This window comes from Watersipora subatra, chromosome 8, assembly GCF_963576615.1.
Source record: "Watersipora subatra chromosome 8, tzWatSuba1.1, whole genome shotgun sequence".
In the NCBI taxonomy this organism is placed as follows: Eukaryota; Metazoa; Bryozoa; class Gymnolaemata; order Cheilostomatida; family Watersiporidae; genus Watersipora; species Watersipora subatra.
The window spans coordinates 36,526,643-36,770,435 of record NC_088715.1 but is presented as its reverse complement, the minus strand read 5'-3'; the positions used below and the strand labels follow the sequence as shown (position 1 = coordinate 36,770,435).

General features: G+C 36.5%; 3 protein-coding genes across 8 annotated transcripts; 1 reads left to right on the top strand and 2 right to left on the bottom strand.

Moving 5' to 3' along the window:
- Window positions 1-10,612: 10,612 nt before the first annotated feature.
- LOC137401562 (uncharacterized) lies at window positions 10,613-78,748 on the top strand. 3 transcript variants are annotated; one of them, XR_010979353.1, is made up of 9 exons: window positions 10,613-10,644; window positions 29,407-29,482; window positions 31,079-31,217; window positions 31,368-31,541; window positions 37,958-39,044; window positions 44,752-44,843; window positions 49,714-50,654; window positions 52,583-52,697; window positions 78,611-78,654. XR_010979353.1 is itself a non-coding variant. In XM_068087984.1 (9 exons), the coding sequence occupies exons 2-8, from the start codon at window positions 29,450-29,452 to the stop codon at window positions 52,691-52,693; spliced, it is 2,553 nt and encodes an 850-aa protein (XP_067944085.1). In that variant the 5' UTR covers window positions 10,613-10,644; window positions 29,407-29,449; the 3' UTR covers window positions 52,694-52,697; window positions 78,611-78,748. The 3 variants fall into 3 exon arrangements, 1 of the variants encoding a protein (XP_067944085.1); XM_068087984.1 differs by having other exon boundaries at window positions 52,607-52,697; window positions 78,611-78,748; XR_010979352.1 differs by having other exon boundaries at window positions 49,714-52,697.
- Window positions 77,782-142,452, bottom strand: LOC137401563 (neutrophil cytosol factor 2-like). Of its 3 annotated transcripts, none has more exons than XM_068087987.1 (10): window positions 142,025-142,452; window positions 141,810-141,892; window positions 129,280-129,388; window positions 126,109-126,258; window positions 125,667-125,777; window positions 118,615-118,671; window positions 104,703-104,729; window positions 100,652-100,790; window positions 97,614-97,875; window positions 77,782-79,601 (listed from the first exon to the last, which is right to left on the bottom strand). In XM_068087987.1, exons 1-10 carry the CDS (start codon window positions 142,232-142,234, stop codon window positions 79,514-79,516), a joined length of 1,236 nt encoding a protein of 411 aa, XP_067944088.1. In that variant the 5' UTR covers window positions 142,235-142,452; the 3' UTR covers window positions 77,782-79,513. The 3 variants fall into 3 exon arrangements, with proteins under 3 accessions (XP_067944088.1, XP_067944086.1, XP_067944087.1); XM_068087985.1 differs by having other exon boundaries at window positions 77,786-79,784; XM_068087986.1 differs by lacking the exon at window positions 104,703-104,729 and having other exon boundaries at window positions 77,789-79,784.
- A 6,152-nt stretch (window positions 142,453-148,604) lies between these two features.
- LOC137401824 (uncharacterized) lies at window positions 148,605-154,307 on the bottom strand. 2 transcript variants are annotated; one of them, XM_068088296.1, is made up of 12 exons: window positions 154,139-154,307; window positions 153,730-153,836; window positions 153,392-153,487; window positions 152,983-153,214; window positions 152,567-152,685; window positions 151,750-151,967; window positions 150,906-151,113; window positions 150,621-150,741; window positions 150,400-150,465; window positions 149,660-149,848; window positions 148,990-149,202; window positions 148,605-148,744 (listed from the first exon to the last, which is right to left on the bottom strand). In XM_068088296.1, exons 1-11 carry the CDS (start codon window positions 154,204-154,206, stop codon window positions 148,995-148,997), a joined length of 1,632 nt encoding a protein of 543 aa, XP_067944397.1. In that variant the 5' UTR covers window positions 154,207-154,307; the 3' UTR covers window positions 148,605-148,744; window positions 148,990-148,994. The 2 variants fall into 2 exon arrangements, with proteins under 2 accessions (XP_067944397.1, XP_067944398.1); XM_068088297.1 differs by having other exon boundaries at window positions 150,400-150,462.
- Between the last annotated feature and the right edge of the window lie 89,486 nt (window positions 154,308-243,793).

The window sequence follows — 243,793 nt, the reverse complement described above, 5'->3', positions numbered from 1 at the left end:
TCAGCACTGCTGAAGCCAGTGTCAGCACTGCTGAAGCCAGTGTCAGCATTCAAAATTTGAGGGTGATGATGAATGTATGATATTCAGCACTCAAGGTAAAAGCTATACCCAAACCCTGACTAAATTCGAAAACAGTGAATTAATTGTCCAATGATTGTTGAGATGTTGTTGTGTACGCTTGAAAGCCAAAACATTTTCATTTGCTAGATTAGTATAGATGTTATCAATATCAAGGCAGGTTACTAAAAAAGTGTTTGAAAGTCACATGACATGCGATGACACATATGATGGTAACTAGGATTCCCTAACAAAAAAGAGGCAAAACTTGAGGCTTGACCAAATAAATCCACTTACATTTTCCTCATTTGAGATTTGAATGCCGAATACTTTGGGTATTCAGTTTGATTTGGGACAAAGTGGGCAGTGCTGTGCTTAATCAGTTTAACTAAGATGTCAAGCTTATTAAACAAAGTACGAGGTATTCAATACTCAGGTCATATAGCTGAATTAATACATGAGAAACAAAGTGCTGGAAATCTCGCTTTCATCCAAGATGACACAGAGAGTCTTTGTGTCAATTACTGTCAGCCAAATGATGTGACTATCCGTTTAAAACTCTGCCACGAATCAATAACAGTTTGTTAAAAGAAGAAAACCAAGTATTGAGAGTTCAACGACGCCGCATCCATCTATTAATCTCTTTTTCAAGAGCCTCAGAATCTCCCTCTGCCTGCCAAAGCGTGTTCCTCCGAATCTAGAGCTTCCCTCTTTCTTCCTTCAGCCGGTGAAATCTCTATCCTTTCCCTACCTGTGAAGCCTCCTCCATCGTCAGATGATCCTCTTCTACTCTACTATCTCAACTGCCGAGCATCTATATATCTAAGAACTGCCATGACTATTGCTTGACTGTCGAAACTCGAAGCCATACAGACCAAACAAGCAAACATGGACGATTGTTCAAGTACTGGTATAGCTTTAATTGGATGCTTTAACGTTTTTGTCATATTATTGTTATATTGTTATAATATTGTTTAGAATTATGTTAGTTATGTATTTTAATTGTTTCACTTGTAGAATAAAGAAGCAACTTTTGCTGATTAATATCAGCATTGCTTACAATAGCCTAACGCCTCCACTAATATCTGAACGAGTAATTATAATTATTAATTCATAATAATCAAATTAATTGAAACAATTATAATCATTCCCACAAACTAGGCAAACCTGAACAAACTGAACATAGTCAAAATAGAATGAGATAACAAACTAAATTCAACACTGATGTTGTGTGTAAATTCGAATTAGTTATGCATAACCTAATGTCTCTATATCCAACCTATGTAAAGTTTCCTGTTTATCTGGTATGTAGTCAGTGTAGAAAAGCTAGAATTGATAAGACAAATATTTAAAGATGATTGTATATCGATAAAACTAATTTTCAAATGCGCTTCTAATAATTGTGATTGATTCGCCAGAACCAGCTTTTTTGTGATTATCCAAGCAATACGAAAGCCAGCTTGCATGGAAAGCCAATGGACTAGCACGCAAAACTCTCCATGAGCAACAGTGATCCAGTGTTGTGGGAGTGAAAAAAGAATATTGAAGTCAATTTGCGTAAAATTTACGAAAAAGACCTTCCACCACTTAAGTGAAAGGGCAACTCCTCGTTAAATGTCGGTGAGACTGAAAAAGGCCGAAGAAAGGACGCGAGCAAAGGCTAAAACTACACTAGCGAGCAAATCAGGGCTTATTTATATAACTATACCATTTAAATTCCAATGGCTAACGAAGAACGGAATAAATGCAAGCTAAAATCCGCCCGCTTTAGGAATTATGAGACACCCGCTATCTTGGACTTACAAGCAGAAAATCCTCTGATATTCAAGAAAGAATACTCATTGGTTCTTTGTTTTATTATTAGCTCTTTTCCCATATTAATTAATGTATTACAAAAATGTAGCAAAATTTTTATATTATGTATTTACTTGTAAATAGCGTGTTTTTTTGAAAAGTAACTGCCATTTTGACCTTCAAATTTCAACTACTTGTAACATCTAATCATATGTTGTGTTTGCTTCTGTTCGCTTATATAAACAGTTGTTTTTGCATTTGAGGAGCAGTTGAGACTTGGCTAGTATGATGAGACATACTATGATGTCACATGTAACTTAGACAGCTTGGCTTGCTAGTCTATACACAGTCTGCTATCGGCTGTTATAGAGTCTGATTTATCGGCTCTTGATAGAGTTGCGCTGGTACATATATATAGTCTGCTATCGGCTGTAACATATAGAGTCAGTATAATCAGCTCTTATGTTGGGATTGCACTAGAATTTATACAGTCTGCTATCAGATGTATATAGAGTCTGCCTTTATCGGCTCTTATTAGAGTTGCGCTGATATATATATATAATCTGCTTTCGGCTGTAATATATAGAGTCTGTATATTCGGATCTTGTTGAAGTTGCGCTGATATATACACAATCTGCTATCGGCTGTTATATAAAGTCTGATTTATCGGCTCTTGTCGGGGTTGCGTTGGTATATCCACAGTCTGCTATCGGCTGTGTGATAGGGCGTCAGTATTAATGGCTTTTACGCCGGCAGTGATGAAAGTATAGTTAAATTGGAGGTGCCTAAGCTTCTATAACCAAGTATCAGTTCTTGCTTGGCCTGGTTCGGGGGTTGCCCTGATTTTACTTAGGGTAGCAGCAGTGGGATATTTCATAGAGCAATCTTGACAAACCGTTATGGGCAAACCTAACATTAGGCGCCAAAAAGCCCTCCTGACACAGTAAATCGTAACGTCGTTCAGTACAAATATGACTAAGCGACAGAAAATATTGACGAAAGCACAGCTGCGTGTCAATTCTGACTCAGATGACAGTGGCACTGACCCGAAAGGAGTAGTGCAAGTAGTGGAGGTTAACAAGACGGTAACTCACCAACCCAATCCTGCACCAGTGTTTGATGGTACGGGAAATGTGGATCAGTGTATAGAAAATTATGAAGCAGTAGCCAAACACAACGGCTGGCCAGAGAAGGAAAAAATACTTCGCCTACAAATTTCTTTCCCGGAAGCCGCCAGTTGTGGGGTTCAAGGAGATTTCTGCACTGATGTCTATAGAAAACTTCGCTCTCAATATGACATAACAACTGAAACAGCGAGTACATTATTAAAAACTCTTAAACTGCGAACTAGATGTAAAATTCACCCATTTGCAAAAAAAAGTATTAAAACTAGTACAGAAGGCTTAGCCAGATCTGACCCCAGGTCAGCAAGATCAACAAGCTAGACAAGAAGTAGTGTGCGCAGTTACTTCCTTGCCCTAGTTAACTTGGATGCTGCGGTTGAACCCAACCAGCACCTTGGTTGAGGCAGTGGATATTATACACAAATATTATACCTTGACAGATGAGATGTGGGTATACGCCGTTTAGAGCTTGATGAAACTAGTGAATTGCGACAACAACTAAATAAACAGAAGGAAATATTTCAGGCTAGACAAAATGAAATGATGCAGCAGTTTAGTGCTCTCAAAACCAGCCTTAGTAAACAGCTGGCTGCAAAACAAGAGACGCTTGCTGCATCGCAGAATAAATAACTGGCTGGTTTGCTAGATGCTCGCAGAAATGTCCGATCGTCCCAAAGCAATATGTGTTGCTACAACTGCATTGGGATCAAAAATATCTCTCGATTTTGTAAAAAACCCAAAAATGTCGGGAAACGAGACTGACCAGGAGAGTTAATGCCTGACCCTTCTGGATCAACTGACAAATTGGGCCAGCGAGATGTCAACATATGTCGATTGACAACATTGGCCTATTATGTTTCTAGCCACATCGGGGGGAGAAGACATGTGATGCTGTTGGACAGTGAATGTACCCAATCAGTCCTTTCCAAAGCAAATTATGATAGACTTCCAAGTACTAGCTACAGCCTGTCAAGACCAGTAGCTGGTATGGGTATTCTGCCAGATGGAAATAAAATTGAGTTGCATGGTTCGGTAGTGTTGAATTTCAAACTCGGGGAGAGTCAACACAAACATAGATTTTTGACTGCTGATCTTGACAACCATGTATTGCTCGGACTGAATTTATTGGAAGATAATCAGTGTCACAGACTTTTATAATGCAGGATTACAGTGCGGAAATGAAGTTATATTGCGTTGCACCACCGATGGACGTCCACTTTTTACCAAGGTACAGGCTAAATGAGAAAGCATTATACAGCCAAAGTCGGAACAAATTATTACGGCACGATTGAATCAGCTTTGGACACAAGGACCCACCTGTGTGAAAAGTGTAAGTCAAAGACCAGGACTAATGGTAGCAACATCACTGCACACACCCCAAAGCCAAAACATTCGGCTCTGTTTAATGAATGCAGCCGATGAACCCATCGTCGTCCAATCGGGTGAGATATTAGGAAAACGCTCAGCAGTGTAACTCATGCCTACCAGCCCTAACTCCAGAATACAAGAAAATTTGCCAGCGCACTTAGATGAGAATATGGGAAAATAGGAACAGCATCTGAGCACTCCTGAAAAAGCACAACTACAAGCTCTGTTGATCAAGCATCAAAGTGTATTCAGTAATGGAAAGTTTGATGTAGGCCAAACCAGTATTACCAGACAAGAAATTTCCACAATCAAAAATGCACGCTCGATCAAGCAACAACCTTATCGGCAGGGTCCAGCGCGAGAGGATGACATTGAACAAGTTCAGGAGCTAAAGGAGCATGGGCCGATTAGAGAAGGACATGGTGTCTGGAGTAGCCCTGTAGTCCTGGTTAAAAAGAAAGATGACACCTGGCAATTTTGTATAGATTACCAACGACTAAACGACATAACTATAAAGGATGCTTACCCTCTAGCCCGCATTAATGACAGCCTAGATGCACTAGGCGGAAGCTAACTGTTTAGCATGTTAGACCTAACTAGTGGCTACTGGCAAGTCGAATCAGATGAAAAAGCCAAAGAAAAAGCAACTTTTGTGACTCGAACGGGCGTATGGGAGACGAATGAGTTTGCATGAAAGTGTAAACAGAATCCATATTGTACAACTACGTCCCATTTGAGCCGTTTTGGAAAGGGATTCTAATCTGCGGCGGTTTTGTGATGGCTGTGATTAATTGTTCATTCTTGAGCTTTTAAGAACTTGTAAATACATTTTCACATATTTTGCACCTACAACACAGCAGAGTAACACATGGTGAATCTTTTGATACCAAATAACTGCAATGTGAATTTTGTTGCAAGTCAACTTCTAAGCCTAGCAAGTGCACCCTCATCACGCAGAGGGTAAAGTATCTAGGACATATAGTGAGTAATCAAGGTGTGGAACCAGACGATGACAAAGTTCAATGCGTAAAGGATTGGCCTCTCCCCCGACACAAAAGAGATGTGCGAGCTTTTCTAGGAGCCTGCAGGTATTACCGAAAGTTCATCGCTAACTATTCAGAGGTATCCAGGCGGCTCAATCAATTAAGCTCAAAGCACACATCCTGTGTTTGGACAAAAGCCTGTCAAACTCCTTTTGACACACCAAAAGAACGCTTGATACAGTCACCAATACTGGCATATCTTGACGATTCTAAGACCTTCATCTTGGATACTGATGCCAGTCAAGTGGGTACTGGTGTGGTTTGGTCGCAAACAGAAGATGGTAAGGAACAAGAAATCGTTTACTATTCAAAGATGTTCTAGCCTGAAGAAGCAAACTACTGTGTGACGCAAAAGGAATTGCTAGCCGTTCAGTAGGTTGAAGGCTGCCCAAACGTTTCCGTCCCCAGTTGTATAGACGAAAGTTTTTAATACGCACCAATCACGCCTCTTTGACCTGGCTGCTGCGCAATCTCACACCAGTCGGACAGCTCACATGTTGGATTGAGACATTATCAGAATGCGATTTTGAGTTGAGTCACTGAAAAGGTTTGAAACACAATAATGCAAATGGGCTTGAACGACAAATTCGCACAGAATGTCAGCAGTGCAGTCGCATAATTTATCACGGGGTCGAGCAGCGCATCCACTTGCTCCAACTAGCTGATTTAGCTAGCCAGCAACAAACAGATGCAGAAATTGGTCCTGTTTACCATGCAGTTGTCAAAGGATCCGAACTGGAAATTCAACAGGCCAGATGGGTCACCAAGTGTCTAGCTGATATACAAAACCTATTGCAGTTGAACTCTGATGGGGTACTGTGTTACATGCTCCTAGTAAAAGGACAACGCAGATGGCTAGCTGTTTGTCCTTCGGCGCAACGCAAAGGTGCCATTCAAACTGTCCCCCGGCAGGTTCACTTACGTTTTAATAAGACTCTGGAACAGTTACAACTACTTTGGTACTGGCCAGGAATGACAGGTGATGTGAGACAATCTGTTGCCTGTTGCTAAGAATGTCCACATGCAAAACGAGTTACACATAAAATAGCTCAAAGAGAAACCATATTTACGCGGGAAGACGTTAGCAGGTGGTACCTGTTGACCTGTGCGGACCATTCCCTGAAACGAACTGAGGAAACACACAAATATTGGGTGTTAGCAGATCATTTTACAAGGTGGTGTGATGCCATTTCCATTCCAGATGGCAAGGCAGAAACTTGCCAAAACGTTAAATGAGAGAGTTTCTTACTTTGGCATACCTGAAGTCATACATGGCAATCGGGGAAGCGAATTCGAGTCACATTTGTTCTCCGAATGGTGCAAGTTGTGGGGAAATGAGAAAAGCAAAACCACCCCATATCATCCGCAAGAAAATTCAGTGATCGAAATGTTGAATCGCACATTGGGAAATTCATTACGAGCGCCCCTTAGTGGTACCGAGCACAAAGAATGGGACGAGTTACTGCCACAAATCATGAGGGCAGTCAGGGCATTTCCACATCGCATCACTAAAGAAACGACAAATTACATGATGTGCGGAAGGGAAACCACATAGCCCGACACACTGTGTACAAGAATGCATAACTTCAGGAATGCTTACCAAAGCGGAATATACCATGCATATGCAAACTAATCTACAAGAAGCAGGCCAGCGACGGCGGCAACAACAGTGAACAGTGCGCACCACCACCAGCGATGAACCTTCAACCTTAAGAAGGGGGATCGAGTTTGGCTCCAATCATTTTACTCAGGAGACAAAAAGAATAAAGATCTAGCTGAAATATGTCAGTCCTTACCGTATCGCAAAGTCTCTCCCTTATCAAACTTATAAAATGCTGCGAAATGGGAAGTTGGCAGTACAACATGAAGGGTGGATCAAACTGTATTTGGAAGAATCTGAAGAGTTAGGTTTAGATGTTAATCCAATGGAAAAGGACCACTCTAGCCGCATTCCTCCAATGGGACAAGTGGGAAACCCAGATCCAACACCAACATCGATTGACAGAGCGAGCTCTCAGGATCCTACCAGACAACCTACGAGACGAAAGCAGATAGTGTCGCACATAGACAAATATTGGCTCAACCGATGGCGAGTGAATACACCTAACTAGTCCATTCTAGGACAGAATGCAAAAATGGAATGCAGTAAATTTGCGTAAAATTTACGAAAAAAACCTACCACTTAGGCGAAAGGGCAAACCCTCGTTAAATATCGGTGACACCGAAAAGGGCCAAAAAAGGATGGGAGCAAAGGCTAAAACTACACTAGTGAGTCAATTGGGGCTTATTTATCTAACTAAAGAATTCAAATTCCAACGGCTAACGAAGAACGGAATAAATGCAAGCTAAAATCCGCCCGCTTTAGGAATTATAAGACACCCGCCATATTGGACTTACAAGCAGAAAATCCTCTGAACTTCAAGAAAGAATATTTGTTGGTTCTTTGTTTTATGATTAACTCTTTTCCTATATTAATTAATGTATTACAAAAATGTAGCAAAATTTTTATATTATGTATTTACTTGTAAATAGCGTGTTTTTAAAAAAAAAAAAATGCCATTTTGACCTGCAAATTTCAACTACTTGTAACCACCAATCATATGTTGTGTTTGCTTCTGCTCGCTTGAATAAACAGTTGTTTTTGCATTTGAGGAGCAGTTGAGACTTGGCTAGTATGATGAGACACACTATGATATCACAATAAACTAATTCATGTAAAACACATCTTTTTTGTAACTTAGATAGCTTGGCTTGCTAGTCTATACACAGTCTGCTATCGGCTGTTATACAGAGTCTGATTTATCAGCCCTTGTCGGGGTTGCGTTGGTATATCCACAGTCTGCTAGCGGCTGTGTGATAGTGAGTCAGTATTAATGGCTTTTACGCCAGCAGTGACGAAAGTATAGTTAAATTGGAGGTGCCTAAGCGTTTATAACCAAGCATCAGTTCCTGCTTGGCCGGGTTCGCGGGTTGCCCTGATTTTACTTCAATATAGAGGGAGATGCCTATTGAAAAATAGCAAAGAACCTGTGAACAACAAAGCAAAGAACTACCTTTTACATCACTGTAAAGAACAGCCCGGTAAAAATGACTAAACTCTGCACGCTGGTTGCTTACATAATTAACATTCTTGCATTTACAAGTGCAACTGTTTAGGTACTTAAAATTGTAAATTAATTTTAGCATTATGCTTGATTGCATGGATCTGTACTTCGTTGTTTTCCGCTTTTTCATGCTTACAGAGCTTGAATAATGAAAGCCACACTGAGCAACCAGTGACATTGCTTATCACGCCTGCCAACTCTCACGGATTATAGTCTGAACCTTGACGGGTTGAAGCTCGACGAGTTTGTATATCGACAACGGTTGGTCCCAATCTCGAAACGAGTTGGTCACAATCTCGAAACGAGTTGGTCACAAACACCGTACAATATTAACCATACTGATTAATATAATAGGTTCAATAATAAAATAAGTTCAATTATTTTGAAGTCATGCATTCTTTCTTTAATACCACAAAATGGTTTTTCAAGTTTTTCACAATTTCTGCGTCCAATTGTGAGCTTTATATTTATGCTTGCCTTCTTTCTTCCTGACATCAAAACGAAGTATGTTGGTATTTGCGTTGTTGCAGCTCCCTGTGAGACATATACACGTACATGCATCGAAAACAATTGTAAAAAGGGTTTCCTGGCCAATTTTTCCTAACCTGCCTTTGTCGATATTCAGACCAGCCTTTGTCTAGATTCGGACCAACCTTTGTCGAGATTGGGACTTGTCTAGGTTCGGACTTGTCGATGTTGGGACTGTATCTCCAACTCTCACTCATTGGGCGTGAGAAACACGCAATTGCCCGATGCCCAGGCCTGCCAACCTAAGAGTGGGGCAATGCGTGAGATTTGGTTATGGGGCAATTGATGTATCAATGATAGTACTGAATATATAAAATTGTGGAAATTGGGGCAAAAATCTCACGCATTTTCATTTTTTCTTTGGGGTGATGGCGTGAGTCTCACGCTCAATGCGTGAGAGTTGGCAGGTATGCCGATGCCTCACGCATCTCACACCCGTGTCACGCAATTGCCTCTTTTACCAAAGCAAACTTGTTTTTTTGGGTCTCAATCTTCAAGTAGCCATATGGAATTATATTATCTTTCGCTGTGGTGTTTTATACGTTACGAAAATTTACCACACTAATCAAATCCTCGCGTTTGCATTGCCCCCAAAATGGACTCTCACTCCTTTTCCCACTCCAGGTTTGGCAGGCCTGTTGCTTACGTCATTTACAGTCGTGCAAGAGAGCTATTACTTTTTCAGTGCAACAAAACCTTTATGCAGAACCTACTTACAAGTGCCTACTCAACGCTAACTTCCACAACAAACAGCTACCTATATTACAATGAAGTTTTTGAGAATAAAGTTAGCCTTCCTAATATGCGGTATGTGCGGATCAGGCTTTTGGCAGTAACGCCCACGCGCTTTACTGCGGTAGGTAAGCGCTCTATGGTAGGTTAGCTATACGCAGGTAAGCGGACTGCAGATGTAGCTACGAAAGTAATAAATGCAATAGCTAAAATGTATTTTCTGGTTCAACTGGCTATAACCTCAATTTTACGATCTTAAAATCTGGGAACAGCCCTATATTCCGCAAGGCCCATGTTCCGCAAATCGCTACGACTCAATCGTAGCGATTTGAAATCAGTATATTTATTGCTGTCTAGACGTTGCGGACGTAAAAATAAATGATGATTCGCCATAGCACATCAATACTGCTGATGTTTCTCACCAATGATATACAGCCCCGCAAGGATATAATAAACAAGTTTATGTAAGAATGGATGTAAGCTACTGTAAGGCACCATAGTATGACAGTAGAATTTGTAGTTTAATAATTTGTGTACTATTGCTACTAATTTTTAGTGAACGTTCATTTGTCAGATCTTTTTATTTTCAAGATCTTTCAAGTTCAGCAGAGCGGTTTGTATGTTCCCAACGGTGTGATTTCGCAACGACGGTTTAATTTAAACAGCAATAATTGCATTCGAAGTTGTCTGTCCTTTTTAGAAATTTCAGCCAATTTTGCGGAAAAGTGCTGAACATTGTGCCTTGCGGAACATAGGGCGTGCGGAACATAGACCTGTCACCTATAATCTTTCCGTGCAGACGGTGACAAAAACGCAGCGAGTCAACCTTCGACTCGGTTTCGTTTTCAGTCGCTTCAACGGCGTTAGCGAGTGCAAGGTTGAGCGGGTATGCGAGTAAGTGCCTTAACTTAGTTTCACTCACTTGAATTCCATTTTTTGAATTAAAATTAGTCATTTGTTTTAAAACCTCCGCTTTTAAGGTGACCAATAGTTGCAAGACTGATTCCTAGTTTCACAGTTTATCTACCAAAATGTTCTATTATTCTTATCATTTAGTATGTTGATCAGACGTGCATGACTTTGAGAAAGTAATTTCGGCCTACCTTTGCAACAAATAATTTTGTTGTTATGAGCACTTATATTTTTTATTAATTAAATGCTATCTACTTTGAATCGTTACCGAAAGCATCGGGGACTTCCGATATATAGCTTGAGAAGATCAGAAATGTTTTCAAAACTAAGATGCAATAATAAAATATCGCCGAGTATATTCTTGAGTTTCAATGACAATTTTTTAATGATGACGCAAAGTAAACCAAGGCAAAAAATGTTGTTTGCTTATGATAGTTCATTGTGAGTTGTGATTGAAGAATTGGGATTGTTCTGCTTAGAATGGTTTTTCCTAGGTCGAACAACTTGAACAGATTCATCTGACTATGTCTGCCATAACGTTCTTTGAATTCTCTGCTACTCTGATTTTTTTGATTGTTTGTTTTAGCTTTTTATAATTTAAGATCCATTCAACATACAGGAGTACAGTACTGTAAACAGAACATAAACAATATTACAAGCACTGCTAGTGATTGCACATAACCCAAGTAGGCTAATAAACAGGTTGTCAACATCCCTTTTACTTAACTTGAAAATGAGTGTCCTTCGGCAAAAAGACAAGAAAGAATATTGAGTCTAAGATTGTACAAATGGTATACATGTTCCAACAAGCTCAACCAAAGTCAAAGTGCGCATAGGCATAGTTATCTACTTGTACAACACAACGTCTTTAAACTTGGTCGGAGTTTTCGGCTGTCTGCATCGTCTCCCTTTAGGTCTGGGAGAACTCTCGTTTGCAGCACCCTTTGTATTGTCACTGGTAACTGGTACGTTGGCCATATTATGATCAGAAAGAACATTTTCAGTTCTGAAATCGGCGGCATTGATGGCTGGGTTGAGATCCGAGATAGTACGGTTCAAAGCAGCTGCATTGTACTGATTGATGGTTGCAAAACTTACATCAGCTTCTTCATTGGGTTGGAGATCTACACGATTACACCTCACTGCTTGGTCTGTTTGCTTATTGGCAACCATGTATGAGCAATCAGATATTTCATGTTCATGTTAAAGTAGAGCATCTAGATGCCCCCGGGCAGAAGGAGAGACCATCAGAATCAATTGGTAAAAAATGGTTAAATTCTAAAGTCGCGAGTGGTTCTCGGTATAAAACTATAAAAAAATTTATCACGGTTACTAGAAATAGCCAAAGCTTGTCTCTTGGATTTGGCCCGTGTTTGTGGACGATCATCCTTAAAACAAGTGTCAATAAAATCGTTTAATTCCTTCAACAAAGATGAGTCAGTTGATTTTATAATAGTATGTAAAGTTTTAACCCTTTGGACCTGTCTATATTCTTCCAAAGTCACAAGGCCCAACTGTCCTTTTTCTTGTGTGACTCCCTTCCTTCCCCTCAAATTACTTATAAAATGCGTTGCCTTGTTCTGGACCATGTCAAGTAATTGTACATATTTCTTTTTGCTCGGGTCCCATACCTCAAAAGCAAACACCGTTTTTGGTCGCCATAAAGTCTTATATGCAATTAATTTGATTTTACGTAGGTGGTGCCATAGAGTTATCTCCCCCTAGAGTGATAACTGTGCCTTCAACAACACGAGCGTTTCCGGTGCCAACAAGGAGCGTTTAGGCCACGCCCCTTTTTTGTGCTAGTCAATCGTAGTGATTGACAGAACAATAACATCAGCCAAGAAAATGATCATGAATTTCCACAGTTAAGATAGTAATTATTGCTCATATTAAAGAAATGATGACTATAGTTTATTACTCTAATATATGCTTATTATTTAAAGCAATTCAATACCTACATGCCTTGCAAAGGCACTGAATAGATAGTGTAAGTACAGTGAGTTAGTGAGTTACTCATAGATAAGATAGATAGTCATACTGGGGTTGTATTACATTGGTGTGATGGGAAGCTAATCGACTGCCATCCACTGAAAGTATTGACATTGTATGGTGATAGAGTGATTCATTGACACCACAGTCCACAAACAGCCCTTGCATGTAATATTAGATTTCAATACATATCAATCAAATGCATAGACTAGCTTGAAAAGATGTCCACTAGTTAGTGGTCATCCTTGCTTGATGTAAGCAAGCAAAAAGTTTGAAAGTTAGAGTGGCAAATGTTGTTATATGTGAAATAAAAGTAAATTATACTTAAATATACTAAATTATAATTATTTAAAAATAAAATAGACTTTTTATTACTTTATTTATTAAATCATTTTTTTATTGTAATCATAGCTAAACAGATTATATTTAGCCATTACTTACTAATTATTTCACATTTAAACACATTTGCAGTTTCATTTTTTTCCTAATTCATTTCAACGAAAAACTTCTTTCATGATATGAAATTTTAAAGTTGTAGTTGTTTGAAAAAGCTTGAAAACATTTACAGTTGTTTCTGTTTTCTCTCTTCTCTCCATTTATTTCAATTACACAAAACACTTCTCATAATATGTAGTTTGAAAGTTAAAGTGGCAAATGTTAAATATGTTAAATAAAAATAAATTATACTTAATTATACCAAATTATAATTATATGAAAATAAAATAGACTTTTTTATTACCTTATTTATTAAATAATTTTTCATTGTAATCACAGCTAAACAGATTATATTTAGCCATTACTTGCTAATTATTTTACATTTAAACACATTTACAGTTTTATTTTTCTTCCTAATTTACATGTATTTCAACAAAACACTTCTTTCATGATACGAAATTTAAAAGTTGTAGTTGTTTGAAAAAGCTTGAAAACCTTTACAGTTGTTTTCTTTTTCCTCTTAATTCTTTTAAACTGCTTAAAAATATTTTCTCATGTTATGAAGTTTAAAAGTTAGAATGGTAAATAAATGTTATATAAAAATAAATTTTCTGTCCAAAGACTTTTTTATAACTCGGGTAGTACAGCTCACAGTTGATGGCAGTCAATTAGCTTCCCATCACACTAATGTAATACAACCCCAGTATGACTATCTATCTTATCTATGAGTAACTGATTGCATTAACTCACTTACTTAACACTATCTATTCAGTGCCTTCGCAAGTCATGTAGGAATCAGGGATTGCATGTATGTCACAATTTCCATTTCCATAATTCATTTTCATATTATTTCTATTTCCATAAAATTTCAATAATTTATTTCCATATTAATTCAATTTCCATAACATTTCCATAATTCATTTCCATATTATTTCCATTTCTATAACATTTCCATAATTCATTTCCATATTATTTCCATTTCCATAGCATTTGCATAATTCATTTCCATATTAATTCCATTTCCATAATTCATTTCCATAACATTTCCCTACTTCATCTCCATAGTATTTCCATAATTTGTTTCCATATTATTTCCATTACATTTCCCTACTTCATTTCCATATTATTTCCATTTCCATAGCATTTCCATAATTTATTTTCATATTATTTCCATACCATTTCCATATTTCTAAAATAAAATTTCCATACCCCTTTCCCTAAAATTATGGAAATATGTTTATGGAAATGGATATGGAAAAGTAAACATTTCCATAATATGTTTAGCGATCCCTGGTAGGTATTGAATTGCTTTAAATAATAAGCATATATTAGAGTAATAAACTATAATCATCATTTCTTTAATATGAACATTAATTACTATCTTAACTGGAAATGCATGATCCTTGTTTAACCCTTTTCATGGCTGATGTTATTGATCTAGTCAATCACTACGACTGACTAGCACAAAAAAGGGGCGTGGCCTAAACGCTCCTTGTTGGCACCGGAAACCCTCGTGTAGTTATCACTCTAGGGGGAGATAACTCTGTGGGTGGTGCTGATGAGATATTTCGTCTGAGCATGCCGAGAGTCTGAACAGTCTCGGAATGTTTTTTAACTATATGCTCAAATCAATTAAAATAATTTGTTATTGTAATTCCTAAATATTTGATACTGTTTACAGTGTTTAAAACTGCATTGTTTAATCTATATTTTAAATCTTGGATATTAACAGCTTTGGTATTTCCAAAAATAATTATTGAACACTTAGAAGTATTAAAACACATTTGCCATTCACTTGTCCATCTATCCAGACTATATAAGTTCTTCTGAAAATGTTCCACAGAAAATGAACTAGTAATCGGGCAGTGTAGTAATGCGTCATCCGCATACAATCGTAATGTCGATGTCAAAGTAAGTTATATGTCATTAATATACAATAAACACCAACCGAAATCAAAATTGATGATCAGAATGCAAAATATTAACAAATATCAAACACCAAATACTAGAAAATATTCATACCAAATAATTAACCAAAATACCAAAAAAAATAATGGCCAATTATAAACCAAATTATGATACCAAAGCAAATTCCAGATACTGGACAATCTCAATTATACCGAACATTACCAAATAAATTAGCAAGTATTTATAACTTCAGAACCAAATACCAAATGAAATTCTAAATACTGGGCTATCTCAGAACAAAAATATCAAATAAAACACCAATTACTAAAAATTCTCCAAACCAAATCAAATAGTAAATACTAGGAAGTCACAGAACCAATATCAAAGAAAATACCAATTTATACTAAAAATTCTCCAAACCAAATACCAAATCAAATAGTAAATACTAGGAAGTCACAGAACCAAATATCAAAAAAAATAGTAATACTGGGAAATCTCAGGATCAAATATCAAATAAAATACCAATTACTAAAAATTCTCGAAACTAGATACCAAATCAAATAGTAATACTGGGAAATTTCAAAATCAAATACAAAATCAAATACCAAATACTGAGAAATCTAAAAACCAAATACCAAACAAAATACCAAATACTGGAAATTCTCAATACCAAATCAAATAAATATAGTAATTGGTATTTGAATTTGCAAATAGATCTATTTGAACTAAAATCAATTACCCAACCCTGTGATTCACAGGTGACCAACAGGCTTGTCATGGTTATCAGACAATGATATGTACTCCTTCAACGTAAGGCTGAAAAATTAAACAAATTTTTACAGTAATTTATAAGATATCACTGCTAAAAGTGACAGCATTACATAGACGATAAAACAGACGCGTAAAAACAATAGACATGGTTTTATTGAATGCGTGAAATATATTTGCGAACGTATTTCGACGAATAAGGTTGCATGAAAGTGTAAACAGAAACCATCTACCACAGCTACGTCACATTTGAGCCGTTTTGGAAAGAGAATCCAAACTACGGCGGTCTCGTGTGGCTGCGATTAACAGTTCGTTTTTGAGCTTTTAAGAGCTTGTAATCACATATCCACATATTTTGCATCTACAGCACAACATAGTAAGACGTGGTGATCTTTTAATACCAGATAACTGTAATGTGAATTTTGTTGCAAGTCAACCTTTAAGAATTTAATATTGTTAGATTTACCCAACTTGGCTTTTAAAAAAACGATAAAAACACTTGCTGTCTCCTTTGGCCATAGGACCAAAAAGACGATTGTTGAGATAGTCATTGTGTAATTTCCGACATGCCTTCTTGGAATTTCTCCTAAACAGTTTATATTGCTGGAAATGGAGTTCTTTCCATGATTTCTTGTATTTGTTGTACATTTGCCTTTGTTTAATGACTAGCTTTCTGGCATTGTTATTGAACCAGTAAGGTTCCCCATCTTTTCTAGGTCTGATTGTGATTGTCGGGACATGCCTTTCTATGATTGTGTGCATACTATGTGTGAATGTATCTCACACTTTGTCAATACCTTCTTCCTTATCAAATAAGTCTCTGATTTGTTTCTCCGTGTGTTCTAAAGCCACTGCGATCTTACCTGTATCCGCATTTTTATACAACTTGACGGTCTGTGGCGCTCTTTTTGTATCTACTGGTTTAGAGCGAGAGCTAAGATCTATCTCAATCATATACTGGTCACTCAACCCTGGATTTATTACAGAAGGGAAAATTTCGCCTTGATCAGAATTCACAAATATCAAATCAAGTGTGTTACTTCCAATGTGAGTTGAATTGGAAATTAGTTGATGGAAACCAAATTCTTTGAAACAATTGATAAAATTTTATGTAGGTTCTTTCTATTGCTGCTTCTTTTAACAGTTCCTTTCGCCCAGTCAATGTCGGGCATGTTAAAATCTCCTGTGATATATATCTTGGCATCCCGATACTTTTGCGTAAGCATTGACAACATGTTGAACAATGGATTCATAGCAAAGTGTGAATTAATAGGTGGGATATATACGCAAACTAGTACCATGTCAGTATTTACTGATTTCTGTTTAGGAATGAAAACAACCACAATCTCTAGCGGAAAGATCGAGAAGTCCTCTAAGTCAAGATTCAATGCCGAATGAAAAAAACTTATTTGAAACTGCAACCAAAACACCTCCAACACACAAGTTCTGATCATTTCTGTAAATATAAAAAATCTAGAGTCAAACACCTCTCCTTTGTTGACTGAAGCATCCGAATGGGTCTCAGTAAGACAAAAAAAATTAGCTGCTAGAGCATTTAATTCCAAAATCTTCCCTTTCACTGAATGAACATTTGCTATCGATAATTTGTGGGCTATGGGTCCATTTTCTTTATTTTGTTTCTGATAATTTTGTGCACTTCTCCTGGGTTCTCCTCTCTCAATTTCTTTACCTCTGTTCGTAACTGAAAGTCCGCCCCCCTCTCCTCTTTGTTGAGGTTCGGCTTAGCGAAGACACCTTGGAGTTTTAACCCATTTATTCATTTGAGAGTATTCCATTTTTGTTCTCTTGATTCTGTGCACTGTTTCAGAGGTTGAGGAACTTTGGCACCCTAGTCATTGGTCTTGATATTTTCTAATTTTCTGAGTCTGAAGAGATTTTGTTTTTTGACTCTAGTTGTAAGATGGCAATCTTGCATGATCTTTTTAACTTTATCAACAGTCTCTTGTTTTGTGCTACCCTCTTCCACTCCAAAAATTATCATGTTCCTATCTCTAATTTCATTTTGGTCTTGTTCTGTCTGTTTTATAGACTTAGGCAGCACCAAAAAAGATGCTGTAGAGTTTCTCTACAGAACCTTCTTCGGTGCTGTAGAGAAACTTGTAAAGTTGTAGTCTAGAGGACTGTAAAGTTTCTCTCTAGGTTCTTGACTGCCATTGCATAGGTTTTTTGCATGGCTTCAAATTTAGGTTCTAAGTCTTTTGAGACCATAGATTTTATCTGGTCCACACTTTTTTCAATCCTATCTAGTTGAGCAGATTGTTGAACAGGCCTAAAAGAAATCAATCCATTAATGTCCTTACAATTCTATCTGACACCCTTGGCCTCAAGGTGCGATATAAAAGCTGCCTCCCTAATTAAATCAACACATTTCAAATGATACCACTTCTCACAAGTGTCACAGAGAATCGAACTATCAACTTGATTTTTGAGTTGAATATTGCACTGTCCACAATTAACAGCACTACCCTTTCTGTTACCAGCATTACCAGTTGCACTGGACTGTGAACTAGATCTAGTGTTTTGTCTAAAAGTCATGATTATAACTTATGATTTTTTAAAAATGTTCAAGTTTTCAAAGATCAAACAATTTGCAGGATCAAAAGTGGGGCCTGAAGCGGCCGAGCCACAATCTGAACCTGTAATTTGTGTTAATGTTTGTTAGTGTTAAAAATGTAAAATAATATTTAAATGGGGTAAAAGATAACATCTACATGTAGATAAAGAGAAAAGATTAAATCTTTTCAAGAATCTGAAGAGTCGTTTAACTCATTCGCACCCAGGCGTGAGTTAACTCGCATATTTATAACGTTGCTATGCACCCAACGCGAGTTAACGCGCGTTTGAAATTTGCCAACTCCTTGCATCGTTATTTTTCAATTATAAAAGAATAATTTTGATTAGTTATAAAGAAAAATTTCTGGTCAATCAGACAAACTTTAAAATATGCCTCTATGACGTCTCTGACAAAAGTTATAACCAAATTAGTACACCAATCTCAGTTTCTACCAAAACCGGAAATCATCATGCCAACTTGAAATTTTATCGTTCATGATAATTTTTGTTCAACTCCAGAAGTAAATATGCAGATTCAAAAGTGGTAAAACAAGAAAATATTGCATAGAGCAAACATTATCTTTTATTGTTTCACGTTTTTATCAATTTTTAATTTTCACAATTTGAATCGTTATACTCGAATAAAAATGCACTCTTCACGCTGCCAGCCGTAGTCGGACTAACGTTATCTTTCAGTTTCGATAGGATCATATTGATTCTTAAAGCTGTCTATGAAGTCTGAAAAGTCAAGAACAGAGTTATTGAACATATTTTTATTATTTGAAGCATTTTCATGTTTTGAGTTATATTGGCATATAGATTTGCGATGATTTTTATTTTGAAGGATGATGCTCGTGAGGAAACGTTCGAAGTTAGAGTTTCATGATTTTCATGTTCATGACTAACTGCATATGTATAAATAATAATCATAAATATGTATTGTCTGTAATAAATGAGTAATTTCAGTCAATCTAACTTTGTTTCAGCAAATGACAATTTTTTCAAAATTGGAAATTTCCTGAAACTACTTTCTTTGAGGCACGAATCTACATAAAAGGGATAAAAGGTGTCTATATTTATGTAATATATTTTGAAAGAAGAGACTTGGTTGGTTCTTTTGAAATTTGATTGAATAAATTATCTCAAGTCTGTCTCCTGTAGTAGTAATTTGAATTACGACAATTATCTGAAAAATTGGCGGTTTCTGGGGCTAATTGCCTAGAAATTCGTCGGGTGCGAATTAGTTAAAAACACATCTGTCTCGCATAATCTTGCGCACATGAAGTTGTTCAATGATCTTTCCTTGCTGCGATTTTGTCTTCTTTAATTGCACATCTCTAAGGAGAATTGGACATTCAATGCTCAGAGGTGGTAAATCTATTGCGGTTTTGTTGTAAGAGTGTTGGGTAGCCTCTTTTCGCTTGAGTTTTTGATGTAGCACATCAACCTTCCGATAGCAGTTTCCTGTCGGCAATATTGATCGCGTAGCATCTCCAAGCATTCTCTGAGCGGGGGATGTGGTCATACCCACTCTGGGAGTGTTTCAGTACTCCAGGAGTGCTAAGTATGGGTCTTCAGCTCATTGCACTATTCGTTTCATAATCTTCACTGCTACTTCAGCTTTGCTGTTACACTGCTGGTGTCCTGGCGAAGAGGTTGTGTGTGTGAATCCCCATTCCTGGCTGAGTTTAGAAAACTCTGATGATGTGAATTTTGAACCATTGTCCAAGTGTATCTGATTTGGTATGTCAAAACGAGCGGAAGTCTTTTTGCACAGCTTGACTGTGGCAGACTGTTGGTTGATCAGTGGCTCACATTCAAAAAAGTCCGAAAAGTAGTCAACTAATATCAGGTATTCTTTGCCTTTGCGACTTGCCCTTTGCCCTAGTCTGGGATATCGTGACTATGAATAGTCTCAGTAGGCTGGCTGGGAGCGTCAAGAGCACATGTGTCACATTGCTCTGTTCTTCTACGGATGTCTTCAGGCATCTTGGGTCAGAATACTGCAGCTCTGGCTCTCCGCACTGTGGCAGCCGTTCCTTGATCGCCGGTATGCAGTTTTTCCAAGATAATTGATCTAGAATGAGCTGGAATAACCAACCTTGACCTTTGTAAATGACCCCATCAAGCATGGCCGGTTCATCTCTGAATGCATAGTATTCTTTCGGTGGTTCCGGAACATCTGTTGGCCTGGCTGGCCATCCTGACGTGATCATTGATTGTAGCATGCTTAGTGTTAGATCATCCATGGTGTTCTGTTTAATATGTTGATATGTAGTTTCACACACAGGGAGATCTCTTTTGAGGTTTTGTACTGTCAGATCTAACATGAAGGTCCTCAGTTGGTTAACTGTGAAGATCTGTTCATCTGGTACCCCTGTTGTGTCTGCCTCGTCAACAGGAGCTCTTGATAGCATATCTGCAGTGACTTGCTCCACACCTGGTTTGTAAAGTACTTTCATGGGATATCTCTGAAGAGCCAGTAGCATAGACTGAAGCCTCTTTGGTGCCCTTTTTAGGGGTTTCGTGAAGATCTGTTCCAACCGACTGTGGTCGGTATGCACTGTCACATCTGGATTACCGAACACAGTGGTCGAACCTTTGCATTCCATACACGATGGCCAGTAACTCGCTCAATAGACGCGTAATTTTTCTCACTTGCCGATAAACTTCTCGAGCCGTAACATGCAGGTTGACCGTCTTGCAGGAGAACAGCTCCTAGCACATCAGTACTTGCATCTGTCTGAACGACCAACGGTTCATTGACTCGAAAGTACTTCAGTCGGGAGGATTTATGATAAGACGCCTTATTCGATCGAAAGCTCTGGTTTGATCTACTCCCCACCCGAATTCAGTGTTTTTCACTCCAACCATCCGTCTCAGAGGCTCACATTCCACTGAGCAGTTGGGAATGAACTTGGCTAAATAGATTACATGGCCCAGAAATCGACGTACTCCTTTGCTGTTGCTAAAGGCCTCAATGTCTTTGATCGCTCTGATTTTCATCTGATCAGGTTTTACACCGTCAGCTGTAATAATGTGGTCAATATATGGTAACTCATCTAGGTGGAATCTACTTTTTTTTTGTTAAGCTTCAGATTCACTCTCCTTGCTCTTGTCAGCAGTTTATCGAGGTTGGCGTTGTGGTCCTGCATTGCTTCATCATGAGTGAATCCTTTCCCAATTCCGAGTATATCATCTGCAACCACAGTGACTCCCTTGAGACCACCAAGTGCATCTGAGAGCCTTCTTTGCAATTCATCGGGGCTCGAAGAAAAACCAAATGGCTTTCTCATCCACTTGTATTTTCCGAAGCGTGTCCAGAATGTGGTAAGGTCCCTCGAAAGATCACTCAGTTTGATCTGAAGGAAGCCATCTTTAGCGTCACAAAGTGAGAAAACTTTAGCCCCGTCACGCTCACTGAGCACATCCTCCAGGGTCGGCCTAGGAGATTAATTGCGCTGTATGGCCTTATTGAGATTAGAAGGGTCCATGCAGACTCTCAGGGTCCAAGTACCTCTGGGTTTGCGGACAGAGACATTGCTACTTATCCAGGCAGTTGGATAATCAACAGGGGCAAAAATTCCTTTCTAGGTGTATTAGTTTAATTATTCCTTCAAGTCATGGACCATTGACAGCGGAGTTTTTCGATTGTGGCACTGGCGCGGTACAACAGATTCATCCAGTTCAATCTTTTACTCGCCTAGCAGGCATCCAATACCAGTGAATACGTTTTCGTAACTGCCCAGAATATCTTGCAGATTGCTACTACTCACTAAAATTAACCCATTCCTCTTTGACTGAGATCAGACCAAATTTCAAAGATGCATCTAGAGACAGAAGACTGTGATTTGGTTTTTTATAAACTAGAAAGTAGAGATCTGTTCCTTCTACCTGTATCTTGCAGCCACCTAGTGCTGTTGTCATGGAACCATCAAACTGATGAAGCTTAGAGCGATTGTTGTCGAGCCTGGGTTTACCAAGATCAGAGTAATCTGAGAACTTGAGAATATTGCAGGATGCTCCTGTATCTAGCTGAAAATTGACTTGTTTGCGACTCTCACCAAAAAGTGACCTCATGCTTGACATAAGCTTTCTGTTTTTATGAACTATTTAGACACATAAAAGAAAATCATCTGAATCGGCATTCTCTTCTTCGACTATCTCCACACTCTTCTTAGATATGCATTGAGATTTATAGTGATTATACCTGTGGCAGTTGTGACATTGTTCTTCAAAAGCCGGACATTTTTTTTGGAGGGGGAGATGTGATAAACCACATTTGCCACAAAGACTTTTGTTCACTTTCTTGCGCGCAAACCTTAAAGCGGATTCTCCATCAACTTGGGTAAAAGTTGCCTGGTTCTGCTCAGAATTTTTACTCTTAGGTCGAACAACTTGAACAGATTCATCTGATTTTATGACTGCCATATCGTTTTTCGAATTCTCTGCTACTCTGAATTTCTTGATGGCTTGTTCCAAGCTCAATCCTGGCTCACCACCAGCGTCATCAAACAATTTTCCTCTGAGTTGATCATCACTTATGTCCAGCAACAGTGCTTGGAGCATAAAATCATCATACATTGCTTCAAGCTTGCATTCTCTTGCCACTTTGTGTAATGCTGTGACATATTCATCAATGCTCAGGACACCCTGTTTGGTAGAAGTTGATGCCGCACGACCAATTAGTTCGATCCACGGTTGCCGAAGGCATCAAACTTGGCGACTACATCAGCATAGACTTCTTTGGATTGCTCACCTTTGAAAGTGAAAGATTTAAAGATGTCTACACCACAATGTCCTATGCATCTGAGCATGATTGCTACTTTAATTTTGTTTTCAGAATTTGATTTCTCAGCAGCAGTGAGGAAAAAATCAAATTCTTCTTTAAAACTGCTCCATTGGTCGGAGAGATCAGAGCCATCTTGTGTGGGTTTTGGAACCAGAAAGTCAACACTTTTTTTTGCTGACTGGTTAGGCTTTGTGGGTACAGCTTCAACTTCAGAATCAGTGGTATCAGTGCCACTTAGTAGGGGAGGGGGGAGGGTAAGCTGGCGAAATTAGATCGTATTAGTTTGATAATTCTTCATTGGTGTTTCTCCATCTTGTTCATCCATGTTATGTTTCGTTGCGAGTTGTTGATTGAAGAATTTAGATTGTTTGTTTTAGCTCTTTATAATGTAAGGTCCACTCAACATACAGGAGTACAGTACTGTAAACAGAAAGTAAGCAATATTACAAGCACTGCTAGTGATTGCACATAACCCAAGTAAGCTAACAGACAGGTTACCAACAAAGGTTGAGGCAACACTATTGCCATCACCATTTATCACAATTTTTTCCACAATCTATGTTAAGACTAAATTAGGCCAACTTTATGTTATGCAAATAACCATTAGGCAACTATTATGTAATATCCATTGTTAGTACAACCAATAGAAATCTTCTGCAAGTAGTAGAGATATACCCCAACAAATGAGGTTTAACAGATACCAAATTTGATTCACTTTTTTCAAGAGTGATAACAACTATGCCTGAAAATTGCACTTTAATTCATGGCGGAAACTGTATATATGTGATATGTGTATATCGAGGGCTGAGCGCAAAATTGTTCTAACTCCTTTCTATATGCTGTATTAAGTTACAACAATCTTGTTCAGTCCACCATATGATATTGTATATCTCGCCATACGATATCGGCAATATATTAGACAATTGGATTACCACCCTTCGATTGCGTTGGTAGTGGGTGTGAACCCAACAAAAAGCGGGCTTTTAATTCCAAGATTCTAATAGCCATAGCTGGACAAACCGAACTACAGACAGACCATCTTTGAGATTCATATACACAAATACGTATACCCATATATCTACACACCCATATTTAATGGCAGAGCGTAGAGACCATGGTTGTAATAATAATAAGCTTCTTAGCCACCATGGTTGCAGAACCGAGCCTAAGAGGGACCGAGACCTGCTCGGCTACCGGGAGAGATTCGGGCTACCTAGGGACTGATAAAAGAAACTGGGAGGACACCCGTTTAAGAAAACAATTCGAGGAAATGGAGAAATCGTTTGAAAATCTGAGTCGTAGTGCACACGCTCTTTGCTTGTATGGTCCTTGCTTATCATGCATGCATATGTACATATTTATTTATTAAGTCTATATCTCATTGCCACCTAATACGCAGTGTTGTTCTTTGACAGTCTTGTGAAAGGTAACAAGAACCAGCAGTTTCATAAATGCTGGTGGCAGCAGTGGGATTGAGAATCCTGGTTCCACAAGAATCATTTAAAGATTATCGGTTTAAAAAGCATGAGCATTCCTGATTCTCGGCGGGCTATATGCTGGAGACAGCAATATTTCTTTCCCCTCCTCGGTGGTTGGCAGGCACTTTTTAGTAGTGGAAAAAGATTTCCCTGAGTTCGATAGGCCATGTTGTGTGAGCAACCGCCACCCTGCTGTTTGAACTTTTCTAGTTGGTAGCGGAAAAAGATTTCCCTGAACTCGGTAGGCTGTTTTGCAGGAGCATCGCTCCATAGTTTGAGCTTTTTACAGTGGAAAAGATTTTCTCTCAATCCTGTAAGCCGTGTTGCGTGAGCAATGTCGCCCCGGTGTTTGGTGAGCTTTTCTAGTAGGGGAAAAATGTTTCTTTGAACTTGGCAAGCCGTGATGCATGAGCAGCGCCTCCTGGAGCTCGGCAAGTTTTTCTGTTTAAATAATGAATGGCCGACGCTGCAGGGGTGTGGACCGAAGAAATAACCGGTTTGGAAGAGGTCCTGGAATGACTGGCGATGGCACCCCGGGCACAGGCCCCAGTCCATCAGGTGAAGGCCTCTTGGTACTCAAAAACTTGAGACGTAAACTACTTTATCAGCCGGTTTCAGAAGGTAGCTGTAGCTAATGCTTAAACAAAAGAGGCCTGTTTCTTACACGTCTGGGAGGACTTAAATGAAAAGGCCTAAAGACTGCGGACAAGCTGGCCTCGTGGAAGCTGTCTATGATGTGCTTCGAGCCCAGTTCGGTCTCTCCCCTAGTCAAGCTAGGTGTAAGCTAAACACACTGAAGCGAGCCACAGCCACTACTCTCTAGGAGCACACCTGCCAACTGGAATGGTTAGTTTGGGTGTCCGACAGTGAACTGCGGGCTCCATACAGAGCCAACATGTCTCCGGAGCTGTTTTGCAGCTGGCCATGCCGGCTTACAGCTGGAAACCATGCCGGCTTCTCGCGACATCTACTGGTGATGATAACGCTGTTTGGGCAGGAACAGAGTTACTCCAGGTCAGGCCAGAGGGCAGTCTTTCAGCAGATGTCATGACCGTGGAGGAAGCAGCTAAGAAATGGACTGCAGTGGCCCAGGATCAAACTGTCCCAAAAGCTGTCCCGAATACCAAAGCTTGCCTCGCTAGTGTGGCAGTTGACAAAACCGGTTCAGCTACTGCAGGATGAGAAAGGTCGGCCGAAAGGAAGCAACTCCAACGCTGGAAATGTAGAGACCAGGGCCTCATTCGCCGGGATTGCTTCAGTGAAATGCTACATACATAATCAGGGAAGCGGCTGTGGACTGCAGCAGTAGGGTCAACTATTGCTTGCATTAAGGCCACGATCCGTTTTATCGGCAAAAGAAATTACTGCAGTGTCTAGTCAGAAGCCCGTCGTATTGGCCAGCCCAAAAGGACGTCGGTTGAGAATGTCCTGTCAGGGGGTTGTCACAGTTACTGAGTGATATTCATCTAGTAACTTGGCTATGGATGCTGCATAGGCTTTCATGTTCTGTTTTTTTCACTGTCGGCTGTATATTTTTGAGGCCCTTGCCCAGATCTTTTCTGCTAAGATAACATCTTAGCAGAGGTCCAGACTCTGATGCTGCGAAGTTATATTATAACCTCGCAGCATCGGATTCATCAGGCTCGCAGCAACAAAGTCTCCAACATTTGGAAAAACCCACTTAAAACCGTTGCTACGCTAAACAGGAATTACTGAATAATCGCGTCCGACAAATGTAATCAATTCTTTTTTGCCGTGGTTAATGATAACTTTGACATTTTAGACACTTTTGATGAGTACTTGGGTATTGCAACTGATGTCGAAAGCAGTAAAAGTAAAAGAATGACGATGATATTTTCTTAAAGATTTATAAAATTGTTTCAAGATTTAATTATAAGAATAATTATTCGGTTGTATAAATTTACTATATGATTTAAATATAAGCATTATTATTCGATTTTACAAGATCGGATTATATAGTGTCCGATGGTGTGCAATACGTTACTGTTATTATTTTTCTAAAGATTTTGTTGGTGATACTACAGCTGTGCCCAAAATCGCGATACTGCCAAGCCGTTTTTAATATCTGCAAAATTAAGAATAAGTAACATATGTTCTGATAGATATAAAGCTATTTTTATGACAGTCAGCTAAAATCTGTTTAGATTTTTAAATTCACCATAGGTTTTTGTATAAAAGTACAGAAATCTAGATATATATCGCAACTTTGTGATATTGGTTGCTATGAGGTTTTGAAATGTAAACAGAATTGCGCATGGGTTTTCGTTTCTCAAACTTTAATACCATTTTTCTCAGATCCATATTTTCGCACTAATGATGAACGTGCATTCAGTTTATTGACCATAAAACCTGTTGTAATAAAGTTAGAATTGAAATTTTTTTTCAAAATTTTCAAGTGTTCTCCTTCTGCTAGTGTAGATAACTCAAAATCTCACATACCTGACTTAAAGATGTGGTTGCATCAAATTTGAGTTGATTTTAAAACAAAGGATTTTTTTTCTCTATCAGTTGATATGTTGTTTGTTGTGTTAGGCGATCTCATTGCCAAGATATTTGCAGATTAAAATCGAAAAAATCTGATCGCGGTAAAAAGGCTCAGGTCAAAAAACATGCCTAGACTTGCCCAAAATGATGTCACATGCGATTTATCTGTCAATATATCTCGTATTCACATCGGCTATTTGCGATAAGAGTCTAGTCCTATGCGGCTCTATTAGCATATATTTTATTTTGTATTTGCTCATGTTGGCTAGAATAAAATTTTAAACCTTGCTACAGATACATTATTATGAATGTTTCAACGGCCTCAAATAACGAAAATTGAAAATTTGTTTTACTCACTTTCTCCAAATGCTGTGTAAACATTCGAGTACCCACTACCAATTCTAACAGTCTACGGTAATTCTGTCAAGCAAACTATGTAGAATAAGGTCTTTGTATCAGCACAGTTCCGCTGCTACCCACACTAACGATATACAGCCACCCAAAAGCCCTGCCCACATTATGTCTGTCGCATACCCTTGCGGCGGGCTGTATATCATTGCCCACACCGAAAACTAGTTTCTTACCACCGTAAGTAAAATAAGCAAGCTGCGTCTTTGAAAAGAATATACATAGGGATAGAGTTTTAAGGATGAGAAGTCTGCTGCAAACTGGATTTGAACTCACATTCTCCAGTTCTGCTGACATCCATATACCGTATCCAATTCACTACAATATTCTGCGAATCATGTTTTGCATTATCTTCAACAATATAATTTTATTACATCATTTTTACAAGCAAAAAGATTTTCATCTCGGCATAAAGCTTTTATGAAAAATATTCATCAAGTCGTGGCCACTCACATCGTTTTAGCTGATACAATAAGGCAAATTTATCTATTCCAACAAACTCAAACAAAACATCATGGTCTATGCAGCACACATTCAAGTCTCTTTTTCCCCTTTATGGCAGTTTCCACACTGACAAAGCTTCTTCGGCTGGTGGGGCGACAGAAACATCCTGTAATCAGTAAAACAAATGCAATAAATATATTTCATTCATAGATATGTCATTCTAAAGCGTATCTACTGAAAGCTTTCAAATTGGGTGTTTGATAGATTGCAAGTGTAATTTTAAAAACGAATAAATGTTTAACAAAGGCACAAGTACGCCAAGCCAACGATTCGAAGCTTTGGTTCTGGAAGTTAATGATTTGCATTGATCATTCGATTTTTTTAACTTTCTACAAGTGACAAGTGAACATATAGTCAAATCATAAATCTAATTTACTAGATAATACTGCCACAGAAAATTTGAACCAAGTGTAGCTAGGTGAACTGATAAAAAAATATAAAACGATGATTAGTGATAGCAAAAGGTTATAATTTTATTGATTAGTACATGTATTAATGAGTACTAAAATATTACCTTTAGTATATTCATCAATCTAAGCCATTGTATTGCTAGATGCTAAAGATTAAAAAGACGCCGTCAAGAACTCACTGTACATACGTATCTCGCATGCGCAGGAAATTGCATTTTAGCCTCATGCAGGGAAATATAATCTGAATGTAAACTCAACAGGAAACTCTATAGGAGAGCCAAAGTAAAAGATAAATTTACCTCCATTTTCCAATTTTCCTCCGTAGAACTTTAACTACCTGATGCCAAAAAAACTCGGAGTCACCTTCGCAGTAATTTTTACAATTATGCTGTTCGCCAATAAAACGTGTCGATTGAGTAATCCATTAAAGTAATGATGTTAATTAATAGTAAATATTGATGTCCATACGATTCAATAATAGAGTAAAATCCCTAAAATTGAGATCACAGACAACACGTTTTACGAGTGATAACATTTATTACGGCCTATATAAAGATTTCGCGCTGATGATTGGCTAAGGAAGCAACCTCATATTTATCGCTCGTGGTTTCTTTTCAGATATATTGCTTGTGACGTCACGAAAGAAGCACCAGCTGGAATGTGAGCTTTTTAAAAGAGCGCCTTATTCAAACGCATATATCTCTGGACAGGGTTGGTCTACAAAGACAAAAATGGCATCAAGTTGTAGCTGAAGTTTCAGCCTTTTATGGGTCTTAATTTCATTAAATCGAGTTTTTCGACGCAACTACATCTTTAACCATGGTTTTTAAGATCATGACCCAAATAGCTCTCAATTACCCATTGCTAGATGAAAGTGTGTGTACCCAAGAGCTACAATATTCCTAATTGTGAGAAATGCTATAGGTTTATATAATATATATAATATATGATTTATATAATATAACTATAGGTTTCATGAACACCAACTTACGAATTGACTCAACTTACGAAAGATGGTGAGAGTCATAAAGAAATCCTCTTTAAAGGTAGGCTGTCCTTGCTAATTTGTTTAGCTTTTCGCATACCAAGCGCTACATACTGCGGCTTTAGTAGACTCTGTACAAACTATGATTCTGATCTGTTAGTAGTTAATTAATGAGCCTATTGTATCTGGACTTAAATAAAAGGGAACATTTATCTGCATATGTGGAGCCAATATAAAATATGTTTACAGCCCATTGAGCTTAGTTTTGCTTTGCAAAAACTAATTTTTTGTTTCTTCTTTGCAATGGTCATGCCAGATGCATTGCAGCTACAATGTAACAGTACGTACGGTACATAACTTTCACTAATTGTAAATTATTAGATGATCAGATCTTAGGTGATAGTTTTTTGAAAAATAATAAGAATGATTATTTATTTTTAACACTAATAATAATAATAATAGCATAAACTATAATAATATTGATAGCTCGTCTGACTTGAAAAAAGTGTCAGAGCTCATTCTGCATTTTCTGACATTTGTAGCCTTTTTGTGACATCAAGTTGTAAAATTTTATGCTGATTAATTTGGTATTTTGCTTAAACCATGTGGTTAAGAAGTTATGGCAATTTACATGGACCCTTGTTAGATGTTGTTTTACTGAATATGTATTTATGCTCAGTAAAACAATTAATTGGGCATCTATTAAGAGTTATCAGCTATTGGGAGTTAATAAACTCTTAGAATGCAGTTGATGCGCTGTGAAGAGCTTTGGATTCCGACTTTAGATCATGGACCTCTGCATATACAGCATTACAACAAATCCATTATATATGTAACTATGTAAAAAATAAAATGTAAAATCTTTATTATATAAAAAAGTAAAAACCTATTACTCAGTAAAAAAAAACTTGTGTTTTTCTATCTAAAATGAAATCAATGTTAAACAGATAGAAACTGATTGCTGGAAATAAGGAAAATAGTTTTACTCACATTAGTTTTAGGCCAGATTAACTTTATTTATCTAATTTTTTACTACACTTAGATTTTCGTTGTAAATTTTATCAGACATTTAACGTTTACTTACAAAACTGAAGTTTGGGAAAATGTCAAGGTCATATGTTTGAAATTATTTTGTGTGTTGAGCCAATTTTTTGCTCAAATTTTGCTGTTGATGTTGATTTTTGAGCTAATACCAAGTTAAACTCAATCAGAAGCCTAAACAATCTGTGCATCTTGGTGGCACTGATATCAGCTCATTGCTGCAGCTCACTTAACAATCGGTGATGCTCCCGTCATAGTTGGTTGCCTTTCTATTGCATTCATTTTTAAAGGGTCAGAGACATGTTGATGCAACTGTTGCATCAAGCAGCTACAAGCTAGCTCTACTCTGAATGTCAAAGCAATAGTGGAAGTTGCTTGAAGTTGAAGGGGCGCTCAAATAAGTTTTTATCGCTTCACCTTGCTTCAATCATTGACATTCACATTTAACGATGGGCAGTCTAAACGACTACCAATGTTGTCGAGACTATTAGAAGATGCGGCAGCTATGGCTACTCTCACCTATTTTTTGACTTTTTTTGTGTCACCTTATTTAGAACTTGTCTTTGAAAGTCTCATCCCTATTTTACATAATCTGAGTTTGTTTGCTGAATTGTAGTGTGTTGAAGCAACTCCTGTATATAAGAGTTCAACTCCTATGCATGAGGGTGCAACTCCTATGCATGAGGGTTTAAACAAAGAAACGTTCTTGTTTTTGGTGGACAGGCGTTTAGGCTGGGTTCATTTCCTAGCGCCAAGTAAGTTACGATGCTTCAATGTCCTTATTTCATTAATCTTGATTTTCTGTCCCCTTGATGTTTGTTTTATTCGCATGATATTATGAGGTCCAAAGTTTGGACTGGCAGTAAAATTTGCTTTTGGTGTCAAGTGTTTTGTGTTCTCTTTAGGCACATTAGAGATTGAGCCCATCAGGCTAGATGGCAGCTCTCCTTATCGTAGCATTTCACCTCCACTGTGGAGGATTGGAAGCGATTACTATGATCCACCTAGACTTTACAATCAACAGAGTGCCTTGAAGGACGGTTCATATCAGAATTCGTTTGAATACAGAAATGCTACAGGTAAGGTGAAAGCATGAAGTACTTGTGTCGCATCATCAGTTGGTACATCATTGTCTAGTGCAGGGGTCAGCAACCCGCGGCTTTTTCATCCCCCTCACTGCGGCTCCCTCTGACTGAAAAAACTGTAATTATGGTGATAAATCAAACGTTGTCGCTTGTTATGTGTCATTGTTTATGCGCCAATAAAACCGCCAAAGTTACACCAGCTGGCACGACATTTGTTTATTTTCTATACCCCAGGTAGGCGAACTATGAAGAATACTAAGGAAAAAAAGTGACAGAGGAAAATAGAACATTTAATCCTAAGTGGGCTGATTAGTTTGCTTTCACTGCTGATGAGACTGGTCCACCAGTTTGCTTAATATGTAATGTGATATAATATGTAATGAGAAATTTGCAAACAAAAGCTCAAATGTCGCAGGACACTTTCAGAATAAACATGCAGCCTTTGCTCAAAGATATCCAGAGGGAGATAAGAGAAAAAAGGCCGTTTTGGAACTGATGCGTAAGGCTATTTGAGCAAAAATTGTTGTATGAATGGCATTTGCTGCAGTTAGAATTCAAGGTCAGCGTTTTGTTTAAAGAAGGACTGAATTAAACATGAAATCGCAAGTCTTTTTTAGTAACTTCGTAAACAATGTAATATTTTAAGATAAAGTTATTATTACCTATTTTATTGTTCTTTGCAAAAGTGTCATTTTTTTCTCAGTCGGCAAATCATTATACATGCCACAGTTTTGCGTTTTATGTTGTTAACATGGTATAAAAGCATTAAGAGCTAAACAAAAACCTTGCATGTAGTATTTATGTATTTTCAATTTAAAATATCGAAGGGTGTTTATGGCTCCCACTGCGTTTTTTCCTGCAGAAAATAAGTCCAAATGGCTCTTTGAGTGGAAAAGGTTGCAGACCCCTGGTCTAGTGGGACATTTTCAACTAGAGTGATCACATCAAGTGGTCTACTTTCATTAACTCGGCCAACCCTAAGTTGGGTTGGGTTGGGCACTACATACTTTTTAGTTCATGAAGGAGGTTGTAACCATTGAGTTATCTCCCCCTAGAGTGATATCTGTGCCTTCAACAACAAGCATTTCCGGTGCCAACAAGGAGCGTTTAGGCCACGCCCCCCGTCGTAGTGATTGACAGAACAATAACATCAGCCATGAGAATGATCATGAATTTCCACAGTTAAGATAGTAATTAATGCTCATATTAAAGAAATGATGATTATAGTTTATTACTCTAATATATGCTTATTATTTAAAGCAATTCAATACCTATATGCCTCGCAAAGGCACTGAATAGATAGTGTTAAGTAAGTGAGTATTGCAATCAATCACTCCAATGATATACAGCCCCCACACATGGGGGGCTGTATACCATTGGTTACTCATAGATAAGACAGATACTAGGGTTGTATTAAGGGGTGGTCACACGAGCGCCGAACCAAACTAAATGACGCAAAACGACGTCGTTTCCAGCTCTAAAAAGCACGAATTACATATAATAGACATATAAGTCATGTGATACTTGCTGGGGTACCCATTCCTGGTAAGCAAAGCCAGAGGGTAGCAGCCTATATAGCCTAAAACAAACAATACATAAATGTCGCATAGTCACTCCAAGAAAGGGGTTATGCAATAATATTGAGAATTATACACCAAAAACGTAGATGGTCATCTGGTCAGCCTCGACTTTCCATTTCCAGACATGCTCCATGACTGCCTGGCTTTCTATTGCTGTGTACGAACCTTTTCTGTTTATGTACCGGCATGAGAGTAAGACCAACTGTGTGAGAGTAAGACCAACTGCGTGAGAGTAAGACCAACTGCGTGAGAGTAAGACCAGATGCGTGAGAGTAAGACCAACTGCGTAAGAGTAAGACCAACTGCGTAAGAGTAAGACCAACTGCGAGAAAGTAAGACCAACTGCGTGAGAGTAAGACCAACTGCGTGAGAGTAAGACCAACTGTGTGTGAGTTAGACAGACCAACTGCGTGAGAGTAAGACTAACTGCGTGAGAGTAAGACCAACTGCGTGAGAGTAAGACCAACTGCGTGAGAGTAAGACCAACTGCGTGAGAGTAAGACCAACTGCGTGAGAGTAAGACCAACTGCGTGAGAGTAAGACCAACTGCGTGAGAGTAAGACCAACTGCGTGAGAGTAAGACCAACTGCGTGAGAGTAAAGCCGTGGTCACACGGGCACCGAACCGAACTAAATGACGCAAAACGACGTCGTTTTCAGCTCTAAAAAGTTCAGCTGAGGACATTTCTGGCCGAAACGAACTATTTCGGTACTGCTCGAAATTTCGTGCCGAACCCTTGCTCTTATTGGCTGGTTTAAATTCTAGAATTCTAGCGAGCACGCGTCACATTTCTTCTTACATGCGAGTGAGTAAAGTTAACAAAGAAATGGGACGATACTTTTATTTTGTTAAATAAACAACATGAAGCAATTTACGACAAGGTTCACCCGGACTTGTGATTGGGTTGCATAAATGTAAGATGTTGCACTTAGGTTTTGCATAAACGTAAAGGAATGGTTGTGATTTTCTTTCGTGTAGAATATAAGTAATGTGTGATATTCATCCTGATGAACTATCGTTGACTGATTTATTTATGTAAAACCACAGTACTATGACAAAGACTGTTTTTGTTTGTTATGTACTCAGCATAGAAAAACATTCATATGTTAATAAAAAATATAATTATGTTGATGGGAAGGGTTAGCAAAATATTTGTATCGAGTGATTTATTTTGAGCAGCCGAACGATCTTCTGATAAATCTGCTGTGTAATTATAATTTATAATTGTTCCTCAAAGTTTTTTTGTTTACAATAGAAATATTTAACTCAAATACATAACAACTACTAATGAAACCGTGTCCTGTCTCTATACGTATGGTATCTAGGAAGCGAAGTTACTTCGGTGGCCGTGTGACATGTGCCACGAACCGAACCAGCCTCCGAACCGATCCTTCGTCGGTTCGGTGCTCGTGTGACCACGCCTTTACATTGGTGTGATGGGAAACTAATCAACTGCCATCAGCTGAAAGTATTGACATAGTGGACATCTTTGTTTGATGTAAGCAAGCAAAAAGTTTGAAAGTTAGACTGGCAAATGTTGTTACATGTTAGACAAAAATAAATTATACTTAATTATACTAAATTATAATTATTTAAAGATAAAATAGACTTTTTATTACCTTGATAATTAAATAATTTTTTATTGTAATCATAGCTAAAGAGATTATATTTAGCCATTACTTGCTAATTATTTCACATTTACATTTAAACACATTTGGAGTTTCATTTTTCTTCCTAATTCATTTCAACAAAAAACTTCTTTCATGATATGAAATTTAAAAGTTGTGGTTGTTTGAAAAAGCTTGAAAACATTTACAGTTGTTTTTATTTTCTCTCTTCTCTTTATTTATTTCAATTACACAAAACACTTCTCATAATATGTAGTTTGAAAGTTTAAGTGGCAAATGTTGTTATATGTTAGATTAAAAAAAATTATACTTAATTATACTAAACTACTAGAAATTCCACTGTCATACAGCTCACAACCAATGTGATATTGGAAAAAAGAACGGGTACTGATGGTTGAGAAATGCAATATTAGCAGTCAAATGGCACTGCATTGCAATAGGATAACTGCAATGGTAGCTGTAATGTACTGGATGTGGGTGTCATTATATACAACAAACAGCAATAATGAAAGGGAATGATTATATGTTTATATCTTTCCCGCTGCAATAAGAGAAATGCAATATTAGAAATAAAATGCACTGATATTATTAAAATAACCAATATTATTAATATAGTAATACAGTAATAATAGAAAACCAATGAACATTTTTGTTTACATTTTAGAAAGGTCATAGCTAACACTATCAAGAAGTATCAAAAAGAATATCCAAACTTATAATTAAATATGGTAATCTCATAAGAATCGTTAGATAAAAATATCATCGTCATTTCCTTTAATTACACTGCGTTTGACATCAGTTAGAATACCAAAGTAATCGAATGTTTCTAAAAAGTCAGATACTTTGAAGTCGGCAAAAATGAAACGATTTCAGTACTCCTATGTTAATTACAGAAACCTTCGGCAATTCGACAATGCTATAGACTGGTGAAATGTGCACATTTTTTTTCTTCGTGAACTGCACACAACTTAATCGTTCTATTCCCTGTCGCTCGACGTTTCAATTTCGGGTCTTAACTTTAATGAAAGTGAGGCTTAGCAAGTTTTAATAACAGTTTTCGGCCAAATGAATCTCTATTTGTGTATAATCCGATCAGATGGGTAAGTTTTAAGAGAATTTCGATAATTTACCAAGACTTGGTAACATATTTAAATAGGTTTGTATGTGTTTTGTATCGTTACTATACTTTAACGACTCTACAAAACGATGATTAAATTTGTTGATGAAATTTTGATACAAGGGTTATTGAAGGAAATTTTGATACAATATATTCGTCTCAATGTCTATGAATAATTTTCGTAAGTTGTGTGCTCATGCATTTATCATAAAAACTCAAACTTCGCTTCCGCTCATTCAGTCGTGGGATAATTATTTAAAAATAAAATAGACTTTTTTATTACATTATTTAAATTAAATAATTTTTCATTGTAATCATTGCTAAACAGATTATATTTAGCCATTACTTGCTAATTATTTTACATTTAAACACATTTACAGTTTTATTTTTTTCCTAATTTATTTCAACAAACCACTTCTTTCATGATACGAAATTTAAAAGTTGTAGTTGTTTGAAAAAGCTTGAAAACCTTTACAGTTGTTTTCTTTTTCCTCTTAATTCATTTGAACTGCTTAAAAATATTTTCTCATGATATGAAGTTTAAAAGTTAGAATGGTAAATGTTATATAAAAATAAATTTTCTGTCCAAAGACTTTTTATTACTCGGGCAACTCGGGTAGTACAGCTGATAGTTAATGGCAGTCAATTAGCTTCCCATCACACTAGTGTAATACAACCCCAGTATGACTATCTATTTTATCTATGAGTAACTGATTGCATTAACTCACGTACTTAACACTATCTATTCAGTGCCTTTGCAAGTCATGTAGGTATCAGGGATTATGTGTATGTCATAATTTCCATTTCCATAATTCATTTCCATAATTCATTTTCATATTATTTCCATTTCGATAACATTTCCCTACTTCATTTCCATATTATTTACATTTTCATAGCATTTCCATAATTAATTTCCATATTATTTCCATTTCCATACCATTTCCATATTTCTAAAATAAAATTTCCCATTTCCCTAAAATTATGGAAATATTTATGTTTATGGAAAAGTAAACATTTCCATAATATGTTTAGCGGTCCCTGGTAGGTATTGAATTGCTTTAAATAATAAGCATATATTAGAGTAATAAACTATAATCATCATTTCTTTAATATGAGCATTAATTACAATCTTAACTGGAAATTCATGATCCTTGTTTAATCCTTCTCATGGCTGATGTTATTGATCTAGTCAATCACTATGACTGACTAGCACAAAAGAGGGGCAGGGCCTAAACGCTCCTTGTTGGCACCGGAAACCCACATGAAGTTATCATTCAAGGGGGAGATAACTCTATGGTTGTAACACATTCTTACCTGATGGTTCAACATTTATTGGTGTGTGTGCGTGCGTGCGTGCGTGTGTGTGTGTGTGCCATGCGTGCATGCCTGTGTGTAGACATGCGTGTACATGGCATCATATATGCCTGCGTGTAGACATTGTACATGACATCATATATGCCTGCGTGTAGACGTTGTACATGACATCATATATGCCTGCGTGTAGACATTGTACATGACATCATATATGCCTGCGAGTAGACATTATACATGACATCATATATGCCTGCGTGTAGACATTGTACATGACATCATATATACATGCACACGCAGACACCCTCCATCTTCGAGGAGTCAAATATGATGTCTGCTAGCCTACTGCAAGCAAAGACGGGGCTTGTTTTTAAGAGCCAGTGTTACACAAACAATGCACTGGACGGCTGGAGACATGCCCAGTTGCAGAGAGCAATTTATGGTTGAATATCATTCCTGTATATACCAGTGGCATGTTTCGGGAATTGAACCCCAAACTGTTGTTTGGTTAGTGTATCTACAAAGGACCTGACATTAGCTAATCCGATGCTAGTGACTGCAATGAAACCTGCTGGTACTAAAGTGTTGCTGAGTACTGTACCGTCTGTGTGAGGTTAGCATCATTAGTACGAGATCAAATCATGGTGACAACATCTATTAATGTCGACTGTTCTAATGTTAATTGCAGTTGATAGTATTTCGCCCACATTCGTGAATGTGAAAATAACAACATAGCTGTTGGTTTGCCATTCACCTGTGATATGTTGTTTATAGATATTCACAATGACCCTGAAAATCAGTTTTGCAATACCTCAGTGAATTCGGCAGCTGGTCAACAGGCAGCAGGTCACCAGGCAGCAGGTCATTCAGGCAGAACTCGCTGTCCACCTTGTCAACTCACTCCGGAACTTTATCAGGAAGCTTTAAGGCTGCAAAAAAAAAGGAAAATAAACAATGTGCACAAATATTTTTTTCCTTCAGCATTCTCTCATAAGGTGTTGAAACCGAAAAAACAAAATGTTCATTTAGAGACTTGGCTTTATCGAGTATCCAAGGTTGAAGCAATTAAGAAAGGAGAAACTTTGAGATGTCTGATTAAGTGCATTAATGGTCGTGCCATGGACACCCAGTTGCAATCAGCATTTAATCACGTCAATGAGTATCAAGGAGAAAAGAAAAAAATAAGTAAAATGTCTAATTGCACTCCACACAGTCAGCAAGAAAATATGGTTTCTCGAAACTCCCTCAGACATCAATTTGTCTGGAAAGTCTCAGAAATAGAATCTTCAAATGCACATCCGCCATGCAAAAAAGCAAAACGCAGCTTTTCAAATCCTTCTGTTGTATTGCCTAAAGGCCTATCCCCATCAAGTATATTCCCATCGAGTAAAACAAACAACCAGAGTTGCACAAAACGATTTCCTAAGTTGTCTCGACAATCCCAGCCTTTATCTGATCGTTTTCGGACTCATAAGCAAGGATCTACTACATCTTTAATGAAAAAATCACGAAAACAAGTATTGATTTTATCTAAATATATGCGTACGCAAAACATTGCTTCAAGAGTTGAAAAACTGAACTTTGCAAAGAAATGTTTAAGCACTGATCGGAAGACTTCTGCAACCCTTTCATCATCTCATGCTGCATTGGCTGGATCACATGAAAATACCGTATGCCACACTGAACTTTCTCCAAAACCGGATTCGAATGTTTGTCTTAAATGGAAAAGCATTCGAGACAGTCTTATTCGCTGGCGACAAAAAAAAAGTGCATTTGTTGCTTCAAACAGTTCTCCAGCTGATATTAAAACTCCTGCACAGCCACAACCCTGTAAGTTAGATGGAAAATCTCTTGGTAAGAGGTAAGTTGTGTTTCTTATAATTGTTCACTTATTACTCACTAATTATATGCCCCTGGTTTCTTAAAAATTATTTTGTATAACTTATGGTTTTTTACGCGACATTAAATTGAAAACAACAAAGGTAACAATGCTGATGTAAGCAACGGTTGATAGAAGGCGTTGGGTGCTCTCTTTTATTATTGTGTTATCATTTCCATTGCTTATTTTCATTATTAAATGTCATAACTTACTAATGTTTACCAGTCGTCGATGGATTTCAATAAAAATGCGCATCAAACAGTGGATGTCATGTATATGAAGCAGATTTAAAATTATCATTTTTGTGCACTCTAGTCTACTACGTTGACTATGTGACATGTCTCTTCACAATCTATTCTCACATGCTGACTATGTGACACGTCTCTTCACAATCTATTCTCACATACTGACTATGTGACATGTCTCTTCACAATCTATTCTCACATACTGACTATGTGATATGTCTCTTCACAATCTATTCCACCATAATGACTATGTGACATGTCTCTTCACACTCTATTCTACTATACTGACTACGTGATATGTCTCTTCACAATCTATTCCACCATAATGACTATGTGACATGTCTCTTCACAATCTATTCTCACATACTGACTATGTGACATGTCTCTTCACAATCTATTCTCACATACTGACTATGTGACATGTCTCTTCACAATCTATTCTCACATACTGACTATGTGACATGTCTCTTCACACTCTATTCTACTATACTGACTATGTGACACGTCTCTTCACAATCTATTCTACTATACTGACTATGTGACACGTCTCTTCACACTCTATTCTACCATAATGACTATGTCACATGTCTCTTCACACTCTATTCTACTATACTGACTATGTGACATGCCTTTTCACATTCTATTCTACTATACTGACTATGTGACATGCCTTTTCACATTCTATTCTACAATACTGAGTATGTGACATGCCTTTTCACATTCTGTTCTACCATACTGACTATGTGACATGTCTCTTCACAATCTATTCTACCATAATGACTATGTGACATGTCTCTTCACACTCTATTCTACTATACTGACTATGTCACTTGTCTCTACACACTCTATTCTACTATACTGACTATGTGACATGTCTCTTCACTTTCTATTCTACTATACTGACTATGTGACATGTCTCTTCACACTCTATTCTACTATACTGACTACGTGATATGTCTCTTCACAATCTATTCCACCATAATGACTATGTGACATGTCTCTTCACAATCTATTCTACTATACTGACTATGTGACACGTCTTTTCACATTCTATTCTACTATACTGACTACGTGACATGTCTTTTCACATTCTATTCTACTATACTGACTATGTGACATGTCTCTTCACAATCTATTCTACCATAATGACTATGTGACATGTCTCTTCACACTCTATTCTACTATACTGACTATGTCACTTGTCTCTACACACTCTATTCTACTATACTGACTATGTGACATGTCTCTTCACTTTCTATTCTACTATACTGACTATGTGACATGTCTCTTCACACTCTATTCTACTATACTGACTACGTGATATGTCTCTTCACAATCTATTCCACCATAATGACTATGTGACATGTCTCTTCACAATCTATTCTACTATACTGACTATGTGACATGCCTTTTCACATTCTATTCTACTATACTGACTATGTGACATGTCTTTTCACATTCTATTCTACTATACTGACTATGTGACATGTCTCTTCACACTCTATTCTACTATACTGACTATGTGACATGTCTCTTCACACTCTATTCTACTATACTGACTACGTGATATGTCTCTTCACACTCTATTCTACTATACTGACTATGTGACATGTCTCTTCACTTTCTATTCTACTATACTGACTATGTGACATGTCTCTTCACACTCTATTCTACTATACTGACTACGTGATATGTCTCTTCACAATCTATTCCACCATAATGACTATGTGACATGTCTCTTCACAATCTATTCTACTATACTGACTATGTGACATGTCTCTTCACACTCTATTCTACTATACTGACTATGTGACATGTCTCTTCACAATCTATTCTACCATAATGACTATGTGACATGTCTCTTCACACTCTATTCTACTATACTGACTATGTCACTTGTCTCTACACACTCTATTCTACTATACTGACTATGTGACATGTCTCTTCACTTTCTATTCTACTATACTGACTATGTGACATGTCTCTTCACACTCTATTCTACTATACTGACTACGTGATATGTCTCTTCACAATCTATTCCACCATAATGACTATGTGACATGTCTCTTCACAATCTATTCTACTATACTGACTATGTGACATGTCTTTTCACATTCTATTCTACTATACTGACTATGTGACATGTCTCTTCACAATCTATTCTACCATAATGACTATGTGACATGTCTCTTCACACTCTATTCTACTATACTGACTATGTGACATGTCTCTTCACACTCTATTCTACTATACTGACTACGTGATATGTCTCTTCACAATCTATTCCACCATAATGACTATGTGACATGTCTCTTCACAATCTATTCTACTATACTGACTACGTGACATGTCTCTTCACAATCTATTTTACTATACTGACCATGTGACATGTCTCTTCACACTCTATTCTACCATAATGACTATGTGACATGCCTTTTCACATTCTATTCTACTATACTGACTATGTGACACGTCTCTACACACTCTATTCTACTATACTGACTATGTAACTTGTCTTTTCACACTCTATTCTACCATATTGACTATGTGACTTGTCTCTTCACATTCTATTCTACTATACTGACTATGTGACATGTCTCTTCACACTCTATTCTACTATACTGACTATGTGACATGTCTCTTCACAATCTATTCTACTATACTGACTACGTGATATGTCTCTTCACAATCTATTCCACCATAATGACTATGTGACATGTCTCTTCACAATCTATTCTACTATACTGACTACGTGATATGTCTCTTCACAATCTATTCCACCATAATGACTATGTGACATGCCTTTTCACATTCTATTCTACTATACTGACTATGTGACATGTCTCTTCACACTCTATTCTACTATACTGACTACGTGATATGTCTCTTCACAATCTATTCCACCATAATGACTATGTGACATGTCTCTTCACAATCTATTCTACTATACTGACTACGTGACATGTCTCTTCACAATCTATTTTACTATACTGACCATGTGACACGTCTCTTCACTTTCTATTCTACTATACTGACTATGTGACATGTCTCTTCACACTCTATTCTACTATACTGACTATGTGACATGTCTCTTCACACTCTATTCTACCATACTGACTATGTGACATGTCTTTTCACATTCTATTTTACTATGCTGACTATGTGACATGTCTTTTCACACTCTGTTCTACCATACTGACTATAAGACTTGTCTCTTCACACTCTATTTTACTATACTGAATATGTGACATGTCTCTTCACAATCTATTCTACCATAATGACTATGTGACATGTCTCTTCACAATCTATTCTACCATACTGACTATGTGACATGTCTCTTCACAATCTATTCTACCATAATGACTATGTGACATGTCTCTTCACAATCTATTCTACCATAATGACTATGTGACATGTCTCTTCACACTCTATTCTACTATACTGACTATGTGACATGTCTCTTCACTTTCTATTCTACTATACTGACTATGTGACATGTCTCTTCACACTCTATTCTACTATACTGACTACGTGATATGTCTCTTCACAATCTATTCCACCATAATGACTATGTGACATGTCTCTTCACAATCTATTCTACTATACTGACTATGTAACTTGTCTCTTCACACTCTATTCTACCATATTGACTATGTGACTTGTCTCTTCACATTCTATTCTACTATACTGACTACGTGACATGTCTCTTCACACTCTATTCTACCATACTGACTATGTGACATGTCTTTTCACATTCTATTTTACTATGCTGACTATGTGACATGTCTTTTCACACTCTGTTCTACCATACTGACTATAAGACTTGTCTCTTCACACTCTATTTTACTATACTGAATATGTGACATGTCTCTTCACAATCTATTCTACTATACTGACTATGTAACTTGTCTCTTCACACTCTATTCTACCATATTGACTATGTCACTTGTCTCTTCACACTCTATTCTACCATACTGACTATGTGACATGTCTTTTCACATTCTATTTTACTATGCTGACTATGTGACATGTCTTTTCACACTCTGTTCTACTAGACTGACTATGTGACATGTCTCTTCACACTCTATTCTACTATACTGACTATGTGACATGCCTCTTCACACTCTATTCTAACATACTGACTAAGTGACACGTCTCTATATTGTCCTGTCTAACTTTGGTTTTCAACTCTAAGCCGAAGTTGGAGCATATTATCTAATCACCGCTATTCTGCTCAATTTGCTATCAGAATCTGTGCTAGAATCAAACCAGTCAGTGATTTTGCTGGCATCAGTTTAATATTTATTTGGCTATATTCCAGGCATCAGGCAATGTCCCAAGAATGAATTATAGTCAAACATGGATAACTCGCCTTCGGATAGCTCGAACACATGGTTAACTTGAACGGTTTCTTTGGTTCGTTTCCACGTAATGATAAATTGCTTTACATAACTCGACCTCAACTTGGTTAACTCGAACAGTTTTTGCCCAACGGCTACCGAAACGGTCGTTATCGCTTTAGCAAATCACTTTATTCCAAGCCATAGAGGTAAACCTAAACTTTTCGTAATTCATAGGCGTCGTTATTACCACCATTGGCAAAACATTTTTGTCAACGAATTTTCTAAAGGTTTAGTGAAATTTGATTTTAACAAACATCCGCTTGGCGATGGCCCTTCGGAAGCAAGGAAAAGTGAGGTAACCTTTGCATAAACTTCCAAGAAATATCGGCAAAATTGTTCTCGGTTAAAATGCTCAGAAGAAAAAGATGTCTTTTTTTTTGAGCATTTCAACAACGATCAAGTTTTGCCAGTCTTAATCTAAAAAATTCCTGGCAATAACATCACCTCAAACAACAAACCATTTTTAAGTAATAGAAAAATCTCTATACTTTTTAGTAAAAATTTCAAACTTTACATTAGAAGCATTTAATTTGAAACAAGCCATTTATGCTTTTGATTTATATTATAGTTTGTATATGTACATGTATCTACTAATAAATTAACAAATACATGGACTTGTGACAGTGTTCTGATAACCTGAACGCTCAGATAACTCAAACATTTTCGCTCGGTCCCGTGAAGTTCGAGTTATCCATGTTTGACTGTACTGTCAAATTTACAAAAGTTGAATTGCTGTCATGGTATTGCATGTCACTCAGAGTAGAAACTTGAGCGTGTCAAATTTTTGTTAACATTTTCTTCTATCCACTTTCTATCTCATTATTTGACTATCGATTGTTTGGACAGTGTTCTTTCGTCTTTGATTCAATGAAATATCCCTGGACGTTTCGCAATTTGGCATACAAATTTGTGCTTTCAACAAAATTTATGACAGCAAAAATTGTTATCCTCATAAGCATATTTTCAAGCATTACAACTGGTATAAACTTGTCAAACTAGTATAATTAGTTTACTTTTGGCATTCCTTTTTGACATTTTCAGTTGTGGTGTTTCATTGCCTAAACATGAAAAGATCAGTTCAGATGTTTTACGGGAAGCTCAAGAGATGTTGGCTAAGCACCAGTTGTCGCCAGGTATTTCCTCAGTGTTGCTATTTTTACATTTTCTCTTAACAAGGTTGTCAATAGTTGGTAGACATTGGATGCCGTAGTTTAACTGAGGACCTGTGCAATTCCTAATTCAGTCAAGTATACAAAGTTAATCCATTTTATTCCATAACCTGGTGTGTTAAACAAATATTATTACAAGATTTCATTGTATTCCGTTTAATTTAATTCAGTCCAAACGCTTGACGTAATTTTTAGACAAATATATCTAATAAAACTGTAAAGACTGTAAAACTGTAAAAACTAAAGAAAGCTATTTAATAAGAAACAAAATAGATGGAGTGATAACGAATATGAGGAGGTTTTTATTGTCACTTACCGTTGAAGATAGTCAAATAGAAGCAATGAGAGGTTCGCATATCTAAATGAAAGGCTGATGCTGAAAGGATAAATTTGAATGGAGTTTTAAATTAACAATGCTTATTTATCCTTTCTTAACCCCAGCATCGCTCATTTACTCATCATCCTTCACTTCTCACCTTTCCCCACCTTTTCATGCGCTCTCATTTCTGTCCTGTCACGTAATTTCATCCTCTGTCATGCCATTTCCTTCTTCATCCTTAAAGATGTGGTTGGGTCAAAAAGGTCGATTTAATGAAATTAAGACCAATGAAAGGGTAAAGCTTCACTTACAATTTGATGGCATTTTTATCTTTGTAGACTAACCCTGTTCAGAGATATATGCGTTTGAATGAGGCACTCTTTAAAAAGCTCAGATTCCCCTGGTGCTTCATTTGTGACGTAACGAGTGATACATCTGAGAAGAGTCACGAGAGATAAATATAAGATTGTTTCATTAGCCAATCATCAGCTTGAAATTTTTATATAGGTCGTAATAAGTGCTATCACTCGTAAAACGCGTTGTCTGTGATCTCAAAGTTAAGGATTTTACTCTATTATTAAATTGCATCGACACCGATATTTACTAAATTAATTAACGTCGTTACTTTAATGAATTACTCGATCGACACGTTTTATTGACAAACATCAGAATTGTAAAATTGTTTCCAGTTACCGTGTAAGGACTCTGAGTTTTTGGAGCATCAAGTGGTTGATGTGTGGGCAGACAGCATATAGTTAGAGCTGACAGGCGTCAGCAGTGTTATGCTGCAGAGGAAGATAGGAGAATGGAGGTAAATTTATCTTTTACTTGAAGTATCCTATTATTATAATAAATACACTGTTGTGTTTACATTCAGATTATCTCTCCCTGTTTGAGGTTATAATGTAATTTCCTGTGCGCGTGTGCGAGATACGGATGCACAGTGAGTTATTGACGGCTTCTTTTTAATCCATAGCATCTAGCAATACAATGGCTTAAATTGATGAATATACTAAAGGTAATAATTTTAGTACTCAGGAATACATTTACTAATTGATAGAATTATAACTTTTTGCTATCACTAATCATCGTTTTATGGTTTTTTATCGTTTCACCTAGCTAAATTTGCTTCAAATTTTCTTTGGCAGTTTTAGCTAGTAAATTAGATTTATGGTTAGACTTTAGATGTTCACTTTTCACTTGTAGAAATTGAGGGAAATCGATTGATCAATGCACATCTTCAACTTCCAGAACCAAAGCTTCGAGTCGTTGGCTTGGCGCACTTATGCTTTTGTTAAACATATACATGTATTTATTTTTAAAATTACACTCCCAATCTATCTAACTCCCAATTTGAAAGCATTCAGTAGATACGCGTTAGAATGACATATCTATGAATAAAATATTTATTGCATTTGTTTTACTGACTACAGGATGTTTACGAGGTCCCACCAGCCAAACCGGCTTTGTCAGTGCAAAAACTGCCATTAATGGGAAAAATGAGACTTGAATGCGTGCTGCATAAACCATGATGTTTTGTTTGAGTTTGCTGCAGTAGACGAATTTGTCCTATTGTATGAGCTGAAATTATGTGAGTGGCCACGGCTTGGATGGATAATTTTAATAAAAGATTTATGCCGAGATGAAAGTTTTTTTGCTTGTAAAAATTATATAATAAAATAATATTGTTGAAGATGATGCAAAACATGATTTGCATAACATTGAATACATCATAGCCTGTTGACACCTGTGCGGAAATCTTGTCTGACAGATGAATTTATGAAGTGTAATCGACAGGTATCGACAGGCACTTGTGCATAGCTCAGCCGTTCGTTTAGTACTTGAATCAACTAATCAAATGTGACCAGTGAATTTTTTACTACAAACCGATACCAATAATAACTCGATAAAGTTGACGATACATGTAATGTATATGACTTTTAGGGACGCAGTTGGTTTCGCCACATATTCTTTTCAAAGACGCAGTTTGCTTATTTTACTTCGTAACTAGTTTTCAGTGTGGTAGCGATGGAACTGTGCCTATACAAAAACCTTGTTTTACTTGGTTTGATTGACAAAATTACCGTCGACCGGTAGAAATTGGTAGTCGGTACTAAGATGTTTACACAGCATTGAGAGGAAGTTAATATGACCAGTTTTTAATTTCCCTTGATGCGTTTGAGACATTGATAATAATGTATCTGTAGCTGGATTTAAGATTTTATTCTAGCCAACATGAGCAAATACAAAATAAAATATATGCCAATAGAGCCGCGTAGAACTAGCTTTTTATCGCAATAGCCGATGTGAATACGATTAATAGAGACAGGTTGTATCACCCGTTACATCATTTTGGGCAAGTATGGGCATGTTTTTTGACCTGAGCATTTTTACCGCTATCAGTTTTTTTTATTCCAATTTTCAAATATCTTAAAAATGACATCACCTAACACAACAAACAACATATCAACTGATAGACAAAAAATACTTTTTTTTTAAATCAACTCAAATTTGACGCAACCACATCTTTAACCCCTCTTATCCTCCGAACCTCATTTTTTCACGCCCACTCTCTCCCTTCACCCAATCATTGTTTCATGTCCCATTTTCTTTTTGCAACTCATCTTCACCACTTTATTCTCTCCACACTCCTTCCTCTTTCCTCATCTTGCCATCTTCCCTCAACCCATATTTTTTCCAAAGCCCAATTTCCTTCGGCACCCTCTTTCTTCTTTTCTCTTTCTTTCTTTTCATGTTCTGTCTCCTCACTATTTTTCCCCCCGTGTTCTATCTCCTCACTCCATCACTCTTTTATCCCCATCTTCTGTCTCCTCTCTCCATCACTCTTTTCTCCCTATGTTCTGTCTCCTCACTCCATCACTCTTTCCTCCTTCCTCCTCTCCACTTTTTTTTTCTTGCTTTGCTACAACTCGGAATCATGTAGTGCGTTTAGGGCATTACAATATCTGAGCAAAAAGTATAGTTAAGTCCACAAATGTTATAGTCATTCTAATTTGGCTTGTGAGATGTAAGTTAGCTAGCTTTCATTTTATTCGCAGTGGGTCATTTCTAGTCTATCTGCAGGCATAATCCAACATCACCTCATATCATCTCATAAACAAAAACAAAAACTTATGTTCTATTACTCGCCACCCAAAGTTATTTTATTGCAAAAAGCCATTTAATCTACTAGTTGCTGTTACTTAGATTGTAAAACAAATGGTTTTTCTAATGTCTTGAGTGTAATGAGTGATAATTTAAGATATTCTGGTACGTTAATGTTTAATACTCTAGAACGCTGATGTATTCGCCTCATCTAACTTTCACGTTTTCGCGAAGTCATCCTCTCGCGAAAATTTCATGAGCGAGACTAAACTATCATAACGAACGAGCGAAAACGTGGAATTAAATAGCTTTGTTCATTGATAGTTCAAGAAACAAATGGCAGCAAGCGATTAAATTGTATTATCGGTCTCGGCAACACAATTCTTCATGTGGTTTACAATTACAAACTATTCCCATATTAACAAAAATTTTCTTACCGGTGAACCGAACCTTAGGAATCTAATTATGTTTGTTCCACTGCATTTATTTTCACATCAATATATTTTCGCACTCATCAGAGCTGCGAAATTAAGTTGCATCGAAATTTTACTCTGTATGCTACTCACATAACTAAATACAGTCAAACATGGATAACTCGCCCAAGGATAGCTCGAACACATGGTTAACTCGAACGGTTTCTTTGGTCCATTCCCATGTAATGATAAATTACTTTAGATAACTCGACCTCAACTCTGTTTACTCGAACAGTTTTTTGCCCAATGGCTACCGAGACGGTTGTTATCACTTTAGAAAATCACTTTATTCCAAGCCATAGAGGTAAACCTCATCTTTTCGTAATTCGCAGGCGTCGTTATTACCACCATCGGCAAAATATTTTTGTCAACGACTTTTCTAAAGGTGTGGTGAAATTTGATTTTTACTAAACATCCGCCAAGCGAATGTTTAGTAGGAACCAATATTAATCTAAAAACGTCCTGGTAATAACATCACCTCAAACAACAAACCAATCTCAAAGGATAGAAAAATCTCTGCTTTTTGATAAAAAAGTTTTAAACTTTACATTAGAAACATTTAATTTGAAACAAGGCATTTATACTTTTGATTTATATTATAGCTTGTATATGTACATGTATCTACTAATAAATAAATACATGAACTTGTGACAGTGCTTTGATAACTTGAACGCTCTGATAACTCGAACACTTTTGCTCGATCCCGTGAAGTTCGAGTTTTCCATGTTTGACTGTACTAGCGAAATATAAGTGGCTTAGGGTAGGATTAGAACTATTCTAGGCTGTTTTCACCTTTTTCGACAGCACTTGCAGAATAAGCATTATGCAAATTGAAACGAAGTAATTTTATTGCATCTTTCCTCTGAAAAGTTGTTTTAATTTCCTAAACTTAATGTACAATATATAGATTTTTACTAGTTTTTGTTTTTTTCTATAGGTGTTATCTCCAAGCCTACAGATATTGCGGAACGTCATTCCACAGTTTCTGTTACCAATGTGTTACATGTACCACAAGAGGTTTCTTCTCAAGCATCCTCCCATATGCCTACAACTATTAGCAATGTCATCAGTTCTCCAAGCACAAAAACTGAAGTTTGTCCTTCTACAACTCCGCATCATTTGTATATTCACACTTCTTGTACACCAAAGATTACTGGAGGGAACCACTTTGTTAACACTGTTGTTAACACTTTAACACAGTCGAATGCTTCTCAGAGAAGTGTACCCAAGTGTGATAATTTCTCTAGTTCTCCGGCAACATTGCCTACATCCTCATTGCAAATGGATATACGCTCATCTCATGCACCAGCAACTAAAGAAAGTGCTGCCAGTAGTCGTCCACAGATTGTTCACTCACCTCGTAAACTGCCACCAGAAATTGCCATCGCTGCTAATCTTTCATCAAAAGTTGCAAAAATCACCATGATGCAAACGCCGTTCTCTCAATCGATTTGTGTACCAGCAGTTAACGATAGTGTAATGGGTAATAAATCAACTAAATTGAATCGACTCTCACACTCGTTTACACACATTCAAGATGGAAAATATTACCTAGTCGGCCAGCCTGTTGTCAAGGTTCTCAAAATTCCTGAGAGGTTTTCTGACATGCAGCAAGCAACTTGGCGCTGCATTTGTAATGATTCTCAATACGGGCTCTCAACTACTGAAAGTGACTCAGTGACATCACATAACAGACAGACTCTTGTGTCTCCAAGTGCCAGAGCTTTGAATTCTAGTTCGGTCATTAACACACTGATGCCTTCCATACTTCGTAAGCCATTGCCAGTACAATCTCAGTCTGCTTGTTCAACTGTAGTTTCAACAGACAATTTATCTCCCACATCTCAACTGGAAGATCATTCACGGCAGCTTCATCAGGTGAGCCAAACAAGTACCTCAAGTACTGCTGTTCTTCCCAATGCCCCTAACAGATTAGTTAACAATTCTTATTCAAGAACTCTATCTTTGACCTCCTCAATTGTTATTATTGCATCAACACTACAACCATCTTGCAGCATGAACAAAACTATTCCAAAGAATAGTAGTCTAGTTTGCAGACAGCTGTATCGCTCCCCCAGAACAGTTGTCAGCCTAAAGATAGGTGTGACAAATTGAAATCTCCCTAGTTCATGACTTCAATGATAAAGCTCACATCTGTTGAACCAGCTAGCACCGCTTCTGCAATTGGCCCTGTCATTGATGTAGTCACAGATAAAATTTATACGTCAACCTGTTCCAGTGTTGTAACAACAGTCCCAAGTCAGGTTGGGGCAATAACTTATTCAACAAGCTTTGTTGCTACCAACTCAAGGACAACAGGTGAATTAAATTGCTTGAGTTCAAGTTCAGGGGACAAAAAACTAATACTAATAACTAATACTGACCAAACCATTTGGCGGAGTAGCAAGTTGACAGAAACTAGCAGCTGTTTGCCCGTAATGGGACACTCAACTCTAGGATCTCTTATTGCTGCATATGTACACAAAGATTCATACAGAGGTACCATTTATAGTGATTCATTAGTAGATGTTATTGGCGCTGGCTCCCCGCAAAGCTGCTCAAAATATGTTGCGTCTTTTTGCAAACAAAGGAATAATCTTCAATTTACTGTATCAAATATTTTAGAGAAGGTTTCTAGCACTAATGGTGGTTTAATGACGAGGCATCTACCTGAACCATTTGCGTATGAGATGGCTAAATTAAAGGATATTTCTAGCACCAGTTCAAGATTTCCTGTGAATAGCAAATCCAGTATTCAGTTCACTGGTAAAAATTCCACTGAAATGCTTTTGACCACAGCGATGCCAAAAACTATTTCCACAGCTGCTTCTATCGTGTTACTGAAATAAAGCTCTGAGAGTGTCATTGCAAAGAAGTCTTCCAATAATTTGCCTTCAACTTCAACGGAACAACTCCCAATTTTCGAAAGAAAAATCATTTCGCGGTTTGTCAAAGGTTCTTGTTAGTAACAGCTCGACGAGAACACATTCAAAGGATTTCAGTTCTATTCCAACGAAACAAAAAAATAGTCAATGTACAGTCTCCAGTCAGTCACAAACTGTTGCTAGCACTAAATATGAATGTAAACATTCAAATTATTTGTCTCTTGTTTCAACCGAGCAGGTCTTGATTGAAAGGCAACTCTACTCGGGATTTTTGTAAAGACAATGTTAGCAGTGGATGTAAAATGTCAAATGCTTGCACAGAAACATATCAACTGTATGCTTGAGCTGGATCAAATCAAGCTAATATTTTGATGACGATTGACTCCAGTTATTCCTTAAAAGTTTTTGCTTCTGGCAGGCCTCCAACGACCCATTTGAATGAATTATTACATTATAGTAAGTCTGAGCAAACAACTGTTCCGAAATCCGCTTTTTCTGGTGATATAACTGACAATGCTGATCACTTGCAATGGTTGCATTGTTTGCAATGGTTTCACAAAACTGCATCTGAGTTCGAGTTGAACAAAAACTGATTTTTTATTGACTTGTCATGATGTTGGAAAATGTGAAGACATTTGGAAGGCAGCCTCTTTGACCAGTTTATAGATTGATGGTGACAATATTCTCAAAGCAAGCTTTTCCTGCATTAGAAGAAAAGTCTTCCTGGTGATAGGTCTTAAAAGGAGTATCGCAATAATTTACAAACTCACGGAATAGTGAAGATCGATTTGTGCGTAGCAAACCATGTCAGAAACATTAAAATCTAAGACTGAAAATTCAATCCGCGCATTCTCCACATCACATTGCATAAGTGGTCACTTCATTCTTTTCATGAAGAAGTCCTGTTCAAAAACATTTCAGTAACATATCAGCAATAAACTGCAGCCTACGACAGCGAAATCAGCTACACGCCCTTGCTGTACTGCCTCGGATGGTGGTGGTGATGATGATGATGATATCCTTCAAGCCTAGTCATGTGAGTTTTTTCGTTAATTGCACTCACCCTTTTCTCAAAAAGGTTACTCATCTGGTCCAGATGGTTTATTTGATTGTAAACTGATGCACTTTGAATAGCTAAATGTGTTTGCTGATATTTATGCGACTTGAGGTATCCTAAAGGTATAAATATAGTTCTAGGAACAAATAGCCTGCAGATAAATACAGCTGACAGTGCACCTATCCATTTTTGGTGCCCTCATTGAGTGTTTGAATTCCTAAATGTAGCTTCATGTTTGTTTGAAGTCAGCAAATCCGCCGGTATTATAGCTAATGGATGAGTTGATTTCAGCTAAATATTCACCGACCCAATGTTGCCATTTGAGCAAATATCTGCACCAACAGTACTAAAAGCGGCAATTGGATAAGCAAAAGCCGTAACAGTGATTAGAATTTGAAAGATGAATTACGTCATGAGGATGATGAAGCATCTTATACCATTTGTCTCATTTGTCTGAGCTCTATCCGTGTTCGAAGACTTTGCTTGTGATTATACTCATAATAATACAGCTACATGGCGACTGACTCTGACAGCTGCATTTACCCCTGCGTAGCAGTTGACCTTGACATTTATTACCTAGTTGTGTAAGTGACATGGTAGCCAACTGTCAACTATGTAGTAATATGTAGTTAATGGTAGCTAACTGTCAACTATATAGTAATATGTAGTTAATGGTAGCTAACTGTCAACTATATAGTAATATGTTGTTAATGATAGCTAACTGTCAACTATGTAGTAATATGTTGTTAATGATAGCCAACTGTCAACTATATAGTAATATGTAGTTAATGATAGCCAACTGTCAACTATATAGTAATATGTTGTTAATGGTAGCTAACTGTCAACTATATAGTAATATGTTGTTAATGATAGCTAACTGTCAACTATATAGTAATATGTAGTTAATGATAGCTAACTGTCAACTATGTAGTACTATGTAGTTAATGATAGCTAACTGTCAACTATATAGTAATATGTTGTTAATGATAGCCAACTGTCAACTATGTAGTAATATGTAGTTAATGGTAGCTAACTGTCAACTATGTAGTAATATGTGGTTAATGATAGCCAACTGTCAACTATATAGTAATATGTTGTTAATGGTAGCTAACTGTCAACTATGTAGTAATATGTAGTTAATGATAGCCAACTGTCAACTATATAGTAATATGTTGTTAATGGTAGCTAACTGTCAACTATGTAGTAATATGTAGTTAATGATAGCCAACTGTCAACTATATAGTAATATGTAGTTAATGATAGCCAACTGTCAACTATATAGTAATATGTTGTTAATGGTAGCTAACTGTCAACTATATAGTAATATGTTGTTAATGATAGCTAACTGTCAACTATATAGTAATATGTAGTTAATGATAGCTAACTGTCAACTATGTAGTACTATGTAGTTAATGATAGCTAACTGTCAACTATATAGTAATATGTTGTTAATGATAGCTAACTGTCAACTATATAGTAATATGTAGTTAATGATAGCTAACTGTCAACTATGTAGTACTATGTAGTTAATGATAGCTAACTGTCAACTATATAGTAATATGTTGTTAATGATAGCCAACTGTCAACTATATAGTAATATGTAGTTAATGATAGCCAACTGTCAACTATGTAGTAATATGTAGTTAATGATAGCTAACTGTCAACTATATAGTAATATGTAGTTAATGATAGCTAACTGTCAACTATGTAGTACTATGTAGTTAATGATAGCTAACTGTCAACTATATAGTAATATGTTGTTAATGATAGCCAACTGTCAACTATGTAGTAATATGTAGTTAATGGTAGCTAACTGTCAACTATATAGTAATATGTAGTTAATGGTAGCTAACTGTCAACTATGTAGTAATATGTAGTTAATGATAGCCAACTGTCAACTATATAGTAATATGTTGTTAATGGTAGCTAACTGTCAACTATGTAGTAATATGTAGTTAATGGTAGCTAACTGTCAACTATATAGTAATATGTAGTTAATGGTAGCTAACTGTCAACTATGTAGTAATATGTTGTTAATGGTAGCTAACTGTCAACTATATAGTAATATGTTGTTAATGATAGCTAACTGTCAACTATATAGTAATATGTAGTTAATGATAGCTAACTGTCAACTATGTAGTAATATGTTGTTAATGGTAGCTAACTGTCAACTATATAGTAATATGTAGTTAATGATAGCTAACTGTCAACTATATAGTAATATGTTGTTAATGATAGCTAACTGTCAACTGTGTAGTAATATGTTGTTAATGTTAGCTAACTGTCAACTATATAGTAATATGTTGTTAATGATAGCCAACTGTCAACTTTGTAGTAATATGTAGTTAATGGTAGCTAACTGTCAACTATGTAGTAATATGTGGTTAATGATAGCCAACTGTCAACTATATAGTAATATGTTGTTAATGGTAGCTAACTGTCAACTATGTAGTAATATGTAGTTAATGATAGCCAACTGTCAACTATATAGTAATATGTTGTTAATGGTAGCTAACTGTCAACTATGTAGTAATATGTAGTTAATGGTAGCTAACTGTCAACTATATAGTAATATGTAGTTAATGGTAGCTAACTGTCAACTATGTAGTAATATGTAGTTAATGGTAGCTAACTGTCAACTATATAGTAATATGTAGTTAATGATAGCTAACTGTCAACTATGTAGTAATATGTAGTTAATGGTAGCTAACTGTCAACTATGTAGTAATATGTAGTTAATGGTAGCTAACTGTCAACTATGTAGTAATATGTAGTTAATGGTAGCTAACTGTCAACTATATAGTAATATGTAGTTAATGATAGCTAACTGTCAACTATGTAGTAATATGTAGTTAATGGTAGCTAACTGTCAACTATATAGTAATATGTTGTTAATGATAGCTAACTGTCAACTATGTAGTAATATGTAGTTAATGATAGCCAACTGTCAACTATATAGTAATATGTTGTTAATGGTAGCTAACTGTCAACTATGTAGTAATATGTAGTTAATGGTAGCTAACTGTCAACTATATAGTAATATGTAGTTAATGGTAGCTAACTGTCAACTATGTAGTAATATGTAGTTAATGGTAGCTAACTGTCAACTATATAGTAATATGTAGTTAATGATAGCTAACTGTCAACTATGTAGTAATATGTAGTTAATGGTAGCTAACTGTCAACTATATAGTAATATGTAGTTAATGATAGCTAACTGTCAACTATGTAGTAATATGTAGTTAATGATAGCCAACTGTCAACTTTGTAGTAATATGTTGTTAATGATAGCTAACTGTCAACTATATAGTAATATGTTGTTAATGGTAGCTAACTGTCAACTATGTAGTAATATGTTGTTAATGGTAGCTAACTGTCAACTATATAGTAATATGTAGTTAATGGTAGCTAACTGTCAACTATGTAGTAATATGTTGTTAATGGTAGCTAACTGTCAACTAAATAGTAATATGTAGTTAATGATAGCCAACTGTCAACTATATAGTAATATGTTGTTAATGGTAGCTAACTGTCAACTATGTAGTAATATGTTGTTAATGATAGCCAACTGTCAACTATGTAGTAATATGTTGTTAATGATAGCCAACTGTCAACTATATAGTAATATGTTGTTAATGGTAGCTAACTGTCAACTATGTAGTAATATGTAGTTAATGATAGCCAACTGTCAACTATATAGTAATATGTTGTTAATGGTAGCTAACTGTCAACTATATAGTAATATGTAGTTAATGGTAGCTAACTGTCAACTATGTAGTAATATGTAGTTAATGATAGCCAACTGTCAACTATATAGTAATATGTTGTTAATGATAGCCAACTGTCAACTATATAGTAATATGTAGTTAATGGTAGCTAACTGTCAACTATATAGTAATATGTAGTTAATGATAGCCAACTGTCAACTATATAGTAATATGTTGTTAATGGTAGCTAACTGTCAACTATATAGTAATATGTAGTTAATGGTAGCTAACTGTCAACTATGTAGTAATATGTAGTTAATGATAGCCAACTGTCAACTATATAGTAATATGTTGTTAATGATAGCCAACTGTCAACTATATAGTAATATGTAGTTAATGGTAGCTAACTGTCAACTATGTAGTAATATGTTGTTAATGATAGCCAACTGTCAACTATGTAGTAATATGTTGTTAATGGTAGCTAACTGTCAACTATATAGTAATATGTTGTTAATGGTAGCTAACTGTCAACTATGTAGTAATATGTTGTTAATGGTAGCTAACTGTCAACTATGTAGTAATATGTAGTTAATGATAGCCAACTGTCAACTATATAGTAATATGTTGTTAATGGTAGCTAACTGTCAACTATATAGTAATATGTAGTTAATGATAGCTAACTGTCAACTATATAGTGATATGTTGTTAATGGTAGCTAACTGTCAACTATATAGTAATATGTAGTTAATGATAGCTAACTGTCAACTATATAGTAATATGTTGTTAATGATAGCTAACTGTCAACTATGTAGTAATATGTTGTTAATGGTAGCTAACTGTCAACTATGTAGTAATATGTTGTTAATGGTAGCTAACTGTCAACTGTGTAGTAATATGTTGTTAATGATAGCCAACTGTCAACTATATAGTAATATGTAGTTAATGGTAGCTAACTGTCAACTATATAGTAATATGTAGTTAATGATAGCCAACTGTCAACTATATAGTAATATGTTGTTAATGGTAGCTAACTGTCAACTATATAGTAATATGTAGTTAATGGTAGCTAACTGTCAACTATGTAGTAATATGTAGTTAATGATAGCCAACTGTCAACTATATAGTAATATGTTGTTAATGATAGCCAACTGTCAACTATATAGTAATATGTAGTTAATGGTAGCTAACTGTCAACTATGTAGTAATATGTTGTTAATGATAGCCAACTGTCAACTATGTAGTAATATGTTGTTAATGGTAGCTAACTGTCAACTATATAGTAATATGTTGTTAATGGTAGCTAACTGTCAACTATGTAGTAATATGTTGTTAATGGTAGCTAACTGTCAACTATGTAGTAATATGTAGTTAATGATAGCCAACTGTCAACTATATAGTAATATGTTGTTAATGGTAGCTAACTGTCAACTATATAGTAATATGTAGTTAATGATAGCTAACTGTCAACTATATAGTAATATGTTGTTAATGATAGCTAACTGTCAACTATGTAGTAATATGTTGTTAATGGTAGCTAACTGTCAACTATGTAGTAATATGTTGTTAATGGTAGCTAACTGTCAACTGTGTAGTAATATGTTGTTAATGATAGCCAACTGTCAACTATGTAGTAATATGTTGTTAATGGTAGCCAACTGTCAACTATGTAGTGATATGTTGTTAATGATAGCCAACTGTCAACTATATAGTAATATGTTGTTAATGATAGCCAACTGTCAACTATATAGTAATATGTTGTTAATGGTAGCTAACTGTCAACTATGTAGTAATATGTTGTTAATGGTAGCTAACTGTCAACTGTGTAGTAATATGTTGTTAATGGTAGCCAACTGTCAACTATGTAGTACTATGTTGTTAATGATAGCCAACTGTCAACTTTGTAGTAATATGTTGTTAATAATAGCTAACTGTCAACTATATAGTAATATGTTGTTAATGGTAGCTAACTGTCAACTATGTAGTACTATGTTGTTAATGATAGCTAACTGTCAACTATGTAGTACTATGTTGTTAATGATAGCTAACTGTCAACTATATAGTAATATGTTGTTAATGATAGCCAACTGTCAACTATATAGTAATATGTTGTTAATGATAGCCAACTGTCAACTATATAGTAATATGTAGTTAATGATAGCTAACTGTCAACTGTGTAGTAATATGTTGTTAATGTTAGCTAACTGTCAACTATATAGTAATATGTTGTTAATGATAGCTAACTGTCAACTATATAGTAATATGTTGTTAATGATAGCTAACTGTCAACTGTGTAGTAATATGTAGTTAATGATAGCCAACTGTCAACTTTGTAGTAATATGTTGTTAATGATAGCCAACTGTCAACTATGTAGTAATATGTTGTTAATGATAGCTAACTGTCAACTATGTAGTAATATGTTGTTAATGATAGCTAACTGTCAACTATATATTAATATGTTGTTAATGGTAGCTAACTGTCAACTATGTAGTAATATGTTGTTAATGGTAGCTAACTGTCAACTATGTAGTAATATGTAGTTAATGATAGCCAACTGTCAACTATATAGTAATATGTTGTTAATGGTAGCTAACTGTCAACTATATAGTAATATGTAGTTAATGATAGCTAACTGTCAACTATATAGTAATATGTTGTTAATGATAGCCAACTGTCAACTATGTAGTACTATGTTGTTAATGATAGCTAACTGTCAACTTTGTAGTAATATGTTGTTAATGATAGCTAACTGTCAACTATGTAGTACTATGTTGTTAATGATAGCTAACTGTCAACTATATAGTAATATGTTGTTAATGATAGCCAACTGTCAACTATATAGTAATATGTTGTTAATGATAGCCAACTGTCAACTATATAGTAATATGTAGTTAATGATAGCTAACTGTCAACTATGTAGTAATATGTAGTTAATGATAGCCAACTGTCAACTATATAGTAATATGTTGTTAATGGTAGCTAACTGTCAACTATGTAGTACTATGTTGTTAATGATAGCTAACTGTCAACTATGTAGTACTATGTTGTTAATGATAGCTAACTGTCAACTATATAGTAATATGTTGTTAATGATAGCCAACTGTCAACTATATAGTAATATGTTGTTAATGATAGCCAACTGTCAACTATATAGTAATATGTAGTTAATGATAGCTAACTGTCAACTGTGTAGTAATATGTTGTTAATGTTAGCTAACTGTCAACTATATAGTAATATGTTGTTAATGGTAGCTAACTGTCAACTATGTAGTAATATGTTGTTAATGGTAGCTAACTGTCAACTGTGTAGTAATATGTTGTTAATGTTAGCTAACTGTCAACTATATAGTAATATGTTGTTAATGATAGCCAACTGTCAACTTTGTAGTAATATGTAGTTAATGGTAGCTAACTGTCAACTATGTAGTAATATGTGGTTAATGATAGCCAACTGTCAACTATATAGTAATATGTTGTTAATGGTAGCTAACTGTCAACTATGTAGTAATATGTAGTTAATGATAGCCAACTGTCAACTATATAGTAATATGTTGTTAATGGTAGCTAACTGTCAACTATGTAGTAATATGTAGTTAATGGTAGCTAACTGTCAACTATATAGTAATATGTAGTTAATGGTAGCTAACTGTCAACTATGTAGTAATATGTAGTTAATGGTAGCTAACTGTCAACTATATAGTAATATGTAGTTAATGATAGCTAACTGTCAACTATGTAGTAATATGTAGTTAATGGTAGCTAACTGTCAACTATGTAGTAATATGTAGTTAATGGTAGCTAACTGTCAACTATATAGTAATATGTAGTTAATGGTAGCTAACTGTCAACTATGTAGTAATATGTAGTTAATGGTAGCTAACTGTCAACTATATAGTAATATGTAGTTAATGATAGCTAACTGTCAACTATGTAGTAATATGTAGTTAATGGTAGCTAACTGTCAACTATATAGTAATATGTTGTTAATGATAGCTAACTGTCAACTATGTAGTAATATGTAGTTAATGATAGCCAACTGTCAACTATATAGTAATATGTTGTTAATGGTAGCTAACTGTCAACTATGTAGTAATATGTAGTTAATGGTAGCTAACTGTCAACTATATAGTAATATGTAGTTAATGGTAGCTAACTGTCAACTATGTAGTAATATGTAGTTAATGGTAGCTAACTGTCAACTATATAGTAATATGTAGTTAATGATAGCTAACTGTCAACTATGTAGTAATATGTAGTTAATGGTAGCTAACTGTCAACTATATAGTAATATGTAGTTAATGATAGCTAACTGTCAACTATGTAGTAATATGTAGTTAATGATAGCCAACTGTCAACTTTGTAGTAATATGTTGTTAATGATAGCTAACTGTCAACTATATAGTAATATGTTGTTAATGGTAGCTAACTGTCAACTATGTAGTAATATGTTGTTAATGGTAGCTAACTGTCAACTATATAGTAATATGTAGTTAATGGTAGCTAACTGTCAACTATGTAGTAATATGTTGTTAATGGTAGCTAACTGTCAACTAAATAGTAATATGTAGTTAATGATAGCCAACTGTCAACTATATAGTAATATGTTGTTAATGGTAGCTAACTGTCAACTATGTAGTAATATGTTGTTAATGATAGCCAACTGTCAACTATGTAGTAATATGTTGTTAATGATAGCCAACTGTCAACTATATAGTAATATGTTGTTAATGGTAGCTAACTGTCAACTATGTAGTAATATGTAGTTAATGATAGCCAACTGTCAACTATATAGTAATATGTTGTTAATGGTAGCTAACTGTCAACTATATAGTAATATGTAGTTAATGGTAGCTAACTGTCAACTATGTAGTAATATGTAGTTAATGATAGCCAACTGTCAACTATATAGTAATATGTTGTTAATGATAGCCAACTGTCAACTATATAGTAATATGTAGTTAATGGTAGCTAACTGTCAACTATATAGTAATATGTAGTTAATGATAGCCAACTGTCAACTATATAGTAATATGTTGTTAATGGTAGCTAACTGTCAACTATATAGTAATATGTAGTTAATGGTAGCTAACTGTCAACTATGTAGTAATATGTAGTTAATGATAGCCAACTGTCAACTATATAGTAATATGTTGTTAATGATAGCCAACTGTCAACTATATAGTAATATGTAGTTAATGGTAGCTAACTGTCAACTATGTAGTAATATGTTGTTAATGATAGCCAACTGTCAACTATGTAGTAATATGTTGTTAATGGTAGCTAACTGTCAACTATATAGTAATATGTTGTTAATGGTAGCTAACTGTCAACTATGTAGTAATATGTTGTTAATGGTAGCTAACTGTCAACTATGTAGTAATATGTAGTTAATGATAGCCAACTGTCAACTATATAGTAATATGTTGTTAATGGTAGCTAACTGTCAACTATATAGTAATATGTAGTTAATGATAGCTAACTGTCAACTATATAGTAATATGTTGTTAATGGTAGCTAACTGTCAACTATGTAGTAATATGTAGTTAATGATAGCTAACTGTCAACTATATAGTAATATGTTGTTAATGATAGCTAACTGTCAACTATGTAGTAATATGTTGTTAATGGTAGCTAACTGTCAACTATGTAGTAATATGTTGTTAATGGTAGCTAACTGTCAACTGTGTAGTAATATGTTGTTAATGATAGCCAACTGTCAACTATATAGTAATATGTAGTTAATGGTAGCTAACTGTCAACTATATAGTAATATGTAGTTAATGATAGCCAACTGTCAACTATATAGTAATATGTTGTTAATGGTAGCTAACTGTCAACTATATAGTAATATGTAGTTAATGGTAGCTAACTGTCAACTATGTAGTAATATGTAGTTAATGATAGCCAACTGTCAACTATATAGTAATATGTTGTTAATGATAGCCAACTGTCAACTATATAGTAATATGTAGTTAATGGTAGCTAACTGTCAACTATGTAGTAATATGTTGTTAATGATAGCCAACTGTCAACTATGTAGTAATATGTTGTTAATGGTAGCTAACTGTCAACTATATAGTAATATGTTGTTAATGGTAGCTAACTGTCAACTATGTAGTAATATGTTGTTAATGGTAGCTAACTGTCAACTATGTAGTAATATGTAGTTAATGATAGCCAACTGTCAACTATATAGTAATATGTTGTTAATGGTAGCTAACTGTCAACTATATAGTAATATGTAGTTAATGATAGCTAACTGTCAACTATATAGTAATATGTTGTTAATGATAGCTAACTGTCAACTATGTAGTAATATGTTGTTAATGGTAGCTAACTGTCAACTATGTAGTAATATGTTGTTAATGGTAGCTAACTGTCAACTGTGTAGTAATATGTTGTTAATGATAGCCAACTGTCAACTATGTAGTAATATGTTGTTAATGGTAGCCAACTGTCAACTATGTAGTGATATGTTGTTAATGATAGCCAACTGTCAACTATATAGTAATATGTTGTTAATGATAGCCAACTGTCAACTATATAGTAATATGTTGTTAATGGTAGCTAACTGTCAACTATGTAGTAATATGTTGTTAATGGTAGCTAACTGTCAACTGTGTAGTAATATGTTGTTAATGGTAGCCAACTGTCAACTATGTAGTACTATGTTGTTAATGATAGCCAACTGTCAACTTTGTAGTAATATGTTGTTAATAATAGCTAACTGTCAACTATATAGTAATATGTTGTTAATGGTAGCTAACTGTCAACTATGTAGTACTATGTTGTTAATGATAGCTAACTGTCAACTATGTAGTACTATGTTGTTAATGATAGCTAACTGTCAACTATATAGTAATATGTTGTTAATGATAGCCAACTGTCAACTATATAGTAATATGTTGTTAATGATAGCCAACTGTCAACTATATAGTAATATGTAGTTAATGATAGCTAACTGTCAACTGTGTAGTAATATGTTGTTAATGTTAGCTAACTGTCAACTATATAGTAATATGTTGTTAATGATAGCTAACTGTCAACTATATAGTAATATGTTGTTAATGATAGCTAACTGTCAACTGTGTAGTAATATGTAGTTAATGATAGCCAACTGTCAACTTTGTAGTAATATGTTGTTAATGATAGCCAACTGTCAACTATGTAGTAATATGTTGTTAATGATAGCTAACTGTCAACTATGTAGTAATATGTTGTTAATGATAGCTAACTGTCAACTATATATTAATATGTTGTTAATGGTAGCTAACTGTCAACTATGTAGTAATATGTTGTTAATGGTAGCTAACTGTCAACTATGTAGTAATATGTAGTTAATGATAGCCAACTGTCAACTATATAGTAATATGTTGTTAATGGTAGCTAACTGTCAACTATATAGTAATATGTAGTTAATGATAGCTAACTGTCAACTATATAGTAATATGTTGTTAATGATAGCCAACTGTCAACTATGTAGTACTATGTTGTTAATGATAGCTAACTGTCAACTTTGTAGTAATATGTTGTTAATGATAGCTAACTGTCAACTATGTAGTACTATGTTGTTAATGATAGCTAACTGTCAACTATATAGTAATATGTTGTTAATGATAGCCAACTGTCAACTATATAGTAATATGTTGTTAATGATAGCCAACTGTCAACTATATAGTAATATGTAGTTAATGATAGCTAACTGTCAACTATGTAGTAATATGTAGTTAATGATAGCCAACTGTCAACTATATAGTAATATGTTGTTAATGGTAGCTAACTGTCAACTATGTAGTACTATGTTGTTAATGATAGCTAACTGTCAACTATGTAGTACTATGTTGTTAATGATAGCTAACTGTCAACTATATAGTAATATGTTGTTAATGATAGCCAACTGTCAACTATATAGTAATATGTTGTTAATGATAGCCAACTGTCAACTATATAGTAATATGTAGTTAATGATAGCTAACTGTCAACTGTGTAGTAATATGTTGTTAATGTTAGCTAACTGTCAACTATATAGTAATATGTTGTTAATGATAGCTAACTGTCAACTATATAGTAATATGTTGTTAATCATAGCTAACTGTCAACTGTGTAGTAATATGTAGTTAATGATAGCCAACTGTCAACTATGTAGTAATATGTTGTTAATGATAGCTAACTGTCAACTATATAGTAATATGTTGTTAATGGTAGCTAACTGTCAACTATGTAGTTAATGGTAGCTAACTGTCAACTATATAGTAATATGTAGTTAATGGTAGCTAACTGTCAACTATGTAGTAATATGTTGTTAATGGTAGCTAACTGTCAACTATGTAGTAATATGTAGTTAATGATAGCCAACTGTCAACTATATAGTAATATGTTGTTAATGGTAGCTAACTGTCAACTATGTAGTAATATGTTGTTAATGATAGCCAACTGTCAACTATGTAGTAATATGTTGTTAATGATAGCCAACTGTCAACTATATAATAATATGTTGTTAATGGTAGCTAACTGTCAACTATGTAGTAATATGTAGTTAATGATAGCCAACTGTCAACTATATAGTAATATGTTGTTAATGGTAGCTAACTGTCAACTATATAGTAATATGTAGTTAATGGTAGCTAACTGTCAACTATGTAGTAATATGTAGTTAATGATAGCCAACTGTCAACTATATAGTAATATGTTGTTAATGATAGCCAACTGTCAACTATATAGTAATATGTAGTTAATGGTAGCTAACTGTCAACTATATAGTAATATGTAGTTAATGATAGCCAACTGTCAACTATATAGTAATATGTTGTTAATGGTAGCTAACTGTCAACTATATAGTAATATGTAGTTAATGGTAGCTAACTGTCAACTATGTAGTAATATGTAGTTAATGATAGCCAACTGTCAACTATATAGTAATATGTTGTTAATGATAGCCAACTGTCAACTATATAGTAATATGTAGTTAATGGTAGCTAACTGTCAACTATGTAGTAATATGTTGTTAATGATAGCCAACTGTCAACTATGTAGTAATATGTTGTTAATGGTAGCTAACTGTCAACTATATAGTAATATGTTGTTAATGGTAGCTAACTGTCAACTATGTAGTAATATGTTGTTAATGGTAGCTAACTGTCAACTATGTAGTAATATGTAGTTAATGATAGCCAACTGTCAACTATATAGTAATATGTTGTTAATGGTAGCTAACTGTCAACTATATAGTAATATGTAGTTAATGATAGCTAACTGTCAACTATATAGTAATATGTTGTTAAACCATAACTGTCACGAACAACTTTTATCGTATTTACTAGGTAAATCAGACACGCTGATTCCGATTTTGTACTCAAAATAAAGATTAGTCCACTAACCTTCAAAGTCATTTAGGCTTTTTTAAAGCGTTTCAATATCCGTTTCAAAAACAACACAATCGGCATTACAAGCTCCGCCCATAAATATGTGACGAAACCTAGCTTTTTCAGAAACGAAAGTTAGGAATGTTTAGTCCGACTTAGAATAATAGAGATGGGTGTCTTAAAACCCATTATTATCTAAATCCAGCCTGTAAAATAGTTTCAGTTTTTTATGAAAGAGATATAAACTATTTAAAATTGATCGCAGCTTGTTACATGACGTTTAAATGGGCTGGACGCCGAGAAAAATGAGCTCAAAAAGCGCGGTTTTATCACGAGCTAGCGTTGTTATTGCGCTTTTTAAATATGCAATGCTAAATAGCTTATCTACCTTTCAGAAAAGACTGATATTATTTTTAAGGCTGAATTTAGATATTAATGGATTTTAAAACACCCATCTCTATTATTCTAAATCGGTCTAAACATCCCTACGTAACTTCTGTTCCTAAAAAGCTAGGTTACGTCAAGTATTTATGGGCGGAGCTTGTTATGCCGATCGTGTTGTTTTCGAGACCGATATTAAAACGCTATAAAAAGTTCTTCATTACTCTGAAAGTTAGTGGCCTAATCTTTATTTTGATTACAAAATCGGAATCAGCATGTCTGATTTACCTAGTAAATATGATAAAAGTTGTTCGTGGCAGTTATGGTTTAATGATAGCTAACTGTCAACTATGTAGTAATATGTTGTTGATGGTAGCTAACTGTCAACTATGTAGTAATATGTTGTTAATGGTAGCTAACTGTCAACTGTGTAGTAATATGTTGTTAATGATAGCCAACTGTCAACTATGTAGTAATATGTTGTTAATGGTAGCCAACTGTCAACTATATAGTAATATGTTGTTAATGGTAGCTAACTGTCAACTATGTAGTAATATGTTGTTAATGGTAGCTAACTGTCAACTGTGTAGTAATATGTTGTTAATGGTAGCCAACTGTCAACTATGTAGTACTATGTTGTTAATGATAGCCAACTGTTAACTTTGTAGTAATATGTTGTTAATGATAGCTAACTGTCAACTATATAGTAATATGTTGTTAATGGTAGCTAACTGTCAACTATGTAGTACTATGTTGTTAATGATAGCTAACTGTCAACTATGTAGTACTATGTTGTTAATGATAGCTAACTGTCAACTATATAGTAATATGTTGTTAATGATAGCCAACTGTCAACTATATAGTAATATGTTGTTAATGATAGCCAACTGTCAACTATATAGTAATATGTAGTTAATGATAGCTAACTGTCAACTGTGTAGTAATATGTTGTTAATGTTAGCTAACTGTCAACTATATAGTAATATGTTGTTAATGATAGCTAACTGTCAACTATATAGTAATATGTTGTTAATGATAGCTAACTGTCAACTGTGTAGTAATATGTAGTTAATGATAGCCAACTGTCAACTTTGTAGTAATATGTTGTTAATGATAGCCAACTGTCAACTATGTAGTAATATGTTGTTAATGATAGCTAACTGTCAACTATGTAGTAATATGTTGTTAATGATAGCTAACTGTCAACTATATATTAATATGTTGTTAATGGTAGCTAACTGTCAACTATGTAGTAATATGTTGTTAATGGTAGCTAACTGTCAACTATGTAGTAATATGTAGTTAATGATAGCCAACTGTCAACTATATAGTAATATGTTGTTAATGGTAGCTAACTGTCAACTATATAGTAATATGTAGTTAATGATAGCTAACTGTCAACTATATAGTAATATGTTGTTAATGATAGCCAACTGTCAACTATGTAGTACTATGTTGTTAATGATAGCCAACTGTCAACTTTGTAGTAATATGTTGTTAATGATAGCTAACTGTCAACTATGTAGTACTATGTTGTTAATGATAGCTAACTGTCAACTATATAGTAATATGTTGTTAATGATAGCTAACTGTCAACTATATAGTAATATGTTGTTAATGATAGCCAACTGTCAACTATATAGTAATATGTAGTTAAGATAGCTAACTGTCAACTATGTAGTAATATGTAGTTAATGATAGCCAACTGTCAACTATATAGTAATATGTTGTTAATGGTAGCTAACTGTCAACTATGTAGTACTATGTTGTTAATGATAGCTAACTGTCAACTATGTAGTACTATGTTGTTAATGATAGCTAACTGTCAACTATATAGTAATATGTTGTTAATGATAGCCAACTGTCAACTATATAGTAATATGTTGTTAATGATAGCCAACTGTCAACTATATAGTAATATGTAGTTAATGATAGCTAACTGTCAACTGTGTAGTAATATGTTGTTAATGTTAGCTAACTGTCAACTATATAGCAATATGTTGTTAATGATAGCTAACTGTCAACTATATAGTAATATGTTGTTAATGATAGCTAACTGTCAACTATATAGTAATATGTTGTTAATGGTAGCTAACTGTCAACTATGTAGTAATATGTAGTTAATGATAGCCAACTGTCAACTATATAGTAATATGTTGTTAATGGTAGCTAACTGTCAACTATATAGTAATATGTTGTTAATGGTAGCTAACTGTCAGTTATATAGTAATATGTAGTTAATGGTAGCTAACTGTCAACTATGTAGTAATATGTTGTTAATGGTAGCTAACTGTCAGCTATATAGTAATATGTAGTTAATGGTAGCTAACTGTCAACTATATAGTAATATGTTGTTAATGATAGCTAACTGTCAACTATATAGTAATAGGTAGTTAATGATAGCTAACTGTCAACTATGTAGTACTATGTTGTTAATGGTAGCCAACTGTCAACTATATAGTAATATGTTGTTAATGATAGCTAACTGTCAACTATATAGTAATATGTTGTTAATGATAGCTAACTGTCAACTATATAGTAATATGTTGTTAATGGTAGCTAACTGTCAACTATGTAGTAATATGTAGTTAATGATAGCCAACTGTCAACTATATAGTAATATGTTGTTAATGGTAGCTAACTGTCAACTATATAGTAATATGTTGTTAATGGTAGCTAACTGTCAGTTATATAGTAATATGTAGTTAATGGTAGCTAACTGTCAACTATGTAGTAATATGTTGTTAATGGTAGCTAACTGTCAGCTATATAGTAATATGTAGTTAATGGTAGCTAACTGTCAACTATATAGTAATATGTTGTTAATGATAGCTAACTGTCAACTATATAGTAATAGGTAGTTAATGATAGCTAACTGTCAACTATGTAGTACTATGTTGTTAATGGTAGCCAACTGTCAACTATATAGTAATATGTTGTTAATGATAGCTAACTGTCAACTATATAGTAATATGTTGTTAATGGTAGCTAACTGTCAACTACATAGTAATATGTAGTTAATGGTAGCTAACTGTCAACTATCTAGTAATATGTTGGTAATGGTAGCTAACTGTCAACTATATAGTACTATGTTGTTAATGATAGCCAACTGTCAACTATATAGTAATATGTTGTTAATGATAGCCAACTGTCAACTATGTAGTAATATGTTGTTATTGATAGCCAACTGTCAACTATGTAGTAATATGTTGTTAATGGTAGCTAACTGTCAACTATATAGTAATATGTTGTTAATGGTAGCTAACTGTCAACTATATAGTAATATGTTGTTAATGGTAGCTAACTGTCAACTATATAGTAATATGTTGTTAATGATAGCTAACTGTCAACTATATAGTAATATGTTGTTAATGGTAGCTAACTGTCAACTATGTAGTAATATGTAGTTAATGATAGCCAACTGTCAACTATATAGTAATATGTTGTTAATGGTAGCCAACTGTCAACTATGTAGTAATATGTTGTTAATGGTAGCTAGCTGTCAACTATATAGTAATATGTTGTTAATGGTAGCTAACTGTCAACTGTATAGTAATATGTTGTTAATGGTAGCTAACTGTCAACTATATAGTAATATGTTGTTAATGATAGCTAACTGTCAACTATATAGTAATATGTTGTTAATGATAGCTAACTGTCAACTATGTAGTAATATGTAGTTAATGATAGCCAACTGTCAACTATATAGTAATATGTTGTTAATGATAGCTAACTGTCAACTATGTAGTGATATGTAGTTAATGATAGCCAACTGTCAACTATATAGTAATATGTTGTTAATGATAGCTAACTGTCAACTATATAGTAATATGTAGTTAATGGTAGCTAACTGTCAACTATATAGTAATATGTTGTTAATGATAGCTAACTGTCAACTATATAGTAATATGTTGGTAATGATAGCTAACTGTCAACTATATAGTAATATGTTGTTAATGATAGCTAACTGTCAACTATATAGTAATATGTAGTTAATGATAGCTAACTGTCAACTATGTAGTAATATGTTGTTAATGATAGCTAACTGTCAACTATGTAGTGATATGTAGTTAATGATAGCCAACTGTCAACTATATAGTAATATGTTGGTAATGGTAGCTAACTGTCAACTATATAGTAATATGTTGTTAATGGTAGCTAAATGTCAACTATATAGTAATATGTTGTTAATGATAGCTAACTGTCAACTATATAGTAATATGTTGGTAATGGTAGCTAACTGTCAACTTTATAGTAATATGTTGTTAATGATAGCTAACTGTCAACTATATAGTAATATGTTGTTAATGATAGCTAACTGTCAACTATATAGTAATATGTAGTTAATGATAGCTAACTGTCAACTATGTAGTACTATGTAGTTAATGATAGCCAACTGTCAACTATATAGTAATATGTTGTTAATGGTAGCTAACTGTCAACTATATAGTAATATGTTGTTAATGATAGCCAACTGTCAACTATATAGTAATATGTAGTTAATGATAGCCAACTGTCAACTATGTAGTAATATGTAGTTAATGATAGCTAACTGTCAACTATATAGTAATATGTAGTTAATGATAGCTAACTGTCAACTATGTAGTACTATGTAGTTAATGATAGCTAACTGTCAACTATATAGTAATATGTTGTTAATGATAGCCAACTGTCAACTATGTAGTAATATGTAGTTAATGGTAGCTAACTGTCAACTATATAGTAATATGTAGTTAATGGTAGCTAACTGTCAACTATGTAGTAATATGTAGTTAATGATAGCCAACTGTCAACTATATAGTAATATGTTGTTAATGGTAGCTAACTGTCAACTATGTAGTAATATGTAGTTAATGGTAGCTAACTGTCAACTATATAGTAATATGTAGTTAATGGTAGCTAACTGTCAACTATGTAGTAATATGTTGTTAATGGTAGCTAACTGTCAACTATATAGTAATATGTTGTTAATGATAGCTAACTGTCAACTATATAGTAATATGTAGTTAATGATAGCTAACTGTCAACTATGTAGTAATATGTAGTTAATGGTAGCTAACTGTCAACTATATAGTAATATGTAGTTAATGATAGCTAACTGTCAACTATGTAGTAATATGTTGTTAATGGTAGCTAACTGTCAACTATATAGTAATATGTAGTTAATGATAGCTAACTGTCAACTATATAGTAATATGTTGTTAATGATAGCTAACTGTCAACTGTGTAGTAATATGTTGTTAATGTTAGCTAACTGTCAACTATATAGTAATATGTTGTTAATGATAGCCAACTGTCAACTTTGTAGTAATATGTAGTTAATGGTAGCTAACTGTCAACTATGTAGTAATATGTGGTTAATGATAGCCAACTGTCAACTATATAGTAATATGTTGTTAATGGTAGCTAACTGTCAACTATGTAGTAATATGTAGTTAATGATAGCCAACTGTCAACTATATAGTAATATGTTGTTAATGGTAGCTAACTGTCAACTATGTAGTAATATGTAGTTAATGGTAGCTAACTGTCAACTATATAGTAATATGTAGTTAATGGTAGCTAACTGTCAACTATGTAGTAATATGTAGTTAATGGTAGCTAACTGTCAACTATATAGTAATATGTAGTTAATGATAGCTAACTGTCAACTATGTAGTAATATGTAGTTAATGGTAGCTAACTGTCAACTATGTAGTAATATGTAGTTAATGGTAGCTAACTGTCAACTATATAGTAATATGTTGTTAATGGTAGCTAACTGTCAACTATGTAGTAATATGTTGTTAATGGTAGCTAACTGTCAACTATATAGTAATATGTAGTTAATGGTAGCTAACTGTCAACTGTGTAGTAATATGTTGTTAATGATAGCCAACTGTCAACTTTGTAGTAATATGTTGTTAATGGTAGCCAACTGTCAACTATATAGTAATATGTTGTTAATGATAGCTAACTGTCAGCTATATAGTAATATGTAGTTAATGGTAGCTAACTGTCAACTATATAGTAATATGTTGTTAATGATAGCTAACTGTCAACTATATAGTAATATGTTGTTAATGGTAGCTAACTGTCAACTATATAGTAATATGTAGTTAATGGTAGCTAACTGTCAACTATATAGTAATATGTAGTTAATGATAGCTAACTGTCAACTATATAGTAATATGTAGTTAATGGTAGCTAACTGTCAACTGTGTAGTAATATGTTGTTAATGATAGCCAACTGTCAACTTTGTAGTAATATGTTGTTAATGGTAGCTAACTGTCAACTATATAGTAATATGTAGTTAATGATAGCTAACTGTCAACTATATAGTAATATGTAGTTAATGGTAGCTAACTGTCAACTATATAGTAATATGTTGTTAATGGTAGCCAACTGTCAACTATATAGTAATATGTAGTTAATGGTAGCTAACTGTCAACTATATAGTAATATGTAGTTAATGGTAGCTAACTGTCAACTATGTAGTAATATGTTGTTAATGGTAGCTAACTGTCAGCTATATAGTAATATGTTGTTAATGATAGCTAACTGTCAACTATATAGTAATATGTAGTTAATGGTAGCTAACTGTCAACTATATAGTAATATGTTGTTAATGATAGCTAACTGTCAACTATATAGTAATATGTTGTTAATGGTAGCTAACTGTCAACTATATAGTAATATGTAGTTAATGGTAGCTAACTGTCAACTGTGTAGTAATATGTTGTTAATGATAGCCAACTGTCAACTATGTAGTACTATGTTGTTAATGATAGCCAACTGTCAACTGTGTAGTAATATGTAGTTAATGATAGCCAACTGTCAACTATATAGTAATATGTGGTTAATGGTAGCCAACTGTCAACTGTGTAGTACTATGTTGTTAATGGTAGCTAACTGTCAACTGTGTAGTAATATGTTGTTAATGATAGCCAACTGTCAACTATGTAGTACTATGTTGTTAATGATAGCTAACTGTCAACTATATAGTAATATGTTGTTAATGATAGCCAACTGTCAACTATATAGTAATATGTTGTTAATGATAGCCAACTGTCAACTATATAGTAATATGTAGTTAATGATAGCTAACTGTCAACTGTGTAGTAATATGTTGTTAATGTTAGCTAACTGTCAACTATATAGCAATATGTTGTTAATGATAGCTAACTGTCAACTATATAGTAATATGTTGTTAATGATAGCTAACTGTCAACTATATAGTAATATGTTGTTAATGGTAGCTAACTGTCAACTATGTAGTAATATGTAGTTAATGATAGCCAACTGTCAACTATATAGTAATATGTTGTTAATGGTAGCTAACTGTCAACTATATAGTAATATGTTGTTAATGGTAGCTAACTGTCAGTTATATAGTAATATGTAGTTAATGGTAGCTAACTGTCAACTATGTAGTAATATGTTGTTAATGGTAGCTAACTGTCAGCTATATAGTAATATGTAGTTAATGGTAGCTAACTGTCAACTATATAGTAATATGTTGTTAATGATAGCTAACTGTCAACTATATAGTAATAGGTAGTTAATGATAGCTAACTGTCAACTATGTAGTACTATGTTGTTAATGGTAGCCAACTGTCAACTATATAGTAATATGTTGTTAATGATAGCTAACTGTCAACTATATAGTAATATGTTGTTAATGATAGCTAACTGTCAACTATATAGTAATATGTTGTTAATGGTAGCTAACTGTCAACTATGTAGTAATATGTAGTTAATGATAGCCAACTGTCAACTATATAGTAATATGTTGTTAATGGTAGCTAACTGTCAACTATATAGTAATATGTTGTTAATGGTAGCTAACTGTCAGTTATATAGTAATATGTAGTTAATGGTAGCTAACTGTCAACTATGTAGTAATATGTTGTTAATGGTAGCTAACTGTCAGCTATATAGTAATATGTAGTTAATGGTAGCTAACTGTCAACTATATAGTAATATGTTGTTAATGATAGCTAACTGTCAACTATATAGTAATAGGTAGTTAATGATAGCTAACTGTCAACTATGTAGTACTATGTTGTTAATGGTAGCCAACTGTCAACTATATAGTAATATGTTGTTAATGATAGCTAACTGTCAACTATATAGTAATATGTTGTTAATGGTAGCTAACTGTCAACTACATAGTAATATGTAGTTAATGGTAGCTAACTGTCAACTATATAGTAATATGTTGGTAATGGTAGCTAACTGTCAACTATATAGTACTATGTTGTTAATGATAGCCAACTGTCAACTATATAGTAATATGTTGTTAATGATAGCCAACTGTCAACTATGTAGTAATATGTTGTTATTGATAGCCAACTGTCAACTATGTAGTAATATGTTGTTAATGGTAGCTAACTGTCAACTATATAGTAATATGTTGTTAATGGTAGCTAACTGTCAACTATATAGTAATATGTTGTTAATGGTAGCTAACTGTCAACTATATAGTAATATGTTGTTAATGATAGCTAACTGTCAACTATATAGTAATATGTTGTTAATGGTAGCTAACTGTCAACTATGTAGTAATATGTAGTTAATGATAGCCAACTGTCAACTATATAGTAATATGTTGTTAATGGTAGCCAACTGTCAACTATGTAGTAATATGTTGTTAATGGTAGCTAGCTGTCAACTATATAGTAATATGTTGTTAATGGTAGCTAACTGTCAACTGTATAGTAATATGTTGTTAATGGTAGCTAACTGTCAACTATATAGTAATATGTTGTTAATGATAGCTAACTGTCAACTATATAGTAATATGTTGTTAATGATAGCTAACTGTCAACTATGTAGTAATATGTAGTTAATGATAGCCAACTGTCAACTATATAGTAATATGTTGTTAATGATAGCTAACTGTCAACTATGTAGTGATATGTAGTTAATGATAGCCAACTGTCAACTATATAGTAATATGTTGTTAATGATAGCTAACTGTCAACTATATAGTAATATGTAGTTAATGGTAGCTAACTGTCAACTATATAGTAATATGTTGTTAATGATAGCTAACTGTCAACTATATAGTAATATGTTGGTAATGATAGCTAACTGTCAACTATATAGTAATATGTTGTTAATGATAGCTAACTGTCAACTATATAGTAATATGTAGTTAATGATAGCTAACTGTCAACTATGTAGTAATATGTTGTTAATGATAGCTAACTGTCAACTATGTAGTGATATGTAGTTAATGATAGCCAACTGTCAACTATATAGTAATATGTTGGTAATGGTAGCTAACTGTCAACTATATAGTAATATGTTGTTAATGGTAGCTAAATGTCAACTATATAGTAATATGTTGTTAATGATAGCTAACTGTCAACTATATAGTAATATGTTGGTAATGGTAGCTAACTGTCAACTTTATAGTAATATGTTGTTAATGATAGCTAACTGTCAACTATATAGTAATATGTTGTTAATGATAGCTAACTGTCAACTATATAGTAATATGTAGTTAATGATAGCTAACTGTCAACTATGTAGTACTATGTAGTTAATGATAGCCAACTGTCAACTATATAGTAATATGTTGTTAATGGTAGCTAACTGTCAACTATATAGTAATATGTTGTTAATGATAGCCAACTGTCAACTATATAGTAATATGTAGTTAATGATAGCCAACTGTCAACTATGTAGTAATATGTAGTTAATGATAGCTAACTGTCAACTATATAGTAATATGTAGTTAATGATAGCTAACTGTCAACTATGTAGTACTATGTAGTTAATGATAGCTAACTGTCAACTATATAGTAATATGTTGTTAATGATAGCCAACTGTCAACTATGTAGTAATATGTAGTTAATGGTAGCTAACTGTCAACTATATAGTAATATGTAGTTAATGGTAGCTAACTGTCAACTATGTAGTAATATGTAGTTAATGATAGCCAACTGTCAACTATATAGTAATATGTTGTTAATGGTAGCTAACTGTCAACTATGTAGTAATATGTAGTTAATGGTAGCTAACTGTCAACTATATAGTAATATGTAGTTAATGGTAGCTAACTGTCAACTATGTAGTAATATGTTGTTAATGGTAGCTAACTGTCAACTATATAGTAATATGTTGTTAATGATAGCTAACTGTCAACTATATAGTAATATGTAGTTAATGATAGCTAACTGTCAACTATGTAGTAATATGTAGTTAATGGTAGCTAACTGTCAACTATATAGTAATATGTAGTTAATGATAGCTAACTGTCAACTATGTAGTAATATGTTGTTAATGGTAGCTAACTGTCAACTATATAGTAATATGTAGTTAATGATAGCTAACTGTCAACTATATAGTAATATGTTGTTAATGATAGCTAACTGTCAACTGTGTAGTAATATGTTGTTAATGTTAGCTAACTGTCAACTATATAGTAATATGTTGTTAATGATAGCCAACTGTCAACTTTGTAGTAATATGTAGTTAATGGTAGCTAACTGTCAACTATGTAGTAATATGTGGTTAATGATAGCCAACTGTCAACTATATAGTAATATGTTGTTAATGGTAGCTAACTGTCAACTATGTAGTAATATGTAGTTAATGATAGCCAACTGTCAACTATATAGTAATATGTTGTTAATGGTAGCTAACTGTCAACTATGTAGTAATATGTAGTTAATGGTAGCTAACTGTCAACTATATAGTAATATGTAGTTAATGGTAGCTAACTGTCAACTATGTAGTAATATGTAGTTAATGGTAGCTAACTGTCAACTATATAGTAATATGTAGTTAATGATAGCTAACTGTCAACTATATAGTAATATGTAGTTAATGGTAGCTAACTGTCAACTGTGTAGTAATATGTTGTTAATGATAGCCAACTGTCAACTTTGTAGTAATATGTTGTTAATGGTAGCTAACTGTCAACTATATAGTAATATGTAGTTAATGATAGCTAACTGTCAACTATATAGTAATATGTAGTTAATGGTAGCTAACTGTCAACTATATAGTAATATGTAGTTAATGGTAGCTAACTGTCAACTATGTAGTAATATGTTGTTAATGGTAGCTAACTGTCAGCTATATAGTAATATGTTGTTAATGATAGCTAACTGTCAACTATATAGTAATATGTAGTTAATGGTAGCTAACTGTCAACTATATAGTAATATGTTGTTAATGATAGCTAACTGTCAACTATATAGTAATATGTTGTTAATGGTAGCTAACTGTCAACTATATAGTAATATGTAGTTAATGGTAGCTAACTGTCAACTGTGTAGTAATATGTTGTTAATGATAGCCAACTGTCAACTATGTAGTACTATGTTGTTAATGATAGCCAACTGTCAACTGTGTAGTAATATGTAGTTAATGATAGCCAACTGTCAACTATATAGTAATATGTGGTTAATGGTAGCCAACTGTCAACTGTGTAGTACTATGTTGTTAATGGTAGCTAACTGTCAACTGTGTAGTAATATGTTGTTAATGATAGCCAACTGTCAACTATGTAGTACTATGTTGTTAATGATAGCCAACTGTCAACTGTGTAGTAATATGTAGTTAATGATAGCCAACTGTCAACTATATAGTAATATGTGGTTAATGGTAGCTAACTGTTAACTATAAGTAATATGTGGTTAATGATAGCCAACTGTCAACTATATAGTAATATGTAGTTAATGATAGCCAACTGTCAACTATATAGTAATATGTAGTTAATGATAGCTAACTGTCAACTATGTAGTAATATGTTGTTACTGGTAGCTAACTGTCAACTTTGTAGTAGTATGTTGTTAATGATAGCTAACTGTCAACCAAGTAGTGATATGTTGTTAATAAAGTTAGTTTCAAAACTTAGCAATAATGATGATCAGCTTAAGAATTTTATCAACTTATAGATAACAACTTATAAATACATTGTTTACGGTTCTGAACTCATATATATTTATTTCGGTTGGTGAAATGTCAAACCTGGTCTGGCTCTTGAGGATGTAATCCAATTAAACTGATTGGTTGACCCTGATTACATTTCCAGATTTCTGTAGCAGCTAAACCATACTTCGTTCAGCTGATCGTTTATTTTGAATTTTTTGGCTAACACTTGTTTCTGATCGGATGATCATGTTCTAGCTACATAAATCTGGCTAATTTTACATCTAACACCCTCATTTATGAACACCCTCTAACAACCTAATAAATGCTCAAAATCCATTTCAATTACTCATAAAATCGCTTTTGTCATAAAAAAAACACTGCTAATTACTATAGAATTTAGGTATATTTGGCTTACCACTGCATGGGTCATTACCTGGTTCCTACCTTAGAGAAGCTTATCTCTGCTTATTTTTACATTTTTATTAACCACGCTGAAATTTTATGTATAATAGTCTGCAGATATCACTTGCAGTTTATATTGTGCTATCTTTACAAAACTTGTGACCTCCAGTTTCAGCATGTACCATGAAGCAAAGGCTATTCAACAGCCAAAGAGGAACTGTTATTCTAATGAGGAAATAAGACCTATCATAGAACCTACATAGCTAGTCAAATCTTCTTACAGGCATAATAACCACCTCAAACCCTCTATGTGCAAATGTAAGATTCATTTTGTATACTTTTCAGTCTTTCATGTTTCATATGACACTTTTTGCTGGTCCTTGTCTTGCAAGAGTTTATAAAATACCTATATTGCACATTCGGCATGCTATTTGACTGACTATTTTTCTTTTCACTTAAATCACTGATACTTGTAAGGGGTGTCAAATTTAGACGTTAATTTATGGTTAATATCTGTTTGTATCGTGCATTCTTTATCCATTATGACATAATTATAAACATAGTTATCTAAATACATCGCCAAATATATGCAAAACATACAGGTCCACAGTTTGTTAGTCTGCAAAATTGCGGACCACCAAGCAATGCTACATATGATATAAAGTGTTTGTGTTCTATAATAGTGATATAGGATCGCCGATTAGGTGAAATCACTATTTCAGAGAGCACTTGCCAACATAAAAAGTTAAAAATATGGTATGAAAACAGGTTAAACTAATGTTTACATTGGCTAGTAGTAAACCGTCATGACACGTCTGTGTTCATTAAATAATATCGAGAAACTGAATAAGTTACCACAATGCTGAGGACCCGCAATAAAAATAAAGCAATGCTAAAGAATGATACACTGCCATAATACAAATAATATATATAATATATATACATACATATAATACATACACTGCCATAATACAAACCAGCCAATCAGAAAATTAACGCTTGTAATTTGTGTAGTATTAGGGATTTCAAATTTTAGCAGACCAAGAGAATGAGCATGTTTTAAAAGCACGAATTACATATAATAGACATATAAGTCATGTGATACTTGCTGGGGTACCCATTCCTGGTAAGCAAAGCCAGAGGGTAGCAGCCTATATAGCCTAAAACAAACAATACATAAATGTCGCATAGTCACTCCAAGAAAGGGGTTCTGCAATAATATTGAGAATTATACACCAAAAACGTAGATGGTCATCTGGTCAGCCTCGACTTTCCATTTCCAGACATGCTCCATGACTGCCTGGCTTTCTATTGCTGTGTACGAACCTTTTCTGTTTATGTACCTGCATGAGAGTAAGACCAACTGTGTGAGAGTAAAACCAACTGCGTGAGAGTAAAACCAACTGCGTGAGAGTAAGACCAACTGCGTGAGAGTAAGACCAACTGCGTGAGAGTAAGACCAACTGCGTGAGAGTAAGACCAACTGCGTGAGAGTAAGACCAACTGTGTGTGAGTAAGACAGACCAACTGCGTGAGAGTAAGACCAACTGCGTAAGAGTAAGACCAACTGCGTGAGAGTAAGACCAACTGCGTGAGAGTAAGACCAACTGCGTGAGAGTAAGACCAACTGCGTGAGAGTAAGACCAACTGTGTGTGAGTAAGACAGACCAACTGCGTGAGAGTAAGACCAACTGCGTGAGAGTAAGACCAACTGCGTGAGAGTAAGACCAACTGCGTGAGAGTAAGACCAACTGCGTGAGAGTAAGACCAACTGCGTGAGAGTAAGACCAACTGCGTGAGAGTAAGACCAACTGTGTGTGAGTAAGACAGACCAACTGCGTGAGAGTAAGACTAACTGCGTGAGAGTAAGACCAACTGCGTGAGAGTAAGACTAACTGCGTGAGAGTAAGACCAACTGCGTGAGAGTAAGACCAACTGCGTGTGAGTTAGACAGACCAACTGCGTGAGAGTAAGACTAACTGCGTGAGAGTAAGACCAACTGCGTGAGAGTAAGACCAACTGCGTGAGAGTAAGACCAACTGCGTGAGAGTAAGACCAACTGCGTGAGAGTAAGACCAACTGCGTGAGAGTAAGACCAACTGCGTGAGAGTAAGACCAACTGTGTGTGAGTAAGACAGACCAACTGCGTGAGAGTAAGACCAACTGCGTGAGAGTAAGACCAACTGCGTGAGAGTAAGACCAACTGCGTGAGAGTAAGACCAACTGCGTGTGAGTTAGACAGACCAACTGCGTGAGAGTAAGACTAACTGCGTGAGAGTAAGACCAACTGCGTGAGAGTAAGACCAACTGCGTGAGAGTAAGACCAACTGCGTGAGAGTAAGACCAACTGCGTGAGAGTAAGACCAACTGCGTGAGAGTAAGACCAACTGCGTGAGAGTAAGACCAACTGCGTGAGAGTAAGACCAACTGCGTGAGAGTAAGACCAACTGTGTGTGAGTAAGACAGACCAACTGCGTGAGAGTAAGACTAACTGCGTGAGAGTAAGACCAACTGCGTGAGAGTAAGACTAACTGCGTGAGAGTAAGACCAACTGCGTGAGAGTAAGACCAACTGCGTGTGAGTTAGACAGACCAACTGCGTGAGAGTAAGACTAACTGCGTGAGAGTAAGACCAACTGCGTGAGAGTAAGACCAACTGCGTGAGAGTAAGACCAACTGCGTGAGAGTAAGACCAACTGCGTGAGAGTAAGACCAACTGCGTGAGAGTAAGACCAACTGCGTGAGAGTAAGACCAACTGCGTGAGAGTAAGACCAACTGCGTGTGAGTAAGACAGACCAACTGCGTGAGAGTAAGACTAACTGCGTGAGAGTAAGACCAACTGCGTGAGAGTAAGACCAACTGCGTGAGAGTAAGACCAACTGCGTGAGAGTAAGACCAACTGCGTGAGAGTAAGACCAACTGCGTGAGAGTAAGACTAACTGCGTGAGAGTAAGACCAACTGCGTGAGAGTAAGACCAACTGCGTGAGAGTAAGACCAACTGCGTGAGAGTAAGACCAACTGCGTGAGAGTAAGACCAACTGCGTGAGAGTAAGACCAACTGCGTGAGAGTAAGACCAACTGCGTGAGAGTAAGACCAACTGCGTGAGAGTAAAGCCGTGGTCACACGGGCACCGAACTAAATGACGCACAACGACGTCGTTTTCAGCTCTAAAAAGTTCAGCTGAGGACATTTCTAGCCGAAACGAACTATTTCGGTACTGCTCGAAATTTCGTGCCGAACCCTTGCTCTTATTGGCTGGTTAAAATTCTAGAATTATAGCGAGCACGCGTCACATTTCTTCTTACGTGCGTGTGAGTAAAGTTAAAAAAGAAATGGGACAATACTTTTATTTCGTTAAATAAACAACATGAAGCAATTTACGACAAGGTTCATCCGGACTTGTGATTGGGTTGCATAAATGTAAGATGTTGCACTTAAGTTTTGCATAAATGTAAGGAAATGGTTGTGATTTTCTTTCGTGTAGAATATAAGTAATGTGTCATATTCATCCTGATGAACTATCGTTGACTGATTTATTTATGTAAAACCACATTACTATGATAAAGACTGATTTTGTTTGTTATGTACTCAGCATAGAAAAACATTCATATGTTAATAAAAAAAATATAATTATGTTGATGGGAAGGGTTAGCAAAATATTTGTATCGAGTGATTTATTTTGAGCAGCCGAACGATCTTCTGATAAATCTGCTGTGTAATTATAATTTATAATTGTTCCTCAAAGTTTTTTTGTTTACAATAGAAATATTTAACTCAAATACATAACAACTACTAATGAAACCGTGTCCTGTCTCTATACGTATGGTATCTAGAAAGCGAAGTTACTTTGGTGGCCGTGTGACATGTGCCTCGAACCGAACCAGCCTCCGAACCGATCCTACGTCGGTTCGGTGCTCGTGTGACCACGCCTTAAGACCTACTGCGTGAAAGTAAGACCAACTGATAGCCACAATGAATATTCTCCATACACAATCACCAGGTTTCCATGACACAACTACAATGTAATCCGCAAGTTAGCATCATCTGCAAGGCAGTGAGTTCTGTTACTCAGAAATCTTTACCGAATTTGTCATGCTCGCGAAAGATGGAGACAGCACTCGCCAAGAAAATACTGTGCTAGCCATTTCATTCTAAACACCTCAGTAGATTTTATTTTGCATTTGATCAGTTCTGAATGTATTGCTATGACCTCTGCTATGACTTCTGGCATAGAAATACTTTTTTTTAAAAAGCGCCCAATTTAATCTACAACATGCGAATGTTGATTAAAACACTTGTTGCACGATAACTCAAAGTGCGCACAACTCCCAATCTACATCATGGAAACCTCGTGCAAGACTCTTAGAGCTTCAACATAATGTTTACATTACGTAAGCTATCAGTGCTACGGCTCTATGTTATATACAATATATATATATATACATATATATATATATATACATATATATATATATATATACATATATATATATATGTATATATATATAACATGCTGTTTATGTTATATATATAACATGCTGTATATGTTATATATATATAACATACTGTATATGTTATATATATAACATACTGTATATGTAATATATATATAATATATATAACATACTGTATTTGTTATATAGATATAACATGTTGTATATGTTTTATATATAACATGCTGTTTATGTTATATATATAACATGTTGTATATGTTATATATATATATATATATAACATGCTGTACATGATATAAATAACATGCTGTATATGTTATACATATAACATGCTGTATATGTAATATATAACATACTGTATGTGTTATAGAGATATAACATACTGTATATGTTATATAGATATAACATGCTGTATATGCTATATATATATAACATACTGTATATGTTATATATATAACATGCTGTATATGTAATATATATAACATACTGTGTATGTTATATATAATATGCTGTATATGTTATATATATAACATGCTGTATATGTTATATATATAACATGATGTATATATGACATATTTAATCTCTGAAAGCTACAATTTGTACTGCTCAAGTAACTAGAATTATCCCATGGCACTGAGGGACCAATATGTTTGTCACAATATTGAAAACTATTATATTTATATAAATTTATAATAATGGTTTATGAACTATCAGATCGTACAAGTAGCAGATCGTACAACAGATAAGCTTTACAAACATTCATTCCTTGTTTGTTGTTAAGGTCTACAGTAATATTGTTTGTCAGATTCAGAAGTCTTATAGTTCAGAATACATTCGGGTGCAAATGTATGCAAATGGAGTATAGTGCACCCTCAGGGTTTAGGATACATTGTTTAGGATACATTCAGATGCAAATGGAGTACATTGCGCCCTCAGGGTACAAATACCCGATGTACAAATTTTTCCCTTACAATGTTGAACATGGTAAGGTGAAAACCTCACCATACGAATTTCATTTCACCATACGAATTCAAAAATATTTTCGCATTAAGTTCAAATTCGCCAGTCGTTGTGCTTATCAGGTACGTTGAAATAACAAAGACGCTGAAATGCGGTTCGCCAAAAACATTCTCCCAACACTTGGAAGAGACATGATGACCGACTTCTCTCAGGTCAATATTCCAAGTGGGAAATATTGTGAAAAGTACATAAGCGAGAGCAAATACTCATTTTAGCGTTTATACTCACATTTATTATAAACATTTATTCAGCATACGTTTATAACTATAAGTATCTATATTTTAATTTGTTAGCTATGGAATCTGAGACCGATACAAACATTATAAGACGACGGAAAAAAATTATTTCCATAACAACAAAGTTGGAAATCATAAATAAATAGGAAGAAGGTGGCCATATTGTTAATATTGCCAAGGAATATGGTCGCAATCAATCAACAATTGCAACTATTATTAAAAACAAGAAATCTATGAAAGCGATCAGAGGGAAGAGCTTACAACTGACAGCTTGAAAAAGTTGGAAGCCATGCACGGGATGAGCATTCAAGAGGAGAGACAATTTAGTGGAGAGGAAGTAGAAGAGACAGAAAACCCTACATCAGTAGAAAGCTATAAGTTAGTGTAAAAACCTTACTAGGTTTATTGAAAATAAACATCAGTTAAGGTTTTCATAGGCCGGGTTAGGGACAATGTTAATGAAAGGTGCATGAGCTGAAAGCACAGATGATAACAATGAATCTAACAAAAAGCTAGAGATGAAAGCGTTCCTGAAAAAGTGCTATTAGAATAAATTTTTTTAAAGAATTTTTTTTAATTTAAAGTGTTTAATTTACTGGTGTGGTAAATAAAAACAATACTTTACAATAATATGTAATATGCACTATAATGTATATCATTATTTATCCTCTTTGTTTGTCATGTTTTCCATGTTCTATTCATTTTATTTCATGCTTTATTTTATCTCATGTTTAATCATGCCTTGTTTATTGAATTTCATGTCTTATTTTATCTCATGTTTAATCATGTCTTTGCAGGTCCTATTTTCTACTACATATATGTAACTCATATATAACTAGCTACTCAAGATAGTTGATGCATCCACATAACCTTCTAGAACTTGCTAAAGCCTTGTCATCTAGGGCACAGGTGTCAAACTCACGGCCCCGGGCCACATCCGGCGCCTTGTAATCTTATCTGGCCCGCAAAATCATCTTACATTATTGCTACCCATGGCCCATTGATATGAAGCGCTAACCAGTGTCGTATAGGGAGAGTTACGCCAACTGGAGTTACACCATTTTCGAGAGTTCCAAACAAACTCGCTTTGCTATATAAAGTTCTGTTGAAAATTAAGGTATCAAATCAGAAATACGACTTATACACAGTCAAAATCACCATTCTCTTAGCTTTTTTATATAACACAAAGATCGTCAGAATTTTCTGATTTATTTCATGTATAACACGAGCATATTATCTGTGGTTAGTTCGATTTACACCAAGCTAAAAGCAAAATTCCGTTTATCTGACAGGGTGGAGTTATTTCTTTGTGTCAACACTTTTCCCCTTTACTTTTTATAACTTTTAATTTAATTGTGATTTAAACAGTATCTTCATCATAATGGTTAATTTTTGGGCTGTGGGATACTCAGGCAGATCAGAGTTAGGCCTACAGGTTTTACAGTTCCCAATGATCCTGAAAGAAGGAATGCATGGAGTGGGCAGGTAAGATTCAGGTTGTTTTTAGTGTTTGCAATTGTATAGATTTAGATATTACTATTAGTTTAATGTTGAACTGATTAGTAGGAAAGCTAAGGATAGTTGTAGACTATTATTCACAGCCATGGCTGGCCTATGTGAACGGAGACATTTTTGTTATTTTATTTAAACAGTGTCAATGTGAAAATTACAGGCTGGATTCTGGAAGTAGCAAAAGGAATCCAAAACTTCGGCAGCCAACTGCTTCTTCTAAACTGAGGTAAGTCAAAATATAATATAAAATTATCTTGTTATGTGTATATACGTATATCGGTTTCTAAACCATATTGGTATTCCTATTGTCATTGTAATTATTGCTGCTAGTTGTTAGAATGCATTTTACATTTATCATGAATGCTATTCATAAGTTTAGTTGTTTGTATAGTACCACTATTGTATTTTGTCATGTTTGATTATTATTACCAAAGTTTTCTTATCTGTTGTATTGCTTTGCATTTGTGTTATTATTGAAGTTGATAAAAATAGCATATAGTATTTTGCATTCATTAGGAGATAACTGGTTAAAAGTATTGGAAAAAGTTGTGTAGGCATCTAAGAATAGGTTGAATAGTAATAGTAGTAGCCCTATTAGTAGGCCTAATAGTAATAGTAGTATTCATATTACTGTTTCCCTGCTTACCTCTCCTCTTTTTTGTTTACATATAGAGACATTTTGAAGAAAAGTGTTTTGCACTGACTAAAACGGAAAAAACGTCGACTGTCAAGTGATGCCATTCCTACTCTGTTTGCTCACAGGCCACCACCTGTCTCTGAAAGAAAAACTGCTGTAAAACTACTATAATCACAAGCCGCAGCTCTTCTGCATTCCCCAGCACAAGCAAAAATATGGGTGAGGAAATTTTGGTCATTAATTTCTATATTCAATTTCTCGTTTATTGCTTATGATATATCAAACTGTGCAACAGATTTTTGCAAAAGTAATTTTATATTACAATCAGTTTCAGTTATTACTTTAAATTTATCTTTTAACAGGTGACTACAAAGAGGTATGGGAACAAAATTGCTGTGTGATTAACGATTGTATTCTTTATACATGTAGCTTTCTTACACACTCTAACTTTCCTAGCTGACACTCACTTCTACAACATTTTCCCTATTAGCAGTACAGCAATTATCTTATCAGTTGTTGTGGCCAGTGGAACTTAGGGGCTCAGGTATAAATGATATGTATGATTTAAATATCTGTCTAACATACACGTATTTACTAATGAATTCAATAACTATAGTAATAATCATCGCCCTCATCGCGATGATAATAAATTGCTTGCTGCACATTTTCAATTCACACAGGCAAACGTTTCTCACATTCTATTCATATTGATTTGCAAGTTTATGTGCTGTCCAGAAAATAACAGTGCTCCCCAGTTGCTGAATCTTAAAAGTGGCTATCATTGTCATTATTTTAATATGGTATATTTGGATTTTTAGAAATTGATTCACCGAATGTCTTAGAATCAGAACTAGCGACAAGTAAGCCTACAACATTGATCACATCCGAAATCGAGAGAATAGAACGAATGTTACGGAAGAAGCTTAAGAAAGTATGTTATTAGTGAAAATTATCGAAAACTATCATTTGATATAGATTATTTTTAAAAATATAAGCTGATTTACGCTATTATGCATCGAGGTAAGAGCAGTTCAGACTCATAGTGGTATAGAAGTTTTATACGAGTAATTTTGAGGAAGTCTAAGTTCTCTGAAACCCTAACATGTATATGCACGTATATGCTTGTTGAGAATTGTGATCGATTTCACTTTGATAACATGCAGATCTATAATGTTGCTATTGATTATTTTAATACCAACATGCGTAGTCGATTACTCGTAAGGGTCAGCAGTGGTAATCAAGAAAATTTTTAACAATGTAGCGACTTGTTTATTTTATGCAGGTCCAACAAGAATATAGGGCTGCCTCAGAAAAAACTCCAAACCCATGAAATGGCTCTTAAAAAGTTGTTTAACAGGGATCAACTTGTTGCTCTTCAAAGACATTCTACTAGAGGATTGCAATGGTAACTCGACACAATAAAGAAAGGGCTGAAGTTGCGGTTTACTTGTGGGTCCACAGGTTACAATCATCTCCTGGATTCAGGAATGCCTCTTCCATCTGTTAGGACACTGCAAAGACGATTTCAAACTATCTGCTTCGAGCCAGGAGTTCTCACAACTGTTTTTCAATACATGAAGGAAAAGGTGAGCTTGTGTAATAAAGAGTTATCTTATGTTTATTTTCGATTTTATGTTTCTCATTTGTTTTGTTAATCGCTCTTTTTATATTCTGATGTCTTTGAGGATTACACTGCATTTACAAGCTTCTATGATTTAGGCTGCGAGTATCGATGAGAGGGATCGACAGTTTTGCCTTGTGTTGGATGAGATGGAGATTACTGAAGCCCTTGAGTATGATGCTAGCAACAGCTCCGTAATAGGACATGTGACGTTGCCTGGCCATAGTGGCCTTGCTAGTCATGGTTTAGTGGTTATGCTTGGAGGTTAGTGAGGTTAATTTCTTGTTTATTTCATTTATTACTTTCCTTTTTGTGTCTGCAGTTTTACCACTAATGTTACATGTACTTCGAATCCAAGTGTTGGCTGTATCTTTGCAGGAATTACTGAAATATGGAAACAAATTGTCGCATTCCATCTCAATGGTAAATCTATTTCCGGGGACAGTCTAGCTTCTCTTATTATTGATGTCATAACAAATGCAAGCGGTATTGGTCTGAAAGTTGTGGCTGTTACTTCAGACATGGGGTCAAGCAAACAAGAGATGTGGAAGATTGATATTGATATGCCATTCATATTGAATATTGAAATGCCCTGTCAACTGCCCACTTGTAATCCTATATTGCAGAAACTAGTGAGGAAGTTTGTGATTGTTAGACTTCATATTTTATGTCAAAAACATACCTCGGCCTCACAGTCAGTGCAGTTTGGTAGCAAAAGCATGGCCATGCGAACACCAACTCAGAATATTCATCATTAGGTATTTTTGAAATTTGATGCTTTCCGTATTTTACTGAACTCATTCTTGTTGACTAGTATAATACGTGTATATGTTATAAACATGTGTAAGTTAGCCACTGCACACAAAATACTACGTTGGCATACCTTACTATAGTTCTAGTACAGCTTAGCTTCTTTGACTTGTTTATTCGAAGTTAATAATTTTTTATTGTAACATTACTATGAAAGATTTTCTATGTAGTACAATATGCCCTTTTATAGTGTTCAGTTTTTATTATGGAAAATTGTTCAATTTTTATGTTGTACTTCATACTTCTTGCACGTTTAGTTAAAATCATTGTCCGAAAATAAATTTTCTGTTGTCCATTAATTTGCATAAAACAAACCTGTTTATTATAATTTTTATGAACAAAAAAATTGGCAAGTGATGTTATTATAAATATAATTATAATTGTGAATACATTAAATTGTTTGTTTGGCCACCCAAAGTTGTGAAACTGCAAGTTAACACAATTTAGTTGAGACATTCTAGTGCAGATAATAGGAGTTATTTACTAAAAAGTAGCAGAAAACCTGTAAATATGGAGTTGTCACTTTTACAACTGCTATGTGAGTTAGAGCTAAACCTGAGCTTTCCTGTGGTATACTTCATAGTGCTCTAAGGTTATTACCCAAAGTAGTTTTATTAATTGATAAACAAAGACATGTGAGAGCAGTCCTTGTAACTCTATATAAAAGTAGGCGTGGTCGATGTTTGGTTGGAACTTTCGATGCGTTTGTATAGGCTCTGTTGGTGACGTAACTCTCCCTATACGACACTGGCGCTAACAAGACCGTATTCACTGGTGCGGTTGGGCGACTGAGCCGCCCCAACTTTTCAATTCAATACTTTTCGGCGGCCCAGTACTAAGAACTGCAGTCTAAGCGCATTCACTTGGCATTTCCAACAACTATCGACTAACGCTAGTCTAGTCGCTAGTAAATTACCCTAGTTCATTGCTCGCTTCATCACTATCGCTTCAACACTATTAGCTTATCGCTCCACTTCGTAGCTAGTCTGTAGCAACTAGCGACGAGGTGAAAAGGCTCACTAAATCTAGTATTAGTTTCGCCTGCCACTAATGCAGTGAGTGAGTGATCCTTTTCTGCATTGAAGCGAATCAAAACATTGATGAGGAGCACCATGGGGCAAGCTGTCTAAATAATCTTCTAATATCTACTATATAAACGGCAATCGTTGTCTATCTATCTGTGTGTCTGCCGCTTTATAGAGTACCGTACTTTTCCGACTATTAGCCGCTACTTTTATATAAGGGCGTGTCTATTCTGCGGTTTTTTCACCGCTAGGGCGCATTAACGGGAATCTCCGGTTAGTACACGCCTCTATTATAATACGTAACCTGCTATTCATCGTAGGGATGGACGATAAATACTGATATGCTAATAGTATGAGTTGTCTTCTCGATATATTGAGTCACCGATAACTCCCAAATATGAGCAGTATAAATAAATTACCGTATATGGCGGTCTTTTTTTTCGATTCGATCGTTAGTTAGTAATCTTTTATTTTGCTGATAACAAAATGCCTCTATTTGCAGGCATATTATCCAATAAAACGGAAACTGTAGAAGAATCCTGAATGCAAGATAGTAGTGAACACTTCATATTTAGTTTGAGATTATTTGTGTAAAAGTTAAAAGAAAATTTACATGAGAGGATGACTTCTAATAAGTAATGCAGGATAGCTTATACAAAGATAAATTGATTGATATCTCAACTACTTAATAACATTGGATTTGCCGCTGTTCGTGATAGTGGGTCATGTTCATTTTCTTCAGCAGCCGAGTTACTAATTTTTTTCCAGCTACGAGTAGGCCTACTGTAACTTACTATTACAGAACTTTCACGAGTACTCCGAGGGTTGCGATACGCTATTGTGAAAAGAAAGAGAGCAGCTGCTATCGACTTACTGTCACCCTGCATCAGCCATGACCAGCTATACGTCGCCTGCTCAAAAGTAGGCACACGCCGAAAACTGTTTCTTCATACGCCCGACAGAAAAACCAAAAATGTTGTCTATCCGCATGTGTTGCGTTGAACTAAGGGAGAGAGAGAGGGAGAGAGAAGGGAGAGAGAGAGAGGAGAAGAGGGGGGGGAGAGAGAGGGAGAGAAGGGGGGAGAGAGAGGGAGAGCGAGGAGGAGAGGGGGGGGGGGAGAGAGAGAGGGAGAGAGAGAGGGAGAGAGAGAAAGGGGGAAGAGGGAGGGAGAGAGAGTGAGGAAGAGCGAGGAGGAGAGGGGGAAGAGGGAGGGAGAGAGGGGGGAGAGAGGGGAGAGACGGAGAGAGGGGAAAGAGGGAGAGAAGGGGAGAGAGAGGGGGAGAAAGAGGGAGGGAGAGGGGAGAGACGGAGAGAGGGAAAGAGGGAGAGAAGGAGAGAGAGAGGGGGGAGAGAGAGGGAGAGAAAGAGGGAGAAGAGGGAGGGAGAGAGAGGGGGGGAGAGAGGGAGAGGAGAGACGGAGAGAGGGGAAAGAGGGAGAGAAGGAGAGAGAGAAAGGGAGAGCGAAGAGGAGAGAGAGAAAGGGAGAGCGAGGAGGAGAGAGGGAGAGAGAGGGAAATGAGGGAGGGAGAGAGAGGGAGAGATGGAGAGAGGGAGATGTAACTGCATATTTGGAGTTGTTTTACGGTATGAAAGCCAACTCTCAATAAACCTTATGCTGCCCGTGAATCTGCTCCTGTAGACGGGTAATGCAGCTAGTTATACATATATAAAGATGTTGAAATAGATACAGAATCAGTTGTGAAAGTTTTCTACCATGGACACATTGTCAGAACAAGAGCTATTGCAATAAAGAAGTGATAGCTCTTGTTCCGTCAATGTCCCTCACAGAAATCTGTAGTGTCATGAGTTTTATATCAGTCATTGAATAAAGAAAAAGTTTCGTCTACCATGAATCATAAACAATATATTTATGTAGACTTTGATGCTTACAATTGATTGCATTTATGCATACTTTGAGGGTTGTTGATGCTTAAAAGGTTTATAGCAGTTAGCCTGATGAGCGCTGCTGCCTATTCTGAGAATCTCCACAACACAGGACATTACACTGAACGTAAATTAATTTGTTGTTTCGGTAAGATCATATGACCAGATCAAAGTCATAACAGCAAAGAAAACTGCATGATTTAAATTGCTATTGCTGAACAGCACACATTTTATGTATATTTCCATGCTTTTTAGCGTGTTCATATTTCTAACTTATATAATTTTGATAGGAAATATTTTTAAAGAGTGCCAAATCCTTTTGGGATATTTATGTTTATTTTTATATACATTGTCATGGAAGCAAAGAAATCAGAATTTTTTAACAAGATATTTTATGAAGAGCAAAAAATAAATAGAATTAGTTTGAAGGTTGGCTTGCGACAAAATTCACTTAACAGCTAATTGGTATCAAAAGATTCACCTTGTCTTAGTCTGCAGTGTCGTAAGTCCAAAATATGTGGAAATGTGATTACAAGCTCACAAAAGCTCTTAAAAGCTCAAAAACGAACAGCTGATCGCGAACATCATGAAAACGGCCATAGGTTGGAATCTAGAGGTGGAACGAGACACGAGATGTCTCGAGTATCGACCTGTCTCGTATCGGTCTCGTCCCGACTTCACTATTGCCAAACTCGAGACAGGAAATAGAACTAAAGCACCTGCGCACGGTTGTTAAAACATGGCTTCTTGCGGTAGCAACACCTCCATATATTGTAATGGATTATGGGCAACTGCCTTAAAGATATACCCGGTCCGTTACTACCTGTTGCTATTGATTATGTTGGCCACCGAGTCTAATCATGTAGTCTGGACAACGGCCCTGTTAATATATTGTACTACGGTTGTGTGTCCTTATAACAAATACCGGGTCGTATCCAAATACCCTCCGAATAATCCACTTTAATAAATATGACTATTGCGGGTAAAACGTCTGTGTTTTATCGTTTGTCTGTTTTATCGTATCGTGTCTAAACACCAACTGCCCTTCATAAAATTCGAGCCTTTTTTATATGCTACCAATTGCGGGTAAAACTTCCCTGGACGCGGAGAAACGAATGAAAGGCCGTGTCGACCATAGTCCGTGTTCGGTTAACAATGACGTTATTGTTAGTTCAATATAAGAATATACATGTACATGTATACAGTAATTCATATAATTTCATGAGTACAATTTAAATATAATTCACATACTACAGTTAATACACAAACTTGACATTAATGAAACGATAAGAATGAAAGTGTTATCGTGTGTTCTTTTAGTTGCGGTATTTCTTTGTAGAGCGACGGCTATCGGTTTCATTACACATTACATTAAAAAGTAAGAATTATTGAATAGATGGTAAAAATATACTTGTACAAAGCAATATGTTTATAATAACTACTATCAATCAAGCTCAAAATTCTTAGAAATATATAACTTCGGTATTTTCGAGCTGTTTGTGTCACTTTTGTTTACAAAAAATACAAGCATATCCCTATTACAATGTTGTATTTAAATCGTTTACACCAGGTGAAAATTCAATTTAAAAAGAGTGTTATCAATTTTACATATACCAAGTACGCTAGTCCTTGTGTAGTGAAATCATCACCAAATGCACATTATTTTACTGTCTTGAGTCTCGAAATTTTACAAGACGGTGTCTCGAGTCTCGTCTCGAACTTGAAAATCCTGTCTCGTTCCACCTCTATTGGAGTCCCTCTCAAAACGGCTCAAATGTGACGAAGTTGAACACAATTTGTTTCTGTTTGCACGTTTATGCAACGTCAGGCGTCGAAATATTTTCACAAATATACTTCTCGTATTCAATGAAACCATGTTCATTGTCCTTACGCGTCTATTTCCTTATCATTGTAATGCTGTCACTTTGAGCACATATATCTCAAAACCTAGCCTAAAAATCAGTTTAATTTTTTAACCTTAGTTCAAAGGGGTGCATATCATCCTCTGATAAGCATGAGGAGCCTGTTGGTCACCTGTGATAGTCGACAAATGCTGCAGAAATTGTTCGCACCATATAGCAGGAAATATGGGTCACATAATCAGATTACGACTAGATTACGGTCAGATCGAGCTGAAACGAAACTTTTAAGTAGTGAGCATCTATATTTGATGGGGGCTTTATGGTCGAGCTCGAAGTGATTTTCATAGTCATAAACTAGTGCTACGATATGTTTTATATTGAGCCTTTAAATAGCATATGATTTCATTATGTGATAACATTACGTGTCAAAACAATAACCCTGTCGAGTTGACTACGTCGTCAAAATATGGGGTTCCAGCCTACAACCAATTTTTTAACTGTTCATTTTTGAGCTTGTAAGAGCTTGTGATCACATTTCCACATATTTTGAACCCGCAAAATGGCAGAGTAAGACAAGGTGAATCTTAAGATACCAAATAACTGTGATATAAATTTTATTGCAAGTCAACCTTTACAGTTTAAGTTTGTTTCAGAATAATATTCCCATCTGTTTTTACTCGTACTTATGTTCCAAAAACATTTAGTTTTAGTGTGTTAAATAAATGTTTATCCTGTTCGGCCCACGACCTAAAGTATGTTTTGAATTTTGGCCCTTTTTACAAATGAGTTTGACACCCCTACTCCCGGGTATAAATATGTACAAACTTCTGTATGTCGGGTTACATCGATTCTTGTGCACATTTCATACAAAACAAACTACAACATTCTTGGGATCCTTTTATAAGCGTTAGCTCGCTAGCACTTATCTGCATTGCACCAGCATTTACACTGCACCAGCAAGTATTATATTCAATGAGTGATCAAGTAGGGTATCTTCTACATTACACCAAGTTAGGTTGATTCCTTTGAGCGCTCTCTGCACCAGCAGAAAAGCTTTGTCTTCCTGGCCATTTCTACTTTTCAAGACCCAACAGTAGTAAACTTTTTCTTGCTGGTTGACTTGCAACAAAATTCACATTACAGTTATTTGGTATCAAAAGATTCACCTTGTTTTACTCTGTTGTGTTGTAGGTGCCAAATATGTGAAAATGCAATTACAAGCTCTTAAAAGCTCAAAAACAAAAAGCCGCTGTACACTGGAATGTTTATTTATCTGACGTAGTCATTACAGTTTGGTTATTGTCTTGTCACGTGATGTTATCATGTGAATTGAAAGACCAATAAAAAGCTCAATATAAAACTTATCGTAGCACTAGTTTATGACAAACACTTCGGGTTTTATCGATGACCCCGTATCAAATATAGTTGCTCGCTACTATACAGTTCCGTTTCAGCTTGACCTAATCGTCAAGTCGTAATCTGATCGTGTGACCAAATACTTCGCAAATAATTCTTGCAGCACTTTTCGATTATCACAGGTGACCAACAGGCTCGTCATGATTATCAGACAATGATATGTATTCCTTCGAGGTAAGGGTAAAAAATTAAATGAATTTTTAATTTTTTAGCCTTACCTTAATTAAGGCGCGTAAGAACAATAGACATGGTTTTATTGAATGCATGAAGTATATTTGTGAAAATATTTCGACGAATAAGGTTGCATGAAAGTGTAAACAGAAACGTTTATTTTCAGGGTCATGTATATGGAATATTTCAGACTAACGAAGAATTTATCGCTATTGTTTAACTCACCACAGTCGTAGGTCATTAAAATCGTTTCATTCCTGACCGCATATTTCCATAAACGTGAAGCCTTCTAACAGCGCAACAAAAATTTAGCTGAGACATGACAAAAAGTTGTTGATGCAAGGGTTTAGAAATTTTAATTCGAACTTGGAAGTAAAAGAAAATTCTTTTCACATGTACTGATGTAGCCTGTTTTCTTATTCAAGAGTACTGGGTATAACGAAACCCTTCTCAACACTCTCGCTCCTGAAGGGGTCAAGGACGACAACACCGCGGCCATTAACCTCGGTCATTAGCCGCGGTCTGTGGGCATACGCGGCTTGTTGGAGGATTATTTTTTCTTTCGTGAATTATCTGGTTTTGAGCACAAACCGCGCGGCTTGAGCATGAGGACTTATGGTAATGTGAATTTTGTTGAAAGTCGACCTTTAAAATCAGTGGAGAAGTTGGAGTTGCAATCCCTTCGACAGGACTAGACAACTTTGTTTAAGCCTGCTAAAAAATTCCATTGCATTACGTATTAAATTTATTTTCAAATATATAGTAACATAATTAGCATTGATACGTTTTTGTCTCTTCTCTGCTTTACTCGCTACATGTACCAGCTCAAGTCACATTACTCCAGTGGTATGTACATACTGTAAAGTAAATAAAATTTCATTTCTCTTCACGATGGCCATTAAATGGTCATGTTGCAAGATGCCACTTTTAATAACTGCATCACTCGGCTTTTTTTGTCGAATTAGGTTGAAAAATGTTATAACCAGACACGTTAAATGTGAAAGTGAAAACAGAAACTGGTAAAACTTTAGTGATAAGAAGTTGAAATTCAGTAGCATAGCTAATAATACAAACTAAAACTTAGCTTTAAGTGTGTTTGTTTAGTAAGCTAAACTTATTTGAGGAGAATTCAAAGTTTATGTTATACGTACATCTGTCTTGAAGGTAAGAACTCCGTACCGTACGTACTGCATTTATTACACAGATCATAATGTTGCATTTTATTGCAGATCATAACCATAAAATACAATACAGTCACTGTAGGTAACTATAATTACTAAGGTTAGCATTCTATTTTGTTACTAACTTTTCAAATGTACAACATTTTTATACAACTTTCGTTGCTTTCAACCAGGGGATGTTTGCATTGTATAATTACAATGGTTTCTATACCCCAACATACAATGTTTTTACAATGCCAACCCTGGAATGGATAAACATCGTATCCCGAGGGTGCACTATACAGGGTTATCACAAAACTATCGTGGTTTTTACCATGATTAGGATATGTGGGCAACACAACAACCAATGCTGAATTGGTACGTGCTTGTTCATGCATCATCAAAAACCATAGCCCGAAATCTTCAAATATATGTCAAGCTTGCAGGCTATGACTACCAAACAGCTGTTGTATAATAAACGCGTTCGATGAGTGAAAAAAATGTTTGTATTGGCTTCATCTAAGAGTCATCCTCTAATCAATTATTGCTATGTGGGCAACTTCATGTTTATGGATACACATAGGGCTAAACGATCAGCTATTGGTTAATGATAACTAGCAAAATGCATTTGACAAATGCCATAGGTCAATTATTACAAGCAAGACGTTTGTGAAATGCTATTGGTCAATTGTAACTAGCAAGACGCATTGGGAAATGCCATTGATCAATTATAACTAACAAGACACATTTGTGAAATGCTATTGGTCAATTGTAACTAGCAAAACACATTTGGAAGATGCTATTGGTCAATTATAACTAGCAAGATACATTTGTGTAATGCTATTGGTCAACTATAACTAGCAAGACGAATTTGGGAAATGCTATTGGTCAATTTTAACTACCAAGACCCATTTGATAAATGCTATGGGTCCATTATAACAAGCAAAACACACTAGTAAAATGCTATTGGTCAATTTTGACTAGCAAGACGCATTTGGAAAATACTATTGGTCAATTACATCTAGCAAGACACATTTGTGAAATGCTATTGGTCAATCGACCAGCAAATTGTGTTGGAGCAATGCTATTGGTCGATCAACTACCATACACCAATCCATAACTGATGAGTTGCTGGCACACATATCTAGCGTAGTGAATGCGGCGCAGAATCGATTGCTAACCCCTTATTGGTCAGCCAATATCAGCACATAAAAATATTTACCAATGTACAAATACTGATTTGTTAAAAGGTTTAACAACAGGTTGTACTGGTTAAAGCTGTTGAACAGGTTTTATCTGTTAAAGGTTGAACAGACATTTAGCATGTGTTCAGAACTGGATACAAAATGATGTCACCTCACCATAAAGAGAATGTTCCCTCGGCGTACCCCAGCAACTTTCCAACTTCATCAAGCATTTCTTGATAGGTGGTTGTCTTGAGAACAGAGATTTTCCGCAGCAAAGAACCAGAGATAAACTCGACCCGGTAGCTGGTAGTAGGCATCTGTGGTGGTTTGCCTCCGGTCCCTTTGATATCATTAGGATGCTCAGAAGGGGTTGGTGGACCATCATGTACCTTATTGGATTTAGAAACTGGCTTAGGAGGAGGGTGTGTGGGCGAGGCTGTAATTGGATGGGAAAAAACAATTGCAACTCCTGACTCTAGGGCAATCATAAACAATGTATAATTAAATGGTTATCATGGCGGCGCAACTACCTAGTTATCTACCAATATTTAGCAAACTGTTACAACAAAAGTTTTTGTTATGGGTTGTCTAGCCCTTGGTTCAACTGTGTCTAGCCCTTGGTACAACTGTGTCTAGCCCTTGGTACAACCATATGTCTAGCCCTTGGTTCAACTGTGTCTAGCCCTTGGTACAACCGTGTGTCTAGCCCTTGGTCCAACCGAGTGTCTAGCCCTTGGTACAACCGTGTGTCTAGCCCTTGGTCCAACCGTGTGTCTAGCCCTTGGTACAACTGTGTGTCTAGCCCTTGATCTAACTGTGTGTCTAGCCTTGGTACAACCGTGTGTCTAGCCCTTGGTACAACCACGTGTCTAGCCCTTGGTCCAACCGTGAGTCTAGCCCTTGGTCCAACCGTGTGTATAGCCCTTGGTCCAACCGTGTGTCTAGCCCTTGCTACAACCGTGTGTCTAGCCCTTAGTCCAACCATGTGTCTAGCCCTTGGTCCAACCGTGTGTCTAGCCCTTGATCCAACCGTGTGTCTAGCCCTTGGTTTAACCATGTGTCTAGCCCTTGGTCTAACCGTGTGTCTAGCCCTTGGTACAATGGTGTGTCTAGCCCTTGGTCCAACTGTGTGTTTAGCCCTTGGTCCAACTGTGTGTCTAGCCTTGGTACAACCGTGTGTCTAACCCTTGGTACAACCATGTGTCTAGCCCTTGGTCCAACCGTGTGTCTAGCCCTTGGTCCAACTGTGTGTATAGCCCTTGGTCCAACCGTGTGTCTAGCCCTTGGTACAACCGTGTGTCTAGCCCTTGGTCCAACCGTGTGTCTAGCCCTTGGTCCAACTGTGTGTATAGCCCTTGGTCCAACCGTGTGTCTAGCCCTTGGTACAACCGTGTGTCTAGCCCTTGGTCCAACCGTGTGTCTAGCCCTTGGTCCAACCGTGTGTCTAGCCCTTGGTCCAACCATGTGTCTAGCCCTTGGTCTAACCGTGTGTCTAGTCCTTGGTCCAACTGTGTGTCTAGCAACTGGTCCAACCGTGTGTCTGCCCTTGGTCCAACTGTGTGTCTAGTCCCTGGTCCAACTGTGTGTCTAGTCCTTGGTACAACCGTGTGTCTAGCCCTTGGTCCAACTGTGTGTCTAGCCCTTGGTCCAACTGTGTGTCTAGTCCCTGGTCCAACTTTGTATTAAAAAGGAACTTCCACAAAATTTTCGTAGATTTTATCAGAAAGTATCAGTATGTTTCTATCCGTTGCAATTGTTTTTATTTTTACGGTGATCTGTCTGCCAGCATGTCTCAAGTTTAAAATCAAAAGTACTTTATCGCAGTTCAAACACTCGGAAGAAAAATACGCTCCGAAATGACAGCACTGGTCGTCCGGCTGCCTGTCTCTCTGCCTGTAATTGATTTTATTGGCTTTTAGTTGCAAGTCGTATATTGTATGTCTAATGCATAAATGTTAAGAAGAATGCATTAGACTCGCTGAACTAATTTTTACTGCCTAATCTTCGTGTAGGTATACAGGTGCAAACAGGAAACGTATTTCTTATCCTAAATATTGTCTGTAACCTCTGTTTAAATATACAAAAACAAAGAGTAAGAATAGCAGATCTCTTTGAACATAGTTGACTAACTACATGCAGGCCAAAGTAGCATGAGCTAGTAAAATATTCATATTATTATATGAATAGATTAGGAGTCTCTAGTATAATAAAAGCTGTGCTTAAAGCCAACGTAAGACTGTTAAAAAAAGATTGCACCAGACATGAATTGACTCGAATATTCAGATCGCTAGCCAAGCACTCAACCATCTGCGCCACTCAACTTCCTTCCCACACCGAATACTACCAAGAAACCTCCATTTGAACGCCACCTGTAATATAATGTCACTTCTAATAGAGCTTTAGGAGAAGGGTTGAAAAATACAGCGCCACCCTTTAATTGAGTGCCACCCTTTATTTGAGTGCCACCCTTTAATTGAGCGCCACCCTTTAATTGAGCGCCACCCTTTAATTTAATTGATTGTCACAATCATCAGAACTACACTCTGATTCAAAATCGCTAAGGTCTAAATCTAATCCATTGTCATCAGATTCATCTACAATGTGGTTTACGATCTGACTTGAAGACTTACAAACATTTTGATGAAATATGAGAATAATTTTCAGGAACACCTTACGATATAAAAGCAGCCATTTTAATGGTGTATCGAAGTCCCTTTTCTAAATCCAAAGTTTTATGTATTTTTTAAAACTGAAAGTGACACCATCAAAATAATTGATAAACTGTATCCGGTTAAACTACTCCAAGTAGTTCCTTGTTTAACTCGGTCTGATAATTCAACATATATGAAAAATGGTTAAGCAGAAATGTTGAGACCAAGAGCATTACTGTCGCTCCATCTGAATGAGAGAGCAAAATACAGGCAACATTAGCATCGCTTAACCCATATAGGGTTAAATTTATTTTTGCGAAACTCTGACGAGCTAGTCGAAAAATACCATGTCACCCATTCTTTGAACGTCACCTCTAATAAAATGCCACTGAAGATGAAGAGTTGAAAAATAAAGTGCCATGGCGTTCAACTAAAGGTTTTACAGTAATTGTTAGTTTTTAGAGAACTGCCAGCATTGTGTATATAACAGTAATATCAACAAAAGTTTATTAGGCCGAACTTTACAGTACTACTTGAACTGAAAAATGAACATGGACTTACCAGGTCTATTGATCTTGCAATTGGTTAACTCGCTGACAATTGTTGGTAGGCCATCTTGCTTCTTTCCAACCTGAAGATTGCGATCAGTATTAGGTGTGGGGATGACAGACCTGGGAGAGTCTGGTCTTTCGGGAGGAGCCTGCAGATATATTTCGCAATATCAGCACAATGACAGATAACATCACTTAATTTTTCAAACATTATGTCAAGCAATTCAACTTGCATTTGTAAATTTTAAAATCCATCTTATAACAGCATCCCAGCAACATGGCTGCTAAGTTTGAGCAGTGTTGACTTGACAGCAAGTTTCAATTAAGATCAAACTTTGAGATACAAGCCTTTGTATTTATGAGCCATCACTAGAGGGAAGCTTTCGTTTTTCAGTCAAGCCAAAATTTGAAATACAAGCTGCCACAATGCATTCTACACAGGTGCATACAGGTGCTTGGTGCACATGACCTGGCATACATCCATGTCTATTCTGCGCTGAGTCGACCATTTTAATTAAAGTGATAGGTACATATAAATTAAAAATTATTTTTTCATTTTTATCAGCAAATAGACACATTCTTTTGTTCTCTCAGCAAGGAAAGAATTCAACGCTATCATTGTTGTTTTTGTCAAGGAAATTGTCATTACATTTAAGGGTGAAAACATGCTCTTCCTGGGCTACATCTGTTGGCGTAATTAATCTATCCATAATGTAAAGAAACTAAAGAATATTTTTCTTTTAAACAATATAATTTGTTCTTTTTTTATCATGAATTTAGTAAAGTATATACAAGTATTTATTAATGAAAAACATGTTTATATTCGTAAATTACATCGAGAACAATATATTTTTCAAGGCCTAGAACGTATCAAATCGATTTCAGTTATTTAAAATGAGATTAATTCGATTGACATGCGAGATGATTGATCGGAGAATAAATTAAACTTTTATCTCCAGGTTCGACTGCAAATCAAAAGCAAAATGTTGGCCAGACAACCAAATGAAGTGCTTCTCTCCCTCCCGATGGCAAAGCACGCACGCACACATGCACGCACACACACACACAAGCACAAGGTGTAAATTAAAAAAGGTGTAAAAACAGCAGTGTTCACATTTACTTATTACGGGACATGCAGATATTTTAATCAAGGGTAAAAAAGAACCCTCTAGTCACAGCCATGTCAACAGACAGACTCTACAGCCACATCAACAGACAGACTTTACAGTCACGTCAACATACCGACTCTACAGCCACCTCAACATACCGACTCTACAGCCACCTCAACATACCGACTCTGCAGCCACCTCAACATACCGACTCTACAGCCACCTCAACAAACCGACTCTACAGCCACCTCAGCATAGCGACTCTACAGCCACTTCAACATACCGACTCTACAGCCACCTCAACATACCGACTCTACAGCCACCTCAACATACCGACTCTACAGCCACCTCAACATAGCGACTCTACAGCCACCTCAACATACCGACTCTACAGCCACCTCAACATACCGACTCTACAGCCACCTAAACATAGCGACTCTACAGCCACCTCAACATACCGACTCTACAGCCACCTCAACATACCGACTCTACAGCCACCTCAACATGCCGACTCTATAGTCACCTCAACATACCGACTCTACAGCCACCTCAACATACCGACTCTACAGCCACCTCAACATACCGACTCTACAGCCACCTCAACATACCGACTCTACAACCACCACAACATACCGACTCTACAGCCACCTCAACATACCGGCTCTACAGCCACCTCATCATACCGACTCTACAGCATATAACGTAAATGTTGAGCAAGCGCTCGACTACACTAAAATTAATTGCTACTTATTACCTTTTTGATTTCATTTTAACATGAAAATTAGTTTATCAGTTTTATTTTAGTTTATCTTGTTGTAACATAGTTTTGCATGCCAAATTTGTTTTGAGGCTTTATATCTTTTATGGATAAGCATTGATAATAATATAGGCTACATATATTACTTTGTTGGCAATATTTTCTTCTACCGTTAAACTCCTATTATAGTTTTTATGTGGAAAAATTGTTATAAGTCTAACCGCAATTAGACCAAGTCTATTTCATTATCACAAGTGTTCTAACTGTGGAAGGGGTTAAATATTGCAAAAAACCACCATCCAAAACTCCTATCTTCTACACTTCCACGATCTAAAAACGCTATATGCTAAAAATGCTATATAGCTCAGCACTTATGAATGCTATATATATAGGTCAGCACTTATATATGCTATATAGGTCAACACTTATATATATGTTATATATATATGGGCAACTTTTAGGCAGTGATTAATAGTGAGCCCTTGTGAGTATAGTGAGCATTTCAAAAAGGCTGAAATTTGAACAAACTAGAATTCCAAAAAAAGTACACGAAAGAGGTAAGTCTAAAAATGGTAACCGGAAACAATAAATTACAGCAGAAAAATGTTGCTACTGTGTTTAGTTCAAAAAATTTGCACACTAAAAAAGGGGGTCTAGGAGTCAGTTATCTAGTTTTAGACTTACAATGAGTTAGTGCACAGAAAATTCTGGAAGATCTTAACCCTTTCGCGGGCAGAGGGACGTTTTTGTCGCTTTGCGATACGGCTGCTAATGGGCAGTGCGACGTTTTTGTCGTTTCGGTAATGTATTTTATTATTGCAGTTTCTGGTTAGCTAAATGCCCTTTTTTGTTTACTTTCTTTGTTTAGCAAGCTACGATATAGTAGTTTCGGTTAGCCTCAAAAATTGACCTAGAGGTTGAAAAAAACGATCGTTTTTAGCAGTGATGAATAAATAAACTTTCGAAAATAACTAGAAAATTTTTCTAAATAATTTATTAACTTTTTTTGGTTCGGTTTTAGCTTTTATTTACTGAGTTTTTCGAGAGTTTGACTTTAGTTTATCGTCATGGCGACTTCTAAAAGAACCTCCAGAGATTATTCTGATAAAGCAAGTACTAGTACCGAAATTACTAAGAGATTCAGAGCTGACAGTGACTTTTTAGATTTAGTAGCAAGAGATGACATTGAATCAGGTTCGGATTATGATTGGAATGACTTTACATCTGGAAGTGACAGTGATGAAAAGGCTGGTAGCAGTAATGATGAGGATGTAAGTAGGAGTGATGCCAGTGCCTGGAAGAACATAACCAACATAAACAGAGATAAATCTCCTACAATTCAGCAGTTTATAGCAGTGACAAGCCCAGTATTTACTCCAGTAGATGTTCAACCAGTAGAGTATTTTGAAAAGTTTTTTGAGCCTGTCAATCCAGGAAGTACATCTTTGTGGGAGCTCTTTTTTACACGAATAAGTACATGGTCAAAGAATGATGTGGGCCTTTGTAAAGGAGAAAGCTTTCGAAAATATCATTCGTAAATAGACAATTATTATGAAAAGCATATTTTTTTATTATACATTTTTATTTGTTTGTAATATATGCCTATGGACATATACATGTATACATATACACCTTTAAACATAGATATATGCACATAATAACACACAGAAAAATGTATGAACCTCGATTTTTTGGAAAATTAATTCGCACATGGGAGTCTGATTTAGTTTTGAAAATTCGCACGCGAAAGGGTTAAGATATGCTATGACCTGATCAACTTGATCTGGTCATAACTCAACACAATACACTCAATAAAACACACTCAACACAATACACTCAACACAATACACGCAACACAATACACTCAACACAATACACATAATATGAAAACACAGAATTTAAAGACACAGCTACAGCTAAAATGCTTGTATAAAAGGAAAGCAGTTGTAGAAAGTTAGAAACTATTTCATAATTAAACACTCAAGAAAAGATGGCATGCGACAATCAGAAAACAAAAGTAAATCACACAAGCGGTCAACTAATGAAGTTACAAGCAGCTGGTACCCAATGAAGTATCGCCTTACAATCAGCTGGTACCCATTGAAGTATAGCCTTACAATCAGCTGGTACTCAATGAAAACTAAATTAAGCAATGACAACCAGTGATAAAAGAAATTGTTTGAACATGTATATACCTGGGACTTGAAGCCATGTTTCTCCCGCTAAGGATACAGAAGTCAGAAGAGCATACAAAGCAAGTGAAATACAGAGCAGGTAGAGATACCATCACATCTAATACAGCATGCGTAATATATATATATATATATATAGATTTAATGCATATGTTAGCAGTAGGCCTGACCACTTATCTATTATATATATATATATATATATATATATATATATTTAATATATATATACATGTATATACAGTGGTGATACAAATTATGGAACCGCCTCTATTTTTCGTTACATAGCAATGAATTCTGAGTTGTGTTTTTTTTTTACAATTAAAGTTCTATATAACTATAAAAAATTATATATCATTTGAATCGTCACAATTTTGGCGTTTTGATGAACTTAAATTAAAACCACATTGTATATTCTATAAAAACTATTAGTAGAGGTTTACTGAAAGCTGTCAGAGATTTATTGTACAGTTGTCATTTCTATTAAATAGTATCCGACCAAAAGTCATAAAATAACATATTTCTTTTCTTTGAAATGGCTTTTATTGTGAATTAATTTAAAGACAGGGTTTTTAGCCTTGAAAAAAGCTGTTTTGGTCCTTAAGTTGATCAATACTTGGTTGACCAGCCTTTGTTCTCAATCACTGCTCGGCAGCGCCTGGGCATACTATCGGTCAGCACCTGAAGCTCTTCAGGTGTCAGTATTCGATGCCAGGATTGCACAATAAGCTCCATAAATCTTCTTTTATTAGATGGTTTGTCTTTAGTTACGAGATTGCCTATTCTGCTCCACAAACTTTTAATTTGGTTAAGGTCTAGTGACTGAATAGGCCAAGTCAGAGTGTTAACGCTATTGTCAGCAAACCACTTTTTTACTCTTCTGGCTGTGTGGCATGGAGCATTATCTTGCTGAAACAGCCACTCTCTATCAAACAGACTTCTAGCAGATGGTATCCTCACACTTTGTAGTACTCCACAATATTTTTCTGCATTCGTCATACCATCAACAAAATGTAATCTACCAGGACCAGCAGCAGAGAAACAACCCACACCAATACTGAGGTGGGATGCTTTATTGTACGTAAATTACATTCTGGTTTAAACTCTTCACCAGGTCTCCTTCTTACATAATTGTTGCCAGAGTGATTTTGCAAAGTAAGTGTGCTCTCATCGCTGAATAATACTGCTGTCAAGTTTTCTGGTGACCAATTCACATGATATTTTGCCTATTGTAGACGAGATCCAAGATCCAAGATGTCCAAGATCAATTCCTGTATCTACAGTCCCAGTTCAATTGCTGTATCTACAGTCCAAGTTCAATTGCTGTACCTACAGTCCAAGTTCAGATGCTGTATCTACAGTCCAAGTTCAAATTCTGTATCTACAGTCCAAGTTCAATTGCTGTATCTACAGTCCAAATTCAATTGCTGTACCTACAGTCCAAGTTCAATTGCTGTATCTACAGTCCAAGTTCAATTGCTGTATCTACAGTCCAAGTTCAATTGCTGTACCTACAGCCCAAGTTCAATTGCTGTATCCACAGTCCAAGTTCAATTGCTGTACCTACAGTCCAAGTTCGATTGCTGTATCTACAGTCAAAGTTCAATTGCTGTATCTACAGTCCAAGATCAATTGCTGTACCTACAGTCCAAGTTCAATTGCTGTATCTACAGTCCAAGTTCAATTGCTGTACCTACAGTCCAAGTTCAATTGCTGTACCGACAGTCCAAATTACATTGCTGTTATCTACAGTCCAAGTTCAATTGCTGTATCTACAGTCCAAGTTCAACTGCTGTACCTACAGTCCAAGTTCAATTGCTGTATCTACAGTCCAAGTTCAATTGCTGAATCTACAGTCCCAGCTCAATTGCTGTACCTACAGTCCAAGTTCAATTGCTGTATCAACAGTCCAAGATCAATTGCTGTATCTACAATCCAAGTTCATTTGCTGTACCTACAGTCCAAGTTCAATTACTGTATCTACAATCCAAATTCAATTGCTGTACCTACAGTCCAAGTTCAATTGATGTATCTACGGTCCAAGTTCAATTGCTGTATCTACAGTCAAGGTTCAATTGCTGTACCTACAGTCCCAGTTCAATTTCCGTACCTACAGTCCAAGTTAAATTGCTGTATCTACAATCCAAGTTCAATTGCTGTATCTACAATCCAAGTTCATTTGCTGTACCTACAGTCCAAGTTGAATTACTGTATCTACAATCCAAGTTCAATTGGTGTATCTACAGTCCAAGTTCAATTGCTGTATCTACAGTCCAAGTTCAATTGCTATACCTACAGTCCAAGTTCAATTGCTGTACCGACAGTCCAAATTATAATGCTGTATCTACAGTCCAAGTTCAATTGCTGTATCTACAGTCCAAGTTCAATTGCTGTACCTACAGTCCAAGATCAATTCCTGTATCTACAGTCCCAATTCAGTTGCTGTATCGACAGTCCAAATTCAATTGCTGTACCTACAGTCCAAGTTCAGTTGCTGTATCTACAGTCCAAGTTCAGTTGCTGTATCTACAGTCCAAGTTCAAATGCTGTATCTACAGTCCAAGTTCAATTGCTGTATCTACAGTCCAAGTTCAATTGCTGTACCTACAGTCCAAGTTCATTTGCTGTATCTACAGTCCAAGTTCAATTGCTGTACCTACAGTCCAAGTTCAATTGCTGTACCGATAGTCCAAATTATATTGCTGTATCTACAGTGCAAGTTCAATTGCTGTATCTACAGTCCAAGTTCAACTGCTGTACCTACAGTCCAAGTTCAATTGCTGTATCTACAGTCCAAGTTCAATTGCTGAATCTACAGTCCCAGTTCAATTGCTGTACCTACAGTCCAAGTTCAATTGCTGTATCAACAGTCCAAGATATATTGCTGTATTTACAATCCAAGTTCATTTGCTGTACCTACAGTCCAAGTTCAATTACTGTATCTACAATGCAAGTTCAATTGCTGTACCTACAGTCCAAGTTCAATTGATGTATCTACAGTCCAAGTTCAATTGCTGTATCTACAGTCAAAGTTCAATTGCTGTACCTACAGTCCCAGTTCAATTTCCGTACCTACAGGCCAAGTTAAATTGCTGTATCTACAATCCAAGTTCTATTGCTGTATCTACAATCCAAGTTCATTTGCTGTACCTACAGTCCAAGTTCAATTACTGTATCTAAACTCCAAGTTCAATTGCTGTACCTACAGTCCAGGATCAACTCCTGTATCTACAGTCCCAGTTCAATTGCTGTATCTACAGTCCCAGTTCAATTGCTGTATCTACAGTCCAAGTTCAATTGCTGTATCTACAGTCCAAGTTCAATTGCTGTATCTACAGTCCAAGTTCAATTGATGTACCTACAGTCCAAGTTAAATTGCTGTACCTACAGTCCAAGTTCAATTGTTGTACCTACAGTCCAAGTTCAATTGCTGTATCTACAGTCCAAGTTCAAATGCTGTATCTACAGTCCAAGTTCAATTGCTGTACCTACAGTCCAAGTTCAATTGCTGTATCTACAGTCCAAGTTCAATTGTTGTACCTACAGTCCAAGTCCAATTGATGTATCTACGGTCCAAGTTCAATTGCTGTACCTACAGTCCAAGTTCAATTGCTGTACCTACAGTCCCAGTTCAATTTCCGTACCTACAGTCCAAGTTCAATTGCTGTATCTACAATCCAAGTTCAATTGCTGTATCTACAGTCCAAGTTCAATTGCTGTATCTACAGTCCAAGTTCAATTGCTGTACCTACAGTCCCAGTTCAATTTCCGTACCTACAGTCCAAGTTCAATTGCTGTATCTACAATCCAAGTTCAATTGCTGTATCTACAATCCAAGTTCAAATGCTGTACCTACAGTCGAAGTTCAATTGCTGTACCTACAGTCCAAGTTCAATTGCTGTATCTACAGTCCAAGTTCAAATACTGTATCTACGGTCCAAGTTCAATTGCTGTATCTACAGTCCAAGTTCAATTGCTGTACCTACAGTCCCAGTTCAATTTCCGTACCTACAGTCCAAGTTCAATTGTTGTATCTACAATCCAAGTTCAATTGCTGTATCTACAATCCAAGTTCAAATGCTGTACCTACAGTCGAAGTTCAATTGCTGTACCTACAGTCCAAGTTCAATTGCTGTATCTACAGTCCAAGTTCAAATGCTGTATCTACAGTCCAAGTTCATTTGCTGTATCTACAGTCCAAGTTCAATTGCTGTACCTACAGTCCAAGTCCGATTGCTGCACCTACAGTCCAAGTTCAATTGATGGATCTACAGTCCGAGTTCAATTGCGGTACCCACAGTCCAAGTTCAATTGCTGTATCTACAACCCGAGTTCAATTGCTGTACCTACAGTCCAAGTTCAAGTGCTGTATTTACAATCCAAGATCAATTGCTGTACCTACAGTCCAAGTCCGATTGCTGCACCTACAGTCCAAGTTCAATTGATGGATCTACAGTCCGAGTTCAACTGCTGTACCCACAGTCCAAGTTCAATTGCTGTATCTACAGTCCAAGTTCAATTGCTGTATCTACAGTCCAAGTTCAATTGCTGTATCTACAGTCCAAGTTCAATTGCTGTACCTACAGTCCAAGTTCAATTGCTGTACCTACCGTCCATGTTCAATTCCTGTATCTACAGTCCAAGTTCAATTGCTGTATCCACAGTCCAAGTTCAATTGCTGTACCTACAGTCCAAGACCAATTGTTGTATCTACAGTCCCGGTTCAATTGCTGTATCTACAGTCCAAGTTCAATTGCTGTACCTACAGTCCAAGTTCAGTTGCTGTATCTACAGTCAAAGTTAGATTGATGTATTTACAGTCCTAGTTCAATTGCTGTACCTACAGTCCCAGTTCAATCGCTGTATCTACAGTCCTAGTTCAATTGCTGTACCTACAGTCCAAGTTCAATTGCTGTACCTACAGTCCAAGATCAATTGCTGTATCTACAGTCCCACTTCAATTGCTGTATCTACAGTCGAAGTTCAAATGCTGTATCTACAGTCCAAGTTCAACTGCTGAACCTACAGTCCAAGTTCAAATGCTGTACCTACAGTCCAAGTTCAATTGCTGTACCTACAGTGCAAGTTCAATTGCTGTATCTACAGTCCAAGTTCAATTGTTGTACCTACAGTCCAAGTTCAATTGTTGTACCTACAGTCCAAGTCCGATTGCTGCACCTACAGTCCGAGTTCAATTGCTGTACCCACAGTCCAAGTTCAATTGCTGTATCTACAATCCAAGTTCAATTGCTGTACCTACAGTCCAAAATCATTTGCTGTATCTACAATCCATGATCAATTGCTGTACCTACAGTCCAAGTTCAATTGCTGTACCTACCGTCCATGTTCAATTGCTGTATCTACAGTCCAAGTTCAATTGCTGTATCTACAGTCCAAGTTCAATTGCTGGATCTACAGTCCAAGATCAAATCCTGTATCTACAGTCCCAGTTCAATTGCTGTATATACAGTCCGAGTTCAATTGCCGTACCTACAGTCCAAGTTCAGTTGCTGTATCGACAGTCCAAGTTCAATTGCTGTACCTACAGTCCAAGATCAATTGCTGTATCTACAGTCACAGTTCAAATGCTGTATCGACAGTCCAAGTTCAATTGCTGTACCTACAGTCCAAGTTCAATTGCTGTACCTACAGTCCAAGTTAAATTGCTGTACCTACAGTCAAAGTTCAATTGCTGTATCTACAGTCACAGTTCAATTGCTGTATCTACAGCCCAAGTTCGATTGCTGTATCTACAGTCCAAATTCAATTGTTGTATCTACAGTCCAAGTTCAATTGCTGTACCTACAGTCCAAGTTCAATATCTGCATCTACATTCCAAGTTCAATTGCTGCATCTACATTCCAAGTTAAATTGCTATATCTACAGTCCAAGTTCAATTGCTGTACCTACAGTCCAAGTTCAATTGCTGTATCTACAGTCCAAGTTCAACTGCTGTACCTACAGTCCAAGTTCAATTGCTGTATCCACAGTCCAAGTTAAATATCTGCATCTACATTCCAAGTTCAATTGCTGCATCTACATACCAAGTTAAATTGCTCTATCTACAGTCCAAGTTAAATTGCTATATCTACAGTCCAAGTTCAAATGCTGTATCTACAGTCCAAGTTCAATTGTTGTACCTAGAGTCCCAGTTCAATTGCTGTACATACAGTCCAAGTTCAAATGCTGTATCTACATTCCAAGTTAAATTGCTGTATCTACAGTCCAAGTTCAATTGCTGTATCTACAGTCCCAGTTCAATTGCTGTATCTACAGTCCAAGTTCAAATGCTGTATCTACAGTCCAAGTTCAATTGCTGTATCTACAGTCCAAGTTCAATTGATGTACCTACAGTCCAAGTTCAATTGCTGTATCTACAGTCCAAGTTCAATTGCTGTATCTACAGGCCAAGTTCAATTGCTGTACCTACAGTCCAAGTTAAATTGCTGTACCTACAGTCAAAGTTCAATTGCTGTATCGACAGTCCAAGTTCAATTGCTGTACCTACAGTCCAAGTTCAATTGCTGTACCTACTGTCCAAGTTAAATTGCTGTACCTACAGTCAAAGTTCAATTGCTGTATCTACAGTCACAGTTCAATTGCTGTATCTACAGCCCAAGTTCGATTGCTGTATCTACAGTCCAAATTCAATTGTTGTATCTACAGTCCAAGTTCAATTGCTGTATCTACAGTCCAAGTTCAATTGCTGTACCTACAGTCCAAGTTCAATATCTGTATCTACAGTCCAAGTTCAATTGCTGTACCTATAGTCCAAGTGCAATTGCTGTACCTACCGTCCATGTTCAACTACTGTATCTACAGACCAAGTTCAATTGCTGTATCTACAGTCCAAGTTCAATTGCTGTACCTACAGTCACAGTTCAAATGCTGTATCGACAGTCCAAGTTCAATTGCTGTACCTACGGTCCAAGTTCAATTGCTGTACCTACAGTCCCAGTTCAATATCTGTATCTACAGTCCAAGTTCAATTGCTGTACCTACAGTACAAGTTCAATTGCTGTACCTACTGTCCAAGTTAAATTGCTGTACCTACAGTCAAAGTTCAATTGCTGTATCTACAGTCACAGTTCAATTGCTGTATCTACAGCCCAAGTTCGATTGCTGTATCTACAGTCCAAATTCAATTGTTGTATCTACAGTCCAAGTTCAATTGCTGTATCTACAGTCCAAGTTCAATTGCTGTACCTACAGTCCAAGTTCAATATCTGTATCTACAGTCCAAGTTCAATTGCTGTACCTATAGTCCAAGTGCAATTGCTGTACCTACCGTCCATGTTCAACTACTGTATCTACAGTCCAAGTTCAATTGCTGTACCTACAGTCACAGTTCAAATGCTGTATCGACAGTCCAAGTTCAATTGCTGTACCTACAGTCCAAGTTCAATTGCTGTACCTACAGTCCCAGTTCAATATCTGTATCTACAGTCCAAGTTCAATTGCTGTACCTACAGTCCAAGTTTAATTGCTATACCTACAGTCCAAGTTCAATTGCTGTACCGACAGTCCAAGTTATATTGCTGTATCCACAGTCCAAGTTCAATTGCTGTACCTACATTCCAAGTTCAATTGCTGTATCTACAGTCCCAGTTCAATTGCTGTATCTACAGTCACAGTTCAATTGCTGTATCTACAGCCCAAGTTCGATTGCTGTATCTACAGTCCAAATTCAATTGTTGTATCTACAGTCCAATTTCAATTGCTGTACCTACAGTCCAAGTTCAATATCTGTATCTACAGTCCAAGTTCAAGTGCTGTACCTACAGTCCAAGTTTAATTGCTGTACCTACAGTCCAAGTTCAATTGCTGTACCGACAGTCCAAGTTCAATTGCTGTATCTACAGTCCAAGTTCAATTGTTGTATCTACAGTCCCAGTTCAATTGCTGTAGCTACAGTCCAAGTTCAATTGCTGTATCTACAGTCCAAGTTCAATTGCTGTATCTACAATCCAAGTTCATTTGCTGTACCTACAGTCAAAGTTCAATTACTGTATCTCCAATCCAAGTTCAATTGCTGTACCTACAGTCCAAGCTCAATTGATGTATCTACAGTCCAAGTTCAATTGCTGTATCTACAGTCTAAGTTCAATTGCTGTACCTACAGTCCCAGTTCAATTGCTGTACCTACAATCCAAGTTCAATTGCTGTATCTACAGTCCAAGTTCAATTGCTGTATCTACAATCCAAGTTCATTTGCTGTACCTACAGTCCAAGTTCAATTACTGTATCTAAACTCCAAGTTCAATTGCTGTACCTACAGTCTAAGTTTAATTGATGTATCTACAGTCCAAGTTCAATTGCTGTATCTACAGTCCCAGTTCAATTGCTGTAGCTACAGTCCAAGTTCAATTGCTGTATCTACAGTCCAAGTTCAATTGCTGTATCTACAATCCAAGTTCATTTGCTGTACCTACAGTCAAAGTTCAATTACTGTATCTCCAATCCAAGTTCAATTGCTGTACCTACAGTCCAAGCTCAATTGATGTATCTACAGTCCAAGTTCAATTGCTGTATCTACAGTCTAAGTTCAATTGCTGTACCTACAGTCCCAGTTCAATTGCTGTACCTACAGTCTAAGTTTAATTGATGTATCTACAGTCTAAGTTCAATTGCCGTACCTACAGTCCAAGTTCAATTGCTGTATCTACAGTCCAAGTTCAATTGCTGTATCTAAACTCCAAGTTCAATTGCTGTACCTACAGTCTAAGTTTAATTGATGTATCTACAGTCCAAGTTCAATTGCTGTACCTACAGTCCAAGTTCAATTGCTGTATCTAAACTCCAAGTTCAATTGCTGTACCTACAGTCTAAGTTTAATTGATGTATCTAAAGTCCCAGTTCAATTGCTGTACCTACAGTCCAAGTTCAATTGCTGTATCTACAGTCCAAGTTCATTTGCTGTATCTACAGTCCAAGTTCAATTGCTGTACCTACAGTCCAAGTTCAATTGCTGTATCTACAGTCCAAGTTCAATTGTTGTACCTACAGTCCAAGTCCAATTGATGTATCTACGGTCCAAGTTCATTGCTGTATCTACAGTCCAAGTTCAATTGCTGTACCTACAGTCCCAGTTCAATTTCCGTACCTACAGTCCAAGTTCAATTGATGTATCTACAATCCAAGTTCAATTGCTGTATCTACGGTCCAAGTTCAATTGCTGTATCTACAGTCCAAGTTCAATTGCTGTACCTACAGTCCCAGTTCAATTTCCGTACCTACAGTCCAAGTTAAATTGCTGTATCTACAATCCAAGTTCAATTGCTGTATCTACAATCCAAGTTCAAATGCTGTACCTACAGTCGAAGTTCAATTGCTGTACCTACAGTCCAAGTTCAATTGCTGTATCTACAGTCCAAGTTCAAATGCTGTATCTACGGTCCAAGTTCAATTGCTGTATCTACAGTCCAAGTTCAATTGCTGTACCTACAGTCCCAGTTCAATTTCCGTACCTACAGTCCAAGTTCAATTGTTGTATCTACAGTCCAAGTTCAATTGCTGTATCTACAGTCCAAGTTCAAATGCTGTATCTACAGTCCAAGTTCATTTGCTGTATCTACAGTCCAAGTTCAATTGCTGTACCTACAGTCCAAGTCCGATTGCTGCACCTACAGTCCAAGTTCAATTGATGGATCTACAGTCCGAGTTCAATTGCTGTACCCACAGTCCAAGTTCAATTGCTGTATCTACAATCCGAGTTCAATTGCTGTACCTACAGTCCAAGTTCAAGTGCTGTATCTACAATCCAAGATCAATTGCTGTATCTACAGTCCAAGTTCAATTGCTGTATCTACAATCCAAGTTCAAATGCTGTACCTACAGTCGAAGTTCAATTGCTGTACCTACAGTCCAAGTTCAATTGCTGTATCTACAGTCCAAGTTCAAATGCTGTATCTACAGTCCAAGTTCATTTGCTGTATCTACAGTCCAAGTTCAATTGCTGTACCTACAGTCCAAGTCCGATTGCTGCACCTACAGTCCAAGTTCAATTGATGGATCTACAGTCCGAGTTCAATTGCTGTACCCACAGTCCAAGTTCAATTGCTGTATCTACAGTCCAAGTTCAATTGCTGTATCTACAGTCCAAGTTCAATTGCTGTATCTACAGTCCAAATTCAATTGCTGTACCTACAGTCCAAGTTCAATTGCTGTACCTACCGTCCATGTTCAATTCCTGTATCTACAGTCCAAGTTCAATTGCTGTATCCACAGTCCAAGTTCAATTGCTGTACCTACAGTCCAAGACCAATTGTTGTATCTACAGTCCCGGTTCAATTGCTGTATCTACAGTCCAAGTTCAATTGCTGTACCTACAGTCCAAGTTCAGTTGCTGTATCTACAGTCAAAATTAGATTGATGTATTTACAGTCCTAGTTCAATTGCTGTACCTACAGTCCCAGTTCAATCGCTGTATCTACAGTCCTAGTTCAATTGCTGTACCTACAGTCCAAGTTCAATTGCTGTACCTACAGTCCAAGATCAATTGCTGTATCTACAGTCCCACTTCAATTGCTGTATCTACAGTCGAAGTTCAAATGCTGTATCTACAGTCCAAGTTCAACTGCTGAACCTACAGTCCAAGTTCAAATGCTGTACATACAGTCCAAGTTCAATTGCTGTACCTACAGTGCAAGTTCAATTGCTGTATCTACAGTCCAAGTTCAATTGTTGTACCTACAGTCCAAGTCCGATTGCTGCACCTACAGTCCAAGTTCAATTGAAGTATCTACAGTCCGAGTTCAATTGCTGTACCCACAGTCCAAGTTCAATTGCTGTATCTACAATCCAAGTTCAATTGCTGTACCTACAGTCCAAAATCATTTGCTGTATCTAAAATCCATGATCAATTGCTGTACCTACAGTCCAAGTTCAATTGCTGTACCAACCGTCCATGTTCAATTGCTGTATCTACAGTCCAAGTTCAATTGCTGTATCTACAGTCCAAGTTCAGTTGCTGGACCTACAGTCCAAGATCAATTCCTGTATCTACAGTCCCAGTTCAATTGCTGTATCTACAGTCTGAGTTCAATTGCCGTACCTACAGTCCAAGTTCAGTTGCTGTACCTACAGTCCAAGTTAAATTGCTGTACCTACAGTCAAAGTTCAATTGCTGTATCTACAGTCACAGTTCAATTGCTGTATCTACAGCCCAAGTTCGATTGCTGTATCTACAGTCCAAATTCAATTGTTGTATCTACAGTCCAAGTTCAATTGCTGTACCTACAGTCCAAGTTCAATATCTGTATCTACAGTCCAAGTTCAATTGCTGTACCTACAGTCCAAGTGCAATTGCTGTACCTACCGTCCATGTTCAACTACTGTATCTACAGTCCAAGTTCAATTGCTGTATCTACAGTCCAAGTTCAAGTGCTGTACCTACAGTCCAAGATCAATTGCTGTATCTACAGTCCCAGTTCAATTGCTGTATCTACAGTCCAAGTTCAATTGCTGTACCTACAGTCCAAGTTAAGTTGCTGTATCTACAGTCCAAGTTCAATTGCCGTATCTACAGTCCAAGTTCAACTGCTGTACCTACAGTCCAAGTTCGATTGCTGTATCTACATTCCAAGTTCAATTGCTGTATCTACAGTCCATGTTCAATTGCTGTACCTACAGTCCAAGTTCAATTGCTGTATCCACAGTCCAAGTTCAATTGCTGTACCTACATTCCAAGTTCAATTGCTGTATCTACAGTCCCAGTTCAATTGCTGTATCTACAGTCACAGTTCAATTGCTGTATCTACAGCCCAAGTTCGATTGCTGTATCTACAGTCCAAATTCAATTGTTGTATCTACAGTCCAAGTTCAATTGCTGTACCTACAGTCCAAGTTCAATTGCTGTACCGACAGTCCAAGTTATATTGCTGTATCTACAGTCCAAGTTCAATTGCTGTCTCTACAGTCCAAGTTCAATTGCTGTACCTACAGTCCAAGTTCAATTGCTGTATCTACAGTCCAAGTTCAATTGCTGTATCTACAGTCCCAGTGCAATTGCTGTAGCTACAGTCCAAGTTCAATTGCTGTATCTACAGTCCAAGTTCAATTGCTGTATCTACAATCCAAGTTCATTTGCTGTACCTACAGTCAAAGTTCAATTACTGTATCTACAATCCAAGTTCAATTGCTGTACCTACAGTCCAAGCTCAATTGATGTATCTACAGTCCAAGCTCAATTGCTGTATCTACAGTCTAAGTTCAATTGCTGTACCTACAGTCCCAGTTCAATTGCTGTACCTACAATCCAAGTTCAATTGCTGTATCTACAGTCCAAGTTCAATTGCTGTATCTACAATCCAAGTTCATTTGCTGTACCTACAGTCCAAGTTCAATTACTGTATCTAAACTCCAAGTTCAATTGCTGTACCTACAGTCTAAGTTTAATTGATGTATCTACAGTCTAAGTTCAATTGCCGTACCTACAGTCCAAGTTCAATTGCTGTATCTACAGTCCAAGTTCAATTGCTGTATCTACAGTCCAAGTTCAATTGCTGTATCTAAACTCCAAGTTCAATTGCTGTACCTACAGTCTAAGTTTAATTGATGTATCTACAGTCCAAGTTCAATTGCTGTACCTACAGTCCAAGTTCAATTGCTGTATCTAAACTCCAAGTTCAATTGCTGTACCTACAGTCTAAGTTTAATTGATGTATCTAAAGTCCCAGTTCAATTGCTGTACCTACAGTCCAAGTTCAATTGCTGTATCTACAGTCCAAGTTCAATTGCTGTATCTACAGTCCAAGTTCAATTGCTGTATCTACAGTCCAAGTTTAATTGATGTACCTACAGTCCAAGTCCGATTGCTGTACCTACAGTCCATGTTCAAATGCTGTATCGACAGTCCAAGTTCAATTGCTGCATCTACAGTCCAAGTTAATTTACTGTATCTAAACTCCAAGTTCAATTGCTGTACCTACAGTCCAAGTTCAATTGCTGTATCTACAGTCACAGTTCAATTGCTGCATCTACAGTCCAAGTTCAATTGATGTATCTACAGTCCAAGCCAAGTCTTTACAAGCGGAAAATCGAATTATCTCCATACGAAGAGATTCGACATTCTCTCTCCTCTGCGTTCTGTCAGACATAGAGAGTACGATATCTCATTTTTACATTGATATTAATATCGAGACGTACCTGACAGAGAACTTGATTTGACTCCTTTAATTTGTGGACTATAACATAACTGCAGTATTGGTAGTTTGCATCGACAGTTTTTCTCCTGTTTATGATCAATATCACTGGTTTTACATACCATGATTGTGGTAATTTCACAAGTTGATGGGGACTGCGCATTTTTGACATTCACTTACCAAGATTTGCTTAGTTTTTCTAAAAAGCAAAATCTATTGTGCAAAAAAAAACTATCAACAAATATTTTGTAAGCCTAGAACAAGGCAACAACAAAATCTTTTTACTATAAAAGGCGGATGTACCAAATCGTCGTCTATCCTGTACCTCAAGGTCAAGGTTCGGATAAAAGATAACGTCCGATGACACTGCAACTCGTGATATTTAGAATGGTAGACCGAAGCTGTAGCACCTGCACCAGTCGATTGCCTTTGTATTTTTGAACGAGTGCGCAGCTATCCGACTCTTCTTTTTGTCAACAAATTTTACGACAAACTAGAATGTCACGAAAGTGATATATAAGTTATATATAATGCTAAACTGAAGGCGTTTTGTCAGTTGCAAGTGCGGTAAAACTATAAACTGTGATAAACTGTGATAAACTGATAATTCATTTTGAATAACTAAAGTTGAAAACTCGCCCAACTTGGGACTTTATGTTATATGGAAGTTTTCAAGTTGTAGGAAACAAAAAGCTGCCTGTAAAGTTTTAAAGTCAAATGGAAGTTATGTTAAAGGAAATATGCCTTTTATAGGAGTGTCTGCTATATATGCATACCAATTTAGGTCCAGCAAAGCCAGAAAAGGTATCTCCAGGTTGAACACAAGAAACGACCTAAAAAGGAAAACATAATAGATGGTTGACATTGACTATTGAATACGAGTTAACAGAGGCAACAACAACTATTGAATATGGGTGAATAGGAGTGATAATGACTATTGAATATAAGTGAATAGAAGTGATCATAACTATTGAAGAAGAGAAAATAGGAGTGACCATAACTATTGAATGTAAGTGAATAGAAGTGACAATAACTATTGAATAAGAGTGAATAGGAGTGATAATAACTATTGAATATAAGTGAACAGAAGTGATCATAACTATTGAATATGAGTGAATAGGGGTGATCATAACTATTGAATATGAGTGAATAGGAGTGACAAAAACTATTGAATATGAGTGAATAAAAGTGACAACAACTATTGAAGCTGAGTAAATAGGAGTGACAACAACTACTGACTAAGAGTGAATAAGAGTGATTATAACTATTGAAAATGAGTGAATAGGAGTGATCATAACTATTGAATATGAGTGAATAGAAGTGATCATAACTATTGAATGCGAGTAAATAGGAGTGACAATAACTATTGAATATGAGTGAATAGAAGTGATCATAACTATTAAATATGAGTGAATAGAAGTGATCATAACTATTGAATATGAGTGAATATGAGTGATCATAACTATTGAAAATGAGTGAATAGAAGTGATCATAACTATTGAATGTGAGTAAATAGGAGTGACAATAACTATTGAATATGAGTGAATAGAAGTGATCATAACTATTAAATATGAGTGAATAGAAGTGATCATAACTATTGAATATGAGTGAATAGGAGTGATCAAAACTATTGAATATGAGTGAATAGGAGTGATCATAACTATTGAAAATGAGTGAATAGAAGTGATCATAACTATTGAATGCGAGTAAATAGGAGTGACAATAACTATTGAATATGAGTGAATAGAAGTGATCATAACTATTAAATATGAGTGAATAGAAGTGATCATAACTATTGAATATGAGTGAATAGGAGTGATCAAAACTATTGAATATGAGTGAATAGGAGTGACAATAACTATTGAATATGAGTGAATAGGAGTGACCATAACTATGGAATATGAGTGAATAGGAGTGATCATAACTATTGAATATGAGTGAATAGAAGTGATCATAACTATTGAAAATGAGTGAATAGGAGTGATCATAACTATTGAATATGAGTGAATAGAAGTGATCATAACTATTGAATGCGAGTAAATAGGAGTGACAATAACTATTGAATATGAATAAATAGGAGTGATCATAACTATGGAATATGAGTAAATAGGAGTGATCATAACTATTGAATATGAGTAAATAGGAGTGAACATAACTATTGAATATGAGTGAATAGGAGTGACCAAAACTATTGAATATGAGTGAATAGAAGTGATCATAACTATTGAATGCGAGTAAATAGGAGTGACAATAACTATTGAATATGAGTGAATAGAAATGATCATAACTACTGAATATGAGTGAATAGGAGTGATCATAACTATTGAATATGAGTGAATAGAAGTGACAATAACTATTGAATGCGAGTAAATAGGAGTGACAATAACTATTGAATATGAGTGAATAGAAGTGATCATAACTATTAAATATGAGTGAATAGGAGTGACCATAACTATGGAATATGAGTGAATAGAAGTGATCATAACTATTGAATATGAGTGAATAGGAGTGACCAAAACTATTGAATATGAGTAAATAGGAGTGATCATAACTATTGAATATGAGTGAATAGAAGTGATCATAACTATTGAATGCGAGTAAATAAGAGTGACAATAACTATTGAATATGAGTGAATAGAAGTGATCATAACGATTAAATATGAGTGAATAAGAGTGACAATAACTATGAAATATGAGTGAATAAAAGTGACAACAACTATTGAAGCTGAGTAAATAGGAGTGACAACAACTATTGACTAAGAGTAAATAAGAGTGATTATAACTATTGAAAATGAGTGAATAGGAGTGACCAAAACTATTGAATATGAATAAATAGGAGTGATCATAACTATTGAATATGAGTGAATAGAAGTGATCATAACTATTGAATGCGAGTAAATAGGAGTGACAATAACTATTGAATATGAGTGAATAGAAGTGATCATAACTATTAAATATGAGTGAATAGAAGTGATCATAACTATTGAATATGAGTGAATAGAAGTGATCATAACTATTGAATGCGAGTAAATAGGAGTGACGATAACTATTGAATATGAATAAATAGGAGTGATCATAACTATGGAATATGAGTAAATAGGAGTGATCATAACTATTGAATATGAGTAAATAGGAGTGATCATAACTATTGAATATGAGTGAATAGGAGTGACCAAAACTATTGGATATGAGTGAATAGAAGTGATCATAACTATTGAATGCGAGTAAATAGGAGTGACAATAACTATTGAATATGAGTGAATAGAAATGATCATAACTACTGAATATGAGTGAATAGGAGTGATCATAACTATTGAATATGAGTGAATAGAAGTGACAATAACTATTGAATGCGAGTAAATAGGAGTGACAATAACTATTGAATATGAGTGAATAGAAGTGATCATAACTATTAAATATGAGTGAATAGGAGTGACCATAACTATGGAATATGAGTGAATAGAAGTGATCATAACTATTGAATATGAGTGAATAGGAGTGACCAAAACTATTGAATATGAGTAAATAGGAGTGATCATAACTATTGAATATGAGTGAATAGAAGTGATCATAACTATTGAATGCGAGTAAATAGGAGTGACAATAACTATTGAATATGAGTGAATAGAAGTGATCATAACGATTAAATATGAGTGAATAAGAGTGACAATAACTATGAAATATGAGTGAATAGGAGTGATCATAACTATTGAATATGAGTGAATAGGAGTGATCATAACTATGGAATATGAGTGAATAGAAGTGATCATAACTATGGAATATGAGTGAATAGGAGTGATCATAACTATTGAATATGAGTGAATAGGAGTGATCATAACTATGGAATATGAGTGAATAGGAGTGATCATAACTATTGAATATGAGTGAATAGGAGTGACAATAACTATGGAATATGGGTGAATAGGAGTGATCATAACTATTGAATATGAGTGAATAGGAGTGATCATAACTATTGAATATGAGTGAATAGGAGTGATCATAACTATGGAATATGAGTGAATAGAAGTGATCATAACTATGGAATATGAGTGAATAGGAGTGATCATAACTATTGATTATGAGTGAATAGGAGTGACAATAACTATGAAATATGAGTGAATAGGAGTGATCATAACTATTGAATATGAGTGAATAGGAGTGATCATAACTATTGAATATGAGTGAATAGGAGTGATCATAACTATGGAATATGAGTGAATAGGAGTGATCATAACTATGGAATATGAGTGAATAGAAGTGATCATAACTATGGAATATGAGTGAATAGGAGTGATCATAAATATTGAATATGAGTGAATAGAAGTGATCATAACTATTGAATAAGAGTGAATAGGAGTGATCATAACTATTAAATATGAGTGAATAGGAGTGACAATAACTATGGAATATGAGTGAATAGAAGTGATCATAACTATTGAATGCGAGTAAATAGGAGTGATCATAACTATGGAATATGAGTAAATAGGAGTGATTATAACTACTGAATATGAGTGAATAGGAGTGATCATAACTATTGAATATGAGTGAATAGGAGTGACAATAACTATGGAATATGAGTGAATAGGAGTTATCATAACTATTGAATATGAGTGAATAGGAGTGACCACAACTATTGAATATGAGTGAAGAGAAGTGATCATAACTATTGAATATGAGTGAATAGGAGTTATCATAACTATTGAATATGAGTGAATAGGAGTGATCATAACTAATGAATATGAGTAAATAGAAGTGATCATAACTATTGAATGCGAGTGAATAAAAGTGATCATAACTATTGAATATGAGTGAACAGAAATGTCCATAACTATTGAATATGAGTGAATAGGAGTGACAATAACTATGGAATATGAGTGAATAAGAGTGATCATAACTGTGGAATATGAGTGAATAGGAGTGACAATAACTATGGAATATGAATGAATAGGAGTGACAATAACTATGGAATATGAATGAATAGGAGTGATCATAACTATTGAATATGAGTGAATAGGAGTGATCATAACTATTGAATATGAGTGAATATTAGTGATCAAAACTATTGAATATGAGTAAGCAGAAGTGACCATAATTATTGAACATGAGTGAATAGGAATGACAATAACTATTGAATATGAGTGAATAGAAACTATTGAATATTAGTGAAAAGAAGTGATCATAACTATGGAATATGAGTGAATAGAAGTGATCATAACTATGCAAAATGAGTGACTAGGAGTGGCAATTACTATTGAATATGAGTAAATAGGAGTGACCATAACTATTGAATATCAGTGATTAGGAGTGACCATAACTATGGAATATGAGTGAATAGCAGTGAGCATAACTATGGAATATGAGTGAATATGAGTGACAATAACTATGGAATATGAGTGAATAGAAGTGACCATAACTATGGAATATGAGTGAAAAGAAGTGATCATAACTATGGAATATGAGTGAATAGAAGTGATCATAACTATGCAAAATAAGTTAATAGGAGTGACAATAACTATGGAATATGAGTGAATAGCAGTGATCATAACTATTGAATATGAGTGAATAGGAGTGATCATAACTATGGAATATGAGTGAATAGGAGTGATCATAACTATGGAATATGAGTGAATATGAGTGACAATAACTATTGAATATGAGTGAATAGGAGTGACCATAACTATGGAATATGAGTGAATAGGAGTGATCATAACTATTGAATATGAGTGAATAGGAGTGACAATAACTATGAAATATGAGTGAATAGAAGTGACCATAATTATTGAATATGAGTAAATAGGAGTGACAATAACTATTGAATAAGAGTGAATAGGAGTGATCAAAACTATGGAATATGAGTGAGCAGAAGTAATCAAAACTATTGACTATAAGTGAACAGAAGTGATCATAACTATTGAATATGAGTGAATAGGAGTGACAATAACTATGAAATATGAGTGAATAGAAGTGACCATAATTATTGAATATGAGTAAATAGGAGTGACAATAACTATTGAATAAGAGTGAATAGGAGTGATCAAAACTATGGAATATGAGTGAGCAGAAGTGATCAAAACTATTGACTATAAGTGAACAGAAGTGATCATAACTATTGAATATGAGTGAACAGGAGTGACAATAACTATTGAATATGAGTGAACAAAACGGACCATAATTATTGAATATGAGTAAATAGGAGTGATCATAACTATTGAATATGAGTGAATAAAAGTGATCATAACTATTGAATATGAGTGAATAGGAGTGATCAAAACTATTGAATATGAGTGAATAGAAGTGATCATAACTATGGAATATGAGTGAATAGGAGTGATCATAACTATTAAATATGAGTGAATAGAAGGTATCATAACTATTGAATATGAGTAAATAGAAGTGATCATAACTATGGAATATGAGTGAATAGGAGTGATCAAAACTATTGAATATGAGTGAATAGAAGTGATCATAACTATGGAATATGAGTGAATAGGAGTGACCATAACTATTGAATATGAGTGAATAGGAGTGATCATAACTATTGAATATGAGTGAATAGAAGTGATCATAACTATGGAATATGAGTGAATAGGAGTGACAACAACTATTGAATATGAGTGAATAAGAGTGATCATAACTATGGAATATGAGTGAATAGGAGTGACCATAACTATGGAATATGAGTGAATAGGAGTGATCATAACTATTGAATATGAGTGAATAGAAGTGACCATGATTATTGAATATGAGTAAATAGGAGTGACAATAACTATTGAATATGAGTGAATAGAAGTGACCATAATTATTGAATATGAGTGAATAGGAGTGATCAAAACTATTGAATATGAGTGAATAGGAGTGACCATAACTATGGAATATGAGTGAACAAAACGGACTATAATTATTGAATATGAGTGAATAGAAGTGACCATAATTATTGAACATGAGTGAATAGAAGTGACCATAATTATTGAATATGAGTGAATAGGAGTGATCATAACTATTGAATATGAGTGAATAGGAGTGACAATAACTATTGAATATGAGTGAATAGGAGTGACAATAACTATTGAATAAGAGTGAATAGGAGTGATCAAAACTATGAAATATGAGTGAATAGAAGTGATCATAACTATTGAATATGAGTGAATAAGAGTGACAATAACTATTGAATAAGAGTGAATAGGAGTGATCAAAACTATGGAATATGAGTGAGCAGAAGTGATCAAAACTATTGACTATAAGTGAACAGAAGTGATCATAACTATTGAATATGAGTGAACAGGAGTGAATATGAGTAAATAGGAGTGATCAAAACTATTGAATATGAGTGAATAGGAGTGATAATAACTATTGAAAATGAGTGAACAAGGGTGACCATAATGATTGAATATGAGTGAATAGGAATGACAATAATTATTGAATATTAGTGAATAGGAGTGACTATAACTATGGAATATGAGTGAATAGGAGTGACCATAACTATTGAATATGAGTGAATAGGGGTGACAATAATTATGGAATATGAGTTATTATTATGAGTTTTATGAGTATCCTTAGATAGTATATATCATACAATAATATTTAGTATATTATTATATTACTAATCATATAATTGGTGGCCGAATTGCCCAAATGTTGAATCGGTCAAATTTTAGCTTGAAGAAAGAGAAATAGCTTAAGGACATTTGATGTTTTTGGCTCATAGTTTTTTTTTAAACTAGAGAGAGAAAAATAGCCTTATCAGATTATCAGATAGCTACACTAGAGGTCATTGTAAATATATTACCTACAAAGTAAGAAATAAAAAAGCCATGCCCCGGTAACTAACCTTGGCTTTGCCCAAGTAGTCTTTGTTAGCAATATTCTTAAGTTTGGCTTGGGGTGGGGTGTAGAGCTTATCACCATCCCTGTCTACTATGTCTATACTGCTGCACCCATCCTGTAAATATACGACACGTTACTTATCTGCCTTTCAGTTCTTCATTCATAAAGGAAGAATGACAAAAACCTGACACGTGACACGGTTGTTACCATAGTAAAGGCCGTGTCTGTCCGTATGCATGCTTAAAGCGTCAGGAAAGAAATCACTGCACAGGAATTAAATTCAGACATTTGGTTTAGAAACCAATCACACAACCAACCACTCACATGACCAGTTACGCAACTCAACAACAGCGCTCTACAGGTGAATAAATGTGCCCTACAGGACAGCCGCATAACTAGATATTCAAAATAGGCAATAATGAATCCCGTATGCTAATTTCACCCACCTTAACACTTTGCAGAGCATTGCAAATGTCAAAGTTTTTCGGTGCTGAAATGCTATCTTTTTCCACCAGTTTCCTGACCTCTATAAGAGCGTCGACACAGTTCTTGGCGTTCTTCAATCTTAGATGGCAAGCAGCCTCGTTAAATATAGCCTGCAGCGTAGATATTCCATTGCCCACTTTCAAATGTATTGTGAATGTAGCATGCTTGGCACATTCAAACTGTCGTGTTATACTTACAGTAGTCGCACTACATACCAAATGTGAACTGTTGTATTATACTTACAGTAATATCACTATATACCACATGTGAACTCTTGTATTATACTTACAGTAATATCACCACATACCACATGCGAGCTGTTGTTTTATACTAACAGTAATATCACTACATACCAAATGTGAACTGTTGTATTATACTTACAGTAACATCACTATATACCACACGTGAACTCTTGTATTATACTTACAGTAATATCACCACATACCGCATGCAAACTCTTGTATTATACTCACAGTAATATAACTACATACCACATGCGAGCTGTTGTTTTATACTAACAGTAATATCACTACATACCAAATGTGAACTGTTGTATTATACTTACAGTAACATCACTATATACCACACGTGAACTCTTGTATTATACTTACAGTAATATAACTACATACCACATGCAAACTTTTGTATTATACTCACAGTAATATAACTACATACCACATGCGAACTCTTGAATTATACTTACAGGAATAACACTACATACCACATGTGAACTGTAGTAAGATACTAACAGTAATATCACTACATGGTACATGTGAACTGTTGTATTATACCAACATCAATATCATTCCATGCCACATGTGAGCTGTTGATTATACTTACAGTAATATCACTAATTACCACATGCGAGCTGTTGTTCTATACTAACAGTAATATCACTACATACCACATGTGAACTGTTGTATTATACTTACAATAATATCGTTACATACCACATGTGAACTCTTGTATTATACTAACAGTAATATCACTACATATTACATATGAACTGTTGTATTATACTTACAATAATATCGTTACATACCACATGTGAACTCTTGTATTATACTAACAGTAATATCGCTACATATTACATATGAACTGTTGTATTATACTTACAGTAATATCACTACATATTACATATGAACTGTTGTATTATACTTACAGTAATATCACTACATACCACATGTGAGCTGTTGTATTATACTAACAGTAACATCACTACATACCACATGTGAGCTGTTGTATTATACTTACAGTAATATAATTACATACCACATGTGAGCTGTTGTAATATACTAACTGCAATATCATTGCATACAAAATGTGAGCTGCTGTATTACAATTACAGTGATATCCCTACATACCACATGCAGCGGATAACTACTTTTAGCATATATCTAGGGCACACAATTTATCACTCACTACCTACAATATATCCAACATAAATGCCTCTACAAATTGCAATCACTCTTTTGAATGCAATATATTCTAGTATATTGCTTGATATGAAAGCCATATGAAAATACTTTAAACAAGCTGTCAACAAATATGCAATTGTATTACATGTATATTTTGTGATATTACATGACCTCATATTCACTATAATAAGTCATGTTTGTCTGCGCGAAGTCTCGCTAGAAAACGAAAGTGCATTATACAGTAATCCAACTCAGACCACCTTGCCGCCCAATCACCTTGCCACCCAATCACCTCGCCACCCAATCACCTCGCCACCCAATCACTGTGCCACCCAATCACATTGCCACATATAGGAATAACCGTGCAGAGACTACACTCTACCTCTTTGACGCTCTCTCACGGCTCCAAAGGTACTAGTACTAAATTGATGAAAAAAATATCTTCAGTTGAGTGTATACAGTAAATAACTACATATGCGTATAGTAGTACATATGCGTATAGTAATATATATGCGCATAGTAGTACATATGCGTATAGTAGTACATATGCCTATAGTAGTACATATGCGAATAGTAGTACATATTCGTATAGTAGTACATATGCGTATATTAGTACATATACGTATAGTAGTACATATGCATATAGTAGTACTTATACGTATAGTAGTACATATGTGTGTAGTAGTACATATACGTATAGTAGCACATATGTGCATAATAGCACATATGCGTATAGTAGTACCTATGTGTATAGTAGTACATGTGTATAGTAGCACATATATGTACAGTAGTGCATATTGTGGAGGACTGGACAAATACTAGCCATATTCTTTAGACAGCGATACTCCTTGTGATGGCTTTAGGTGTGTTTCCTTTATTTAGTTATATAATACTCTGGTGTGTACTTCTTCAGACCCTGTTATGTAATACTGTGTTTTTGGGCCTGATTCACAGGCCTGCCAGCATACTCTTATATATTATTATCTAGGCCTGCCTCACAGGCCTGCCACGATACAATTGGTGTTACATAATTATTATATAAATGGACGGAGTAAAACCGTATATAAGGAGAAAGCACAGGCCAACTCATTGGGATTTTTCTTGTGAATTCGATGCTGGTAACACTGTATTGCACATGTGCTTATATATATTAAATAGACTACATCTATTCTTACGAACTGACTACGTTTGATGCCTGCCTGGCTGGCTTACTAAGGATCCTTCCGCCAGAACTGATCTGGCTTCAAGTACGAACTGCTTTGGGAGACACTTAAGGAAGGCTAGGGGTTGGCTGCGTTACGACCAGACCTGATCAGAAATGCGATAGCATTGGAGATCAGGCCCTCCAGTAAGCTAGCCGGGACCTAGACTAGCCAAGATAGGGTCTCAGAGAGCAGGCCGTGTTAGCATTCCAAGTGAGCCTGAACTGAGGGCAACCAGCCGCGGCCTGACCAGACCACTAGGTGTGTCAGGCAGGCCGACGAGGGGAAGGCCCAGTGTTCAGACTGCACCGCCTTGTTAGGAAAGTAAAGCTGGCTCAGCTACCGGGGCCAGACCTTTACAATATGTATATAGTAGTACATTATGTGTATAGTAGTACATATGCGTATAGTATCACATACATGTATGTGTATAGTAATACATATACGCATAGTAGTACCTACATGTATAGTGTTTATGGCCATTGTCCATAGTTACTGAACCAATGCTCACCTCATGCTGATAGAGTCTACTATCTAGTCCAAGTTGAGAATAGTCAATCATTGTAACTTGTCTCATGCACTCTATGCACCTCTGGTTATCCTTAGCCGCGAGCTCAAACCTAAAGCAAAACCTTAAACCGCTCATAGCAAGGGCTAGGAATAAAAATGTTAACAAACCAGTCCTTGTCATATATTCTCTAAAATGCCCTAGAATTGAAAGCAAGTTGCACCCACACACATTATCACACACTTGTTGCCATTACTGCCCTGAGATCAAGCTCAGCTAGCATTAGCATTTTATTTCAAGAGCGTCAGGATTATATCATATATAATGTAGTTCTAAATAAACTAGCTCAAAAATCATTATAATAGTATGACATAGAGGTCACTATTATATGACAATTAGGCATATTCCAACTAGGTCCACTGTTATCAAATCAGGCAAGAGTAAATCATAAACTACCTATAAATTCATCATATAAAAAACAAAAAGTCCAACTTAGCAAAAGGTAAAAATATCTAAGTTTGATCAAGGGATATAATTTTTATACTTTTTGAAACTTCGCAATAATTTTCATGATCATCATTATTAACATCATTGAGCAAACACAGTAACTAACATTAAGTGCTTAATCTCAGCAATTACCCAAACTGCTTTCAATGGTAAATACCCAAGGGTTATACTGTTTGGGATAAAATACCTCAATTTTTAACTTACAAATGATCATTCAGAGGATCACCTAAAAATGTTCATAAACTACTTGATTCATTTATTAAATCCAAATGACTTATACATGTATATAGATATATATATAGTTATAAAAAAAATTGTTTCCTCACCCCGGATATTCCGTATGGGTGGTAAATTTTGCTCTAACTCGGGTCTCCTACCAGAAACCTGGGAGTTTGAGCACTCGCCTCAAGATCTTAGCTGTTCCCAATAGCGCACTTTTCTGCAACTCACCTGAGTTGATTGCTGTTGGTATATGGGCAAGCCACATTTTATGCGCCGGTGTTATTGCGCCCAGTGCCCCAATGACTACTGGGATTACAGTTGTTCTTACATTCCAGCATTTTTCAATCTCTTCTCCAAGAGGGAGATATTTCTCTACCTTTTCTTTGCTGGCTATATTGTAGTCATTGGGTATGCTAGTGTATATCTATTATAGTAGCCCTCTTGTTCTCCTTGTCTACCACCACTATATCTGGTTGGTTTGCTAGGACATGCTTGTCAGTTTGGATGTAGAAGTCCCAGAGGATCTTAGCCCGGTCATTTTCATTGACCTTACCAGGAGCTTCCCACTAGTGTGGTGGTTTATTAAGGCCATACTCATCACATAGACTTCTATACACAACACCTGCGACATGATTATGTCGCTCAGTGTATGCGTTTCCTGCTAGCTGCTTGCATCCACTGATGATGTGTTGGATGGTCTCAGGTGCATCTTTGCACAGTCTGCATCTAGGATCGTCTTTAGTGTGATAGATTTTCGTTTGGAGTTGCCTTGTTGGGAGCACTTGCTCCTAGGCTGCCATGATTAGCGACTCTGTATTGGCCGTTAGGTTTCCTTTGTTCAGCCACATATATGTCTGGTGAAGATCGCCAACCTTAGAAATTTGTTGGTGGTAAGCACCATGAAGAGGTTTCGTGTGCCAGTCAATTTCCTCATCATCAGGGCGTAGGTCCGTTGTAAGAGCAGCCGATTGAAATTCAGCTAGCAACTTATCTGAGATGGCCATGAAGGCTGCATATGCTTTGATGCTTTGCTCCTCCTCTTTCACTGTCTGCTGTACACTTTCGAGTCCCCTACCGCCATCTTTCCTATCAAGATACAATCTAGTAGTATCAGATTTTGGGTGGAGTGCTCCATGCATGGTCAGCAGTTTACGAGTTGCTATATCCGTTTCTTTGATGGCTTCCTCAGTCCACTTTATTATGCCTGCTGAATATCTTATTACTGGCAGTGCGTAGGTATTTATTGCCGTGACTGGGTTCTTGGCACTGAGCTGGCTCCGTAAGACCTGCCGAAGGCGTTTCTTGTATTCGGTAATGGCTTTGTGACGTACCTCGGCGTCGCGGTTGATTTGCATGATCCCCAAGTACTTGTACCCTTTTTCTATATTTTTGATGGTACCATTTGGCATTCTTAGGCCATCTGTGAGCATAGAATGGCCTTTCTTAAGAATTAGCCTTCCACATTTCTCAATACCGAAGGTCATTTCGATGTCTTTGCTGTATACCTGAGTGAGGTGTATTAGCGAATCAATGTCCCATTCTTTGTTAGAGTACAGCTTGATGTCATCCATGTAGAAGAGGTGGTTTATCTTGGTGCCACTCTTAAACAGGTACCCATATTGAGTCTTCTTTAGCATATTGCTTAGAGGGTTTAGGCATATGCAGAAGAGCAGCGGTGATAAGGAGTCACCTTGATAGATGCCTCGCTTAATTTGTACACTCACCAGTTTTTTGCCATTAGCCTCCAGTTCTGTCTTCCATTTGGTCATTGACACCTTGATGAATGCCACAATAGCAGGGTGAACATTGTACATACTGAGGCACTCAAGTATCCAACTATGGTGAATTGAGTCATAGGCCTTTTTGTAGTCAATCTAAGCCATGGCAAGATTGGTTTGCCTTCTCCTGCTGTCTTGACAGACCGACCGATCCACCAGTAACTGATGTTTAGCTTCTCGGGTGTTGCACCCAATTCCTTTCTGAGCACTGGTCATATAGTGACTTATGTGCTCTTCCAGTTTGTCTGCAACTATTCCTGAGAGCAGTTTCCAAGTGGTGGGCAAGCACGTTATTGGTCGATAGTTTTTAGGAATCGGCCACTGCTTTGGATCTTTTATCAGAAGTACAGTTCGTCCTTTGGTCAGCCATTCTGGATGGTCACCTTGTTCTATTAGGCATTCCATCTGCTTAGCCATTCTAGTGTGAAGTGATGTCTATTTCTTTAACCAGAAGGCTTGAATCATGGCCAGGTGCTGCCCAGTTCTTCATACGCTGCACTCTGCACTTGATGTCTTCTTTGCTGATGGTGAGTCCTTACTGGGCCACAGTGTGTTGATGGCTCTCTTTAAGCCTCTTCAGCCAATTTGCAGTGGTGTTATGAGTAGTCTCTTTTTCCCAGATGTTCTTCCAGAACTTTGAAGTGCTAGATCGGGGAGGCTCAGACATTGGCCTCTGCAGTTCACCTTTGAACTGGGAATACACTCTAGATGGATTATTGATGAACAGTTTGTTCATTCTCTTGTTATCCCGCTCTTTGGTGTACCGCTTCAGTCGTGCCGAGAGTGCTACTAGCTGCTGTTTGGCAGATTCTAGAGCTTATATTGTGGCTTCCCTTTTTGGACACTCCAAACTATGGTTAGATCTCTCACTGAGCCTACTAACTTTCTTGCGCAAGTCCTTGATCTTATTTTGTAGCCTCAGCTGCCAGGATGGAATGGCTTGAAGCCTTGTTGGCATTGGCTTAATATCCATCTCCTCCAAGATGACGGTTGCTGTACTGTAGATTAAGGCATTATTCTCACTGATTGATCCAGTTGAGATTGACTCCCGTGCCATGTTAATGTCTTCTAACAGCTTTTTAGGTATGGCATTGTTAACTCTTCGTAGTGGTACCCTGCTTCCATAATCATTAGCAGCTGACATCTTGTTGATGATATTTTCCGCAAGCTCTCTCACCCTTGGGTCAAGGTCCAAGTGCATGTCCTCTTCAACCCATGAGGCAACACATGATCGTGTATGTGTGACAGTGTGTGATGATATGCACTCCTCGTCGGTTGAGGTTACTTGGGTGAACTGTTCCCTATTTTCATCTACCTCAAGTTCCGATATGAGCTGCCGCTTGATTATGTTACTCCTCTGAGCTACAAGTTGCTTAGCGGTTAGTGGCAATTCATGGCGCATGTTTATCCACAGTTGACCATCCTTCCCATATAGCCCGACTTTTGAGGTTCACTCATAAAGTAGCACTGCATGAGGTCTGTGTTATCAGTCCGAGTCCATTTCATCCGTTTTGAACCAGTAGCCCATTTTTCACTGCCTTGTCCTGGTTCAGGTACAGGCAGCGCAGACCTTGTTTGACCGGGCGACGTCCGAGCCGACATGGCTTTGGTTACTGCACTCATCATAGAGGTTGTAGACGTTATACAAGCAAGGGTCTTGTCCAAGGACCACCAGAAAAGTGCAGTTGTTGGGGTTTGAATCGAGGACCTAATGATCACGGTCCCAATACCTTACCAACTGCGCTATATATATATATACATGTATATATATATATAAATATTTAAATACATATAACTATATATATGAAATCTCAAAGTTTGTCATCGTCGTCGTCTGTCTAGATGTTCGCCTGTCCAGATGTCCGCCTGTCCGGATGTCTGCCTGTCCGGATGTTCGCCTGTCCGGATGTCCGCCTGTCCGGATGTTCGCCTGTCCGGATGTTCGCCTGTCCGGATGTCCGCCTGTCCGGATGTCCGCCTGTCCGGATGTCCGCCTGTCCAGATGTTCGCCTGTCCAGATGTCCGCCTGTCCAGAGGTCCGCCTGTCCAGATGTCCGCCTGTCCAGATGTTCGCCTGTCCAGATGTTCGCCTGTCCAGATGTTCGCCTGTTCAGATGTCCGCCTGTCCAGATGTCCGCCTGTCCAGTTGTCCGCCTGTCCAGACGTCCGCCTGTCCAGATGTCCGCCTGTCCAGATGTCCGCCTGTCCAGATGTCCGCCTGTCCAGATGTCCGCCTGTCCAGATGACCGCCTGTCCAGTTCCAGCTATCAAAATCTTGAAACAAAAAGCTTTGATTTGAGCTCACAGAGATTGCAACGACAAGTTTCTAACCGCGCATTTCACCGCTGAGCTAGACAGTCCTTTGAGATCTATCGTTCTCAACATATAATGTATAAAAAATTTTCGAGTTCACACGCTAAATGACGTATTAATTAATACATTGCGCCCACGCGTTACAGCACCCCTGTTATAAAATATTTTTCGCTCAACTATGAACCATGACGTTTTTTTATTATTTTGTCCCTAGGGCGATATTTTTTCCACACATGATATCAACAAAAATACCTCTCAAAATTACATATGGGCAATAGGTGTGCTGATTACCATAAAATAACAAAAATATTGATAGGATATTTCCAAAAATATCCCCCACAATGCTAAATTAGATATACGTTTCTTACTATCTAAGTATTATCTGCTGTCGAAAAACGAATTCGCAAACAGATAAGTGATATAATTTTAGTTTTAAAGTTGAAGCTTACTAAAACCTCCTTCAAGTATGTGTTTCGTAAACTAACTAGTCATCTAAGTTAGTTTCAGCTATTGTTAGTTGTTACGTTATCTTGCAGGTGATAACCACAAAATGCACTCATGTTATTGTAGGTAACTATAGTTACTGAGGTTAACATATTGTTTTGTTACTATTTTTTAATGATGGTCATTTTGATTATTTTACCAGGTGTTTGCATTAGATAATTACTGTGGTTTTCTATACCACCCATCAAAAACATCCGTCCAAGTTGTGGCCATTCACATAGTTTTAGCTCATATAATAGAGCAAATTAATCTAATGCAGCAAACTTAAACAAAACATATTATGGTTTGTACAGCACACATTCATGTCTCTCTTTCCCCTTTATGGCAGTTTCCACACTGACAAAGCTTCTTCAGCTGGTGGGACGACATAAACATTCTTTAATCAGTAAAACAAATGCAATAAATATATGTCATTCATAGATATGTCATTCTAAAGCGTATCTATTGACAGCTTCCAATTTGGGAGTTAAATAGATTGCGAGTGTAATTTTGAAAACGAATAAACGTTTAACAAAGGCACAAGTACGCCAAGCCAACGATTCGAAGCTTTGGTTGTGGAAATTAAAGATTTGCATTGATAAATCGATTTTCTTCACTTTCTACAAGTTAAAAGTGAACATCTAATGCCAAATCATAAATCTAATTTACTAGATAAAGATGCCACAGAAAATTGGAGGCGAATGTAGCTAGATGAACCGATAAAAAAATATAAAACGATGATTAGTGATAGCAAAAAGCTACAATTTTTTTAATTAGAAATGTATTAATGAGTACTAAAATATTACCTTTAGTATATTCATCAATCTAAGCCATTGTATAGCGTCAAGAACTTACTGTACATACGTATCTCGCATGCGCAGGAAGTTACATTTTAGCCTCAAACAGGGAATTATTATCTGAATGTAAACTCAACAAGAAACTCTATATAGGAGACTCAAAGTAAAAGATAAATTTACCTCCATTCTCCGAGATTCCCCCGTAGAACTTTCACTACCTGATGCCAAGAAAACTCGGAGCCACCTTCGCAGTAACTTTACAGCAATTTTACAATAACATTATTACATATACGCATGTTGTTCGTCAATAAAACGTGTTGATCGAGTAATTCATTGAAGTAACGATGTTAATAAATTTAGTAAATATCGATGTCCATGCGATTTAATAATAGAGTAAAATCCCTAAATTTGAGATCACAGACAACACGTTTTATGAGTGATAACATTTATTACAGCCTATATAAAAATTTCGCGCTGATGATTGGCTAAGGGAGCGACCGCATATTTATCGCTCGTGGTTTCTTTTCAGATATATTGCTGGTGACATCACGAAAGAAGCACCCGCTGGAACGTGAGCTTTTTAAAAAATGGCCTCATTCAAACGCATATATCTCTAGACGGGGTTGGTCTACAAAGACAAAAATGGCATCAAATTGTAGCTGATGTTTTAGCCTTTTATGGGTCTTAATTTTATTAAATCGAATTTTTTGACGCAACCACATCTTTAATTTCATTAAATCGACTTTTTTGACGCTATCACATCTTTAACGTGAAGCCATGAAAGATTGGCAGGTATTTAAAGTATGTGGCTAATTTATTCTATAGTATAGACAGTGTAGTGAGTTCTCATTCTTAAAACTATATATATATCATCTAGGTATACATCTAGTTTATATATATATATATATATATATATATATAGTATATGTGGTTTACACTGTAAAGTAAAGTGCTCAATAATTGAGTCAATTAGAGCTGTGTATGAAGTTTATTAAAAACTACAGGTTAAAATCATTACTACTATTAGTTTCATGCAACCGCTGAGGGCTTAATACTATTGTGTGATATATATATATTATAGTATACAGCAAATTATGTAGTCAAATTATGTTATTGAGCTAATTAGATGTTTTCTGGCATGCCGGCATGTGGATATTAGCTCACTTCTAGTGTTAAGGCTGGCTAACTTCGGTTCGAATATGATGAAGTACTTTTCCCATAGACATAACTGGCAAGATTGTGTTGATGTGTTGTAAGATCGTGATCTTATAGTATTAATAGTATTAAGCCCTCAGCTTTATTAAGTAATTTTATAGCTTGTACATTATAGATTTTAGTCATTCTACCTGAAGATTGCAACACGATTGCATGAAACTAATAGTAGTAATGATTTTAACCTGTAGTTTTTAATAAACTTCATATATATATATATATATATATATATATATGGCGAAGTGAGAGTTGACTAAAAAAGCTTTATTACTATTAGTTTCATATACATAGTAAAATGTACAATCCTCAGATAAAACTCATTTACTAGTGACAAGCAGGTAAGATGTACCTTGAACGACCCCACTATAGGGTTAAAACATAATTATATGACAGCCATGTTGTTAAGTGTATAGCTAGGTTATATTACTAGATAATAAGAATTTTCTACCATGGCGACATGTAGAAATGAGTTCTTGTCTCTTATTTAGACTGGCCTTTTCTGGATGCATAATTATATAATATTTTTCTGACAAACATAGTCTGCATATTTCTGAGGTGTTGTCATATGCTTTCGCTTGCTTTACTGCATTCCATTTGATGGTATACCCTGTGTTGCTCCTTTTCAGCTCCCAAATATTATTACTGAGCGTTGTTGCGTGTTTCTTTTTGTCGTTGTTGAATGATGCCTTATGATTCGTGAATCTAGCCTTGAAAGTGGTTTCACACAGCCCAATATATGTTTGGCTGTTTTGCTGGTCATCTGTTACTACTGCCTGGTATATTAGATTTTTGGTTAGACACCTTCCTTCTAGTTGGCATTCTTCTGGCTTTCTGCAGTTGCAGGTTCTATCGCTGGTGTTGTCTTTCTTCTTTTCCAAGTTTAGTAGCTTTTTGTTGTGGCCTTCTATAATGCTCTTTACATTTTCCATACAGCTGTAACTTAGCTTGAGTGTATTCTGGTTAAATATTTTTCTAAGCGGGTGGAATTTGTTAAATATTTTTTTAATCATTATGATGAAAGCTCGTCCTATGTTGGTACTGGCAGCTGCATTATATGGGGGGTTGTACCATAATATGTTTCTTTTTCTGCGGTCTGGTCGTTTCCTATCATCATCATTCTGTGGTTTGTATATCAGCTTGTGTTGGTATTTGCTATCATTTATGGGAATCCTAAATGATAGCAAAGAATTCGAAGATAAGCTATTTGACTTAATTAAGAACATCAAATTTCGGTACGTCAACAACAACCTCCAGAATTTACTGAAGAAAGATCTGAAAGAAAAGGTATGTAGTTCGGATAGATTGCTGATACCCGCAGACAAAACCAACAACTATTACTACATGAATTTAGCTGAATATAATAAACTGCTAGAAAAGAACATAACAACAGCTTATAAAAAAGCAGACAGATCCACACTACCAGGCATCACAAGGGAAGCTGCTGAAATCGCTCGAACTTTTGATTTACACGACCGAATATATCAGATGAAAATGAAAGACGCATTCATAACCCTTAAAGATCATAAGGAAAATTTTATAAATACACCAAGCGCTAGACTTATCAACCCGGCCAAGTCTGAAATCGGTAAGATCAGTAAACAGCTGCTTGATAACATCAAAAGGTGTGTCACAGCTAAATCTAACGCTAATCTGTGGAGAAATACTTCAGCAGTCATAGAATGGTTCAACAATACTGACAAAAAGGTGCGAATTTTATATCATTCGATGTTGTGAATTTCTATCCATCTATAACAATAGAGCTAATGAACCTGGCTCTAGATTATGCCAATAATTTCACCAACATAGATGCTAATACCCGACACATTATCATACACGCCAAGAAATCTATGCTGGTAAATAAAGATACTCATTGGGTGAAGAATACCAGACACGGCCCTTTAGATGTAACAATGGTATCATATGATGGGGCGGAGACATGTGAGTTGGTTGGCTTGTTTATGCTACACAAGATTCAGGAGAAATACAATCACATTTTTGGATTATACCGATATGACGGGCTGGGAATTGTTAGGAGCACACCTAGGAAAGCCGAAGCGATCAAGAAAGGCCTTTGTGCCATCTTCAGCAAGTATGATTTAAATATCACCATAGAAGCCAACTTGAAAGTTGTAAACTTCCTGGATATAACACTTGACCTAAACCAAAACTCGTACAAGCCTTTCAACAAGCCAAACAACATACCACGCTACATTCACACGCAATCCAATCACCCACTGCAGATAATTGCAAACATAACAGACTCTATCAGCAGGCGCCTTAACAACATATCGTCAAGCAAAACCATCTTTAATGATGCAACTAAAATATATCAGGATGCCCTAAATGATAGCAAATACCAACACAAGCTGATATACAAACCACAGAATGATGATGATAGGAAACGACCAGACCGCAGAAAAAGAAACATATTATGGTACAACCCCCCATATAATGCAGCTGCCAGTACCAACATAGGACGAGCTTTCATCATAATGATTAAAAGAATATTCAACAAATTCCACCCGCTTAAAAAAATATTTAACCAGAATAAACTCAAGCTAAGTTACAGCTGTATGGAAAATGTAAAGAGCATTATAGAAGGCCACAACAAAAAGCTACTAAACTTGGAAAAGAAGAAAGACAACACCAGCGATAGAACCTGCAACTGCAGAAAGCCAGAAGAATGCCAACTAGAAGGAAGGTGTCTAACCAAAAACCTAATATACCAGGCAGTAGTAACAGATGACCAGCAAAACAGCCAAACATATATTGGGCTGTGTGAAATCACTTTCAAGGCTAGATTCACGAATCATAAGGCATCATTCAACAACGACAAAAAGAAACACGCAACAACGCTCAGTAATAATATTTGGGAGCTGAAAAGGAGCAACACAGGGTATACCATCAAATGGAATGCAGTAAAGCAAGCGAAAGCATATGACAACACCTCAGAAATATGCAGACTATGTTTGTCAGAAAAATATTATATAATTATGCATCCAGAAAAGGCCAGTCTAAATAAGAGACAAGAACTCATTTCTACATGTCGCCATGGTAGAAAATTCTTATTATCTAGTAATATAACCTAGCTATACACTTAACAACATGGCTGTCATATAATTATGTTTTAACCCTATAGTGGGGTCGTTCAAGGTACATCTTACCTGCTTGTCACTAGTAAATGAGTTTTATCTGAGGATTGTACATTTTACTATGTATATGAAACTAATAGTAATAAAGCTTTTTTAGTCAACTCTCACTTCGCCATATTTCAGCTCTTGCTTTTTAGTAATTGAGCACTATGTTAGAAAAGTTTTGAACTGACATTCCATTCTATATATATATATATATATATGAACTAGATGAATGCCTGGCGTTACCCGGGTAATAAAAAAGTCCTTCGACAGGAAAATTACTTTTATTTAACCTATACAAACAACTTTCAACATTCTAACTTTTAAACTTCTTCTCATGACAAAAGTGTTTTTGTGCAGTTATAATAGTTTAAAAAAACCTGTAAAGGTTTTCAATCTTTTTCAAACAACTGTAATTTTTAAATTTGATATAATGAAAAGTGATTGTTGAAATAAACTAGGAGGAAAAATAAAACTGTAACGATGTTTAAATGTGAAATCATTAGCAAATAATGAGTAAATATAGTCTGTTCTGCTGCGATTACGATTAAAAATTATTTGGTATACAATTATATGATTTTAGTTCGTTTCAGTGCTGGCATCATAAAATGACACTATTGTATAGAGTGTATAGAAACCCCATAGTAATTATCTAATGCAATCATCTGGTAAAAATCCTCATCATTAAAACATAGTAACAAAGCAATATGTTAACCTCAGTAACTATAGGTACCTACAATGACTTTGGTGCATTCTTGGTTATGATCTGCAAGATAATATAACATTACAATGTATTATGTAGAGAGTTCTTACTTTCGAGACAGACGTGTACCATAAAACCTGAATCTAACTTAAATGAATTTAGCTTACTAAACACATACTTGAAGGAGGTTTTTAGTATGTATTTTAGTAAAATCCAAACTTTGAACTAAAATTTTATCCTATCAGTTTTTACCACAGTGCACAAATCACCAATTTTAAATTTCGAGAGAAACTATTGTTGATATTTTTATTATTAATTATTATTATTGATATCGTGTGGCAGAAAAAATTCGCCCTAACGAAAAAGCGTCATGTTACCTAGAGTTCAGCGAAAAATAGTTAAAAGGGGCATCGAAACGGGTGGGCGCAATACTCAAATAAAATGTCATTTAGCTTGTGCATACACTATACGTATATGATAACGCCTTTGACCGACACGTGTTGTATAGCCTAGTGGTAAAGCGCGTGGATTTAAACCTTGTGGTTGCAATCTCCATGAGTTCAAATCCATCAGGATGTGGATTTTTAAATCCAAGATTTTAATAACTATAGCTAAAAATATAAAAACTGAGAAATAGATGTATATAATCTTTTCATTTCTCATATCAAACCTTAAATCATTTTTTCATTTGCTTAAATCGAATGAAAATCAATCTAAGGGGCATTTATTACAAATAACTACCAGGTATGTATTCAAGTAGGTATATTTCAATCACCACCAATTTGGACACAGCTCGGCTAGTAACTATTTTCTACTTACCCGTTTAATGGTTGCCCACAATATGTATACTGAGTGAGTGTGACTCGGCTGACTGAGTGAGTATGTATATACAAAGTAAAACTGTTGTTTAGTTTTAGGCAATGAAAATGGGTTGAGCTGTGACTGGGAGTCAGTCGAGAAGCCAAACTTCCACGAACTAGTTAATTCTAAAAGCTATGCATGCTTCAGTTTTGACCAATCCTACAGCTGATAAAACTGCAAAAAAAATTCACAGTGTTGTTCATCAAGGGGAGAGGAGAGATTAACACATAAAGTTTGATTTTGCTTGAATAGATTAATGTTGTGAAGGTCTTTCACAAACAGGTTGAGAGTGTTTTGAGGTAAATTAGAGCTTAGTCAATGATGAAGCTGGCCACGATGCCCATGCATACAGCAGCTAGTATCCTGAAAGAACCCAAAAGAATAATGCATGAATGAACTCAAATTTGAGTCATGAGCCAAAATTCGTGTAGTAGCGCTCAGCACATACTTCTTTGTTAAAAGCAACTCAGTTGACATAATAAAAATATTTCTAGTTTTGACTCAATGTAAGTTAATAGTTTACCTTTCCATTCGGTAATACATGATGGCTCGTTGAAAATACGCCATAGCATTATATTGGTCTTTATCCAAACACATATTCAGATACTGAAAACACCAAAAAGTTGAACAACGAGGTGATTAGAATAATTAATTTTGGGACAAGAACATAATTGTAGAATAACAACACAGCTAGCAATCATTTACATATATAATTATAAACACTGCTTAAAAACTCACGCTGACCGCAGTGGGCAAGTCCCCTAGAAACTTGTATATAACTCCGGCGTTGTAACACAGCTTGGAAGTTCCCTGTTGGGTATTGTCTGTCCCAAGACGTGCAAACGTTTCAGCTGCTTTCTCCACAGAAGACCAATCATTACCTTTGGTCTTGAAAAGCTTTGCAGCTTCATTCCAAGCCAAAATGTAGTCTATACCAGTGGCCATCATTATTGTATCAATGTGAAAAGAAAATCTCGAAAGTAGTAAAGTTGTTACAGAAGCAACGGTGGCGAGTTCGGAGTAATTCGATTTCCTTATGGCCTTTTAATAACAAACTAAGTGCCATCGCAAGCGCTGAAAACGGCTTCGATGTTCATTTTTGATGTGATTAATTTTCTTTACGGAGAGTAGGGAGCGAATTGGGAAAAGTTCCGTTTCCTTCTCTTCTCGCGAGTGGCAAAAGTGGTGTCAAAAAACTCTCGTGGCAAAAGGCACAAAAGCGCGATTGTCCGATATCCCGATATCAAAGGCCAGGTTTGTAGTAGTACAGCTAAGCCCATCGCTAGATTGGCATGCGCTATCGACGGTAGGTTTTGGTTGGTTTTCAAAGCATGGTGATGATGAACTCTTTATTGACAAAATAAAATATACAACAATGAAACAGAAGCCTCCAGGAATGCTGTGTCCAATGGGACAAGGTGATATTGGAAAGACTTTTCCAAGATGGACATTGTCCAATGTCGGCACTGGAACATCTAAAATTGTCCCACGTAATATGACGTCATAGAAACCAGTGTCGTATACGGTAGTTTCACATGAAGCTAATACGGCTGTTCAAAACAATGAAGTACAGTATGCACGCACGTGTAGCTAGCTTTGTTTGTACTATTTATTGGGGGTCCTACCACACAAAGCTGTCGTCAGAATAGTCACTATTAACCCTTTAGCGACGATCGGCTTACGGCTTGGAAAGTACCAGCGGACGGGGGCAATTACTAGGGCGATTTGACCCTTCGACATGACTGCATAAAAACTGCAGTAACTTACATCACAACTGCGGTAGTGGCATAAATCAACATGCATGAGAAAGCTGAGAAATTATTCTACAGGCTCATTGTTTTTGCATGCAATTAGCTTGCAAATGCTTTCCAGCAAACGTGTCCATTTGTTGAAGAGATGATTTTTTTATTTTCATGTGCCAACTTCCATTGCATTTTCCAAATCGATACGAATAATCGACAATGTTGTACAAATACTACTTGCAAGGATTCATAGGTTCACAACAGTTTGCAAAAAAAATTGGTCGTCTAAGGGCTTTGAAAGTTAAGTTACGAGCTCCGATACATTATGGGAGCGCCCCTCGAAATTCTCAGTGCGCGACCTGTAAGACAAGCAAAAATTGAAGGCCTGACATGGCCGCCTAAAAATCGCAATAACTTGCACACAAATTGACATGGAGCTATAAATTAATATGCATTGGACAGCTTAGAAATTTCTCAACAGGCAGCCAATAATTTCCTGGAAATAGTCTGTGATTATTTTTGACAAATTATTAATTTGTCTAAGTTTTCACTTCTTTTTCCATAAAATATCGATAACAAATACATTTTTAAAAGCAATAACTCTGTGAAAATGATTTATAATAAGCATCTGCACAGTGTCATATGTTTGCAAGAGTTAGCAAAAAAAAAAATTTGTTTAAGTGCATTAAAAGTAGAATTAGGAGCTTCGGTGCATTGCGGGTGAAGACCTTCAAAATGCTCATGACGCCATGTCGATAACCGTGCAACAGTCACCCGACAAGGCAGCTCAAACCTTGCTATAACTCTCGTGCAATTTGGCATAAAGCTGCAAATGAATATGCATCTGAAAGCTGAGATATTTTTCTATACAGACTGAGATTGTTTCCTCCAGACAGCTTGTGAAAACTTAGCATCTTGAGATCTATATGTTTGCAGTTATGATTTTTTGCATTCAATTTATTATTATGTATTTCTTGAAGCTATATATGTATCAATTTTGCATATAATCTCATTGCACAGACTCATATGCGCTGCAGCAAAGATTAACTGTTTGTGTACAAGAAGAATGGAGTGGTGGGCCTGTATTCACACATTTGGTGAAGCAGCAACAGACAAGAAGCAACATTTATTATGAACAAACACAGCAAATCATGGAGAAAGCAATCTGCTACATTGCAGAACATGTGAACTGAACTCTCTTGATTAGTTGGCTGCCCTGAAAAGGGCAATGGACAACAAATACAACATATCAAAGCAATGCAGAACAAATACAACATATCAATGCAATGCAGAACAAATACAATAGACTAGATGACATTTCAGCAAATGTATGTACAAAAGCTAAAAATACAAAGCAATGAAACAGTTGCCAAAACTAAATAAATTAATTTGTAAAGAAATTTATCTAGCATGGTAAGGAATAAAACATGACTTGCACAAAGATACTCCACATGCTAGGCATTTAAACTTAGTTTCGCTTCGTTTATGGGTGCCGTCATCATTTCGCCTTGAGCAGCACTTACAAACTCTATATTTTGGTTTTCTATTTTTTCCTGGACTATTTGGCACTAGTCGATGAGGGGAAGAAGTTGAAGCGCAGGAACTAGTGTATTTGCGGCAAGATCCAGTGTATTCAAATATCTGTTCAATTAATTTATTTCGAAACTCTAGGTCAGTTATTTTACAGCCGCTATGTACTCTATAAACTATGACTGCATTATACACACAAATATCCAATAAGTGAAAAAATAATTTTTTGTACCATTTCATGGTTTTACGCGCAACGTTATAATAATGCAAGTTTTGATCTGATTTGTCAACTCCCCCCATGTATTTGTTGTAATCCAAAATAGCAGCTGGTTTGCAAATTTTACCCCCCTTATAATTTACTTTGCCTGTATCTACGACTTTCAAGTTTTTATGCATAGTTGAAATTAAACAAATAAATTTTTTATCTCTCCAACAGCCAATCATACTATCACCATTAGAAAAACTCGTTGTTTCACCTTTTTTAATAGTTTGTCCATTACATAATTTTAAATCTCTAGGAACACCTTTTCTGTTTGGACGCAGAGTTCCGCAAACATGAGTGTTATTTTTTATAAGTTCAGCAGCTAACTCTGGCGAATTATAATAATTGTCCATATATAAGCAACGACCTGTATTCAGCAAACCATTCATTAATTTCATTACTATATTATGGGTGACTCCTCTGCCGGTACCTTCAGCTTGCTCTCGCTCATCACCTATGTACACAGACAGCTTGTGCACGTAGCCAGAGACAGCATCGCAGAGAGCAAATATCTTAATTCCAAATCTGGATCTTTTAGATGGAATATACTGTTTGAAGCTAAGCCGTCCTTTCCATGCCAGCAAGCTTTCATCTAAAGATATAAATTTACCTGGCAGTAAAACAGAAGATAACCGCTCACATATCATGGATAACACATTGCCTAGCTTGAACAATTTATTGCCAGCAGGGTTTTCCGAGTTGTCAGTGAAATGTAAACAGTTTAAAATCGTTAAAAACCTGTCTCTTGAAATCATTTTCCCAAATATTGACGTAGATAAATGGGGACGGGTAGACCAGTATAATTTTAGAGTAGGCTTTTTAACAATACCCATGAGCACAACTAAACCAAAAACTCGCCAAATATCTTTGTCATCGACAGGCTCCCAGGCATCGCGATGTTTTTGAAGGCCATATCTATTTGTTTCGTTAACTATTACATTCATGATGGCCGATGTGATAAAAAGTTTTAAATAATCAAAAATACTTATCTGTCCAGGAATTCGACTTTTTACTCCTGCCAAGCTTTCATCAAAATGCAAATCTTTGGGTTTTAAGTCGGCTCCTCTTTTAAAGCCGTAAATACTCCCTGTTTCATCGCCGGCCGTTTCACTCTCATTTTCGCTATCAGATTCACTCTGTTGATCTTCTATTTCACATGCATCGTCTTCCCCACTTTCTTCTGACCTGATATCCTCTTCCTCACTTTCGAACCAGTTGATGTCTTCATCTAAACGTACTTTTTTGGCTGAGCTGGAACAATCGCGTCCGTCCATGTTGACTAGCTTTCCAAAAAGGAAGAGCAATTTTTTGCAACGTGTTCTTCTTGCACATGCGTATTAGGGATTACTTTTCAGTCTCAAAAGTTTACTACAAAACCTACTGAAATTGATGAAATAATTAATTTTATTTTTAAACGCTATTTTCTTAAAAAATAAAATATTTTAAAAAAGGTCTATCGTAGACTGATTTCTAACGGGCTTTCACGTGATTCGGCCTCTGAGACATTGCCCGGTTGACGGGCTTTCACGTGATTCGTCCCCAAAGAGTTAAAATCACTGTCGTCACTTTTAAAATCACTGTTACCTTTTTCAAATTGGTAACCAAAACAACCTCTTTCTTCACATTCGTTATTTTAATACAAATATCTATACTGGTGGCACTGGGTTGCGTTAAAAATCTGAAACTCGCTAGGTTTGAACTTCTGCTAACCAAAAGCATGGCTCAACCAGCGACCTTCACAAACATATTAGTGATGTTTGGGAGCGTTGCTGATTACTCCGCGAAGAGTGACAGCCGTCTTAGGTTTTTAGAGCTATATTTCTTGTACTGAAAATAGACCGAGATTGCCTTTAATAATCACTGTCAGTCACAGACTTGGAAACGGATTTGCAGTCAATGTCGTGGCATTTCATTGTTTTAATTATTTGGCAGTCTATAAATGCTGGGCCAGATGCTTCAAACCAAAACTAGTGAAGTTTCGGTTGACCGTGGTGATTTATGAACAAATAATAAGTTAGTAACGGTACGGCAACACGTAACAAAATTTCCGTTGGTTCTAACCAAAATCACGAAATGATTGAAACACACAGAATTATTCTGCGCTGCTAGAATCGTGCTAGCGAGCACGATCTCAGCAGCTTTTGCAATTAGTATAGTCCAAGAGACGTATAATGACACACAATAGTAAAAGTATAATTGCAAATCAACATAGTACACACGATGCAACTGCTTAGATTTCGTTATTGAATGTATTTATTGTTTGGACGCTATAGCTACAATTTGTTTATTTTTTAATTATATTTCCTTTTTAGCAGCAAAAGATTTGTGGTAGAGAATGTCGACATCTCTAGCGCAAACACGTCAGTTGCATCGTATTTACTATGATAACTTTCTGTAATAATTTTCTTGTGTGTCGCATTATGTTTTCGGACTACATATATCTTAAAATTTGCTAAAGTCGTGTTCGCCAACTAATAATAGCGCGACTTAGACAGTTACATCGTGTGTTTTATGTTGAAATGCTTCCGTATTTTTATTGTGTGTCACGGTACACGTCTTGGACTATACTAATTGCTAAAGCTGCTGGAATCGTGCTCGCTAATAATTTCTTTAATCTGTTAAAAGCGTTCGTCGACAAACTCGGTGGGCATGCACAGCTCAAATAATTCTGTGAATTTCGACCGATTAATTCTGCGTTTTTCGTGATTTCGGCCAGAACTCCGAACCAACGAAAAATTCGTTACGTGCAGCCGTACCTTTAGTAATCTTATTTACGCAATCCTCGTCACCTGCATTGGTAAATGGTCGTCTCGTCTGTCACTTTTTAAATATCCCTGTCGTCGCGTCGTCAGAATCGTCACAAAACATGGGAGGACCCCCTTTATTGGTATTATCAAGGATGTAAATGCCTCGGTATTATTGTTTATATTATGGCATTGCACACTCTAATTTCGAGCAATATTACAATGCTGGCTAAAATGACTGGTAACTCCAAAAATTATCTTGTCAAGCTCATGGTAATCAAACCTAAGAATAAGAAATTTTACTCATTATGTGTAATTTGTGTGAACTTATGAATTACTTGGAGCAGAAAGCTATGAAATTCTCCCCTCTATTGTCTTATGCAGGTTAAAATTCGAGTGGTTAAAATCATGGCCCAAGAGGTGTGACTTTCCAAAATATGGGCACATGTTGGGAGTTGGGTTAGGGGTATTACAGGCGGTGTTCAACTTGAAACATGTCACAGTTAACTTACACCTCATCATCTGATTGAACTTATGACTTTTCAGTCAGTGTATACCAAGTTATGTCGATTGTCATAGTAACAATTTAATACCAATAGTTAATTGATAAGTTAGTCAGATGTTATAGATGGAGCAAGAACAAGAGTTTTTTAAGTCTACTTAATTCACGTATGTAAGCGAGAAACACCAATTAGTGTGAGCTAGTGGGTTCAGGTCATTGGCTGGTCCCAAGAAGGAAGCAACATTCGTGAAAGTTATAATATTAATAAGAAACACAATCATCGCCACTCCTGCATAATCTTTCTAAAGATAATTGTTTGAAGTCAGTTTTCTTGTACAAGCAACTAATGCTGACATCAAACCAGCTATCATGCCCTCATTCAGCTATGATGTCTGTTCTATTATGTCACCGATCGGGAGAGCAGTATGCGAGAGAGAGTTGATTTGAAAAGATTTATACCCAGGAAGTTCACTGTATTCTTTTCAAACACGTAAAAATAAAACATATAAAGCAAAAATTATTTACAAGCATGGAGATTAGATATTGTCATCAGAGATAAATAAATAAATCATACATGAATTATAGGCATCAGAACTGAAGAAAAAGTGAAAAATAATAGTAACAACTGCAATACCTGTAGGAAGGTAGTGGTAGGAGCATTATAGGCTATTACAACACCTAAAACATAAAACAAAGAAACTTAGACGTGAGTTTCTAATGTTAACTAGTGGTAACGAGGTGTAAACTAAAACAGACCAATAAGATTGATTGATTAAGCATTTGAGGCAATTGGTTCATGGAAGCTTTATGGAAAATTTATAGCATTTACCCATGTGTTAGTTCAGACATGCGTGTCAAGCGTGTGTAACGTGTGTTACAAGCAAAAGACAAAATCATGGCTTATTTTACATTATTAGACTTACTGATATTATTTCTTTGAGTGATTTTTTCCAAGAGAGATCTTTCTTTCCATACAAAAAGACAGGCTGTGCGGGGCGGGTTGTCTCTTCTTATTTTCCTTTTGATACTGGTGATCAGCAGCAGTCTTTCTTCTGGTTCCTCCATGCTGGCTTGTAGATGTGCCCAAGGGTTTTTTTCTCCTCGCCACTGCTGCTGGCTGCACACCGATTTTGGCCCTGGAATTATTATATTTGTTCTTTTTCATGAGAAATTAGTCTGGGAACTCGGTCTTCAAACAGATGGAGTTGCTGGGGCCCACTATCAAATGTTGGATAGTGAGTGCCAGCAACTCCACCCGTTTGACGTCTGAGTCCTTAGACTAATGTGAAATATGATTTCGTGATGTCATACAAATGTAAATATATTATTATAAAGTAGCTGACAGTTAACAATATGTGACGTATATACATTGGGACAAACTGTTGTTTTGCGCGCTTCGCTCGATGGGAGACAACTCCGCAAAAACAGCAGTTGGTCAAGACAGGCTAGGACCAGCTAAGAATCGCTTAATTTTTTTTTATGGGAATCAACTGGAATTTTTTTTTTTTCTGTACTGAATCCGGGACAAGGACTGGAAACTTATTATCGACAAAGGAATTCTGGACCAAGACTGGGAACAACTCTGAAATTCACCTCTTTTGTGTAAAGCTGTATCTTTCTCCTGAAGCCAACGGCGTATTAAGGAGTGTTATTTTCTGACTGGCAGTTCGGGTCTTCCACCTTCCAAAAAAGGTTTCAAAAGCCAGGCCATACATGGCAGCTTCATAGCTGGTTTGCAGCTTCTCTGACATCTCCTTGTGGGAAGCATCAATAGCTGCTTGCCTTTGAAAATAAATCAATAATATGACATACATGTTATGCATATTTTAAACAGTAACATCACACAGTATTGAAAAATTTTGTCTTTGAACTATTGCATCATCATTGTTCGCACGCAGTATATACTATGCAGTAGCAATCGCCTGATTGGAACAATCAATGAGCTACTCAACATTATACAATATTATTTACTCACCATATTGCATATTAAACCAGTCTGCTTAGGCATGAGTTGTGAATGTGCGATTTTTGAAAAAACATAACTCAAAGAATTGAGGGCTTAACTGACCAGAAGAGTGGACACACTACTTTGATAACATAATTTTATTAATCCTAGGTTGTGCATGTCAAGTTCAATAGTTCTGTTTTGTGGTTGTTTCACCATGGCATGGTTTGGTATATTGATTTCTCAATAAAATTTATGCTAGTCGGATATTGAATTGCTGAGGCTAAAATACATGTATGCTTTTGCGTTTCCACTCTGTTTACAAAGGACGAATTCGGTCATTAGAAATATGCAGTGAATGCGCTACATATGTTCTAAGTAAACCTACCATCTTTCTCTCTCAGGTGGAGTAATCTTGGGAATAACTTCGAGATCTGAGAAGCACATCTCCCTGCTTTATAAAGAACAGTTTCGAGCGTACAGTCTATAAATGTAGTAAGTAGAGTGTGTGCATACATTTTGTCCATCACATCAATTAATCCGGCCGCATTACATTGAATTATTTAATGTAGCTATGTATAATATTTGGATTCATAAACAAGTACTTACCTAGTAGCACCTGTATCACTCTCATTCTCAACCATTTCCTCACCAACAATAGCTGCATGTATAATTTCATTATCTATACAGGGGTGAAGTGGCTCCAACCATCCCTTCTTAGCTTTCTGACCTTTCAAAATAATTTTATCTGCTAAACAATATATTATCATACTCATAAGTTAGTTTAACTTAAGTCAGTTTAACATTAAATTAGTTTAACTTGTGAAAACTCATATTACCAAATGCTCCAAAGAGCTTCATTCTGAACCTTTTCTTCTGTATGCAGATGTTTACCTGTTGCCAACCAGAACAACTGTTCTCGTTGTTCTGTTCTGGGCTTGTAATGGTGAACACCCGAACCAAAATCTTTGCTGTCCATCACAGCCCAGATGTGCTTGCAAAGGTTGCCACATCTTCCATAGAAGCATGAGCACAGCCCAAGATCTGCCTGTACGAGACGTTTGGTCTTGCCAATACCAACTTCATACTGTTCACCGTGTTTCTATAAAAAAAGAGAATCATCTGTGCCGGTCATGAGTTTTATGATTGTTTTAGACCTGGGTTGGGAGGCATAACTTGAGTATACACTTTAGCATGAGCACGATTTGTGAGTAATATCCACTCTAAGTTTGCAGAAATAGGGTGGGCGATAAGCCGCTATATAAATCCCTTGCACTACTGATTGTGACATATTGTGAGTTTTATTATGGCTATGTATGTATAATACAAACAATTCCTAAATGTGTAAGTGTGTAACATCCAGCATTGTGTAGCCTTCGTTTTCAGACAGAATGCGGGTGGAGTGGCTGGCACTCACAATAGGGGTGCCAGGAAGGATAGTTGGTGACTCTCCCAGTTTCTGCCTGAGAGCTTAGACTTACCTTAGGATAACAAGTTTGGCTTCTTCAAGATATTCGATAATATCCACATATTAGTCTTTCAATCATTTAATTTTAATGAATCACCCTTGAGCCTGACCTATTTTGGCCTTTGAGGTCAAACCAGCTCAGACGAGCCTATGTTCTTTTATTATATATAGAAATGTATTTTCTTTATATTATAGAAATGTTGCCAGTGTATGAGAGAGTAACAGCAAGTCCGTTCAGTCAAATCTAGAATGATAAGATATATGACTTACATGTGTAACTATTGCTTTCATCCCGGTTGGCTCCTTTCGTCTTAACTCGAGCTCTTGTCTTCCATGAGCTATATCTAGGAGTCGGTTAGATATAACGGTCTCAAACTTCGTGATTAAAAAATCAGCCAAATGACATACATTAAATGCCCTCGCCCTGCCCAGAACTGCGTCCTTCAACAAGCGAAATGCTGCTTCAACAAAGTTGTTTGTATTGTTGCCTACAAGTAAATACACGGAATGTTATTCATTGTATAAACAGAACCAACAGCCTGGATTCAAACAACATGTGTATGAATCTCATGACGGTAGACCAGGTTAGCCTATAGACACATATTGTGCCATATACTGACCTTTTCATGACAATGATTTTTAAGGCAGCATAAAACTCGGCTCAGTGTGAAAAGGCTTGGTAAAGAGATGTGGTTATGAATTGAGACATGGTCTAGAGACCAGGAACTATTGTCTTATTGCCCCAAATAGCTTTCGAGTGGGAAGGAGAGTGTTTTCACATGTCACACAGGCTTATATGAAATTAACCCTCAATTAAATGCAGACCTTTTTCCAGAATATCCGATGAGGAGTGTATCACACAGCTTCAAATTGTGATATGATACAAAGTAAGGCTTGTACCTTGATGTATACTACTTTAAATATTACCTTCACTATGATATTTCTACCCCCTAGCAAATGACAAAGCTTTACTTTCATTGAATAGAAACCATGTAAGACATAGACCAAACAATAAAAATGTGGATGTGCGGGTTTCTATGCTATTTGGGGTACGCCTTTATAAAATAAATTTTGTAAAGAAACAAACCTCTCGTCATCGTATCCTGCCGATAACACAAAGCCCAAAGTTGACGGCGGTTATGTAATGAAGCCAGATATGCAGCATAGTTGGGATATTTCGAGAAACAGCTGTGATCAGTCTCATAGCTTCAAATAAACATATAGATTGTTAAAAAATAAATCTTTTAAAATTCTAAAAATTGAAATGATGATGGCAAGGTAGCCGTAAGGTCCAAACCTCTCAACTGAAAATTCTCCGTGCTTAATGAGCAGCTGCTGGCCCCAAAGGGACAGTGTCACCACTGATAAAAGAAAAAACATTCCATTGGAGCTGGATAATGGACGCTAGCACAATCCCTCAACCCCAAGTGTTTATGATATTATAATACCTATTGACAAGTATGATTATTGTTTGATGCCTTTGCAAAGAAACAGAAAGCTTACATTTCAAGATAATCTCCTTCTGTTTCACTGTATAGTAGGCGACGAAACAAATCCATACACCCATTTCTATCTCTCAATAGAATTTTGTTATCCCCTTTCCAAAGCCATCGCCATACAGCTTGTTGCACATGAAAGCTACACAGCAGTATTGTTGCATCAGGGTATGTAGACATTATGGCTGCATGCTCAGCTCGGGCATCATCTACCATAAAGACCATCGGCCCTTTAATACCTGCAAAGACACATCATTCATGCAGTTGGTTGATCTAGGGTGTGGAAATGTTATGTTATTCAGGTGAAAAATCTGTGTGGATGATCAATCAATGAAAAGGCGGTATGAAACAAATTTGGAATTGAACAAAAGCCTGGCAATATATAGCTCCATCACTTACTGAACTTATATACAAACCTCTGCAATTGAATCCTGTCTCACCCGCTAGCTGCTTCAGTTGAGCTAATCCCATAGTCACGGCCTCCTCTGATTCACTTGTTGTAAGAAAAGCACCTGAAACAATTGAATTGAACTAGAGTGAGTTGGAAGGAGGCTGAATGCAAAAAATACCCAAGGCAGTTGTGCATCTTCAGATTGATCACTAATAAAACTAGACTTATAAAACTTAAATCTGGTAGTGGAAGGGTATCTTTTTAAAATAACGACATACAGCACCGAAATGAAATTTTGAGGCTTGATTCTTTGACAAGCATCAAAAAGGGGGTTTCATTGCGTATCAAAGGAGTGTGACTGACCTAGAGGAACCCCTCCACCGGGACAATGTGTGAGTAATAGAAATAGTCGAGCCTGGTGCCCATCCATCCCACCACTTGCATCTAAAAATACCATCTCGCCAGCCTCTCTACAACAAACAAATAATATATTAGATCTACATTTTGGCATTAAACAATTTGCTAAACAAAAGCTAAATATTACCAACACAAGACACTGTCACTGCATTGATGCAAGAATACATGCTGGCGGCTGTGGTTGGTAAATCTAGGCATGGGCTAGATACTAAAAACGCAAAGGCTATATCTTGGAAACAACTTAGAGATACATACAGTGTCATAAGGGTCTTGACATATTAGATAACAACCTCAGAAAAACAAGTACCTCAGACAACAAGTACCTCAGATAACAAGTACCTCAGATAACAAGTACCTCAGACTATGAGCTCGCTTCATTAATGGTGAGATTATTGAGACAACCATCTGACCATCAGATGTCATGCCGGTTGAGTGGTCAACTCCATCTTGCTGCAGCTATTTTTGTAGTGCTTCCCGCATCTCTTCTGTGGTCTTTTGAAAATTGCCATACTTGGATATTTTCAACTGGTTATATAATCTAGTCATGGGAAAAGAAGAAGTTTCAACGACATTAGCAAATAACTTCGACCAGTCATTGTAAATATGTGGTATCAAACCAATTTGTCTTGTTAGCTTAGCATCATTTTTTATAAGCTCCGGATCCTGCAAACTTATAATCAATCACAAAGGGTCCAGGATGGTGTGACTCTGAAGAATATCAGTGCTGTGGATGGCAAACGGTGCTTAAAGGGTGCAAGGAAGATTAAAGCTTACTATCTAAACACCTTGGAAAAACGTGTCAAGAACCATTACCAAATTTAGAAAAGTAATGCAGCAGCATGACAGCAGTTACCTAGTGACAAGTGACTAAAATAAAACACACCTTGTAGGTAATGGTTAGACCAAGCTGGACACCTTGATTAGATCAGATTAGATCAAGACAAGTTATTAGTTGTTAAAGAATAAGACATCTGACTTACCCACTCTTGTTAAATCTGAGAAAACATAAAAATAAACTTACATGTCTCATATTTGAACACAACGATAGCAGAGTAAAAGTTTTAACATTTTGCTTTTAAAAGTGCATATTAATAACTGACTTTAACTGACAAGCAGTGTATCTCAAAACATTGTTTGGATAGTGGATGATTGTGGAAAACTGAACATCATATTTGGAGAAACAGGGCACTTGAGATTTTCTGACATTGATATATATATATATAAACTATATTAAGAACTGAAAACTTTTAAAACATTTTACAACTTAAAGTTTCATGGTTGCTACCATTCATCAGGTAAAATTAAAATGAACTGAAGCTCATATGACTGTACGTAAAAACACATCGAGTAGCTTAACGATAAAGGCCAGCTACATATACGGTAATACAACAAACTGCAACCTTCTTCTTCATCAGTATATATATATATATATATATATATATATATCAAACACTATACCTGGTACAATATTTTCGTGAGGGTATTATGGATCTGTCAGCCAGCTTGATGATATTTTCTTCAGCCTCCAATTTTAGATGTTCCAGTGCCGACATTGGACAATGTCCATCTTGGAAAAGTCTTTCCAGTGTCACCCTTGTCTCATTGGACACAGCGTTCTTGGAGTAAGCTGCAGCTGAGGCTGTCTGATGGTTGTGCCCAGGTTTGAGTTTCACATCTGCCACCGTTTCATTGTCCCTGAGAATTTAGGTTAAATTGATTTCATTTTAATAAAAATAAATTCTCTATGCGTTAAAATGAGATTGAACTTGGCGTGTATCTGACACTATGACATTAATGGCGGCATAGTTCAAGTACTCAGACTTCAAACATAGGGAGCTGCTGATGCCAGTAACTCCATCTGTTTAAGTACCAATCTTTTAGAACACTCACAAGAATTCACTCTTCCTTAAATTGATATTAATATAGGCAGGGCAGTTGGTGTCTTTTACATTTTTGTATGTTCTTTTAGCTCCTGCTCTTCGTTTGTACCCAGTGTGATGTTGGCAGACAGCTCTTAGCTAAAACATGCAACCAAAATAGCTCAGAACAGATACCCATGTGTCCACAACTCTATTGCTTTGCCATACACTTTTAGGTGAACCCCGGAGAGCTTTCTTTTGGGAAGAAAAGCATTTTCGCAGTTGAGACACAGGACAATTATTGCAAAACCTGTTCCGCATTGTATAATAAGGAGTGTATCGCACAGCTTACTATTTTGTATATTTATCCAATGCAATGATTTAACCTCAATGTATTTGGGGTGCGCTTTTGAAAGAAAAAACCTCTCATAATAGCTAAGGATAAAAAATCATTGACATAGTACAAAATAAGGTTTTATGTAAGGCGTAAAATATACAACACACTTAGTGTTTTGGTTTGATGGGTAATAATACTTACACGAAATATCAGTTTCTTAGTTGCGGGTCTTTTGCAACGAGTCCTCCAACGAAAATTGCTTTTGAATCTTGTAAGCCAGCTTTCTATACTGGCTTGGCTATTGAGCTCTTTGACATAGAAATTGAACTCATTTTCTTTCCACTTTAACTCAATCCTTTGTTTATATGTATAGCCATCTGGTAGTACATTCTGAAAATAATAGAAAGTTACAGCACACAACCCATCTGCGATATTATGCGCACACACAAACCAAAAAAGAATACGATATTGTGTGAGTTAATGTGTGAGACAGGGTGATTACCATATCCATGTACACCCATTAAAAGACATCTGTGCATCAAAACATAACAGAGAAATTTCCAGGTTATGTGATGCACTCGAACTCTTGTTGACTTTTGATGTTGAAAACATGATGTCAAAATTGTTAAAAAGCTCATGTAGATTAATATACTTGGTCAAGCTCCGAAGGGCGTCACAAACAGTAACATTGATTGTACTTATCCTCTCGTTTCCCTTTCTTTCAACCAATACAATACAATTACAAACAATAGATTCATTTAATATTGATAAACCTAAAGTTATGCTAAAGCAAGAATTTACATTACATTATTGCAAAAATTTTTGCAAAAAAATTGCGTATAATCTTGGTTAAAGCAGGTGTAGTATTAACCATTATTATACCAATTACCTCCCCTCAGAGGGGAAGTGATCGATTATACATCCTTGGTTAAAGTTGCAATATAATTATAATAATATAATAGATGAATAAAATGATGAATTAAAACATATTATTAATGTAACTACTATAATGAATTCAAATTACTAACTTAATTATGAGTTATTTTTAATTGTATGTAGGCCTTTCTATATATAAAATAAATAACACATATAATTTAAATTTTCCTTATTTTATCCAAGATTTCAGAACCAACCTACCGTTGATAATGCATGCCAATCTAGCGTAGCTGTACTACTACTTGGCCTTTGAGATATTATGCGTGAATAGCTGTGATCATTCATGATATACGCGACGTAGGTGGTAAATATAAACTGTACAATAAAGCGTAGCCAACTTTGCGCGTAAATTTATCAAAGTCGATTCATATTACGCGGGACAAATGTGCTTTTGTGCCTCCTGCCACGAGAGTTTATTAACACCGTAGCTGTACTACTACAAACTTTGTCTTTGAGATCGGGATATCGGACAATCGCGCTTTTGTGCCTTCTGCCACGAGAGTTTTTTGACACCACTTTTGCCACTCGCCGTGTGCGAACACTCGTATAGGGCCAGTGTCCCTATACGACACTGGCTCTGACTGGATTCAAACAGCTTCGTTACTAAGCTCCGCCTACCTAATTAGTTAATGACATAGAGCGTGTATGTGATTGCACTTGCGAGCTTATGTGTCAAAAAATAATTAGCGTAACGTAAATGTCAAGGAACTCTGCTGTCATAACGTGTCCATTGTTGTACGTTTATACAAAAACAAATCGCTTATAACCGCGGCCAGGCTATTAACAAACCATTCACAGCTAGTATTATGAACGGTTTCCACTGTGCAATAAACTTTTCCATAGTGTAAGTAAAACAAAGGTCAAGTAGCCCTACAACTTTGTATTAAGTCATTATATCTTGTTATGTTGCTCGCGTGTCAATGGCGTACGTGTCATTTAAACCTCGCCTTGTTACATATGAGCAATCTTTATTGTGGTAATCAATAGTCATATTTTACAATATGTTTTCCACAAGGTACCACGGCAAGTAAACTAACTAAAAAGCGGTGTACAACAAAAAAAAATAAAAAGGACTGCAAAGAAACTATAGTCTAACTAAAAAACTAGTGAATAGTCTAACTAATATAATAATATTAGAACTGAATGCATAAAATATGTAGAACACAAGCTTGAAGATTGATATGAGTATTGTTTAAACAGAAAGTGGACAAATAATAGCTCAGTGAAAATAGTATACAAATATATGACAAGTTTTCTAGTCATGAAAACAAAGTGTAATATGAAATGGTTAAAATAGGTAAGGCTATATGGTGAATGGTATTATTGGTCAGAGGAAAGTAGATGTAGTTTGAGTTTTGTTTTAAAAGATTGCAGAGGAAGAGTTCTTAAATGAGTGCAGAGATTATTAAATGAATTTAGCAGGTTACTGTTGAGTTTGTTGTGGCTTATGGCACTAGGTAATTCGAATCTGTTTCTGGTTTTGTGACTATGGTTTACGGTTTGAAAGCTATAGCTGAGATATTTAGGGCAGTTATCGTGGAGTATTGAATGAGCAGCGAGGCAGGTGAAATAATGTGATAGCTTAGGTAAGGGAAGAACACCGGTAGTGCTTGTTATTAAGTTGGTAGATGGTAAGTGCTGGTTTTTATGGGGTATGTTTAGGTCTTTGCATATAAGTCGTAAAGCTTTTTTTTGTAAAATAAATAGTGTGTTGGTATATTTTACAGGTGTTGTAGGGTAAAACACATGCAGGCCATATATAAGATAGGAATGGATAAAATTATAGTGATATAGTCTGGCAGTATCAAAGTTCATAAGATGACGAATGTTATAAAATAAACGTAGGTTAGATGATATTTTATTTGAAATGAATGAGATGTGGTCTAGCCATGATAAAGCGTCGTTGATGATGAAGCCAAGTAGTTTAGAAGTAGATTGTCTTGTTAGGGTACTGTCAAATATAGAAATTGTCAGAGGGAAATTCAATTGTGGATTTACTAAGATATTGTGAGATTTTGAAATTGTTGCTGTACCTTTTCATCACATTTGCTTGCAGTGCTGGACCATCGTTGTCATTGTTTGCTTATCGTTCATGCGGTGTTATTTTTGGTATATTTTTGTTAGGTATATTGTTATATTGCTCGGGGGAGCGATTGAGCACTCACCGTTGACTCAAGATCACAAGAGGCCTTTGTCAGCTTTGTCTCCAGTCACTATATATCCATGGGGGTCACGTGTCTCCTAGGCGTTTAAGCCGCAGCCTAATAGCCGACTAAGCCGTAGCTTCTAGTAGCTATAACTTCTAGTAGTCTATTTAGCCCAGGGGTTCCCAACCTTTTTTACTATGTTCCCCCTCAGACATGTTCAGAAATTTGAATTCCTCCACACATACTTCATGGCTAAAAACAAAGACTAATACAAATTATAATGAGACTTTATTGTACATTTGCAAACACATAACAAAATATTTTTATACAACATGTAACTATGTAATTATTGAGATTTCTGTTGCCGCTCATTCGCGCACAGTACTTCAACGTGAGGCTTTGTTTTGGACAGAGCACAGCGCTGATCATTTTGTACGATCAATTGATCACAAGTTTTAGACTGAATGGGAAGTACGTGTAATGTTGAGAAGCCTGACTCGCACAGTTATGTAGTCACAAATGGCAGCAGTTTGTGGAGTTCAATTTTCACTACCTTGGGATAACATGCGGTCATTGTTGGCTAAAAGTCAGCAATGGACGTTGTTCCAAATGAAAGTTTTGCAGCCGACTCAAGTTTTAACTCTAGAAACTTTTTCTGACAGTCATCTGGTACCATGTTGACTTCACACTGAAATGGATGGTCAGATCCAAGTCTTCGCTAGGTATTTTAGGGAAATATCTTTTGGACTCTGTGTGAAGGTGTTCTAGATGTTCTGCAATCTCGTCCTGGATTTCAGGAGGAAGATCCAAGTTGTCACTGTCCAGCAAGTTGTCTAAGCTTTAAACATTGCAAAGTTTCCACAGCAGACTTTCCTCTTCTAGCTCATCAGCTTTGCTTGAAAAGCATTCAGCTGGTTGATAAATATGATCATGTCAGTATTAGGACCCTGCATCTTCAGATTTAGTTAATTAAACTGCTCAAAAATATCTACTAGATATGCAATCTGAATAATCCAGTTGTTGTCTGTGAGATGCTTATGGAAACTCTCTTTTCCCTGTTGCTCGGTAAACAATATCAGTTCATTTCGGAGGCTGTAAACTCGAGCTGTGACATTACCTCGTGATAACCAACGAACATGTGTGTGATACAAAAGTGTTTGGTGCTCAACATCCATGTCTTTGCAAAGTACCTTAAATAGCCTTGTGTGCAGTGCATTGCTCTTCATGTAGTTAATTAATTCGATTACCTCCTGTAAGACAATGGAAAGAGATGAAGGAAGGGTTCTAACTGCCAATGCATGCCGGTGCAGCATACAGTGAGTGCTCTCTACATTAAGTGAAACTGAATAGCAAAGAGCCCAAATGGAGATAACATTATCTGCTGGACAACCTGATCTTTAATGTCATTGACCATGCTGCAATTTCTTCTCTGCACTGTGTTATTAGACAATGACACTGCAGCCAGCTTCCTCTCAGCCTCCTTTCCCAATATAAGTTTCGCCATCATCAGTGTACATGGCTTTAATAAATCTTCTCCAATGGTATGGGGTTTTTTCTGATTAGCGATTTCATATGCTACCTTGTACGGAGGCTTCCAGTAGTTTGGAGTTTCATTCATGAAAAGCCCCAATTGTGTCTAGCCTCATCTGCTTGAGCGGTTTTTCATGTCGCTCAAAGAAGTTTTGTTCCTTTGCTGAGGAGAGATGATGCTTCAATTTGTTAGGTCGTATTGAATCATTGCCCAATACTTTTATGCATCACATACATTTGGCTTTTCTTCACCCTTGCTAACTAGACATTGAAATGAATATTGCATGTAGCTTGCATCATATTTTTGTTTCTTGCTAGTACTCATTCTGTAATGAAAGATATTATTAGTTCAATATTTAAGCCGCATTTTAACATGAAATCTGTAGTAAGAACAATATTACACACTGTATTACATCCCAAATACACAAATGCAAATTATATAATATATACCGTAAGTTCTCGTGCTCAAGTCGCGCGGCTTGTCGTTGGGCATGGCTTCTGGTTCAAGGTCATAGACAGGCGTGGCTAAGGCCATTCTTTTAAAACTTATGTGGAGCTCAGGGCGGCTTCTCGATAAATGCGGTCTCTGCTCAGTTGCCGCACTATAACCATAGAAGCGCATTCATAATAAACTTTTATGTATGGGGTCTTGGCAACCTACTTGTTTATTTTCAAGAACATGTTTAAGGAATACTTTACACTAAAGAAGAATTTATCGCCTAAGTCGAGATGAATTATCAGTGAATTATCAATGAAGATTTTGTTTAGTTTGAATTCATGACACTCAAATTCTTGGGTGTTTTTTCGGTATTTTTTAAAAGTAAATTTAAATTCCAAACGAAATTTTTATCTATGAAGATGATGAGGTATGTTTAGCTCACCACAGTCATAGGTTATTAACACCTTTTCATTCTTGACCGGCATCTTTTCATAAAGATGAAGCCCTCTAACAGTGCAATAATGATCTAGCTGAGACATGGCAAGTGAGTTCTTGATGCAAGGGTTCAGGAATTTTAATTTGAACATGGAAGTGAACGAAAATTCTTTTCACATGCACTGATGTAGCCTGTTTTCTTATTCAAAAGGACACAAGTATAGCGAAACCCGTCTCAACACTCGCTCCCGAAGGAGTCAATGATGACAAAACTTCAGTCGTTAGCCGCGTGTTCTGTGAGCATATGGGGCTTGTTGGTAAGGGCGGCTAGATACCACTGACAGTTTATTTGAGAGTTATTTTTTCCGTCATGAGTCATCTGTTTGTGAGCATAAGCCCACGGCTTGAGCATGAGGACGTATGATACTGACCTGATGAAAATCAGAATGTACTGTACTGCAGCTTCCCTGTTGACTGTAGAGTAATTACTGTTATTAACATCCACTATTACTTGGTACAAGCAGCCAATAAAAATGCAGCACTACTAAACATCATACTACAGGAGTTCCCAACCAGAGGGGAATTCCCCTGGTTGCCTTATCGTACTACAGTGCACCCTCGAGATACGATGTTAATCCGTTCCAAGATTGGCATCGTATGGTGAAAAAATGGTATGTCCGGGTATAGAAACCATTGTAATTATACAAAGAAAAAAAAGAAGGTAAAAATCGTCCAAATTTTTATAAAAATGCGGTACATATTGAAATTTAGTAACAAAATGGTATGTTAACTTTAGTAACTATAGTTACATACAGTAGCTACATTATATTAAGAGCACCTAGTGATTATAATCTGCAATACTGTAAAACGCAAAATTACGTATAATCTGTTTACCAAATGCAGATTGTACAGTAAGAAGTTCTTACCTTCAAAATGTACACATAACATAAGCATTGAATTCACTTCGAATAAGTTTGGCTTGCAAAACTTACACTTTAAACTGAGTTTTAGTATGTATTTTGAACTATTTTACTGAATTTCAACTGTTTATCACAAAGTTTTATCATTCATAAGTTTCTGTCTTCACTTTCATTATAAAGTTTAGCATGTCTGGTTGAGACATTTTTTTTAACCAAAATTAATAAGAAAGGCCGAGCGATGCAGTTATCGAAAGCGGCATCTCACACGCCTGACCATTTAATGGCTACCGACAAAAATGAGATTTTATTTACTATGCAGGACATACATACCTTTGGAGTAACTTGACTCTAGCTGGCACATATAGCAAATGAAGCAGAAATGAGGGAAAAACGTATCAATGCTAATTATGTTGCTGTACACTTGAAGATTAATTTAATATTTAATGAAATGGAATTTTTAGCAGTCTAAAGAAGTTGTCTAGTCCTGTCCAATTTTTGTCCTAGTTTAAAAAAAAACTGCTAACTAGCTAACTCTTGTAGAAGGATCCAGAGAGAGTGCTACAGTATTTTTTTTGTATGAAATGTGCACAAGAATCAATGTAGCCATACGTACAAAGTTTGTACGTATTTATACCGTAGAGGACAGGGCTTTAACAAGTTTCAGAAAGTAAAGTGGATGCGTCAACTATCTTGAGTAGTTAGATATATGAGTTACATACATATGATGAATTGTATTCACGTAGGAGATAACAAGCCTACCTGCAAAGACATGGTTAAACAAGGAAATAAAACATAAAATCAGAAGGAAACAAATAAAATGAATAAAATATGAAAAACCTGTCACACAAGAGATAAAATATTATACATGCATTGTTTTAATATACCAGTCCATATAACTAAATTAATCACTTGAAATATTTCTGCCGATGTGGGGTTTGCTGTATCTTCTACTTCCTCGTCCTTGCTAAATGTTTGCTCATTTGGAATGCTGGTCGGGTGCATGGCCTTCTAACTCCTTTGAATCTTCAGTCGTAAGCTCCTTCCTGTGCTTGCTTTAATGGAGTTCTTGTTTTGATAATAATTGCAAATGCTGATTGGCTACGATCATATTTATAGTTTATAGTTCATATATCATAGTTTATAGTTTATAGTAAAATATATTATAACGCTGCAAATGAATATTTGCCCTCTTGTGAATTTCACACGAAACTTTCCACGCTGAATGATGCCGTGAGAGAAGTCGATCATCGTGTCTCTTCTAAACGTTCTGAAAATGTATTTGGCAAACTATATTTTGGTGTCTTTTTTATTTCGCCATGCGTTATGAGCACACCGACCGCCAAATTTTAACACGGGCAAAACTTCTTTCAAAATCGTATGGTGAAATAAAACTCGTATAGCGAGGTGAAGATCTCACAATATTCGACTTCGTAAGGTGAAAGAATCGTATATCAGGGTAATCATATCTCGAGGGTACACTGTATAAGCAAAGCATTCATGCCTGGATGTAGCTGAACATGTCAGCATGGCAGTTGTAACTGCCCTCCCAAAATTAGGAATGAAGTTCCGAACAGATGTATAGATGCATTTGTTGTGGTATATTTACATCTTAACACCGTGAAATTAGGTTTTTAAAACTTGATTAACATATGACATTTAGCTAGTAAAACATAATGTTAAATGTTGACAAGAATTGCAGAAACTAAAGACATAATAAACAACATTAATCTAAAAAATAAAGGAATACGTATAGATAGACATACCTTTTTCACTCCTTTCCAGAAGAGAGTTAGGTATACAATCAGTTTTAATTCTTTTTAGTTATTAAGAAGTCTACACTTTCTGAGAGTATAATATGAAATGAATAAGACAACGGTTGCTTGAAACTTATATAAAATTGGAGGGAAATAATCGTATAGTAAATAGTGACAACATAAGAGCAGCAGTGATTTCATTTATTTCTTTTACTTTGTGGGGCAAAACTAAAAACAGCTATTTTTAAAGGTAGAAGGATGCTGAAGAGTGGTGAATCTTACCAAGGTAAACAATTAGAGCAGCTTGTGGTTGTCCATTTGAATAAGAATCGGCAGCGATAAGGCTTTGGACTTGATTGCAGACTGGTTTGCACTTGTGGTTATATCATTACATTTATGGATTGGCAGCTAGCTGATAATAAACAAGTTAACCAGAATTTACGTTATAAAATTTCACAATTATTATTCAAAAACATTACAGCAGTTGATTAGTCTTACTTATGGTGGAAAGTGGAAATTGTTAGAGGAAGGCACTCGAGCTTACACTAAAGGGTACCAACAAAACTCTAAAAAGTCAAACACCTCTTTGTTCCACCCTGTATGTTCAAAATTCCCCCCAGGGGGCGATTCCCTCTTGGTTGGGAACCCCTGATTTAGCTGTGGCTCTTTATTGCTGAACATGTTACGGTATGAATATATAACATGCTCTTTTTTTCTCAAGGCTACACTGTCTAATCCAAAATACAAACTTTGATTCCAATACACTCAAATTCACCCAAGTGCAACCACAATCAGCAGAACAAATAATCTCTCAAGAAGAGAGTTAAATTCAATGACGCGGGGTTATCAAGCCAAGCAGGTTAGTTAGTCACAAAAGCTTCAAATTATAGTTACCGTATCGAAGATGAGATAAAAATCTCTCTACTCACCCAATATTCTGTTTAATTACTCGTCTTTCCTTCAGTCATCAGTTATCGCAAATTTAACAGTTTTACTCGCAACCCAGTCCGTCCCAATCTATCTCATCTTCATTTACCCAAATCACCTTCATACTGACAATATCCTCATACCAATTGGCCTTCTCAGGTTTCGCCTCCATTACCACCGGGTTATCTGAAACTTTTGGCTCGGAACCAGCAAGCTGGTCGTCATTTCCACTCTAAACTTTTGACTCAGAACCAGCGAACTGGTCGTTGTTGCCACTCTGAACTTTTAGCTCGGAACCAGCGAGCTGGTCGTCATTGCCACTCTTTCCGGAGCTTTCAGGTTGGACCTCCTTTTTGGGTTCCTCAACCTTACTCTTCTCAAAACTAGCATCTCTGCTAGGGACTACTCTCACAACGGAGGTTTCAGATTGGATCTCCTCTTTGGATTCCTCAACCTTACTCTCCTTTCCGGTAATCGTTACAGAACTCGCGTCCCTTGCACCCCTCCTCTGAGCCCTCTTTTGCTTTACAGCAGACAAGTGCAACAGAGCCTCTCTATACTCCTCACTCTTAATCTCCTCCTCCAACTCTCTTTTGTCTTTCTTTATAGCAGACAATGCGTGCTTGTACTGCTCCTCTACTTGCCTCCTCCTATGCAACATCATAGCTTTCCTCTGCCTTATGGTAGTCTCATTCGAAACATACTCTGTCTCCATCTGTTCTGCAAAACTATCCATCTTAGCAACAAAGGGTAAACTCGAACTAGGCTTCTTCAACTTAGAGTCCGGTCCCCTATTGTTACCCTCCTTCACCATACGCTTAATACCCGCTGCAATATCTCTATAGGAAGACCCACAAAAATTACAACCTTCAAGTCCATGGTCTAACTTCCCACGAAATCTACACAATGTCTTTTTGAAACCTACAGCATAATGTCCTTGAACTTTACATTTATAACAAATAAATCCAGGACACTGACCAGCCTAATGGTCTTTAATGCTTTTGCAGACAACACACTTAATGTTACCTGGCTTACCGTACACTTCTTTCTTACCTTCGCCCTCATTCTTACCCGACTCGCTCACCTTCTGCTTACTAAACACCGTGTTACCCTCCGAATCCTTCATCACCTTCACACCCCACCCCTGCCTCTACTTACACGGCCGCTCTCGGCACCGCCACCTCCCGGCGAATCGCCAGCACTATCCATAAGTGATAGTCCAGTGAGAAGTAAGATTTGTCAGATATCAATCTGAAACTATAACAAAAACATTTATAATATTCCATATCGTATTTCTTAGGTGGTTTACTAACTCGACCTGAGATAGTGACGGCAGGTCTTCTACTAAGAGGCACAATTCCATTTCTAGAATTTCTTCTAGGCAAACATTACTATTTTCTAAAACAAGTCTATTCTCAACAACAGAAGTCTCCTCCTCGTGTTCACCGATGTCGGGAGTTTCCTCCACGTGCTCAGCCACACCAGGTGTTTCCTGCCCTTGTTCAAGAAGCTCTAAATCAGGGATCATGTTCTCCTGACTTTCAGATAAACCGTTGGCATTTTCTACTACTTCAGAGTTGTCATTTTTTTAGGAGTAGCTACCCAAGGGAAGACAATATCATCAGAAGAGTCAGACGATGTATTTTCGTCATCAGATTTCAACAAAAACAAATGTTTTCTATTTCTGCGTATTTCACTCATGCCTACATTGACCCAGTAACTTTCAGGAGATTTATCCTTTCTTAAAACTATACCTTTTGAACCTACATCAGTAGAGGCTTTTATATAAACCATTTGACCAGCTTTTAACTGGTCTAACTTAGAAACTATACTTTTTATCCCAATGTTTCCTAATTTTGTTTTTGCGGCTAACTTCATTTTCTTCAAACAGTTCATAGTCTTCATCACTTTCTAATGGGAAGCTCAAGTTTGATCTAATAGCTTGACTAAAAATCAGATCACTTGGCGTATATCCTGAAGCCAAATGTGTAGTCCTATATGCAGACAAAGCCACATCTTTATCTCGACTTTTCTCCCATAATCCTTTAACAATTTTACGGCACTTTTTGCTAAACCATTAGAACAAGGATACCGTGGGCTACTAGTAGTTAGAATGAAACCCATTTTCTCTCAAAAGTTTTTAAATTGTTTACTAGCATGACAAGTTCCATTATCAAACCTGATAACATTGGGTATACCAAATCGAGAAAACAGATACTTGAGTACTCGAATTATCTCTCTAGCAGTTTGAGATTCTATATGCAGACATTCTATCCACTTTGAATAATAGTCTATAGCTATCAGATAATATTCGTTATCAAACATAAGTATATCCGAACCTATCACCATAGGCTGGTGTTTGACTTTACTATGCATAATGCAAACATTACATCTATTTATATAATCTGCAATTTCCTTACTATAACCAGACAACCAAAAATGGCACTGAGCTCGTCTGCGACGTTTCATTATGCCCTGATGACTTTCATGACAAATTTCTAAATACTTTAGTCCTAATGACTTAGGAATATACAGCCTAGAGTCATATAACAATATATTATTATAATTACTTAATATCTCTCGATCCATATAAACCTATCAGTTCTTTATGAAAATCATCCAATTCAGATTGCCAACCAGATTAAAAATACTCTATACACTTGAGAGCGTCTGAATTTTTACTAACCTCTTCTCTTAGTTTCTCTTCTTTAACATCCCCATATTCAGAAGAGCAAACTATCGAGTTGACATAAGCTTCTAGCTTATTACAAACAGTTTTACTTACCTCATCACAAACAGCCCCACTGTTCGGACGGCTAAGCAAATCAGCAATAAACATATCTTTTCCAGGAGTGTGAAAAATGTCATAATCATATTTCATTAGTCTTAACTTAAAACGTTGTCCTCTTACAGGTAGCTTAGACAAATCCTTTTCACCTAAAATTGCAATTAAAGGCTTGTGGTCAGTTTCTATTTCAAATTTTCTACCAACTAAATATTAATCAAACTTCTCACATGCCCATACCGTAGCTAAAGCTTCCTTTTCAACTATGGCATATCTACTGTCAGTTTCAGTCAGTTTCCTAGAAGCATATTCTACAGGTTGCCACGCATCTTCTTCGTTATACTGTAACAAAACTGTGCCTAGTGCATTTCTACTAGCATCGGCAGAAACTCTATGTTTAGCATTTATTTCAAAAGTACATAATACTGGACTATTAGAAATTTCTTTTTTAACAGTTTATAAAGCTTCTTGTTGGTCAGGACCCCAACACCATTCCGATTTACTACCCGCTACTCCATAAATAGCAGTACATTAACCAGCTAACCTTTTATTAAACTTCATCAAATAATTAACCATTCCAGTAAATCTCCTGGCCTCCTTGCTCCTTGGAGGCTTCACTTCAACTATAGCTTTTATTTTACTTGGGTCTGGTTTAATACCAGAACTGCTAACCAAATGTCTTAAAAACTTTACCTCGGTACATCCAAATTCGCATTTTTCTTTTCTCAAAGTCATTCCAGACTTCTCAATTCTATTTAAAACTTTATGTAACTGTTGCCAATGTTTGGTTACAGTTTTTTGTAAACTAAAATGTCATCCATCAAACGTACAATTCCATTTAAACCTTTCAATATATTTTCCATTTCTTTCTGAAAAAATTCAGGGGATGAAGACATTCCAAAAGGCATACTCTTAAAGCAAAATCTACCCCATGGGGTTACAAAAATCGCCAATTCCTTGCATTTCTTATCAAGTCTAACTTGCCAAAATCCAGAGTTAGCATCTAGTTTGGAAAACATAACTCCTTTTGCCAATTTACTCAACATATCTGATATCCTAGGTAAAGGATATACTTCCCTCCTAACACATTTATTCAAATTGGTCAAATTTACACACATTCTAATCTTACCACCTTGTTTTAGAGCAATGGTAAGACCAGAACATCAATCAGTTGCTTTTTCTATAGGTTTTATAACCTTACTTTCAAACATTTTATCAATTTCTCCTATAGCTTTTTCACGCAAGCCTGCTGCAATAGGCCTAGGTGCATACAATCTGACAGGTTCAGCATTCCTATTTAAGTCAATACTGAAAATACCAGGCATTGTTCCTAGTCCTTCGAAAGTCTTAGGAAATTCCTTCAAGAGGTCAAATTTGTTAGCACAAAAAGCATTAATAACTGCTAACAAATTCAACCTCTTGATCTTGGGCATACCTAAAAGATTTCTTCTAGAACCTTCAAGTATGTAAACAGAAGTATCAATAGCTCTGTAAGTACTTTTAATAGCTACATCAGCTACTCCTAAAACATTCAATCTATTTCCATCAGCTCCTTTCAAAATTTGCTCGGGTTCTTTTAAATTCAAGCCAAGTATTCTACTAGCTTTTTCAGTCAGAGTAGACTCATCGGCTCCTGTGTCAAAAGTAAAATCCATATCTTTACCATTTACAGATGAATTTCTGACAAATTTCTCGTCTAGTCAGCTGCTATTACTAGACTCAGAAGACCTTACTCTGGGAGTAGGACTTCTTCTTCTCTACCTTCACTACTTTCACTACTTTTGTACCTATCTCTCCTTTGACTCTTACGTACCTTGCAGTCCTTAATTGTGTGCCTTTTGGTAGCACAAAAAATCACTTTACCTCGGGAAAAAATCTGATTTCATGTTCTCTCACTCCACAACCATAGCATTTATCTGCCCCTAGAGATGGATACCGTCTAGAACTTTTGCCAGATCTATCATCATATCTCTTCGGGGAATACCTGTCTCTACTTCTCTTACGCCATTCAAGTGGTATTTTTCTAACAGAGTCCCTAGATGAACTACTATAGTCTCTAGAGCTTCTATCTTTACTATAGTCTTTATTGTATTTGCTTGATTTCCTATCCTTACCATACCCTCTAGATTTATATTTATCTCTAGAAGATACTCTATTCACTTCTTTTTCAATCTCCGAATCAGAGTCAAATTCAAATTGATTATCCTTGCCTTCTGATTTGTTTTCTACTGCATATACTTTCAACTTCACATTTAAATTGCCTGCTTCAAGTTTCCATAGCTCTTTCTGAATCTCTAGCTATTTTTTCAGCTCTCAATATACTTGGAAACTTAGTCCAATTCGAGTCATTTTGTTGCATCAGCTGACATCGAAGAGAAGATTCTCTCATCTCATATACTGCAATAGCTAAAGCAAACTTTTGTCTCAAAGCATCATGTTCAGTTTCAAAAGTCATTTTTCTTCTTAAATCTTCAATTCGTAATAAATAATCATTTTTATTTTCTCCTATAGCCTGACTAGCGGTTACCAATATCATTGTTGTAACATAAACAGTTTCTTAAGATTCATAAACAGTTTTCAAAAGTTCCATGGCTCCCTCGTATGTAGAAGTTGCAATCTTTTGATCAAAACCTAAAGATGTCAAAGCTGCTCTACCTGCCTTACCTATGGCATTCAACAAAGATACTAATTTCATTCTATCTCTAAATACATCAGCAGTTTCTTCCTCACCATCCATTGTAACTTGTTCTTTACCTATTCTCAGTGTGATCATTTCAACGCTTAAATCAAACCATTTAACCAATTTTTCAATGATCCACTAACATCGTCGCTACTAATTACTAGTTTCGGAAAATCTTTAAAATTCAAATTTTTAGCCATATTCAAAATAGCTTAAACTTACCTCCGAACACCCTGCGGAACCTCTATAACACGGTGTAATTACCACTCACCTTGTATAGTATCACCCACTTATCACAGAAAATACACCACGGAAAATCACTAACCACTGTATCACCACTATCGATCGCCAATATCACTAGTTATTCCCCACTACACCACTATGTAATAAAGTATTACCGATCACAATTCTCCCCGAACAAGACTGCCTACGACGACATGTTATATTGTTCGGGGGAGCAATTAAGCAGTCACTGTGAACTCAAGATCACAAGAGGCCGTCAGCTTTGTCTCCAGTCACTATATATCGATGGGGGTCACGTGTCTCCTAGACTTCTAAACCGTAGCCTAATAGCCGTCCAAGCCATAGTTTCCAGTAGCTATAACTTCTAGTAGTCTATTTAGCCTGTGTTTCTTTATTCCTGAACGTGTTACAGCATGAAAATATAACAATATTTATAGCACATTATTACTAGCTCCCTGTGGTCTACTTTTCAATAACGTTAAAACCTTTGCATCCGATGCTTTGTTTAGGTGTAACCTAGTGAACACACTTGTTCACTTAGCTAACTGAGCAAAGCTAATTGTACTTAATTTGTACAAGGCTGGCCCACAATGTCAGACCTACAGTAAATTACTAGCTTCTCATCGGCTGTTTAGAATATACATGTAGTTATGTTTAATTGATGAGGTTTTTATATTCTACTGATTATATATAAATGGTGTGCTATGCAAACACCAAGCAAGTAGCTTAATTGCTAACTTAGTTAATTCTTATAATGGTCAGTTGTCCTAAACAATAGCATACAATTCTCTTTTATATTATCAAATCACTGGCCGTGAATGTAGTGGGTGTTTGAGACTTTATCCAATATGTTTGTACATTTTGACCAGTTACTGGAGAACTGATGCAAGTTTCTATTAACCTGCAATTTGGGGTTTCTATGTGAGATCCTTTGTATTAACATGGTGCTACCTAATTGAGATTCTTTGTATCAACATGGTGCTACCTAATTGAGATCCTTTGTATTAACATGGTGCTACCTAATTGAGATCCTTTGTATCAACATGGTGCTACCTAATTGAGATTCTTTGTTTCAACATGGTGCTACCCAATTGAGATCCTTTGTATCAACATGGTGCTACCTAAATGTTTCACTTGAAAAATTGTTCATCGTGATATTTAATAGACAATTGTAACTTTATTATTTAAAAACAAAAGGGCTACATTCGTGCTTTGCTATGACTACAGAGCTATGCTATGAATTAGTCTGTTGTTACTCAGTATTATTAACAAAGCCTTTTCATTTGTAGACGAGACTCCAAAATAACAATTTAATCTATATTATCTCTGAAATATCTGTACTAATGAGGAACTGAGGAGTCGGTCAATCTGGCATCCTTTCTAAAGAGTGGTACTTTAGAATACAGTAATATTGTATGTGACGATGGTCCTGGTTTGTACATATTGTTCATGTACGGTATTCAGTGTGTTATCTAATGTATGTGACAATATATACTCCCAGCTCACTTATCTATCCTCATGCTGCTTCATCTTTTTAGGTTTCTCTGTGTCCACTAGAGATGCCTTGATCCTGGCATCAATATCCAAACTAACTATGCAACACAAGGGGTCTTGGTTAAGTTTGCTTTTAGTAAGCAGAGATATGTGGATAGGCTATTGAATTTTGACTCTGACATACATTATCTAGCATAAACACTAGTTCTGTCTACAACTCCATCATGTCACATGTTAAGGTGTGGCTCGTTCACATTTGTTCACACGGTTATTCTGGTGGTACCAACTCATGCCAGCTAGATGTGTAGGCAAATTTGAATAGAGTGAAATTCTCTGTAAGAAGTTTGTTAGCAGTTGATGTCAACCCTGACTGTCTCATAAGATCTCCAGCTAATCATTCACAAAGGATGATATTTTTGTAGATCTTGTTCAAAGAGCTGTAGGAGTCCATAGTATTAAGTTCATTTATTACATATTCACATATTGAATGAGAATGGTGTATTACTGTTAACATAATCAACTGGTCATCTGGCTTTCATAGCATATTTTACTTGTAAATTTCACTGCAAGTTTATGCTATTGTTTTGTCAGCGGATCTGCACATAATGGCCCTAAAGTGAATATGCAATTAATGGCTTGGTATATCGTGAGTGTTTATAGATGTATGTGCAGCAATAAAGTTCTTAGCAAACTTTGACATAGCAAGATAATCTGTTCCTATCTTTGGTACTTATGTGTAAACCAGCAGATATTCTTATAAGGTAAGATTAAAGTTTAATAGATTAGTATATCTGCTCAACAAACTTGATAACAGTAGTAGCATTAAAACTAGCGCATCATATTAACATATGAAAATATCTAAGTGATATGTTGCTACTAAAAGAGTAACTTATATAAATAGTGCTATGTTTATGTAGCCTTAGAGACATAAATGAAAATGTAGACTTAGCTATGTGCAGGTTCAGAGATGAAGTGAGTTATAGAAATCTCAATCAAAGCTCACCCTAGATATGTTTTCAAGTAGTTTGAATTAATTTATTGTTATAATTAAATTATTGTTGAGAGTTTTACTTCTTAATTTCTGCTAGCTATTTTGTGATCTGAATGGGTTTTGATGCCTCAAACCGGGCTTATCAAGTGCTCTCTTCCATTCAGTAGAAATCATGGTGAGTTGTTAGATACCTTCACTCCATTAGCAGGATAATCACTGTTTGCTTGTTAATATGTTTTACTCTGGCCGTAGGGATTTATAAAGTGATATGTAGTTGTTTTCTTACATAGTGTTACCATGTTTAGTGCAGTGCTACACGTGATGGTTTAGTTACCTTTCCAGGTACTTTTGTGACGTGATCTGAATGGGTTTTGATGCCTCAGACCAGGCATATCAAGGAGTGCTCTCTTCTATTTAGTAGAGATCATGGTGAGTGGTTAGATACCTTCACATAGGCAGTAGGATAATCACTGTTTGCTTGTTAATCTGTTTCACTCTGGTTATATGTATTTAAAAAGTGATATTTAGTTGTTTTCTTACATAGTGTTACCATGTTTAGTGCAGTGCAACGTGTGATGGTTTAGTTTCTTTTCCAGGTACTTTTGTGATGCGATCTGAGTGGGTTTTGATTCTTCACGCCAGACTTATCAAACAGTGCTCTCTTCCATTTAGTAGAGATCATAGTGGGTGGTTACATACCTTCACACAATTTGCAGGAAAATCACCGTTTGTTTGTTAATATGTTTCACTCTGGCCGTAGGGATTTATAAAGTGATATGTAGTTGTTTTCTTACATAAGTGTTACCAAGTTTAGTGTAGTGCTACATGTGATGGTTCTGTTATCATTCCAGGTACTTTTGTGACGTGATCAGAATGGGTTTTGATGCCTCAGACCAGGCTTATTAAGGAGTGCTCTCTTCTATTTAGTAGAGGTCTTGGTGAGTGGTTAGATACATTCACATATTCAGTCAAAGAGTCACTGATTGCTTGTTAATATGTTTCACTCTGGCCATAGAGATTTATAAAGTGATATTCAGTTGTTTTCCTACATGGTGTTACCATGTTTAGTGCACCGCTACATGTGATGGCTCAGTTACCTTTCCAGGTACTTTTGTGACGTGATCTGAATGGGTTTTGATGCCTCAGACCAGGCATATCAAGGAGTGCTCTCTTCTATTTAGTAGAGATCATGGTGAGTGGTTAGATACCTTCACATAGGCAGTAGGATAATCACTGTTTGCTTGTTAATCTGTTTCACTCTGGTTATATGTATTTAAAAAGTGATATTTAGTTGTTTTCTTACATAGTGTTACCATGTTTATTGCAGTGCTACATGTGATGGTTCAGTTACCTTTCCACGTAGTTTTGTGACGTGTTTGAATGGGTTTGATGCCTCACATCAGGTTCATCAAAGAGTGCTCTCTTCCATATAGTAGAGATCATGGTGAGTGGTTATATACCTTCACACAATTAGTAGGATAGTCACTGTTTGCTTGTTAATATGTTTCACTCTGGTTATAGGTATTTATGAAGTAATACTTAGTTGTTTTCTTACATAGTGTTACCAAGTTTAGTGCAGTGCTACATGTGATGGTTCAGTTACCTTTCCAGGTACTTTTGTGACGTGATATGAGTGGGTTTTGATGCCTCACACTGGGCTTATCATGTGCCCTCTTCCATTCTGAAGAGATCATGGTGAGTTGTTAGATACCTTCACTCAATTAGCAGGATAATCACGGTTTGCTTGTTAATATGTTTTACTCTGGTTGTATGTAATTATGAAGTGATATTTAGTTGTTTTCTTACATAGTGTTACCATGTTTAGTGCAGTGCTACATGTGATGGTTCAGTTACCTTTCCAGGTACTTTTGTGACGTGATCTGAATGGGTTTTGATGCCTCTGACCAGGCTTATCAAGGAGTGCTCTCTTCTATTTAGCAGAGATCATGGTGAGTGGTTAGATACCTTCACATAAGGAGTAGGAGAATCACTGTTTGCTTGTTAATTTGTTTCACTCTGGCCATAGGGATTTACAAAGTGATATTTAGTTGTTTTCTTACATAGTGTTACCATGTTTAGTTCACCGCTACATGTGATGGTTCAGTTACCTTTCCAGGTACTTTTGTGACAAGATCTGAATGGGTTTTGATGCCTCAGACCAGGCTTATCAAGGAGTGCTCTCTTCTATTTAGTAGAGATCGTGGTGAGTGGTTAGATACCTTCACATAGGCAGTAGGATAATCACTGTTTGCTTGTTAATCTATTTTACTCTGGCCATAGGGATTTACAAAGTGATATTTAGTTGTATTCTTACATAGTGTTACCATGTTTAGTGCAGTGCTACATGTGATGGTTCAGTTACTTTTCCAGGTACATTTGTGACGCGATCTGATTGGGTTTCGATGCATCAGACCAGGCTTATCAAGGAGTGCTCTCTTCTATTTAGAAGAGGTCTTGGTAAGTGGTTAAATACATTCACATATTCAGTCGGATAGGCACTGTTTGCTTGTTAATATATTTCACTCTGGCCATAGAGATTTATAAAGTGATATTTAGTTGATTTCTTACTTAGTGTTACCATGTTTAGTGCAGTGCTACATGTGATGGTTCTGTTACCATTCCAGGTACTTTTGTGACGTGATCTGAATGGGTTTTGATGCCTCAGACCAGGCTTATCAAAGAGTGCTCTCTCCTATTTAGTAGAGGTCTTGGTGAGTGGTTAGATACATTCACATATTCGGTCGGATAATCACTGTTTGCTTGTTAATGTATTTCACTCTGGCCATAGAAATTTATAAAGTGATATTCAGTTGTTTTCTTACTTAGTGTTACCATGTTCAGTGCAGTGCTACATGTGATGGTTCAGTTACCTTTCCAGGTACTTTTGTGACGTGATATGAGTGGATTTTTATGCCTCACACTGGATTATCAAGTGCCCTCTTCCATTCAGTAAAGATCATGGTGAGTTGTTAGATACCTTCACTCCATTAGCAGGATAATCACGGTTTGCTTGTTAATATGTTTTACTCTGGTTGTATGTAATTGTTAAGTGATATTTAGTTGTTTTCTTACATAGTGTTACCAAATTTAGTGCAGTGCTCCATGTGATGGTTTAGTTACCTTTCCAGGTACTTTTGTGACGTGATCTGAATGGGTTTTGATGCCTCAGACCAGGCTTATCAAGGAGTGCTCTCTTCTATTTAGTAGAGATCATGGTGAGTGGTTAGATACCTTCGCATAGGCAGTAGGATAATCACTGTTTGCTTGTTAATCTGTTTTACTCTTGCCATAGGGATTTACAAAGTGATATTTAGTGGTATTCTTACATAGTGTTACCATGTTTAGTACAGTGCTACATGTGATGGTTCAGTTACTTTTCCAGGTACATTTGTGACGCGATCTGATTGTGTTTTGATGCCTCAGACCAGGCTTATCAAGGAGTGCTCTGCTCTATTTAGTAATGGTCTTGGTGAGTGGTTAAATACATTCACATTTTCAGTCGGATAGTCACTGTTTGCTTGTTAATATATTTCACTCTGGCCATAGAGATTTATAAAGTGATATTTAGTTGTTTTCTTACATAGTGTTACCATGTTTAGTGCAGTGCAACACGTGATATTTCAGTTACTTTTCCAGGTACATTTGTGACGCGATCTGATTGGGTTTTGATATGTCACACCACGCTTCTCAAGAAGTGCTTTCTTCAATTCAGTAGAGATCATGGTGAGTGGTTAGATACATTCACATAAGCAGTAAAATAATCACTGTTTGCGTGTTAATATGTATTACTCTGGTTGTATGTAATTATGAAGTGATGTTTAGTTGTTTTCTTACATAGTTTTACCATGTTTAGTGCAGTGCAACATGTGATGGTTTAGTTACATTTCCAGGTAGTTTTGTGCCGTGATCTGAATGGGATTTGATATCTCACACCAGGCTTCTCAAGGAGTGCTATCTTCTATTTAGTAGAGATCATGGTGAGTGGTTAGATACCTTCACATAAGCAGTAGGATAATCACTGTTTGCTTGTTAGTTTGTTTCACTTTGTCCATAGGATTTATAAAGTGACATTTAGTTGTTTTCTTACATAGTGTTACCATGTTTAGTGCAACGCTACATGTGATGGTTCAGTTACCTTTCCAGGTTCTTTTGTGACATGATATGAGTGGGTTTTGATGCCTCACCCTGGATTATCAAGTGCCCTCTTCCATTCAGTAGAGACCATGGTGAGTTGTTAGATACCTTCACTCCATTAGCTGGATAATGACGGTTTGCTTGTTATTATGTTTTACTCTGGTTGTATGTAATTATGAAGTGATATTCAGTTGTTTTCTTACATAGTGTTACCAAGTTTAGTGCAGTGCTACATGTGATGGTTCAGTTACCTTTCCAGGTACTTTTGTGTTGTGATCTGAATGGGTTTTGATGCCTCCGACCAGGCTTATCAAGGAGTGCTCTATTCTTTTTAGCAGAGATCATGGTGAGTGGTTAGATACCGTCACATAAGGAGTAGGATAATCACTGTTTGCTTGTTAATTTGTTTCACTCTGGCCTTAGGGATTTATAAAGTGATATGTAGTGCTTCTCTTACATAGTGCTACCAAGTATAGTGCAGTGCTACATGTGATGGTTCTGTTATCATTCCTGGTACTTTTGTCACGTGATCTGAATGAATTTTGATGCCTCAGACCAGGCTTATTAAAGAGTGCTCTCTTCTATTTAGTAGAGGTCTTGGTGAGTGGTTAGATACATTCACTGTTTGCTTGTTAATATGTTTCACTCTGGCCATAGAGATTTATAATGTGATATTTAGTTGTTTTCTTACATAGTGTTACCATGTTTAGCGCAGTGCAACATGTGATGGTTCAGTTACTCTTCCAGGCACTTTTGTGACTTGATCTGAATGAGTTCGATATCTCACACCACGCTTCTCAAGAAGTGCTTTCTTCTATTCAGTAGAGATCATGGTGAGTGGTTAGATACCATCACATAAGCAGTAGGATAATCACTGTTTGCTTGTTAATTTGTTTCACTCTGGCCATAGGGATTTATAAAGTTATATTTAGTTGTTTTCTTACATAGTGTTACCATGTTTAGCGCACCGCTACATGTGATGGTTCAGTTACCTTTCCAGGTACTTTTGTGATGCGATCTGAACGGGTTTCGAATCCTCACGCCAGACTTATCAAACAGTGCTCTCTTCCATTTAGTAGAGATCATAGTGGGTGGTTACGTACCTTCACACAATTTGCAGGAAAATCACCGTTTGCTTGTTAATATGTTTCACTCTGGCCATAGAGATTTATAAAGTGATATTCAGTTGTTTTCTTACATAGTGTTACCAAGTTTAGTGCAGTGCTACATGTGATCGTTCAGTTACTATTCCAGGTACTTTTGTGACGTGATCTGAATGGGTTTTTTTGCCTCAGACCAGGCTTATCAAGGAGTGCTCTCTTCTATTTAGTAGATATCATGGTGAGTGGTTAGATACCTTCACGTAGGTGGTAGGATAATCACTGTTTGCTTGTTAATCTGTTTTACTCTTGTTATATGTATTTACAAAGTGATATTTAGTTGTTTTCTTACTTAGTGTTACCATGTTTAGTACACCGCTACATGTGATGGTTCAGTTACCTTTCCAGGTACATTTGTGACGTGATCTGTATGGGTTTTTATATCTCACACCACACTTCTCAAGAAGTGCTTTTTTCTATTCAGTAGAGATCATGGTGAGTGGTTAGATACCGTCACATAAGGAGTAGGATAATCACTGTTTGCTTGTTAATTTGTTTCACCCTGGCCTTAGGGATTTATAAAGTGATATGTAGTTGTTTTCTTACATAGTGCTACCAAGTTTAGTGCAGTGCTACATGTGATGGTTCTGTTATTATTCCAGGTACTTTTGTGACGTGATCTGAATGGGTTTTGATGCCTCAGACCAGGCTTATCAAGGAGTGCTCTATTCTATTCAGTAGAGGTCTTGGTGAGTGGTTAGATACATTCACATATCCAGTCAGATAGTCACTGTTTGCTTGTTAATATGTTTTACTCTGGCCATTGAGATTTATAAAGTGATATGTAGTTGTTTTCTTACATAGTGTTACTATGTTTAGTGCACCGCTACATGTGATGGCTCAGTTACCTTTCAAGATACTTTTGTGACGTGATCCGAATCGGTTCTGATGCCTCATCCCAGTATTGTCAAACAGTGCTCTTATCCATTCAGTAGAGGTCTTGGTGAGTGGTTAGATACATTCAATTATTCAGTCTGATCGTCCCTGTTTGCTTTTTAATATATTTCACTCTGGCCATAGAGATTTATAAAGTGATATTTAGTTGTTTTCTTACATAGTGTTACCATGTTTAGTGCAGTGCCATATGTGATATTTCAGATACTTTTCCAGGCACTTTTTTGACGTGATTTGAATGGGTTCGATATCTCACACCAGGCTTCTTAAGGAGTGCTCCCTTCTATTCAGTAGAGATCATGGTGAGTGGTTAGATACCTTCACATAAGCAGTAAAATAATCCCTGTTTGCGTGTTATATTGTTTCACTCTGGCCATAGGGATTTATAACGTGATATTTAGTTGTTTTCTTACATAGTGTTACGATGTTTAGTGCACCGCTACATGTGATGGCTCAGTTACCTTTCTAGGTACTTTTGTGACGTGATCCGAATCGGTTCTGATGCCTCATACCAGTCTTGTCAAACAGTGCTCTTATCCATTTAGTAGAGGTCTTGGTGAGTGGTTAGATACATTCACATATTCAGTCGGATAGCCAATGTTTGCTTGTTAATATATTTCATTCTGGCCATAGAGATTTATAAAGTTATATTTAGTTGTTTTTTTACATGGTGTTACCATGTTTAGTGCACTGCAACATGTGATGGTTTAGTTTCTTTTCCAGGTACTTTTGTGACGTGATCTGAATGGGATTCGATATCTCACACTGGATTATCAAGTGCCATCTTCCATTCAGTAGAGATCATGGTGAGTTGTTAGATACCTTCACTCCATTAGCAGGAAAATAACCGTTTGCTTGTTAATACGTTTCACTCTGGCCATAGGGATTTATAAAGTGATATGTAGTTGTTTTCTTACATAGTGTTACCAAGTTTAGTGCAGTGCTACATGTGATGGTTCTGTTATCATTCCAGGTACTTTTGTGACGTGATGTGAATGGGTTTTGATGCCTCAGACCAGGCTTATCAAAGAGTGCTCTCTTCTATTTAGTAGAGGTCTTGGTGAGTGGTTAGATACATTCACATATTCAGTCGGATAGTCAATGTTTGCTTGTTAATATGCTTTACTCTGGCCATTGAGATTTATAAAGTGATATGTAGTTGTTTTCTTACATAGTGTTACCATGTTTAGTGCACCGCTACATGTGATGGCTCAGTTACCTTTCAAGATAATTTTGCGACGTGATCCGAATCGGTTCTGATGCCTCATACCAGTCTTGTCAAACAGTGCTCTTATCCATTCAGTAGAGATCAAGGTGAGTGGTTAGATACCTTCGCATAAGGAGTAGGATAATCACTGTTTGCTTGTTAATTTGTTTCACTCTGGCCATAGGGATTTATAAAGTGACATTCAGTTGCTTTCTTACATAGTATTACCATGTTTAGTGCACCGCTACATGTTATGGTTCAGTTACCTTTCCAGGTACTTTTGTGACGTGATCTGAATCGGTTCTGATGCCTCAGACCAGGCTTATCAGGGAGTGCTCTCTTCTATTTAGTAGAGATCATGGTGAGTGGTTAGATACCTTCACATAGGCAGTAGGATAATCACTGTTTGCTTGTTAATCTGTTTTACTCTGGTTATATGTATTTACAAAGTGATATCTAGTTGTTTTCTTACATAGTGTTACCATGTTTAGTGCACCGCTACATGTGATGGTTCAGTTACCTTTCCAGGTACACTTGTGACGTGATCTGAATGGGTTTTTATATCTCACACCACGCTTCTCAAGAAGTGCTTTGTTCTATTCAGTAGAGATCATGGTGAATGGTCAGATACATTCACATATCCAGTCAGATAGTCACTGTTTGCTTGTTAATATAATTCACTCTGGCCCTAGAGATTTATAAAGTGACATTTAGTTGTTTTCTTACATATTGTTACCATGTTTAGTGCAGCGCAACATGTGATATTTCAGTTACTTTTCCAGGTACATTTTTACGTGATCTGATTGGGTTTTCATATCTCACACCACGCTTCTCAAGAAGTGCTTTCTTCTATTCAGTAGAGATCAAGGTGAGTGGTTAGATACATTCACATATTCAGTCGGATAGTCACTGTTTGCTTGTTAATATATTGCACTCTAGCCATAGAGATTTTTAAAGTTATATTTAGTTGTTTTCTTACATAGTGTTACCATGTTTAGTGCAGTGCAACATGTGATAGTTTAGTTCTTTTTCCAGGTACTTTTGTGACGTGATCTCAATGGGATTTATATCTCACACCCGGCTTCTCAAGGAGTGCTATCTTCTATTTAGTAGAGATCATGGTGAGTTCTTAGATACCTTCACTCCATTAGCAGGATAATCACGGTTTGCTTGTTAATATGTTTTACTTTGGTTGTATGTAACTATTAAGTGATATTTAGTTGTTTTCTTACATAGTGTTACCAAGTTTAGTGCAGTGCTACATGTGACGGTTCAGTTACCTTTCTAGGTACTTTTGTGACATGATCTGAATGGGTTTTGATGCCTCAGACCAGGCTTATCTAGGAGTGCTATCTTCTATTTAGTAGAGATCATGGTGAGTTGTTAGATACCTTCACATAGGCAGTAGGATAATCACTGTTTGCTTGTTAATCTGTTTTACTCGGGTTATATGTATTTACAAAGTGATATTTAGTTGTTTTCTTACATAGTTTTACCATGTTTAGTGCACCGCTACATGTGATGGTTCAGTTACCTTTCCAGGTACTTTTGTGATGCGTTCTGAACGGTTTTTGACTCCTCACGCCAGACTTATCAAACAGTGCCCTCTTCCATTTAGTAGAGATCATAGTGGGTGGTTACGTACCTTCACACAATTTGCAGGAAAATCACCGTTTGCTTGTTAATACGTTTCGCTCTGGCCATAAGGATTTATAAAGTGATATGTAGTTGTTTTCTTACATAGTGCTACCAAGTTTAGTTCAGTGCTACATGTGATGGTTCTGTTATCATTCCAGGTACTTTTGTGACGTGATCTGAATGGGTTTTGATGCCTCACACCAGGCTTATCAAGGAGTGCTCTCTTCTATTTAGTAGAGGTCTTGGTGAGTGGTTAGATACATTCACATATCCAGTCAGATAGTCACTGTTTGCTTGTTAATATATTTCACTCTGGCCATAGAGATTTATAAAGTGATATTTAGTTGTTTTCTCACACAGTGTTACCATGTTTAGTTCAGTGCTACATGTGATGGTTCTGTTATCATTCCAGGTACTTTTGTGACGTGATCCGAATCAGTTCTGATGCCTCATACCAGTCTTGTCAAACAGTGCTCTATCCATTTAGTAGAGGTCTTGGTGAGTGGTTAGATACATTCACATATTCAGTCGGATAGTCACTGTTTGCTTGTTAATATATTTCACTCTGGCCATAGAGATTTATAAAGTTATATTTAGTTGTTTTTTCACATAGTGTTAACATGTTTAGTGCAGTGCAACATGTGATGGTTTAGTTTCTTTTCCAGGTACTTTTGTGACGTGATCTGAATGGGATTCGATATCTCACACCAGGCTTCTCAAGGAGTGCTATCTTCTATTTATTAGAGATCATGGTGAGTTGTTAGATACCTTCACTCCATTAGCAAGATAATCACGGTTTGCTTAGTAATATGTTTTACTGTGGTTGTATGTAATTATTAAGTGATATTTAGTTGTTTTCTTACATAGTGTTACCAAGTTTAGTGCAGTGCTACATGTGATGGTTCTGTTATCATTCCAGGTACTTTTTTGATGCGATCTGAACGGGTTTTGAATCCTCACGCCAGACTTATCAAACAGTGCCCTCTTCCATTTAGTAGAGATCGTAGTGGGTGGTTACGTACCTTCACACAATTTGCAGGAAAATCACCGTTTGCTTGTTAATATGTTTCACTCTGGCCATAGGGTTTTATAAAGTGATATGTAGTTGTTTTCTTACATAGTGCTACCAATTTAGTTCAGTGCTACATGTGATGGTTCTGTTATCATTCCAGGTACTGTTGTGACGTGATCTGAATGGGATTTGATATCTCACACCAGGCTTCTCAAGGAGTGCCATCTTCCATTCAGTAGAGATCATGGTGAGTTGTTAGATACCTTCACTCCATTAGCAGGAAATAACCGTTTGCTTGTTAATACGTTTCACTCTGGCCATAGGGATTTATAAAGTGATATGTAGTTGTTTTCTTACATAGTGTTACCATGTTTAGTGCAGTGCTACATGTGATGGTTCTGTTATCATTCCAGGTACTTTTGTGACGTGATCTGAATGGGTTTTGATGCCTCAGACCAGGCTTATCAAAGAGTGCTCTCTTCTATTTAGTAGAGGTCTTGGTGAGTGGTTAGATACATTCACATATTCAGTCGGATAGTCACTGTTTGCTTGTTAATATGTTTCACTTTGGCCATAGAGATTTATAAGGTGATATTTAGTTGTTTTCTTACATAGTGTTACCATGTTTAGCGCAGTGCAACATGTGATGGTTCAGTTACTTTTCCAGGCACTTTTGTGACGTGATCTGAATGGGTTCGATATCTCACACCACGCTTCTCAAGGAGCGCTCCCTTCTATTCAGTAGAGATCATGGTGAGTGGTTAGATACCTTCACATAAGCAGTAAAATAATCACTGTTTGCGTGTTATATTGTTTCACTCTGGCCATAGGGATTTATAACGTGATATTTAGTTGTTTTCTTACATAGTGTTACCATGTTTAGTGCAACGCTACATGTGATGGCTCAGTTACCTTTCAAGATACTTTTGTGACGTGATCCGAATCAGTTCTGATGCCTCATACCAGTCTTGTCAAACAGTGCTCTATCCATTTAGTAGAGGTCTTGGTGAGTGGTTAGATACATTCACATATTCAGTCGGATAGTCACTGTTTGCTTGTTAATATATTTCACTCTGGCCATAGAGATTTATAAAGTTATATTTAGTTGTTTTTTTACATAGTGTTAACATGTTTAGTGCAGTGCAACATGTGATGGTTTAGTTTCTTTTCCAGGTATTTTTGTGACGTGATCTGAATGGAATTCGATATCTCACACCAGGCTTCTCAAGGAGTGCTATCTTCTATTTATTAGAGGTCTTGGTGAGTGGTTATATACATTCACATATCCAGTCAGATAGTCACTGTTTGCTTGTTAATATGTTTCACTCTGGCCATAGGGATTTATAAAGTGATATGTAGTTGTTTTCTTACATAGTGCTACCAAGTTTAGTTCAGTGCTACATGTGATGGTTCTGTTATCATTCCAGGTACTGTTGTGACGTGATCTGAATGGGTTTTGATGCCTCAGACCAGGCTTATCAAGGAGTGCTCTCTTATATTTAGTAGAGGTCTTGGTGAGTGGTTAGATACATTCACATATCCAGTCAGATAGTCACTGTTTGCTTGTTAATATATTTCACTCTGGCCATAGAGATTTATAAAGTGATATTTAGTTGTTTTCCTACATAGTGTTACCATGTTTACTGCAGCGCAACATGTGATATTTCAGTTACTTTTCCAGGTACATTTGTGACGGTATCTGAATGGGTTTTGATATCTCACACCACGCTTCTCAAGAAGTGCTTTCTTCTATTCAGTAGAGATCAAGGTGAGTGGTTAGATACCTTCGCATAAGGAGTAGGATAATCACTGTTTGCTTGTTAATTTGTTTCACTCTGGCCATAGGGATTTATTAAGTGATATTCAGTTGCTTTCTTACATAGTATTACCATGTTTAGTGCACCGCTACATGTGATGGTTCAGTTACCTTTCCAGGTACTTTTGTGACGTGATCTGAATCGGTTTTGATGCCTCAGACCAGGCTTATCAGGGAGTGCTCTCTTCTATTTAGTAGAGATCATGGTGAGTGGTTAGATACCTTCACATAGGCAGTAGGATAATCACTGTTTGCTTGTTAATCTGTTTTACTCTGGTTATATGTATTTACAAAGTGATATCTAGTTGTTTTCTTACATAGTGTTACCATGTTTAGTGCACCGCTACATGTGATGGTTCAGTTACCTTTCCAGGTACACTTGTGGCGTGATCTGAATGGGTTTTTATATCTCACACCATGCTTCTCAAGAAGTGCTTTCTTCTATTCAGTAGAGATCATGGTGAGTGGTCAGATACATTCACATATCCAGTCAGATAGTCACTGTTTGCTTGTTAATATAATTCACTCTGGCCATAGAGATTTATAAAGTGACATTTAGTTGTTTTCTTACATAGTGTTACCATGTTTAGTGCAGCGCAACATGTGATATTTCAGTTACTTTTCCAGGTACATTTTTACGTGATCTGATTGGGTTTTGATATCTCACACCACGCATCTCAAGAAGTGCTTTCTTCTATTCAGTAGAGATCAAGGTGAGTGGTTAGATACCTTCACATAAGGAGTAGGATAATCACTGTTTGCTTGTTAATTTGTTTCACTCTGGCCATAGGGATTTATAAAGTGATATTTAGTTGTTTTCTTACATAGTGTTACCATGTTTAGTGCAGTGCTACATGTGATGGTTCTGTTACCATTCCAGGTACTTTTGTGACGTGATCTGAATGGGTTTTGATGCCTTCGACCAGGCTTATCAAGGAGTGCTCTCTTCTATTTAGTAGAGGTCTTGGTGAGTGGTTAGATACATTCACATATTCAGTCGGATAGTCACTGTTTGCTTGTTAATATATTGCACTCTAGCCATAGAGATTTTTAAAGTTATATTTAGTTGTTTTCTTACATAGTGTTACCATGTTTAGTTCAGTGCAACGTGTGATAGTTTAGTTCTTTTTCCAGGTACTTTTGTGACGTGATCTCAATGGGATTTATATCTCACACCAGGCTTCTCAAGGAGTGCTATCTTCTATTTAGTAGAGATCATGGTAGGTTCTTAGATACCTTCACTCCATTAGCAGGATAATCACGGTTTGCTTGTTAATATGTTTTACTTTGGTTGTATGTAACTATTAAGTGATATTTAGTTGTTTTCTTACATAGTGTTACCAAGGTTAGTGCAGTGCTACATGTGACGGTTCAGTTACCTTTCTAGGTACTTTTGTGACATGATCTGAATGGGTTTTGATGCCTCAGACCAGGCTTATCAAGGAGTGCTATCTTCTATTTAGTAGAGATCATGGTGAGTGGTTAGATACCTTCACATAGGCAGTAGGATAATCACTGTTTGCTTGTTAATCTGTTTTACTCTGGTTATATGTATTTACAAAGTGATATTTAGTTGTTTTCTTACATAGTTTTACCATGTTTAGTGCACCGCTACACGTGATGGTTCAGTTACCTTTCCAGGTACTTTTGTGATGCGTTCTGAACGGTTTTTGACTCCTCACGCCAGACTTATCAAACAGTGTCCTCTTCCATTTAGTAGAGATCATAGTGGGTGGTTACGTACCTTCACACAATTTGCAGGAAAATCACCGTTTGCTTGTTAATATGTTTCACTCTGGCCATAAGGATTTATAAAGTGATATTTAGTTGTTTTCTTACATAGTGTTACCATGTTTAGCGCAGTGCAACATGTGATGGTTCAGTTACTTTTCCAGGCACTTTTGTGACGTGATCCAAAATGGTTCGATATCTCACACCAGGCTTCTCAAGGAGTGCTCCCTTCTATTCAGTAGAGATCATGGTGAGTGGTTAGATACCTTCACATAAGCAGTAAATTAATGACTGTTTGCGTGTTATATTGTTTCACTCTGGCCATAGGGATTTATAACGTGATATTTAGTTGTTTTCTTACATAGTGTTACCATGTTTAGTGCACCGCTACATGTGATGGCTCAGTTACCTTTCCAGATACTTTTGTGACGTGATCCGAATCGGTTCTGATGCCTCATACCAGTCTTGTCAAACAGTGCTCTATCCATTTAGTAGAGGTCTTGGTGAGTGGTTAGATACATTCACATATTCAGCCGGATAGTCACTGTTTGCTTGTTAATATATTTCACTCTGGCCATAGAGATTTATAAAGTTATATTTAGTTGTTTTTTTACATAGTGTTAACATGTTTAGTGCCGCGCAACATATGATGGTTTAGTTTCTTTTCCAGGTACTTTTGTGACGTGATCTGATTGGGATTCGATATCTCACACCAGGCTTCTCAAGGAGTGCTATCTTTTATTTATTAGAGATCATGGTGAGTTGTTAGATACCTTCACTCCATTAGCAAGATAATCACGGTTTGCTTAGTAATATGCTTTACTGTGGTTGTATGTAATTATTAAGTGATATTTAGTTGTTTTCTTACATAGTCTTACCAAGTTTAGTGCAGGTCTACATGTGATGGTTCTGTTATCATTCCAGGTACTTTTGTGACGTGATCTGAATGGGTTTTGATACCTCAGACCCGGCTTACCAAAGAGTGCTCTCTTCTATTTAGTAGAGGTCTTGGTGAGTGGTTAGATACATTCACATATTCAGTCGGATAGTCACTGTTTGCTTGTTAATATGTTTTACTCTTGCCATAGAGATTTATAAAGTGATATTTAGTTGTTTTCTTACAAAGTGTTACCTTGTTTAGCGCAGTGCAACATGTGATGGTTCAGTTACTTTTCCAGGCATTTTTGTGACTTGATTTGAATGGGTTCGATATCTCACACCAGGCTTCTCAAGGAGTGCTCTCATCTATTCAGTAGAGATCATGGTGAGTGGTTAGATACCTTCACATAAGCGGTAATATAATCTTTGTTTGCGTGTTATATTGTTTCACTCTTGCCATAGGGATTTATAAAGTGATATGTAGTTGTTTTCTTACATAGTGCTACCAAGTTTAGTTCAGTGCTACATGTGATGGTTCTGTTATCCTTCCAGGTACTTTTGTGACGTGATCTGAATGGGTTTTGATGCCTCAGACCAGGCTTATCAAGGAGTGCTCTCTTCTATTTAGTAGAGGTCTTGGTGAGTGTTTAGATACATTCACATATCCAGTCAGATAGTCACTGTTTGCTTGTTAATATATTTCACTCTGGCCATATGGATTTATAAAGTGATATTTAGTTGTTTTCTTACATAGTGTTACCATGTTTAGTGCAATGCTACATGTGATGGTTCTGTTACCATTCCAGGTACTTTTGTGACGTGATCTGAATGTGTTTTGATGCTTCAGACCAGGCTTATCAAGGAGTGCTCTCTTCTATTTAGTAGAGGTCTTGGTGAGTGGTTAGATACATTCACATATTCAGTCGGATAGTCACTGTTTGCTTGTTAATATCTTTCACTCTGGCCATAGAGATTTATAAAGTGATATTCAGTTGTTTTTTTACTTAGTGTTACCATGTTTAGTGCAGTGCTACATGTGATGGTTCAGTTACATTTCCAGGTTCTTTTGTGACGTGATATGAGTGGGTTTTGATGCCTCACACCGGATTATCAAGTGCCCTCTTCCATTCAGTAGAGATCATGGTGAGTTGTTAGATACCTTCACTCTATTAGCAGGATAATCACGGTTTGCTTGTTAATATGTTTTACTCTGGTTGTATGTAATTATGAAGTGATATTTAGTTGTTTTCTTACATAGTGTTACCATGTTTAGTGCAGTGCAACATGTGATGGTTTAGTTTCTTTTCCAGGTACTTCTGTGACGTGATCTGAATGGGATTTGATATCTCACACCAGGCTTCTCAAGGAGTGCTATCTTCTATTTAGTAGAGATCATGGTGAGTTGTTAGATACCTCCACATAAGCAGTAGGATAATCACTGTTTGCTTGTTAATTTGTTTCACTCTGGCCATAGGGATTTATAAAGTGATATTTAGTTGCTTTCTTACATAGTGTTACCATGTTTAGTGCACCGCTACATGTGATGGTTCAGTTACCTTTCAAGGTACTTTTGTGATGCGAGCTGAATGGGTTTTGAATCCTCACGCCAGACTTATCAAACAGTGCTCTCTTCCATTTAGTAGAGATCATAGTGGGTGGTTACGTACCTTCCCACAATTTGCAGGAAAATCACCGTTTGCTTGTTAATACGTTTCACTCTGGCCATAGGGATTTATAAAGTGATATGTAGTTGTTTTCTTGCATAGTGTTACCAAGTTTAGTGCAGTGCTACATGTGATGGTTCTGTTATCATTCCAGGTACTTTTGTGACGTGATCTGAATGGGTTTTGATGCCTCAGACCAGGTTTATTAAAGAGTGCTCTCTTCTATTTAGTAGAGGTCTTGGTGAGTGGTTAGATACATTCACATATTCAGTCGGATAGTCACTGTTTGCTTGTTAATATGTTTCACTCTGGCCATAGAGATTTATAAAGTGATATTTAGTTGTTTTCTTACATAGTGTTACCATGTTTAGCGCAGTGCAACATGTGATGGTTCAGTTACTTTTGCAGGCACTTTTGTGACGTGATCTGAATGGGTTCGATATCTCACACCAGGCTTCTCAAGGAGTGCTCTCATCTATTCAGTAGAGATCATGGTGAGTGGTTAGATACGTTCACATAAGCAGTAAAATAATCTTTGTTTGCGTGTTATATTGTTTCACTCTGGCCATAGGGATTTATAAAGTGATATGTAGTTGTTTTCTTACATAGTGTTACCAAGTTTAGTGCAGTGCCACATGTGATGGTTCTGTTATCATTCCAGGTACTTTTGTGACGTGATCTGAATGGGTTTTGATGCCTCAGACCAGGCTTATCAAAGAGTGCTCTCTTCTATTTAGTAGAGGTCTTGGTGAGTGGTTAGATACATTCACATATCCAGTTAGATAGTCACTGTTTGCTTGTTAATATGTTTCACTCTGGCCATAGAGATTTATAAAGTGATATTTAGTTGTTTTCTTACATAGTGTTACCATGTTTAGCGCAGTGCAACATGTGATGGTTCAGTTACTTTTCCAGGCACTTTTGTGACGTGATCTGAATGGGTTCGATATCTCACACCAGGCTTCTCAAGGAGTGCTCCCTTCTATTCAGTAGAGATCATGGTGAGTGGTTAAATACCTTCACATTAGCAGTAAAATAATGACTGTTTGCGTGTTATATTGTTTCACTCTGGCCATAGGGATTTATAACGTGATATTTAGTTGTTTTCTTACATAGTGTTACCATGTTTAGTGCACCGCTACATGTGATGGCTCAGTTACCTTTCAAGATACTTTTGTGACGTGATCCGAATCGGTTCTGATGCCTCATACCAGTCTTGTCAAACAGTGCTCTTATCCATTTAGTAGAGGTTTTGGTGAGTGGTTAGATACATTCACATATTCAGTCGGATAGTCACTGTTTGCTTGTTAATATATTTCACTCTGGCCATAGAGATTTATAAAGTTATATTTAGTTGTTTTTTTACATAGTGTTAACATGTTTAGTGCAGTGCAACATGTGATGGTTTAGTTTCTTTTCCAGGTACTTTTGTGACGTGATCTGATTGGGATTCGATATCTCACACCAGGCTTCTCAAGGAGTGCTATCTTTTATTTATTAGAGATCATGGTTAGTTGTTAGATACCTTCACTCCATTAGCAAGATAATCACGGTTTGCTTAGTAATATGTTTTACTGTGGTTGTATGTAATTATTAAGTGATATTTAGTTGTTTTCTTACATAGTCTTACCAAGTTTAGTGCAGTGCTACATGTGATGGTTCTGTTATCATTCCAGATACTTTTGTGACGTGATCTGAATGGGTTTTGATACCTCAGACCAGGCTTATCAACGAGTGCTCTCCTTTATTTAGTAGAGGTCTTGGTGAGTGGTTAGATACATTCACATATTCAGTCGGATAGTCACTGTTTGCTTGTTAATATGTTTTACTCTCGCCATAGACATTTATAAAGTGATATTTAGTTGTTTTCTTACAAAGTGTTACCTTGTTTAGAGCAGTGCAACATGTGATGGTTCAGTTACTTTTCCAGGCATTTTTGTGACTTGATTTGAATGGGTTCGATATCTCACACCAGGCTTCTCAAGGAGTGCTCTCATCTATTCAGTAGAGATCATGGTGAGTGGTTAGATACCTTCACATAAGCAGTAATATAATCTTTGTTTGCGTGTTATATTGTTTCACTCTGGCCATAGGGATTTATAAAGTGATATGTAGTTGTTTTCTTACATAGTGCTACCAAGTTTTGTTCAGTGCTACATGTGATGGTTCTGTTATCATTCCAGGTACTTTTGTGACGTGATCTGAATGGGTTTTGATGCCTCAGACCAGGCTTATCAAAGAGTGCTCTTATCTATTTAGTAGAGGTCTTGGTGAGTGGTTAGATACATTCACATATTCAGTCGGATAGTCACTGTTTGCTTGTTAATATGTTTCACTCTGGCCATAGAGATTTATAAAGTGATATTTAGTTGTTTTCTTACATAGTGTTACCATGTTTAGCGCAGTGCAACATGTGATGGTTCAGTTACTTTTGCAGGCATTTTTGTGACTTGATTTGAATTGGTTCGATATCTCACACCAGGCTTCTCAAGGAGTGCTCTCATCTATTCAGTAGAGATCATGGTGAGTGGTTAGATACCTTCACATAAGCAGCAAAATAATCTTTGTTTGCGTGTTATATTGTTTCACTCTGGCCATAGGGATTTATAAAGTGATATGTAGTTGTTTTCTTACATAGTGTTACCAAGTTTAGTGCAGTGCCACATGTGATGGTTCTGTTATCATTCCAGGTACTTTTGTGACGTGATCTGAATGGGTTTTGATGCCACAGACCAGGCTTATCAAAGAGTGCTCTCTTCTATTTAGTAGAGGTCTTGGTGAGTGGTTAGATACATTCACATATCCAGTTAGATAGTCACTGTTTGCTTGTTAATATGTTTCACTCTGGCCATAGAGATTTATAAAGTGATATTTAGTTGTTTTCTTACATAGTGTTACCATGTTTAGCGCAGTGCAACATGTGATGGTTCAGTTACTTTTCCAGGCACTTTTGTGACGTGATCCAAAATGGTTCGATATCTCACACCAGGCTTCTCAAGGAGTGCTCCCTTCTATTCAGTAGAGATCATGGTGAGTGGTTAGATACCTTCACATAAGCAGTAAATTAATGACTGTTTGCGTGTTATATTGTTTCACTCCTGCCATAGGGATTTATAACGTGAAATTTAGTTGTTTTCTTACATAGTGTTACCATGTTTAGTGCACCGCTACATGTGATGGCTCAGTTACCTTTCCAGATACTTTTGTGACGTGATCCGAATCGGTTCTGATGCCTCATACCAGTCTTGTCAAACAGTGCTCTTATCCATTTAGTAGAGGTCTTGGTGAGTGGTTAGATACATTCACATATTCAGCCGGATAGTCACTGTTTGCTTGTTAATATATTTCACTCTGGCCATAGAGATTTATAAAGTTATATTTAGTTGTTTTTTTACATAGTGTTAACATGTTTAGTGCCGCGCAACATATGATGGTTTAGTTTCTTTTCCAGGTACTTTTGTGACGTGATCTGATTGGGATTCGATATCTCACACCAGGCTCCTCAAGGAGTGCTATCTTTTATTTATTAGAGATCATGGTGAGTTGTTAGATACCTTCACTCCATTAGCAAGATAATCACGGTTTGCTTAGTAATATGTTTTACTGTGGTTGTATGTAATTATTAAGTGATATTTAGTTGTTTTCTTACATAGTCTTACCAAGTTTAGTGCAGGTCTACATGTGATGGTTCTGTTATCATTCCAGGTACTTTTGTGACGTGATCTGAATGGGTTTTGATACCTCAGACCCGGCTTATCAAAGAGTGCTCTCTTCTATTTAGTAGAGGTCTTGGTGAGTGGTTAGATACATTCACATATTCAGTCGGATAGTCACTGTTTGCTTGTTAATATGTTTTACTCTCGCCATAGAGATTTATAAAGTGATATTTAGTTGTTTTCTTACAAAGTGTTACCTTGTTTAGCGCAGTGCAACATGTGATGGTTCAGTTACTTTTTCAGGCATTTTTGTGACTTGATTTGAATGGGTTCGATATCTCACACCAGGCTTCTCAAGGAGTGCTCTCATCTATTCAGTAGAGATCATGGTGAGTGGTTAGATACCTTCACATAAGCGGTAATATAATCTTTGTTTGCGTGTTATATTGTTTCACTCTGGCCATAGGGATTTATAAAGTGATATGTAGTTGTTTTCTTACATAGTGCTACCAAGTTTAGTTCAGTGCTACATGTGATGGTTCTGTTATCCTTCCAGGTACTTTTGTGACGTGATCTGAATGGGTTTTGATGCCTCAGACCAGGCTTATCAAGGAGTGCTCTCTTCTATTTAGTAGAGGTCTTGGTGAGTGTTTAGATACATTCACATATCCAGTCAGATAGTCACTGTTTGCTTGTTAATATATTTCACTCTGGCCATATGGATTTATAAAGTGATATTTAGTTGTTTTCTTACATAGTGTTACCATGTTTAGTGCAGTGCTACATGTGATGGTTCTGTTACCATTCCAGGTACTTTTGTGACGTGATCTGAATGTGTTTTGATGCTTCAGACCAGGCTTATCAAGGAGTGCTCTCTTCTATTTAGTAGAGGTCTTGGTGAGTGGTTAGATACATTCACATATTCAGTCGGATAGTCACTGTTTGCTTGTTAATATCTTTCACTCTAGCCATAGAGATTTATAAAGTGATATTCAGTTGTTTTTTTACTTAGTGTTACCATGTTTAGTGCAGTGCTACATGTGATGGTTCAGTTACCTTTCCAGGTTCTTTTGTGACGTGAAATGAGTGGGTTTTGATGCCTCACACCGGATTATCAAGTGCCCTCTTCCATTCAGTAGAGATCATGGTGAGTTGTTAGATACCTTCACTCCATTAGCAGGATAATCACGGTTTGCTTGTTAATATGTTTTACTCTGGTTGTATGTAATTATGAAGTGATATTTAGTTGTTTTCTTACATAGTGTTACCATGTTTAGTGCAGTGCAACATGTGATGGTTTAGTTTCTTTTCCAGGTACTTCTGTGACGTGATCTGAATGGGATTTGATATCTCACACCAGGCTTCTCAAGGAGTGCTATCTTCTATTTAGTAGAGATCATGGTGAGTTGTTAGATACCTCCACATAAGCAGTAGGATAATCACTGTTTGCTTGTTAATTTGTTTCACTCTGGCCATAGGGATTTATAAAGTGATATTTAGTTGCTTTCTTACATAGTGTTACCATGTTTAGTGCACCGCTACATGTGATGGTTCAGTTACCTTTCCAGGTACTTTTGTGATGCGAGCTGAATGGGTTTCGAATCCTCACGCCAGACTTATCAAACAGTGCTCTTATCCATTTAGTAGAGGTCTTGGTGAGTGGTTTGATACATTCACATATTCAGTCGGATAGCCACTGTTTGCTTGTTAATATGTTTCACTCTGATTCTATGTATTTATGAAGTGATATTTAGTTGTTTTCTTACATAGTGTTACCAAGTTTAGTGCAGTGCAACATGTGATATTTCAGTTACTTTCCCAGGTACGTTTGTGACGTGATCTGACAGGGTTTTGATATCTCACACCACGCTTCTCAAGGAAAGCTTTCTTCTATTCAGTAGAGATCATGGTGAGTGGTTAGATACTTTCACATAAGGAGTAGGATAATCACTGTTTGCTTGTTAATTTGTTTCACTCTGGCCATAGGGATTTATAAAGTGATATTTAGTTGTTTTCTTACAAAGTGTTACCATGTTTAGTGCAGTGCAACGTGTGATGGTTTAGTTTCTTTTCCAGGTACTTTTGTGACATGATATGAATGGGATTCGATATCTCACACCAGGCTTCTCAAGGAGTGCTATCTTCTATTTATCAGAGATCATGGTGAGTTGTTAGATACCTTCACTCCAATAGCGAAATAATCACGGTTTGCTTGGTAATATGTTTTACTGTGGTTGTATGTAATTATTAAGTGATATTTAGTTGTTTCCTTACATAGTGTTACCAAGTTTAGTGCAGTGCTATATGTGATGGTTCTGTTATCATTCCAGGTACTTTTGTGACGTGATCTGAGTGGGTTTTGATACTTCAGACCAGGCTTATCAAAGAGTGCTCTCTTCTAATTAGTAGAGGTCTTGGTGAGTGGTTAGATAAATTCACATATTCAGTCGGATAGTCACTGTTTGCTTGTTAAAATATTTTACTCTGGCCATAGAGATTCATAAAGTGATATTTAGTTGTTTTCTTACAAAGTGTGACCATGTTTAGCGCAGTGCAACATGTGATGGTTCAGTTACTTTTCCAGGCATTTTTGTGACTTGATTTGAATGGGTTCGATATCTCACACCAGGCTTCTCAAGGAGTGCTCTCATCTATTCAGTAGAGATCATGGTGAGTGGTTAGATATTTTCACATAAGCAGTAAAATAATCTTTGTTTGCGTGTTATATTGTTTCACTCTGGCCATAGGGATTTATAAAGTGATATGTAGTTGTTTTCTTACATAGTGTTACCAAGTTTAGTGCAGTGCTACATGTGATGGTTCTGTTATCATTCCAGGTACTTTTGTGACGTGATCTGAATGGGTTTTGATACCTCAGACCAGGCTTATCAAAAAGTGCTCTCTTCCATTTAGTAGAGGTCTTGGTGAGTGGTTAGATACATTCACATATTCAGTCGGATAGTCACTGTTTGCTTGTTAATATGTTTTACTCTGGCCATAGAGATTTATAAAGTGATATTTAGTTGTTTTCTTACAAAGTGTTACCATGTTTAGCGCATTGCAACATGTGATGGTTCAGATACTTTTCCAGGCATTTTTGTGACTTGATTTGAATTGGTTCGATATCTCACACCAGGCTTCTCAAGGAGTGCTCTCATCTATTCAGTAGAGATCATGGTGAGTGGTTAGATACCTTCACATAAGCAGTAAAATAATCTTTGTTTGCATGTTATATTGTTTCACTCTGGCCATAGGGATTTATAAAGTGATATGTAGTTGTTTTCTTACATAGTGTTACCAAGTTTAGTGCAGTGCCACATGTGATGGTTCTGTTATCATTCCAGGTACTTTTGTGACGTGATCTGAATGGGTTTTGATGCCTCAGACCAGGCTTATCAAAGAGTGCTCTCTTCTATTTAGTAGAGGTCTTGGTGAGTGGTTAGATACATTCACATATCCAGTTAGATAGTCACTGTTTGCTTGTTAATATGTTTCACTCTGGCCATAGAGATTTATAAAGTGATATTTAGTTGTTTTCTTACATAGTGTTACCATGTTTAGCGCAGTGCAACATGTGATGGTTCAGTTACTTTTACAGGCACTTTTGTGACGTGATCCAAAATGGTTCGATATCTCACACCAGGCTTCTCAAGGAGTGCTCCCTTCTATTCAGTAGAGATCATGGTGAGTGGTTAGATACCTTCACATAAGCAGTAAATTAATGACTGTTTGCGTGTTATATTGTTTCACTCTGGCCATAGGGATTTATAACGTGATATTTAGTTGTTTTCTTACATAGTGTTACCATGTTTAGTGCACCGCTACATGTGATGGCTCAGTTACCTTTCCAGATACTTTTGTGACGTGATCCGAATCGGTTCTGATGCCTCATACCAGTCTTGTCAAACAGTGCTCTTATCCATTTAGTAGAGGTCTTGGTGAGTGGTTAGATACATTCACATATTCAGCCGGATAGTCACTGTTTGCTTGTTAATATATTTCACTCTGGCCATAGAGATTTATAAAGTTATATTTAGTTGTTTTTTTACATAGTGTTAACATGTTTAGTGCCGCGCAACATATGATGGTTTAGTTTCTTTTCCAGGTACTTTTGTGACGTGATCTGATTGGGATTCGATATCTCACACCAGGCTCCTCAAGGAGTGCTATCTTTTATTTATTAGAGATCATGGTGAGTTGTTAGATACCTTCACTCCATTAGCAAGATAATCACGGTTTGCTTAGTAATATGTTTTACTGTGGTTGTATGTAATTATTAAGTGATATTTAGTTGTTTTCTTACATAGTCTTACCAAGTTTAGTTCAGTGCTACATGTGATGGTTCTGTTATCCTTCCAGGTACTTTTGTGACGTGATCTGAATGGGTTTTGATGCCTCAGACCAGGCTTATCAAGGAGTGCTCTCTTCTATTTAGTAGAGGTCTTGGTGAGTGTTTAGATACATTCACATATCCAGTCAGATAGTCACTGTTTGCTTGTTAATATATTTCACTCTGGCCATATGGATTTATAAAGTGATATTTAGTTATTTTCTTACATAGTGTTACCATGTTTAGTGCAGTGCCACATGTGATGGTTCTGTTATCATTCCAGGTACTTTTGTGACGTGATCTGAATGGGTTTTGATGCCTCAGACCAGGCTTATCAAAGAGTGCTCTCTTCTATTTAGTAGAGGTCTTGGTGAGTGGTTAGATACATTCACATATCCAGTTAGATAGTCACTGTTTGCTTGTTAATATGTTTCACTCTGGCCATAGAGATTTATAAAGTGATATTTAGTTGTTTTCTTACATAGTGTTACCATGTTTAGCGCAGTGCAACATGTGATGGTTCAGTTACTTTTCCAGGCACTTTTGTGACGTGATCTGAATGGGTTCGATATCTCACACCAGGCTTCTCAAGGAGTGCTCCCTTCTATTCAGTAGAGATCATGGTGAGTGGTTAAATACCTTCACATTAGCAGTAAATTAATGACTGTTTGCGTGTTATATTGTTTCACTCTGGCCATAGGGATTTATAACGTGATATTTAGTTGTTTTCTTACATAGTGTTACCATGTTTAGTGCACCGCTACATGTGATGGCTCAGTTACCTTTCAAGATACTTTTGTGACGTGATCCGAATCGGTTCTGATGCCTCATACCAGTCTTGTCAAACAGTGCTCTTATCCATTTAGTAGAGGTCTTGGTGAGTGGTTAGATACATTCACATATTCAGTCGGATAGTCACTGTTTGCTTGTTAATATATTTCACTCTGGCCATAGAGATTTATAAAGTTATATTTAGTTGTTTTTTTACATAGTGTTAACATGTTTAGTGCAGTGCAACATGTGATGGTTTAGTTTCTTTTCCAGGTACTTTTGTGACGTGATCTGATTGGGATTCGATATCTCACACCAGGCTTCTCAAGGAGTGCTATCTTTTATTTATTAGAGATCATGGTTAGTTGTTAGATACCTTCACTCCATTAGCAAGATAATCACGGTTTGCTTAGTAATATGTTTTACTGTGGTTGTATGTAATTATTAAGTGATATTCAGTTGTTTTCTTACATAGTCTTACCAAGTTTTGTTCAGTGCTACATGTGATGGTTCTGTTATCATTCCAGGTACTTTTGTGACGTGATCTGAATGGGTTTTGATGCCTCAGACCAGGCTTATCAAAGAGTGCTCTCTTCTATTTAGTAGAGGTCTTGGTGAGTGGTTAGATACATTCACATATTCAGTCGGATAGTCACTGTTTGCTTGTTAATATGTTTTACTCTCGCCATAGACATTTATAAAGTGATATTTAGTTGTTTTCTTACAAAGTGTTACCTTGTTTAGAGCAGTGCAACATGTGATGGTTCAGTTACTTTTCCAGGCATTTTTGTGACTTGATTTGAATGGGTTCGATATCTCACACCAGGCTTCTCAAGGAGTGCTCTCATCTATTCAGTAGAGATCATGGTGAGTGGTTAGATACCTTCACATAAGCAGTAATATAATCTTTGTTTGCGTGTTATATTGTTTCACTCTAGCCATAGGGATTTATAAAGTGATATGTAGTTGTTTTCTTACATAGTGCTACCAAGTTTTGTTCAGTGCTACATGTGATGGTTCTGTTATCATTCCAGGTACTTTTGTGACGTGATCTGAATGGTTTTGATGCCTCAGACCAGGCTTATCAAGGAGTGCTCTCTTCTATTTAGTAGAGGTCTTGGTGAGTGTTTAGATACATTCACATATCCAGTCAGATAGTCACTGTTTGCTTGTTAATATATTTCACTCTGGCCATATGGATTTATAAAGTGATATTTAGTTGTTTTCTTACATAGTGTTACCATGTTTAGTGCAGTGCTACATGTGATGGTTCTGTTACCATTCCAGGTACTTTTGTGACGTGATCTGAATGTGTTTTGATGCTTCAGACCAGGCTTATCAAGGAGTGCTCTCTTCTATTTAGTAGAGGTCTTGGTGAGTGGTTAGATACATTCACATATTCAGTCGGATAGTCACTGTTTGCTTGTTAATATCTTTCACTCTAGCCATAGAGATTTATAAAGTGATATTCAGTTGTTTTTTTACTTAGTGTTACCATGTTTAGTGCAGTGCTACATGTGATGGTTCAGTTACCTTTCCAGGTTCTTTTGTGACGTGAAATGAGTGGGTTTTGATGCCTCACACCGGATTATCAAGTGCCCTCTTCCATTCAGTAGAGATCATGGTGAGTTGTTAGATACCTTCACTCCATTAGCAGGATAATCACGGTTTGCTTGTTAATATGTTTTACTCTGGTTGTATGTAATTATGAAGTGATATTTAGTTGTTTTCTTACATAGTGTTACCATGTTTAGTGCAGTGCAACATGTGATGGTTTAGTTTCTTTTCCAGGTACTTCTGTGACGTGATCTGAATGGGATTTGATATCTCACACCAGGCTTCTCAAGGAGTGCTATCTTCTATTTAGTAGAGATCATGGTGAGTTGTTAGATACCTCCACATAAGCAGTAGGATAATCACTGTTTGCTTGTTAATTTGTTTCACTCTGGCCATAGGGATTTATAAAGTGATATTTAGTTGCTTTCTTACATAGTGTTACCATGTTTAGTGCACCGCTACATGTGATGGTTCAGTTACCTTTCCAGGTACTTTTGTGATGCGAGCTGAATGGGTTTCGAATCCTCACGCCAGACTTATCAAACAGTGCTCTTATCCATTTAGTAGAGGTCTTGGTGAGTGGTTTGATACATTCACATATTCAGTCGGATAGCCACTGTTTGCTTGTTAATATGTTTCACTCTGATTCTATGTATTTATGAAGTGATATTTAGTTGTTTTCTTACATAGTGTTACCAAGTTTAGTGCAGTGCAACATGTGATATTTCAGTTACTTTCCCAGGTACGTTTGTGACGTGATCTGACAGGGTTTTGATATCTCACACCACGCTTCTCAAGGAAAGCTTTCTTCTATTCAGTAGAGATCATGGTGAGTGGTTAGATACTTTCACATAAGGAGTAGGATAATCACTGTTTGCTTGTTAATTTGTTTCACTCTGGCCATAGGGATTTATAAAGTGATATTTAGTTGTTTTCTTACAAAGTGTTACCATGTTTAGTGCAGTGCAACGTGTGATGGTTTAGTTTCTTTTCCAGGTACTTTTGTGACATGATATGAATGGGATTCGATATCTCACACCAGGCTTCTCAAGGAGTGCTATCTTCTATTTATCAGAGATCATGGTGAGTTGTTAGATACCTTCACTCCAATAGCGAAATAATCACGGTTTGCTTGGTAATATGTTTTACTGTGGTTGTATGTAATTATTAAGTGATATTTAGTTGTTTCCTTACATAGTGTTACCAAGTTTAGTGCAGTGCTATATGTGATGGTTCTGTTATCATTCCAGGTACTTTTGTGACGTGATCTGAGTGGGTTTTGATACTTCAGACCAGGCTTATCAAAGAGTGCTCTCTTCTAATTAGTAGAGGTCTTGGTGAGTGGTTAGATAAATTCACATATTCAGTCGGATAGTCACTGTTTGCTTGTTAAAATATTTTACTCTGGCCATAGAGATTCATAAAGTGATATTTAGTTGTTTTCTTACAAAGTGTGACCATGTTTAGCGCAGTGCAACATGTGATGGTTCAGTTACTTTTCCAGGCATTTTTGTGACTTGATTTGAATGGGTTCGATATCTCACACCAGGCTTCTCAAGGAGTGCTCTCATCTATTCAGTAGAGATCATGGTGAGTGGTTAGATATTTTCACATAAGCAGTAAAATAATCTTTGTTTGCGTGTTATATTGTTTCACTCTGGCCATAGGGATTTATAAAGTGATATGTAGTTGTTTTCTTACATAGTGTTACCAAGTTTAGTGCAGTGCTACATGTGATGGTTCTGTTATCATTCCAGGTACTTTTGTGACGTGATCTGAATGGGTTTTGATACCTCAGACCAGGCTTATCAAAAAGTGCTCTCTTCCATTTAGTAGAGGTCTTGGTGAGTGGTTAGATACATTCACATATTCAGTCGGATAGTCACTGTTTGCTTGTTAATATGTTTTACTCTGGCCATAGAGATTTATAAAGTGATATTTAGTTGTTTTCTTACAAAGTGTTACCATGTTTAGCGCATTGCAACATGTGATGGTTCAGATACTTTTCCAGGCATTTTTGTGACTTGATTTGAATTGGTTCGATATCTCACACCAGGCTTCTCAAGGAGTGCTCTCATCTATTCAGTAGAGATCATGGTGAGTGGTTAGATACCTTCACATAAGCAGTAAAATAATCTTTGTTTGCATGTTATATTGTTTCACTCTGGCCATAGGGATTTATAAAGTGATATGTAGTTGTTTTCTTACATAGTGTTACCAAGTTTAGTGCAGTGCCACATGTGATGGTTCTGTTATCATTCCAGGTACTTTTGTGACGTGATCTGAATGGGTTTTGATGCCTCAGACCAGGCTTATCAAAGAGTGCTCTCTTCTATTTAGTAGAGGTCTTGGTGAGTGGTTAGATACATTCACATATCCAGTTAGATAGTCACTGTTTGCTTGTTAATATGTTTCACTCTGGCCATAGAGATTTATAAAGTGATATTTAGTTGTTTTCTTACATAGTGTTACCATGTTTAGCGCAGTGCAACATGTGATGGTTCAGTTACTTTTACAGGCACTTTTGTGACGTGATCCAAAATGGTTCGATATCTCACACCAGGCTTCTCAAGGAGTGCTCCCTTCTATTCAGTAGAGATCATGGTGAGTGGTTAGATACCTTCACATAAGCAGTAAATTAATGACTGTTTGCGTGTTATATTGTTTCACTCTGGCCATAGGGATTTATAACGTGATATTTAGTTGTTTTCTTACATAGTGTTACCATGTTTAGTGCACCGCTACATGTGATGGCTCAGTTACCTTTCCAGATACTTTTGTGACGTGATCCGAATCGGTTCTGATGCCTCATACCAGTCTTGTCAAACAGTGCTCTTATCCATTTAGTAGAGGTCTTGGTGAGTGGTTAGATACATTCACATATTCAGCCGGATAGTCACTGTTTGCTTGTTAATATATTTCACTCTGGCCATAGAGATTTATAAAGTTATATTTAGTTGTTTTTTTACATAGTGTTAACATGTTTAGTGCCGCGCAACATATGATGGTTTAGTTTCTTTTCCAGGTACTTTTGTGACGTGATCTGATTGGGATTCGATATCTCACACCAGGCTCCTCAAGGAGTGCTATCTTTTATTTATTAGAGATCATGGTGAGTTGTTAGATACCTTCACTCCATTAGCAAGATAATCACGGTTTGCTTAGTAATATGTTTTACTGTGGTTGTATGTAATTATTAAGTGATATTTAGTTGTTTTCTTACATAGTCTTACCAAGTTTAGTTCAGTGCTACATGTGATGGTTCTGTTATCCTTCCAGGTACTTTTGTGACGTGATCTGAATGGGTTTTGATGCCTCAGACCAGGCTTATCAAGGAGTGCTCTCTTCTATTTAGTAGAGGTCTTGGTGAGTGTTTAGATACATTCACATATCCAGTCAGATAGTCACTGTTTGCTTGTTAATATATTTCACTCTGGCCATATGGATTTATAAAGTGATATTTAGTTATTTTCTTACATAGTGTTACCATGTTTAGTGCAGTGCCACATGTGATGGTTCTGTTATCATTCCAGGTACTTTTGTGACGTGATCTGAATGGGTTTTGATGCCTCAGACCAGGCTTATCAAAGAGTGCTCTCTTCTATTTAGTAGAGGTCTTGGTGAGTGGTTAGATACATTCACATATCCAGTTAGATAGTCACTGTTTGCTTGTTAATATGTTTCACTCTGGCCATAGAGATTTATAAAGTGATATTTAGTTGTTTTCTTACATAGTGTTACCATGTTTAGCGCAGTGCAACATGTGATGGTTCAGTTACTTTTCCAGGCACTTTTGTGACGTGATCTGAATGGGTTCGATATCTCACACCAGGCTTCTCAAGGAGTGCTCCCTTCTATTCAGTAGAGATCATGGTGAGTGGTTAAATACCTTCACATTAGCAGTAAATTAATGACTGTTTGCGTGTTATATTGTTTCACTCTGGCCATAGGGATTTATAACGTGATATTTAGTTGTTTTCTTACATAGTGTTACCATGTTTAGTGCACCGCTACATGTGATGGCTCAGTTACCTTTCAAGATACTTTTGTGACGTGATCCGAATCGGTTCTGATGCCTCATACCAGTCTTGTCAAACAGTGCTCTTATCCATTTAGTAGAGGTCTTGGTGAGTGGTTAGATACATTCACATATTCAGTCGGATAGTCACTGTTTGCTTGTTAATATATTTCACTCTGGCCATAGAGATTTATAAAGTTATATTTAGTTGTTTTTTTACATAGTGTTAACATGTTTAGTGCAGTGCAACATGTGATGGTTTAGTTTCTTTTCCAGGTACTTTTGTGACGTGATCTGATTGGGATTCGATATCTCACACCAGGCTTCTCAAGGAGTGCTATCTTTTATTTATTAGAGATCATGGTTAGTTGTTAGATACCTTCACTCCATTAGCAAGATAATCACGGTTTGCTTAGTAATATGTTTTACTGTGGTTGTATGTAATTATTAAGTGATATTCAGTTGTTTTCTTACATAGTCTTACCAAGTTTTGTTCAGTGCTACATGTGATGGTTCTGTTATCATTCCAGGTACTTTTGTGACGTGATCTGAATGGGTTTTGATGCCTCAGACCAGGCTTATCAAAGAGTGCTCTCTTCTATTTAGTAGAGGTCTTGGTGAGTGGTTAGATACATTCACATATTCAGTCGGATAGTCACTGTTTGCTTGTTAATATGTTTTACTCTCGCCATAGACATTTATAAAGTGATATTTAGTTGTTTTCTTACAAAGTGTTACCTTGTTTAGAGCAGTGCAACATGTGATGGTTCAGTTACTTTTCCAGGCATTTTTGTGACTTGATTTGAATGGGTTCGATATCTCACACCAGGCTTCTCAAGGAGTGCTCTCATCTATTCAGTAGAGATCATGGTGAGTGGTTAGATACCTTCACATAAGCAGTAATATAATCTTTGTTTGCGTGTTATATTGTTTCACTCTAGCCATAGGGATTTATAAAGTGATATGTAGTTGTTTTCTTACATAGTGCTACCAAGTTTTGTTCAGTGCTACATGTGATGGTTCTGTTATCATTCCAGGTACTTTTGTGACGTGATCTGAATGGTTTTGATGCCTCAGACCAGGCTTATCAAAGAGTGCTCTTATCCATTTAGTAGAGGTCTTGGTGAGTGGTTAGATACATTCACATATTCAGTCGGATAGTCACTGTTTGCTTATCAATACGTTTCACTCTGGCCATAGGGATTTATAAAGTGATATGTAGTTGTTTTCTTACATAGTGTTACCAAGTTTAGTGCAGTGCTACATGTGATGGTTCTGTTATCATTCCAGGTACTTTTGTGACGTGATCTGAATGGGTTTTGATGCCTCAGACCAGGCTTATCAAAGAGTGCTCTCTTCTATTTAGTAGAGGTCTTGGTGAGTGGTTAGATACATTCACATATTCAGTCGGATAGTCACTGTTTGCTTGTTAATATGTTTCACTCTGGCCATAGAGATTTATAAAGTGATATTTAGTTGTTTTCTTACATAGTGTTACCATGTTTAGCGCAGTGCAACATGTGATGGTTCAGTTACTTTTGCAGGCACTTTTGTGACGTGATCTGAATGGGTTCGATATCTCACACCAGGCTTCTCAAGGAGTGCTCTCATCTATTCAGTAGAGATCATGGTGAGTGGTTAGATACCTTCACATACGCAGTAAAATAATCTTTGTTTGCGTGTTATATTGTTTCACTCTGGCCATAGGGATTTATAAAGTGATATGTAGTTGTTTTCTTACATAGTGTTACCAAGTTTAGTGCAGTGCTACATGTGATGGTTCTGTTATCATTCCAGGTACTTTTGTGACGTGATCTGAATGGGTTTTGATACCTCAGACCAGGCTTATCAAAAAGTGCTCTCTTCTATTTAGTAGAGGTCTTGGTGAGTGGTTAGATACATTCACATATTCAGTCGGATAGTCACTGTTTGCTTGTTAATATGTTTTACTCTGGCCATAGAGATTTATAAAGTGATATTTAGTTGTTTTCTTACAAAGTGTTACCATGTTTAGCGCATTGCAACATGTGATGGTTCAGATACTTTTCCAGGCATTTTTGTGACTTGATTTGAATTGGTTCGATATCTCACACCAGGCTTCTCAAGGAGTGCTCTCATCTATTCAGTAGAGATCATGGTGAGTGGTTAGATACCTTCACATAAGCAGTAAAATAATCTTTGTTTGCGTGTTATATTGTTTCACTCTGGCCATAGGGATTTATAAAGTGATATGTAGTTGTTTTCTTACATAGTGTTACCAAGTTTAGTGCAGTGCCACATGTGATGGTTCTGTTATCATTCCAGGTACTTTTGTGACGTGATCTGAATGGGTTTTGATGCCTCAGACCAGGCTTATCAAAGAGTGCTCTCTTCTATTTAGTAGAGGTCTTGGTGAGTGGTTAGATACATTCACATATCCAGTTAGATAGTCACTGTTTGCTTGTTAATATGTTTCACTCTGGCCATAGAGATTTATAAAGTGATATTTAGTTGTTTTCTTACATAGTGTTACCATGTTTAGCGCAGTGCAACATGCGATGGTTCAGTTACTTTTCCAGGCACTTTTGTGACGTGATCCAAAATGGTTCGATATCTCACACCAGGCTTCTCAAGGAGTGCTCCCTTCTATTCAGTAGAGATCATGGTGAGTGGTTAGATACCTTCACATAAGCAGTAAATTAATGACTGTTTGCGTGTTATATTGTTTCACTCTGGCCATAGGGATTTATAACGTGATATTTAGTTGTTTTCTTACATAGTGTTACCATGTTTAGTGCACCGCTACATGTGATGGCTCAGTTACCTTTCCAGATACTTTTGTGACGTGATCCGAATCGGTTCTGATGCCTCATACCAGTCTTGTCAAACAGTGCTCTATCCATTTAGTAGAGGTCTTGGTGAGTGGTTAGATACATTCACATATTCAGCCGGATAGTCACTGTTTGCTTGTTAATATATTTCACTCTGGCCATAGAGATTTATAAAGTTATATTTAGTTGTTTTTTTACATAGTGTTAACATGTTTAGTGCCGCGCAACATATGATGGTTTAGTTTCTTTTCCAGGTACTTTTGTGACGTGATCTGATTGGGATTCGATATCTCACACCAGGCTTCTCAAGGAGTGCTATCTTTTATTTATTAGAGATCATGGTGAGTTGTTAGATACCTTCACTCCATTAGCAAGATAATCACGGTTTGCTTAGTAATATGTTTTACTGTGGTTGTATGTAATTATTAAGTGATATTTAGTTGTTTTCTTACATAGTCTTACCAAGTTTAGTGCAGGTCTACATGTGATGGTTCTGTTATCATTCCAGGTACTTTTGTGACGTGATCTGAATGGGTTTTGATACCTCAGACCCGGCTTATCAAAGAGTGCTCTCTTCTATTTAGTAGAGGTCTTGGTGAGTGGTTAGATACATTCACATATTCAGTCGGATAGTCACTGTTTGCTTGTTAATATGTTTTACTCTTGCCATAGAGATTTATAAAGTGATATTTAGTTGTTTTCTTACAAAGTGTTACCTTGTTTAGCGCAGTGCAACATGTGATGGTTCAGTTACTTTTCCAGGCATTTTTGTGACTTGATTTGAATGGGTTCGATATCTCACACCAGGCTTCTCAAGGAGTGCTCTCATCTATTCAGTAGAGATCATGGTGAGTGGTTAGATACCTTCACATAAGCGGTAATATAATCTTTGTTTGCGTGTTATATTGTTTCACTCTGGCCATAGGGATTTATAAAGTGATATGTAGTTGTTTTCTTACATAGTGCTACCAAGTTTAGTTCAGTGCTACATGTGATGGTTCTGTTATCCTTCCAGGTACTTTTGTGACGTGATCTGAATGGGTTTTGATGCCTCAGACCAGGCTTATCAAGGAGTGCTCTCTTCTATTTAGTAGAGGTCTTGGTGAGTGTTTAGATACATTCACATATCCAGTCAGATAGTCACTGTTTGCTTGTTAATATATTTCACTCTGGCCATATGTATTTATAAAGTGATATTTAGTTGTTTTCTTACATAGTGTTACCATGTTTAGTGCAATGCTACATGTGATGGTTCTGTTACCATTCCAGGTACTTTTGTGACGTGATCTGAATGTGTTTTGATGCTTCAGACCAGGCTTATCAAGGAGTGCTCTCTTCTATTTAGTAGAGGTCTTGGTGAGTGGTTAGATACATTCACATATTCAGTCGGATAGTCACTGTTTGCTTGTTAATATATTTCACTCTGGCCATAGAGATTTATAAAGTGATATTTAGTTGTTTTCTTACAAAGTGTTACCTTGTTTAGCGCAGTGCAACATGTGATGGTTCAGTTACTTTTCCAGGCATTTTTGTGACTTGATTTGAATGGGTTCGATATCTCACACCAGGCTTCTCAAGGAGTGCTCTCATCTATTCAGTAGAGATCATGGTGAGTGGTTAGATACCTTCACATAAGCGGTAATATAATCTTTGTTTGCGTGTTATATTGTTTCACTCTGGCCATAGGGATTTATAAAGTGATATGTAGTTGTTTTCTTACATAGTGCTACCAAGTTTAGTTCAGTGCTACATGTGATGGTTCTGTTATCCTTCCAGGTACTTTTGTGACGTGATCTGAATGGGTTTTGATGCCTCAGACCAGGCTTATCAAGGAGTGCTCTCTTCTATTTAGTAGAGGTCTTGGTGAGTGTTTAGATACATTCACATATCCAGTCAGATAGTCACTGTTTGCTTGTTAATATATTTCACTCTGGCCATATGTATTTATAAAGTGATATTTAGTTGTTTTCTTACATAGTGTTACCATGTTTAGTGCAATGCTACATGTGATGGTTCTGTTACCATTCCAGGTACTTTTGTGACGTGATCTGAATGTGTTTTGATGCTTCAGACCAGGCTTATCAAGGAGTGCTCCCTTCTATTCAGTAGAGATCATGGTGAGTGGTTAGATACCTTCACATAAGCAGTAAATTAATGACTGTTTGCGTGTTATATTGTTTCACTCTGGCCATAGGGATTTATAACGTGATATTTAGTTGTTTTCTTACATAGTGTTACCATGTTTAGTGCACCGCTACATGTGATGGCTCAGTTACCTTTCCAGATACTTTTGTGACGTGATCCGAATCGGTTCTGATGCCTCATACCAGTCTTGTCAAACAGTGCTCTTATCCATTTAGTAGAGGTCTTGGTGAGTGGTTAGATACATTCACATATTCAGCCGGATAGTCACTGTTTGCTTGTTAATATATTTCACTCTGGCCATAGAGATTTATAAAGTTATATTTAGTTGTTTTTTTACATAGTGTTAACATGTTTAGTGCCGCGCAACATATGATGGTTTAGTTTCTTTTCCAGGTACTTTTGTGACGTGATCTGATTGGGATTCGATATCTCACACCAGGCTCCTCAAGGAGTGCTATCTTTTATTTATTAGAGATCATGGTGAGTTGTTAGATACCTTCACTCCATTAGCAAGATAATCACGGTTTGCTTAGTAATATGTTTTACTGTGGTTGTATGTAATTATTAAGTGATATTTAGTTGTTTTCTTACATAGTCTTACCAAGTTTAGTTCAGTGCTACATGTGATGGTTCTGTTATCCTTCCAGGTACTTTTGTGACGTGATCTGAATGGGTTTTGATGCCTCAGACCAGGCTTATCAAGGAGTGCTCTCTTCTATTTAGTAGAGGTCTTGGTGAGTGTTTAGATACATTCACATATCCAGTCAGATAGTCACTGTTTGCTTGTTAATATATTTCACTCTGGCCATATGGATTTATAAAGTGATATTTAGTTATTTTCTTACATAGTGTTACCATGTTTAGTGCAGTGCCACATGTGATGGTTCTGTTATCATTCCAGGTACTTTTGTGACGTGATCTGAATGGGTTTTGATGCCTCAGACCAGGCTTATCAAAGAGTGCTCTCTTCTATTTAGTAGAGGTCTTGGTGAGTGGTTAGATACATTCACATATCCAGTTAGATAGTCACTGTTTGCTTGTTAATATGTTTCACTCTGGCCATAGAGATTTATAAAGTGATATTTAGTTGTTTTCTTACATAGTGTTACCATGTTTAGCGCAGTGCAACATGTGATGGTTCAGTTACTTTTCCAGGCACTTTTGTGACGTGATCTGAATGGGTTCGATATCTCACACCAGGCTTCTCAAGGAGTGCTCCCTTCTATTCAGTAGAGATCATGGTGAGTGGTTAGATACCTTCACATAAGCGGTAATATAATCTTTGTTTGCGTGTTATATTGTTTCACTCTGGCCATAGGGATTTATAAAGTGATATGTAGTTGTTTTCTTACATAGTGCTACCAAGTTTAGTTCAGTGCTACATGTGATGGTTCTGTTATCCTTCCAGGTACTTTTGTGACGTGATCTGAATGGGTTTTGATGCCTCAGACCAGGCTTATCAAGGAGTGCTCTCTTCTATTTAGTAGAGGTCTTGGTGAGTGTTTAGATACATTCACATATCCAGTCAGATAGTCACTGTTTGCTTGTTAATATATTTCACTCTGGCCATATGTATTTATAAAGTGATATTTAGTTGTTTTCTTACATAGTGTTACCATGTTTAGTGCAATGCTACATGTGATGGTTCTGTTACCATTCCAGGTACTTTTGTGACGTGATCTGAATGTGTTTTGATGCTTCAGACCAGGCTTATCAAGGAGTGCTCTCTTCTATTTAGTAGAGGTCTTGGTGAGTGGTTAGATACATTCACATATTCAGTCGGATAGTCACTGTTTGCTTGTTAATATATTTCACTCTGGCCATAGAGATTTATAAAGTGATATTTAGTTGTTTTCTTACAAAGTGTTACCTTGTTTAGCGCAGTGCAACATGTGATGGTTCAGTTACTTTTCCAGGCATTTTTGTGACTTGATTTGAATGGGTTCGATATCTCACACCAGGCTTCTCAAGGAGTGCTCTCATCTATTCAGTAGAGATCATGGTGAGTGGTTAGATACCTTCACATAAGCGGTAATATAATCTTTGTTTGCGTGTTATATTGTTTCACTCTGGCCATAGGGATTTATAAAGTGATATGTAGTTGTTTTCTTACATAGTGCTACCAAGTTTAGTTCAGTGCTACATGTGATGGTTCTGTTATCCTTCCAGGTACTTTTGTGACGTGATCTGAATGGGTTTTGATGCCTCAGACCAGGCTTATCAAGGAGTGCTCTCTTCTATTTAGTAGAGGTCTTGGTGAGTGTTTAGATACATTCACATATCCAGTCAGATAGTCACTGTTTGCTTGTTAATATATTTCACTCTGGCCATATGTATTTATAAAGTGATATTTAGTTGTTTTCTTACATAGTGTTACCATGTTTAGTGCAATGCTACATGTGATGGTTCTGTTACCATTCCAGGTACTTTTGTGACGTGATCTGAATGTGTTTTGATGCTTCAGACCAGGCTTATCAAGGAGTGCTCCCTTCTATTCAGTAGAGATCATGGTGAGTGGTTAGATACCTTCACATAAGCAGTAAATTAATGACTGTTTGCGTGTTATATTGTTTCACTCTGGCCATAGGGATTTATAACGTGATATTTAGTTGTTTTCTTACATAGTGTTACCATGTTTAGTGCACCGCTACATGTGATGGCTCAGTTACCTTTCCAGATACTTTTGTGACGTGATCCGAATCGGTTCTGATGCCTCATACCAGTCTTGTCAAACAGTGCTCTTATCCATTTAGTAGAGGTCTTGGTGAGTGGTTAGATACATTCACATATTCAGCCGGATAGTCACTGTTTGCTTGTTAATATATTTCACTCTGGCCATAGAGATTTATAAAGTTATATTTAGTTGTTTTTTTACATAGTGTTAACATGTTTAGTGCCGCGCAACATATGATGGTTTAGTTTCTTTTCCAGGTACTTTTGTGACGTGATCTGATTGGGATTCGATATCTCACACCAGGCTCCTCAAGGAGTGCTATCTTTTATTTATTAGAGATCATGGTGAGTTGTTAGATACCTTCACTCCATTAGCAAGATAATCACGGTTTGCTTAGTAATATGTTTTACTGTGGTTGTATGTAATTATTAAGTGATATTTAGTTGTTTTCTTACATAGTCTTACCAAGTTTAGTTCAGTGCTACATGTGATGGTTCTGTTATCCTTCCAGGTACTTTTGTGACGTGATCTGAATGGGTTTTGATGCCTCAGACCAGGCTTATCAAGGAGTGCTCTCTTCTATTTAGTAGAGGTCTTGGTGAGTGTTTAGATACATTCACATATCCAGTCAGATAGTCACTGTTTGCTTGTTAATATATTTCACTCTGGCCATATGGATTTATAAAGTGATATTTAGTTATTTTCTTACATAGTGTTACCATGTTTAGTGCAGTGCCACATGTGATGGTTCTGTTATCATTCCAGGTACTTTTGTGACGTGATCTGAATGGGTTTTGATGCCTCAGACCAGGCTTATCAAAGAGTGCTCTCTTCTATTTAGTAGAGGTCTTGGTGAGTGGTTAGATACATTCACATATCCAGTTAGATAGTCACTGTTTGCTTGTTAATATGTTTCACTCTGGCCATAGAGATTTATAAAGTGATATTTAGTTGTTTTCTTACATAGTGTTACCATGTTTAGTGCAGTGCCACATGTGATGGTTCTGTTATCCTTCCAGGTACTTTTGTGACGTGATCTGAATGGGTTTTGATGCCTCAGACCAGGCTTATCAAGGAGTGCTCTCTTCTATTTAGTAGAGGTCTTGGTGAGTGTTTAGATACATTCACATATCCAGTCAGATAGTCACTGTTTGCTTGTTAATATATTTCACTCTGGCCATATGGATTTATAAAGTGATATTTAGTTATTTTCTTACATAGTGTTACCATGTTTAGTGCAGTGCCACATGTGATGGTTCTGTTATCCTTCCAGGTACTTTTGTGACGTGATCTGAATGGGTTTTGATGCTTCAGACCAGGCTTATCAAGGAGTGCTCCCTTCTATTCAGTAGAGATCATGGTGAGTGGTTAGATACCTTCACATAAGCAGTAAATTAATGACTGTTTGCGTGTTATATTGTTTCACTCTGGCCATAGGGATTTATAACGTGATATTTAGTTGTTTTCTTACATAGTGTTACCATGTTTAGTGCACCGCTACATGTGATGGCTCAGTTACCTTTCCAGATACTTTTGTGACGTGATCCGAATCGGTTCTGATGCCTCATACCAGTCTTGTCAAACAGTGCTCTTATCCATTTAGTAGAGGTCTTGGTGAGTGGTTAGATACATTCACATATTCAGCCGGATAGTCACTGTTTGCTTGTTAATATATTTCACTCTGGCCATAGAGATTTATAAAGTTATATTTAGTTGTTTTTTTACATAGTGTTAACATGTTTAGTGCCGCGCAACATATGATGGTTTAGTTTCTTTTCCAGGTACTTTTGTGACGTGATCTGATTGGGATTCGATATCTCACACCAGGCTTCTCAAGGAGTGCTATCTTTTATTTATTAGAGATCATGGTGAGTTGTTAGATACCTTCACTCCATTAGCAAGATAATCACGGTTTGCTTAGTAATATGTTTTACTGTGGTTGTATGTAATTATTAAGTGATATTTAGTTGTTTTCTTACATAGTCTTACCAAGTTTAGTGCAGGTCTACATGTGATGGTTCTGTTATCATTCCAGGTACTTTTGTGACGTGATCTGAATGGGTTTTGATACCTCAGACCCGGCTTATCAAAGAGTGCTCTCTTCTATTTAGTAGAGGTCTTGGTGAGTGGTTAGATACATTCACATATTCAGTCGGATAGTCACTGTTTGCTTGTTAATATGTTTTACTCTTGCCATAGAGATTTATAAAGTGATATTTAGTTGTTTTCTTACAAAGTGTTACCTTGTTTAGCGCAGTGCAACATGTGATGGTTCAGTTACTTTTCCAGGCATTTTTGTGACTTGATTTGAATGGGTTCGATATCTCACACCAGGCTTCTCAAGGAGTGCTCTCATCTATTCAGTAGAGATCATGGTGAGTGGTTAGATACCTTCACATAAGCGGTAATATAATCTTTGTTTGCGTGTTATATTGTTTCACTCTGGCCATAGGGATTTATAAAGTGATATGTAGTTGTTTTCTTACATAGTGCTACCAAGTTTAGTTCAGTGCTACATGTGATGGTTCTGTTATCCTTCCAGGTACTTTTGTGACGTGATCTGAATGGGTTTTGATGCCTCAGACCAGGCTTATCAAGGAGTGCTCTCTTCTATTTAGTAGAGGTCTTGGTGAGTGTTTAGATACATTCACATATCCAGTCAGATAGTCACTGTTTGCTTGTTAATATATTTCACTCTGGCCATATGTATTTATAAAGTGATATTTAGTTGTTTTCTTACATAGTGTTACCATGTTTAGTGCAATGCTACATGTGATGGTTCTGTTACCATTCCAGGTACTTTTGTGACGTGATCTGAATGTGTTTTGATGCTTCAGACCAGGCTTATCAAGGAGTGCTCTCTTCTATTTAGTAGAGGTCTTGGTGAGTGGTTAGATACATTCACATATTCAGTCGGATAGTCACTGTTTGCTTGTTAATATCTTTCACTCTGGCCATAGAGATTTATAAAGTGATATTCAGTTGTTTTTTTACTTAGTGTTACCATGTTTAGTGCAGTGCTACATGTGATGGTTCAGTTACATTTCCAGGTTCTTTTGTGACGTGATATGAGTGGGTTTTGATGCCTCACACCGGATTATCAAGTGCCCTCTTCCATTCAGTAGAGATCATGGTGAGTTGTTAGATACCTTCACTCTATTAGCAGGATAATCACGGTTTGCTTGTTAATATGTTTTACTCTGGTTGAATGTAATTATGAAGTGATATTTAGTTGTTTTCTTACATAGTGTTACCATGTTTAGTGCAGTGCAACATGTGATGGTTTAGTTTCTTTTCCAGGTACTTCTGTGACGTGATCTGAATGGGATTTGATATCTCACACCAGGCTTCTCAAGGAGTGCTATCTTCTATTTAGTAGAGATCATGGTGAGTTGTTAGATACCTCCACATAAGCAGTAGGATAATCACTGTTTGCTTGTTAATTTGTTTCACTCTGGCCATAGGGATTTATAAAGTGATATTTAGTTGCTTTCTTACATAGTGTTACCATGTTTAGTGCACCGCTACATGTGATGGTTCAGTTACCTTTCCAGGTACTTTTGTGATGCGAGCTGAATGGGTTTTGAATCCTCACGCCAGACTTATCAAACAGTGCTCTCTTCCATTTAGTAGAGATCATAGTGGGTGGTTACGTACCTTTCCACAATTTGCAGGAAAATCACCGTTTGCTTGTTAATACGTTTCACTCTGGCCATAGGGATTTATAAAGTGATATGTAGTTGTTTTCTTGCATAGTGTTACCAAGTTTAGTGCAGTGCTACATGTGATGGTTCTGTTATCATTCCAGGTACTTTTGTGACGTGATCTGAATGGGTTTTGATGCCTCAGACCAGGTTTATCAAAGAGTGCTCTCTTCTATTTAGTAGAGGTCTTGGTGAGTGGTTAGATACATTCACATATTCAGTCGGATAGTCACTGTTTGCTTGTTAATATGTTTCACTCTGGCCATAGAGATTTATAAAGTGATATTTAGTTGTTTTCTTACATAGTGTTACCATGTTTAGCGCAGTGCAACATGTGATGGTTCAGTTACTTTTGCAGGCACTTTTGTGACGTGATCTGAATGGGTTCGATATCTCACACCAGGCTTCTCAAGGAGTGCTCTCATCTATTCAGTAGAGATCATGGTGAGTGGTTAGATACGTTCACATAAGCAGTAAAATAATCTTTGTTTGCGTGTTATATTGTTTCACTCTGGCCATAGGGATTTATAAAGTGATATGTACTTGTTTTCTTACATAGTGTTACCAAGTTTAGTGCAGTGCCACATGTGATGGTTCTGTTATCATTCCAGGTACTTTTGTGACGTGATCTGAATGGGTTTTGATGCCTCAGACCAGGCTTATCAAAGAGTGCTCTCTTCTATTTAGTAGAGGTCTTGGTGGGTGGTTAGATACATTCACATATCCAGTTAGATAGTCACTGTTTGCTTGTTAATATGTTTCACTCTGGCCATAGAGATTTATAAAGTGATATTTAGTTGTTTTCTTACATAGTGTTACCATGTTTAGCGCAGTGCAACATGTGATGGTTCAGTTACTTTTCCAGGCACTTTTGTGACGTGATCTGAATGGGTTCGATATCTCACACCAGGCTTCTCAAGGAGTGCTCCCTTCTATTCAGTAGAGATCATGGTGAGTGGTTAAATACCTTCACATTAGCAGTAAAATAATGACTGTTTGCGTGTTATATTGTTTCACTCTGGCCATAGGGATTTATAACGTGATATTTAGTTGTTTTCTTACATAGTGTTACCATGTTTAGTGCACCGCTACATGTGATGGCTCAGTTACCTTTCAAGATACTTTTGTGACGTGATCCGAATCGGTTCTGATGCCTCATACCAGTCTTGTCAAACAGTGCTCTTATCCATTTAGTAGAGGTTTTGGTGAGTGGTTAGATACATTCACATATTCAGTCGGATAGTCACTGTTTGCTTGTTAATATATTTCACTCTGGCCATAGAGATTTATAAAGTTATATTTAGTTGTTTTTTTACATAGTGTTAACATGTTTAGTGCAGTGCAACATGTGATGGTTTAGTTTCTTTTCCAGGTACTTTTGTGACGTGATCTGATTGGGATTCGATATCTCACACCAGGCTTCTCAAGGAGTGCTATCTTTTATTTATTAGAGATCATGGTTAGTTGTTAGATACCTTCACTCCATTAGCAAGATAATCACGGTTTGCTTAGTAATATGTTTTACTGTGGTTGTATGTAATTATTAAGTGATATTTAGTTGTTTTCTTACATAGTCTTACCAAGTTTAGTGCAGTGCTACATGTGATGGTTCTGTTATCATTCCAGGTACTTTTGTGACGTGATCTGAATGGGTTTTGATACCTCAGACCAGGCTTATCAAGGAGTGCTCTCCTTTATTTAGTAGAGGTCTTGGTGAGTGGTTAGATACATTCACATATTCAGTCGGATAGTCACTGTTTGCTTGTTAATATGTTTTACTCTCGCCATAGACATTTATAAAGTGATATTTAGTTGTTTTCTTACAAAGTGTTACCTTGTTTAGAGCAGTGCAACATGTGATGGTTCAGTTACTTTTCCAGGCATTTTTGTGACTTGATTTGAATGGGTTCGATATCTCACACCAGGCTTCTCAAGGAGTGCTCTCATCTATTCAGTAGAGATCATGGTGAGTGGTTAGATACCTTCACATAAGCAGTAATATAATCTTTGTTTGCGTGTTATATTGTTTCACTCTGGCCATAGGGATTTATAAAGTGATATGTAGTTGTTTTCTTACATAGTGCTACCAAGTTTTGTTCAGTGCTACATGTGATGGTTCTGTTATCATTCCAGGTACTTTTGTGACGTGATCTGAATGGGTTTTGATGCCTCAGACCAGGCTTATCAAAGAGTGCTCTTATCCATTTAGTAGAGGTCTTGGTGAGTGGTTAGATACATTCACATATTCAGTCGGATAGTCACTGTTTGCTTGTTAATACGTTTCACTCTGGCCATAGGGATTTATAAAGTGATATGTAGTTGTTTTCTTACATAGTGTTACCAAGTTTAGTGCAGTGCTACATGTGATGGTTCTGTTATCATTCCAGGTACTTTTGTGACGTGATCTGAATGGGTTTTGATGCCTCAGACCAGGCTTATCAAAGAGTGCTCTCTTCTATTTAGTAGAGGTCTTGGTGAGTGGTTAGATACATTCACATATTCAGTCGGATAGTCACTGTTTGCTTGTTAATATGTTTCACTCTGGCCATAGAGATTTATAAAGTGATATTTAGTTGTTTTCTTACATAGTGTTACCATGTTTAGCGCAGTGCAACATGTGATGGTTCAGTTACTTTTGCAGGCACTTTTGTGACGTGATCTGAATGGGTTCGATATCTCACACCAGGCTTCTCAAGGAATGCTCTCATCTATTCAGTTGAGATCATGGTGAGTGGTTAGATACCTTCACATAAGCAGTAAAATAATCTTTGTTTGCGTGTTATATTGTTTCACTCTGGCCATAGGGATTTATAAAGTGATATGTAGTTGTTTTCTTACATAGTGTTACCAAGTTTAGTGCAGTGCTACATGTGATGGTTCTGTTATCATTCCAGGTACTTTTGTGACGTGATCTGAATGGGTTTTGATACCTCAGACCAGGCTTATCAAAAAGTGCTCTCTTCTATTTAGTAGAGGTCTTGGTGAGTGGTTAGATACATTCACATATTCAGTCGGATAGTCACTGTTTGCTTGTTAATATGTTTTACTCTGGCCATAGAGATTTATAAAGTGATATTTAGTTGTTTTCTTACAAAGTGTTACCATGTTTAGCGCATTGCAACATGTGATGGTTCAGATACTTTTCCAGGCATTTTTGTGACTTGATTTGAATTGGTTCGATATCTCACACCAGGCTTCTCAAGGAGTGCTCTCATCTATTCAGTAGAGATCATGGTGAGTGGTTAGATACCTTCACATAAGCAGTAAAATAATCTTTGTTTGCGTGTTATATTGTTTCACTCTGGCCATAGGGATTTATAAAGTGATATGTAGTTGTTTTCTTACATAGTGTTACCAAGTTTAGTGCAGTGCCACATGTGATGGTTCTGTTATCATTCCAGGTACTTTTGTGACGTGATCTGAATGGGTTTTGATGCCACAGACCAGGCTTATCAAAGAGTGCTCTCTTCTATTTAGTAGAGGTCTTGGTGAGTGGTTAGATACATTCACATATCCAGTTAGATAGTCACTGTTTGCTTGTTAATATGTTTTACTCTGGTTGTATGTAATTATGAAGTGATATTTAGTTGTTTTCTTACATAGTGTTACCAAGTTTAGTGCAGTGCAACATGTGATATTTCAGTTACTTTCCCAGGTACGTTTGTGACGTGATCTGACAGGGTTTTGATATCTCACACCACGCTTCTCAAGGAAAGCTTTCTTCTATTCAGTAGAGATCATGGTGAGTGGTTAGATACTTTCACATAAGGATTAGGATAATCACTGTTTGCTTGTTAATTTGTTTCACTCTGGCCATAGGGATTTATAAAGTGATATTTAGTTGTTTTCTTACAAAGTGTTACCATGTTTAGTGCAGTGCAACGTGTGATGGTTTAGTTTCTTTTCCAGGTACTTGTGTGACATGATATGAATGGGATTCGATATCTCACACCAGGCTTCTCAAGGAGTGCTATCTTCTATTTATCAGAGATCATGGTGAGTTGTTAGATACCTTCACTCCAATAGCGAAATAATCACGGTTTGCTTGGTAATATGTTTTACTGTGGTTGTATGTAATTATTAAGTGATATTTAGTTGTTTCCTTACATAGTGTTACCAAGTTTAGTGCAGTGCTATATGTGATGGTTCTGTTATCATTCCAGGTACTTTTGTGACGTGATCTGAGTGGGTTTTGATACCTCAGACCAGGCTTATCAAAAAGTGCTCTCTTCTATTTAGTAGAGGTCTTGGTGAGTGGTTAGATACATTCACATATTCAGTCGGATAGTCACTGTTTGCTTGTTAATATGTTTTACTCTGGCCATAGAGATTTATAAAGTGATATTTAGTTGTTTTCTTACAAAGTGTTACCATGTTTAGCGCATTGCAACATGTGATGGTTCAGATACTTTTCCAGGCATTTTTGTGACTTGATTTGAATTGGCTCGATATCTCACACCAGGCTTCTCAAGGAGTGCTCTCATCTATTCAGTAGAGATCATGGTGAGTGGTTAGATACCTTCACATAAGCAGTAAAATAATCTTTGTTTGCGTGTTATATTGTTTCACTCTGGCCATAGGGATTTATAAAGTGATATGTAGTTGTTTTCTTACATAGTGTTACCAAGTTTAGTGCAGTGCCACATGTGATGGTTCTGTTATCATTCCAGGTACTTTTGTGACGTGATCTGAATGGGTTTTGATGCCTCAGACCAGGCTTATCAAAGAGTGCTCTCTTCTATTTAGTAGAGGTCTTGGTGAGTGGTTAGATACATTCACATATCCAGTTAGATAGTCACTGTTTGCTTGTTAATATGTTTCACTCTGGCCATAGAGATTTATAAGGTGATATTTAGTTGTTTTCTTACATAGTGTTACCATGTTTAGCGCAGTGCAACATGTGATGGTTCAGTTACTTTTCCAGGCACTTTTGTGACGTGATCCAAAATGGTTCGATATCTCACACCAGGCTTCTCAAGGAGTGCTCCCTTCTATTCAGTAGAGATCATGGTGAGTGGTTAGATACCTTCACATAAGCAGTAAATTAATGACTGTTTGCGTGTTATATTGTTTCACTCTGGCCATAGGGATTTATAACGTGATATTTAGTTGTTTTCTTACATAGTGTTACCATGTTTAGTGCACCGCTACATGTGATGGCTCAGTTACCTTTCCAGATACTTTGTGACGTGATCCGAATCGGTTCTGATGCCTCATACCAGTCTTGTCAAACAGTGCTCTTATCCATTTAGTAGAGGTCTTGGTGAGTGGTTAGATACATTCACATATTCAGCCGGATAGTCACTGTTTGCTTGTTAATATATTTCACTCTGGCCATAGAGATTTATAAAGTTATATTTAGTTGTTTTTTTACATAGTGTTAACATGTTTAGTGCCGCGCAACATATGATGGTTTAGTTTCTTTTCCAGGTACTTTTGTGACGTGATCTGATTGGGATTCGATATCTCACACCAGGCTCCTCAAGGAGTGCAATCTTTTATTTATTAGAGATCATGGTGAGTTGTTAGATACCTTCACTCCATTAGCAAGATAATCACGGTTTGCTTAGTAATATGTTTTACTGTGGTTGTATGTAATTATTAAGTGATATTTAGTTGTTTTCTTACATAGTCTTACCAAGTTTAGTGCAGGTCTACATGTGATGGTTCTGTTATCATTCCAGGTACTTTTGTGACGTGATCTGAATGGGTTTTGATACCTCAGACCCGGCTTATCAAAGAGTGCTCTCTTCTATTTAGTAGAGGTCTTGGTGAGTGGTTAGATACATTCACATATTCAGTCGGATAGTCACTGTTTGCTTGTTAATATGTTTTACTCTCGCCATAGAGATTTATAAAGTGATATTTAGTTGTTTTCTTACAAAGTGTTACCTTGTTTAGCGCAGTGCAACATGTGATGGTTCAGTTACTTTTCCAGGCATTTTTGTGACTTGATTTGAATGGGTTCGATATCTCACACCAGGCTTCTCAAGGAGTGCTCTCATCTATTCAGTAGAGATCATGGTGAGTGGTTAGATACCTTCACATAAGCGGTAATATAATCTTTGTTTGCGTGTTATATTGTTTCACTCTGGCCATAGGGATTTATAAAGTGATATGTAGTTGTTTTCTTACATAGTGCTACCAAGTTTAGTTCAGTGCTACATGTGATGGTTCTGTTATCCTTCCAGGTACTTTTGTGACGTGATCTGAATGGGTTTTGATGCCTCAGACCAGGCTTATCAAGGAGTGCTCTCTTCTATTTAGTAGAGGTCTTGGTGAGTGTTTAGATACATTCACATATCCAGTCAGATAGTCACTGTTTGCTTGTTAATATATTTCACTCTGGCCATATGGATTTATAAAGTGATATTTAGTTGTTTTCTTACATAGTGTTACCATGTTTAGTGCAGTGCTACATGTGATGGTTCTGTTACCATTCCAGGTACTTTTGTGACGTGATCTGAATGTGTTTTGATGCTTCAGACCAGGCTTATCAAGGAGTGCTCTCTTCTATTTAGTAGAGGTCTTGGTGAGTGGTTAGATACATTCACATATTCAGTCGGATAGTCACTGTTTGCTTGTTAATATCTTTCACTCTAGCCATAGAGATTTATAAAGTGATATTCAGTTGTTTTTTTACTTAGTGTTACCATGTTTAGTGCAGTGCTACATGTGATGGTTCAGTTACCTTTCCAGGTTCTTTTGTGACGTGATATGAGTGGGTTTTGATGCCTCACACCGGATTATCAAGTGCCCTCTTCCATTCAGTAGAGATCATGGTGAGTTGTTAGATACCTTCACTCCATTAGCAGGATAATCACGGTTTGCTTGTTAATATGTTTTACTCTGGTTGTATGTAATTATGAAGTGATATTTAGTTGTTTTCTTACATAGTGTTACCATGTTTAGTGCAGTGCAACATGTGATGGTTTAGTTTCTTTTCCAGGTACTTCTGTGACGTGATCTGAATGGGATTTGATATCTCACACCAGGCTTCTCAAGGAGTGCTATCTTCTATTTAGTAGAGATCATGGTGAGTTGTTAGATACCTCCACATAAGCAGTAGGATAATCACTGTTTGCTTGTTAATTTGTTTCACTCTGGCCATAGGGATTTATAAAGTGATATTTAGTTGCTTTCTTACATAGTGTTACCATGTTTAGTGCACCGCTACATGTGATGGTTCAGTTACCTTTCCAGGTACTTTTGTGATGCGAGCTGAATGGGTTTTGAATCCTCACGCCAGACTTATCAAACAGTGCTCTTATCCATTTAGTAGAGGTCTTGGTGAGTGGTTAGATACATTCACATATTCAGTCGGATAGCCACTGTTTGCTTGTTAATATGTTTCACTCTGATTCTATGTATTTATGAAGTGATATTTAGTTGTTTTCTTACATAGTGTTACCATGTTTAGCGCAGTGCAACATGTGATGGTTCAGTTACTTTTCCAGGCATCTTTGTGACTTGATTTGAATGGGTTCGATATCTCACACCAGGCTTCTCAAGGAGTTCTCTCATCTATTCAGTAGAGATCATGGTGAGTGGTTAGATACCTTCACATATTCAGTCGGATAGCCACTGTTTGCTTGTTAATATGTTTCACTCTGATTCTATGTATTTATGAAGTGATATTTAGTTGTTTTCTTACATAGTGTTACCATGTTTAGCGCAGTGCAACATGTGATGGTTCAGTTACTTTTCCAGGCATCTTTGTGACTTGATTTGAATGGGTTCGATATCTCACACCAGGCTTCTCAAGGAGTTCTCTCATCTATTCAGTAGAGATCATGGTGAGTTGTTAGATACCTTCACTCCATTAGCAAGATAATCACGGTTTGCTTAGTAATATGTTTTACTGTGGTTGTATGTAATTATTAAGTGATATTTAGTTGTTTTCTTACATAGTCTTACCAAGTTTAGTGCAGGTCTACATGTGATGGTTCTGTTATCTTTCCAGGTACTTTTGTGACGTGATCTGAATGGGTTTTGATACCTCAGACCCGGATTATCAAAGAGTGCTCTCTTCTATTTAGTAGAGGTCTTGGTGAGTGGTTAGATACATTCACATATTCAGTCGGATAGTCACTGTTTGCTTGTTAATATGTTTTACTCTTGCCATAGAGATTTATAAAGTGATATTTAGTTGTTTTCTTACAAAGCGTTACCTTGTTTAGCGCAGTGCAACATGTGATGGTTCAGTTACTTTTCCAGGCATTTTTGTGACTTGATTTGAATGGGTTCGATATCTCACACCAGGCTTCTCAAGGAGTGCTCTCATCTATTCAGTAGAGATCATGGTGAGTGGTTAGATACCTTCACATAAGCGGTAATATAATCTTTGTTTGCGTGTTATATTGTTTCACTCTGGCCATAGGGATTTATAAAGTGATATGTAGTTGTTTTCTTACATAGTGCTACCAAGTGTAGTTCAGTGCTACATGTGATGGTTCTGTTATCCTTCCAGGTACTTTTGTGACGTGATCTGAATGGGTTTTGATGCCTCAGACCAGGCTTATCAAGGAGTGCTCTCTTCTATTTAGTAGAGGTCTTGGTGAGTGTTTAGATACATTCACATATCCAGTCAGATAGTCACTGTTTGCTTGTTAATATATTTCACTCTGGCCATATGTATTTATAAAGTGATATTTAGTTGTTTTCTTACATAGTGTTACCATGTTTAGTGCAATGCTACATGTGATGGTTCTGTTACCATTCCAGGTACTTTTGTGACGTGATCTGAATGTGTTTTGATGCTTCAGACCAGGCTTATCAAGGAGTGCTCTCTTCTATTTAGTAGAGGTCTTGGTGAGTGGTTAGATACATTCACATATTCAGTCGGATAGTCACTGTTTGCTTGTTAATATCTTTCACTCTGGCCATAGAGATTTATAAAGTGATATTCAGTTGTTTTTTTACTTAGTGTTACCATGTTTAGTGCAGTGCTACATGTGATGGTTCAGTTACATTTCCAGGTTCTTTTGTGACGTGATATGAGTGGGTTTTGATGCCTCACACCGGATTATCAAGTGCCCTCTTCCATTCAGTAGAGATCATGGTGAGTTGTTAGATACCTTCACTCTATTAGCAGGATAATCACGGTTTGCTTGTTAATATGTTTTACTCTGGTTGAATGTAATTATGAAGTGATATTTAGTTGTTTTCTTACATAGTGTTACCATGTTTAGTGCAGTGCAACATGTGATGGTTTAGTTTCTTTTCCAGGTACTTCTGTGACGTGATCTGAATGGGATTTGATATCTCACACCAGGCTTCTCAAGGAGTGCTATCTTCTATTTAGTAGAGATCATGGTGAGTTGTTAGATACCTCCACATAAGCAGTAGGATAATCACTGTTTGCTTGTTAATTTGTTTCACTCTGGCCATAGGGATTTATAAAGTGATATTTAGTTGCTTTCTTACATAGTGTTACCATGTTTAGTGCACCGCTACATGTGATGGTTCAGTTACCTTTCCAGGTACTTTTGTGATGCGAGCTGAATGGGTTTTGAATCCTCACGCCAGACTTATCAAACAGTGCTCTCTTCCATTTAGTAGAGATCATAGTGGGTGGTTACGTACCTTTCCACAATTTGCAGGAAAATCACCGTTTGCTTGTTAATACGTTTCACTCTGGCCATAGGGATTTATAAAGTGATATGTAGTTGTTTTCTTGCATAGTGTTACCAAGTTTAGTGCAGTGCTACATGTGATGGTTCTGTTATCATTCCAGGTACTTTTGTGACGTGATCTGAATGGGTTTTGATGCCTCAGACCAGGTTTATCAAAGAGTGCTCTCTTCTATTTAGTAGAGGTCTTGGTGAGTGGTTAGATACATTCACATATTCAGTCGGATAGTCACTGTTTGCTTGTTAATATGTTTCACTCTGGCCATAGAGATTTATAAAGTGATATTTAGTTGTTTTCTTACATAGTGTTACCATGTTTAGCGCAGTGCAACATGTGATGGTTCAGTTACTTTTGCAGGCACTTTTGTGACGTGATCTGAATGGGTTCGATATCTCACACCAGGCTTCTCAAGGAGTGCTCTCATCTATTCAGTAGAGATCATGGTGAGTGGTTAGATACGTTCACATAAGCAGTAAAATAATCTTTGTTTGCGTGTTATATTGTTTCACTCTGGCCATAGGGATTTATAAAGTGATATGTACTTGTTTTCTTACATAGTGTTACCAAGTTTAGTGCAGTGCCACATGTGATGGTTCTGTTATCATTCCAGGTACTTTTGTGACGTGATCTGAATGGGTTTTGATGCCTCAGACCAGGCTTATCAAAGAGTGCTCTCTTCTATTTAGTAGAGGTCTTGGTGAGTGGTTAGATACATTCACATATCCAGTTAGATAGTCACTGTTTGCTTGTTAATATGTTTCACTCTGGCCATAGAGATTTATAAAGTGATATTTAGTTGTTTTCTTACATAGTGTTACCATGTTTAGCGCAGTGCAACATGTGATGGTTCAGTTACTTTTCCAGGCACTTTTGTGACGTGATCTGAATGGGTTCGATATCTCACACCAGGCTTCTCAAGGAGTGCTCCCTTCTATTCAGTAGAGATCATGGTGAGTGGTTAAATACCTTCACATTAGCAGTAAAATAATGACTGTTTGCGTGTTATATTGTTTCACTCTGGCCATAGGGATTTATAACGTGATATTTAGTTGTTTTCTTACATAGTGTTACCATGTTTAGTGCACCGCTACATGTGATGGCTCAGTTACCTTTCAAGATACTTTTGTGACGTGATCCGAATCGGTTCTGATGCCTCATACCAGTCTTGTCAAACAGTGCTCTTATCCATTTAGTAGAGGTTTTGGTGAGTGGTTAGATACATTCACATATTCAGTCGGATAGTCACTGTTTGCTTGTTAATATATTTCACTCTGGCCATAGAGATTTATAAAGTTATATTTAGTTGTTTTTTTACATAGTGTTAACATGTTTAGTGCAGTGCAACATGTGATGGTTTAGTTTCTTTTCCAGGTACTTTTGTGACGTGATCTGATTGGGATTCGATATCTCACACCAGGCTTCTCAAGGAGTGCTATCTTTTATTTATTAGAGATCATGGTTAGTTGTTAGATACCTTCACTCCATTAGCAAGATAATCACGGTTTGCTTAGTAATATGTTTTACTGTGGTTGTATGTAATTATTAAGTGATATTTAGTTGTTTTCTTACATAGTCTTACCAAGTTTAGTGCAGTGCTACATGTGATGGTTCTGTTATCATTCCAGGTACTTTTGTGACGTGATCTGAATGGGTTTTGATACCTCAGACCAGGCTTATCAAGGAGTGCTCTCCTTTATTTAGTAGAGGTCTTGGTGAGTGGTTAGATACATTCACATATTCAGTCGGATAGTCACTGTTTGCTTGTTAATATGTTTTACTCTCGCCATAGACATTTATAAAGTGATATTTAGTTGTTTCCTTACAAAGTGTTACCTTGTTTAGAGCAGTGCAACATGTGATGGTTCAGTTACTTTTCCAGGCATTTTTGTGACTTGATTTGAATGGGTTCGATATCTCACACCAGGCTTCTCAAGGAGTGCTCTCATCTATTCAGTAGAGATCATGGTGAGTGGTTAGATACCTTCACATAAGCAGTAATATAATCTTTGTTTGCGTGTTATATTGTTTCACTCTGGCCATAGGGATTTATAAAGTGATATGTAGTTGTTTTCTTACATAGTGCTACCAAGTTTTGTTCAGTGCTACATGTGATGGTTCTGTTATCATTCCAGGTACTTTTGTGACGTGATCTGAATGGGTTTTGATGCCTCAGACCAGGCTTATCAAAGAGTGCTCTTATCCATTTAGTAGAGGTCTTGGTGAGTGGTTAGATACATTCACATATTCAGTCGGATAGTCACTGTTTGCTTGTTAATACGTTTCACTCTGGCCATAGGGATTTATAAAGTGATATGTAGTTGTTTTCTTACATAGTGTTACCAAGTTTAGTGCAGTGCTACATGTGATGGTTCTGTTATCATTCCAGGTACTTTTGTGACGTGATCTGAATGGGTTTTGATGCCTCAGACCAGGCTTATCAAAGAGTGCTCTCTTCTATTTAGTAGAGGTCTTGGTGAGTGGTTAGATACATTCACATATTCAGTCGGATAGTCACTGTTTGCTTGTTAATATGTTTCACTCTGGCCATAGAGATTTATAAAGTGATATTTAGTTGTTTTCTTACATAGTGTTACCATGTTTAGCGCAGTGCAACATGTGATGGTTCAGTTACTTTTGCAGGCACTTTTGTGACGTGATCTGAATGGGTTCGATATCTCACACCAGGCTTCTCAAGGAATGCTCTCATCTATTCAGTTGAGATCATGGTGAGTGGTTAGATACCTTCACATAAGCAGTAAAATAATCTTTGTTTGCGTGTTATATTGTTTCACTCTGGCCATAGGGATTTATAAAGTGATATGTAGTTGTTTTCTTACATAGTGTTACCAAGTTTAGTGCAGTGCTACATGTGATGGTTCTGTTATCATTCCAGGTACTTTTGTGACGTGATCTGAATGGGTTTTGATACCTCAGACCAGGCTTATCAAAAAGTGCTCTCTTCTATTTAGTAGAGGTCTTGGTGAGTGGTTAGATACATTCACATATTCAGTCGGATAGTCACTGTTTGCTTGTTAATATGTTTTACTCTGGCCATAGAGATTTATAAAGTGATATTTAGTTGTTTTCTTACAAAGTGTTACCATGTTTAGCGCATTGCAACATGTGATGGTTCAGATACTTTTCCAGGCATTTTTGTGACTTGATTTGAATTGGTTCGATATCTCACACCAGGCTTCTCAAGGAGTGCTCTCATCTATTCAGTAGAGATCATGGTGAGTGGTTAGATACCTTCACATAAGCAGTAAAATAATCTTTGTTTGCGTGTTATATTGTTTCACTCTGGCCATAGGGATTTATAAAGTGATATGTAGTTGTTTTCTTACATAGTGTTACCAAGTTTAGTGCAGTGCCACATGTGATGGTTCTGTTATCATTCCAGGTACTTTTGTGACGTGATCTGAATGGGTTTTGATGCCACAGACCAGGCTTATCAAAGAGTGCTCTCTTCTATTTAGTAGAGGTTTTGGTGAGTGGTTAGATACATTCACATATCCAGTTAGATAGTCACTGTTTGCTTGTTAATATGTTTTACTCTGGTTGTATGTAATTATGAAGTGATATTTAGTTGTTTTCTTACATAGTGTTACCAAGTTTAGTGCAGTGCAACATGTGATATTTCAGTTACTTTCCCAGGTACGTTTGTGACGTGATCTGACAGGGTTTTGATATCTCACACCACGCTTCTCAAGGAAAGCTTTCTTCTATTCAGTAGAGATCATGGTGAGTGGTTAGATACTTTCACATAAGGATTAGGATAATCACTGTTTGCTTGTTAATTTGTTTCACTCTGGCCATAGGGATTTATAAAGTGATATTTAGTTGTTTTCTTACAAAGTGTTACCATGTTTAGTGCAGTGCAACGTGTGATGGTTTAGCTTCTTTTCCAGGTACTTGTGTGACATGATATGAATGGGATTCGATATCTCACACCAGGCTTCTCAAGGAGTGCTATCTTCTATTTATCAGAGATCATGGTGAGTTGTTAGATACCTTCACTCCAATAGCGAAATAATCACGGTTTGCTTGGTAATATGTTTTACTGTGGTTGTATGTAATTATTAAGTGATATTTAGTTGTTTCCTTACATAGTGTTACCAAGTTTAGTGCAGTGCTATATGTGATGGTTCTGTTATCATTCCAGGTACTTTTGTGACGTGATCTGAGTGGGTTTTGATACTTCAGACCAGGCTTATCAAAGAGTGCTCTCTTCTAATTAGTAGAGGTCTTGGTGAGTGGTTAGATAAATTCACATATTCAGTCGGATAGTCACTGTTTGCTTGTTAAAATGTTTTACTCTGGCCATAGAGATTCATAAAGTGATATTTAGTTGTTTTCTTACAAAGTGTTACCATGTTTAGCGCAGTGCAACATGTGATGGTTCAGTTACTTTTCCAGGCATTTTTGTGACTTGATTTGAATGGGTTCGATATCTCACACCAGGCTTCTCAAGGAGTGCTCTCATCTATTCAGTAGAGATCATGGTGAGTGGTTAGATATTTTCACATAAGCAGTAAAATAATCTTTGTTTGCGTGTTATATTGTTTCACTCTGGCCATAGGGATTTATAAAGTGATATGTAGTTGTTTTCTTACATAGTGTTACCAAGTTTAGTGCAGTGCTACATGTGATGGTTCTGTTATCATTCCAGGTACTTTTGTGACGTGATCTGAATGGGTTTTGATACCTCAGACCAGGCTTATCAAAAAGTGCTCTCTTCTATTTAGTAGAGGTCTTGGTGAGTGGTTAGATACATTCACATATTCAGTCGGATAGTCACTGTTTGCTTGTTAATATGTTTTACTCTGGCCATAGAGATTTATAAAGTGATATTTAGTTGTTTTCTTACAAAGTGTTACCATGTTTAGCGCATTGCAACATGTGATGGTTCAGATACTTTTCCAGGCATTTTTGTGACTTGATTTGAATTGGTTCGATATCTCACACCAGGCTTCTCAAGGAGTGCTCTCATCTATTCAGTAGAGATCATGGTGAGTGGTTAGATACCTTCACATAAGCAGTAAAATAATCTTTGTTTGCGTGTTATATTGTTTCACTCTGGCCATAGGGATTTATAAAGTGATATGTAGTTGTTTTCTTACATAGTGTTACCAAGTTTAGTGCAGTGCCACATGTGATGGTTCTGTTATCATTCCAGGTACTTTTGTGACGTGATCTGAATGGGTTTTGATGCCTCAGACCAGGCTTATCAAAGAGTGCTCTCTTCTATTTAGTAGAGGTCTTGGTGAGTGGTTAGATACATTCACATATCCAGTTAGATAGTCACTGTTTGCTTGTTAATATGTTTCACTCTGGCCATAGAGATTTATAAAGTGATATTTAGTTGTTTTCTTACATAGTGTTACCATGTTTAGCGCAGTGCAACATGTGATGGTTCAGTTACTTTTCCAGGCACTTTTGTGACGTGATCCAAAATGGTTCGATATCTCACACCAGGCTTCTCAAGGAGTGCTCCCTTCTATTCAGTAGAGATCATGGTGAGTGGTTAGATACCTTCACATAAGCAGTAAATTAATGACTGTTTGCGTGTTATATTGTTTCACTCTGGCCATAGGGATTTATAACGTGATATTTAGTTGTTTTCTTACATAGTGTTACCATGTTTAGTGCACCGCTACATGTGATGGCTCAGTTACCTTTCCAGATACTTTGTGACGTGATCCGAATCGGTTCTGATGCCTCATACCAGTCTTGTCAAACAGTGCTCTTATCCATTTAGTAGAGGTCTTGGTGAGTGGTTAGATACATTCACATATTCAGCCGGATAGTCACTGTTTGCTTGTTAATATATTTCACTCTGGCCATAGAGATTTATAAAGTTATATTTAGTTGTTTTTTTACATAGTGTTAACATGTTTAGTGCCGCGCAACATATGATGGTTTAGTTTCTTTTCCAGGTACTTTTGTGACGTGATCTGATTGGGATTCGATATCTCACACCAGGCTCCTCAAGGAGTGCTATCTTTTATTTATTAAAGATCATGGTGAGTTGTTAGATACCTTCACTCCATTAGCAAGATAATCACGGTTTGCTTAGTAATATGTTTTACTGTGGTTGTATGTAATTATTAAGTGATATTTAGTTGTTTTCTTACATAGTCTTACCAAGTTTAGTGCAGGTCTACATGTGATGGTTCTGTTATCATTCCAGGTACTTTTGTGACGTGATCTGAATGGGTTTTGATACCTCAGACCCGGCTTATCAAAGAGTGCTCTCTTCTATTTAGTAGAGGTCTTGGTGAGTGGTTAGATACATTCACATATTCAGTCGGATAGTCACTGTTTGCTTGTTAATATGTTTTACTCTCGCCATAGAGATTTATAAAGTGATATTTAGTTGTTTTCTTACAAAGTGTTACCTTGTTTAGCGCAGTGCAACATGTGATGGTTCAGTTACTTTTCCAGGCATTTTTGTGACTTGATTTGAATGGGTTCGATATCTCACACCAGGCTTCTCAAGGAGTGCTCTCATCTATTCAGTAGAGATCATGGTGAGTGGTTAGATACCTTCACATAAGCGGTAATATAATCTTTGTTTGCGTGTTATATTGTTTCACTCTGGCCATAGGGATTTATAAAGTGATATGTAGTTGTTTTCTTACATAGTGCTACCAAGTTTAGTTCAGTGCTACATGTGATGGTTCTGTTATCCTTCCAGGTACTTTTGTGACGTGATCTGAATGGGTTTTGATGCCTCAGACCAGGCTTATCAAGGAGTGCTCTCTTCTATTTAGTAGAGGTCTTGGTGAGTGTTTAGATACATTCACATATCCAGTCAGATAGTCACTGTTTGCTTGTTAATATATTTCACTCTGGCCATATGGATTTATAAAGTGATATTTAGTTGTTTTCTTACATAGTGTTACCATGTTTAGTGCAGTGCTACATGTGATGGTTCTGTTACCATTCCAGGTACTTTTGTGACGTGATCTGAATGTGTTTTGATGCTTCAGACCAGGCTTATCAAGGAGTGCTCTCTTCTATTTAGTAGAGGTCTTGGTGAGTGGTTAGATACATTCACATATTCAGTCGGATAGTCACTGTTTGCTTGTTAATATCTTTCACTCTAGCCATAGAGATTTATAAAGTGATATTCAGTTGTTTTTTTACTTAGTGTTACCATGTTTAGTGCAGTGCTACATGTGATGGTTCAGTTACCTTTCCAGGTTCTTTTGTGACGTGATATGAGTGGGTTTTGATGCCTCACACCGGATTATCAAGTGCCCTCTTCCATTCAGTAGAGATCATGGTGAGTTGTTAGATACCTTCACTCCATTAGCAGGATAATCACGGTTTGCTTGTTAATATGTTTTACTCTGGTTGTATGTAATTATGAAGTGATATTTAGTTGTTTTCTTACATAGTGTTACCATGTTTAGTGCAGTGCAACATGTGATGGTTTAGTTTCTTTTCCAGGTACTTCTGTGACGTGATCTGAATGGGATTTGATATCTCACACCAGGCTTCTCAAGGAGTGCTATCTTCTATTTAGTAGAGATCATGGTGAGTTGTTAGATACCTCCACATAAGCAGTAGGATAATCACTGTTTGCTTGTTAATTTGTTTCACTCTGGCCATAGGGATTTATAAAGTGATATTTAGTTGCTTTCTTACATAGTGTTACCATGTTTAGTGCACCGCTACATGTGATGGTTCAGTTACCTTTCCAGGTACTTTTGTGATGCGAGCTGAATGGGTTTTGAATCCTCACGCCAGACTTATCAAACAGTGCTCTTATCCATTTAGTAGAGGTCTTGGTGAGTGGTTAGATACATTCACATATTCAGTCGGATAGCCACTGTTTGCTTGTTAATATGTTTCACTCTGATTCTATGTATTTATGAAGTGATATTTAGTTGTTTTCTTACATAGTGTTACCAAGTTTAGTGCAGTGCAACATGTGATATTTCAGTTACTTTCCCAGGTACGTTTGTGACGTGATCTGACAGGGTTTTGATATCTCACACCACGCTTCTCAAGGAAAGCTTTCTTCTATTCAGTAGAGATCATGGTGAGTGGTTAGATACTTTCACATAAGGAGTAGGATAATCACTGTTTGCTTGTTAATTTGTTTCACTCTGGCCATAGGGATTTATAAAGTGATATTTAGTTGTTTTCTTACAAAGTGTTACCATGTTTAGTGCAGTGCAACGTGTGATGGTTTAGTTTCTTTTCCAGGTACTTTTGAGACATGATATGAATGGGATTCGATATCTCACACCAGGCTTCTCAAGGAGTGCTATCTTCTATTTATCAGAGATCATGGTGAGTTGTTAGATACCTTCACTCCAATAGCGAAATAATCACGGTTTGCTTGGTAATATGTTTTACTGTGGTTGTATGTAATTATTAAGTGATATTTAGTTGTTTCCTTACATAGTGTTACCAAGTTTAGTGCAGTGCTATATGTGATGGTTCTGTTATCATTCCAGGTACTTTTGTGACGTGATCTGAGTGGGTTTTGATACTTCAGACCAGGCTTATCAAAGAGTGCTCTCTTCTAATAAGTAGAGGTCTTGGTGAGTGGTTAGATAAATTCACATATTCAGTCGGATAGTCACTGTTTGCTTGTTAAAATGTTTTACTCTGGCCATAGAGATTCATAAAGTGATATTTAGTTGTTTTCTTACAAAGTGTTACCATGTTTAGCGCATTGCAACATGTGATGGTTCAGATACTTTTCCAGGCATTTTTGTGACTTGATTTGAGTTGGTTCGATATCTCACACCAGGCTTCTCAAGGAGTGCTCTCATCTATTCAGTAGAGATCATGGTGAGTGGTTAGATACCTTCACATAAGCAGTAAAATAATCTTTGTTTGCGTGTTATATTGTTTCACTCTGGCCATAGGGATTTATAAAGTGATATGTAGTTGTTTTCTTACATAGTGTTACCAAGTTTAGTGCAGTGCCACATGTGATGGTTCTGTTATCATTCCAGGTACTTTTGTGACGTGATCTGAATGGGTTTTGATGCCTCAGACCAGGCTTATCAAAGAGTGCTCTCTTCTATTTAGTAGAGGTCTTGGTGAGTGGTTAGATACATTCACATATCCAGTTAGATAGTCACTGTTTGCTTGTTAATATGTTTCACTCTGGCCATAGAGATTTATAAAGTGATATTCAGTTGTTTTCTTACATAGTGTTACCATGTTTAGTGCACCGCTACATGTGATGGCTCAGTTACCTTTCCAGATACTTTTGTGACGTGATCCGAATCGGTTCTGATGCCTCATACCAGTCTTGTCAAACAGTGCTCTATCCATTTAGTAGAGGTCTTGGTGAGTGGGTAGATACATTCACATATTCAGCCGGATAGTCACTGTTTGCTTGTTAATATATTTCACTCTGGCCATAGAGATTTATAAAGTGATATTTAGTTGTTTTCTTACATAGTGTTACCATGTTTAGCGCAGTGCAACATGTGATGGTTCAGTTACTTTTCCAGGCACTTTTGTGACGTGATCTGAATGGGTTCGATATCTCACACCAGGCTTCTCAAGGAGTGCTCCCTTCTATTCAGTAGAGATCATGGTGAGTGGTTAAATACCTTCACATTAGCAGTAAAATAATGACTGTTTGCGTGTTATATTGTTTCACTCTGGCCATAGGGATTTATAACGTGATATTTAGTTGTTTTCTTACATAGTGTTACCATGTTTAGTGCACCGCTACATGTGATGGCTCAGTTACCTTTCAAGATACTTTTGTGACGTGATCCGAATCGGTTCTGATGCCTCATACCAGTCTTGTCAAACAGTGCTCTTATCCATTTAGTAGAGGTTTTGGTGAGTGGTTAGATACATTCACATATTCAGTCGGATAGTCACTGTTTGCTTGTTAATATATTTCACTCTGGCCATAGAGATTTATAAAGTTATATTTAGTTGTTTTTTTACATAGTGTTAACATGTTTAGTGCAGTGCAACATGTGATGGTTTAGTTTCTTTTCCAGGTACTTTTGTGACGTGATCTGATTGGGATTCGATATCTCACACCAGGCTTCTCAAGGAGTGCTATCTTTTATTTATTAGAGATCATGGTTAGTTGTTAGATACCTTCACTCCATTAGCAAGATAATCACGGTTTGCTTAGTAATATGTTTTACTGTGGTTGTATGTAATTATTAAGTGATATTTAGTTGTTTTCTTACATAGTCTTACCAAGTTTAGTGCAGTGCTACATGTGATGGTTCTGTTATCATTCCAGGTACTTTTGTGACGTGATCTGAATGGGTTCGATATCTCACACCAGGCTTCTCAAGGAGTGCTCCCTTCTATTCAGTAGAGATCATGGTGAGTGGTTAGATACCTTCACATAAGCAGTAATATAATCTTTGTTTGCGTGTTATATTGTTTCACTCTGGCCATAGGGATTTATAAAGTGATATGTAGTTGTTTTCTTACATAGTGCTACCAAGTTTTGTTCAGTGCTACATGTGATGGTTCTGTTATCATTCCAGGTACTTTTGTGACGTGATCTGAATGGGTTTTGATGCCTCAGACCAGGCTTATCAAAGAGTGCTCTTATCCATTTAGTAGAGGTCTTGGTGAGTGGTTAGATACATTCACATATTCAGTCGGATAGTCACTGTTTGCTTGTTAATACGTTTCACTCTGGCCATAGGGATTTATAAAGTGATATGTAGTTGTTTTCTTACATAGTGTTACCAAGTTTAGTGCAGTGCTACATGTGATGGTTCTGTTATCATTCCAGGTACTTTTGTGACGTGATCTGAATGGGTTTTGATACCTCAGACCAGGCTTATCAAAAAGTGCTCTCTTCTATTTAGTAGAGGTCTTGGTGAGTGGTTAGATACATTCACATATTCAGTCGGATAGTCACTGTTTGCTTGTTAATATGTTTTACTCTGGCCATAGAGATTTATAAAGTGATATTTAGTTGTTTTCTTACAAAGTGTTACCTTGTTTAGCGCAGTGCAACATGTGATGGTTCAGTTACTTTTCCAGGCATCTTTGTGACTTGATTTGAATGGGTTCGATATCTCACACCAGGCTTCTCAAGGAGTTCTCTCATCTATTCAGTAGAGATCATGGTGAGTGGTTAGATACCTTCACATAGGCAGTAGGATAATCACTGTTTGCTTGTTAATCTGTTTTACTCTGGTTATATGTATTTACAAAGTGATATTTAGTTGTTTTCTTACATAGTTTTACCATGTTTAGTGCACCGCTACATGTGATGGTTCAGTTACCTTTCCAGGTACTTTTGTGATGCGTTCTGAACGGTTTTTGAATCCTCACGCCAGACTTATCAAACAGTGCCCTTTTCCATTTAGTAGAGATCGTAGTGGGTGGTTACGTACCTTCACACATTTTGCAGGAAAATCACCGTTTGCTTGTTAATATGTTTCACTCTGGCCATAAGGATTTATAAAGTGATATGTAGTTGTTTTCTCACATAGTGCTACCAAGTTTCGTTCAGTGCTACATGTGATGGTTCTGTTATCATTCCAGGTACTTTTGTGACGTGATCTGAATGGGTTTTGATGCCTCAGACCAGGCTTATCAAGGAGTGCTCTCTTCTATTTAGTAGACGTCTTGGTGAGTGGTTAGATACATTCACATATCCAGTCAGATAGTCACTGTTTGCTTGTTAATTTGTTTCACTCTGGCCATAGAGATTTATAAAGTGATATTTAATTGTTTTCTTACATAGTGTTACCATGTTTAGTGAAGTGCTACATGTGATGGTTCAGTTACCTTTCCAGGTTCTTTTGTGACGTGATCTGAATGGGTTTTGATGCTTCACACCGGGCTTATCAAGCGCCCTCTTCCATTCAGTAGAGATCATGGTCACTTGTTAGATACTTTCACTCCATTAGCAGGAGAATCACGGTTTGCTTGTTAATATGTTTCACTCTGATTCTATGTATTTATGAAGTGATATTTAGTTGTTTTCTTACATAGTGTTACCAAGTTTAGTGCAGTGCAACATGTGATATTTCAGTTACTTTCCCAGGTACGTTTGTGACGTGATCTGACAGGGTTTTGATATCTCACACCACGCTTCTCAAGGAAAGCTTTCTTCTATTCAGTAGAGATCATGGTGAGTGGTTAGATACTTTCACATAAGGAGTAGGATAATCACTGTTTGCTTGTTAATTTGTTTCACTCTGGCCATAGGGATTTATAAAGTGATATTTAGTTGTTTTCTTACATGTTACCATGTTTATTGCAGTGCTACGTGTGATGGTTCAGTTACCTTACCAGGTACTTTTGTGATGCCATCTGAATGGGTTTTGATTCCTCACGCCAGACTTATCAAACAGTGCTCTCTTCTATTTAGTAGAGGTCTTGGTGAGTGGTTAGATACATTCACATATCCAGTCAGATAGTCACTGTTTGCTTGTTAATATGTTTCACTCTGGCCATAGAGATTTATAAAGTGATATTTAGTTGTTTTCTTACATAGTGTTACCATGTTTAGCGCAGTGCAACATATGATGGTTCAGTTACTTTTTCAGGCACTTTTGTGACGTGATCTGAATGGGTTTTGATGCCTCAGACCAGGCTTATCAAGGAGTGCTCCCTTCTATTCAGTAGAGATCATGGTGAGTGGTTAGATACCTTCACATAAGCAGTAAATTAATGACTGTTTGCGTGTTATATTGTTTCACTCTGGCCATAGGGATTTATAACGTGATATTTAGTTGTTTTCTTACATAGTGTTACCATGTTTAGCGCAGTGCAACATGTGATGGTTCTGTTACTTTTTCAGGCACTTTTGTGACGTGATCTGAATGGGTTTTGATACCTCACACCAGGCTTCTCAAGGAGTGCTATCTTTTATTTATTAGAGATCATGGTGAGTTGTTAGATACCTTCACTCCATTAGCAAGATAATCACGGCTTGCTTAGTAATATGTTTTACTGTGGTTGTATGTAATTATTAAGTTATATTTAGTTGTTTTCTTACATAGTCTTACCAAGTTTAGTGCAGGTCTACATGTGATGGTTCTGTTATCATTCCAGGTACTTTTGTGACGTGATCTGAATGGGTTTTGATACCTCAGACCCGGCTTATCAAAGAGTGCTCTCTTCTATTTAGTAGAGGTCTTGGTGAGTGGTTAGATACATTCACATATTCAGTCGGATAGTCACTGTTTGCTTGTTAATATGTTTTACTCTCGCCATAGAGATTTATAAAGTGATATTTAGTTGTTTTCTTACAAAGTGTTACCTTGTTTAGCGCAGTGCAACATGTGATGGTTCAGTTACTTTTCCAGGCATTTTTGTGACTTGATTTGAATGGGTTCGATATCTCACACCAGGCTTCTCAAGGAGTGCTCTCATCTATTCAGTAGAGATCATGGTGAGTGGTTAGATACCTTCACATAAGCAGTAATATAATCTTTGTTTGCGTGTTATATTGTTTCACTCTGGCCATAGGGATTTATAAAGTGATATGTAGTTGTTTTCTTACATAGTGCTACCAAGTTTAGTTCAGTGCTACATGTGATGGTTCTGTTATCCTTCCAGGTACTTTTGTGGCGTGATCTGAATGGCTTTTGATGCCTCAGACCAGGCTTATCCAGGAGTGCTCTCTTCTCTTTAGTAGAGGTCTTGGTGAGTGTTTAGATACATTCACATATCCAGTCAGATAGTCACTGTTTGCTTGTTAATATATTTCACTCTGGCCATATGGATTTATAAAGTGATATTTAGTTGTTTTCTTACATAGTGTTACCATGTTTAGTGCAGTGCTACATGTGATGGTTCAGTTACCTTTCCAGGTTCTTTTGTGACGTGATATGGGTGGGTTTTGATGCCTCACACCGGATTATCAAGTGCCCTCTTTCATTCAGTAGAGATCATGGTGAGTTGTTAGATACCTTCACTCCATTAGCAGGATAATCACGGTTTGCTTGTTAATATGTTTTACTCTGGTTGTATGTAATTATGAAGTGATATTTAGTTGTTTTCTTACATAGTGTTACCATGTTTAGTGCAGTGCAACATGTGATGGTTTAGCTTCTTTTCCAGGTACTTCTGTGACGGGATCTGAATGGGATTTGATATCTCACACCAGGCTTCTCAAGGAGTGCTATCTTCTATTTAGTAGAGATCATGGTGAGTTGTTAGATACCTCCACATAAGCAGTAGGATAATCACTGTTTGCTTGTTAATTTGTTTCACTCTGGCCATAGGGATTTATAAAGTGATATTTAGTTGCTTTCTTACATAGTGTTACCATGTTTAGTGCACCGCTACATGTGATGGTTCAGTTACCTTTCCAGGTACTTTTGTGATGCGAGCTGAATGGGTTTTGAATCCTCACGCCAGACTTATCAAACAGTGCTCTCTTCCATTTAGTAGAGATCAGAGTGGGTGGTTACGTACCTTCACACAATTTGCAGGAAAATCACTGTTTGCTTGTTAATACGTTTCACTCTGGCCATAGGGATTTATAAAGTGATATGTAGTTGTTTCCTTACATAGTGTTACCAAGTTTAGTGCAGTGCTACATGTGATGGTTCTGTTATCATTCCAGGTGTTTTTGTGACGTGATCTGAATGGGTTTTGATGCCTCAGACCAGGCTTATCAAAGAGTGCTCTCTTCTATTTAGTAGAGGTCTTGGTGAATAGTTAGATACATTCACATATCCAGTCGGATAGTCACTGTTTGCTTGTTAATATGTTTCACTCTGGCCATAGGGATTTATAAAGTGATATTTAGTTGTTTTCTTACATAGTGTTACCATGTTTAGCGCAGTGCAACATGTGATGGTTCAGTTACTTTTGCAGGCACTTTTGTGACGTGATCTGAATGGGTTCGATATCTCACACCAGGCTTCTCAAGGAGTGCTCTCATCTATTCAGTAGAGATCATGGTGAGTGGTTAGATACCTTCACATAAGCAGTAAAATAATCTTTGTTTGCGTGTTATATTGTTTCACTCTGGCCATAGGGATTTATAAAGTGATATGTAGTTGTTTTCTTACATAGTGTTACTATGTTTAGTGCAGTGCAACATGTGATATTTCAGTTACTTTCCAAGGTACGTTTGTGACGTGATCTGACAGGGTTTTGATATCTCACACCACGCTTCTCAAGGAGTGCTTTCTTCTATTCAGTAGAGATCATGGTGAGTGGTTAGATACTTTTACATAAGGAGTAGGATAATCACTGTTTGCTTGCTAATTTGTTTCACTTTGGCCATAGGGATTTATAAAGTGATATTTAGTTGTTTTCTTACATAGTGTTACCATGTTTAGCGCAGTGCAACATATGATGGTTCAGTTACTTTTTCAGGCACTTTTGTGACGTGATCTGAATGGGTTTTGATGCCTCAGACCAGGCTTATCAAGGAGTGCTCCCTTCTATTCAGTAGAGATCATGGTGAGTGGTTAGACACCTTCACATAAGCAGTAAATTAATGACTGTTTGCGTGTTATATTGTTTCACTCTGGCCATAGGGATTTATAACGTGATATTTAGTTGTTTTCTTACATAGTGTTACCATGTTTAGCGCAGTGCAACATGTGATGGTTCAGTTACTTTTTCAGGCACTTTTGTGACGTGATCTGAATGGGTTTTGATACCTCACACCAGGCTTCTCAAGGAGTGCTATCTTTTATTTATTAGAGATCATGGTGAGTTGTTAGATACCTTCACTCCATTAGCAAGATAATCACGGCTTGCTTAGTAATATGTTTTACTGTGGTTGTATGTAATTATTAAGTTATATTTAGTTGTTTTCTTACATAGTCTTACCAAGTTTAGTGCAGGTCTACATGTGATGGTTCTGTTATCATTCCAGGTACTTTTGTGACGTGATCTGAATGGGTTTTGATACCTCAGACCCGGCTTATCAAAGAGTGCTCTCTTCTATTTAGTAGAGGTCTTGGTGAGTGGTTAGATACATTCACATATTCAGTCGGATAGTCACTGTTTGCTTGTTAATATGTTTTACTCTCGCCATAGAGATTTATAAAGTGATATTTAGTTGTTTTCTTACAAAGTGTTACCTTGTTTAGCGCAGTGCAACATGTGATGGTTCAGTTACTTTTCCAGGCATTTTTGTGACTTGATTTGAATGGGTTCGATATCTCACACCAGGCTTCTCAAGGAGTGCTCTCATCTATTCAGTAGAGATCATGGTGAGTGGTTAGATACCTTCACATAAGCAGTAATATAATCTTTGTTTGCGTGTTATATTGTTTCACTCTGGCCATAGGGATTTATAAAGTGATATGTAGTTGTTTTCTTACATAGTGCTACCAAGTTTAGTTCAGTGCTACATGTGATGGTTCTGTTATCCTTCCAGGTACTTTTGTGGCGTGATCTGAATGGCTTTTGATGCCTCAGACCAGGCTTATCCAGGAGTGCTCTCTTCTCTTTAGTAGAGGTCTTGGTGAGTGTTTAGATACATTCACATATCCAGTCAGATAGTCACTGTTTGCTTGTTAATATATTTCACTCTGGCCATATGGATTTATAAAGTGATATTTAGTTGTTTTCTTACATAGTGTTACCATGTTTAGTGCAGTGCTACATGTGATGGTTCAGTTACCTTTCCAGGTTCTTTTGTGACGTGATATGGGTGGGTTTTGATGCCTCACACCGGATTATCAAGTGCCCTCTTTCATTCAGTAGAGATCATGGTGAGTTGTTAGATACCTTCACTCCATTAGCAGGATAATCACGGTTTGCTTGTTAATATGTTTTACTCTGGTTGTATGTATTTATGAAGTGATATTTAGTTGTTTTCTTACATAGTGTTACCATGTTTAGTGCAGTGCAACATGTGATGGTTTAGCTTCTTTTCCAGGTACTTCTGTGACGGGATCTGAATGGGATTTGATATCTCACACCAGGCTTCTCAAGGAGTGCTATCTTCTATTTAGTAGAGATCATGGTGAGTTGTTAGATACCTCCACATAAGCAGTAGGATAATCACTGTTTGCTTGTTAATTTGTTTCACTCTGGCCATAGGGATTTATAAAGTGATATTTCGTTGCGTTCTTACATAGTGTTACCATGTTTAGTGCACCGCTACATGTGATGGTTTAGTTACCTTTCCAGGTACTTTTGTGATGCGAGCTGAATGGGTTTTGAATCCTCACGCCAGACTTATCAAACAGTGCTCTCTTCCATTTAGTAGAGATCAGAGTGGGTGGTTACGTACCTTCACACCATTTGCAGGAAAATCACTGTTTGCTTGTTAATACGTTTCACTCTGGCCATAGGGATTTATAAAGTGATATGTAGTTGTTTCCTTACATAGTGTTACCAAGTTTAGTGCAGTGCTACATGTGATGGTTCTGTTATCATTCCAGGTGTGTTTGTGACGTGATCTGAGTGGGTTTTGATGCCTCAGACCAGGCTTATCAAAGAGTGCTCTCTTCTATTTAGTAGAGGTCTTGGTGAATAGTTAGATACATTCACATATCCAGTCGGATAGTCACTGTTTGCTTGTTAATATGTTTCACTCTGGCCATAGGGATTTATAAAGTGATATGTAGTTGTTTTCTTACGTAGTGTTACCAAGTTTAGTGCAGTGCTACATGTGATGGTTCTGTTATCATTCCAGGTACTTTTGTGACGTGATCTGAATGGGTTTTGATGCCTCAGACCAGGCTTATCAAAGAGTGCTCTCTTCTATTTAGTAGAGGTCTTGGTGAGTGGTTAGATACATTCACATATTCAGTCGGATAGTCACTGTTTGCTTGTTAATATGTTTCACTCTGGCCTTAGAGATTTATAAAGTGATATTTAGTTGTTTTCTTACATAGTGTTACCATGTTTAGCGCAGTGCAACATGTGATGGTTCAGTTACTTTTGCAGGCACTTTTGTGACGTGATCTGAATGGGTTCGATATCTCACACCAGGCTTCTCAAGGAGTGCTCTCATCTATTCAGTAGAGATCATGGTGAGTGGTTAGATACCTTCACATAAGCAGTAAAATAATCTTTGTTTGCGTGTTATATTGTTTCACTCTGGCCATAGGGATTTATAAAGTGATATGTAGTTGTTTTCTTACATAGTGTTACCATGTTTAGTGCAGTGCAACATGTGATATTTCAGTTACTTTCCAAGGTACGTTTGTGACGTGATCTGACAGGGTTTTGATATCTCACACCACGCTTCTCAAAGAGTGCTTTCTTCTATTCAGTAGAGATCATGGTGAGTGGTTAGATACTTTCACATAAGGAGTAGGATAATCACTGTTTGCTTGCTAATTTGTTTCACTTTGGCCATAGGGATTTATAAAGTGATATTTAGTTGTTTCCTTACACGTTACCATGTTTATTGCAGTGCTACGTGTGATGGTTCAGTTACTTTTCCAGGTACTTTTGTGACGTGATTTGAATGGGTTTGATGCCTCACATCAGGCTTATCAAAGAGTGCTATCTTCCATTTAGTAGAAATCATAGTGGGTGCTTAGGTACCTTCACACAATTTGCAGGAAAATCACCGTTTGCTTGTTAATATGTTTCACTCTGGCCATAGGGATTTATAAAGTGATATGTAGTTGTTTTCTTACATAGTGTTACCAAGTTTAGTGCAGTGCTACATGTGATGGTTCTGTTATCATTCCAGGTACTTTTGTGACGTGATCCGAATGGGTTTTCATGTCTCAGACCAGGCTTATCAAAGAGTCCTCTCTTCTATTTAGCAGAGGTTTTGGTGAGTGGTTAGATACATTCACATATTCAGTTGGATAGTCACTGTTTGCTTGTTAATATATTTCACTCTGGCCATAGAGATTTATAATGTGATATTTAGTTGTTTTCTTACATAGTGTTACCATGTTTAGTGCAGTGCAATATGTGATATTTCAGTTACTTTTCCAGGTACATCTGTGACGTGATCTGAATGAGTTTTGATATCTCACACCACGCTTCTCAAGGAGTGCTTTCTTTTTTCAGTAGAGATAATGGTGAATGGTTAGATACCTTCACATAAGGAGTAGGATAATCACTGTTTGCTTGTTAATATGTTTCACTCTGGTTATAGGTATTTTTGAAGTGATATTTAGTTGTTTTCTTACATAGTGTTACCAAGTTTAGTGCAGTGCTACATGTGATGGTTCAGT

Bases quoted from the DNA above. Each gene is read 5' to 3' on its own strand.
- LOC137401562 (XM_068087984.1), top strand. From the start codon at position 29,450: ATGGTGAGAGTCATAAAGAAATCCTCTTTAAAG. The intron at 29,483-31,078 runs GTAGGCTGTCCT...GCTGAATTGTAG, and splicing joins TAAAGAAATCCTCTTTAAAG to TGTGTTGAAGCAACTCCTGT. The intron at 31,542-37,957 runs GTAAGGTGAAAG...TGTTGTTTATAG, and splicing joins TGAATACAGAAATGCTACAG to ATATTCACAATGACCCTGAA.
- LOC137401824 (XM_068088296.1), bottom strand. From the start codon at position 154,206: ATGACATCTGATGGTCAGATGGTTGTCTCAATAATCTCACCATTAATG. The intron at 153,215-153,391 runs GTTTGTATATAA...GTGTCTTTGCAG, and splicing joins GACAGGATTCAATTGCAGAG to GTATTAAAGGGCCGATGGTC. The intron at 151,968-152,566 runs GTTTGTTTCTTT...ATTTACTTGTAG, and splicing joins GCAGGATACGATGACGAGAG to GCAACAATACAAACAACTTT.
- LOC137401563 (XM_068087985.1), bottom strand. From the start codon at position 142,234: ATGATGGCCACTGGTATAGACTACATTTTGGCTTGGAATGAAGCTGCA. The intron at 104,730-118,614 runs GTATGCATATAT...CTGTATCCTTAG, and splicing joins GCTTTGCTGGACCTAAATTG to CGGGAGAAACATGGCTTCAA. The intron at 100,791-104,702 runs GTATATACATGT...ATATATCTGCAG, and splicing joins AACATGGCTTCAAGTCCCAG to GCTCCTCCCGAAAGACCAGA.